The following is a 244,922-nucleotide window of genomic DNA, read 5'->3' as shown; positions in this document are numbered from 1 at the left end:
AAGAATCAATACTCACGAAGTTTTCTGTTGATAATTTCCCGGATTTCTGAACGTTTGTCGGAGACGCGCTTCTTGTGGTTTTTGGCAGAACCTGAATGTAATTAGACAGAGAACACGATACTAGTAGGCAGACACTCACCTTGCATGCCTTGTACTGCAAAACCCTCCATTTTACTGACTAAGTCTTGGTTATCAATGCCCATGACGGTACCCATAAAATTTTCGACACCGTCGGTGGAAAATGCGATACCTCGAAGGGGAAGATCGGTAGAGCCGCGTGTAGTGTAGAGAATAGACTCTGCACCCGTACGACAATGCAGACTGATGAGCTAAAATTTAGGGGGGTCGTGTGAGAGAAATTCAATCAAAATCGACTAAGAACGTACCTCGTTTTCGACCGCTTTAAGGTCTGTGTGATGTCGTTTATCTTCGACTTCGTTGAGGTACGAATACCGGTAGTCTTCGTATCCTTCCATTCAGTGAACTCGGCAAGCAGTTCGTCTTGCTCCTCCCTCGAGAGGGCAAGGTACTCAGCCTTGTGATCATGCACGAGTGATTGGAGTGCAGCTTTACCGTGGGCTTCTACAAAAAAAAATTGAGCGGTGCGCACGATGAAGTGTGTGATAAATAAATGAACTCACCGTTCTCTCTATCCTGGTTCTTCTTCCAGCAAAACACATTCCATAGATTCGGCTTTGAGCGTTTCGAGCGGAGAAGCCCCCGACCCACATACAAATCATTTTGAACACGCCGGATACTTTTATGGTGGGTAGTAGCGATGGTTTTGGTAGCGTCGTCCAGCTGCTTCCAAGCATCGTCTAAAGAATCCTTGAATCGAAGGGACTTTGCACGTCGGTCAAGTCTGAGAGCAGCGCGAGCCTCTTTGCTGAGCACGACCTTGGCACGTTGACGTGTGGGTGGCTGAATATGCTTTGCGCCGCTTACACGCTTCTTAGCATAAAAGGATTGGGTGACCATCAGGAGAACCAGCAGAGACGAGTCAACAAACAATGGTCAAATATTTTCTCAACTATTTAACGCACCAGGTCCATGTTTGTTTGAAGTCCATGATCGGGACGAAATGACACATTATTGCATACTAACAAACCAACATTTAAGATCTACAGTAATAAAAGACCAAAAAGGTAAAGCGCACACAAAAAAACCAAAATGCCGAGAAGTTTCAGGATCGTGGTAAGCACCGATGATCGGTGCTATGCACAAACATTAATCAGATCAACTTGAAAAAATTCGCAGAATGGAAGATCACTAACCTCCAAATTAGCGACCTCAGGGTTGACGGCCTTCATACCCACTTGTAAGTCTACAAGGAGAGCGTTAGCTAAAATGGAAGCATTTTCGTAGTTGAGGTCCCATGCTGGAGACCTCAGTATAGCCTCCCATCTACTACTGCGAACACTGCTGATCAAAGAACGGAGCCTTGGCAAGTTTTCGTCACCCAATCTCAAATGATCAAGAGCGGCATCCGTGCGTGGCCCAATACTGATCAACGGTGCCTCGAAGACTGAAGGATCACAAGCGAGTCCTTCATATTTTGGTACCGCTGCAAGTGGGCTAGGCTTGGCAAATATATCGGCCGGACGACGTTGACGTATCTCGGAGCGTGGTGTCGATGGCGTGGCTTTGTTCCCTGATCCACGAGCCAATTCTGCTCCATGCCGAAGAGCTGCGGAGTCCGAAGAAGGTAGCGGGGAGAAGGCTTTGGAGGCTTGCGCCGAGCACTGGATGCGAGCGCCTGTGGCCACTGTGGGTGGAGGGAGATGTGGTGGACCACTGGCACTGATATGAGTTGCTGCGACTTGAGAGCTTCATTAGCAATTAAATAATGAAATAAATAGTGAAGTACTTACAGTGCCTTGGGGGTTTCACGTTTTCAACAGCACAACGAGCCGTAAAGCGCTGGAGATGAGGGTACCACGAATTCCTGCGCAAATGCTTGCACCAAGACAGCAAAATCTCCGCCAATTCTCTGCTGTGATTCTTGCAGCTCGCGGGGCGTGATATAGACATCGATGGGAAATTGTTCGGGCGAGATATTCGGAGTCGCTTCACTGCCAGTGCATCGAATCAGAATTGATATTCCACCATCAAGACGGTCTTGCATAGTGATCTGAGAAATATCGTGAGGTTTAAGAAAAAGAAAGGTAGAAACAACTGACCGCATCAAAGACATCCTGGAGGGCTGCCTCGCCCAGCTCGCTGTGAGTCAGGGTCCGCTCTGCCTCGTTCACGTCAGTTGGCTGATTGAAGCCGAGGTAGGATGGGTGAAGACCCCCCGCTCTCCTCGTCTGGTAGTGGGTACCGTCAATATGAGCATCGTGCCTAAGCAGAGCTCGTGCAGCAGCTTGCCGCTCATTATTGCTGAAACCTGGTGCGAAAGTAGAAGTATACAAAGCCGCAAGACCTGACATAGTGAAGCGGTGGTATCCCACTGTTTTGGCACCTGAACTTGAAGATGGCTTCTTCAAGTTGGTGGAAGACGCCAGAATGAAGGGTGGTGGAGAGGGCGGTGGTTTCATGGATGCGAGTTGTTGGATGTGAGGTGTGGTTGAAGAAGTGAGGTGTTATACATGTAATGCTGTGAGGTGTAATGGCTATAGTATTATGTACACAGATTGATGTTCTCGCATACAGATTGATGTTCTTGCATGCACTATAATTCAAGTTCGGAGGCTCAGCGCTCAGCAATTATATGTATGCTACATTATCGCATTTTCTATCCTACAGTTGTATGTTACATTATATCCTATGTACAGTTGTATGCTACATTATCGCGCGTTATCTATCCTACATGTACAGCTGTATGTTACATTATCGCATATCCCACCTTAGTATGCTACATTAACGCATTTCTGCATTTCCGTCTGACGGGGTGTTGGGAAACAGTGTTTATATCACAACTAGACATACAGAACTAATGAACTAAGAGGTAAGTAACTGGTGCTCAAGTCAATGTCGAGTAGGTGGTGCCCAAGTCAGTCAACAATCGATTGTAAATAATCAGCCATCTCTTCCGTCAATGCATCTTGTTCTTCTTGATCAATGGCGTCAAGGTCAGTGTTCTCGAGGGATTCAGAATTGACCTGGAAACTCGCAATATTCCCCAGCGGTTGTCCTGTGAGATAGATTAGTATGAGATCTATGTACTCAAACAACACATACCACGATGGCCAACTTGATCAGCATCACGAGTAGATTCACCAGCGCGCTGAAGGCGGACGCCAACACCTTTGGCTCCCGAAAAACCTGCGAGTTTCTCAATGCGACTCAACCAGTAACAATGCACTGCATTGATAGCCAGGCGCGAACGATATTGGCGCTGTAGCTCGCAGGCCAGGTGAGGGTCTGAAACGAGAAGTTCCTGCATGACGTCAGACACCCCAAGCTCTTCATCATGGATGGCGGTGCGCAGGCGCCGAACTTCAACGTTTAAACGAGTGATTTCTTCGCGAGCTCGATGAAGCTTGAAGTATTTCGTGGTGGCCTCTCAATGACCCGGCTTCGACCAATCACTGCTTCGAATGTCATCGCGAGAATGACGCAGAAGATCAAATTCGCCTAGAAAGCCATAATCAGCAATATCTTTCCAAGAAATATTCGGACGCGGTGGGTTGAGTCCGGCGGCTTGAGTGTTGTAGCGAATAATGGCATTGCGAATAGCTTCTGAACGACGTTGTAGAGCTTTGCCAATCTGCTGCCGTAGCTTGTACCCTACAAAATAAATAAATTCATCAGTGTGCGTATTTTGACATAAACGAGCTTACCGGTTCCTGATAATGACAGTTTCGAGAGCTCGAACAGCCTCATCACAACGAGGCGCTCTAGCTCATCTAAGGCGGTGCGATACTTGCCCATGCTCGCTTCTTCCTTGAAACGTTGGTACTCCAGTCCACCAATCTCCCACCGCTGGTCCACGGCCAACTGAGCCTCTATATGCGCGACAAGTCCCTCGGCGTTCTGTAGCTTAATGTATGAAGAGTCAACTCGAATACGAGCTTGTGCGAGGGCACTGTTGATCTGCGTTAAGCCTCCAGTGGGGATATTAGTAAGGGCGTTGTTGCCAACTTCGCAAGCTACATCCCAATCAGCACTAGAATGATCAGACATATCAGAGATAGGCTCGATTACGGTATGTAAACTTTACTCACCGCCGTTCGGCAAGTTCGTCCAAAACCTCAACGTAGCGTATGCAGAGTTGATCCCGAATTGGTGGCAGCTTCAATCTGTCAAGGTAATTACGTTCTTCATCAAGAAATCGCGGGAAATCTTCATCAGTAAGAAATAACTCGGCCTTGATGGCTGTGAGCTCGGCGGTGAGCGTCTGAATCGATTTTAATCCCTCTCGATAATGATTCCAAAGAAACGTGCCTGATCGTTCATTAGTTGCATAATTGATGGACTTGAAAAAAAAAAATTACGCACTGAGCGCGGCATATTTGTCAGCGTCCCAGAACGAGAAGTGCTCCTCGATTGTCTGGCGCCGGTGGAATGGGGTCGCATGTCTTGTACTGCGAGCAAGCTCATTTGATGACGAGAATACATGTTCACAACCTTCGCCCTCAGTGTGTCCGATTCCCAGAATGGTCATGGGATGCCAGTCTAGCTGGCATTTGCGGTTATGGGCGTGTCCGTGAAAGGCGCCTACCATGAGCCGAAAATCTAACTCGCGTGCTTGCGTTCCCAGGGAACTGTTAGTTAAAGTCTTCGAAAAGGCGCATCCGATGTCGTAGGCACAGCCGCCATTCTTCCCATACACTGCGAGGAGCTTCTCAATAATAGCAAGCGGATATTTAGCCCTGTAGAATTATAGCTCAGCAACGATAAAGATGAGGGAAAAATAACCTAACAATTCCCCACTCCGGACCATGTCGCATGCCAGAACAACGAATCGATGACGACACACTGCGATGAAAATACCTGATTCATCGAATACGGAGAACATTTTTTTGCGAGTGTCTGGTCCGGCATTACGCCACCGGTTGACGCACGTGAATGTCCCAGCACCTTCGTTTGCGGTGGTTTCATCTGTCCAGTTGTCATCGTCCGAATCCCTCTGCATAGCATAATCAGACTACAGTTGTGCACAGAGAGACGTCTTACCTGTCGTGTTCTGACTTCATCTTTGAACCTGTCTACATCACAAGTGTCAAGCCAGTAGTCCGACCGTGCCTTACGAGAATCTGTACGCCTGGTTGAGCCGTAGATCGCGGAGTCCCACCGTTTCAGACTATTGTTGCCATCTATAGACACCAGCCAATCGAATTCTAGAGCAGGCTCGTCCTCCAGCACGTAGAAGCATGCTGGGCATGCGTTAAGCATGCGCCAATGCGGTGTGTCATGTTTCAGCGCCTTGCGAAGGCGCTGATTCACACGGTGGATGATTTCCAGATAAATATTGTAAGCGGCTGAAAATTGCACGCAAAGGTATGGTCGATAGGGAGACTATGACAGCATCATTAGCGAAGTCATAAGATGCGATTTATACGTACGTCATGCAGGAAACAGAGACTCTTGACTTGGGCTTGGACACTGAACCGAGGGCAAGTTCGATGTATTTGACGGTAGGCTGCAAGAGTGCGCAGTGATATGGCAACTGTTGGATAAATTGGTGAGCACCCGATGTAGCCATGATAGATCAATGTCTCATTGGGGTATTTGTGTGAGAGCCGTGATTGAGGTGAACTGTGGCTTCGTGCTGCAAATGAGTTAGGGTATGTAGAAGTAAAAAAAAAAATTGTACGTACTAAATATATCAACAAGTTCAATGTTAGTCAATGAAACACTAGGAGAATCGCATAAAGGTGGTTCCGGATCTTTGAATGTCGGCATCCCATCACCAGAGTCGCGAGAACGGTAGTCGAGGTAAGCATCGACAAGCTGGTCTAGCTGAAGGTCCCATTGATCGGTTTGATTTTCTGTGCGGTCCTGTCGAGTGCGGAGGTCAACATAGCGACTAGTATATGGTATGAGTGAGAGAATATAGAGATAAAAACCATACGTGCTAGCCACTGATATCTGCGATCTGCTCAGCAAGTCCTTCGAATGCTTCATACTCTCCACCTGCATGACTGAATTCCATCCCTTCGTCTCCAGGAGGTGCCGTGAGCGGCAGGGTCTCAATATCCATGCCGCAGTCAGCCATCATATCCTCCACCATATGGCGATCCTCATTGGACATCTCTGACATGAGTGGGACGTGGGGGTTAGAGTTACAGGCGATAAAAACTATAAAGCAAAGAAATACCTTGAATTTGAGCCTGACGGCTTGCATCTGTAACTTCCCTGCATTGAAGCTGCCGGCCAGCTGTCAGAATACGCGATTGGCGCTGTCTCCCTCGAAATTTGTGTGTGATGACCGAGTTTGAGAGGCCCTTGAGCTTATGATACCCTCCTCCACGAGACATGAGGAGCAAGAGTGATATCTGAATAGTGCAATCCCCAAGTGATGACTCTGTGGGCGTAGGTGAGTAGCTGAGAGCAGAGCGTTGGTGGGTGAATATCTGAATAGTGCGATCCCTAAGTGATGACTCTGTGGGCGTAGGTGAGTAGCCGAGACTAGAGCATTGGTGGGTGAATATCTGAATAGTGCAATCCCTAAGTGATGACTCTGTGGGTGTAGGTGAGTAGCCGAGACTAGAGCGTTGGTGGGTGCACAGACCACTTGGGCAGGGGTTGTAGAGGGCGGTGGTGGGCAAGGATAACAAGGTGGGAGGCAGGTTGGTGCAAGCAGCGTGCTGGGACAGGTGTTGTAGAGTGGGATGGGAGGCAGAATGCTGCAAGCAACGTGCTGGGGGCGCAGAGACGACTGCGGTGCTGGGATTTTGGGTGAGGCAGATGAGGCAGATGTTGTAGAGGGCAGTGGTGGCCTTGGGCAGATGTTGTAGAGGGCAGTGGCCAGGCTATAGAGGCGGCAGCGATTGCCTGCAGTGAGCAGCCTGCTATGTGGTCGGGATAAGGGAAAGGTCGTGGGAACCCGACAAATCAACCTCTATGACGAAAATAGGCGCATTGCGGGAAGTGCCGGATTGAGCGCGGCGGCGGTATACGTTCCTGGGGCGGGGCGCCAGCTTACTTAAACATTAGTACTAGGCTTTGGTGGTGGTAGAGATACAAGGTGATTTGGGGCACGGTTTAATACTGGTGTCTGGATATTACTACATCCTAGCCTAATTATAGTTGACGAGGCACGTTATCGTTCAGCCTAGTAAGGCTTCCTAATTGGGCTACCCAGGTGTTCACTCCTGCTATCACAGTCACATGCAGCGTCATTGATCATAACACTCCTGATGTGTCGAGCGCCAAGGATGACGAACTCGTTATACCGCAGATTTCACGATTGTCACGCACCTAGGAGGAAGAAATGCTATACGGTGCCCAGGATGACGATCTTGTTATACCGCAGATTTTATGATTGTCACGTGCAAGAGGTGTGCAATACAAAGGATCACGACACCAACATGTCAATTTTTCGACAGAGAGGGGGAGGGGGTCCACGTGGCCAAAATTTCCTTATGTAGTATGATTTTGTCGGATTGGGACAGCGAGATGATCGAAACATGACATTGGAATACGAGGACCCGGGAAACAGCTAATACTAGTACGCAAGGCATGAAAGCAGCGTGAAAGCAACGGGAAAGCAACGGGAAACATAGCAAAGCATAATGAAAACGAGTGAACAAGTAACTAACAAGTGCAGTGAGCAACATCTGAGTCCGATTTGTAGATATAGCGCGCAGAATCAACCTTGACGAACTCTCTTAGCCACCGAAGCGGCAGAGGAAAACTTCTGAGCATTGGCCTTCCGCTTCTGGGTAACAGCAGATGAACCGTCAGGTCCAGGGATATTCTCCTTGCCCTGGATGAACTCAAATACGGGTCGAGAAGCGACTCCGGCCTTTTTTTCTTCGGCAGGAGTGAGAGCAAGCGAATCATACACAGCGCGGGGAAGGGGAAGTCCAATTGGCCTGCCAGGTTGTGCATATTCAGAGTGCTGCAGGTCGATATGGGCTTCGAGGTTATAACGCCAGACCGCTGGACACCAATCAGTAGCACGACCGAGATGGACACATATCTGGCAGACGACGGGGACGTTATGACACGGGCGGCTGTCAGAGCCCTTATTAGCACTCCCATACTGGAAGGTCTCTTTGCGTGGGCACTTTGACTCCCACATGATCTTGCGAGCTGTCTCCTTGAACGTAAGTGCGCAGTCGGGGTTGTTTGAGTCGCCACAGAAGCCACAAGGCAACGGGCCGTTGATGGGATTGACAACAATATCGGCGACCTTACGAGCTGCACGGAGAATATGCACACCCATGTGCGAACGGATGTCCTTCGTTGACTCGCAACATACCGGACATGCACTCATGACCGTCTTGCCACGTCCCGTAGTCAACAGCAACTCAGTGCCGGCGGCACAAATAAGAGCATCAGAACCTTGAAGAAAAAATCAGCATAAGGTTACGGCAAGAGCGAGAGACGCTTACCATCATGAGACTTGTAGGGAAAAACAGAGCTTTCAGAATTGAGACTTGAGATCAAACTGAGGGGAACTTTGGAGTCGACAGTTTTGTTCCAGAGTAGTGCAACGGCAGATTGTAGGTCCTCGTCGTCGAGTGACCATGTTGTGCCCTTGGAGTTTACCTCCTGGGTGTGTTGAGGTGCAAGATGATCAGCGGCAATGACAACCCGAGGATTGACGGTTTGAACAAGGAAGCCTGGAACAGTGACGGTGATGACTTTGAGAGTACAAATTTCTGTTCCTGGTACGACAGATGCAGTTTTAAGATACGCGCCATTCCAGATCCACGATAAGGTTGAAGACGAGGATGATGGTAAAAGAATCATGATTTCACCGGCGACTTTCACATTGCCCTTGAGAGACGTCAGCGTTGCCATTTTGACTCTACTCCTGGGGGCTCCATTCTCAGAGATGGTGGTAGCGCGAACCAGAGCAAGAGCCAGTGACTTCATGCTAGTTCGAAGAAGCGTGATGAAGAGATCACCGGTGACGAACTGATCACTGTGAAGCAGCTGACCAACCTCCATGGTGTTCTCGAAGTCCTTGTTTACAGGCGTGAATCCGCGAACACAGAGCAAACGAGTCTGGGCTTTGGGAGTGAAATCTGGGGTGATCGTGATATGGACAACCGATGCCTTGTGGACCCATTTGTTCATGCACCAGAGGTAGTCTTCAGCACGGATTCCTGGCCCATTGGGGGGAGAAGTAGGTGAGGGGGAATTTTCATCATCCTCGGGCTCGTCCACCAAACTGTTTCCATCCTCGTGCTCGGCGTCAAGTGTGTCGGCAAGTGATTCCTCAAAGGTGAGTGGCGGCTCGTCATCATCATTGCTGATGGTGTCTGCGGTCTCGCTGGACACAACATCTTGCTGGAGTGTGTCGATGTTGGGCGGAGGTGCAAGGAGTGATATGTCTTCGTCATCCTCTTCATGAATAGCAGGGTACCTGCTCCCACCAAAGATGCACAGTAGGTCTATGCCCGAGCCTGGGGAAAATAAGGTCTGAAAGTCATATGCGGAGGAATGTATCTGCGACCAAGAGAGAATTGAAATGGCCTCATCCCTCCCTTGGTGCCATGCACTTGGAAGGTCACAATGACCCGCAACAACGTCACCAACCCACATAAAACGGCTGACATGGTCAACACCGTCTGCTCGCTTGAGATTCAACCGACGATGGCCATGGGAGAGGTCGGAATTGCGTGCATACACTCCTCCAATATCTCGGGCAGCGCCAAGGCGATCGAGAACTTGTTTGTAGTTCATTGCGTTGTTGTGCCCCCCGCACATTCGGAGGAATGCAAACTTGAGTTCAAGTGCATCATCCCCAACATCAAGAAAGAAAAAATGTTCAGATGGATCGAGCTTCTGTTGCTTCAGGATGCAGAAGACCGCGTTCTTGGCAAATGTCTCAGAGTCATAGTATAGCTGGTTAGGCATCAGCCCACGTCGTTGATCACGGTAGCATGCAAAGAGGAGATGAGTGAAGCGGCTCAAGTGCACGACTTGCTCAGTCAGTGAGAGGTTGACATCGATGAATGGATTGAGGAGACTGCGGAGAATTTCAGCTAAAAGTTTGATTGCGTCGAAGTCAGCAATGACATTGACGTCGTCGGGGATGTTCGGCAGTGATGCGAGTTTGATGACAGCACCCACGAGTTCCACCGCACGAGGCATGTCCTGGGGATCGTTGGGGTAAACAAGCTTCCGAGCACGACTTTCATCTACATCAGGCAGCCAGACAAGGTAGCGTTCGATCATGGTTGCATTGATGCAGCGACCATTGTTAAGATGCATACCAGCACGAGATCGGAGGAGGGTACAATAGCCTTTGAAAGTGTTAGTAGATATCAAAGTACTAGTCATGAAAGACGCACGTTTCATGATATGTTTGTAGTCAAAGTCTAGTGTCACTTCACCTGGACCAGTGAAGAGATTAACGCCAGGAAGATTCAACAATGTGCCATAGAGCGGTGAGAAGGGTGAGAGTGGGATGTGTACAAATGTCCTGTGACCAGCCTTGCGGCGTGTAGCGTCACCGTCAGTTGCAAATGACCAAGCTGGTCCAACCTGCTGAGCCGCTCCAGAATTATCCCAGGATTCGAGGATAGTCTTGAAAATGAACTCCATGTCAGCAGCACTCTCACTCTTGCAAGTGGGCGCTGCCAGGACAGGATAAACTCCCTCTTCGCCAAATATGTGAGCTCCCGCGACAGTCACCTCCTTTCCAACGTGGACCTTCTGAGACTTCAGCGCCTCAGCAATCCCAAGGGCAGACTGATATGTGTGAAGTGTTGTGTCGACAAGATTCGAGTGCATCCAGCATAGACCGCCTACACTGTTCAATTGTGATATATAGACGGCCGCTTCCTCCTGCGCCGTTTCATCGATCATCATGCTGACACCACACATTTTCGTTGATGCAGCGTTCTGACGAGGAACAATGACAAGGTTCTTGATATTCTCTTGGATGGTCATGGTTGAGATCCGACCGATAGTTGGAATGATTTTGACAAAAGACATATGGTTGCGGAGAGTGCGTAGTGATGGGAGTGTGAGCCACTGGTTCCAGGCATAAAGCAGATTCCGGCCACCAAGCCGGACGGTGAGAATGGCAAGGTCAATGGCCTCTTGACTGTGTCCTCGTGGTCGGTAACCACGCTCAATGGCCTCTTCAATCATCCGAAGTATTGTATGGATGCTGGTACCATTCCGAAGTGCAGTTTGGAGAAGGTTGCGAAGCCAGGGTACGTCGCACTGGGACAGTGCCATGGCCAGTGAAGTGTGATCTTCCAGTGTGGAAAGCAGGCGCTTGATTTTGCGTCCGTCATTCAAACTCTGAAATCAATTGTGAGCCTAGAAGCACACATAGAAAAAGACTGGTTGTCTCACCTGTAACTTCAGAGTGTTCGTGTTCTGATCACGCTCACGTATAATGTCGAGAAGTTGAACTGGAGTGAGAAGACTATGGCGGGTGTGTGGTTGACGAGTTCTCGCATTCTCCGCAAGTACCTTGACTTTTGGCTCGAGGTGAGCACAAAAGTCACATGGTCCAGCATCATCGCCAGCCTGACCAGTGCAGTCAAAAGAGCGTGCAAGCGCCTTGCGAGAGACAACCTCAAGGTCAAATGAGAGTTTGTCCAGTCCCTCCGCTGTACGTAGCCATGGAAGATTGGCTTGTACAGGTGTGCCATCAGACATGGGCCAATTAAGGATGCGGAAGCCCGGACAAGGTGACAGCGCAATCACAGTGGGAACCAAATCCTCCGATGTACCACTGGGAGGAGTAGCAGCAGCAGTGCTAATAAACATGGTATATTTGATCAGTAGTCGGATAACACACGAAGATCGACTCACGGTATGACGGGTACTTGCGACAGAGTAGGCCTAAGAACGGCAAGTGCTACTCGAGATTCCCTAATGGCACTGCGAACCTTTAGTTTTCAATTGCGACAAGCACCATAGTGCTGTTCTAAGGCCATGAATTGACCACGACTCGAGAGCTTGACATGGCTACGAATACCGGACTTGATCCAACACCCGCGAGGACAACGCAGTTCCCAGACTTTTGAGTCGTTGACTTGGACCTCGAGCTCATTGTATTGAAAAAGTGTAAGAAAAGCTTCACCAGTAGCCTCCATTAAGAGGCGTTCCTTGGTGGTTGGGTCAAGAGTTGAAGTGAGATTGCTGGAGTCGGACGAAGATTGAGAACTTAAAGCTGGAAGCAAAGAATGAGACGGCGTGTAATGAGAGGGGTGGACTATGTGTGTCAAACTCGAGGCGGAGTCGGATGGAGTCGGATCAACAGACAGATACTGATAAGCCGTGAAAAGCGTTGCGCCAGGCCGCTGTGATGGATTAAAGTCATTATTAAAGTCATGTGCTGAGGCACCAATCAAACTCGAGGCATCAAACGTAAAATTAAAACCGGACTCAGAGTCTGCTGGCATGATGTTGGGCATAATGGTATCAAAAGTCCTGGTATTGAAAGCAAGAAGGGAGTATCATAGGTGAAGGAAGAGAAGAGAGATGCAAACGAGACGCGACGAGAGACGCATTCATTATATACGAGTTGACCACTCGATCACTTACAGTCCTTGCGTCATAGCTTATTTTGGAAACTTGTTAATTTTGCTTGCTGCAGCTATTAGACACGACCTCACATTCTTTCTGGTGTTATCTTGCTAATATATGTATCTAGGACTATGCTAAAGACAATTTAGATACAATGTTCCCTTTGCAAACTAAGATAATATCAAGTTTCCAAGGCGCTGTGCAAAGACTCAGCGAGAACTGCATATTTCAACCAATTGAATCCGATCAGGACCCCGAACACTGATTTGGGGGGGAGGTGCGAAAGGTGTGAGTGTTCGGATTTCGCCGAACACACACCTCTTGGTCACGCATATTCAATATTCGATTATGCAAATACAAGGGTAGGATTTGCAGAACTTGTTTGATGTAACCCGTTGGATGAATACTTGAAGTGCATGTGTGAGTTTTTTTTCGTGCCCTGTCTGCACATTAGTCTATTCAAAATTAATCACTTTCCATTTCAAAAGCCGTGATGGGCCTGAGCCGAGCCGCGGCTTTGGCCTGGCTTTGGCTCACGGCTCGGCCTGAGGTTTTGCAAAGCCAAAGCCGCCCTAGGCCAGGCCAAAGCCGCGGCTTTCAGGCCAAGCCGGGCCGGCATATCACTACACATGACTATGACTGTTCAAACCCAGCATAATCTTATCCCTCAACCTCTCACATTGGGGGGCTTCTTGGACTTGAACCACCATGTTCAAGTAAGGGTGGCACCACTACTAGGTGCCGCCCGACGCTGTTGGTCTACCTTAAGACCTAGTGCTATTCAATATTTGAGTCACAATGTGAATTTCCAAGCACGTCAGAATTGAGAGCCCCCACCACCATCGTCATCGACATCTCACCTACTACAACACCATACCATAACCCATATAAGAGCTGATAAACCACAAATGTCAGGGTTTAAACTGGTGTCCCACAGCCTCCACACAGACTGACATATTCAGAAATATCTGATTAGTGCTCAACACCGTCGACCACGGTCTGCCATGGGTGGCAAACAACGAACACGTGTGGGAAAAATCTGAAGATCAGAGGCGAGTGGATCGGGCGAGGGGGCGCTAGTAGATAGAAAACAATTCTAATTTCAGTCTGGTATTGGGACTCTAGTCCAATGTACTGTACCTAGTAGATAGAAAACAATTCTACTAGTAAATGTTAGGGCACAATCATAAATCTAAACAGAATCAAGTACTCACATCTCAGTCTGGTATTGGGACTGAGATGCTCGTGTGGTAAGTACAAAGTCTATAAGGTAAAACTGTTGCTATACGAATATTAGCGTCGCGGGGGATCATGGTGAGACATTGTATGCTAGACGTCGAGTGTCACTTGACGTCACCTGTCAGTACCTGGTCGTGCTCGCACTATGTCTCTCATTCTGTCGTCTCCGCTTCTGTTGCCTCCGATATTCCCGATCCCAACACTCCCCCTCGAGCAGGACCATGTTACGACAACGGTCGTAGTCGGACTGGGATGGGTAAGCGAAGGACGACGGTCCTAAGCTATCGTGTCGTGTATCGGTTGAACGTCAATATACCTGGTAGCCTAAGCCGTCAGGTTGTGACAGAACGGAAGGGGAGGTAAGCTTCTAAGGCAGCGGCCGAAGAAGGGGGGTTTCGTGTTCGACGGTTGAGTCTAGACGAGGGATCGGTATCGACTCAAAGACAAACGGTCTAAGAGAAGATGTATCGGACTCAAGGATAGCGATCCAAGAGTATAGAGGGTTCGTGATCAGACTCAAGAGAGTTAACTCAAGAGAATATACAAGTCAAGGTAAAACCCAGTAGAATCAAGTTAAGGAATAATAGTACGAGTGGATCGACTATATATAGGTAGGGATCACAGTGTTCAGGGCAGGTCTGGTAATCGTACAAGGGTCAGGAAGGATATATCGGGTAAGCAAGAGGAGGCAGGAGTCCATGAGGTCAGGGTCAGGGTTCAGTGGGAACATCAAGGGAAAAGGAAGTAAGGCCATGAGGCCATAGATCAAGGGTCCAAATGGAAGCGTCTAGCTTCTGTCACAGAAGGTCAGGGTCGGCGGGGATCAAGAAGTGCGTCAAGCAGCATGGTGAATCGTGAAGAGGTGAAGGTGTGATGTTGTGACGAGGTCAGAAAAAGATAGGGGTGCCATGTTACTGTAACAGACCAAGTGTCATCATGCTTCGAAGCTTCTCAAACCAGGGTCAAGGTAGTGGCTTCACAAACACATCTGCTACGTTGTCATCTGTTGGACAATAGCGAAATTGGAAGGTCTTGTTCTTGATGTGCATGCGAATGAAGTGAAAACGGATGTCGATGTGTTTCATATGCGCGTGGAATTTGTTGAAAGCCTCTGATGCTTCAAAGGCTAATTTACCGAAGAAGCCTTGTGCCGCAAGCTCCGTTGCCAGCACCCTGCTTGTATCCCTTGGTCTTACTGAAGCTGATGCAGCGGACGCTGCTCCTCGACGTTCTGGCCGCTCCAATGCGGGAACAGGAGGTAGGAATGCCCAGCTAGAGAAGATCGGGGTAGTGTTAGAGGCTAAGTCCCAGAATCGGAAGCCCAAGGGTGCCACATCTCTTGGTACACTCAATCCAGTGAACCCCCAGGCTCCAGAACCGCCCTGTAAAGGCCAAAAGCGCCATCCAAAGGTATAGCTCACTATTTTTGTTGTTGACGGTGTCAGGCGATGTTGTCAATATAATATATCATTTTACTTTCATTAGAGTAAATCCGTGATATATCCCTGCCTTTGAACTAACACACAGGGTAATGATATATCATTCAACACAGATGATATATCGCTGTATGCCCTGCACATTTGGGTGGGCTATTCTTATACACAGCTGCATTTTTCACATTTTTTTAAACTCGGCTGCTTTTCATTCCAGGATACATTCTATATTTAGTGGAGTATGTTATGACCGCAATTTTGGCTTCCAAAAGCGGAAATTCACAAAACATATCCCATTTTGGTCACCTGCTCATGTCAGGTCTCCCCACATTATTCCCACACATCACATGTTCGCATTTTTCAGCCACACAGTGTGGGAATTGCCCCACAACACCAAAAAACATCGCCAAATATGGTATACCCCACAATGATAATTATTCCCACATTCTCCCCACCTCACTGCAGCTTCACCACCACACCACAATAGGTCCTCCTTCATATATAAGTAGTAGTTTGATATATATGTGTATAATATAATATAATAACCCACTTTTTTTGTGTATTTGTGTGCTTGCTCCTCCTCCAGGGCCCTTTCAAAATAGCCTAGGGTACAGAACATTTTCGCATTTTTGCCCCTTTGATAGGGAAGTGTTCTGGGGTATTCAGGACATATTTAGAAGTGTATATGAAGAGATTCCACCACTTTTTTGACCCCCTGAAGTAAGCTGCATCAATAGATATAGCAAATATACATGAAAACACAGAATATGTTCCCATGCATGTATTTCTATGTAGATGTACCTGTAAAATTTATCCCCGGCATCTATTAACCAATAGGAACAATGTAACAGGAGTCTAGGGTAATAGGACAAGACCCTGGGATGCAGTATACCTACCCTTTCCTGGTGGTTCACCCCCTGTGAATTTTTTTCCTGTAGGACTGGACCCCCAGGATGGTAGGGGGTCTACACCTATGCATATTTAAAGTATATCTATCACATAGATACCACAGGAAACCTACAGGGTCCTTCTACAGGAACAGAAATATGTGAAATCACATTTTTGACATTTTTGATATTTTCAATATCTTACCCTTGCACAAATGGACCACCCTGCTCATATATCATTAGCTACATATATATATGTGCTTTCTATACCAATGATCAGTTCACAATAGGCCGGAGTTTTGATCTAGTGTGTATACTTGCTATTTCTACTGATAAGGGTCCTATACCTTCAAAACATCGAAATTTAATAATCAGACACCTGGAGCATATCTCACATATATTCAGTATAACAGGACTAAATCTACAGAAGGATCCATCCAGAATTGTGAACTGGGGAAGTGAAATAGATAAAACATTGAGTGTGGGAAAGTTCAAATGTCCAAAACATCGAAAATGGTTAGTTGAGTGGTAGTAGGACTTTAATGCTGTATCAACTTACTTTATCACCACATCCCTTCCGCATATCTTCCACCCTTAGGGCAAAGTGTAGTATAGGTTCCTTGTGTACTCTATCATATATCCTATTGAAATTTAATAAAATATTTGACCAGTGTCATATGTAAATGTGACTTTTGTGTGAATTTCGATGTTTTGAAGGTATAGGACCCTTATCAGTAGAAATAGCAAGTATACACACTAGATCAAAACTCCGGCCTATTGTGAACTGATCATTGGTATAGAAAGCACATATATATATGTAGCTAATGATATATGAGCAGGGTGGTCCATTTGTGCAAGGGTAAGATATTGAAAATATCAAAAATGTCAAAAATGTGATTTCACATATTTCTGTTCCTGTAGAAGGACCCTGTAGGTTTCCTGTGGTATCTATGTGATAGATATACTTTAAATATGCATAGGTGTAGACCCCCTACCATCCTGGGGGTCCAGTCCTACAGGAAAAAAATTCACAGGGGGTGAACCACCAGGAAAGGGTAGGTATACTGCATCCCAGGGTCTTGTCCTATTACCCTAGACTCCTGTTACATTGTTCCTATTGGTTAATAGATGCCGGGGATAAATTTTACAGGTACATCTACATAGAAATACATGCATGGGAACATATTCTGTGTTTTCATGTATATTTGCTATATCTATTGATGCAGCTTACTTCAGGGGGTCAAAAAAGTGGTGGAATCTCTTCATATACACTTCTAAATATGTCCTGAATACCCCAGAACACTTCCCTATCAAAGGGGCAAAAATGCGAAAATGTTCTGTACCCTAGGCTATTTTGAAAGGGCCCTGGAGGAGGAGCAAGCACACAAATACACAAAAAAAGTGGGTTATTATATTATATTATACACATATATATCAAACTACTACTTATATATGAAGGAGGACCTATTGTGGTGTGGTGGTGAAGCTGCAGTGAGGTGGGGAGAATGTGGGAATAATTATCATTGTGGGGTATACCATATTTGGCGATGTTTTTTGGTGTTGTGGGGCAATTCCCACACTGTGTGGCTGAAAAATGCGAACATGTGATGTGTGGGAATAATGTGGGGAGACCTGACATGAGCAGGTGACCAAAATGGGATATGTTTTGTGAATTTCCGCTTTTGGAAGCCAAAATTGCGGTCATAACATACTCCACTAAATATAGAATGTATCCTGGAATGAAAAGCAGCTGAGTTTAAAAAAATGCGAAAAATGCAGCTGTGTATAGTAGGGTGGTGATATATCACTAGTGCTAGTACAGTCCTGTGGTAAGTCAAAGGCCCTGATTTATCACGGCTTTATTCTGATGGTAGTAAATGATATATCATATCCCCAGGATGTTGTGACGGTGTTGATTGTGCATTTAGGTACTCCCTCCACCATACAGTCCTGATCCCTCAGACCTCGTTGCCAGTACCCTGTTTCCCAGCTTTTCATCGCAGCAAAGTGGTGGGAGGTTTGGTTTTGCAGCTTCCACTACCACACATACTGCCCCCCCTAGCATGGAGCCCAATCCTCAAGCCTTGAATGACCCATACATCACCATGGGAATGAAGGTTGCTGAGAAGTACAACCAGAATGCTCTCGTCGATCAAGCTCGCAGTCCTCAACCTCCACCAAACACTACCTTTTCAGAGCGCAACCTGGACCCGGCCCTGCACAAGGAGGATGATGTCGTTAGGCAAACACTTCATGCAAGGCTGGTAGGATCCGATGTGGAGGACAGTGAAGCTAACAGTAGTGGCAGCGACATTGACATTGACAAAGATGACAAAGGAGACGGGGGAGATGGAGGACACGGAGGAGATGAAGGAGATGACAGAGACGACAGAGATGAGGGAGATGAGGGAGATGACAGAGAGAATAACGAGTCACAGCAGTTTGGTTGGGGGGCAGCTCACTGACGGCAGAAAGAACATCCAGGTAAGAATTTCATATCGAGAGTACCTTCACTGACTTGATTTACATTTGCAGGATTTTCAGCTGAAGTTCTCCCTACTCAGGCTCGAGTTGCTCGCCCTCTGACCCCGGATTTCGAATTCCAATACTCATGTGATGAAGATGATGACTCTGCTCGTATGCATCTCAACAACCGCCACGAGGTATAGTTTTTGTTACTCATTTGGATCATGCTCACAGTTTCTCACCTGTTTAAGCTTCTGGACACCTTGCCGGGAGTAGAGCAGGAATGGTCAGACACTCAGGTGAGGGATTGGTTGTGTTTTCGACGAGGCTCATGATGTTTTGAAGACTACCGCCTCAAAGCCCGACAATGTATTGAAGCACCACCACGATAAAAACGGTCAGCCTTGCCTCCTGACCCTGAATTGCTCCAACACCTCAATCAAGTGGCAGAGTCTGTCAACCAAACCCAGGGTCGGTCGAGAGTCAAAAGATCCAAAAGATCTGATAGCGGGCCAAGGCCTGATCAACTGGCTTGGTATGGATCACGCTGGAAAAGTTTCCTCAAGGAGGCCAAAGGAGAGTGTCGCGGGCAGCATGCCCTGGAAAACCCATTCCTGCCTTTAGTCAAGGGAATGCCAGGAACCATCTCCGAAGTTCTACTCTCAGTTTTGGTCATGTGGGACAAGAATGGTAAACAATTTGAAGCTGGTACGTGCTTGTTTGTTCCCGCACTAATCTGTCTCATATTGTGATGCAGGGGTTTGGCTGGAGCAGCGATATAACATGACATGATTGGTGCGTATATTACTTATGTTCATACTGTGCTTCATTGACGGGTTTGTATTGTGGTTGTATGACGACCTGTCGACTTGGCGGTCCGATCTGAAGAAGACCGCAATATGTATTGCACCACTATCATACTCTCTTTTGCCTCCACCTTCTGTTCCTCTTTGTCATATTCCGTACCTGAAGCTTCTCGTCTGGTCCGGTCCGTCCGTTCTCTCGGTTCCATTCTAGAATTCATTTCCCCATGTCCCCATTTGTATATGCTTCTTGATGCCCCTATATGCCCGGATCCTTCTGACAGTTAATGTCCGGGTTCATTCTGATCTGTCCGTTAGTCTATTCATTTCCTTTTCATTTAACTTGTCCCCCTTGTTTCATTTAATCTCCGGCTCCATTCTCGATCGTCCGCAGCAGTTCATATCTGTTAGTACATTTTCTACATAGCCCTCTGATCCGAAGACTGCGCTTCGGCTGGATACCCGTCGGATATACTACAGTATATAAACCCTTTGTAACCCGTAGTATTTCCTCAGTTCGAATATTAACTTAGACTCTGTTCAATCCTCGTGTTCTCTCGGCTCTTAGGATTTATTGTCCTAGTCCGATCCTCCGAGCCTCGGGATTATATCCCTAAGGCTAAAATACCTCCGCCTCTACCTTCGGGTAGTCTATACCTTGTTAGTTTCTACCCGGACGAAGTCTCGGGTAGTCTTCCCTCTTTCGTCCAGCCCGTCCACACCCCTCGGCCGACGATGTCTACCCCCCCTGTAAATTAGGGGCATGTACTCGGGTAAAGAGCGCAGCGCACGAGCTGAAGCTAAGCCCCTCCGGTCCGACCCGTTGAACACGGTCTTAACACTCTTCAACAATGTGCAACTTGGATCGAAAACACCGCTAAGGATTTACTCGAGGGTGGTTTGTATCTATGGTTTGGAATAGACCAGAATGTAAGTGACCTTGTGCTGATCGCAACCACACTCACAGAAGACCAACAGGGGAGAACGAGGAACTTTGCCAATCCTGCCCTCCACGATGCCACCATTGCCTTTTTTTACACAGGGCCTTACCAGATTGCACGGAGGCAGCCAGACCGGTTCCGTACTCAATTGCCCATATTGTGTTTAGCCTTAGTTGCCACGGCAGTGATTTGTTTTCCTCCCCTCATTGTCATGCCTTTGTGTTGACTTTTCTTTTTACAGTTCCACTGCGTTTTCGACAGCCTTAAGAAGAACGGTAACAGTAAATCCTATCCAAACTTCTCCTCGAAAGAATACTCGCCCATCTACCGGAGAATGCTCTCAATCATCAAAGAAACCCTCGATGATGAGTATCACGGCCCTAGATTGTCAGCACAACTTCGAGAATGGGCTGAAGCTGGATGGTAAGTTCTTTTGTATATGATACATGAAAATTTCAAAATTTCATTAATATAGGGCTGAACATCTCAAGCTCGACGGTGGCGCTGCGCAGACGAGACATGACCACCTCCAGGTCATTCTGGATTAAATACATGTTCCGTCCCTGATTTGTCGTCCACTACTAGTACTATTATCATGTGCTTTCATTTTTCCCTGTCCGAGATTCAATATTCAATTTCAATTGTGGCTACTAGTACAGAGTGAATAAGCTTGAGTGAAGTGTACAAGGCACATTGTCTGCACAACTCCCATTCTTTGAGCGGTCTGTAAGTGTCTGTACAGAGATAGACAGAGGAAACCAGCACTATTTGAGAGCTTGTTACAAGCTATTTGGTGCTCACTGGGCATTCTGTGAGCATCTGTACAGAGATTGACAAAAAGGTAGGCTACTGTAGTAAGCTAGGTAATAGGGACTAAGCTACACAGCTGGGATGCTGTACAGCTCTGTACAGCTCTGTAAAGCCAATTGCAGTTTACTGATTAAGCCTCAACCTCGAGGCCACCTAACAACACCACTCGTTCACAAAGACCCTTTGAGTCAACCCCTAGTATGTCATCAAAAACGCTGCATGTTGCCCCTTCACAAAGGAGTCCGCAGAAAACGACTCACACTACACCACAAAGGATACATATCCTCCCAGCCTATAAATCCCAGGCACGGAATACAGACCTCCCTCAGACTAAAGTCAACACGACAGAATCCCATCCCTCGCTCCCCTCACCCATCATACACTCCATAAGATAGATATGTCCTCAGACGATATACAGATGTCGTCGGTGAACCACAAAGCCACAGCCCCCACAACCACAACTCCCACCCAACACATGAATACCGACTCTAGAGTCAACAAGCACACACGCCCCACCTCCACATCTCAAAACCCTTCCCCACAGACGGCTGTGCCAAACACCACACAAACTCAAGATGTTGCCACCACCAATACCTCGAGCCCCTCCCCTAATAAGTGCCTTAACATAGAGCACAAAAACCAGCTAAACACCCCAGTGGCCACTGATCAATGGCAATTCCTATGCTCGAACGATTCCACCACAGAGGTATCAGGTATGTGAACCCATACTCACATGCCCCCACCCGCATTAACAAAACTCCCACAGTCAGTGGCATCAGAACTCTGGATAGCGGCTTCAAAATTACAGCCACCCTACCAGGCGGGTTCCCCATTCCACAACTCGGACAATCCACCTGGCGCAACATTTCACAAATATTGAAAGATAAATGGTGCCAGAAAGAGGGTGCAAAGGTGTGGGTCAGGACATACAGGGCGAAACATGAGAATAACGCCCAAGGAACTGTAGCTAAACTCAAGGATGCAATAACCAAGATTATTGGCGACTCCGATGCCACAGACCTCATCGTCAGCACTCCCATGGCAGCAGTTGAGCTCATTGAACACCTGCCTCCCCCTTGGCATTACCTTATCTCTGGCATTCCCACCGAAGCCATCGAACGGCTCCTCCGCCTCCAAGTGTGCTCATCCCCGGAGGTGTCCTGCTTCTTTGTTCCTTTCGAATAGCCTCTCCCCACCTATGCGTTCACTCTGGAGAACTTTTCCTTCCCTGACTCCAAAACAACCAACAAAGAGATCGCGGAAATAGTGAAAGACACCATCCGCTCGAACCTGGACGTCCTACAGTTCATCCACGAGAATATACCATTCCCCGACGCAGAAGCCACCCTACACACCACCGAATCCATTAAGGTCACAAGCCTCACCCTCGCCCACTCCAAAACTTTAAAGGAGACAGTCTGGAATATCTACTTCAACTCCCCGCTGGCATTCACGCTCAAACAGTACTTCGACTGGACTAGTATCCTACAAAGCTTCTTCTACATTTTGGAAGACCATGGCTACGGCACCGCACGCCACGATGCTCAGTTCGTCTGCGTCGGCTGTAAGTCCTTTGACCACCCAACAGGGCTATGCCCCTTCCCCCGCATCTCCAGGTGGTTCAGACCCTCCTCCTCAGAAGATAACTCCAATGTCACCCTCGACAACTGGAACACATCCAGCCACGGCCAAGGGGCCTTTAACGGCAGCCCAAACCATGGAGGCGGAAACAGAGGCCAACCAAGAGGTCATATGAGAGGTGCGCCCCGAGGGAACGGACTCGGAAAGAGGGGAAGAGGAAGAGCCTTCTAGAGAACCAGTTACCTACCATACCGCCCCCGTAGAATGATCCTATGTACACCTGTACAATGTACCATGGCCCATGACCCAACTAATGATAATAACGACTCTGTTGACACATCTCCTAATGTAAGGATAAGGAGAAAGCTTGAGCAATGTACCTGCCAGCTGCACAACACTACTAGAGTAAGTCTATTGGAGCCCAAATATACTGCAAGGACAGGAAAGCTCTGAACCCTACTAAATCAAAACAGCAATCTTTTTAGGTCAAGGACGTGCCGTGCAGAGATGCTGAAGTCATGGAGGAATCACACTTATCGCCTTATCAAATCTTTTGGCTCCCCTACGACATTGTCCTCCCTTCGTCTGGCTGGGATAAGCTAGTGCGGCCCACTGCTGTGGTCAAGGCATGGCACTGTATTTTTAACTACTAACTCTACTACAGACCCAACTAACACACTAAACATGGTCAATACACTAGGTCACAGTTATAGCTCCCACAGATCCAGAGAGGATTGTGCTTTGCCTGTCAGCCAATCCTTTGATGATGGATCAGCGGGCGATGGTGACGGGCACCACACAAATACTAACCTTCCCCCCCTCTAGAAGCCGAAACACCTAGTGCCCCCGAGCACACAACCACTCCCGAAGGAGCGTCTGCCATAACAGACACCCAATCCATCAGTGCACCACACAGTGCCGCTCCAACCTCACCAGAGAGCAACAGCAGCCCCCCACCAGGCCAAGCGCAGAATCAGTGCACCCCTCACGCATCTAAGAATAAGAAAAAGACGTGAGCGAACATCAAAGTCATGTCCCTAAATATGAGAGGACGCTGGCATGAAGGTTCAGATAAATGGACTCACATTAATCAAATCATGAAGGAACAAAAAATTGGAGCACTAGCACTGCAAGAGAAGCACCTCACAAAGGAAGACGAATCCACCCTCAACTCAACCCCAGGGTTAAGACTACATATCATCTCATCGATCGACCCAGCTCACACTAACACGAAAGGAGTCGCCATTGTCCTAAATAAATAACTAATGAACGTCATGAACATTAAAACATTTGAGATTGTACCTGGAAGAGCTCTACTCATGGTAATCCCCTGGCTAAAGAATACTACACTTAAGATCTTGGCCATCTATGCCCCAAACGACCCGCGAAATAATCAGTATTTCTGGGAACTAGTCCATTCTAAGATTAAGAACTTACCTAGACCCAACATCATGCTAGGAGACTTCAACTTAGTTGAAGACGCATTAGACAGACTCCCCCCCAAGGCAGACCCACCCAACCCCACATTGTCACTCTTAAATCTCACCTTAAACTAAAGGACGGCTGGCGCCAAGAGAACCCGGACACTCTCCTATACACCTTTGCACAATCTGCGCGCCAAGGTGGACACCAGTCCAGAATAGACAGAATCTACGTGAACGAAGAGCTCCTGCCCTTTAGTAGAGACTGGGACATCTCCCCCCCTTGAATTCATACAGACCATCAGTTAGTTTCAGCTAGAATCTCGAAGAAAAACATGCCCTTCGTGGGAGAAGGGAGATGGTCCCTCCCCCTCTATGTCCTCAATGATAAGAGACTAAGCGAGGACCTCGTCAACCTAGGCAAAGCACTAAATCAAGAGATAACGGAACATAAGAACCAGCACACCAAAGTCAATAACCCCTAGCTAGCGTTTACCACATTTAAGCGGAAAGCCATCACCCTATGCCGCAACACAGCAAGGAAAGTAATCCTGAAGAAAAAGAACAAGTTAAAATCTCAACTCACGGCTACAATGACGGATCCAACACTGTTAGAAGAGGACAAGCGAATAGTAGGCCTACACATTCAAGAAAAACTAAATCAGCTAGAAATCCTTCAACACAAAACCTCACAGGACCACTTAGCAGCTAAAATATGTCTTGAGAGTGAGTCGCCTGTGAGCAAGTTCTGGGCCAAGTCCGGAAGAGAACAGAAAACTCATGATGCAATAGTCGAGCTTAGAGTTCCAGAATCCCCTAGCAATGCTCCAGCCTATGAACATAGGTCAGACAAAATGGCTGAGTTGGCAAGAAAATACTATGATGACCTTCAAAAGGAAGGCATGGCACAAGGTATTGAGCGCGAGGAAGCCCTCACGAAAGTCCTAAACACTATTGACATTAAGCTCTCTGAATCCAATAAAACAGAGCTAGAAACCCCGCTCACCAAGGGGAACATTGAAGAAGTCCTCGGGCCCCTTCCCAATGGTAAGGCCCCAGGGATAGATGGGATTCCCTACGAGTTCTGGAAATGGCTAAATGAAAAGGCTAAGTCGATACCAAAAGACGACAATGGAGAATCACCCTTCGACTTTGCTGAATGCCTTACAGCGGTGTACAATGATATTGAATCCCATGGAGTGGTGGACGCCTCCTCCTTCGCGGAAGGATTGCTACATCCAATACATAAGAAAAAAGACAGACATGAGATCGCAAACTATAGACCAATCATGCTACTTAATAGCAATTATAAAGCACTCACTAAAACCCTAGCACTCAAACTCACAAGGACAGTACCATCCATCATCCACAAGAACTAAGCCGGTTTTGTACCAGGCAGGAGCATAACCAATCAAATTTGCCTCACCCAACTAATTATGGAGTATGCGGAGGTGGAGGGAGAAAAAAGCGCAATTGTAGCCCTAGATCCAGAGAAGGCCTATGATAAAATAGTGCATGACTATTTGTGGAAAATTCTAGAAAAATTTGACTTACCTGTAAACTTCATCAAAACGATACAATCCCTATACAGAGATGCTGAAACCTCTGTAATGATAAACGGCGAGATCAGCACAAAATTTAAAGGTTACCAGGGGTGTGAGACAGGGAGATCCATTGTCATGCCTCCTATTTGACCTGGCTATTGAACCATTAGCAGAACTGTTAAGAAAATCAAACTTTGCAGGATACAAGACCAAAGAAATGACGCACCGCGTTGTGGTAACCATGTTCACAGATGACACCACTGTTTACCTGATGGAGAAAGACGACTTCGCGGCACTAAACTGCACCCTATCCTGCTGGTGCAGGGCATCTGGGGCCAAATTTAACACCACTAAAACTGAAGTGATTCCAATAGGCTCTAGAGAATACCACAATAAAGTAGTAGAGACTAGAAAAATCAATAACTCACAAGAAGCCCTCCCAACTAGTATTGACATCGCCAGAGATGGCAAAGCCATCAGAATTCTTGGAGTGTGGATTGGTAACGGGATTGAGGAACAAGCTATATGGTCTCCAATCTTGGAAAAGATAGAGAACACTCTACAGAGATGGGAAAAATGGTGCCCGACCTTGAAGGAAGGAAAATCATCCTCCAACGAACCATAGACAGCATGACACAATATTTGACCACCGCTCAAGGCATGCCAAGAGACATTGAGGATCTCCTCATCAAGAGAACCCGCAAGTTCATCTGGGATAGTGAAGGAAAAAACTCGGTTAGCATGGGCACACTATACGCCCCAATATCAGAAGGAGGTAAGAACATTCTTCACCTAAAAAGCCGCAATGAGGCAATGGAACTTAAATGGCTAAAGAGCCTCCTCGCTCCCCCCAAAGAATGCCCTCAATGGACCTTCTTTGCCTACTCCCTGATTGCCAAAGCAATGCAACCCTCCCCGGTAGTGAAACCCCAAGCTCACATCAGCCCTTTCATACAAATGTGGTCTCCCTTGATCAAAAAACTCCCCACACACCTGAGCCGCATGGTCAAGGCAGGAAAGAAGTATAACATGAGATGGGAAGCTATATCCATCAACGCAGATGTCGCCAGACAACTCCCTGCTTGGTTCCACATTGGAGCGTCCAATAACCTAAACAAGCTCAATAACCACTCATACACTACCTGCTTGAGAGAAAAACACCTAATTGCCTCAGTAGGGCAACTGGAAGCCGTCACAACAAGACAATCCCCACTCCACAAACAACACATGGCATGTGACTGTGAACACTGTGTCCAAGACAGGATGTCCCTAAACTGTGTGAGACCTTTTAAGTGCAAAAAACTGGCGAATGACATACTTAGCTGTATCTACCCGAAATGGCACCCGAGAACCTGCACAATAGAATACGCCCTCGCTATTGCTCCAGAACAAATCCCACCAGAGATCAATGCTGAAGGACAACAGAAATTTGGGATTTTTGACACAATATTCCCCTCCCCCGCCTCAATTGAAGATGGCTACTGAGCCTTCGTTACACCTAAAAACCACAGCATAATGTCAGCCAAACAAGCCCCTATAGTTCCAGGAGCTAACCCCCAGCTTACCACCATCACCATTGCTGGCTCCTATTGAGTAGATAAAGATGGAATATATGTTGCAGGAGGTGGTGCTTTCTTCGGATGAAACGACACCCGCAACTTGTCAGTCAGGATCCCCGAACGACTAGCATCCCCTGGCACTGGTGAAATAACAGCCATACTGAGAGCCGCACAAACCACTCCCCTGAACTCCCCTCTCCACGTCATAGTCAAATCTCCTCGCTTAAGAAAAGACTTAACAAAAAACCTTCGAAATCTAGAGGACCTCAATTGGTCAACCCCCGAACACCCTACCCTAATGAGATCGCTAGTCACAAACCTAAGAACACGCAGTGCGCTAACGACCCTAAATGGTTGGGACAACACCACATCAAAATTCACCACAGAAGGAGCATCGAGCCTAGCCTCATTGACCTACAACATCTATGTAGATGTATAAATGTATGAACTGGAGGTAGGCAACCCACATACGAGGTGCATAAGAAGGGTGGTCAGATATACCACCAAGAGCAGAAGGGGCCAGGAAGCATGTGGCGTGTTGAAATACCAATCTAGCCAAAAGAAATCATATCCATCAGTTTTATATAGACAATGGACTGTGTAGAAAACTGACCTGTGTTAATATACATTTCAGAGTCCTTGTCGTTTTCACCTTTCCGCTGTCTTTCCCACTCCTTCTCCTTGAAATCATCAACACGATTGAGCTCCCTCATGGTGCACTTAATAAGGGTGTTTTTTTCCTCAGTGATTTCCCCGACACAATGGGTTTCAATTTCAAGCGCCTCCTTCATCGACATTGTGAGGTTGTTCTGGAATATAAGAAGTGATTGATTTATAAGGTGACAGAGCTCTAGCGCATGTAGACCAGAGTTGACAGCAAGAAGACCATTGTGATCAAGATGTATGTATGGTCCATCAATGGTAAACTTCTGGTACCCACTCTTGTCCAAGATGAGTTCGGGTAGGCTAGCCTTGCCATCATCTTCCTTGTATTCATCTAACTCGTCATCATTGTCCTATGGGTCTGAAAATTCCTTGATTACAGAGAAAGTTTTAATAGAAAAATAAATACTCACAAAATTCTGACTTCAATCAATGTGCAAATTTTTCAAAATATTGCAATAGCCAATCCTTATTCCCCCAAGAACTCTGCATAAAAGGCTTTTTGCTGTTGAGGGGCTTGGACTCATGACTAAATAATAAGAGTGTTGTGTTATTATACTATAAGACTGTGGTGCCAAAAATACACTCACATGACAACACTTAGAGTCTGATCTCTTCTTGTAAATGGTTAGGATAATAACCTGACATCTCATATTATGGCACATTTGTTCAGTAAAGTCATCCAGGGCTTTTTTGGTACTCATCAATCTTCTGCTTAAATAGCTTCTGAGCAACATCCCACTCATTAGTTTTCTTCTTGTAGAAGGCTGCATCCTTAGGATGGACTGCAGTCTCTCTCTCCTCAGGGGACAGGCCACAAGCCCATCTCCCAGAAACTTATCTTCTACCCATATGTCAGTGTCATTGGTTAAGAATTGATGGAAGTAATATCTGACTAAATTAGATCATACATTTTTCAATGCCTTTGGCAACTCAACCAATTCATTCTGAAACTTGTTTCTGGAACCAATATGATGCACAACTGTCCTCAGCATACCTCGATGTGTTTCACACAATGCAGCCACAAATACATCCTGATGGAGAGCAAGTATGTGCTTGAAAGATGTGTACCAGATAGCCATGATGAGTTCAGTGATTTGCCATCACATGACAGATAACACATTGATACATCAGCTCAACAAATGATAAACAAGATCACATGACATATTAAGACATATTCATACTCAAAGCTTACTGGCTTGCCCTTCTGCCAAATAATCATTTGTGGATGCAAATAGGCTACAAAGAAACTTGCTTCCTCCTGTGGAAGTGTTGTTCGTAGGGGTGAATAGGTTACAATGAGATGAAGTCAAATTATTGCAAAACAAACATCTACCAAACTAATGGTCACAAAAATCCAATTTGTGCCCTCTTAGTGAATACTTCCTCATCCCTACTTCAAAGACACTTGCCTCTTGTGCCAGGATATATTACAGAAGACAGCAGTGGAAATATTGTGGAGGGGACTCAGACCAGCCCAAATTCTTGCTCTTAGCGGTATTGACAACAGAACAAGGCAGTTTGTCAATGTAAAACTTGTGGCAGGGCATACCTTTGGCATTGTCCAAATGTCAACAACATCAAATATGATGTGGCTTTTTGCTGCATGCAGTTGATTTTCCTCCTTCTTTTCAAACTCAATACTTCTACCTCAACATTTCTGGCTCATCTCATTAGCTGCTTACACAGGCTGCAGCTGTGTGAGTGGTTCTTTTTAATTTAAGTTCATCGCTAACTGCTGTATTTTGTTCATTGCCTAGGTTTCATTTTACAAGGTAAGTACTATATTGATCTTTCTTCATACTCAAACTATTCTAGGTGTTTGGTGGGGATTGTTCTGGATTGTGGGGTGGTTTAGTACACACACCAGTATGCCTATCCACCCTTCTTCCAAGGGGGGTCTAGTGCTCGCAATGGCACACCTAGACTTTCTCCTTGCCAATGTTGCAATGAAACACTTAGTTTGGATCGATTGCATTCATTGCACACTGGTCTTTGGAAGCACTTACTTGGAGAATTGAAGATAATCCTCGCATCACTTGGACGTGATGCTCAGGAAGCATTTGAGAAGTTGTAAGTCATTGATCTTTACAGGATTGCTAACTTCCCTCAATGGTGCAACCTTAACCACTTCGAATCTGTCATCAATATTTCATTCACCAACGGCAACAAATACCAGGACCTCTCTAAGGTGAGTTTTTTTTTACTCATTCCGTGATCACACATATTGCTCATTATCTTGAAGCAAACATTGTATCCAGCTTTGAATATCCTGATGCACAGAGCCAGTCCTGTTGGCTATCAGCTGCTTCGCATTATCAGCAGTTATCAGCAGGTGGATAGCTGGATTGGTCTCAATGTGCATACTAAGAGCACACTTGCAGCGATCAAAGATGAGCTTTTAGTTTTTGATGTTGAGCTCAAGGTAGAGTCTTTACTTATCACCTATTGATCATATTCACTTACAGTGACACATTCATTTCTAGGCCTATATTATATGCGCTAAAGAATCAGAGATCGATAAATTGAAGCTCGACTGGGACTTTCCGAAGACCCACCTATGGAAACATGTTTTTCACAATATCCGACATAAGGGAGTAGCACACAACTATAGCACACATCCTAACGAGAAGCTTCATGGCCCCCTCAAAGACACCTATCACCATTGAATGAATGGAAAGGATGTCATGACACAAGTAAGTTCACAATATACATGTGTTGTTAATACTTAGACTGATGCACAATTATAACAATAGATACTTCGTATTGACCACCACAGATTCTCCTTGAAACTTCTGAGAGAATGTGTCAACGCACTTGATGAACACTGCTGATTGCAAGCGCTTGGCGACCTCAGTGAAGAAGATGCTCCCATAGCCTTCAATGGCCACGTGAAACTTGGCTCGCCAGCGCCGTGTCCTTCAACTATCATTGATGTCGAGAGTTGCGGCCAAACAGATTGTGCATTCCAGTCTTTTCACCACAAATTCTCTGAATTCATCAACACCGCTCTGCCTACCTATGGCCATCAACTAACGAGTTGGCTTACATTTCCAGGCCATTTCAAGGTATGCTAATCATTGTATTGTCTAATACATTGCACTCACTTGCTATACAGATTCATGAGCACCACTATCTCAAGGTGCACTATGAGTCAGCGGTGGACTGGTACTATCCTACTTATATTGGCTTATCATTATCTTACTATCTAACTACCATCTAATCATTATCTTAATCCTACATTATCTAGTACTATAGTTAACTATTATAATGTACACTTTGGGGGATTTGAACTTGTCACTTTTACCTTACCATGTATAACCGTAGTATAAACTGGCATAGTTACCCCTTGGCCATAAGGCCGATGTAATACATGGAACCCCAATCCTATATGCACATTTTTAAGGTCCTTATAAGGCAATATAAGTGTCGCAGTGAAACTGTAGTATCATTGAATCAAATAGTAAATACACGTCTGACATCAAGTATCTAAGTATGAGTACATACCAATGTAAAGTATGGAGTCGGAAAATGTTCACTTCGCTGTTGGCTTCTTGTTGCGTCCACTAGCGTGCTGGCAGTGCTTCTGGTGCTGCAGCAGAGATAGAGGTAGGCTGAGCTGAAATACGACCCCGATGAAGCACTTTTTGACCTGCTGGTGCAGTCAGCGCTGGTGGAAAACCATGATTGGTTAGCGATAGTTGACTAACATCCACCTGCAGCTGAGTAGAAGCAGATGCAGCACGTGGCTGGCTAATTGACATAGATGTCAAGACAGTGATATAATTATCCTGGACAGGTGCAGGTGCTGCGGAAAGAGCAGAAAGATTGGAAAGAGCTGGTGAGGGTGCACAGGAAATGGTCTCAAACATTGGGCCCTTTGAATTTGCGATTGTTCAACCATACACTACCATCACCGGTCCTCGCAGAATGGACCACATCTTCAAGCTCACTTGTGTTAAGGCCCTCCCTAGGTCATCCTCAATATTCATCCCGCTCAGTTCTTTCATTCGAATGGCTGTCTTAGTACCCGATTCCGAGCGTCAAGATGAATACTTCATTGCTGACCACATTGACAGCGACATATTTCTCCGAATGAAGGCCTGTCGGGTCCAGTAAATGTAAGTCAGTTGACAGCTATCAACATTTTGCAACTAATCATTCACTCAGTCCTCACAGCCATCAACATTTTGCAACTAGTCATTCACTCAGTCCTCACAGCTACCAATGTTTTGCAACTAATCATTCGCCAGGCACCAAACTTGTGCATCACACTTTTAGGTACAAATCCTCATTTCGTTCTACAGAAAATATCTGAACAATACATGTACATTTCTTCTTTGCCACACCTTCCACACAGCACCACTACTAATGCATCACACTTAGGGACAGCATATATTATTAGAACACCGGGTCCAGGATATCCAACTCAGAATCACCTGGCACTTAGAAGTAAGTCCCATTTATTATGTATTGGGCCTCGTTAGCGAAACATATTGATGCCAACCTAGGTTCAACATTGTTGCAAGTGCGGCTCCCATGAGCTGCTCGTATTAATATTATTAGTCAAAGCAATACCATCAAACTCTCTCTCTCCCCCCTATGGTTAGACTCTCCTTGGAGGGCGCTGATTAGGAACATTGTTCATTTGTAAAGTGAGTCCCACCGCATTATTATGTATCATCCCTGCTGCCAGCTTCAACATTTACATTTATGACTATTGCAGTAATGTAGCTCTTGTGCGCCACTGGTATTAGAAACTGACATACCACCAGACTCTACTTCCAATCTCATTGGATTCAGAGAGCACCAAACACCTCAATTAATCTAAGTGAGTCCCATCACGCCAAGCAATTATTACAGCTGATTAACAGTACCATCGTTTCTGTTAGCGAAGACCAGCAACCTAGGCAACTGAACCTGTGGTCAACGTGTTTCTCTGTCGACGTAATAATCTGTTCTGCAGAAGTGTTACCGAGCCCATCAGTGCCACCCCGAGGGGGCATGTTATATAAAGTGGGCAGTTTTATTCCACCCTTGCATCCCATTAACTCACACTGGACGTCTAGCACTTTCGCTCAGTTTCAGAGAGATTGTTGTCATGCCGCGCAATATGGATGACGAGGAAGATTTTGAGGCTGAGATCAACACCGTCTCCAATAGCTCTGAGACTGATGGATCCGACGGTGAAGATTCTGGGAGTGATTTGGATCAAGTAAGGACTGTCCTGGCTGTCCCTGGGCCAGACACACAAATGCACGATGTTCGAAAGGTAGGCATGACACTCATTAGTTTAATATTCACCTGTGATATTGTCTGATATATGCTCTATCTAATAGGTCCTCGCAACAGCGCAGCAAGCTTACAATGCAACACGGTCTGAGCTGCATGTGCTCAAGAGACAGTATCTCACTCTTTCATCTGTGATCCCTGCTCACAGCCACAACCACGTGCTCAAGAAGACATCTGCACTGGACTCCAGCATCACCCGCCAAGGACAGAAGTATGCCCTGTTCAGTCATTTCTGGGTCGTGAACGGTCTGTTTCCAACTACTCCTCAACCTGCTAATGTCGACCTGCAGAGCACTACACGTTGGAGCTCTCCTGATGCGAAGCTTAAAGGTGCAATGGGTGAACTGTATCAGATCATACCTAAAGACTTGCACACCTCCATGGAAACCTATCCGTGTTTTGGATCATTAGTAAGTTTATTGTGATTCCAACACTATCCTGAATTTCATGCTGATACTTGTGTTGGCCTTACTTTCATGCGGCAGTCAGCTCCAAGAGATCGAACATTCTGCACAGCATCAAGGATTGCGCAGGTGTTATCTTCTCTGCCTTCAAACTTGACCCCAACATCTTTGCCGACCAGCCTTCCAAAAAGCAGGACAACACAGATCTCCTTATGCTGCTCAAGAGGAATGGGGAGGGTGATTACATCTGTCTCGCACCTGTACTATTCACAAATCCTCATGCTATGTCAGCCAACAATTTCCTCAAATCGTCGGTGCTCGTCAAAGTAAGTACAACAACCAATGTCTCACTATGACACTAACCTATCACTGACACTCATACTAGATAATTCACGTTGAAGTGTATGGGAATGCAATACTCAGTGGGAAGACAAGGGGCCTGCGAATGGATGCGCTGAGTGTTACCGAGGGTATTATTGCCGGCACTGCTATATTGGTGAGTTTTTCTGACATTCACCGTCCTTTGCTTTGTATCACTGATCACTCATTTACAGGCACATTTCTTGTTAACACACGACGCTGAGCTCACTGCGACTGGAGCAGAGATGAAGATCAATTATCAGAAGGATTACAACTTCTATCTGGAATGCTTCTTCAAAAGCTCTCCATGGGCAATTAGCGTGATGGAGTATTTCAATAAGCAAGTGTTCAATACCAGCGCAGCACTGTCGAGCACACCCACATCTGTCGTACCTCCTGCCTCCACGCCCCGCACCTGGGAAGATGACCTATTGGACGAATTGGACAATCAGGGTTTTGGCAGTGTTGATCCACTCTTCTGTCCATCCAGCGTTCTTGAAGCATAATAGTTTATGCCATGGATGCAAAACTATTTTATGATTAGTGAAGGAAGCAAGAAAGTGAAAAGAAAACACGCACCCATTGCTATACAATATACTTCAGATTTATTGGTAAGCTCGTAGTAGCGGTTCAGACTTTTCTTGGCAAGACGCACAGCTGCATGAACAGAGGCACAATATTTCTGGTTCAAGGAATAACTTGTGAGTGCCTCATGGATTAGGTCCATGGCAGGAGTCACAGTGGCCAAGTTAGGTGTGGAGCGAGAGAAGAATGTAGTTGCGTCTTTGAGAATCTATAATGTAAACCTTAGTTGATATATAATTATAAATATATATATGACAAAGCTGCTGCACTATCTCCCATTCCACGTTGGTGAGTTCAAACTTGTGCAAATCTATGCCTTGGCTGTGTGTTACAACATTGATTGCATCCTGATGGTCCAGCGCATATTTCAACATGTCAAAGGTCGAACTCCACTGGGTAGCGACATCCCGTGGTGTATTGCTAATGGACTGGTCAGATGCACATAGTGCTTTGTGCCATGTGGGGAGGAGTACAGTAGTCGAGTGAATGAGTTTGTAAGCAAGCTGTTAAGACCGTGCTCAAGGGGCGGATCTGAAGGGCTTGGCTTCAGCTCGTGCGCTGTGCCCCTTACCTGAGTACGTGCCCTTAATTTCCGAAGGCTAGAAACAAAGTCCGAGGGAGGATGATGAATCCCGGTGGACTTCAAGGGGACAAGTCTGGTAGGCTTTTCGAGGAAGAGTCAGGCCGATGTTCAGGGGGTTAGTCCGGCCGACATGGGGGGGGTTGGTCCGGCCGACTTGGGGGGATTGGTCTGGCCGACATAAAGGGGGTTCGTCGGCTGACGTAAGGAGGGTTAGTCCAGCCGACATAAGAGGATTAGTCCGGCCGACATAAGAGGATTAGTCCGCCGGACAATAGGGGCTTAGTACACCCGGAGAATAGGGGCTTTAGTCCGGCGGACGTGGGGGACAGAACAGACAGGTGTAAGGACGGAAAGACAGGAAGTCCGAGGGGACAGAAGGACAGGAAGTCCAAGAGGACAGAAGCTAGAGGTAAGACTACACTAGACAATGTCCAGCGTAGAAACTGACAGAGGTAGACTAACCGAAGGTAGAGGCGGAGTATAGCCCGAGGAATCAATCCCAGGACACAGAGGTTGGACAGGGAAGTGGACCCGGGCCCATGGAAATGGATCCGGGTCCAAGGAAACAGGAATGAGGATAATCTAAGGTGATATTCGAACTGAGGAAACTACTACGAGTTTACAAGGTATTATATACTATGGACATGTGCGACGGGGACGGAGTCAGCGGAGATCTGGGTCAACACGAGGAACATATGGAAAGGTTAAACTGACAGGTGCAAGGAAAATAATACAGGAACAGAGACGGAGATGAAGTATCGAATGGATCCGGGCATAGGAGGTATGATCGAGAATGAAGTCGGATATTAACTGTCAAACAGATCCGGGCATATAGGGGTTAGGACAAGGGGACTATACAAATGGGGTAACAGAATAGGAGCAGGACCGGAAATGAACTGTCAAGTGGATCACAGGAAATGGGGACGGAGATGAACTGTGAAGTGGATCCGATGTTTTAGGGGTTAAGTGGACCTGGGTCCGAAGCTCAGGATCTGAGTAGGTCCGATGTTTGGGGTCCGATGCTTAGGGGTTAAGTGGACCCGAGTGGGTCCGACGTATAGGATGTCCGATGAATAGGATGTCCGACGAATACAGGAGGAGTGGACGAGTGGACGAGCGGATGAGTGGACGAGTGGACGAGCGGACGACATGAGTGGGATCCGACGAATAGGACGTCTGACGAAAAGGAGATCTGAGGTATGCAGGAGGAGGACCGATGAATAAGACGTCCGACGTATAGGACGTCCGATGTATAGGGGATCCGAGGCATACAGGAGGATGACCGATGAATAGGGCATCCGATGTATAGGACGTCTGACGTATAGGACATCCGATGTATAGGAAAACAGGGCAGTGTTACAGTAACATGGCACCCCTATCTTTTTCCGACCCTTTCACCTCTTCACCCCGTCACAACATCACACCTTCACCTCTTCACGATTCACCATGATGCTTGATGCACACTTCCTGATCCCCGCCGACCCTGACCTTCTGTGACAGAAGCTAGACGCTTCCCTTGGACCCTTGATCCATGGCCTCATGGCCCTACTTCCATTTCCCTTGATGTTCCCATAGATATCCATCCCTGACCTCATGGACTCCTGCCTTCCTGATACATCATTTCCTGACCCTTGTACGATTACCAGACCTGCCCTGAACACAGTGACCTCTACCTATATATAGTCGATCCACTTGTACTATTATTCCTTAACTTGATTCTACTGGGTTTTACCTTGACTTGTATATTCTCTTGAGTTAACTCTCTTGAGTCTGATCACGAACCCGCTATACTCTTGGATCGCTATCCTTGAGTCGATACCTCTTTTCTCTTAGACTGTTTGTCTTTGAGTCGATACTGATCCCTCGTCTAGACTTAACCATCGAACACGAAACCCTTCTTCGGCTGTTGCCTTAGAAGCTTACCTCCCCTTCCATTCTGTCACAACCTGACGGCTTAGGCTACCAGGTATATTGACGTTCAACCGATACATGACACGATAGCTTAGGACCGTCGTCCTTCGCTTACCCATCCCAGTCCGACTACGACCGTTGTCGTAACAGGCAGATCCTGCTGAGGGGTATGTCCGGTGGAGACTGGGATGCGGAGTTATCCTGCCGAGGGGTAGGGATAGGGTTAAGGTATAGCTTGGCTACATTTCAGAGGTCCGGACATTGTGTGTTGGGAGAGATGGGATATGATTCAGGGGCTCAGTGTACGGTATATGACACAAGCTTGCACAGCTCTCCGCTTTGCGATTCCTCGTCACTCTCTTTCGGGTCAGCATCACTTCTGTCTGCATACAAAGCTTCTTCCTCCTCCTCCTCCTCCTCCGTGTGAACAACTGCACAATGACTTTTGTCAGTCGAAAGGGGGGTTGGTGTAAAAGATGGTACTGGTATTGGTGATGTCGATGGCAGCAACACTGTCATTCTAGGGGGAGTGGTATCAGCAGGTCAGTTGGTTTTTGCCTGCTTCGGCAGAGAATTAATGGTTTCTCCACTCACTTCAGGTTTACGTTTCTTCGATGAGGTCCACATGGTCTTCTCTTCCAAAGCAGCCTTTGCTTTGTCTGTCATCTTACTTACCCATCTCGCTGATGCAGCGAAGAAGTTGGATTGTGACATGGTGAGGGATGGATGAAGTTGAGAGCGAAAATTTGCATGCAGGGTAGTTACTAGTGAGGTAGTACTATATTATATATGATATAACACAATTTAAGTTTGATGGATGGGTGCTATTGCATGGTATCATTCTAATTTAAGTTTAAAGTTTGATTATTGAGCATTCTGGTGAAAACCCCTGCCTGAGGTACTGGTATGGGTACCACTAAGTCGTACCCACACCTGTACCCCAGGGGTACCCATACCTGGGACCCGTGCGGGTTACCCATACCCGTGTGGATCCCTAGCAAAGTGTAGGAACCTACAACTTAACCAAACCATTAGCTATCAATAACCCTTACTTTTTGGAGAAATCATTATTACCATTTTTTTTGTTATTTACATCCATATATATACTCATATTACCTAGGTAATGAACAAAATAGCTTTTGAAACAACCTTCAGGATGGCTGGCTAGTCAATGAGGTTCTTTAGCAATATCAGCAAAATTAAACTGATTATGACAAGAAGAACTGGTACAATAAGTCATCCAAATCAACCAGAAAGGCGATTTCATTATTCATATGTTGTTGTCATTATCTTCAATATATTTAGGTCTAGTTATCCAAAGCACCAAATAATAGGAAAACGGCAGTCACTGCTAACTAGGCACTAAACTTAATGAAAGTGACCAATAGGACTCTGAGGCAGATCATAATGCAGACAAAGCTAGGCTACTAATAATAAAAGAATAGCCTTTATCTGTGGAGACCACTGAGCCCCTTTAGAATTGTCTGGAACAATATTTAGATGAGTCTGACTTATATCACCATTTTGTGTAGCTATGCCTATCACCCTTCAGAAATGAAATGCTGAATTCCAAGCTTCAGTATTAATTGTTAGGAGTCTGATCCTCTACCATGTATTACTTAGTAAGTATGGATGTGCTATCTATTTAAAAGAAAATGTGCTTAGCTCTACATATGTCAGATCTTATCTTGGCAGATCCAATCTAAACTAGATTGGAACTTATAATGGACTTGGACTTGTCTCACCACTTCTGTTGTTCAATGCTCTGGACTCTTTTGATTACATGCTTTGGATTTTCTGGCTCTCATCTATCTTGTAATACTTGTAATTTTATTCCTAATTGGCCCTTGAATTACTTCAGTAACTGAGTGTTCTAAGTGGTGATTTTTAACATCTTAATTGTTCATTTTCTGTGTTGGTTGCAACCATCAGATCTTAGAAGTATTTTGAACACTGAAAAAAACATCATTTTCATGTGCATTATTATTATGGTACAATACTACAGTCACAAGATATGAAAGTCAGTGTTTCGAATCCTGACTTTCCAATAGGACATGAAGATTATTCTATGTCTATTTAAGGTTAGAAAGAATTCACTGATAAAGGATCTAGGAACACACTGCAGAAATATACTCATTATTAACCTTTATTGATGCTATCCAGAAATACAATATGGTAGAGTATATTCTTGATTAGCATGAAGAGTATTTCATATCTGTTCATAGGGAGGCTGGTGCTACTTTACAAGCAGAGATCTGGGAAAGTATGAGACAAACTGACTTTGACACAGACTACTACTCAAATTCTGACAGAGAATTAGCAAACATTTCATATTACACTAGCACTGTCAATGACAATAGAATAGATTGACAATCACAACACTTTGCTTTGATGAAGGCATTGATTTCACTGGAGTCTAGGTCATTGTCTACTAGGAGGTTAATAATATGCTAGACTGAACAGCTCGGAAGAGATGATCATATAACCTTAGTTTGGTCATGCATGAACCACATGTAAAATATCTATGACCTCTGATGAAAGTGTCATTGTAGTAAAAGTATTAAATACTGTTTAAGGTAAAGCTTTGCTGATGATTAGATAAGCTAGCAATGCTGTTAGTGTGATCTTTATTCCTTATGCATTTCATCTAAACATCACCTTTGCTGTGATTATCATTGTAAGGAGAATGTTCCACACATATCAATGCTTAAGTAGTTAGTTGCAACCAATGTTTTATTGAGACATTTTTTCCATGTGAATACATGGCACTAAGAAAATTTTAAATGCTAGTCAATTATAGCTTACTAACATCCATTTTCAGAGTTTGAGATATGTGACCACCATGACCTTTCACAGAATACACTTCTAAGTAGTATCATAGAGCATAGATGTGTTAAGACATTATTAAGTGTGAACCAGTTTTAGTAACATATCTAAGTTTTGATACTTTATTTAGTGAAACTTAATATAATAAATCAGCATACTCACCTGTAGGTCATATTTGATTGCCCTACTGCAAGGTAACATCACATTTGTAATCTGTATGTACAATTGTAATGTACAAGTCAATAATGGTACATAACATTGATGTGAATGATAACAGTACTGTCCTACAGGAGGAGGTAGGCCCCTTCAACTGCAGTACCAACAGCCAAGCATCTGTTGACAGTTTCTATGCACCTACCAGCCAAGAGGATGAAGGGACAGTAGTAGCCTCTCACCTGCCACCTAGCTCTGCTGCAGATCAGCAGTTGGGGGGAGGTGGAGGTTTGTACTGCCTAAATGGGCAGGAGGGCTAACAACAGAAGCGCTGCCCATGCAGAAAGGAGGCACCATAAAAAAGAAAATGTTGGGCACCCCCATACAAATAAAGGTGTATGGATCCTTCAATCGAGATTGCTTAAAGGGTGCAGAGGGCAGTTGGAAAGGTTCAAGAGGAGAACTGAGGGAGAAGAGGGAGTATAGGCTGAATGAACTCCTTGTGATGGGCTTTGAGCTCATTAAATGAGATGGCCAGTAAGTTCCTTCATCAGTAATTCTTACATAAGTAGGACTCCATCTCCAACAGGACCCCCATGCCAGTAATTGACAAGAAAGGCTATATTGTAGCAATGCTTGCTGGACAGCCAAAGTCCACCTCTGATTTATAGAAAAATGTCTACTGCAAAATCATAGAGGAGGCAACCTGACTATTTGATCAACTTCAAAGCCTGGTACCTTCACAGTGTTACTGCAAGCCTTCCCAAAGGGAGGCTTCCTAGAAGGGGCCTCTACCATGTTGCAACAACAGGGATTTCCTTTGGTGAAAGGCAGCAGATGGGTCTAATGGTATTTTTTCAGTTCTTGTTGAACCCCCTAAGAGTATTAGCACCCCCAAAGCCTTGCTGTGCTCAAAAGTTATCAGCCAGCTGTGAAATCACTTTTGAAAAGCAAGGAAATGGACAGAATAATAGGCTTTCAGTGGAGTGGGTTAACCAGTTTCACTTATTTGATAGGCATTAAATTTTCTCCCAATATCCACCACATCTATGAGCACTACTTAGACAAGCTCTATGAAGAATACCAGACCAGAAGAGTTGATCATGACAAACTCTGCCTGATTATTCAGATGAACGAGCAATTGAAAATTGAAGGCAAATCATCTCCTAGTCAAGTCCATGTATACCTGTAGTAAAAAAAAATTAAGCAAATGAAAATTAGAGCGAAACATCTGGACGTACCATGTATTCGTCATTGATGTCCATTATATCATAGTTGTTAATGTTTCTAGCGTCCATCTGTGGTGAAAACAAATTAAACGAGTGAAAATAAGAACAAGACATCTAGATGTACCGTAACATTGCCCCCAGTGTCATCAACATCCATAAGAATACCGTTGTTGAGGTTTCTAGCGACCTATGGTAAAAAATTAGAATGAGTAAAAACATCAGTGGACTGGTGAATAGATGAGAATAGTACACATATGAACATACCATGTATTCACCTCTGGCGTCATCAATGTCCATACAATCACCGTCGTTGGCGACGCCCCCAGTGTCATTGACGTCCATGGCATGGCCATTGTTAGCATTTCCAATGTTCTTATCTCCCTGCAGTAAACTGCTAGCACGGGTGAGAGGAAGGCGAGACAGAGCATACCATTTGTTTGCCCCCGCCATCATCCATCTCCACAAGATCGTCGTTGTTGGCATCAACATCCATTTTCTGCGGTGACAAAATTAGAACAAATGAAAAACACAATGAGACACACGCACCATTTGTGTATACATACACATTATTTTCTAAATCTATCTCCATCGGTGTGCGTAGGCAACGGTGGTCTAGTATTTAGTATGATCATCACCGCCACTTCATTTAAGTGTGGTAGGTAGACTCACAATCCCCAGTGTTTGACGGGGACTGCACAACAGGTGTCTGGGTGACACATCATTTTTGACCGATGATGATTCTGTGTGGGCAAGTCAAGCGCGAGATATCTGATACTGTCGCAATACTGAATACATTGCAGAATGGCAGTCATGTGATTAGAAGACACATCATCAGACTGCAAAGGACAGCGAGTACGTGAGACAAAGGTCCACCGAGCACAGACATAGAAAGGATGGTAGGTGCGGTGACCCGAGCAGTCGTCCAGGACACATCAGGTCGCAGAATAACATTCAAATCACTCATATCCGGATGGCGAGCCAGAAATTGAATTAGCGTGGACGGTGCACAATCAATGTCGACCTGTAATTTGATGAGTATCAGTATGGACAGGTGCCGCAGGAGTTATCCCAGTGTGCAGAACTGAGACCCACACAACTCAATTGAAGCTTCTCCAAAGGGGATGATTGAATGATCTGCATGGTGAAAGGAAGGAGTTCAGGAGAGAAGAATGCCCGCAATGATGCCTGGAAGGATTTCAGGTGGTTTGAACCTGGGTGCGCCTTGATTTCGGTGAGCCTGGTGACGGATAACGAGCACATGTAATCGGAGAATCCTATGCACACGAGCTCTTCGCAGGAGGAGGCACAGATATTCTCAAGGAATGTGATTATCTGTGGAAAACAGGGGAGGCGAGAATGTCGAAACTCCAGAAAAGCATGATGTATTGTAGGGATTCATGGGGGACAGATTGCAGGAGGTGTGAAAATGCAGAGAGCTGTGCAGATCGCACATCAGCTTCAATCTGGCACAGCATCACACGTGGTGGATGAAAAGTATCTGTCCTTCTCCAAGTCATCAACATGTCAAAGTTGGGCGAGTTTACGTGGAGGTGAAACATATCCTGCGTGGAAGTTGGAAAATTCCTGATGGCAAAGAAGAGAGGACCGGCGATCTCTCTCAGCAGAGAAGAAACTTTGGTAAGAGAGTGTAGATCTCCTACTCCTAGTAGACTGGTGACAACAATGAGAATTTCCATGGGGACTGAGAAAATGAAAGTCCTGGAATTAGATGGCTCATGAGATTTCACGTGTTTGATCGTAAATGGATGTAGCTGGGTGTCTGCTTTACGCTTCAAGAAAGTGTCAGACTGTTACAGTAACATGGCCCCCTATCTTTTTCTGACCCTTTCACCCCTTCACCTCGTCACGATGTCACACTATCACCTCTTCACAATTCACCATGATGCTTGACGCACTTCCTGATCCCTGCCAACCCTGACCTTCTGTGACAGAAGCTAGACACTTCCCTTGGACCCTTGATTGATGGTCTACCAGGTATACTGGCGTTCACCGATACACAACTGATAACTTAGGACTGTCGTCCTTCATTTACCCATCCCAGTCCGACTACGACCATTGTCGTAACACAGACTATGCTCAGATCAGTGGAGATCGATCAAGTTTGATTGTTTTTAATCATACCACCTCCCTATACAAGCACTTTGCAGTAGGGCTAAGGTCCGTGTTGCAAAGGTGACATATGCTGCCTGTGTTAGTTATATGATTATTCACCTCATTCTATCCTTTTCATGGTCTCTATACGTACATATTCATTACCTATATTTCTCTGACCACTCACTCACTTTCCTGACCTCCCTAGGACTTGTCTAGGTCGAGTTATTCCTTACCTTTGTGTTATGGCTTGTCTGTTTACATTTGTTTACCATACATCGCCCATATCCCAGAGTCCAGTGCTCCCTGCCTCTTTGGCAACTTACTCTGGACTCTAGTCCTGATTATCTTTGGTCCCTCAGGAGCCTCTAGAAGCAGCCCATTCAGTTCCCATTGCAACAGCCTGCGGGAAATGATTCAAGGATTCATTGCTTCTGAGGGATCACTGAGTCAGCAAATTCCATTTTGCGCTTGGGGATGAATCCATGTCAGTCAGATAACATGCTTAAAAGACACACAGGTACCTTTACCGGTTGCTCGTTGTGTCCAGATGGCAGAATTCACAACATATGTGCCTTGTTTTCTTGAGTGGCAGCATCCTCCTGAAAGCGTGCTGGAGGAGTATTGTCCTGTAATACAAACATTGTTATAAGAGTTGGTGTGTGCGTGAGGAGCCTGACTGACCATCAAGGCAAATACCAATTTTGCACTTGCAGCGGAGGCAGAGGGATGGGTCGTTGACATGGATTCACTGGACTGAACCAAGAAATTATTAGGTGACGGTGAATGAAAGTCAACAGACATACATGGTGGACATCGTGTAAGAAACATTGTTGACCGGGGATATAGGCTATTGGGTTTCCCATCATAGAAATGCTTGAAGATTAACCACAAAGGCATTCACTTTAACTCACTCGAAGCAATTGTTCTCATCCTTAACCCAAGGGCGGCAATTGGATGCAAAGCCCATTTGAATCAAAAGACAATACTTCTCCACCAATATCGGATATGAACCAGAACCAGGACATAAGCAACTCAGTGGTACATACCGCTAAACGCTCAAGGATTGTAGGAACCCTTGGATACATACCCAAACATATGTTGGAGGATGGATGGAATACTGATGACAATCTTGGAGGACTGTCAGCAGCTTTAGAAAATTGCAAAATGTCGAGACAACTAAAGGACGATAAGGCTGGCCAAAAAAGCGAGTGGTGCAGCACCATGGGTACATCTGCTTGACCCCTATTTACATGGACATGACACTAGATTCCAGGTAGCAGCAGATGCCAGGTGTTGTGAGTACTCAGGAGGACACATCAACTATCAATTCTATCCAGAATGTGTGTGGAAAGTGTATCATTCGTGCTACCGCCTGGTCTCCATGCATTGCGGGGGCCCATTCACTCCAGCAATCTCTTACCTTTTGTGGCATATCCATCATCCCATTACAACTTCGATTATTCACACTGGTAGCCTTATGTGTTTAGGTCTGGAAACTACAGAGAAATTATGCATCCAACCTTCCTAATTGCCTGACTTGGGCTTTTGAACAACCCAGATACCCAGTGTTTTTGTGGGATAATGGGGGAGCCATCAAGCCATGATGATACTTGCACAGGGGTTTCCGCAGTCTTTAGCTGTTGAGTACCCTTATCCCAGAATATATCATATGACCAAGACCTCCTTTGGCATCAGAGTAATTCTCTCCGACTGTTTGTTGGGTGCTGATGAATCATCCTCGGGATTGAACTCGGTGGGATGTGATAGCCGCAATCAACCCAGTCTAACCAAGCAGTGGAGATCTGCATCCCTCCACCACAGAATGTCATTGTTGTATCAATATCCCTGGGAGTCAGCATCATCTTAATGGTAGCTCCGCCCTCATATTCATTGAATCCATGTCTGGCAGCCATCCCCTACCACCATATGCAGCCAATGGAATTGGTGTGGTTGGATATGGAAATCATCTATTGCTTCCAAGATACAAGTTCTTCACTTGCCTCCAAGGTATTGAGGCAGCTACAGTGCATTGTGAGTCCTCAGTATCATGGACATCGGGTGGTAATTCTGGCTCAAGTTGTTGAAGTATTAAATTGTGATTCTGAGATCCAGCAAGTTGTTTGTTTGCTTTGAACAGCTTGTCAATGTGCACCTTGCCAATTGCATGTACCATATTTGTGGCATCATTGTCCTCGCTCAATCCAGCATCTGGACCATCCTGGTCTGCATTGGTGTTATCTCCATTCTCACCACTGTGAGAGGCATGCTCTCCATTTTGATGGATGTCAGGGCATTGACACATTGAGCAGGTGGCATTCACAACAGTTAGCCTCTGCAGGAGCTTAAAGCAATCAGCCTGTTATCGCCCATTCCGTATTGAATTGATGTTATTCTTGTCAGGTAGCTGATTGTCTTGCCAATCATCTTGTGGGCTATCCAGGAGCATCAGGTAGTTGCTGCAACAGAGCTTGACATGTGCAGCAATGACATGCAGCATCTGAATCACAGTTTGTGACCACATTGGATCTCGAAGTTCAGTCAGTTGCCTTGCTCATCTCAACCCAACTTCAGGCATAGCGCCAGCACAGAGCATGTGATGGACCACAGTCAACTCCATTCTGCTCCCAATCCATAGGCATGATGGACATGTCTGCGACATCTCCTGTGCTCCATCCATGAAGGGCTCTGATTTCCCTCCAATATTCCGGACCTGACCAATTGTTCCAGTCATGTGGATTCTCTCATCTACATCCATTGCATCTGCTGAGATATGGCGGGCAACCCAAGACGTGTAACACAAAGAAATGGTTGGAATGATGCACCACAAAATGATTCCGCTGGAAGTGCTCCAGTTCTTCATCCTCAATGTTATTGGCTGTTGCTGCATTCTAGTCCACATATCTCATGTAAGTTAATGTCTTGTGCGTGCTGCCTGTGCTCAAGTGTCATTTCAATGGAAATAAAGCTGTGGTTCTGGGACTGACAACATGGAATTCCTTTCTTGGATGGTTGTCCATGTGCCCTGCATGGCTTGTTCTGTTGTGTATCATTCTCCTTCTCAACTATTTTCTGCAACTTTCTATTGCTGTTGATTGTTCCTCACATTCAAGTTGCTGATGAGCTGTGTTATGCTTTGTGGTCCATGATTCCTGCGTATTCCAATCCAGTATACCAGAGTTCAAAATTTCCTGTAGCATATCACCCTCTCCTCATGCACCTCATCCTCTTGAAGTACATTGCATGTAGTGCTTATCATTTCATCAGGGTGGTACATTTAGCTCCGGCATACCAAATTCTGACTCAGATAATGGCAGAAAAGAAGTAGAGACCAGAAGATAGAGCTACAGGATCAGTTCAGCTGGATGAAGTGAGAGGGCATCTGGCAATCCAAGGCTCTTAGTAACATATACCAGGTGTGATCCACTTCACTTAAAGTACTTCAAGATGTCTGATCATGTTTGGCATCAGCTTTCATCCAGACATTGTGTTAGAATGGTAGCTGATGTACGCCAATGTCCAAGGACACATCATTGAAAAAACTGATGAGATATTTGACATATGTCAGCTCCATAAATGAAATGGTAAGTCTCAACATGCACAAAGTCAATGATCTATTGACACATTATATAGATACAGGTATCACAATACTATCTGTATCGCCATCTTGTGAAGGAAGTTTCAGTGGAAGAGCATGTAGGATTATTGGGATTTGTGGAATGGCGCAGTTTGGAAGGGGTGATAGTATGGCTCAGGGATCCTACACATGTGGAGGATATCAAAGACAATGAAAACATTGTCCCTCCACTACTTCACATTCTCACTACTTCTGCCACCAACATACTGTATGCCAGGGTTGGATTGAAGAAGAAGCAGATCAGTGAAGAATGAAGCATGTTGATTTGCAGAAAGAACCTGGAAGTATGCAAGAGTTCCGACGATGCTGAAGAAGACAACTGCTTCAATTGTGGCAGATGCCTCACACCCACTGAGACAAAAAAGTGGGATGGATGAAAGAGAAGTTTAATGCGCCAGAAGTTGATCCATCTGCAACTGCGATCATGGAAGGGAAACATGACAGCCAATCGGAAAGGCCCATAGCGGCGATCATCTAGAATGCTGTGATCTCCTGGTGTTTCGCAGCTATGGCCTTTGCTGAGAGCAACTTCCAATGATCAAAAGGCCATCCGCCTTTCCAGATTTTGCCACCCACTGCTCTTAAAAGCCCACTAGAAGAAGCGGACCAATCCCTTTCGCACTGTTCTCGCATTCCATTGCTTGGGGAAATTCTTGGGAGTGCACTTATTGCGAGCATATTTGCGCATGTAGGCCAGAGCAATGCGGAAGACAGGCGTAGAACAGCCAGTGGAGATGAGAGGAGCAGTGATGGGGGCTGGGTTGGTCTCTCTTGAGTTGCAGATAAGCCAAGAAAAATTATGAACAGAGGGTTTCACATTGGTTGGGTTTGGCAGTCCTTCATGGTGATCTGCGGATTTAGAATTCATGCATGAAACTAAATGTTCATGTCCTTTAACAGCATAGCCAAGAGGATTAGTGGTTGCTAGCCACTTGCGCAGGCTTTTTCGGCGCACTACCAAATGGATTTTCCCATCACTGGCATCCTCTGCTTCCATCTCACTGCAGGCAGCAGTGACAGCTCTGGTGACAAGTGTCTTGACATCTGCAATATATGCCTGGAAAGCAACTAATGCAATGATAATTGCATGGCGGAGATTGCTAGTATCCAAGCAAGATATTGGAAGAGAGTTGATTCATGGAAAGCTGGATGTGGAACTCAGCCTTGTAAGCCTGAGAGACAAGCTGGATGAATGAGCGCAGAGGCAGTTGATCTGAAACCACAAACCTCAAGATGGTCAATGCTGTATGTCAAAATTTGAGAGCGCTTTGACACAATGGCTGGGACTTTCATGCTGGTGAGAGTTGGCCAATCTGCAGGGCTGATGGCAACAGGGCTAGAGGGAGCTGTGGCGAAGCGCACGGTGGGAGAAAAGGTGGGCAGGTCATCAAGGAGACTCTGGACCAACTGCAAAGGCTTCATGAAACTTGTAGTGATTACCTTGGTGTTTCCAGTATATGAGTGTAAGCCAAAGCACGCTCAAGTACCGAACAGAGTTCAATGACCTGAGGGGAAGGTTTGGTACCTTTCTCAACAAGAGGGCGGAAATGATCCCAAATGTGCTCCAGCAGAGACATGATGGGACAGGCTGTCAACTGGTATATCTGTGGAAATGCCTAAATATATGAAATGAGGGCAGCATACCAACAAGTAAGAAAAGCACATGTCTGAAGTCAATACAAAAGATGCAGTCGGAGGGCCTGAAAGATGGTGGCATGGGACCAAGAGCTGGGCCAGCTATGGGTACCACCATGTCCCTATATATGGAACTAAGGCAAAGCATCCAGGCCTATGGCACCTGCCACAAGAACAAAGTCAAGGAAATGTCTGGATGCATCCCATAGCAACCTGCTGTCGTCAGGGGCATAGGTGAACTGAGAATCAATACAGAGGTTGGTGTGGCACATCAAGGAGCTGGCACCGCCAGTTTTGTCCTTCCTGCGAAACACCCTCTCGAAGGCCGAGAGAGGCATGTTGCAGATGGGAGTCTGCTCCCATGTAGGGCTGGTATTGTCTTGGCCATTGTGAGCAAGGAAGATACCATCAAATACCTCTCTTTGTTGCAAAGCGAACGAGACTGAATCATTACTAAAAAGCTGAATAGAATGGTGGCAAGGCTGAGCCTTGGGGCAGGAGGAGAGATGAGGCACAGTAATACCCCTCCTGCTATTGTGAAGTTCTGTGAATGAACCTTGGATCTAATAGGAACAACACACGTAGTTTCGTTCCATTCGTAAGTCAGGCCATGATCGAGTGCCCTTTGTAGCAGCATTATTCAGTGGTGGTAGACATATTTGTATGACATTCGCACCTCATCCGATATGGCATGCTAATGTGCACTTGTGGCATATCACAGATAGCCTGGATCTTGCTGGGATCATTAATGGAGTCCATAAATGACCTGACTGAACCACTAATGGTTGGGTCTGCCTGGCCCTTGCATTGCATCCTCATATCTGCAATACCAATCAATATCAATTGTAATCGAGTAGAATCCTGCACTCATACATACCATGTATGGAAACTGGCTGGTTTGGTGAGATTGAAAATTCATTTTGAAGGAATTCAGCAGTCAAGAGTGTGCCCCTAGGTGATCAGTGCGGAAAGCCTGTGATTAGAACACATTTGTTTTGTGAAGTAGAACTCAAGACCAATTCTGGAAAGCATGTCCCATCCAGTGCCCAATGTTGCATCCGGATAATGTTGTTGGTCATAGAGGCATATGACTTCTGGAACTGAGCCATGAAATGGATTAATGGTATGTCAATGATGTCGCATAGATTGCATCCACAGTTTGTGTTGTCTTTGTGTACTACTGGAAGTACGCTCTTGTGTCCATCTGAACATAAGATGGTCCCGCTGGTATGTGGCACATGCTGGCTGAGCACACCAATTGTAAGATCGAGGTCATCATTTGAAGCCATAGTTTTTTTTTTTGATTATTATTATTTTTTTAATTCCAATTTATGTCCATTCAGAGCGAGCTCTATGTAGGACAGTACGTGCTAAATCTAAGGGCCCCCAGTGCCCTATTTTGCATCTCAGATGGTGGTTTGTTAATGAGAGGTGTCAGGGCTAGCATTTGCAATTTTGGACCACCAAAACTGTTGCTTACATTATCCTTGGCACCCAAAAATGAGCATTACAGAATTTCTAGTCCATACAGCCTAACAATTTACAGAAAGATCCCCACGACGCCATCAGGATCTCATCAAATATAAGATGACAATTTAAACAGCTATCCAGATATACCTCTCTGACAGTGCAAAGCATTGCGAGATCGAAGTAAAAAAAAATGTGGTATGTTGATCATAACCCTTGATTTCAGGCCGCTGACATGGTGGACTTGCCGGTCATCTTGTCCAGCCATGCCTATTAGACAGGATTCACTTATATGGCCGGAATGACAAGGTTACGCACATCATATTCCTTGTTAGTCCACTCAGTGTTGGAGACACTTTTCCCTTCTACAGATGTTCCAGCAACAGGTGCATTATCCGTAGTGATGGTAGCACTACCCTGGGAGTCAGATTGACCTTGAATCATATCATGGCCTGCAATAGAATCTGCGGGACATGGAGGTATAGCTGGTTGGACGTAAGGAGGCGGGCTGTCTGGGATAATGATTGTTGGAGGCACATATCCCACCTCCTCAACCAAATGTAGTGTAGCCACCGGAGTCCTGAATATCAGATGTGTTGGTGACACCGGAGAATTCATGAGCGTCAAATGCTTCCATGATCTCAGAGCCATTGTCAATTTGACTATGTCCCTTGGATATCGGACTGGACATGGGCATGATATATGATTCTTGTAAATAGGTTCGGGTACATAACTGGTTATGTTAAGGACTTTAATTTCAGACATAAATACTAACACACATTGGTGCAGAACACACTGTCGAAACCTGTGAATAATGCATATAATGAGCCGCTAATGCAACAAAAAATGAGATTATATCAACATACAACTACTATATCATAAGATTCTATATATTATCATTGCATCACACATACACCAGTGCCCAACTCAGCGTTCACAAAGGTGGCTACAGTGGAATACAACATTTATATAACACAAACATGTATATAACACATACATGTAACATATATACACATATACACATATACACGGTACTCCGCTATGGCTACTGTAGCCATCGCAGAATGATTGAAAAACAGAAGACTTACTTTGATTATAGACGATCACCCCCCATTTCCCTATGTTGTCCATCTTCCTGAGGAGGACACCCATCTGTGCACGCAAGTCGTCCCATTGAGCAACATGTTCAACTGACATGTTCGTTAACCCGGAGATCTTGTCTTTCTTCTTCTCCAGCACAGCGTACTCGTCTTTCAGCATCTGGCTGTACTTCTTTAATGCTGCCAGGCCATGCTGGCCTGATACAACAATAATCTTGTCGTTGTCCTCTTGAACAGTTCAAGCTCTCGGACTGCATCTGGCTCGCTGAAGTCAACTGAAAGGGCGAGTCCGCTTTTAATCGCAGCTGTGTCTTTCATAGACAGGATCCCAGATTGCTGGAACAACATGATTAGTTTGTTCCGTTTGATCTTGTTTTCCGCTCGGTCGTTATAAACACCGAACTTCAAATGCTTCGCCATCTTCAACAAGTCGATCCACGCAACACCTGCCTTGTATTTGCCGACTTGTGTGTCCAGCTTCTGGGTAGCCTTCCCCACATCGTTCTGTGGGGTTATCACTTCAATTGGCCTGATATCCAAGTGTAGGTGGAGGTTTGATCCACCGGGCTCCTGATTAGACATTAGATGCACATAAAACCCAACATAGGTCTTCTCTTTCTATTTTAAAGACACTTTATAATGTACTGCACTGCTTTCCCCCCTTCTTAGCTCTTTTTCCTCCCATTGTACTGCGCAGATCAGTGGATATGTAGGTCAGAGATCAGTTTATTGTGGTGGTAGGTTGGGAAGGAGGATCAATTGCTACTTACCCTCTTTTTCTCTCTCCTTCTGCCTCATGTTCTGTTTCCCATTTGGTTTCCCTCATGTTCGCATTATCAGGTCCACGAACACCACGTGATATAGCATGTGACTATTATATTAGACTTTGAATTTGATCCACGATGGCTACTGTTGATGATTGGCAAGAAAGAGAGTGAAGGTGAGTTAAACTATAGTTACTACTAATGGATTGTCTGAATCTAACAATACTTGAAAGTCTGTGGATGGGGTTTGGGAGTGTCCGGATGATGTGCAGATGGGATCTGTTGATCCGAAATGCATTGGTATGATATGAATTGTCCTTGAGGTCTGTGATATGATAACTTCTGTTGTCGTCTTCGGAAGCAAACCAGGAATTGTAGCGAGCAGACTGATGGGTCATAGAATACATATTGAATGGTGGTTGCAAGGAGAGAGATGCAAGATGTCGACGAGACACATCACATTGATATTGACACATCATTGACTTTGCTCACATGCTTACGAAAATCACACCCGAACACTAAAATTTAGTGGGTAGCATCTTAGCATACATGTTCTTTTGAACATGTCAGCTGTTGTTGTTGAAGGGAGCTATCATAATCTTGCATGTGGTAGCTCTGCATGCGAGTGGACTTGATTTGCTGTGATGTGGTCTGATTTTTGATATTTGAATGACTATGGTATGGCCTGATTGTCCTTGATTTTGGATGTGATGATGCTATAGAGTACCAGGCTGTTGCACATTATGGTCATTAACAATTGGGTTATCCAGGGGCATGTCCAATGCCGCGACAGATGGATGAGGAGATTGAGTAGGGCCACCACTGCCCAGTCTAGTCATCAAGGAATGGGCTATGAACAAGCTGAGATCTGACAGAGTAGCAGCCAGTCCATCACCACCATGTGGTTGGTATCAGTATGAGGGGGATATGTGTAGAGTTTGCACACAGTGATAAATAAGCAAAAATGATACTGTGGTTACCCTCGGAGGATTTTGTGGTGATTCTGCATGGTGTGTCATTGACGAGCCGGTGCTCACAGAAATATCCAACAAGATGACCATGACAGTGAGAGCATTTGTATATACAAACTATAACCTGGATTTTGACTCATGTCGTCGAGTGTGCAAATTGGGTCAACAGTTTAGTGGCCAATTACAAATTTCTTTACAGTCACTTGTCTGTAAGTATTTTACATGGACTTCGACCCTTGCCACTAAATGATGACTCTCCTTTCAGGTCGAGGGAGTTGACGTGATGGCCTTGAGTGATTACCGTTCCAAGCATTCTCATTCCTTCTTTGTCTCACTCTCCTCCAAATGTTTGTGTTCCAGATGTTTGAGTTTGAGACGGTTGAGTTCCTTCTACCTCTCAAGTTCCATCTGGCTTTTGAGTTCCTCCAACTGTGCGATCTCCTTCTTCCTCTCGTCCCAGGCAGCACTGGCCAGTATCCATTTGTGTGACCTGTCTGCAGTCGTCATTGCAATGAGGGTGTCTGCATTGGCAGTGGAGGCTTCTTCTAGTCCGCTGTTGGTGAAGTAGAAGAGCTTGCAGTAAACTGCAAATTGGCAAGGGAGGATGACAGGGTGGGAAGGGATGTCTTGCTCTTCAAGAATGGCCTGATGATGCTCGACTTCTTCCTCAACGACTCTTCCTCAAGTGTGGTTGCCCAGCACTGTTTGTCAGCTTGGTTTTGCGCGAGCTAGGTCAGCTAAAAGCTTGGCTGCCTGGTCATTATTCACTGCGTCGCTTATAAGGTGTGCGTGAGCTGCAGCATATTCCTCTTTCCTGAAATCAAGAAGGACAGTGCAGTTGAAGCAGAGGCCTGTGGCAAAAGCACTGGATCTTGCAAAAGAATGACAAAAGGAGAGAGAGACAGAGGTGCAGGTCAACTGCACTACACGACTGAAGCTCCACTGACTTGGGAGAGAACAAGGAGCGCTGCACCACAATACTCAATCATAGACTATCTTCTGCGCCAGCCTTGTGCTTTGAGACACAGCATTAAGACCTGCAGAAGCAGTGATGGGGCCTGCAAGGGCGGTGATTCACTAGCCTTCAGTAAGCTGCGAAACTGTGAAAAAATGGGAGAACATGGTTGCATTGCATTGGGTTGAACCCGTGACAAGTCCAGCATCTTGCACACATCTGAAAGAGGCATTACTGTATGTTCGCAATTTGAAGTGTGCTGAAACCCTTGCTGACATACTTCCTCCTGCTGGTATTTGCTTGCCATGCCTCAGAGGTTGCAATTAATGTCAATGCGGAAGCTTGAAAACCTCATGCCTGAGCACGTCCCACCCCTGGTACAACTACACCATGCAGGATTCCTAACTTATCCTCACCACAATGCTCAAGGGACGATGTCATGGGTCAAGTTGGAGGCTGGACTAACATTCTGGGTGATCTTCTGGCTGAAAGGCCTAGCGTGGGATCGAATCAATCTGCAGGACCCTCACTGTTAGACTTTCTAATTTCAAGAAACACAAGAGATGGTACAGCAGAACTGCGATGGAGAGGTCATAACACTTCACCCAGGCAATATGTTGTAAGCTTGCAATATCATTGGAATTTCTCTTGCTGATGTTAAAGTATACAAGGGAAATTCCACCCAGTGTTTGGTGTAGTGTCTATACACCAATCACGTCATTTGCTACAGGAGGCAATTTTTACAATTACAGTTGCATGCATCTTACGGAGCTTACATGGGACATTGATGCAGGAGTCAGGGAGTTTGTGAATAATGACACTCTCGAACACACATTGGAAACCCTGCGTCGAATGGTCATTGCGCTGCCATTTGTTGCGAGGGAGATCAGTAAGGGGATACAATTCCCGTCTGATATTTATGCTTACATCTACACTTGAACCAGTGTTTTGGAAGAGGTCGTTCCTCTGCCTATGTATCATCACCAAGCAAGGACAAAGTCATTTTGCGTCTGGGTGGAATACACCCCTGGAAGATAGTGAGACTGCCTAGCCAAGTAGCGATATATCTGACATCGTTTGCAAGTATCTAGGGGTATCTGGATGTACCAGCGCTCGCAATATCCTACGTGTGGGTAATCAGCATTATGCAGGCAGTCAGGTCGATCAGACAGAACTAGCTCGGTTGTTGAGAGAATCATTGACATTGTAACTGTTTCATCTCTGCGCTTATTCATCACCTCTGTTGATATGATTCTAATGTCATATATATATGTCTCCATTCATAACTGTCACACAGACTGGGAAGACAATCATACACATTCTCCATGTAGCAATTGGTGCTTCCATTCACCAAATTGATCATTGATGTTGCTCCCCCATGCAACATATATACTATTTGCTGTTCTTTCCGTGCAGCTATCAAATTGCGAACAAGTGTGATATTACATGCACCTCAGCACGTGATCGCAGTGAAATTCTGTATTACCTAGATGCCGGAGGGTCGTGAGAATCTCACATGATGTGAAGTTCAAATACCGTGCACTGAGTTTTTTTTCTCCCTTCTTCCTTCACCATGAGTGGGTTTGCACCTCATGGGCATTCACTGTTGATGATCGTGCCCACCGTCGTGTCCACCGTCGTGTCCGTCTATGCTTGTGCTTGTCTCTGCCCTTCCCACGAGCGCAGCTCGTGGGTTCGCGCACTATGGGCGTTCACTCCCAGTGAAAACCCAACATGATGAAATGGGGTGAAATTGTTAATCTTGTAATTACACAATATGAAAAATGATGAGCTCTGATATTTCTGATCAAGACGTGTTACATCACATCGTTCTTGCGAAGGCTCCAGACAAAGCAGAGGTGATGCGACCCTGCCAAACATTGTGAAGGGCTGCAGATGGTCGAATGTGATGTGATATCTCATTGTAGAACTGACAGGTGCTGGGAATGAGGACAGGAGGAATGAGATTGTCATCGTCCTGGTGATCACCAAACAAATCATGTTCGTCGGGAAGCGGTTCCTCATCGTCCAATTCTGCTGCTGGCCTGGGTCTGCGAGTAGTCGAGCGACAGATGTTTGTTATGAATGGAGCGAAATGGGGAAGCACAGTGTTACATTGAACATGACCGTATTTACACAGGAAAGCCTGGGGGTAGACATCGACTGTGGGAGTGGCATGTTGGTCTGCAGCGAAGGGATCATCACCATCGAGGTCCATGTTGTGGTAATCTGGAACACTGGATGAGAAGAGCTCTGAGATGGTCTCCAGGTTAATGAGGAGACCACATGGTTTGGCACTGCGAGCCAGTTGCCCGTGGAGACGAGGAATGCGACGACCATCTTCATCATAAACATTGTTCTCTCTTCACATCTCTGGATCTCAATGGGGAAGATCAGAAAAATCGACCTCTTGACGGAAGTCAGGATCTGGGGAATCGTACAGAACACCATGGGTGTTGACAAGCTCTTCATCTGGGACCTCCTCCCAACACTTTACACACATGCATCTGGGAACAGGAGTATTAATGCGTGGAATGAAGTAAGAACATAAAAGATGAGAATACACACAATATATCTGTGGCTATGGCCATGGACAGGTATCTAACATTGGCATATGATCTTTCTGCATGCCAGTTCTTGGCCTCGACTGTGTTAGTTTGAGAATTAAAGTTGGCAATGGGTTGGTTCTGGCCATATCGACATGATATGGCCATGGGCACACAATCTAGGAGCCAGCCATCTTGTTTCCAAGAATGGGGTGCATTGTCGACCCACGCATCCCAATGGGCTATAATCTGGTCGTGCAGATCCTGGACGTTGTCCTTCCTCAACAACCATGTCGTCTGTGAGCTATAAGACAAGTCAGTTTGATATCGCTAAAACATAAGAACTCCACGATGGCTCGAGTGCCATTGTGGAGGACCTTGAAGAATGATTCAGGTGAGTTATGTAAAACATAGGAACTCCGCGGTGGCTACAGTGGCCATCGTGGAGGATCTTGAAGAATGATCACACTGCTGTGATGTTATGCAAGTGCGAGTGTGAGATGTCCAAAATTCCGCGGTCACCACTGTAGCGAACACTAGGCATTTGGGTTCATTGAAGATACAAAGGGATAAAAATGTACATCCACGACGCTGGTTTAAACCATGTGATTGTCATGCGAGGGATGAAGTAATTCCCACAGATCTTTCACTTACAGTGGTAAGTGTAACTGAGTGTGCTGACACATAAGGCAGGCAAGGATGAGTAGCGGCTCCCTAAGGGGACCGCACCTGCACATCCCTCAAATACAGTGTCTCCCACACCTGGCCGTGCGTAGTGCGGTCCCCTTAGGGAGCCATTGCAATGTGAAACTCACCTTGCTTGGCAGGAAAATGTGGTGCTCAGTGGGCACGGAAGATCAAGACCACGTCTCTGGTCGCAGCTGGTGACGTTGAGGAGATCTGGGCGCTGTATGTTCAACTTTTTGAGACCAAACCTGCTGAGTTGGACGCACCAGAACTCGCAGAGGAGCATGAAGACAGCAGCAGAAACACGTGGAATGACACATCTGAGGACCTTGGGGTCGATGATGGTGGGAGATGGACAACGATAAGTTGAACCATCTCCTGCAGTTCCCAGGTGGAAAGCCAGCGCTATTCAACGAATTTCGGTCGAAAATTGGTTTGTGCGTGTGGGACGAGGGCACATCGTCGAAGTTCCTCAAAGACAACGACGACATGGATCCGTTGTTGCTGCTGTGGCATCAGTGTGTTGGTGTGGTGGTGATCGTCAATAAGATCTGGTCTGCCAGCCAGAAGGAGGACAAGGTTCCAGGTATTGTTGTCGCAGACAAGGTGGGCGTTGGTAAGACGGCCTTGACCAAGTATCCCACTGTGGAGAACAAGTTTGGCGAGTTTTTCAACGGTCCTTGGGCGATGTCTGTTAGTTATATGATCATTCACCTCTACAGTACACTTTCAATCCTTTTCATGGTCTCTATACGTACATATTCATTACCTATATTTCCCTGACCACTCACTTTCCTGACCTCCCTAGGACTTGTCTAGGTCGAGTTATTCCTTACCTTTGTGTTATGGCTTGTCTGTTTACATTTGTTTACCATACATCGCCCATATCCCAGAGTCCAGTGCTCCCTGCCTCTTTGGCAACTTACTCTGGACTCTAGGTACTGTATACCTTTACTATGCTTGAATACATTGGCAACTTACTCTGGACTCTAGGAGCCTCTAGAAGCGGCCCATTCAGTTCCCATTGCAACAATGTCAGCCACTCCACTTATTCACCGTATCATATTAGTCAATCACTCCGTAAGTTTGCTGACATCACTTGACCTGCAAGTACTCACTTAAAACCTTATTCAAGTCCATGGGCACGAGCGGCAAAGTATTTGACACTCGCAAAGGTCTCGCTGGACACAATAGCAATAAGGCATTGCACAACACATGCTCTCTGCAGAAACGCAAGCAGGCCACCAAATGCATCTGGGCTCTTCAAAAATTCCTCACCATGTCAGTCGATGAGGTCCATGAGATGCGGAATCTCACCGTGACCCTTGAAATCACAAAAGTAGCGCTCGTGAAATTGCTTGCCACGGGCACCCCATTGTACACAGGGCCAATGGTAAGTTTCACACTTTTGTCGTGTCCACTCACTTAATGAATATCAGGACCTTTGCAACTTTGGCCGGTTGGCAAGGATTCCTTATTTCATGGGCAAAGCTGGCGACGAACACGACAAGGCTCACGTGAAGCAACTGCGCGCCGCACATCGAGCAATAATGAAAGAGGACAAAAGTGATGCCACTGCACACACCATTCATCTGATGGCCGGTGGATTGTCCAACACCGATGATGGGCCTGAAGCCAGGGTCCGCATTCGCACTACATCGAGCAACTGGATATCAAGTGTGGTTACAGTGGTCGGGTCATTCGACGGACAGTGGAGTCACAGACTTTCGACAACCGCAAGATCAACGACACATTGATGCCTTACAAGATGGCAATCCTCCCCGTGCTCCTCGACGACACGGAGCTCGAGATTAACATGAGTGTCATGGCTCAAATCACAGGCTCAGCATGAGTATCCGGCTCCCTGAGGGGACCAATGACTGACATGCATATATAGCACAATGGCTGTAGCCATCAATGACGGAGCGAGTTTCAACACAATACGTCGCCGGCTCTCTGAGGGAGCCACACACTGACAGCAAGACAGAAATTTTACCTTGATGGCCAGACCAAAGTAGCCTTCCTGCATCACACGTCCCCTATCCTGCGGATAGTGATACTATCACTCACTCATCACCAATTGTAATCTCACAGTGAGTTTATAAGTCGCATTATGTCTTTCTTTCGCTCCCAGTCCAACTGCCTTATGCATGACCCGTTGCACCCGTCAGTATGTGTTTCACGCCATGTACTAGTACATCCTGTCTACTTTCCTCGCTCACCTGCCAATTTTATGTATTTTCTATTCTGCAGACTGCAGGTGCATTCATTCAAGTCTTCATCTCTGCCTCTCTCTTTGTTTCAACATTCATATCTGTCGCTTGCCAGACCTCATCCTCATCATACTCTGGCCTTTGGTTTGTATCTCAACCTTTCTTATCCTCACTAAGTATCATCTTATTTCATCTCATCTCATCTCCTCCGTCCGCATCTTATGACATGCTTACAATTCCTGCTACCCCATTTACTCCTGCTAACCTAAATTGATTGTGCTTAATGCTGCCTTTCCGACCATCTCCAACCATGGCTCTCCATTCTGAACCTCGTGTTTGGTTTTCACCTAATTATGATGCTCCGCTCATATTGCAACCCTGAACAAATCAACCAACTCACGCCCTCCCTCATTTTTTTCAACATAAAGACACATACCATGCCCATGTGCTCGCTCGTACCCATCCCTGTATTGTGTCCTCTGACTCACAGACCGCTGTTGTACCGATGCTTCAAAATGTTTTTCACATTGTGCATGTTCGCTTCTTAATCTTCTGTGGGCAGCCCTGATTGCCAATCAGCCCTGCTATAACCTAACCAGATCCTGTGTCTCATCAACAGCGCGTTTAAAACATGCTGGGGGGCTTTAACATCCTGTCTTTGCATATTCTGTTATTAGTTTCTCTCCCTTCTCCTACTCTGTGACATCCTTCATCCAACCCCCTTTGCCCTTTGTCCCCACAATATTTGAACTTCAATAATATGTCAGACTCTGAAGACAATGAGTGAGTGAAAAATACATACATACATCACAATATTCCATGTTGACGTGTCCCCCAAGTTTCAACCTTAACGACAATGCACTTGATACCATCACCCTCGATGCAACGCGCCAGGGCGATCAGGACGAGACTTTACCTTTCAATCTCGCTGATGTTCCGTCCTCTGTTGAGGCTGAAGATGCTTTGCCTCAAAGCGAGGTATTTGAGAGCATCTTCTTGCACCAGGAGGGACTTCAACCCTCTGGCCATACCTGGGAACAGACCAAAGTCTATTCTGTCAGGTTGTCTACCCTTGCTCGTACCTTCGAGATGGGTGACAAGGCCAATGCGATAAATTTATTGCACCGCAGGAATAACCTTCGCATGGACAGCGACCTACACTATCGCTCGGACAATGAGATGTTGGCTTGGGATGGGTCCAAACATTTTCTTGACTTCTTACTTGTCATCGGTTCCATAGGTTTGGACATGTTCATTCCAAATAAGGTCGCTGGTCACACATTTTCCATCTCCCTCAACCTCTGTCTTCAATGCCATGAGTTCCGTCCAAAATTCAGCAAACTTGGTTTCGATCCTACAGGCTGCATGATGGCCCTTGGAACTGGCCCATCATCAGAACTTTGGCTGGCCTTTTGTCCTCGGGAAAACATGGAGGACCTCACAGTTGCCGATGAAGCTCCTCTCATCAATGACAGAAAGCATGGCGACACCAGACTCATCACTTTCACATGGCTGTCATGTTCCTAGCATTTGTGTTGTCACAAAATCCCTCCCTCCCTATTTATGTGATGCACCAGTATGGCACAGGACAACAACAACCTTTCCAAATGGAAGATCAAGGACATTACAAACATATAGTGAGTCTCTCCTTTGAATTTCATATCTGTTACATGCCCTCTCTCTGTTCCCCGTCTTTCATGTTACGTATTCATTATGTCTTACATTTCTCCCAATGCTACGTTGTACTTGATCTAGCCGATCTTCTTTGGTCTCAGCTGCGATCTTGGTCTCGGATATTGACATTGAGGCACAATTCAAACTCATACCCCCAAGCCACTGCATGCTCTATTCAGGGCAGATCAGCTTCAAATTTCAGATCAGTTCGGAGACCAATGGAGAATACTCCACCCTGAATGCGACGACTGGTGTCAAACCAGTGTACACACTGGCCTACCTCTATATGCCTCTGGTTAGTTTAAATTGCTTGCTAACCACCAACGAAGCAAGAAGTGTGCTGTGAATGCTGCAAGAAAGCAAATCCAGACATTTCAAAGGGCTGCTGGTACTTCGGCTGATCAGCCTGAGCCTCGTTGTCTGAGTCCTTCCGATCAAGACAGGTGCTTTCATTTCAGCTTCATTTAGTTTCATATCCGAAGATCGTTATGTCAATGACTTTGTTATCAACAGCCCTCATCAGAACATCACAATTTCTGTTAACCAGCACACTACGTGCCCCGGGATTCCCATCAACTGGCCTCAGGACCTTCAAGCTTTCTTCATGCTTTGTCCCTGGGCACAATATCATGATGGACCTGACGGATTACCCTTTACCATAGACATAATGGTTCCTGGACTACCGCACGCTCGATCATAACTTTGCACTCATATTACCATTCGAGAAGACTACCTATGTGACGAGTGCGGGGAAGTCTACTCATACATCTACTGACTCATTGACATCACACGTAATCCAAAGGCCCACACCAACTACAAATTTTTAGATCTCGCACATATGCGGGACTTAGTCAAAAAAAATGTGGATCAAATCAATGAATTAAAGCTGCAGGTACATTTACTCTTCTGCCTGCGGGCCTCTTCACTTATCCTTTCTAGGCCTGTAATGACTCCCGCAGATATATACATGCTCTAACACAACTAGATGACTACAGCCGGCTTCTTATGGCAATCTTCCATAATGATATCCCTCGCATCCACCAGATTGTCAATATTTCTATGCGCAACGGTGCAAGTGTCTGAGAAATTGTCAACAAACTGGAAGACACTTTAGACGGTGTGTACCACCCACGAGGATACGGTGCTGATGACTTGGATATCACAACTCTTGTTTTTAGACTCGTGGACGTCAATTGTTGTTCACACTCAACCATAGCCTCGGCCTTCTGTCTCTCTGCACCCTCTGTTCCAAATCAACTTTCACTTCCCTTATGCCGACCATTGGTCCCATTTGCAGGTAACACTTGACTTTGACTTCAAACATATATTCAACCATGTGTTGTTTTTTGTACTGAACATTCAATAATTGATTTGAATCCAGGCATATGGTCGCATCATCAATTCAATGATGCTCGCACAGACCTCATATGGCTACCCACCTTCAACAAAGCGGCTGTGATGCAACTACTGCACCCAGATGGCCCTCGAGATGTCCCTCACATTTGGCCTCATGCTTGCCATTATTGAGTTTTTCAATTCTCGACATGCCATTAGTACATGCTAGCTTGAACAGTATTGAAGAGCAGGGTCCACTTGGCCTCTGCATTGTATTCTTGGGCACCAAGGCTCTTCTCAGTATCAGGTACTGTCAATGAAGAATCTGATCCCTCCACTTCTGCATTGGTTGATATTCACACATGTCTACCTGGCTTCCTTCAATGCTATCTGGATGACGATGATTTGCATGGGCTATGCCCCAACTTCAAAAGTTGTCCCTCAGCACTTTGTGCTATTGCAAGAGTGGGGTAAATTTGGATTTCATGAAAATGGTATCCATGATGGACTTAGCATTTTTGGTAAATGTTACTTCTACTGTTAAGTTCTTCAATGAAGATCACATTCATATTGTTCTGGCTGTGAGGTGCAGATAGCTGATTGACATGATCTGGCCTCCTGGGATCACAGGTGCCCCGGGAAGCAAAGACCGTGAAGTAGGCTAATGGTCACATTACAGTACTTCCTACTCTGATGTGCGATGGACGAAACATATCAGTCAATGATGAGCAACTTGTCAGAAAAAGGCTGCACTTCCTGCTTCTAAACCTGGTTCTACATTGGTGACACCTCTAAACTCAGCCATGGATGTTCTGCTATCAGAAATACAGAACAGTCCCAGGGATGGAAAGGCTGTGGTTGTTTGTGCTGCAGCAAAGCCTGCCCTTGACTTTCTGAAACACTACAGTATATATTCCACCACTGTGGTGGATATGCATGGTACTTGTCCTGACTGACTCTTGCATTCATACTGAAACACTAACACATTATTTGTTAGATCTGGAGCTGTGTACCAAAGAATCTCATTGTCCTCATGTGGAAGGCACAGTGAGTGATTTAATCTCGGGTATCAACAACCCAGATGAGATACAATGCATCCTGGATTGCAATGTATATGAAGGCTTGCCTCCTTATCTGGTTTAAGTTTCACCACAGTCCATAATTCCTGCTCATCAGCATTCAGTTCACTAGATGACGGTCAAACAGCCTAGAACCAGACCACAAAGGATTGTCCCTCACTGAACAAATTTAGTGACACCCCCACACCATGACCATTTCTCAATATCCTTGAGGCGGTTACTGTGTCTTAGGAATTTGAAACTGCCAATAATGTCCTGGTATTGAATGTCCCCACCACTATCATGGAGGTCTCCAGTCAGTCACAGATTTGCATTGGCCCAGTTCTTGTTTTGCACTTCACTTTAAAGTCCCTTGAACATCTCTGCTGTGTTCTTGTACCTTGGACAAGGCTGCAGGTGAACTCTTTCTCTACTGTTCTACAGACCAGAGGCTGCACTTTGAGGACATCCAGGACCACCCCGCCTTGATCTGGACTACCCTCGAGTTGACCCATCTATGCTGTGAACCCCACCAAATTTTGACACTTTGTGTACAATCACATTGTGGCATAAGTGATTCCCCCCTCTGTCTATTGTTGTTGGTGCTGATCAGACTGATTAAAGCCTCTGCACCCATTGATTTAGAGACAAGTGTGAATTTACATTGTGAGTCAGTCTTCTGCTCACCGTATAAAAATCTTTCTAATACATTTGCAGGCAAATGTGAGAAGGATTTTTCCAAGGTATAATCAGCTTTACTCCATCTGGGGTTCCCATCCAGCTTTCACCACCAAAACATCAATATTGAAGCCAGGGGTTGATAATGCAAGTGATCTCTTTAGTCTCACACATCCTTCAGGAGACTCCGTTCGTCTCCCTGCTTCCTCCAACACTGCTACAGGTAGTAGCACTGGCTTGTAAAATACTGAGCATGCCTCCTCTGCCCAAGGCCATGGCTCCCCCATGTGGCTCCAGTGTGCACCCCTCCCCCTACATGCTTAAGCCAGTGGTATTGCTGGCTCCCCAACAAAATTCACCCCTCACGGCACTCTCAAAATGGGTGCTAGCAGGCTACCCTCATTTAAGCGCTCATGCAGGTGGTGTTGCTGCCATATCTTTGGTCCATCTGCTCCTAGAGGCAGTGGTGGTAGCCACTTGCAATGGAATTTTATGTGTCCACCTCCAAGTGCTCACACAGACAATTACACCAGCTCCCACATTTTCAATTATCTACCCCTTCCCTCCAGTGTTGAGTTTCATGGTGGCAGCTCTTATACTCCCACCACCCCATCCTTCAATGATAGCCCTTACTCTCCTGCCTCTTCATCTATCAGCGATGATTTTAGCTCCCACAGTCATAATGATGACAGCCCCCTTGCAGATGAGATGGGTGGATGGCTTAGATGATGCTTGTTATGATGACGGCAACACTATTAGCCTGAATAGCCCACTGAAACCAAGGACCAGAAAGAAACACCAGGAGCCTCCATCTCATCCCCTTCTGCTACCTTTGCAATGCCCCAGAAGTCCTGCACAAGCTCTATGCCAACATCATCATCCTAATCATCCTCTCTGACTGCGCAAACATCTCTATTAACCAAACCAGCAAGTTCAGTCTCAAAAACACCTCCGTATGGAAGTTCATAAGCAAGTTGATGGGCTCAACAACGACTTGGATAGTATATACTCCAAGAAGCTCTCTCTGTATCAGCTCACAAATGATCAGCTGATGACGGTCAAGTTAAATACTAGTCACCAGGAGAAAAAACACAATATGCTGTGTGAGGAGCATGTCATCAAGCACACAGATCCTGCCACCCACAGTCCATCAGCACATGAAGGAAAACAGGAAAACAGAAATCTGCCTGCAGGAAGCAGATGTCACCACTCTTGCCTTAGAGGCAGATGTTTTGCGCCTCTGGATGGAGTGGGCCAAGCTCAATGGCAAACCAGCAGGTAGCTGAACACTGACAGCTGTATGTTTTCACTCTCATGTTGTTAACTTTTGAACAGCCAGCTCCAATATTTGCTTATTACCCTAAGCAAGCCATTCATTGGTTGTACATGTTCTTGAATCAATCTCACTTGCCACTTCTTTCAGCCGTGAAAGTTATTTCCACAACTTCCTCCCAGTGTTCTAGAAATCGTGTTTGAAGAGATCATACTAAATGATGAGGCTGCTAGTATTTCATTTGCACTGGCAGAGGAGATCTGCTGCCTCTTTGCAGGGGGCGATATGTGACTGCCATTGTCTGCATCCAGCTTACGAATCCTCTGCAGTCTTTCTAGGTGTTCTTTCTCCATCTTGTTTACCTTTAAGTATATGGTGATATATTTTGTCATCATCACAGGTAGTCTAAAACCTCACACAGCTCAGTCATGATGTCATTGTCTGTTCCTAGGAAATGTTTGGACATTGTCAAATATTTTGACAATCACTTAGTACATTATCAAACTTTCAGAGACACCAGTACAATGTACATGAAATCTCTGCATCTCTGGGATATAATTTCCAAAAAAAAAGTGTGTATCTCAATTATATAATGAAATTCCCAGACTTTATGTCTTTCACTGAGATTGATCAGAATTTAAACAGCTATTGTGAAATTTGACATTTCCGTCAGTTTTGTCACTGTTGTTCCTCAGTGATTGATACCCTGCATGCACTGTTATGAAGCTTCCCTTAAATTTACTACTAGTAAATGAGTGCCCTCAGGTCTTGCTCACAGACTTAACTAACACTACCATGAACAGTCTTACATGTAGTTTAGTAATATAGCCTGAGCCAAGTTTAAGTCAATTTAAGAGTCAAAGCCCTGTGTGGACTCCTCTCATCCTGCCAGTGATCCTTGCGTTCACTTAGCAATGGGTACACACATTTTGTTCATTGGTACCTACCATGATTGATGTTCTTGTGGTAGACAAACCTCTCAAGTTTCACATTTTTGACCCATTGACAGGTGGTTATCAATGACACATGGCCGCTCTCAAGATTGGCAGCTTTGTCCACTCAAGTTTCAATAACTCTATTGAAAGTGAGTATGATTGTTATTGACAGTGTCTACTTCAACTGCCCAATACTTGGACACTGTCCACCATATGGCAAGAGTGTGTCTGTCCACTTCTACTGACCAAAACAAGCAGCGGGTGTTATTTTTTTCCCCACTTCAACTTGAAATCAGTGACCATAACATCATAATGTGTTTGCAAACCATAACACAACTCTGAATTAGACTAGCTCAGTTGTCTGTTAATTGGACTTCTCACATGGCTCCACAGCAGTCCTCAGGGAAAGGTGTAAGAGGACCTGCAAAGTGTGGTACCTAACCACTCAAAAAACCACCTGGTGTGTCACTGCAAAATGCATCTTCAATAGGCCTACCAGTTGTAGCACTGACAGTCACCTAACATCACAATGTTGAGACCAGCAGACAGGTGGTCTCATATATACCAAATATGAAACTGAATGATATGCCATCTCTTCTGATAAATAATTTTCAGTCCTCTGAAAGGTAGCCAAGCTATACCTGCACCCTATACTTACCCCTCACTACGATTACTGTGAATTACACTATTTCACTAATAAAGGACCCCAACAATGCCAAAATATCTATGACGATTAGTGAACCCAACACACTCGTAATGCTACCTGCAGCGGATGGAGCACATTCATGAGTCGAGGATCATCTGAGAAAACGACACCCGCTACGACGGCACATATTTCATTCTTGCCTGTGCCTGAGGCGTGACCATCAGTAGGTGCAGGTAGGACATGGTCCTACCCAGTCTCCTCAGAAGGTGCAAATAATGGTTGTGGCAGCTGGCTGCTACCTGCTGTGTAAGTCTGTAGGACAATAATACATGTGGTTTTTCAGGGCCTCAAGTCAGTCAATTACATTGTCAGAAAAGTCAGTCCTGTCAGTCCTGTCAGTCTGTATTTAGTGGGAAAATCATTGTACATTCAGTTGCATCCAAATTGTATCTGAAATCTCCATGATTGATCCACCGCTGCAATCATCGTTATCAGGCTTGTCTTTGAAAAATAAAAGTTGTTATAAGGCTTAGGTGTCTCACAGTCCATTGTGTCAGTCTGGTCAGTCACTGGACTAAATGGATTATTATAGAGAAGTCAGTCCAGTGTCTGAATGTATTATCACAAAGTCAGTGGAGTCAATCTTAACATAGTGAACTATCATAGGCAAGTCAGTTGGAGGTCAGGGAAGTGAGTGCAATTCATTGGTTTATCTCATCCATGTATATCTGTAGTATTACACAAATCATAAATTCTAGAAGTTTGTAAATGGTTGTAAGCAAATCACGACCTCTTTTCTATCAATAAGCTCTCCCAGGTGTGTTAGACTCTGAACGCCAGAGCATTTTATAGGTCCAAAGCGATATACTAAACTTGCTGTTGCCATGTCTTTCCAGAAATGTTTTATGATCATGTTAGAAATTGTGACTGTGGGTTTGGTGGTACTCATTGTCCAGGATTTCTTCTTGTTGGTGCTAGCAGCTACATATTTTTTAGAATCTATCACCATCATGCAGAGAGTGATGAGAGGCCTAGTGATTAACCCTTGTGATAATTTTAATACAGTGGCATAGATAAATAAATGTATGACTTACTGATATGGGAAGATGCATGTGGTAGATGAAGGACCATTCACTCAAGTGTTGCGAGGGAGTATTCATGGACTTGATTAGTGAAGAAATTTTCTTTCTTTGCATTGATATGGTGGAATAGCTCGACCTCATGCATAAATTAGAGGTTTAAACAATGAGCTCCCTTGGCAAATGAAACAGTTAGTGCAAACACTGCATGGTACTGTCCAGGTGGTTGTATACTTGTAGGGGTGAGTTAACACTTATTAACCAAAGCCCACCCATTGAGGAGGAAATTATTAGGATGGACTTTCGAAGCAATAGAGTGGTCAAGTGTAGTTAGTTTTATTCTATTCATAAACGATGCCATGATCGAGTTATTATCTAAGGAAATGAAGGTTTAGAATAAAGATGTAAAAGGATAGATATGTACTGACCACAAGTGTTCTGGGATACCTGCTCCTATATATGGAAGGTCGACGATGAACTCCTCAATTGATCCCTCAACTTGTGGATACATGTAATTTTTAGTGTATTCTTCAACATCTCTTGGACAGTATGAGATTGACAGAGAATAAATGTACCCAGAAAAAGACCCACCATTTATAATGACATGCATATACTGTGAGAAACCATAATCTTCCAGGTACTCTACATGAAGTTTTGCTGCCCGAGGTTGGTCAGCTCTGAACAACAATGCATTTGCTTTCGCACAGGGTTTGTGTATCAGCATCACCTTGACATATATTTTCTCCATCCTTTCAGATGCATTACCAGGTAGTACAGTGGTGAACCCACTAGACCATTTGACTGTCTCCAAATGTGAAGACACTTGAATGCCAAGGATATTGGTTGCAAGGTCTTTGGAGTTGCTCAAAGAGGTTGAGGGGGCAGCAGAATAGGTTGGACAGAAAGAGGAATTGATGGAGGGACCTTCTGTATCATCTCCGCATCACAAGTAAGAGGGGGAGATTCAGTGTGACTGAAACATTGCTGAATTAATGTATGACCTCAACATCACCAGCCAGAGGTGGGAATTCTGTGGTCATAGACATGTCACTAAATTGTCTCAGAGGGACCAGTGGTACCAGGTGTGCCATTAGATAGAGCCTCATTGGAAGTTGGAAGATGTCAGGATGGCACAGAATCTGAAGATTCTGTATGAGCTGCAACCTGGCAGTGCTTTGCAGAAGGTTGTCCATTGGTCTGTTCCAGCACCTATTGTTTCAGGAGCTTCTGCTTCTCACATGAATATTGTTTGTGCTTGTTCTGTTGTAACCTGATGTGTTCCCTTTCTGCAGGGTCTTCATACATATGTTGATCATTCTTGTCCAACCTCTGTTGTTAATTGTGATTCCACAGCCTGGAAAATTTTGGCCAGATGCACAAGAACCCCCTTTATAGGCCAAGAAGCCCGCAGACGCACCATTCATCCTAAATGGCAAAGGCAAAAAAAGGCAGCAAGGAGATCACTTACAAACCCTACAAAATCAATCACCTCAAAAACGCGCAGCACTTATCTCAATCATTCCAGCCAAGAACTGGTGATATTATCTTGTATCATGACTATTTGGGCTACGAGGGCAGCGAGTTTGACTTTGGTGATGAGCGCTTCCGGATTATGGATGATATACGAGTCAATTCTGGTCATGCCACTACTCTCATGTCTGGTTCAAGAATCACTTTAGCCAGTGACGACAATGACAAGATGGAAGTTTATGAGGGTGTTGTCACCATGTCTGGCATGGCACATTCCCAGGGAATACACTCACTTCCTCAATGCCATTCACTAGGAGACTTCAACATTTGTCGGCCACTTCCTCCAACTCATCGCCTATTGTCCTACAGAGACTGTCTATCATCACAGTGTCCCTGTGCCATCTCTCATCATGGATGATATCACATTCCCTGGTTCTCTCTACTCGCCTCAGCCATTCACGCTCACCAGTTGGAGCTCGAGTGGAATCTCAATGGTCTATACATTACCAGAGTTTGAGCTATTGAATAAGCTGTCACTGTAAGTTTCCATATAATTTCATTCAATGATCTGACTTATATAAAATGCCTCATTGGCATATCACAACTGCATATATCAAATAGAGCACAGCTGGAACTGAGGCTCATGTGCACTCAGATGCAGCAGGAACTGATACAGTCTATTGAGCTTGTCATATAATGGGGACATCCCAAGTCTTTGTGCACACTAATGCAGCTATTTGGCTGTGCGGCATGAGACCCAAACAACGAGACAACAGCAATTTACATTGTTGAACCCCAATTTTTCGACCAACATAAGCAAAGCCCAACAAAGACTACTGTACCTGCAAAGTGCTGGAGCCAGCCACATTACTAGCAGGTCCTTCAAATCAGGCTGCAAGTAATAACAACCAACTATCATGGAATCCCCACCAGTCATACCATCACCCGCTTCAGCCTGGCCATCATCATGATGGGCTAGCTGCTGCTATCTGTTAAGACTGTGCTCAAGGGGTGGATCCAAAGGGCTTGGCTTCAGCTCGTGCGCTGCGCCCCTTACCTGAGTATGTGCCCTTAATTTCCGAAGGCTAGAAACAAAGTCTGAGGGAGGATGATAAATCCTGGTGGACTTCGAGGGGACAAGTCTGGTAGGCTTTTTCAAGGAAGAGTCAGGCTGATATTCAGGGGGTTAGTCCGGCCGACGTAAGGAGGGTTAGTCCGGCCGATCATATGGTTAGTTCGGCTGACATAAGAGGATTAGTCCGGCCGACGTAAAGGGGGTTTGTAGAAACTGACAGAGGTAGAGGCAGAGATATAGTACAAGGAATCAATCCAGGGACTCAGAGTTTGGACAGGGAAATGGATCCCAGACCCGAGAGACAGATTCCAATCCAGGGAAACAGAATGAGGATAATCTAAGGTGATATTTGAACTGAGGAAACTACTACGAGTTTACAAGGAATTATATACAATGGACATGTGTGACGGAGACGGAGTCAGTGGAGATCTGGGTCAACGAGAGGAACATATGGAAAGGTTAAACTGACAGGTGCAAGGAAAATAATACAGGAACAATTGAGAACGGAGATGGAGATGAAGTATCCAATGGATCCGGGCATAGGAGATATGATTAAGATAAAGTCGGATATTAACTGTCAAGCAGATCCGGGCATATAGGGGTTAGGACAAGGGGACTATACAAATGGGGTAACAGAATAGGAGCAGGACCAGAAATGAACTGTCAAGCGGATCATGGGAAATGGGGACGGAGACGTACTGTGAAGTGGATCCGATGTTTTAGGGGTTAAGTGGACCCAAGTGGGTCCGATATTTAGGAGGTCCGACGTATGCAGGAGGAGCGGATAAGTGGACAAGTGGACAAGTGGACGAGCGGACGACATGGGTAGGATCCGATGTATAGGACGTCCGATGAATAGGAGGTCCGACGTATACAGGAGGAGGAGGGGGAGTGGAGGACATCTAGACAAGAAGGGTCGATGATGTATGACATGGTAGCGCAGACTAGCTGCAGGGATGCGGACTTTGTGTCGACAGGTTAGGGGAAGCAGGGCAGATCCTGCTGAGGGGTATGTCTAGTGGAGACTGGGATGCGGAGTTATCCTGCCGAGGGGCAGGGATAGGGTTAAGATATAGCTTGGCTACATTTCGGAGGTCCAGACATTATTTGTTGGGAGAGATGGGATATGATTCAGGGGCTCAGTGTACGGTATATGACACTATCACAGTATACCCTAATGATCTTCTACAGCCTTCTGGGCACTCGCTGCAGGACCAGCTTGTCCATCCAAGACCCTATCGTTTTTCTGATATGGATCTACCAAATCTCATTGACATATGGCAGCAGCAGCCTCCTGTCATCCCAGCTGCAAATGTGACAGCAAGTCATGCAGCTAGCCTTATGTCAGTCTCAGAAGAATGAGTCAGTCAAGAGTCAATCTGATGTCAGGCTATTGTTGATCACCATTTATGAAACATTAGTCAAGCTCTGGCTGAAGAGGAGTGCTGTTGAGCATTAACTCTTCAGTCTACCTATAATTCTAGCCTAGCCTTCATGACTCAGCTAGTAAGCAGAATTGCAGTACCAAAGCCAACTCCAAACTGAAGTGCTACCTTCCAACTGCTTGCAGCATTTCTTTCATGGTGTCCAAATTGGTAAAGTGCAATTGCTAGGCCGATCAGCTACATCCTTTCATGGGTTCATGCACGACAAAAGCCCAAAGAGACAAACATTAAAACTCATTATGTGAAGTGTGATGGGGACTAAGAAGCATTTTTGTCAGCAGTACTCCACAAGTAGTAATTATATGTGACAAATGTAGCTAGCATGAGTGTCTGTGTTGAGTATTATTCCAATGAAAATCAATGTGGTACATAATTGTGATTTAATTGCTGAAGGTAGGTGTCAATTTTTCACTCTCTAGAATTTTAATAGCATGTCTCATTGCTTGTATGCAACACACATTTGCCGCATCCTTTTGAGACACCATGTATTAAATTGTACTCCTTGATGTACTTCTCCTAGCTTTCCATCTTCGCCTTAAGATCAATATTGTGGTGGTTTATGTTCAGGTTAATGTCTTGGTACTGCATGTCGGCTTCCAGGTCTTGAACATGGTCAGCGTGCCATTAGATCTCCAGCTCCTGTGCAAACCTAGTCTGTTCATGTTCCCATTCTGATCTGCTCCACCAATTCATCATTTCTCCTGGGCTTTGTCTCAGTGAAGGTTATGGATATATTCATCTGTATCCTAAATACAATGTCAACCAATCTGAAAAGATGTGGGATCACAACATACAATGCACAATCCTGTATTATCATGTATATCACACCTATTGCGCTTGGTACACCAAGGAGATATAGGGCTGTCCTCCACATGGTGATTTATGATGGCAAGAGAGTCAAGTGAGGTGTTTGCTATGACAGATCTTGGATGGTTTTGAGATGGGTGTTTTAAAAGATGGGTGGACAATTCACACTATGGCAATTGCCCTATGTGATTTTTCAGCACTTCATCTGTTATCCCATAACTCGTAGGCAAGCATCCAACAATGTCAGTGACAATTCTTTCACTCCACGCCCATGGTGTTTGGAGTCAATAGCTAACATCTGGCAAACAATGTTTGAAGCCATAGTCATACAAGCACTACCTCAACCTCATCTTTCAACACCCATTCAACTTTTGCATCAAGGACTTCAAAAAAATGCAAAGTTGTGGGATGTCCTGCAGAGACGGTTAAGAACATGTAAAAACATGGCTAGCACTATCACTCTACACCAGTTCCATTCACTGTCGGAAAACATTGTTTCCACTGCATTGCAGGGTGCCTCCTTTATCAAACAAGATATATCAAGAATGCCAGGTCCAGCACATGTTCAGTGGGGTCCTTCAGGGAGGACATCTGTCAGGATCCTAAACACAATTGCAGCCCATGACATCAAGACATCAAGAGCAAGATGGATAATGAACATGACAGGATTTTTGTCCATCTTGCCAATGCTATCCACCACCATTTCGAGAAAGCAACAACAATACAATCTTAGATGGGCATCCCCTCAAGATATCACTTGCAAACATTCTGCTTGATGGAAAATACATGCCTCAAGAGAACATGTGAGTAGGTTAGACCTGCTCAGAATTACTGAAAGCCTGTGTTGTCACACACCTACATCTACTACCCTAATGTTATGGTGCAGTTGACACCTTCACATCCATTTTGGACATCAATTGGACTTCACGTCAACCTTTCTATGCAGCAAGTGAACCATCTGAAACCCCTTGTGGGATGTGCGACAACATCGCCCTGCACGAAGATGCTTGCCTATCATGATTGGGTATGGTCTCTCATTGATGTCGACATAGCCCAGCACCAGGAGATGGACCATCCCTTTCAGCGAGCCATCTGGCTAAACACATTGCAAGCTAATGGGGACTTTGCGACATAACTAAATTCATGCATGCCTGATCTTGCCAAAATGAAGTATATCTGTACTATGACTTCACTGCTGGAGGCACTCAAGCCCAATTTCATCAAGGATCGAAGTGCAAGGCTCGTGCAACAGGTGTCAGCACTGTCACCATGACAAATGGGAATGGCATTGTTGTGGAGAAGCGGGCACTGTTAAGACTGTGTTCAACGGGTCGGACCGGGCCTCAATTTACCGACGGCATTGCGGTCCGGTTGCAAGACAACCCGAAAATCATGGAAGTTGCTTGGAAGACTCAAGGGTGGTCTTCCAAGACCGTCCCAAGACCATTCCAATGCATGGGTCAAATTTTGAGACAGCAAAGATAGGCCCTCAATTGCAAGACAATTGGAATCCATGTGACTCAATTTCAAGGGCGCAGAATTCATTGGATCCATTGTAAGGCAATGTGTCGAATTGAGATGTCATTAAAATAATATACTAATTACTAATTACAAAAGTTGAATTTCTCGATACGTATCACTAATAAGACTATTGCGGGTATGAGTCGATGGGACGGCAAATGCTCAGAGGACGCCCTGGGCCGGATCAGACGATAATAGCTCCTGCGGCCAGAAAATGTCAATGGGGGCTCAACTAATATGTGCAGATACGCACATTATAACGGTAGGATGGTGGCACTGTACAGTGGTCCAGAAATGAGAGTCCGCCATCCACAAACACCTGAATCGGTGCCAGCTGCTGCGGCATCTTGGTGGCATGCTCAAGGAGAAAGTTGTGGTAACAATGATAGTGTTAGATATTGTCGAGGGGGAAATGGATAACCGTTTGACGGTAAGCAACTGCCTGCTTCAACGAGCCGACAATGAGGGCTATGATTAACAAGTTTTTCAGTATTGATATTAAAAGAAAAAGGATTCAGAACACGTACCATGTTCATCGCATGCCCATTAATGTCATTGACACGTTGATATGATGAGTTCTGGCTGATGGTGACGACGGTTGGTTCACACAACGATGACTGTTGAAAACAATAAAAATGAAGTTATTAGTGACAGTCTCGGCCTAATGTTAATAAGACTTACCCGGGACTTCATCTGGTTGAGTTGCAGTCGACGTCGACGTTGAGGAGAGATGTTGTCTATAATAATAGTAAGATGGAATCGTCTGTTGAAAGAGGTTGAAACTCTAAGGGAAGACGAAGTTCAACCTTTGTTTGGCCTTGCATCATCTTTCCATAATAGGAAACAACTTGCGATTTGAATTCAAGTCCATTGAGAGGGGCAAAACATGCAATTCTATATGCACTAACCAAGTTATTTAAGGTGGCTGCTGGTGGATGAGTGTGACGGAAATACTAATATGTATTGGAAGAATGTAGGTAGAAAGTGGTCAGCATTGGCAACCAAGCCTTGAATCTTTAAGGCCCAGCCGCTGGTGTGATGCGTGACAGAAATGTTGAAAAAAGGTAGTAAGGAGGCTAATCAAGAAATACCACATATTGAAAACAAATCGTGGGTGGAATGTCTGTCAGATGGGCACAAGCTATATGGCCTTTCGGCCAGATCTCCGTGTAGTCTGAGCAATATTGCTCCCAACAGCTGAACTAGTAGAATCCACAGGAAAGCCTTCACCCACGACAAGATTATCAGCTGTCTTGGCTTTGCGTCGGGGCTTTGGTTTTGGTTTGGGGCGTGCAGTATCAGCTTCCACAGGACCTAAATGTTCAGCTCCAACACGGGCATCTTGATGCCCCAGGTCAAGGTCCCCCATCGCAGAAGATATAGACTCTGAAGGAGCTGGAACAGGTCGAGCTACAATAGTGGGAGCCGCCGTTGCATTGACAGTCAGAGGTGTGGGAGGATGGTTCAGAGGTGCGGGAGGATGATGCGGAGGTGCAGGAGGATGATTTGGAGGTGCAGGAGGACGAGCCTCATCTTCGGAGTCGGAAAGTGGTGAATTGCGCAACGACGGATCCAAATGATCTGGGTTGAAGACCGGTCCTTCAAGCTCCTGTTCCATGGCATGCTCAAACTCTTCTTCGTACATGTGGCCCGGTCCATCATCATGGGTAGAAGGAGGGACAGAGGATGAAGTCGAGAAGAGAGCATCATTGAAGAATAAGAACACCTGGCGCGCCCAGGGGCCTCCAGTCAGTAGGCATTGACGGAAGAAGTTATGGTATTCGCGGTATGGTATCTTAGTGGTCTCCCCAATCTCAGTCAGTTCTGCATCGCCCGAAAGTAGGAAGATTGCCTGATTATTGAGAATAATGAGTCGTAGCCATAACGATAGCTCAAAATTGACTTACAACGACAGCAGCAGCAGCAATCATACCTGGTGTTGTGGCCCGTAATTTCCAGATTTTGGCCTTCATCCTAGAAGATGCCGCACCTGTGGCAGCCAATGATGATTTCCCGAAGAGTGACACTTTCAACACCTGTTATACATCATACAGGGTTTATTAGCATGCACGACAACAAAAAAGAGGAACGTACTTGCACCAACTTCGCTGATTTGAGCATCTCATTTGGTACTGGCTTTTTGGGTGTAGGAAACAGTACCAGTGCGAACTTTGTATAGTCACCATGGGGACTCAATAAAAGCGCACGACATTCGGAGTCTTCGTGTCGTTTATAGCCCCGTATGAATATATTGGTGTTCAGACCGAAGATGGCACCAGCACATGCCTTGACATCGGAAGCCATTTCAGAACGAGCGTTACTGACGCCCCTCCCGAACTAAGGACATTTGGATCAGAATACGAGAATACATTGACAGGACAGGCGTGACATACCTGTGAGCCGAAGCTTTGATAATTCATCAATTCACGCTCTTCTGCGGGAATGAACTGGAAGAGTTTGGCCTTCACACCGTCCTCCATCAAAACCCCGCTTATCCAGCGCTCCTTGCTGTTAAGATCAATGTCCGGACAAGTACGCAGCGGGAAAATCTCGAGGTTAATCCATAGGCAGTGAGTGATAGAGTATTTCCTCCCAAGAACCCGGATGGTATCTTCCTTGGCTGCCATCGCAAGATCGTTTGGGGTGAGATTGCGTCGCTTGCGACCTTTGGATGTTGCCGCCTCGAGGAGCGTGTTCCTCTTCATAGTCTCCTGGTATCTACCATGCAGGTTGAGTAGTAATTTCTGAGTGACCTCAAGAGCCTAGTAATTGTGAACTGACTGATTAAAACACTCAATAGGAATGTAATAGCATACCTGACGGAGCTCCTGAGGTGTTGCATCTACGGGTGCGGGTGCGATTGCGGTGCGGACACGTACAAGTTCTTCGTCTGGGTCATCTGAGTCAGACCCGGAGTCAGACTCGGAGTCAAATCCAGCATTGGACTCTAGTAGATCTTGTTGCTGTGGCATGATGCGCAAAGGCGAGAGGACTGGTAACTCGAAATTGAGTGGAGCTGGAGGAATCTGTATTAGTATCACTGCGAGTTTATATACAAAACTCGCAGTCTTAGACTGGGTCTTACGCTGATAGGCATTGCAATTCAGAACGTTTTGGGGACTCGAGGGCAACACCACGCACAATTACATGCTAAACCTGTAGCACGAGTAGCGATTACACACAAATCAGTGACTCAAAAGTAAATTGCACACCTGTTGTGTCCAGAAATGTCCAAGTACAACTTGTAACGCGTAATGACCCACGTGTGGTGTCAATGTGGTAATTTCCAGTGCACAATTGTACCCTGCCAAGATAGGGCAGCGTCATAAGAAACGCATGATGAGTACACATGTCAGTGACTCGTCAATGTCATTATTATCATGACAAACCTATTATTAATAATTCTCTGAAACACCCAAACATGGTGAGGAGTCGGGTCTTGTTGCGAAGGTGAATGAGTGTTCTGGCTCATAGACAAGCGGGTCCTGTACGTCCGAGTTATTTCAGTAATGACAATACTGCCTTTAAAAACACGTGAATTGCTGGAACTGCATAGAGGTTCAGCGCACAAAACATACCTTGTCCCAGAAATGTTGAGCTTGCTGGAAGTAACCGCACCACAGTTCTAAGCCTCCGCCCAAGGTCTGTATATAAGCAAAAAGGCCCTAGATTATAAAATGTTGATAGCAGTCAGGACCTGAGCAGTCTGCTTGGTCTGTATACCAGCAAAAAGGGCCCTAGGTTGTAAAATGTTGATAGCAGTCAGGACCTGAGCAGTCTGCTTGGTCTGTTTTCCTTCAATGAACGCTTGCAATTCCCTATAATTTGTCAACAGTAAGTGGCAAATGATGAGCGAAATCGGCATCCGGTCTTTATGAAATGGTTTGCAGACCTAACATAATGGTGTATGGCGACTCGGACAAGATATCTGGATACATATGCGCCACTACTGGATCTGGACAAAGGGAGCACATATAATCAGTTAGGCTCCATGAAGCGCTGGGACACAGCAAGAGAAATAAGTGACGAACATCGATGATCTGGTCAGTCATAATCTTCCCTCTCCCTAAAGCCCAAAATATAGTGTCCATGCTGCCATAACAGTTGAGAAAGCAGTGGGCTTGGACGTAGGGATCTTGGGACACGTTGTAAACATGTTTGGGAGTAAGTGTTGAAGTGGTAGGGTCGTCGAGCCTTGGCAAGGTTGGCTCCATTTGCGATGTTGTGGTTGGGCGACATCAAGGAATTGCAGGGAGGTAGACAAGCGCGCATGTGAAAAATGTTTCGACTGGCAGAATTACGGGGAGGTAGACAAGGGTGCACTTGAAAAAAAATCCAACTGGCGGATTGCGGGAAGGCAGAGGTCCAAGAGAGAAGTATTGTACAATGGGGGTCTAAGGAGCCTGCCAGGGTTGTGTGTCTGCGATATGGAAAGTACAGTAATATCTATGGTAGGTTCAGTTTAGTGAGGGATGGGTTAAAAGAGTTGTCTCTGAGAACGAAGAAATATGTCAGTGTCTACATAATCAACAAGGAAATGGTCTCCAGGAATAGCAAAGTCCGGAACAATTAATACACCACAAATGATAGAATGAAGCGTGATGAATTCTGATGAAGCCAGGGGTCGCGCACGAAGGCAAGTCAGTCACAAATGTCGATCAATAGTACGTTGTGGACCCATTCACGCATCCATAGGAAGAACTCAAGCAAGGTCTAAAACCTTGCTGCCAACTGTGTGCTTAAACATAAACAAAATGCGAACGAAAATATTCTTGTCATTGCCGTCCTTGTCGTTGGTGCAAATCAGGGCGCAGTCGTGTCGCTCATGGCCATGAAAGCTCGGGTTACACCGCAAATAGTCTGTGGCGAGCTTCCAATCCACGACAGACTCATAGTTGACCTTGAGGAACCGATGCTCCTGGACCTGTGATTGTTTATTAATAAGAAGAGGAAGTCATCAGTGAAACAACTATTACTGACTGTATCTTGCGCTGTAAGTCTTAGCCATGTTTTTCCGTCAGGAAGTGATATATTGTGCGCAGGTAGAAAGTTGTTGAGGAACAATGAAAGTTTCTTGCGGAATTGCACAAAGGCAGGGTTGGAGGTGTTTTCTTCATCGAGCTGCAAAAGGGTTAGTGTGCGTTGTGGGGCACCAAGGTAAATATGTCCGCCAAAAGGCTGATCATCTAGGTCTTCTTCCTCAAGTTCTCACTCTGAGAGCATGACCTTACGTTGCTCTTCATCAAGGTAGTCGATGCGACTCCGGATGAGCCCGGAGACAAATGTCATATGATCTAATCGAAGTATCTACGCAAAGGATGAACAATGAGTCAGAAAACACGATCTAAAAAAGTAGTACCTGATTCGCGATATCCTTCCCGTTTGTTTGCAATTTGTATGCACATTTAATCGGTCCATGTTGCTTCTCATTCAGTCTGGTGCTGAAGTTCCGAGCTGCTCCTTTCTCCCTTATGTCAGTAAATACATGCTTTGAGGCGTGAGCCTTGGGAAAATTCCAATTCTTGGTTGCATCGTCGCCAAGGGCCTCGATATATTCCTGTGTGATAGTAGTATTGAGTCACGGTGACGGGCACAAACGATCCCAACAGGACTTACATCTACAGTTCCTGAAACAGGAGTATCTCCGCCTCTCCAGCTGCAAGAGTACTTTCAGTATGAACATCAAGCGATACGTACATGTCAATGTGAAGATAGCTCACTATGCACTTTAAAAGTGCATAGCCAGCTTCATCTTCCGCCCGTGTGAGCACGTTCTGTGCCGCGTATATGATTTGCTATCAAAACCATGAGAAATGAGTAGTTTTAAATATAGCGCACGAGAACGTACCTTAGAAATATCCTGGAACTTGTTGCCGTCGGTAAAGTAGATGTTGGTGACGCGGTCAAAGTGATTGAGGTTTCGCCATCACGGAAATGAATCAAACCTTAAAATTAATGACCTATGAGACACTGATAATAGACTAACGACTGGGAAGGGACTTACTGTTGATCAACCGTCTTCTCGGCAACACGTCCCAAGGCCTTGAGGTGTTTCTTGCACTCATTGAATAAGTGATCACCGAACTTTCCCTTATGGTAAACATGTAGCGGATCTTGTGAGAGCGCATCGTGCGGGTTCAACAGCTTGACCTTCCAAAATGCATTCTGATGGTTGTGAGATCATGTAAGTGAGAAATTAAAGACACATCCATCACGCACCTTGATAGGCCTTAAGCTCTGTTTTTTCAGTTCTGCCTCGCCCTCAACATGGTCTCTGGACCATAACGCAACCCGATTTTGTGCATCTTCAACGGTGCACTTAGGGTAAGTCGTTGAATGATCGGTGAGCGCTTCTCTTGGGACGAGGCAAACGGGGCAAGGACAGCCAGATTTGAGGCCCCGTATCAGCGCCATCACGCACCTGATATTATAATAATATAAATAATTTGTATTAGAAATGATGTGTCAATGATAAAAAAAACAAGGACACTCACTGCTCCTCGTAATCGGCTGATAGGATCAGAATTAAGGGAAATAGCCAGCGTTGGATTCCGTCGTAGCACTCGTGTGCGAAGCCAGTTGCAGATAAGAGTATGATAGTTATAAATAAAATTGAAAAGGATTCGTGCCATACGACACGCTTCAGATTCGTATAGGAAAGTTTGCCATCTTCATCTGAGTCCTCGGGAACCTGTAACAAGGGGCAAAGACCATCAATTCTTGCAGTTGAGCGTGAGTCATACGATGTTGGGAGGACTTACAATCGGTAACCATCCTACCATGCGCCCTCCTCCGGTACCATCAACATTTCTGATGTCGACTGGTAGATTCCCGCAGCGGGCGATTACCGGGTACACTTTGACAGTACCAGCCGATGAGAGATGAGTTTTGTCGGCATATAGTATGAACACAAACGGCGCTCCATTCTCAGGTAATGATGACTAAATGAATTGAAATTTATTAGTTAGTCACGTAGTATACAAAAAAATTGGGCAGACTTGGAGATTCCACCAACGGTCTCCCATCCATGGCTCATGGAAGAAGCGCTCAAAGCGGGTCCCATTGTGCTTATAAAGCCGCTGAGCGTCCTCATCTCTGAGTGCCGGTACTGAAACTGACATATTTTTAGTTAAGAAAAGTGTTTAAGGTGGTCGACAAACTGAGCAACGCTTCGGGTGTATCGTACAACTTCGAAAAAGGGGCCAATATTGATGACAAAGGCAAGACTATGTGAATGGACTACATTTCAGTATGTATTGTTCGTCTCTCCTGCTTTACCACACTAACTATTCACACAGAAAAACCCCGATGCGAAGGCCTTCAAAAACAAAGGATGGCTGCATTTTGAGAAGCTGCGGGGTGTCATCCCAGTGACCGCAAGCAGCTGGACAGGCTTCTATGCCGGCTCGAGCCAGGCCGCAACCACGGGCCACAATACAGATACACCAACAGCTACGCCAACAGCCAGTAGCGACTGTTACAGTGGCCCCACTCATTTTCCCATCATCACGCTTCCCTGAACTATTCTTGTTATCTTTGACTGCTTATCAACATGCGCTGCATGAACATTCCAGATACTTCTGTCTATTCCTGTTATCTCTGACTGCTTATCAACATGCACTGCATGAACATTCCAGATAGTTCTTTGATGTTCTTCCTGACTCCTTTTACTTCCAAAGTCAGCTTGGTCCGTGCCTCTTTTGTTCCCTATAAATACTGCGATAGTTGTACTTGTATTTCTTTAACTTGAATCTACTTGGTTCTCTCTGATACTTGATTATCTTCTGAGGAAGATATTTGATTCCGATCTAGCTCTTATAGAGACTAGCCTATACTCGAACTTCACTTAGAGGGAGAGCCCCTCAAGTGTCTGAACTGAACGTCGTAACACAAAGAACTCCTTTATTGGATTAGTTACGCAAGAACTATCCAAGTCGTAACAAAAGATTCAAGTTACCCAGAACCCCTCTTATCACCGAGGGACCTACCCACTCTGAAACCTCGAACCCAGAAAAGAAAGACAAGACATCTTCTCAGAAGCTGGCCTCGGCTAAGGCAAGACACACCGCCGCAGGAAAACTAGGAGCAAAACCGTATCCCAGGATACAACCAAGAACATCCCCTCAGACTCCTCAGAACCCATTCTCAGCCCTATTAGCAGGACCCTCCGCTATAACCAGAGTGGTCATTGCATCGCCAATAGGATATAGTTCGCTTGAAGAAGGACCATCCCAGAACTCACAACAATCGCAACAAGAATACTTCCAGAACCCACCTGTTGATAAAGATGAAGAAATCCCTGATGCTCCACTGCTTGATCTTGACGACGAGGAAGAAGAAGACTACAACGAAGAACCCGAAGACCCAGAAGACCCCGAACCCCAAGAACCCACTATGGCAGGAAGAGGAGACAAACCCATTGAACGAAAGATCGGATACCCACCGGACTTTTCCGGAGACAGAGAGAAATTTTCCCAGTGGCTATGCCTAGTCGATGCATATATCGAAATCAACAATGAAACCTACGACACCGATAAGCGAAAAATCATTTTCGCCCTTTCATTCATGAAAGAAGGAGCAGCAGCTCTTTGGATGGAAGATTTCACTACCTTCACTAGGGAAGTAAACCCGAGCTCCACAACCGGAGCAAAGAATGGCTATGGAACTTGGGGTGACTTCATCACCAAGATGAAAGAGAGTTTTTCCCCAATAGACTCCATAGGAACGGCCCTCCACAAACTCCGCAACCTCAAACAGAAGGATGATCTAGGCGAATACATTGCCACATTCAAACAGCTTGCCCAGAAAGCTGGAATCAACAATTTCGCTGCCGTAAATGATTATTTCTTTAACGGTCTGAACTATGGAGTCCTCCAGAAGCTTTGTGACTCTGGAGAAATCCCTGAAGATGCAGAATGACTCTTCAAGAAAGTCGTCAACATCGAAAATGCTTATCAACTCCTCCGTTCACACAACCCCCATCATTCAAACCAGCATAACAAGAAGAGGAACAAGAACCGTAAACCAACCCGATTCTCAGGCACTCCAAGAGATGAGAATGCGATGGACGTAGATCGCCTCATCGAAGATGAGAAGTGCGAATACATGAGGCAAGGAAAATGCTTCAAATGTGGGAAAATAGGACATCGTGTGAATGATTGTACATTCCACCCCAAGGAAACTGGAGATGACCGAAAGAAAGGAAAAGGAAAGCAACCGGTAAGACACGAAGTGTCTGATGATGAAGAATCTTCCAGCAAGATCGAGGAAGAAGATGATGAATCTGTCAGAAGATGGAACTTGGATTTTTAACCTCGGAGCCTGCAGCAATGTCAGATACTCCGTATATCGATGTACGTATAGCCAAGAATGTAAGAAAGACTAAAGAATTTAGGGTCCCGGCGACCATCTTCTCCTCCGTACATCCCGATAAAGCATTGCACACAACCGCCATAGTAGACTGTGGCGCAGGGGCAACATTCATCAACTGGATGTTTGTCTGGAAACATGGAATCAAGATCCACAAGTTCAACAAACCCTTCTCTATCCGAAATGCCGATGGACAACTCTCAAAGAAGCAATGCACCCACTATTGTCATCTAGCCATAAAGATCGACAAACACCTCATGATTGGGAAATTCAACGTAATGACCATGGGAGAAAGAGATATGATTCTTCTTGGTAAACCCTGGTTATCAGCCATGAATCCCGACATTGATTGGGTAAAATACACCCTCAAACTCCCGGCTACTCCACACTCCCAGAAGCTAGAACGAGAATACCAAGAGATGTGGAAGATTCCTGTCCCTCTTCCCCAATACGACACCAAAGATGACGTATGGGACGATGTTCCTACCAAAACCTTATTCGCCCAAAAAGTGGATGACGTCTCCACTTACCCAATCAATGACAATGAAATACTCATTGAATATTCTCCTGATGGGTCGACTGTCAGAATCATTGAAAACCTCTCCCTCAACACTCCTCTCACCCAAGATGGAACATCCACGATTGAACTCAAAGGAGCAGTTTCGATAAAACCTTTAAGGAACCAATGGATATTCTCAAGAAAAGCTACCAACGAAGAGTACTTGAAAACCAGTAACAAGGCTCAAGAATTCGCTCTGAAAGATGCACAAGAAAAGAAGAAAAGGACTTTTGAAGAGCTCGTCCCATCTTATCTCCACGACTTCGCCAATATCTTTGCTAAAGACGGACTGAACAAACTGCCTCCTTCCAGACCAGGAATGGATCATAAGATCGAAACAAAACCCGGTTATGTCCCTAAGTCAGCAAAAACCTAACCCTATCCCAGAAAGAAACTGATGCCGTGAAGGCCTTCTTAGATGAACATCTTTCAAAGGATTTTATTCAACCATTGAAATCCCCCCAAGCCAGCGGATTCTTCTTCGTAGGAAAGAAAGACGGTTCTCTTCGTCCCTACCAAGACTATCGCTACATTAATGAATGGACGATAAAGAATGCATATCCCCTCCCCCTGATTCCCCCATTAAGCGCAAAACTGCAGGACGCCAACTATTTCACAAAGATGGATGTCAGATCCGGATACAACAACATCTTGATTCACCCTGATGATCGTTGGAAAGCCGCCTTCACTACCTCATTCGGACTCTTTGAACCGAAGGTCATGTTTTTTGGCCTGTGCAATTCACCAGCCACGTTTCAAGTGTATATGAATCAAACATTCAGGAAAGAGATTGACGAAGGATGGATGATCGTTTACATGGACGACATCTTAATATTCTCGAAAACCCTTGAAGAACATCAAAGCCGAACCCGCCGCATTCTTGAAATCATCCGAAAAGAAACCCTCTTCCTGAAACCAGAAAAGTGTACCTTTGATGCCCAGGAAGTGGACTATTTAGGAATGATCATTAGACCCGGGCAAGTAGCGATGGATCCTGCCAAGATTTCTGAGATCAGTGAATGGCAGGTCCCATCCTCTGTGAAAGAAGTTCGATCATTCCTCGGATTCTGCAACTTCTACCGTCACTTCATATCCCACTATTCCGACCTTGCGCGACCCCTAATCGACCTAACAAAGAAAGATGCAACCTTCTTATGGACGGAAGCCTGCGAAAATTCCTTCCAGACACTGAAGAAATGTTTCCTTTCTGAACCTGTCCTCTGAAATCCTGATCCTTCACGACAGTTTGCACTCGCCACCGACACTTCACTTGTTGCCACAGGAGCTGTTCTCTTGCAAACGGACGAAAATGGTGCCTACCATCCATGTGGATATCTCTCCCAATCCTTTAACCCCGCAGAACAAAACTATCAGATCTATGATCGAGAACTTCTCGCGATTATCCGTGCCCTGAAAGCTTGGCGTCACTATCTTGAAGGGAACCCACACCCTGTAGTGATTTTCACAGATCACAAGAACCTCCTCTATTTCCGATCAGCGCAGAATCTGACTTGTCGCCAAGCACGTTGGCAATTAACCCTCAATGAATTCGACCTAGAACTGCATCATGTTGCGGGAAGCAAACTTGCTGCCCCTGACGCTCTCATGCCGCCCTGATCATTCTGCTGATCAGACCGATAATGCCAATATCACCCTCCTTCCTGATGAATTATTTGGACGACTCATTGACATTGATCTTGCTGCAGCACTGAAACTGCAAAATCCCCTCTCCGATCCCATCATCCTAGCAGCCCAACAAGCCCTAGACGGACTCAGTGCTCCTCCCATGAAGTCCACACTCTCAGATTGGTGTATTGAAGAAAACACGCTCTTCTACAAGAACCGAGCCTACGTACCCGCGGATCTCCGACACCGTATTCTGACCCTTCACCATGATCACCCTACCGCCGGTCACCCTGGATGCTTTAAAACTGAAGAACTAGTTAAACGAGACTATTGGTGGCCTGGGATGGGAACCTTTATCCGAAAATATGTCGAAGGTTGCACCATGTGTCAACAGATGAAGTCCGACACACACCCCACAACCCCTCCTCTAAACCCGATCTCCTCCACCACCTTACACCCCTTTCCCCAAGTTTCGGTAGATTTAATCACAGATCTCCCTCCATCTGAAGGCTTCGATTCTGTCATGGTCTTGGTAGACCATGGGCTTACAAAGGGGGTAATTCTCTCACCTTGCAAGAAAACCATCACATCAGAAGGGGTAGCCAAACTCTTTTTCAAGAAAGTGTTCCTCAGATTCGGCCTATATGACAAAATCATCTCCGATAGAGGCCCCCAATTCGCATCAAAGTTTGCAAAAGAACTCGGAAGACTCCTTGATTATGAAGTAGCCCTCTCTACCACCTATCACCCTCAGACCGATGGCCAAACCGAGCGGTTGAACCAAGAACTTGAAACCTATCTCCACATTTACTGCCGATCTAACCCCCCAAGATTGGGTAAAACACCTTCCCATGGCAGAATTTGTCCATAATCACCGAAAACATAACTCCCGAAACACCTGTACATTCTTCCTCATGATGGGTTACGAACCCCGAGGAATCCCCTACGCCTTTCCTGACTCCGCTATTCCCGCTGCAGAAGACCGAGTAAAACATCTCCAGAAGATTCGGGAAGAAGCCCTCGCTTGCCACAAACTGGCAATGCAACGCATGGCCGAACGATCATTTGGAAAGAAGTTTGAACCCTGGAAACCTAAAGACAAAGTTTGGTTATCTGCTGCACACCTTATCACCCATCTCCCATCAAAGAAGCTTGCGCCAAGACGATATGGTCCCTTTGAAATTGAAAAAGTCCTTTCCCCTATCACCTACAAACTCTGCCTCCCCAAATCTTGGAAATCTCACCCCGTATTTCATGCTTCTGAACTATCATCCTATCAAGAAACAGAGATCTACTGCCTGAACCACCCCGAACCACCACCTGACCGTATCAATGGACAAGAAGAATACGAGATAGAAGCGATCCTCGCCCACAAGGGAACCATAGAAGGAAGACACTGCTTTCTCGTGTCATGGAAAGGTTACCCCAGCTCAGAAAACTCGTGGCTACCTGAAAAGGAACTCCAGAACACCCAAGAAATTCTGAAAATGTATAAAAGTCGCCTCAAGTGAGCTCGACTTCTCCATTGAATCTTCACTCCCAGAACCAACCCTAGCAAACGAACCATGTCCTCTTTCCAGCTCTCTGAATACCTCACTCTCATTGACGAGATTGAAACGCCGCCCTCATAGAATCCACCATCCTATCCCCACAACATGCCCTTGAAATAGAACGAATCCTCACCGACAAAGGAGAGGACACTACCTATACTCTTGTCAATATCATCTGTATCACCAGTCTTTTGAGACCATTGCCAAAAGCGTCGACAATGCCGATGCCAAACGTAGCACCCTCCATCTTCAGAGGAAATTACAAACCCTCACCCTCCACCTTCTCCCCTTGCACTTCAAAGAAGACGTCATGCAAGCTATCCATATCATTGTTGAACAGGTCATGACCGAAGTCGCTATCCCACCCCCTCCTCCTCCTACTTTCTTCACTCGCAATGAAGCGCAAATCTGATGGGGATGATTCCTTGTGCACTCATTCCCGCCCCCCACATTCCAAATCAAGGAGCGTAGCGGGATCATCGAAATCCCAATGTCTCACTATGCCACTCGTGTTGGAAGAGTTGGGGGAGAAAGTCGTCGATAGCATAGCCGACACCACTTCGACGCTTCGGGACACTGTTGCTGGCCATTTCACCGATCCTGTCCCAGCCCATAAGCAGTGCACTGTCCTTCGGGTGCAAGAAGAAAAGAGCTTGGATGATTACAAGGTGGTCACCATGATGGATCTTTTCCAATACGACGTCACCATCACTGATACTTATAATTCGATCCAATGGGATGGTGTTTGTGAGGTTTTTTTAGCACGGCGCCTAAAGGAAGTGAGGGAAGTGGGGGCAAGGGAAAATATAACTAGTTGAACCCCATGATGTATCTCACTCATTCATACTGCAATCAATGGACTTGTGTTTGTGCAATCAAGACTGAATTAGCAGCAAGGGAACAATACATTGTACATTGAGTGAGTCAAACACAACAACAATGAAAACAACAAATGGCAAACAGCCTCAATATTCTACTTGTACATCAGGCGGTAAAGGCTGGCCTCTGTGAAGCCTTTCTTGAAGATAATCAACCCACATCGATTGTGCGATTTCATCGCGGACTTTGGGTGCACGGGTGCGTGCCGCATTGGTGGGTGGCCCATCAGCAAGCATGCCGCTGTCATAAGGAGCCCCCCACTCATCGGAATCCACACGATGATAGTCTAGTATATTGTCGGGGTTGTGGAATCGGATGACATTGTGTACGAAACACAATGCTGGAGGGATGTGAGATTGGATATCTAAGTTGTACTTGGGAGGGATGTGAATAATCTGGAACCACTTTTTCAACACACCGAAAATATGTTCAATGACATTGCGGAGCTGTGCATGACGTAGATTATATAGTTCCTTTGTATTGCAAGGCCTGAAAAAAATAAGTACTAGGGTGATAAGTCAGTGGGATAACATACAGCATATTTGCCCGGCCCCATTCAGCCAGGTGGTAGTGCACACCGCGGTAAGGCACAAGTAACTCATCACATGCGGCGAATCCTGCATCTGCAAGGTACAACTTACCCAGAGGGATGGTGAAATTGGTTAGGCGAGCCTTGTTATAGAGGCGAGCGTCTGCTGCAGACCCTGGGAAGCCACTTAACATGTAAGTGAACTGCATGTTGAAATCGCAGGCGACAAGGCAATTTTGTGTTAAATTGCCCTTGCAGTCGTGAGCGGCATCACAATCAGCAGTGTTGGGATGGCACGCAATGTGAGTGCCATCGATGGCACCGATTACATCGGCAAAGTAGGGATATAATTTTGTCGTCTTGAGGATTTCAGTGGGTATTGGAGTTTGTGCATTCAGAAGCCGGACATAGGTGGAATATATTGGTTGGGAGGACAATGCGATCAGAATCTTTGTGAAATACCTTGTAGAATATTAAACAAATGTAAGGATGAGAGCTAGCAGACATACCTCGATATAGTATCATTTGAGCATTGAAAACACTCGGCAAGGTGCCGTACAGCAAGGCCTGTAACACAGGCGTACAGGAAGATAGCCAGCTGCTCTTCCAACATTACATTTTTTGAGTTGGTTATTCCACCATTGCGAAGTATATCCCGCAATACAATGAATATGTGGCGGTGTACACCGAGCTCGCATCAGATTCATTCTGAATGGCCATTCAGAAGCTCATTGACCCAGTCAATCCCGGACAGAGCTGAAGTATGGTATGGTTGTTTGTTGTAATATGTGTTTTTATAGGAGTTAAGGGTGTTCCTGGCAAGACTGACAACTTCAGATGCTGAAACAACCATATCCTGGAAAAAGTTTATGATAGCTCAGAGGTTCTTGATATCTGACTGCTCTGCATCATCAACACCCTGCCCATCAGCCTGCTCATCCTGTGCGTCCTGCTCATCCTGTGCGTCCTGCTCATCCTGTTCGACCAGCGTATCGTCATCAGCGGAAGGGTTGTCAGCGTGGTGTAAGAGATGGGGGAGCATGGTGATAGTATGTGTGGCATATGCTTGTTTTTACTGATAACACCAATCAGTGTGACATCAGCTTCAAGCTCCAAGCTTACTTAATCAGATTTTATTTTTTCAAGTCACGCAAAGTTGGGCAAAATAATCCTTCCCGAATGGACTCTAAGAGGCTGGGTACATAGAGAATCTTCACCGAAGCAACCTAAACATAAGCTTCACATGCTACATATAACTATGTTTTACCAAACATGTATATAGATGGGGACAGCATAACACAAGATGACGATACATCAGCAAAACCTCAAATTACTTAATCAGCCTTTTTTGGACCTTTTCGACGACTTTTACTTGTTTTCACTTCTTTTCAAAAATGAGTGGCCTTTTTTTTTATCAGTTCACTGCCTGGTCCTAGCTTGAGTATCCGGAATAGTTTATTATGATTATTTCATACTGTTCCAATGGTTGGAGTTCACAATTTGTAAAGATTACCACTTCAGGAGAGGACTTGAAAATGAAAATCATCAGCACTCTGTGCCACTTACTTGTAACAAATTTCTGTTTTTATGTTTTTAAACATGTCTCAGGTTTATAAAACATATTGGAACACACAAGTTTGGATGAGGCAGTGAATTCAGAAAAAAAATTGAACTACAACACGAGATTGAATATTGATCAGTCAAGAACAATTGTCGGGCACCAGCGCTGTGATACTGCCATCCCTGAACATGAAGACCAGCGACAATGCAAGAGAATGGTGAGACTTACCATGTGCGCTTGACTCTCCTGGACGACTTGAAGGGGCGTAGGACCAACCACAATCTTTAAAAATAATTCTCATACATCCCAGCCCAATGTCCACCTCATCAATGTTCTCCTCAGCAGCTGCCGCCTAACATTTGAGCAGACGTGTGAACACCTCATTTTCCCGCAGCACACAGTCTGCAAGTGACTTCTGTGCCCGGAAAACATTTTGCTTTGCTCTTACAAGATCGAGCACAAGGCTTGCCTCGGAGTCAGTTGGTTCATGGGCCCTGGACTATTGAAATGTTAGGCGTGATAAGGATGATGGAAATGAGAAACAAGGAACAAGAAATGAGAAGGACCCACCAATGAATTGACAGCATCAAGAATTCTGTATAAGCTGCACATACTGCCAGCCTGGGGTGGTTCCCCATTACTAATACATTCATTGTCATGGTCGGTGGAAGAACAATGAGCCTGAGTGGGATTGTCAGAGCAGGAGGCAAGTGCCGACAGTGATCGCAGAGTGGCAATGTCAAACTTTAGTGACAAGGATAGCATGGAGGGACTTGGAAATTGTAAGGCATATCTGGAAGATGCCGAATTCAGATCAACAATTGCTTTTCTGAAGTCCACAACTCAATACTCCGAGTCAGATACTATCAATATACCAGGTGTCATGGTCCCAGCCCATTGCCTGTCGTGTGGAAAAGAATTTGGGGACCATACATCTGTCACTCATCATATGAGCTAACCATGGTCTGGATGTAATAACTGGCTGGAAAATTTGATCCAACTCAACTCCACCTTGCCATGCACCGAAGATCCCATGTCAGTTGACAATATTGGTGAATCCCCCTCCTACGAACTAGGAGAGAATGTGAGTTTTGATGATTTTAGAAGTGAAGCAGGGAACAATGACAGTGAGGTAGTTACCAACTACTTTCCGCAGCCCCCGCTGGCTTGTGAGGAGGGCTACACATTGCTGAGCCTATTTGATGCTGACGAAAACAGTGTCTATCAAAAAACAAATTTATACTATCATTCAGCAGTCGAAGGGAATGGCAGTTTGCATCATGGCTTCTTCATTCAGGCTTGAGCATGGGGAAAATCGATGATTTTCTAGTGCTAGAGATGGTAAGTGTTAAATTTGAACATCACCACAACAGCTTGGCTCAAAGAGCCCTTAGATCAATGATCTACCTTTATCCTTCAGCTCAGCAAAAGAATTACAAGGTTGAGCTGAATTGCTACCTAGTGGTCCACATTGGAAGTCTCAAGTTATTCATATGTCACACCCCACAAAGTCTCCAGCAATTCTCTACTGGTGAGATCCACTTGAATGTATCGCCACTCTATTCAACCATCCTTTATTTCACAATCACATTGACTACACGGCTCGCAAGGTCTATAGCACAGTGCAGAAGGAGTCTCGGATATATACCAAATGGATGACAGGTGAACATGCCTGGGAGATGAAGGTGTATAACACAGTCCCTCTTTGAATCACTGCCTCATGCATTCTTGTAGTCAGCACTTCCCCATGGTGCAATTCTCCTGGGTACCATCCTATCCTCTGACAAGACATGCATTACTGCATTATCGGGTGATCGTGTTGCACATCCTCTCCTTATCAGCCTTGCCAACATCCACCGTGACATGGACACACGGCTAAAATCATCTTCAAACACCTTCCTTCTCGCTGCCCTACCACTGGTTCCAAAATTTGTTTACAAAAATAAGTGAATGAGAGGTGTGTTGCAAGATCGGCTCATTCATCATTGCCTGGACATCGTACTCGAACCTCTGAAGTCGGCTGCTTGAAACGGCATCATGTTGTCTGATCACATTGGATGCAGCCGTTACTGTTTCACAATGCTCACTAGTTATATTGCTGACACACCAGAAGCCATGATGTTGGCATGTGTTGGCGGAAAGACGTCCCCGGTGACTATGGCGATGTACAAAGACTTTGGGGATGCCTTCCAACATGAACCCCGCACACGATTCAAAACTCTTGTGCAACTCTAAATCGTGCATTGACATGCTTGCCCAGATGATCTCCAGGTGTTTTTCCGCAAAGCGCAGAAATTTCATCTGAATGGCATAGACAAACCATTCTGGTCGGACTGGTTGCTAGCGGATCCCTCCCTGTTTTTCATGCCTGAATCACTACACCACATTCATAAGATGTTTTGGGACCATGACACACAGTGGATCATTCGCGCAGTGGGAGGGTCCGAGATAGATGGTTTTCCATCATTCAGCCCACCACCGGTTATTGCCATTTTCATGGAGGTATCTCCAAACTTAAGCAGGTTACAGGTCGATGCCACCGAGACGTTCAGCGATCCATCATTGCAATCAGTGCGGATGCAGCACCTACTGGCGCTGCTGTTGCCGTGCATGCGCTCATGCACTTTCATTATCTTGTGAAATCACTGCACATTGACGACAAGGATCTTGGTCGCATCACAGCCACACTAGACAAGTTCCACGCGAACAAGCATGCAATCATCGCTGCTGGTCTCTGCCAGGGAAAAATTTACAAAGTCATTGACAATTGGCAGATCCCCAAACTCGAGCTTATGCAGAACATCACTTGTAGCATCCGCAACTCTGGTGTTATAGCACAGTGGTCGGCGGATGTTACTGAGCATGTGCATATCACTGAAGTCAAAGACCCTGTGAGATCCAGCAACAATAATAACTACAACCCGCTGTGGGTGAGGAAAATAGAGATGTGAACTCCGGGGGGTCACAAAGGTATCTACCTCGAGAGGCGAGCTAGTAGGATTGTCCCTTAGGGGATTCTACTGAGACAATCTCTCTGATAATGAGAGGGATCAAGAGAAAAGCTGATGCCAAAGATATGTGAAGGCGCGCGAAGATGTGCGAAGTCGATGCGATGGGCGCACACGATGCGTGAGGTATGCGGGAGAGTCAGAAAGCGCACGGTATGCGTGAAGTAGAGAATCGGCGAAGTAGGACAATAGAAATCCTCTGAGAACTGATAGACGAGCCTTGATAGACTGAGGAGAAGATAGATGTCTGCAGCGATGATATTAGCGCTCTATGTTCGACTAAGCAGGAATACAGATACTGAGTCCAAGTAGCAGAAAGTAAGTGAGTCCCAAATCCTCTAAGTCCTCTAGATATGTGAATTGCTATGCGCGCTCTCAGGGTAATGAAACATAAGGGAAGTGGATAGGCTGCGCGGAAGCGCACAACAAAGTGGATGTGTGATAAGTTAATATGTAAGGGACCCTGGATGTGGTCAGCGACGGATATATCAGTGAGAACACGCACCAACGGAGCCGGATAGACAGGACATGACATGAGGGGGTACACCCCTGGTTGTAGTATTAGACCTAGTAAAATGGGAACTACCAGTTTTGCCATAGACACTTTTGACAGCAATTACCAGCAGCACAATTTGACCTAATCCATGGCATTTGCCAGGCCCTATTTTGCTGGGTGTTTTGGCTTTCACAGCCGCTTTTTTTGGATTTTTGAAACTCAGCTATGTTTTCAGTCACAAATGTGTTTTCCACATTTGTCAGATGTTTTGGTATGTTTTATTCCGCAATTTTGGCCTCCAAAAGCGGAAATTCATAAAACACATCCTGTTTTGGTCACCTCCTCATGTCAGGCCTCCCCACATTATTCCCACACTCTGCATTTTCGCATTGTTAGCCACCTACTGTGGGAATTACCCCACAACACCCAAAACATCATCCCAATATGGTATACCACATAATTATAATTATTCCCACACCCTCCCCACCTCACTGCAGCTTCACCACTACACCACAATAGGTCCTCCCTTGTATCTAAGTAGTAGTTTGGTATATACATGTATAATATTATCTAATAAACCGCTTTTATTGTCAATTTGTGTGCCTGCTCATCCTCCAGGGCCTTTTTCAAACAGGGTAGGGTACAGAACATTTTCGCATTTTTGCCCCTTTGATAGGAGGGTGTTCCAGGACATTCAGAACATATTTATGAGCATATATGAGTAGATTCTCATCTTTATTTCACCCCCTGAAGTGTCCTACATCAATAGATATAGCACATATGCAAGAAAACACAGAATATGTTCTCATTTGATTATTTCTAGGTGAACAGCCTTGTAAAAATGATTCCCAGCATCTATTTAACAATGGGAACAATGTATCAGGAGCCCAGGACCATAGGATAATTCCCTGTTGCATGGTGTGCCCCCCCTCTCCTGGTGGTTTACCCCCTGTGAAATTTTTTCCTGTAGGACCGGACCTCAATTGAGGTAGGGGGTCTATTCCTATGTATATTTGAGGTAAGTCTATCATATAGCTGGCCCAGGACACAGATAGGATCCTGCTACAGGAACAAAAACATAGAAAATCGCATTTTTGACACTTTTGATGTTTTCAGTATCTTACTCTTGCATAAATAATACAACCTGTTCATATATCATTATCATAGTATATATACTTGCTTGTTGTGACAAGGATCAGCTCAAAATAGGCCAGAGGTTTGAGTTAGTGTGAATGCTTGCTATTTCTACTGATAAGGATCCCATACTTTCAATACATCGAAATTTAATAATCAGACACCTGGAGTAGATTTCGAATATATTCAGTATCATAGGCCTAAATGTACAGAACAATCCAACAAGAATTGAGTGCTGAGGAAGTGAAATAGATAAGAAATTGAGTGTGGGAAAGTTCAAAGACCCAAAACATCGAAAATGGTCAGTTGAGCAATAGTAGCCAAGAGGTGTGCATTCGGCGAATGCCGAACACGGGCTCCTATGAGCACCTACTACCCAATCGGTGTCTGAGGGCCATATTTCAGCCACTTTCAAGAAAACATCAATTTTACTCGAGCACTCGGCTGATTCTTTGCACAGCGACTGCAAAACTCATTAAAATATTTTCATTCCTCAACTAAGTAGTATCATAGTAGTACATAGAATAATGCTAGATAGTTAGTTTGAATATACATCTGCTGTGAGTAGCAGACCAATAGACACAAGTTGTGAAGCAAGATCATCCAGTATTTCCAAATTGAGCTATGACTGATCTATGATGCAAATGATCGAGTCGTCGCGTCACGCGTCTTGCTTGATATGCGTCTCTCTTCTTGCCCACTCAATCACTCTCGTTATACTTGTACAACTCAATTTTCGATACCAGCACTCTTACGACTTCAAATGGATTATACCACGCACGATAGACAAGCTTACTTTACGTCCCAGGACTTCGAACACTGTCTTACTTACAACGAGGCACAGTTTAATTTAGATAATGATCCTGCACACAGCCAATGCCCTGGTGCTTCCCTTTACACCGCTTATCAGATCGAAACTGCCTTCGATTCTGATCCAGAATCATACCCATCTCCACGTTCCTCTCTGCCATCACCTTGTGTTTTCCTCAACTCAAACGAAGAGCAACATCTCATCGAAAAAGACACCTGTGACGCATACCTCCAGCTCTATCAGTACGGTGAACTCAACACTCGACTGTCCGAGTCCAAGTCTTGCAGTGCCCCGACAAAGGCTGTTGGGTCACAACAGGAATCCACAATCACATTAACCTCACAAGCCGGGGCCAATTCATGCCCTTAGAAAAACATTTCGGATCGTGTGTTTGTATTTCTCAGAAGTCTCTTCAGAAGCAGGCTGTGCGCGACTCTCAAGCAGCTTTTATCACTGTGGTTCTTCCACCCGATCACTCCCGGAATAACTCGTAAGCTTATTTTATATATGATGGTCATTTTCTGATGGTGTATAGCACCAACACTGTGTCGTCAAGACTCACAGTTGTCGCATCTACTTCTCGTTGTATTGGCCTTCCTATGACGGACTGGCCCACGCTGCCTGGAGTGCCTCCCGAGGCAAATTTTCCTTGGTTACGCACTTGGGATGGACTGGATAAGCTTCCCTTCAATGTCAACCTTGTTGATGGTGTTCTTTACGCATGCTCACCAAACTGCACTCATGCCACTGACGATGACTCCCCTTGCATCCCATGTCAGCAACTTCAATCCCGCGTTCATTCACTTGCGAACCTTGCCGGAGAACGCAAAAATCATACCCGTCATAATGTGCTTACACCGATTCAGCTTCTCGATGTGATCAACGAGCGCAATGTCAACTTGAACACTGTTAAATTGCAGGTATGCAGTTTTCTTTTTTTCAGTTTCCATCTCTCATATAATCATTTTAGAGTCTCAATGATGCTCGCAAGATCAAATGTATGCTATCTGTTATAGAGGACCATTCGTCTCTGGTCATGGCACTCGCACAATGTGATGTGCCATGGCTCCGTAATCTGCTCCAAACAGCGCTAGCATTCATATGATTCTTCGACTAATCGAGGATGCTCTTGAGTGCGGATACCGACCACGGACCCGTGGAAAGGAGGCTGATGATCTTGCCTTGCTCATACTCCGTCTTGGGGGACACAACCTACTATATGCACTCAGCCAGCGCCTTTCGCTACCATCTTTGCGAACTCTTGGTCGGCACACTTCTTTTGTTAAGATTGCTCCTATCATTGGCCAAATCACAATGGGTGTCATCCAACACAACATCGCGGCTGTCGTCCTAGCCCCACGGGCACAAGCAGGTCTCAATACCCTTCGTGGCATGAGCTTTCTCATAGATGAGACGGCGCTTGAGGAAGCTGCTGGTTACTTACCACAGTCTAATTCCATTGGTGGCCTATGCTGGACACATTCCCACCTTGTTGACACCACTCTCAACAACTACCAATCAGCCCTAGGTGTTGCCGACGCGCTCAAATCAGGCAAAGTACATCTTAGCAAGGAACTGACAGTCGCCAGTGCTCACGTGTTTGGTGAAGACGGAATATATCCCATACTTGCTGCACCAACATGCAAGTCCGAGAACTTCACTGACATGGAGTTTGTATTTGAATCTGTCATCGATTTGTGGTACGCATCTGGAGCTGATCGGGCAGTCGGACCTGCATGGTCTTTTGCTACTGATGGGGATGCCACACGACGCAAGGCTGGACACCGCACATTCCTTTGCAATAATATCAATTTCACATCTCCATTATTCGGAACGCTCATCAATCTCCCTGGGCTCAACCTTCTTACCGGCAAGCATGAAATGACCTTGGACTTTGATGATAAACATGTCTTTAAGTGTAAGTGGTTTGCTTCATCCAAAGAATAATCTAAAATGACATGCGCAGGCTTCTGTACATTGATTCGTTCTTGTGCCGGTATGCGGCCCGATAATGGGCGCTGTATCAATTCCTCTATGCTCGAACACTATCTGACGTGGGTCGATAATATCGATGAATCCCGTGCACTCAAGCTCTTGTACCCTGACGACCCTCAAGATGTTCCTCGTGCAGTCGCACTCATGAACATTGTCATTTCTCTCGGTAACATTGACCCCACTCTGCCACCATACACCCTCGATGGTACGGAACCCGATGTCGATGTCATTGCGGACTTTGACGCCATCAAGATTCTCAGTCACATTCTTCATAGCCTTCTCCAACCATTCATTAATATCACGCTCTCACTGACTGAACAAGTCATCTCCCTCTGTCGTTGCACTCACTTGATCTATGCATGCTACCGGAATCAGCGTCGGGCGTTCATGCCGAACCAACTGTATTATGACGTGCAAACATTGATCAAGAACATTATTTTCTGTATCGCTAAACAGCAGAAGCTGGACGCTACTCAACCATTCACTCTGCTTGACACAGGTGATGATCCCATTGAACTTCTCTTCGTGTTTCTTCGAATGTGTGGTGGACACAACAGCGCTGTCAACTACAAGCAGGCTCTGGATCGTCTAGGTGCCGCATGAGACATCGGAGGAGTCTACACGCGAAACCGAGACCTCGCTCACGGTCATCATCGTCTTAACCTCACGTCACGCTCAGAATCTGTTGATCATATCAACCGCTCGATGTGGGTTGGTGACATCATCTCCGGACACTGCAACCTTCCAAGCGCTTGGAAGCAGGGTCAAGACGTAGCTACTCAATTTCTACAACTCACACAGATTCCCCCGCAAGCCTATGACTTCAACTCTTACTTCTCTTTTGGTTCGAGCATGGACTTACTATGTGTTTTCGGAGAGGGAAAATACCCCAGTGTCAATGATGGAGACACCGAAGAGGATCGTTCGCTTAACGTTCGTGTTGTGTCGTCAATCCCTACTGAGAATGTCGGTGATGAGCCAGCTGAGCCAGAGGTAAGCACTAATTATTCGCTCCGACTTTGAACTCACAGTTCAATGTATTGTAGACTTCGTTGGCACCAGCTGAAGAAGGTGCTGATGAAAACGACCCTATCCATAACTTCGAGGAGATGTTGGAGGACAAATTTGATCCTACCCAACCTGAGGACCTGGATGACTCGCCCAAAATACTCGAAGACGACACCCCAACAGCCCCACCGAAAGGTCCCGGAATCCGCCCTGCTGATTACCTTTGGTGCGAGAAGAAGTGGGTGCACAAGCAAACAGTTTGCCGTCTCATCATTACACCCAACTTCACCCCAAAGTCGCAAGTCCGTCTCTTGCATGTTCGGGGGTTCACATCTGTCAACAAGAAGGCAGATGTTGACGAAGTCTCAAACATCCTTCATGGCGAGCATTTCGTCACTGGCGACTTGTTTCTCACCCTCATTTGTTCTCAAGGCAAGGTACTTTCGCTCGCGCTCACTCGTGCAACATCAATATCGGAAAATGGCTTGTCTCGTGGAAGAATCAATACCGCAACATTGGCGTCTCTATGGAGTAATGTGAAGGTAGTTGGAGAGATGATGGTCCTCCTTCCTTCAATCAGTTCCACTCCCGAATCATCTGCGTTATGGGTCTGGAATGGCGGGTACCTCAAAACTGCTTCGCCCGTTCCAGGAACAAATGCTGTCACCCAAAGGGTTGTCACATTAAGCATCCCAGGCCACCTTCTCGAACTTGCCAACCCCCGTGTCGTCAACGCGCTTGAACATCTCGCACCGGACCAAGCATCTGAAGTCAACTCGAAGGGGTCGAGTTGGGCGCTGAGTAATGATGGGCTGGAAGCCGCAGCTGCTTCAGTCTGGATGAAGATTGTCGAATCCAAGCTTCCAATCAACTCAATTTCAGCGCTCAGCAGCGAGAGCTCCATGTTCCCATACAAAGATCTTAGTGGTAAGTCTTACAGTGGCATCCACCAGTGCATCATTTTAACAATCATGTTCATTTACTTACAGGCTCAGATGCTCTTGTTTGTGTCGCTGGAACTACCATGCTGGCAGCTTCAGGACGTGGAAAGGGAGTGGCGAGCACTTGCCCTCTATGTGGCGAGGCAACAAAAGATCTGCGCTCACATATGGGCTGCCATATCCTTCGTGCTGCACGCGGAATTCCTGATAATGTCACAACAGCTGTTTCAGGCCCACAGCCATGTGGCTTTTGTGGTCGTTCTGGTGTCGCCAAGTGCACAGTGACCTTCAAGGAATCCGGACGTTCAGTTACTTGGGAATCCCAATGCCCACACAAGGAGAATTTCCAGTACGGCAGCACTAACAAAGGCTCCGACAATCGCCCGTGTCGCAATGTTCCTGTCGTCTGCAAGCTTTGCGTACATCAAAACCGTCAGATGGACTGGAGGCCGGCAATTTGGAGGTACAACCTCGAGGCCCACATGAATGACCATCACCCAGAGTACGCGCACCCTGGAAAACCTCATAGTGGCCTCCCCCTTCCTACCAATATGTTCGACACTATGATGCTCACTCCCGTCGAACAAACAAGGTTGGGTGTTCCGCCTCAACCTCTATTCACTCTAACTGTCCCAATTTCGGAGAAGGAGAATATCCCAGCCAGTGCGAGTGGTCGAAAGCATAAGGGTGACACTCAAATGTTTTCTGCTGCTGCTTCTTCAAAGAGGGCCCGGCGCACTTAGCCTTAGATTAATTTTCCGTGCTGCCATTCCTTCCTGCTACTTATGTGTTACCCCTCACGACTCTTATGACTTACAGGCTCTGTTTTTGCAACGTTTTCCTTTCACTATGTGTCTAGCATGTGTGCTCTCGTGTCTCAGATGTATTGTAGCGGTTTTCCGGGTCCTTGGTTCATCGATCACATTCGATCGTTTTGCATTTCTAAGTGACAAAACATAACTAGGTAAGGAAATTTGCGCCGTGACATTTGACAGTCACGGTACTTGTACCACCCATGGAATTTCAACATGTCAGTGTCTTGATTCTTTGTAACGCACACCTCTTGATAGTAGCACTTTAATGCTAGGTCAACTCAGATATACACCACATCCCTTCCACCACCCTTCAACCTCAGGGCAGTATGTAGTATATGTTCCTTTAGTAGTCTACAATGTATCCTACATATTGTTAATGAAATATTTGACCTGTATCATATATAAATGTAACTTTGTGTGAAAAGATGTCAATTGTCACTTTTCACACATATGTGGTTTTACTTGTCATTCAGTCAGTCCTTGATGGATCTTTCTAAATCTTCAAATCTATCATCAGGGGCATATATAGGACATATCCCAGGTCTTTGATTACTTATCACAGGCTTGATTACTATGTAGGCTTCTTATCAGTAGAAAAAGCCCCTGTACATCATATATCACATTTGCACCCTATGTAGGGCTGATCCTTGGCATAAAACATATTTGTGAATGTACTACTGATCATATATGAGCAGGTCTGGTCATTTGTGCTATATGTACTATGATAATGATATATGAACAGGTTGTATTATTTATGCAAGAGTAAGATACTGAAAACATCAAAGGTGTCAAAAATGCGATTTTCTATGTTTTTGTTCCTGTAGCAGGATCCTATCTGTGTCCTGGGCCAGCTATATGATAGACTTACCTCAAATATACATAGGAATAGACCCCCTACCTCAATTGAGGTCCGGTCCTACAGGAAAAAATTTCACAGGGGGTAAACCACCAGGAGAGGGGGGGCACACCATGCAACAGGGAATTATCCTATGGTCCTGGGCTCCTGATACATTGTTCCCATTGTTAAATAGATGCTGGGAATCATTTTTACAAGGCTGTTCACCTAGAAATAATCAAATGAGAACATATTCTGTGTTTTCTTGCATATGTGCTATATCTATTGATGTAGGACACTTCAGGGGGTGAAATAAAGATGGGAATCTACTCATATATGCTCATAAATATGTTCTGAATGTCCTGGAACACCCTCCTATCAAAGGGGCAAAAATGCGAAAATGTTCTGTACCCTACCCTGTTTGAAAAAGGCCCTGGAGGATGAGCAGGCACACAAATTGACAAAAAAAGCGGTCTATTATATAATATTATACATGTATATACTAAACTACTATTTAGATACAAAGGAGGACCTATTGTGGTGTGGTGGTGAAGCTGCAGTGAGGTGGGAAGGGTGTGGGAATAATTATAAATGTGGTGGGTGTACCATATTGGGATGATGTTTTGGGTGTTGTGGGGTAATTCCCACAGTAGGTGGCTAAAAATGCGAAAATGCGGAGTGTGGGAATAATGTGGGGAGGCCTGACATGAGGAGGTGACCAAAACAGGATGTGTTTTGTGAATTTCCGCTTTTGGAGGCCAAAATTGCGGAATAAAACATACCAAAACATCTGACAAATGTGGAAAACACATTTGTGACTGAAAACATAGCTGAGTTTCAAAAATCCAAAAAAAGCGGCTGTGAAAGCCAAAACACCCAGCAAAATAGGGCCTGGCAAATGCCATGGATTAGGTCAAATTGCGCTGCTGGTAATTGCTGTCAAAAGTGTCTATGGTAAAAATGGTAGTTGCCATAATACGTAGGTCTAATACTACAACTATGGCTGGGGGGTAATCCGAGTAGGCCGCTGATGAGTAGCTATGCGTGCAAGCGCCGGTGGTCGTGTACATCGCGCACGTGTCTATAGGACTGTGCCTACGTATGGATAGTGATGAGGTTGATGTGGAGATAGGGTGATACGAGCCTGTAGAGATACTGCTCTCTACACCGCAGATCTGTTGTTATCTCGACTGCACCGACAAATGCAATTGGTTCGACCTTGCAACTAACCTTTTGGATCATTCACAGCATGAGGATCCGGGAGTTTTTGGAGATAGATTTGTTGAAGAGGAAGATGAGATCGACGATGACGTGAATGGCTTTCCCGCAGACCTACTGTCCCCAACTCGAAGACCTGGACAACCACGTCCTATCACGAATTACTTTTCGATAGCCAAAATTCTCCAACACAAGGAGGTCAGATCAGTACCCCACCCACTATGTTCTTTTATCATTGGGCGCATGGCTCTTCATCTGTCTTACAATCCATCCATCAAGAATGCCACTATCGATGAAGTTGCCATCATGTTCGGCCTACCAGACTTGCAGCCAGCTATCGCTGATTTTCTTCACTGTGAGGTGACTCATGGTAATCACATCCACTCGATAGGTGGTCCTAGAAGGGCCCTACACGACACTGAACTTCCATTCAACAATGTTCAAGTGTGGTTCAAAGTTCAATTGCAGGAAACCAATTTTCATGATCCCCATAACATTGACCCGCTCAAACGCTCAATTGTACACCACCTAGCAACCCCTGGACTTTGGGTCGTTATTCAGACCAACTCAGGGCACTCATGGCCCGCCAGCAGCCTTGCAGGTATGTTATTTCTATCTTTAATGACAACATTCACTAAGGCAAAGAATGTAGGGCACTCCATTGGCCAAATTAGGCTTATCATTCGACCCATTGGCCGAAGTGGGACACCATGGGCATGGGACGATCAGTTCCTAACCTACATCCAATGTTTCGATATCTCTAGTGAACGTGATCCAACCACTCAGCTCCATACACTAAAAAGATCAAAGCGCTTGAGTGGCTCACAGATGGGTGATGTCATTCCAGTCTCTCAGCTTAGAGTGCCTGTTCTACTCCCACTTGCAAATCAGTGGTACAAGTTGATAAGGGGCAAAGGACCATCGAGCGCAGTAACTTTCCAGGAGGTCCTTGATCTGTTGGAAACACACCTTGATTTGCTTCCGAAGGACAAGCCTTCCCCTGAACTCCTGTTTGTAAGGAAAGTGATCGCAGCACTCCTGTGAAAGAGAAGCGTGACTGAATTGGAGGGTGATGATCGTGGTATTTCAGATATAAAAGAACTGCTGGTCAATGAACATAATATGGTACAAGGTCACAGTCGCATGGGCTGGATGATGGATGTTGTGCCCCTGCCCAAGCGGAGTAGAACTACATAATTGTTCTTTCCTATCTTAGTCAATACCCCTTCTTACGTGTACAATTTAAACTTTGTTCTGACTCTGACTATGATGGAGATATTCCTACAGATTCCCACCCTCAAATTATGCTTCCGAGTCAGCTGTATACGCAAGTTCGACGAAAGGATTATGTTTGTTCTCAGCCTACAGTTTTCTGACTCACAATGACTCACCTTCAAAGTAGAACTCGTGGACTCGACTACGTCTCATCAACCCCATCCATTATCTGTGCTGCGCTATATTACAAATGGTGCGTGTGTGCATTGATGTTTCGACTAAGTCATTTTTAAGTGTTTTTTCAAGGTGCGATGGGGGTTAGATTTAAAAGGTGAGTATCTCTAATTCATTGGTGTTGTGGTCCATCTCCCCCCCCTTCTCCAGTGATGCCGGGTAGCCCCCAAAAAAAGAGAACAAAGCGCAAAGCTATGGACTCTGACCTAAAGGTGCCCGAAGGGCAAGAAGGTTTGGTGAAGAAACCACGTGCTCACGCTGAACTGCCATCTACCACCAATCAAGCAGATGAGTCGCAAAATCCTCGACGTTCTGGGTGTTCTGGTGCGGGGCAAGGAGGTAGGGGCACACAACTGGAGAAGATCGGCGCCATCTTGCATGCCCCAGCACGGACCAACAAAGTCAAGGGCGCCACATCCCTCAATCTGAATGCTCCTGCAAACCCTCTCGCTCCAGAACCACCTCGCAAGGGTCAGGGCAGCTGTCCTAAGGTATTTTTCTCCTATTTGTATGGTACAATACTAACCAAACATTCAGAAGAAGCAGCTCCCTCCGCCATATAGCCCCTTGGAGACCCTAAATGTAATGACTTCCACATCACACTCGAAGAAAAGAAAGGTACATTTTTATTCCACAGATATACATGTACTAATTCATATGCAGACTCCCGTCACTCCTACCCCAAGCTTCGAGTTAAATGATCACCCAACTTTCTCACAATGTGAAGCTGGTGGATGACTCAGATTTTCGCCCCCAATCGTTCCTATTGTTCCCCCTGGTACAGAACCTGATCTTCAGGCGTTAAACAATCCCTTTGTGGCTGCCGCTAGGAAGTTGCATGCACTGACTACTTCAGATGCCTCCCAAAGTGAGATCAATATTGGTACCTCTCACTCTTCCCAATCTCAGGCTCCTGCTTCCAAAGCTCACCATATGATCACTACTCCTCGTGTCAACGATCCAGCACCTTCCAGGATGACTTCAACTATCACGGCGCGATCAGACACCAACTATCCCCATAATTTGGATCCCGTCCTCCGGTTGAGTACACCACTGAATACCGATTTTGAAGAGTCAGACACATCGAGCGATGAAGGTTCATCTAGCTTGGATGAAGGTGGTGGAGATGAGATTGGTTGGGGAGAAGTCGGTAGGCGTCATGATACACGCCCTGGTAAGTCCTCCCTATTTTCAATCATGTTGGGCTGATGAACGACAGGTTTTTCAAGAGAAGAATTACCATCTCAACCTCAGGTGGCCACTGTGCTGCCAACAGATTTCCACTTTCAGCATTCACGCGATGAAGATGACCAAGTGGCTGAGAGAACCTTGGTGGTTGGCGGTGATTCGAGCAAGGGTAGTGTAACAACAGATCAAGAGAGCGCTCCCCAGGTACAAACTTAGTATTTTGCTGGAGTATGCTAATCTCTCAGTCAAGCCGGACGATGTCTTGAAGGTCCACCACAAGAGAAATGGCCATCCCCACCTTCCTGACCCCGCCCTTCTAGAACTTCTCCGCACTGCTGAGGTAGATGCTCCCAACTCAAAGGCTAAACCAAAGGCCAAACGGAATCAGAAATCGAAGGTGAACAATGGATCTGATGATGAAGGACCCAAGGCTTCCTAACTGGGATGGTATAGTTTGTGCTGGAAGAATTTTCTTGAGGATGTGAAGGGGGAGTGTCACACCCAGCAGGCATTGGAAAAACCTTTTCCAAGCCTTGTCGTTGACTTGCCCATCTCAATCACTGAATCGCTCTCGGCATTGCTCGTGCAATGGCTCAAAACCGGCCATGAAGTTGATGCTGGTAAGTCCCTGTTTCCCTCAAGATAGTCAACTGACCCGAGGCATTCAATAGGTGTGTGGCCCATGCACAAACCTGATATGGTGAGGCAGGTGTGTATGTTATTGTTGGCCTCATATCTCATTTTTTTCTAGTTGTATGATGATCTGGCAACTTGGCGCTCTGATCTGAAAAAAATTGTCGTCGCAATTACACCTTCCACATATGGCCTTGTCCCACCGGCTGATACTGCCATTCAAGAGCGCGCAGCTTGGGTTGAAGCAGCTGCTACAGAATTATTGGATGATGGCAAGTTTCTGCACTTTGGGCTAGACAATTTGGGGAAAACGAGGAACTTCACTCACCCTGCGCTTCTTGAGGCTACTGTTGAAAAGAAGTCATTTTGCATTCGGACAGATTAAGCACTAGTGTTGGGGTTTGGGGATCAACCTCGCTACTTCATTCCATATTCAATCTCCGTTGTTCCTCTGACTTATATAGCACTTTGTCCCCATTGTTGCGTACCTTAGTTGTTGCTTGTCAACGCTGAGGTATGTATATTTGTTTCCTTGCTGCATGATACTTCATACTCATTAGAACTACTCTAGCATATCTCCAACAGGTACATTGATAATAATAGTTGTTGCTTGTCAATGCTGAGCGTATCTCCAACAGGTTATGAGCCCCATGTCCTGAACAGCATGGAAACTTGGAAGAATATGAAATCCCTCATGTTGTGACAACTCATTAAACTCTTCTCTCTGACAGGTCGCCCTATCAATGGGGAAATACGACCACATGCCAGAGTTGACTGGAGCAGATAACTATATTCCCTGGGAGACACAGGTGCAGCTCGTCTTAACGAATGATGACCTCTGATGTCATGTAACTGAGAAAGCAGACCCAAGTGATATTCTCGGAATGGCTTCGTTCTTGCCCGTAGCTGTGGTTCCAGCAATTCCCACTGATGCTGAAAAGGCAGCCATACGAGCCTGGCTCATCAATGACTCCAAAGCCAAAACAATCATCCTCTGCAAGCTCGCACCGAGCATTCATCTTCTCATCCCTCGAAACATCTCAGTCACAGTGCGCGATGCGTGGAAGATCCTCAGGGATCACTTTCACCATAATGACATTAGCTCTCAATTCGTTGTTCGCAGGCGCATACAATCACTTTGAATGAAAGATGCTCACGACACGAACAACTACGTCGGTCAGCATGTCAGCTGTCGTGATCGTCTCATAGGCATTGGAGCATCTTACTCTGATGAGGAAGCGGTATTCAACCATCTTTCTGGCTTACACACTACCCCTGCTTGGCAGCTGTTCCGCACACAACTCGAACAATGCATGCACAATGGTTTCTCCGCCACTGTTGTCAGTTCGGCATTGAGCAGTGGAACTCCCATCTCCGCATCCTTCCAAACAAACAGCCTCACGTTCGAGAGTTGCACAGCATGCATCACTGCAGAAGCTTCACGCACAATTAACACCAATCCAGTGACCACATCCGGACCTGGATCAGAGTACGCTAACTCGCACACCTCCCACTCCTTCAACATTGTCATCAGATTTACCTCCTGTCATTGCAGCTCTTGCCACACACACGGGACCTGACGTGACGACCTCGCTGCGATGTGATCTATCATGTGCAAGCATTGAACAACTTGAAGCATCAGCCCATGCCCACATACTGTCCACCATACTTGACTCCGGTACCACCAGTACTCTCATCTGTGATCGCGCCATGTTCTGGATATACTCTACACAGGACCCTGTCGTCATCAAAACAGCCAACCATGGGTCGCTTCATACATCCAGCCGTGGTGACTGCATTGCATGGCTACAGATTGGGGGTGCGAGGCACCGAGTGTGATTTTCGAACTGTCTGCACGCACCGGGGGCTATGCTCAATCTACTCTCAGTTGGGTGGATGCTTGCTAAGGGATGGGAATGCAATTTTCGCATATACACGTCTTCTCGCAATTTCCCCCACAGGAACACTTGTTTCGCATTGAAACTGTCGAGTTCCCAGTCGTGTGCGGCAGCGTGTGCTGAGAGGAGTCAAATGGATGATGATCTTGCAACGGGAGCGAACATTTTGCCAAAGTCGATACCTGGCACCTGCGAGAATCCCTGTGCCACAAGTCGAGCCTTGTGCACAGGCCCACCTTTCGCATCTTCCTTAAATTCTAAAACCCATCTACATCCTATTGCCTCTTTCACCCCTCCGGAATCTTCATCAACTCGTAGACATTCATTTCTGACATTAAGTTAATTTCTTTGCGCATCACGGTGAGCCATTCGTCGCGGTCGGAACATTGCATTGCTTCATTGTATGTTGCAGGTGGAACCTTCATGTTGTAGTTAGAGGATAGCGGATTGCGGCGAGTGTCAGAGCGAATGGTAAGGCATGCAAATTCATTTGCGATTAGACCAGTGAGAACACGGGGATAACCGACTTCGTCCTCATCGGGAATGATGGCATCGGGATCGTTGGCATTAGTGTCGTTGTCAGTGGGTAAGGAAGGCATAGCATTCACCACCCCCTCAAGAGGAGGAGGCACCCCTTGAATGCGAGCATTACGCAACTCATGTTGGTGTGCCAAACAATCGCGGTCTGATGCAATTTGATCCTTGAAGATTTGGCCACATGCTGTGGGCAAGTGCACCCTCTCAGAGTGTCGAGATTCGGGTGGAAGGGGTGTTGTGTTGGCAACAATTGGCGCAGAGTTGATGGGGTTGGGATCAGTGGGGTTTGCTGGGCCTTCGTCTTCAGAGTTGTCACTGTCTGAAGGGAATGGACGCCCAGAAAACGATTCATCAAAAATTATGTCGCGGGAGTTGAAGAACATTCCCGTCACCTTGTCCCTGCATCGCCAAGAGTGTCCGCCTGGTGTGTATCCCATGAAGTAAGCCTCCCTCGACTTAGGACCCAGTTTTTCTTGTAGTTCTGTTGGGATTCGGGCGAAGCATCGAGAACCGAAGACGTGAATGTGGGATAAGTCAGGCTTAACATTGTGGAGCATTTCGTAAGGGGTCTTGCCAGCTGGGAGCGTGCGGGACTCAGTACGATTGAACAGGTAAGCAACTGTTAGAGCTGCTTCCCCCCAGAGATTCCGCAGGAGATGAGCATAGTTTAGCATAGCGTACATACGCCCTTTGATTGTCCTGATGACGTGTTCCGCTCTGCCGTTTTGCTGATGTGAGTATGGGGCAGACAGCTGTCGCTCGATGCCAGCTGCTTGCAGGTCAGCGGTAAAGGCGTGATTAAGGAACTCTCCACCATTGTCAGAGCGGAAGGCAACAACATGCAGGCCAGAACATGTTTCCCACCGTGCACGAACATTGTGCCATGCGTCCAATACCTGTTCCTTGGTTGCCAGGAGTTGCAGGTCCAGAACCCCTGTGTGGTCGTCTATGAAGACGATGAAATAATGTTTGTGATGCGGGGTAGGAATGGGGATTGGACCACAGATATCGGCATGGATGAGCTCGAGAAAATGAGAGGCAGGTGGGGATTGTGATGCTGGGTGGGGCTGTCGAGGGTGCTTGCCTATGACGCAAGATTCACACCGAGACAAGGCCTCATTGGAGTTGACGGAGAATCTGCTTGCGATTTGGGGGAGACAATGAATGGACTCTCCTCCTGCATGGCCCATGCGAGCATGCCAGATATCATATGTGAGAGAAATGCAAGCAAAGGCAGACAGTTCTGATGGTACAGATAGCATAGGCGTGGCATTCTGGGGAGGAATGAATTTGAGATCCACATAAAAGAGACGTCCCGACATGGGAAGTGCTCCAAGTGCTGCTCCTCTGTACACAAGCTCGCATCAAGCTGGCTCACCCCACCAGCTTCTTGGCTTCGAGTGTTTTGGTCTCTATGGTGCAAGTCTGGTGTGCCATCTCTTGTCATCGCTCTATGGGCTGAAGCAAGCCGCATATGATTGGTATGAGCTTCTGCGCGCTGTGCTCACCTGCTTAGGATTCCTTTGTTGCGAAGCCAATTACACAGTTTTCATCTACAGCCACGTCATCGAGGGGGTGCTAATCATTTGCGTCATATCATTGCACGTCGATGATGGGCTGGTGGGATGTAACAACCGAAAATTCCTTGATTGGATCAAGGGTTGCATAGCAGAACATTTTGGGATCGCGGATCTGGGACCAGTAGTCAAACACCTCGGCATTCAGTACTCACGCTCACGCTCTACTTGAGAGCTCTGGATGCACCAGCAAGACTATATTCTCTACCTCCTCAAGGAATGCAGGCTCCGCGACTGTACTCCCGTCTCTCTCCCAATGGACCCATCCTTTCCTTTCAGGCGAGACACAGACGTCCATCCCCACATTGACAATCTCCAGACAGAATATCGCACACTCGTTGGTGAGTTACTGTACCTCACAATGTACACTCACCCTGACATCACCCTCACCATCATGAAACTCTCACAGTACAATTCCAACCCCGAGTCTCGCCACTATGCCACTGCAAAACACATTCTTAGATACCTCGCTGGCACATTATCCCATCGCATTCATTACAGCGGAAAGAACTCAGACATCACCATTCACAGCTTCAGTGATGCTGACTGGGCCACCTGTCCAGAGGATCACGTCTCAATCACTGGATATGTCTGGTATTATCATGGAGGTCCCATCTCCCACACCACGAAGAAACAACCAACTCAAGCATTGTCCTCGGTGGAATCTGAGTACATGGCGCTGACCAGGGCCATTCAGGATGGACTGTGGATCAAGTTGTTTTGCGAGTGCTTGCAAATCGCCTTCATTCTCCCTCTCAAGCTATACACCGACAACATGGGTGCCATCGCCCTATCAGCAGAAGCTGCCAACCACACTCGCACTAAACATATTGATTTGCGGTGTCGTTTCATCAGAAAGCACATTGAAGCCCATATGGGTGTCCACACATTGAAACGGCGCTGATATATTCACCAAGGTCCTTCCATGTCCAGCATTCATTGTCCATCGTTCAGGGTTGTCACTCGTAGCAGGTTGAGGGGGTGTGTTGAAAAGAAGTCATTCTGCATTTGGACAGATTAAGCATTAGCATTGGGGTTTGGGGATCAACCTCGCTACTTCATTCCATATTCAATCTCTGTCGTTCCTCTGACTTATATAGCACTTCATCCCCATTGTTGCATACCTCAGTTGTTGCTTGTCAATGCTGAGGTATGTATATTTATTTCCTTGCTGCATGATACTTCATACTCATTAGAACTACTCTAGCGTATCTCCAACAGGTACATTGATAATAATAGTTGTTGCTTGTCAATGCTGAGTGTATCTCCAACAGCTACTATCCTGTTCATCTATACCAGAACTTATCGCATTGCTCGTAGACAACCGGCTATCTTTCAGAAAGAGGTGCCATTGAAATGCTTGGCTCTTATTTGTACAGCGGTACTTTCTCGATAATGATTCACCCCGACAATTTCTGACTTTTTTTCAGTTCCATTGTGTCTTCCAAGGCCTCGCAAAACATGGCAATAGCAAGTACTATCCCAAATTTTCCACCAAGGAGTATGGGTTGGTCTATAAATCAATGCTCAAGCTACTCAAGGAGGTCAAGGCTGACCCTTATCACAGTCCCAAGCCGAGGCGGAAGCTTCGTGCATGGGCTCAAGCTGGATGGTAAGGACTTCTTTTGTATAGTGTTTGGCGCTGACCAATTTCTTAAGGGCGGAGGCATCAAAACTCGACGGCATCAACACATTGAAGCACCACCACCTATGTGTGCAGCTCGATTGAGCCTTCTTAACAGCCGCGTTCTCATGTATTCACCTCAACCTTACATTATCATTGCCTAAATAGGCTGCCATACTACCCTGGGAATGCCAACCTAATTAGCTCAGTTTGCATCAATCCCTGACCCTGCCAATAAATACCTGAATAATGCTTAGAGTCCATTCGGGAAGGATTATTTTGCCCAACTTTGCGTGACTTGAAAAAATAAAATCTGATTAAGTAAGCTTGGAGCTTGAAGCTGATGTCACACTGATTGGTGTTATCAGTAAAAAACAAACATATGCCACACATACTATCACCATGCTCCCCCATCTCTTACACCACGCTGACAACCCTTCCGCTGATGACGATACGCTGGTCAAACAGGATGAGCAGGACGCACAGGATGAGCAGGCTGATGGGCAGGGTGTTGATGATGCAGAGCAGTCAGATATCAAGAACCTCTGAGCTATCATAAACTTTTTCCAGGATATGGTTGTTTCAGCATCTGAAGTTGTCAGTCTTGCCAGGAACACCCTTAACTCCTATAAAAACACATATTACAACAAACAACCATACCATACTTCAGCTCTGTCCGGGATTGACTGGGTCAATGAGCTTCTGAATGGCCATTCAGAATGAATCTGATGCGAGCTCGGTGTACACCGCCACATATTCATTGTATTGCGGGATATACTTCGCAATGGTGGAATAACCAACTCAAAAAATGTAATGTTGGAAGAGCAGCTGGCTATCTTCCTGTACGCCTGTGTTACAGGCCTTGCTGTACGGCACCTTGCCGAGTGTTTTCAATGCTCAAATGATACTATATCGAGGTATGTCTGCTAGCTCTCATCCTTACATTTGTTTAATATTCTACAAGGTATTTCACAAAGATTCTGATCGCATTGTCCTCCCAACCAATATATTCCACCTATGTCCGGCTTCTGAATGCACAAACTCCAATACCCACTGAAATCCTCAAGACGACAAAATTATATCCCTACTTTGCCGATGTAATCGGTGCCATCGATGGCACTCACATTGCGTGCCATCCCAACACTGCTGATTGTGATGCCGCTCACGACTGCAAGGGCAATTTAACACAAAATTGCCTTGTCGCCTGCGATTTCAACATGCAGTTCACTTACATGTTAAGTGGCTTCCCAGGGTCTGCAGCAGACGCTCGCCTCTATAACAAGGCTCGCCTAACCAATTTCACCATCCCTCTGGGTAAGTTGTACCTTGCAGATGCAGGATTCGCCGCATGTGATGAGTTACTTGTGCCTTACCGCGGTGTGCACTACCACCTGGCTGAATGGGGCCGGGCAAATATGCTGTATGTTATCCCACTGACTTATCACCCTAGTACTTATTTTTTTCAGGCCTTGCAATACAAAGGAACTATATAATCTACGTCATGCACAGCTCCGCAATGTCATTGAACATATTTTCGGTGTGTTGAAAAAGTGGTTCCAGATTATTCACATCCCTCCCAAGTACAACTTAGATATCCAATCTCACATCCCTCCAGCATTGTGTTTCGTACACAATGTCATCCGATTCCACAACCCCGACAATATACTAGACTATCATCGTGTGGATTCCGATGAGTGGGGGGCTCCTTATGACAGCGGCATGCTTGCTGATGGGCCACCCACCAATGCGGCACGCACCCGTGCACCCAAAGTCCGCGATGAAATCGCACAATCGATGTGGGTTGATTATCTTCAAGAAAGGCTTCACAGAGGCCAGCCTTTACCGCCTGATGTACAAGTAGAATATTGAGGCTGTTTGCCATTTGTTGTTTTCATTGTTGTTGTGTTTGACTCACTCAATGTACAATGTATTGTTCCCTTGCTGCTAATTCAGTCTTGATTGCACAAACACAAGTCCATTGATTGCAGTATGAATGAGTGAGATACATCATGGGGTTCAACTAGTTATATTTTCCCTTGCCCCCACTTCCCTCACTTCCTTTAGGCGCCGTGCTAAAAAAACCTCACAAACACCATCCCATTGGATCGAATTATAAGTATCAGTGATGGTGACGTCGTATTGGAAAAGATCCATCATGGTGACCACCTCGTAATCATCCAAGCTCTTTTCTTCTTGCACCCGAAGGACAGTGCACTGCTTATGGGCTGGGACAGGATCGGTGAAATGGCCAGCAACAGTGTCCTGAAGCGTCGAAGTGGTGTCGGCTATGCTATCGACGACTTTCTCCCCCAACTCTTCCAACACGAGTGGCATAGTGAGACATTGGGATTTCGATGATCCCGCTACGCTCCTTGATTTGGAATGTGGGGGGCGGGAATGAGTGCACAAGGAATCATCCCCATCAGATTTGCGCTTCATTGCGAGTGACGAAGTAGACGTAGAAGTTATTGAAGGAGTAATGAAGGGCTGCAGTGCTGCGTTGCAACCTCTTGGTGTGACAGGTGTGTGAGGCGGCGGCAGCATTGACCTAGAGTCACTGCCCATCTCAACATCGCTGAAGCTACCAGGACTGAACTCAACCCGGTCGAGCATTGGTCAAAGTTGGGCAAAATAATCCTTCCCAAACAGACTCTTAGTTATTTGTTGTCGCAGATTTTCAAGACATTTAATACACGTGTTTGTTCGATTGAGTCAAGTCCGACTGGAACTTCTAGTAGTATACTAAAATGACAAGGTTCTATATTCTGTAGTGGTGCTGGAGCAGCTGTTTGAACTGTGAGTGCTTCATTTCTATCAACTGTGCAAACTGTGAAGCCTCGTTGCTTGGGAGCCCTGTTTGAATTGTGAGTGCTATCAACTGTGAACCTGTACATGTGAACTGTGGAGCCCTGTGGCTCGCTGTCGCAAAACCCAAAGTTTGTCACCTCTGTGAGAAAATTGGACTTTACTGATGTGGTACATGTTAGTATAAGTACGGGCGGGAATAAAACAGACAATGTACCCTCAGTCCAATGAAAGAGACTGATGGAATAAGTATCCCGAGTTAGAATAGCTATAAACAACAGGAAAGAACTCACCTTCAATAGTCGGGGAAGAGCTGAGCTCATCGATGGCTGTAAGCTACCACTGTCCTCATCATCTACTTCCTCCATGCGAGCACGCTTGGATGCCTGGGAGTCGCTGGTGGCAGGCAAAGGTCGGTTGGCCTTGCGCTTCGTTTTCTGTCAGAGTTGGCATGTGTCGTTTCCCCCTCGTTGTGGTACAGTTTTCGTAGGCAGCATTGCAGCAAGCTACATAATTAGTAAGACTAGTGAAGAAAAACACGAAAAATAACTTACCTCCACATTTGTTATCTCCTGGACATCACTGTTAGAGCCTAATGACTCTGACTCTGAGCTAGAGTCAGAGTCATCCCCTGCAAAATCACCGTCATCAGCATCTGAAGGGTCAACTGGGAGAGATGAAAAGAAGTTGTTGTCGTTGATAATGCCAGCGCTCTTCTTGGGTAAATGACGAGATTGGCGACGGCGACGCAGAGGCTGATCATCACCTTCACATTCAGCCTGGATTAAAGCATTCATGCGCTCAGGATGTTTGGGACATTTTCCACGGCCAAGAACCACCTGAAAAGCTTGATCCTTGGCAAGTCAGGCCATCGTGTCATATTAGTGCATTAAATCAATTGTAGTTACAAGACTGATGTAGTGCATTAAACATTGTAACTATCAGTGCACCAATCACTTACATAATATCTAATAATAACTAAACCTCCAAGGCAGAATATAATCCTAGCTAATCCTAACTAACTGAACCACTAACCACTAACCACTGACTACTAACCCTCTAACCACTAACCACTAACCACTAGCCATTAACCCTCTAACCCTCTAAAAACTAACATCTAACATCTAACCCCTCTAACTAAGATTAAAATTTTAATTAATTAGCAATTACAATGATTAATGCACAACCTGTATCTTGTAATTACAATATTAATGCATTATTACCACCTCACCTTGTGGGCAAGTACACATGTATCTGGAGCGTCAGATGACATTGAGTAAAAATACAGGAACTGGGAGGGGGGAAAGCAGGCAATGGGAGGAAAGGAACAGCACCAGTAGATATCTTGACCGGTATCATGGTTCCTCCTTGATCGGGGCAAAGTAATCAAAGAATATATGATCTGGACATGACATAGAACATGTTAGAGTGTGGTTGATTAGAGATTATAGTAGAAAACATACCAGTACTTTGAGGATCTCCATAGTGTGAGGATCAGGTCCGGAATGACTTGTTGTGAAATAAGACATGCGGCTACTGCATGTATAAGTCTGAAACTTACACTGTAATATGGCCATATATGACCATACAAATACGGCAAAATATGGGGCCTTTATACCTGTACCCCGTCCCGTCAACTCAAGGTTGAAACAACCAACATCAGTAAACTACAATGCGCTGTACAGCTCTGTACAGTGTCCAAGAGTGACAGCTTGGTCCCTTTTGGACAGAGACCCACAGAAGCACTGGTTCTGTTGCACTCTGCACAGATGCTCACAGATGCTCCAGCAACTCGCTCGTGCACAGGACTCATGCTAAAATATGTTACTGTAGATGTTGTACTACTATAGCGCACATTGATCACACGCCAATATCAGAATGAGATGCTGATTAGATCATATTGATAACACGCTGATAAAAGATCAAACATAATGAATGCGGTAATGGATGTATGTAAATATACGCGAATGCTAGGATGACGGATAAAAGCAGCGCCAGGGGGGAAATACGTGGAATGCTCAATCAAGAATAATCTGGAGGAGGTCGTGTCTCGACTCTACAGCTCCATCAACCTTTGAAATCTCAGTCCTGTAGAAAAACAATTCATATCATGAGTATCGAACAAAGTCAATTCCTTACCACCCCACTTGGGCCCATTCCCAGAGCTGCGCTAACAGGATAGGGCCGTGGTAATGATCCTTCAAGATATCCTTCAGCAAGTTGAGCATTTTGCAGTAAATGGGGCCATACTCCTTCGCGGTGAATTTAGGGTGGTATTTTCTGTTACCATTTTTTTTGAGACCATTGAGGATACAATTGAAGTATTAAAAAAACAAAAGTCAATGTCATGATTAGTAGAGGAAAAGGGAAATACCACAGCGCCAACCAGAGCCAAGCATGATAAGGGCAGCTGGTTCTGGAAAATATCTGGCCGCCTCTGAGCGATTCAATACGGTCCAGTGTAAAAGAAAGCGATAACGCCTTCCCGAAGCGCTGGATGTGCAAAGTTTCGTGTTTTTCCCTAGTGTTCTTCATTAGTGTAGTCCAGGTCGGGGATAGTTCACTCACCATATTATCAACTCCATGACGTAAGAAGAGTGAATTCGCAAGTAATGCAACAGCAGCCGTTTCGATCCACCCTGCATGCTGTTGAGCAGGAATAGAAGGCGGGGGGATGAGTGAGTATTGTATAGGTGCAATGCTTATAGCACACTTTTTCAAGTCAGATCGCCAAGTGGCAAGGTCATCATACAACTACAGTATAGATCACAATGAATCAGCGAGGCCTCGATTTGATGAACAAAAAATGTACCAGCCGAGCCATGTTAGGTTTTTGCTCTGGCCAAATCCCTATATCGCAGTATTAAAACAAAGCAGTTCAAAAAAAGAACAAGTACTTACCAGCCTCGAACTGTTTACCATCCTGGTCCCATGCGACCAAAACCACAACCAGAACCACTGGTAGATCTTGGACTAGGGTCGGAAATGGATTCTCCAATGCATGTTCAGTGCGACATTCCCCTTTAGCGTCCTCGAGGAAGGTTTTCCATCGCGGTCCGTACCAGGCAAGTTGAGTAGGCTTTGGTCCGTCCTTGGGTTCATCTGATCTTCTGATTCTGGAACACTGAGTCAGCTTGTCGGATTCTGTTACTTGATGCAGGAGCTCCAAGGTGTCAGGGTCAGGCAGTCGGGGCTGCCCATTTTTATCGTGGTGACGCCTCAAGACATCCTGGGGCTTCGATGCAATAGCTGATTAAAGATCATGAGCTTTGTTTATATTTATAAAAAATGCCGTCTCCTCACCTCAGCGTCTTGTATCTGTTGCACTCCTCGCACACTATCCAGAAGGCCCTTGAAACAAATTAAAAACAGTGAGCACAAGTACAAATCAGTAGTCATCAGACACCTGGGAGGCATCGTACCACTGGACGTATGAGGGACCTTGAGACTCCATTCCAGGTCGCCTTGCGGAGTTAGCTACACCAGTGAGACTCACCTGGGCTCCCATGTCGTCTTCATCGTGGGAGAATATAAATTTGAAGTCAGGCATAAGACAGCGACTTGGAGGGAGGGGGTACACGAAGGGGGCTCTTCCCTGGAAAACCCTGGAAATTCAGATCAGTGAAGTAATTTGCTGCTGCTATAGCAGAATGAGAGTAATAAGTGTAAGAACGTACCTGGATGGTTGTGGTGGCATCTACCAACCTCCCCCCAACCAATCTCCTGCTCTCTCATCTCTTCCTCTGGGCCCACATTCTCCTCATCTCCATCGTTTGGGTCGTCTCCTGGGTCATCTCCATCGTCTTCATCGTCTTCGTTGTCTTTGTCTCCATCATCCTCCCTGTCTTCTTCGTCAGTGCCGCTATGTACTCCGGTCAATTGAAACTCAGCCCTGTTGGTATCACGCAGCGCTGGGTCCAGCATCTGATCTGAGAAGCCGGTAGTTGGTGGTGCTACCGAACGGGCTGCAGTATGGCCAATAACAGTATTCTTCGAGAACTTCTTAGGAATATTCCTGCCAACAGCATCATACAAGTTGTTCAGATTTGGCTCAGGAGGGACAATAGGTGAAGTATCAGCGAATCCAAACCTAGCTCCTTGTTGACGCAACAAGAAACCAGGCAGCTGTAAGGGCTCCACAATACTGGCATTCATGCACGACTCGGAGGTGTCTGGGACATTGGTGTAAGGTGGTGGAGCTGCCTGAATGTGAACTATCAGTACAAGCAACAAGGTCCCTTACGCAACAGACCTTTGAACAATTTTTTGGCCCTTGCGACTGCGAGTCGGTTCTGGAGCCTGAGGGTTGATAGGGATGTTAGAACTGAGCGATGTTGAGCCCTTGCATTGGTTGGTTTGAGATGGAGCCTCTGGCAAAGCACCTATCTTTTCCAACTGTACGGTCCTACCTCCTGTTCCTGCTTTGGGGTGGGTAGAACACCAAGGAGCATCAGTACCTGGGGCTTCTGCATGGGCCAGACCAAGGGATACAAAGGGCATACTGGATGTTTCGATGCCGGTCTCTTGTGCCCATGACTTCTTCACTATGTTCTTGTTAAGACCGTTCTCAAAGGGCGGATCTGAAGGGCTTGGCTTCAGCTCGTGCGCTGCACCCCTTACCCGAGTACGTGCCCTTAATTTCCGAAGGCTAGAAACAAAGTCCGAGGGAGGATGATGAATCCTGGTGGACTTCAAGGGGACAAGTCTGGTAGGCTTTTCGAGGAAGAGTCAGGCCGATGTTCAGGGGGTTAATCCGGCCGACGTAAGGAGGGTTTGTCAGCCGACGTAAGGAGGGTTAGTCCGGCTGATCATAGGGTTAGTCCGGCTGACATAAGAGGATTAGTCCAGCCGACATAAAGGGGGTTCGTCGGCCGACGTAAGGAGGGTTAGTCCGGCCGACATAAGAGGATTAGTCCGGCCGACATAAGAGGATTAGTCCGGCCGACATAAAGGATTAGTCCGCCGGACAATAGGGGCTTAGTACACCCGGAGAATAGGGGCTTTAGTCCGGCGGATGTGGGGGACAGAACAGACAGGTGTAAGGACGGAAGGACAGGAAGTCCGAGGGGACAGAAGCTAGAGGTAAGACTACACTAGACAATGTCCAGAGTAGAAACTGACAGAGGTAGACTACCCGAAGGTAGAGGCGGAGTATAGCCCGAGGAATCAATCCCAGGACACAGAGGTTGGACAGGGAAGTGGACCCGGGCCCATGGAAATGGATCCGGGTCCGAGGAAACAGGAATGAGGATAATCTAAGGTGATATTTGAACTGAGGAAACTACTACGAGTTTACAAGGTATTATATACTATGGACATGTGCGACGGGGACGGAGTCAGCGGAGATCCGGGTCAACGCGAGGAACATATGGAAAGGTTAAACTGACAGGCGCAAGGAAAATAATACAGGAACAGAGACGGAGATGAAGTATCGAATGGATCCGGGCATAGGAGGTATGATCGAGAATGAAGTCAGATATTAACTGTCAAACAGATTCGGGCATATAGGGGTTAGGACAAGGGGACTATACAAATGGGGTAACAGAATAGGAGCAGGACCGGAAATGAACTGTCAAGCGGATCACGGGAAATGGGGATGGAGATGAACTGTGAAGTGGATCCGATGTTTTAGGGGTTAAGTGGACCTGAGCGGGTCTGACGTATAGGATGTCCGATGAATAGGATGTCCGACGAATACAGGAGGAGCGGACAAGTGGACAAGCGGACAAGCGGACAAGCGGACAAGTGGACAAGTGGACGAGCAGACAAGTGGACAAGCGGATGACATGGGTGGGATCCGACGAATAGGATGTCCGACGAAAAGGAGATCCGAGGTATGCAGGAGGAGGACCAATGAATAAGATGTCCGACGTATAGGACGTCTGATGTATAGGGGATCCGAGGCATACAGGAGGAGGACCGATGAATAGGGCGTCCGACGTATAGGACATCCGATGTATAGGAAAGCAGGGCAGATCCTGCTGAGGGGTATGTCCAGTGGAGACTGGGATGCGGAGTTATCCTGCTGAGGGGTAGGGATAGGGTTAAGGTATAGCTTGGCTACATTTCGGAGGTCCGGACATTGTGTGTTGCGAGAGATGAGATATGATTCAGGGGCTCAGTGTACGGTATATGACAGTTCTTGGCAGCATCTGAAGCTTTACGCTTCACTGGCCTTTTCTTTTTAGGGCTAGCAAAGGCGCGAGGAGGCATGGCTGCGACAAAGAAGCAGAAAGAAAAGACAGGTAGGTAAATAATCCAAGACTCACCTGTACTTTATACGATGCCTGCCTTCTCGAAATTTTTCCTAAGTGAGGGACTCGACATGCATTGAGAGTAATATTCGGGTGTGCGTCCTATTTGACTCAAACACAGAAACGACAGAGTAAGGAATGGATAATATCATGTCCTAAGTGAATGACTTGATGTGTACCATGATGCACGTTGAAGAGGCGTGTCTGTATTACTCCAAGCTTAAGCACGTGTTCTGGTAGTAGTGGTACAAAACATCAATTTGATTACATTATACTAGGTAAGAGGACAACAAATCTTGGCACAACATTTGGGTAAAGAATAAGTAATTGAAAGTGAAAATTCCATCTACATCGTCGACCGATGTCACCTTTACCGTCTGAGTCCAACACAAGTATCAACTGCTTTTGTCTTCTCCTCTCTTCCACTTTAAGTTAACCGAACTTGAATGCATGGAGGAAGATGACTCCAGTCTGGTAGGTACGTGATCTTCAAGATCAACAGCAAATTTCCTGAGGTCCTCCTTGGTGGATGATAACAAGGAGATATATTCTGGAAGAGCGACAAGACGATGCTCTAGCATATCAAGCATGCTGTCGAAAGTCACACGCACATCCATGTTGTCCTTCAGCCCCAGTAAGAATCAGACAGATGCCAGCCAATGGAGATGGATGGAAATCGATGGAGTCTGAAAAGTTTGGTGTCAGTCGATGAGCGTCGACAAATGGCATGTACCATCAATGCTCAGACAACTCACAGCGACACTGATTGACGAAACATTGAGTAGTTAGATTTCCGTAGATGTAAATATATTGCTTGCATCCATTGGTTCTCAGATTTTGTCGACACAAATTGACGGAAAACAATGCATTTAGACTGCAACAAAGCAACAAAAAAACACTATAAAAATAGGCTACCTGCCCACCCATTTGCACCAGCTCCTCCATCCTACTACCCACCCCCGCTGATGATACGCAGCACTGAGCTAATGCAATGTGCCACCAGAGAACTTTGCGAGAACATCGACTGTGTTCGCAGTCCACACACAGTCGGCAACCTGGGTAGAGCGTGGGAGTAAGTGTACAATAGAAATATAATTAGTACTTACCAGATTCGAGGCCTCGATGTTGTAGCTCTGCAGTAGTAGGTATTACAATTAGTAGACTAGAAACACGATAAGAAAAAATGAAAACATACCGCTTGACGGGTCTTCTCGAGTGAGTAGGCCCGGGTGTGGTGGTGACAGGCATGAGAATATTCAAGTTTGATGTGTGGGCAGGTGTAGTAGTATCATCAGTGCTAGTAGTAAACTCAGACATCGAGTCAACGAGCATTGGCACTGGAGCTGTTGGAGCTGCTGTTAATGTCAAAGGACTTGAAGTGGTCATGCTAGTGAGTCGTGTTGAAACACCAAGTCGAAAGAGTGACTATATGCGCCCTATTTGTAGTGTATGAGTACGTGGTTTATTGGGATATAGCATGTCTGTGGGTCGGCTCACGGTATCCAACCATCCCGGTGAATGTCGGCTGAGTGGCTGGATGCTGTGCCCACTTGAGCGGGGTAAATGTTCTCCGCTGAAGGACTTGTTGATGGCGAGGGTGTACTGGTTCTTTCTGGAGGGAAATGGGACCAGACTGGGGCCACTGGCGGTGGTGGAGCTGGTATAACAGCAACCAAAGTGTTGTATATCCAAACAGGGGAGCAGACTCCAGGTGCACACTGACAATAAAAAATGAGCACAATTGTACATGGATATGCCGTTACATACTGTCTGTTCCATGGCTGGATTGAAGAAGCTTAATACTAGGTACCTTCTGTCAGATACTAGATGCCTCGTCAGCACTCGTTGAGAATGCCCGACTCATAATAAGAAGTAGTTCTGCGCGCTTGCTGAGGTCTACAACACGCACCAAGTTGGAGTCAACTGGATGTAGGAAATCAATGTAGGTGGGCGTGCGACGAGTGAGCCAGTCAACAGCAATAGTAATGGACCCATGATAGTGAGAGGAGGAGAGTTCATTGAAACTCCGAGTTGCAGGCAAGCAAGTTGAACTGTTTCAGTTGGATCGAGGGTGGCGAAGTACGAAATACTCGAGCAATGAGATACATATTACGCAACCTCTAGTTGAACCAAAGTTGAACACATCAATGGTTGAATGCAACTGCGCATTCTTGCGTGCTGTATTGCTCAAATTATAGACAGATTGTTCAACATGTATTTGCACAACTTACAATTCCATTGATACGAGTCTACTGACGACTCAAAACCTACAAATCCATCAACCTGTGTGGAAATGGCCATGTCCGATTCTTACTGGGCTTCAGCAATAAACACCACACTTTTGCCAGGGGGATCAGGTTGGCAACATATGGGTGGAATTGATTGGTCATATGTGCTTCCTCTGATGAAACTGTGAAGAAAAAAACTTTTCTCAATGTGCAGTCTTCTAGGTTGAGGGTTGTCCAGCTATCTGGTAATATGGCGTGTGGCAAGTCGTTCACAGGCTCTTGGTGCTCCTCACCGTGAGGGCCGCTGTATTTGATGCAAATGTAAACGAACACGTAAAAGAGGGACTCAAGGTCGTCCGCATAGGTTTGTGAGACGCGAGATATAGGCAGCGCGGGGGTGTTGGAGGATGATTTTCTAGATTGTTGCTTTGCAGCTTGCGCCTGCAGACCCGCAGCCTGGGTGAGAAGGCTGCGTGACATAAAGGGAATTGTGCCCTGATCAACGAGTCAACAGAGCTTAATGCATTTAAGGAATGTATTTACTGTACCACCTATAGGGTACTGTAGAGATACGACACTAGCTTCGTCATGTTCAGCACGTGACACAGTCACACTTAATGTCACAGCTTCAAATGACCCTGTGACCTGTGACCACATAAAAAATAGCTTCGCAAATCGTTATTGCTGCACCTTGTACCAATGTACTTGTCAAGGCTTCTTGTCTGATTCATATCTTATTGTAAAGCTGAGAAGCAACAGGTAGAATCTAGCTAGGCATTGTTGTTTTTAATATTTTTTTTGTGTGTTTTTATATGTTTTTCTGTATGTTTTTACCACATGTCACAAATTAGCTTCGGCCCCCAAAAAAATTATGTGACAGTCACACCAAATAGGTTCGATTCATTGATGGCTGTGACCTGTGACGAACCTAGTGTCGTATCTCTACAGTATTCATTGTTTTCAGAAATGAATACCGCGAACTCCCAGTCGATCAACAGCCCTCTGCTGTTACCAAATTCATCTAAAATCATCGCATTGTAGAGACTACAATCGCGATGCAAAACTTTGCGCTCTAAGACTGCAGTACATTGGACTATGATCCAAGATAATTAACCTAAGACTCATGCACAATATATTAAAGACTCACCAATTACAATGTCCCTAAGCACTTTCACAAACTCCCTGAGTGTTCGGAACTTGGTAAGGGGGCAAGTGCGGGGCAAGCGGAAGGAGGGGAGGGGGGCGACAAAGGGGAGGGAGGGGAGGGAGAGTCGGGATCTTCCTCTCTCGAGTTGTAGAGGGTGCCACTAGAAGGTCCTTCCTGGGCATCCTCAGGTAACACATTGAGAGGCAGTGTGGTTGCCGTGTCAATAGTGTCGGCTCGAGCAGGATGGTTTTTAAATGGATGGCAGTCAGGGATGTGTGCACCTGGGGGCGGAGGAAGTGGAGTATTTTCCAGAAAGTAATGGTAGTGTCGTACCCGATACATTCTGGACTACCAAAGATGACAGTAGCGATGATTTGGGAAAATGTGTTTGGATGGTGGCTGATGTTGTAGCAGGGAGACACAACACCACCAGAATGGTTGTACAACAAGACCCGAAGGTCATTGTAGCCATTGGTGAAGGATAGGATGAGCGTGAAGTGTCTCCAGGGCTGATTGCTCAGCAAAAGATATGCTTGAGTGTCTGCAGCTCTCACACACCACTTTCTGGGCTTGTACTGGCTGACCGTCAACTCAGCACATGCTCTGATATTGCCCCACTTCGGCTTTATATCATCACACAGGACGAGATCCGGTTTGTGCTTGATTTTGGCACCTTGCACAGGAGTCATTGAATGAGCTGTGCTCCATATCCAAGTTACAGATGGTGTGGGCAGTTCCGAATCTGATTTAGCCATAGATGTAGCGACAGCATTGAAACATGTGGCGAATATTTCTTCGTGGGTGGTATCTTGACACCTGGCATTGGAATGCATTCTTCTGCTATGCCACCATTAGGATACAATAGCGGAAGTCCCCAGTTCCAAAGCCCCGCATTGGTATCATACAGTGGCACCATTTCATTTGAGTTGGTTAGACAAAATTTGTTGTTAATGTGTGTGTTGCAATAGATGATTTTACTGAGTTGTGTTTCAAGTTTCGATACCGATGGAATAGGGTGTGTGAAAGGCTTGAAAATGAGAGGGAGTAGGTGGCCTAGCGAGTCCTCCTCAGGCTGAGGTTCAGTTGTAACTGATCAATCAAGTTCAACAGAGGTCAGTTTGTTCATAGTAGGGACATCGTTGACTTTGGGGAGGGAGATGAGTGACGCTAATTTGATCCCGTCACCAACTGTTCTATAAAAGTGAGACATGTTGACATGCGCAGTACTCAGCGGCCTCATCAGCGCTTCAGAAAACAAGGGTCAATGAGATGGCATTTGCTTATCGTTGCCAAAGATATCCTAGACTGATACAAAAGTAGAAAGAATGGTGCGTAAACATAGAAGAATGGCTATTCAATGGGTGTGTACTACATCGAAAGCGGGAAGAACATATTTTTGTCCCAGTACCTGTTAAGCTAAAATTCTGACGAGTGTTCAATGCTGTTATATGGGGTGAGACGATTATCTGCCTTTGAGCCAAAGCGAGGGACTATATTCACGGGCACCCTGAACTGAGTGACTGGAATGATGTCACCAATCCGAGTCCCATTCAACCGATTTGCCCTCTTAAGCAAATGTAACTTTGTAGCTGGTGCGATGTCTTACTACTTGAGGGTCTTATATGTTTTCGTGTAAATGTAGTGACACCACAACTACACTTTGATAAGACAAGAGTTGCCAACTCCTCAAGTACACGGTCAACGGATTTTCTAGTTTTCTCGGTTGATAATGTGTTGTTCGTGGGAGGCTTGACTATACAGTCTGTCGTTGGTTCTTGGAATGGGGTTTGGTTTTGGATGGGATGATAGACCTAGATGATAGGCCTGATATGATGAACTGCGTAGAATAGATGGACTAGACTATGTTGACAAATAGTTTGTCTGAATGGTCCTTGGACAAATATACGAGTGGATGCACTACACAACACTTGGCTGAAGTGTGTGGATCCTTTGATGAACGAGGGACCTTTGGTATGGAGCAAAAGTCCTTGGAGGTGTGGAATTGGGAAGCTGACTAAGCTTGACCCAAGCAAGTCCTTGCTGAGATTACTCGAAGCAAGTTATGACTTGTGGTAGGTTTGTCTGAATGATCCTTGGACAAATATATGGTGAATGGGAAGCTGACTAAGCTTTTCCCAGACAGATCCTTGCTGACATAATCAAAGCAAGAATTTCTCCTGAAGAGTTCTTTGTCCAAACAGCTCTTGGACAAAAGATATGGGTTGTGTGGGATGCTGACTAAGCTTTTCCCAGACAAATCCTTGCTGACTTAATTAAAGCAAGGAAACAGCAGTTCTAGACCAACAAAGGACTAGAAAAGAAGGTTAGGGTGACTAAAGGCCCCTAACAACAGTAAAGATAGCACAAGACTAAGATTATATCAAATCTTAGTGTAGTAAGGCTGTCAGTATCAGCCTGCACTTCAGATAATAGATGTGAAGTGGGAAATCTCCAATATGGGGAGTCTCTCATTTCTCCTCAGAGAATTGAGCCTCCTTATATACATTTGGTGTGGGAAATATCCTGGGAACTGTATAGTACCAAGAAAATAGAAAGAGACACAAATCTGAGAAGAAATCAGGTAGTTGTAGCATAAAATGCAGAATTGAAGTGGAAAGAACACCAAAGGAGGAAAATGACTCATTCTGACTCATTTGACAGCAAATGACATCACTGTGGAGCAGTGTGGAGCATTTGTGGAGCAAAGTGGAGCTGAATGATATCATTGTGGAGCTATGACATCAAATGACATTGTTGTGGAGTTATGACATCGAGTGACATCGTCCAAGATCAAATGACTCAATTCTGGAGTCACATGACTTCTCCTAGGGTTAATTACATGTTATGTAAGCTCAGATTGTGGCTGAAGCTCACATAACGTGCACAAATAACAAAGAACAAGAGAAACAGAAGCAAGAAAGTCAACAAAGATAAATGTAAACAGAAGTAAACGAAACACGAGCTTTCTGCCACTTTTTACTTCTCTTGCCTCAACATAGAGTAATTAGTCTAAAGCAAAAGCTTTTTGGACTAGTATACCCTTATCCTATTGAATGTCAATGTATGATCTTCGTTTCATGCATGACAGCACGATCACCAATGTCAAATTGTTGCACATAACTGAGGAAGTGATCCTTCCATGGCCATTCTGTGCCCCTCTTTCCAATTGGACGGACAATAAGCCTGATTTGAGCAACACTATGACCTAGATACCATTCAATGAGACAATGTTCAGCACGACAGAATAATATAATAACTCACCACGAAGACCATCAGTAGGCCACGAGTACCCCCCATCGTGATTGATAATGGCTGTGTCGTACCAGCCAGAGGTCCAGAGGCCGCAAGGCGGTGCACAACTCAGGGTCTGTGCAGGCCGCACAATGCTAGTCTCGTGAATGACCATGTCCTGGAGCCGAAGTTTGAACCAAACTTGGAGCTTGTCAAAAGGAAGCGAAGCATTGGGCTCAGCTCTCCTAGCCCCACCAATTGTGTGAATGTGATCATTTCCATAGGTGTCTTTGCGACGAAGGAAGTCAGCAAGAGCTGGTCGCAAGTCGGGAAGGTTGAATTTGAGAGCAGTGTCGTCAATGGAGATGGCTCTGATTGATGGGTCGTAGGCAAGGTGAACTGCTACATGCTGTGCGACAACCAAAGTTCGTAATGGCCAGGGGATTGTTCCTACATCCTTGTGCAGAAGAGTCTGTGTGATAGTGAAGTAATCAGTGATTGGCCATGAAAATAATCGCGGTGGTTGATTGTCACTAGGATGTCACGATCATCATCGACATCGACATCGATTTTGTCGTCATCTTCTTCATCTGGGTATGTGTGTTGATTTGACTGGTCCAGTAGACTCGCGGGGAGCCCAAAGCGATGACACTTGTCAGCATGGTCAAGATGGCGACAAATCTGCGCATCATAATGGTTGTTGTTACCAGCTTGTGCGGGATCTTTGATCTCAGTGATATGTGCATGCTCCGTGGTGTCTGCAGTCCACTGCAGGGAAACACCAGTATTGTGAATACTGGGAGTGATGCTCTGCATGAGCTCCAATTTCAGAATGTACCAATTGTCGATGTTTTTGCCCCCCTTGCCTTGACGGAACCCAGCATCTAAGATTGCCTGCTTGTTGGCGTGAAATTCAGCCAGCGCTGTCAAAATGCGCTCGAGATCGTGATCATCAATCCGTGTCAACTGTACAAGATAACAGAAATCCATTAACGCTCGTACGGCAGTGATCACGGCGCTGGGTACCGCATCTGTACTGACCGCAATGATTGAGCATTGGATATCACGTTGGACGCGCCCTGTAACTTACTTCAGCTTTGAGATCCCACTATGGAAATGGCGAAAGCCCGTCACGGGCTGCAACACAGAGAAACAGAAATCAATTTCCGCTTCCCCAACTGCGCAGATGATCCATTTGGCATCGTGGTCGTAAAATTGTCAGTGAAGATGGTGAAGAACTTCCGGAGTGAGGAAATGTGATGGCTCAGCCATGACCCAATCCAACCAGAAGGGTTTATCGACTCCGTTGAAGCGAAACTTCTGCGCTTCGCGAAAGAATGCTTCAATATTGTCGGGGTCGACCTTTTGTCGGACGACAGCTAGTTGTGCAAGGGTAGTCGATCATGTTCGAGGTTCATGGAGGAAAGGATCTCCAAATTGCTTGTAGGAGGCCATGGTAACCGGAGATGTTTCCCTCCAATGGTGGCAAGCATCATTGCCTCCAGGGTGAAACAATAACGGCTATGGCCGACCGGATCTGATAGCATGACCCCCTCACGAGCAGCCTGCTTAAGAGGCGCCAGAACAATATCCAAGACCTGATGAATTAGACAGTCCTCTAGCACACCTCGCAAGTGTTTCTTCTTATGAGTGAATTTGGGTACGGGGAGTAGGGCAGTGAGCAAGAAAGCACCGGACGACGTCTTGAGTCGAGTAGACATGTGTATGTTCACGAGGCTGATGAGGAATGGGTGGGCAACTCTGTCACCTGTCATCATAGATATATTGGTCTTGTCCAATGAAAGAATAGTGCCTAGCAGGGTCGCACCACTTGGTAGATTCGACTGTTGGAAACAATAAGTACTCAGAGCAGCTTGAATGACGAGACTACGCACCTGCATCTCCCAGGCATCATTGCCTGTCATCCACTTGGAGTACACATGATACAGCTGCTGCGCAGTGGTATACACCCTGCGAGGCATAAAGTCTAACTCTTTGTGAAATGTAGGGTGATTAAGAATACTCGAGATGCAGTTCAAGGGGTCACACCAGTATAATATGACAGGCGATTTCATGGGATGGGCCGTAGGAATTACTTGAGACATCCAGTGTGGACCGCTGGGCAACATTTTGGCCCTACCTCGCAGCTCTTTAGCAGAAGAGAATGATAATGAAAGATCCTTAATCTAAACAGACACACTGTCAGACCTCACTAATTGAAAACGATAGAGTAGAGCGCTTACCATCTCGAGTGACAAAAAACTATTAATCTTCCCCATGCTCAATCCAGAACGCAATAGCCATGATGCAACTTCCCACTCCTTCCGACCACTGAACAGGTAGTAAAGATTCTTCGTGCAATATACGCTATTCTTGTCGGAGTGAAATAAGTCAAGAAATGTGTGACCCTTGCCATATGTCTGAGAGGCATCGGGAAACCACTCAATAGAGTCGGTGGTTGGTAGAGTGCCGTCTTCATCGGTGTGACCGGTAAAAATACCTTCATCAACACCTCCGAGGCTCTCAGGGTCATCGTAGTCTTGATGCAAATGATGTGACTCGGAGTCGTGCGGCATGTGCGGGTCATCAATGTTCATACCAGAGTAGTCGGTCTGAAGATGGATTATATCCTGTAGCCAGGTGCTACATCCCAAGCGAGGTTGATTCATGTGATGGGCAACAGCAATATCATCTTTGAATCCTCCTTTACCGCACGAAGGACACTGAAACATTATTAGTATTGATACCGTTTACAAGTGTGAGAAATTGTATATACTTAGAAGTTTGAACTCTGAGGCTCAGATTTCGCCGAATGCTATACAGTTGAAGTTAGCATGTGTCGAATCAATCAACAATGAAACTAAGTACATAGTCACAAAATGTCGAACTCAACTGTTAGTCTTAATCTTACTGACAACATCCCCTCTCCCAAAACCTTCCCTCGCTACCGGTCCCGTAATATATATCAAGGTCTCCCGGATCTGTATGATGTCGCTGACGGTATTGGATCAATAGTAAGTGCCTCCGTTTAAAAATTATATTAATAACATCATACCTTATTGTATTTATACAGACAATTAATGACGACGACGAACTTGAGGCCAACCTAGTCATGGAACTCACAAGGGCCAGACGAGACGTCTTCATGGCTGAAAAGTCACTTGCAGATTGCATGGTCTGCGAGTGTGAATTGATGGCCAGTCTCTCGAAGTTCAAGTCGAACATTTCCACACAGAAACTCAACAAGGCGGACGTTGGATTAGGGTATATGCGGATCACTTTCAAGAAATGTGGTATTTCTCATCATGTGCCTGCAAACCGTGATGACGCCAGTAAGTCCGCCAACATTTTCTTAGGTATTGATGTACTTACTATTATAAACTACAGGCTCTTCCGTCCATTTTGGGGCCGATCGTAATATTACTATTCAACTCGATTGATGTAGACTTGGACTTGGAGTTGCACACATTTGTCTTAGTAGTCTTACATACACATTGCTATGAATATGTTTTTTTTGTATTCAAGTTGAAACTTTGCGAGAGACTTAATAGTATCCTCCTAGTGAACTCTAAACTCTAGTAAGGTGTTGTGTCTACTGTACTACTACTACTACTTGAAAGCATGTGATGTCTGTAGGCTTTGGGCAAAGTGGGGGAGCTGTGTAAATAGGCCTCTGTGCATGTCTGTAGGTCTGTGAGCCTCTGTCCGCACTGTGAGGTACTGTGGGAAACTGTCCAGTAGCCCTGATGAACAGTATGAGTACGGTGACCGTATTACGGCCCCGTAAAGTCCCATCGTACGGCGTATGGTGAACAGCCCTAGTCTGATATATAGGGAACAAGTTGCATCAGGAAAATGTGGTAAGGCTATATAGACAACCATAGCGCTATATACTGCTATAGAGACCTCATAGCACTATAGCTCGTATAGCCAAGTGCCCAATTGTGCAGGCTTACTACACCAGTATATAGCGCTATATAGTGTTATGCAGAGCAATGTAACTATACACTACTATGATATGTATCTAATGTTAAGCAAATTTCAAGCTATACCAGACTATACCTGACTATACAATGTCTATATCTTGGTATACTTGTTGAAATGTTTGTCTATCATGTGCTTTATAGCTTTATAAAGAGGCATATATTCATATTGCATGAGATATAGAAAGCATGGAAGCGTGGATTCGGATACTATTACGGTTAGGGACATCAGAAGTAGTACTAGGAGCATTGGTTTCTACTCTAGCAGACGCCTCCATGGCATCAAAATCCAATTCAGAACCTGAATCTGCATCCTCTCTAGTTACAAAGCGACATGCCTCCCTAGGATTGCAACCATTAGCAAATAAAATAGATAAATATTAACAATGAAAAAGATCTTACCCAACCTCAGTCCACAGATCATGCCTTAGTTTTTCCATATACAAGGGAGATTTCTGGCGATATTCAGCAAGCTTCAGCATATAGTACTGGTGTCTAAAGAAATTTAACATTAGATGACGTTAAACTATAATAATGAAGAGCCACTCACCTTGGTTGAAAGCATCTCCACCAAGACCGACTCTGCCTTCCGTAAACAGTGCATGTCTCAGGATGTAGCTGGAGGCGTGTTCGAACCATTTTGGCTTGATTTCCCTCATTGCGATATTCACTTGGCTATCACATCTGACGTGCTTCATCAACTCTATCAAGGCATATTCAAGCATATGGTTGAGTGGTGTCAGGAGCTTATGGACAAAGAAGAATTGGATAAAAGACTTAGAACTCTCCCTCCTTGTTATGGCGTCCATCACTTCTACAAGGGCTGGTCTGCTTTGGGTCAAGTCGGTGGAAAAGAGAGAAAACATATGGCTAGGGTGCTATTGGCTTGCTTGATTGGCAAGGTTCCAAGAGGTGTCATCCTGTCATACTGTGCCCTCCTTGATTTCATTTATCTTGCCCAATATCCCACTCATGATGACAACACTCTGGAATATATGCAACAGGCCTTACAAGATTTTCACCTTCACAAGGACGTCATCATTAATCTGGGTATCAGAGACCATCTCAACATTCCGAAATTCCATTCCCTGCAACACTATCTGGAAAACATCCGAAACTTTGGAACCACTGATAATTATAACACGGAGATGTTTGAAAGGTTTCATATCGACTTTTGTAAAGAGGGGTGGTATGCTTCCAATGGAAGAAACGAAAAGCCTCAAATGATATTGTGGCTAACTAGAAGAGAGAAGGTAGCATCATTTCAAAGCTATCTCAAGATGTCTATGGAGGATGAAGAAGACGAGTTTGCTCACTCAAGGTTTAGAGATCACAGAGTTATCCTCACCAAACATCCTCATCGTGTTCACCAAAATATTTTGGACGTCATGCAGAATCATGTTTGCAAAGGCTTCAAGAAAGATCTCATCACCTATCTTAACACTCAGTTGGCTCACTCTCATTCACGCAGACAGCTCAGAGATATGGATCTTCCTTTCACTCATATCGACATCTATCATGGATTCAAATTCTGTCTAGACTCATTAGGCAATGACGTTGACTTTGATCAAATGGGCACAACCACCTATTTCTCATAAAGCTGGACGCTTTGATACAGTTGTAGTAATGGATGAGCCTGACTGTGAATCTACTGGTTTAACAGGTGAGTAATATTGGTATATATATGGTCATTGATTGTATGAAAATTTTAACACTATAGGAATGTGTATTGGAAGGTTGAAAGTAATATTTCGTCTGCCACAACAAGTATATGGTTCTATTCAACCTGCATGGACCAAAGACCCTTTGGCATATGTTGAGTGGTATGCTCCATTGAAACCTGCAGCAGAAGACTATCATGAAATGTATACCGTCAAGAAACCCTTACTTTCCTCAGATGGCTCATTGCCAGGTAAAGTTATTCCACTGTCATCTATTAGACAGACTTGTCAGCTTGTTCCAAACTTTGGAACAACAATTCCTATAGATTGGACTTCTGATAATGTATTAGATAAATGTGATACCTTCTTACTTAATTGTTTTACTTCTAAATACGCATACCAAACTTTATGGTAATATATAGATTTTCATGATGTCTATACTGGTCTATAGCGCTGTGATAGCTGGCCATAGACTGTATAGGGCTATGGTGTGCTATCAGGGCTATATAGAGGATGGTCTTCTATATAGAGAAACAGGTTTTCCTGATGTGGTATTCCAACATTAGATTCCCACGGTTGTCATCGTCACAAGCTCCAACAGAGGGTACTGTAACTCTTGATTGGCAACTGGTTGCCATTCTAAACAACCATCGCAAAGTTGAGCCCAGACAACAGGTGACCACCATGTTGGAGAGATGCAGAACCTCTTCCAATCATTTATCCACTCAGTATCATACTTGCGATACTTACATAGTCACTCCTCATCGGCATCAGAGTTTTCTTGTGATGTATTGTCCCCCCATGTCATTATGCTAATGCTTATGTATGATTTTGCCACAAATATCTATCTAAAACATCTCCTGCCCGATTCCGTGATGCTGCGAGGCTGGCCGCCCACCCTCACAGCTCACCTTTTTTTTTTGGGCAGATTCCCGATTGAGGCCGGTCAGTGCTGCGCACTGTCACCCAATAATGGTGTTCAGAGTAAGACTCTGAAAACTCGCTAAGTTCACTAAATACCGTGAAAGCTTGGTAAAGCTCGGCAAGAAATGTCCTGAAAAACTTGACATAAGTGCGGCTCAGTTCAGCATTGCGGTTGGACTTCGAAACGAGACTTAGTGATGAAAGATAGATGAAGATAATGCATATTCGGAATAGCAGCAATGAGATATGTACATGGAGGTAGACTGTAATGTACCCTGTACCCAACTCCGGCCGTGTAATAAAAAATGGTGCGCAGTGAGATATACGTTGTGCGGAGGGTGGCAAAGCGCTGGGTGAGTGACCCGCGTCAAAGTAAATAGGACCATGTTAAGAAAAGGGGGGATGACTGGATAGCGGCAGGGAGGCGCGCATTTGCATCGCACGAGGCTGGTCAAATTGTGGGGAGCTAGCAGTGCCAGCCATCCATGGCAGCGCTGGGTTGATAGATGGTGGCCGGGAGGCACTGATATGGGGGTAGATGGACGGACAATGCAAGGGGGTAGTCCCTGCCCACACAATATGTAAGGCCAAAGAGACCGCTGAGGCGGGGGGAACGAATGCACTGCCTGTGCAAGTGTGGCAGGGAATGTGCCTGATGGCAGTACCGGTAGGGCTGTCTGCATTGGTGCGGATGGGGGAGGGACTCTTCAGCAATGGGGCACCATTTGAGTTGCGCGTGTGACTAAGAGCGCAGAGGGGGGAGGTTGTAAGAGTTCCTGTGTGACCATCCAGGTCAATGTGGATGGGGTGGGGTAGGTCAAATAGCAGGGGGCAATCAGGCATGTTGAATTTGAAAAAGAGCAGGGAGGTGCATACAGCACGATAAGAAAGTTTTTGTTAGTGGCGGAGTCGGATGTTGCAGATCGTACAGATCGTGGATGTTGGGTGTATAGAGCATTGTCGCTGTGTGGCTCGTCATCTAGCACAAGAGCAATGAAGTGAAATTAAAACTCTGCTTGAAAATATTGCCCTTTCGGCCAACAGCATCTCCCATCGATCCAGATGATAAGCTTATCTCTCTCGATCCTCAATCCTCAATCCCCAAAGATGCCCCGTGTATCCCTACGCAAACAGCTGCTCCAGCAACTGGACGAAGCTGAACTAGCCCTACTCAAGTCCAGACTAGAGCGTGCCCTCCTTAGCTTGAATGATCTCTATGATTCTGACTCTGATAGCGATGATTCTGACTTCGATCCTGATCTTGACCTTGATTTAGTGTTAACCCCTCCATCTCCTCTTACCCCACAATTCTCCGACCTTTCGGACTCCGACTCTTCTTCCAGTGACGAATCTGATGGCTTCACTGCCCATTATGACCGCATTCATGACAGCATCATTGCCCTTTGTGACGAAGTTACTAGGGCTCGCATTCTTCATAAACCGGATGCACCTCCTATGCGAGCACCTCAGATCCAGCTCCTTGACGACTTTGGGCACTCTCGCCAACACCTCTTCCATAAGAAATTATGTGTCAACCCAGACATCTTTGATGATATCCTCGATCAAATCTCTGGTCACCCCATTTTCACTAACCAGTCCAACAACCCTCAACTTCCCATTGCTATCCAGCTAGCTATTTTTCTCAGCTGTGCTGGCCACTATGGCAATGCTATCTCTCCAGAGGATGTGGGCCAATGGGCGGGTGTTAGTGTTGGATCGGTGATCAATTGCAGTAACCGCATAATGATTGCCCTCCTCAATCAGCATGACACATTCATCTGCTTCCCTGCTCCTGACTCCGAAGATGCCGAGCGTGTCCAGCAATATGTTGAGTCCAAGTCTTGCCCTGAGTGGAGAAATGGTATCCTTGCAATTGATGGCTCAGCTATTAATTTGTATGAGAAACCTGGTCTCTATGGTGAGGCATTTTATGACAGAAAATCTAACTATTCCCTCAACTGTCAGGTATTTTTTTCTTCTTATTCTAACGGTTAGAAATTGATATAAAATTTTAGGCGATTATTATGCCCCATAACCTCCTCATTGCCAATTATTCACTCGGTCACCCTGGAAGCACACATGATGCTTATGCCTTCAAATCTACTCGCATTTATCAGGAGCATGACACACTCCTTCCCCATGACCATTGGATTTGGGCTGATAGCGCATATCCACTTGAGAAGTGGTGTATCCCACCTTTCAAGAAGCCCCATAATGGCAGGTTGACAAGAGACCAGAAAACCTTCAATATCCATCTATCCAGGGTACCTCCTATTTTTTCTGCTGATTTTTGTGATTTTTCACTGATTTTAATTTATCCAGGTTCGTGTTCATGTTGAGCACACATTCGCTGCTTTGAAGGGGTGTTTCCAGTCTCTTAAGGAGCTTCAACACCCTATGCAGACCCAGAAAGACCTCCAGATTACTCTGCATTGGGTTAGGTGCTGCCTTATTCTTCACAACATGATCATCAAGTTTGAAGAAAAACACAACAAGTCCACAGTTGTATGGGCCATCAGAGAAGGGCAAAACACTCTGCATGATGAGCATGAAGCCCCTGATGGTGATGAAGTGGTGGGTGATACATCATATGAAGGCACTCCTGGTCAGGCATGTAGGGCCAGGTTGATGAACCAGTTATTTAATAGTCCTCACTCAGGTGCTCAGCACAGGCAAGGATAGGTCTCAACAAACACAAGTAGCATTGCAAACAAATGTAACACATAGGGGTAGCAGTAGCTTGTATGATTAGCTAGTAGTGGCAAACATGGTACACAATGGAAGGCAAACAAAGACATGAGTGATGTGTGAAACATGAACAAAGCAAGAAACAAAAAAGCACGAGCGCGAAACGAGGACAGACATGCAAGCGCGAAAAAAAACGAACAACAAAGACAGACATACAACGAGTACGACGAGCGGTGAGAGCGACGGCAACACCCTACCCCCGGTTGAGCTTGGCATATTCAATGCGCAGGAGCATCACCTCCCTCTCCAACTCAAAGGCCTTTGCATCCACTTCCCACAAACGAATTTCCTGGGCCTTGCTCTCCTGCAGGCGTTGATGGATAAGAGTGGTGTCTGAGCGCTCATGGGCGTGCTCTTCGTGTAAGAAAAGGTGTTCTTTATCTTGGCGATTGGCGTTCAGCTTGACCATCAAGCACTTGTTCTTCAGTTAATACAAGGTGAGCTTCTCCGAATGCATGCTCTCCAGGTCGTCGTTCAACATGTCAACCTGTTCATGAACCTCCATTCACAGACACTTCAACATCGAGTCCCTGCTACTGGCTGTCTCCAAAAACGATGTTTGGGAAGTTGGGGAGGACAGCTTGGAGTGTGCACGTCCCGATGAAGTCCTCGAAGTGACGGAAGGGGTTGAGTTATTTTCACGGATGATGAGTTGGTTGGCGTGGGACTTGAACGAGCTGTGACCGTCGTGGATGGAGGTGCGGGAAGGAGGCAGAGGTAAGGGGGGAGGTGACGGCGTCGGAGACTGAGGCCGCTGTCATTTCTTTCCTTGGGATTTTTTTGATCTGGGGGGGCTGTCCAAATTGAACACAGTCTCCTCACCCGGCATCTCATTGGTGTCGTCCATGTGGAGGTCATTCATACCATTAGCGAGGGGGCCAGCATCATAGGGTGGGTCATTGTTTTGGTGATTTGTAGGATCCAAGGGGGCGGGAGAATAATTGTCGCAGACAAATGACTGGCTGCTGGGGGGAAGTGGTGTGTAGCCATGTTGGAGGGGGGAGCCAGCGGTGCTGGCTGCACAATTGTTTGCGGGAGTGTGATGAAAGTTCCATTGTTGGGAGCTGGAGCTGGTGCTGGCGCCAGCTCCCTGAGCATATTGAGAAGGGAGGGAATAGTTGAATGGGGGGGGAGAGCCAGCAGTGCCAGCAGCTGAAGCAGCTGAAGTGCTTGGGGGAAGAGGGACATAGTCCAAATGCATGGGGGAGCTGTCGCTGTGTGCGCTTGGGGGGGGATGTGCACTTGGGGGGGGATAGGCACTTGGGGGGGAGGGGGGGCGTGGTCCATTTGTTGGGGACCAGCGCCCTCACCCATGGGCCTGTATTGCGGTGCACAAACACCTGGGGGAGGGGCCACATAGTCAAATTGTGGGGAGCTGGTGTCAGGGGCAGAGATGTTGGTTTGTGGAGGGGCATGCACGCTGTTCTGCGAGCTTCTTGCAGAACAGGTCAGTGCGAACAGGTCCCCCGCATGGTCAATGCCCGGTTTCGATGAGCTCCTCTTGGCGGAGAACGAGGGGTTGGAGCCCCATATCCTGTAAAGGTCATTGTACCAAGGAAATTCCTTCTTGACTTTACCTGCAAATGTATTAGCGCTACTAATGAGATGTGCGTGGGACTCACAATGTAAGTTTTGAGACGTCTCAGAGTCGATGGGCACAATGCCCGCACCTGTAGCCTCAAACTCATCACAAATATCACGAAATTTAGTCCGCAGACTGTGCATCATCCGGTCAGCACAAAGCATGATAAGTCTGATGGGGGGGGGCACTTACTACACAATATGATTTGCTACTGAGTCGCGGAATTTAACAGGGTTGGTGGCATACCAGTGAGCATACACAGTGTCATCGTGAAAGACGAACTGCGCGATGACACCCTGAATATCCCCCTTGTCCTTTCCCGATGCACACCCCAAGTCAGCGCCGTGGTCGGTAGATCTCTTGCTTTCAGCCGGGAATAAGATGGCGCAGTCCGCCGGATGCTCGACGAGGAAGTTGATGAGCCTGTTGGTACGCAAGGGGACAATCTGCCAACTCACAATGGATGGCGATGAGTCATGGGGCGTGGTATTGGTCCCTCTTCCTTTTCCCCGTCTTCCCTTTCCACGAGTGGCAGGAGCTGGCTGCTCCATGGACTTCCTGCAGTCCTTGAAGTGCGGTATGTTGGTTTTCTGAGACTGGGAGAGGGTCTGCAAACGTGCAGACCGACGAAGTCGTGGTCGTAGGGCAGGCATCACATTTCATACTCCGATGCGATGCTGGTGTGCGCCGTACTTGACTGATCCAAACTTCAGTGAAATTCAAAATGCTGTCAAGCGAACTTTCACGGTCTTTACCGAGCTTACCGAGTTTTCAGAATCTTACTTTTGACCGCCATTAAGAGTCTGTTCGGGATCACGATTTCGCCCAACTTCGAGAAATTCAGAAAAGAAAAAAACAATGTTAAGTAAGCACGCCCTGATCGGAGCTTGAAACCGATGTCACGCTGATCAGTTGTTATCAATATGCGCGTGTAGTATACGCACACCGCGGCCATGCTTTCCAACCTCTTGCTATACCGTGACAAGGTCGATGACAAGGATTCAACAACATCAGGCTCGAGGGATCATGAGAGGGATGAGGAGGACCAAGGAGATGAGGAAGATGAGTCTAATGAGGACTTGGAGGAGAGTGTAGAAGACGCTGAACAATCCAACTTAAAATTTCTCCAAGCCATCATTCAGTCCTTTCAGCACGTGGTCTCGTCGGCTTCCGAAGTCATCAACATTGCGGGGATCGCTGTAAACACATACACTACTACCTACTACGACAAACAACCCTATCACACGTCAATCCTGACGGGGGTTGGCTGGGTCAACGAACTGCTGAATGGCCATCCAGAGCGGATTCGATGTGAGCTCGGCGTGCATCGCCACGTATTCATCATCCTACTTCAATTACTTCGCAATGGCGGGATCAACGACTCAAAGCACGTCACCCTAGAAGAGCAGCTAGCCACCCCCCCATATGCCTGCGTTACAGGCATTTCTGTACACCACCTTGCTGAGCGTTTCCAGCGCTCAAACGATACTATATCGAAGTGCGTCCCCCCAATCTTACCCCTAGCTATGCGTACTAATTTTATTCCCTTCAGATACTTCAAACGCATTCTCATCGCATTCTCCTCCCGCCCAATCTATTCCACTTACATCCGGCTCCCCGACGCAGACACTCCGATACCCCCTCAAATTGTTATGGACCTCCCACTGAAGCAGCACGCATTCGTGCACATGATGTTCGTGACGAGATTTCTCAGTCGATGTGGGATGACTACCTTGCGGAAAGGCGGCGCAGAGGAGCACCTGTGCCACCTGGTGCAAACTGAATAATATTGTCATTTTTTTGCTGTAGGTATCTAGTCCTATGTACAATGTATCTTGTTTTTGCTGCCCAATCATGATGATGTTTTCTGTCAACTTCAAGTATTGTATTGCGCGCAGATGTATTGTAAAGGTATTATAAAAGTTGCTGTTCGTTCGCGCGCACTCTCCTTGCCTCCTGCAGGTGCTGCACTAAAAATATCTTCCTAATACCATCTCTTGTAATGCTATTATACGCGTCAGCGATAGTGACGTCAGCTTGAAACAGCCTGATCATTGCAACAGCGTCATAATCATCCAAGTCCTTCTCTTCTTGGACTCGAAGCATGGCGCGCCGCTTGCGGGATGGAACGGGCTCCATGATGTGGGCTGTGATGACGTCCTGAAGTGTGGATGACGCGGTAGATATTTCGCCGGACACTTTATCCCCCAACCCTTCCAAAGCCAGTGGCAGCGTGAGACGTTGTGATTTCGACGACCCTGACGCACTCTTTGCTTTTGAAGAGTGTGGAGGGCGGGACGCGTATCGTTCACTATCGTCCCCGTCGGCTTTGTGCTTCACTGCGGTTGATGAACCAGGCGTGGAAATCGAGGGGGCAACAAAAGGCTGCATTGCAGCGTTGAAGCCTCTTGGCGTGACAGGTGTGATAGGCGCAGGGACAGGTAGGATAGGCGCGGGGACAGGTGGGGTATCGTTCGGTATTGGGGTGGTGCGCATGTCGTCATCATCGAGATCGAGATCGCGGAACTCGACCTGATGGAGCGCGTTCTCCAGTGACGACATGACATCGGCGGGGGCATCGGCGGTAGTATTTTGAGTTATGTCGCTACCAGTTGCTGTAGGAGTCGATGTGTTTGTGGTGAGGCTCGTGCCGGCATGAAACCCAACCCAGCTGCTCGTGTGTGTCGGAATGATCCCTCGCAGCGCCTCGTAATGTGACCAGCCTTTGTTTCTTAAAGGCTTCGCTGAGGGGTTATGCTGCGTGAATAATTAGTAAGGTAGAGCAGGGGAAATAGACGAAAAAAGACCTTGATAAAGTCCGCCCACATAGTCTCTGATTCTTCGCTGATGTTGGCTCCTAATTCCGGGTGGAATGATAGCCCCGAGGCATGGCTAGCGATTTTGTCGACCACCTGATACATCTTTTTGATCTAGAGATACATTAAATTATATCAGTAACGGCACATGTATCAATACAACAATAGTACTTACCCGAGTCCATTTGGATTGGCAGGCTTCGGGTGTCTTGGGAGCGCCTTCAGGGCATGGGCGTGTTGCCATCTTGGCGGCGGCACCAACCCAGAACGATTTGGTGAAGTTCATACCATCGCCACCTTTGGCGTGGTGTTGTACAGCGTATTCCACGAGCTTCCTCTCATCATCCAGAGACCATATGCAGCGGTCTTTTGCTGGTGCGGCAGTTTCCTGACTGTCAGTGGCTGCTTTCTTTTTACCTTTTCCTTTAGTCATAGTTGGGTGGAACCGGAAAGAGTATCGCGCTGATGAGTTTCGTGTCGAGGGCATGATTGAATCGATAAGAAGATGTCACACTGTGACCAGGGCACACGGCACACCGGCATGCTTAGTACTTACTTAAGTTGTTTTTTTCTTTTCTGAATTTCTCGAAGTTGGGCGAAATCGTGATCCCGAACAGACTCTAATATCTTAGCTCTTAGTTCACGCTATTTCTCGTAGTTAGTTTCAAATATATTTGTCTCACAAATACCCTTAGAACACAGGCGCTATAGCAATAACCGAAGATGCTTAGCTATGACTCGGAACTGCACACCTAACTGCACTAGGCTATGTAACTACATTGGTGCTAACCAAGAGCTACACTACACTATCATATCGTCAAGTAATGGCTTAATGGTGAGAATAAGATGAGCCATCATGACGACAATAGTCAGCGAAAGATACTCACTGTACTTTGGACCTCCACCTCCCTCGGGAACTGTCCATGTAATATCCTGTGTGGGGACCTTGATATCACATAACTTGCAGTGGATGCAGTTCTGCAATGACCGACATAAGACATGGCACACGATTCAAGAATGAGATGCACCTGAGAATTGATGACTAGTTTATGTCCATTCCACCTATCTGCTGCCATCTCATCTTCAACGTACTCGTAAACGCCAGCAGGGCAAGCCCGCTGCAATAACCCAGCATAATCGCTCACGTTGCGTTGCACGTGCAACTTCCGAATTGCGGTATCTTCAACGCTATCTTTGCGCACACGAAGATGTACAGGCTGGTCTTCTGCGTGGTTCGTGCCGGTTAAAGTCAAAGAAGTCAGCAAATCTGTTGACAACGGGGGCTGCGGTGGAGGGTAGTTGATAGGGCGGAATCGGTACGCAGGTTGAGTATACTGTGCATCCGTCAACCTTGCTCGGTTGCGAAACGTCCAAGGAGTGCGTCCTTTAAGGAGGAGAGAATCGACGCCAGAATACACAATACCTCCCCAAATGCCCAAGGGAGTGTGGAAACTTGCACGTAAGTTACGAACCTCGCTGAGGTCTGACCAAACCCAACTATTCTTCAGTGCAGTTTCGTACTGTGACATGTCTGCGGGTCCACAGCTAGAGTCCTGTGATAGAATAGCTGCTGCTGCTTCGGCAGCCAACATACCGCTCTTCATCGCGTTATGGGTGCCTTTTATTTTTGCGATGTTGACGAAACCGGCCGAGCAACCAACCAGGGCACCACCGGGGAAGTAAAGTTGAGGCACAGATTGAAGACCACCTTCGTTGAGCGAACGTCCACCATACGCTATCCTTGTGGAGTTCCCAGACAGGAGCTGTGCGAAATATGGATGGTGTTTCATGCGCTTGAATGCGATATCAGAAGGATGCGTGCAGCAATCAAAAAGAGCACACCTGGAATTCTTTATAGGGACTCAGATATGGGTTGGCATAGTCGAGTCCGATTACAAGGCCAAGGCTGACGAGGCCATCAGCCATGTGGTAAACCCAGCCACCGCCGTAGGTCCTGAAGTCAAGGGGCCAGCCCATGGTGTGGACGACTTCACCAGGTCGATACTGGGCTGGATCCACGCGCCAAACTTCCTTGAGGCCAATGCCGTATGTTTGTGGATCGGAATTTCTGCGAAGGTCAAAATTATGGATGAGTTCCTTCGCGATGGAACCGTGGGCGCCTTCCGCGATAAGGGTGACCTTGGCTCTAAACTCCATTCCAGGCTCAAAGGACTCCTTCATGCGTCCTAGTTTGTCCAGACCAACTTCATTAGTCCTGACACCAGCGACGCTCCCATCGTCTGCGTAGACTACGCCCGCGCCGGCGAACCCAGGATAAACCTCAACACCCATTTCTTCCGCAATGTTCCCGAGCCACGCAGTGAAACGAGAGAGCGAGACGATGTAGTTGCCTTTGTTTGACATCTGCGGAGGATGGGGTATAGGTATCGAGAGCGACTTGGTGAGGAAACGCATGCGAGAGGACGTCGCTGGCTGCGTGAGTGGGTGGTCATCGCGGAGGGCCCAATCTGGTAAGAGCTCATCGAGTGCTCGAGGCTCGATGACAGCTCCGGAGAGAATATGGGAGCCTGGGGCGAGTTACAGTGACACAGGAAAAGTTCAGTATTCGGAGTACGCACCTACTTCAGCGCCCTTTTCCAGCACAACGACCCTGAATTCTTTTCCCAATTTTTGTTCCAGTTGCTTGAGTCGAATCGCGGTGCTTAGGCCAGCGGGGCCAGCTCCGACGATACAGACGTCCACATCCTCGGAGACACGTTCAATATTGGATGGGTCAAATAATTGCCTGCGGATACGGGAGGATGAATGGAGCAAGCGATTGAGACTAAGTATCTTTGGATGAAGGGCTGCGCGGGTCAGCATTCAGCGATTAGTTCCTGCAAATAATAATTATCTGCCGCGGTGACAAGTGGCAAAGTGACTCAGTGCCAAAGTCTTCCATCTCGAAAAGGCAACTTCGCTTTGGTCAGCTGCGGTCACACCCTTATTGAGTAAATCCATACATGGTTACTACTAGTCATTAGTTCAAGTTGGACTTTCAAGTACTATTTAGAGGCTATTCCTGCGGACAACATACCTAGGCACACTCGACAGGAATGACTGGCTTCTCTGCTTTACCATTCGAAGCTGAAGATTCCCTCAATGATGAATCCCGGTGGATAGGAAAAGCCAGGATTATGGGACCCTCGTCGACACGTCTCCCCACTCTTACTGTCGGGCTTTTGGGAGTGCAGGTCCTGTGGTCGGTTGAGATGTCATATGGTGAATGGTTAGCCTACACCGTCTCGTTAGATTATTACTCAACGCTACTGCACGCTACAAGCTTCCCCCTACCTGTTGTCCCTCGGTTTGTCAAAACAACTCATGGCAGTGGTCTTCCTTGCCGGGCCCCTCTCTGGCCTCGTCGTTCAGCCCTTGATAGGTACATTTCCTGTACTCTCTATTTTTCAGTTCCCTCAACGCGTCTTTAGGCGTGCTAGCTGATCATTCAAAGTCACGCTTTGGCAGACGGCGACCTTTAATTGTTATTGGGGCAGCATTATGTTGTGCTGCGACCCTTCTATTCGGGTACACTCGTCCATTTGCCGCTTTGTTTACAACGCCGGGATCGTCCTCAGTGCGTGCACTCTTCAATACAACTGACAGACCGTACTGACTTTATCAGAATGATTCACTTACCATATGGCTCGCTGTCCTATCAATATATTGCATAGATTTTTCCATTAACGCAGGTTTGTCATCATAAACCCTGTATGTTCACGATGATACTAGAATCCTTCTGCAGTGCAGGCTCTGGACCGCGCTCTTTTAGTTGACACTCTACCCCCCTCAGATCAGCCCAGTGGTAACGCGTGGGCTGCTCGAATGCTTGCCATTGGCAGTGTATTCGGGTTCTTCGTGTGAGCTTAAATTATGCAAACTCGTAGCCTTAGACACTCATATTTCTATCACAGGGGAGAAATAGATCTTCCTCGATGGTTGCCTTTCCTTGGCCGTGTTCAACTAGAAGTTCTAGCAGTCATCGCGTCTCTGTTACTGCTATTGACTCATTCATTAACCTCCGTTTGCGTCAAAGAGAGGATACTTGTGGCAACCAAGTGCGTCGTCTCATATTTACTTGGTATTTGTCTCACTCGGCCATCTATAGCTCCCGCTCCAAGGGGCTGAAGAAAGAGATTTACGACATATGGAATACTTATACAAGATTACCCCGAGTAATAAGACAGATCGTACGCAGCATATACTCTCAACACTCCATGTCTATGACCTGCTTTACAGTGTTATATCCAATTTTTGTGCGTGTGTGCCGAGTAACGCTCCTCCTATCTGACGACCATGACCTGGTAGTGCATGGCTAGCCTGGTTCCCTGTTCTATTCTATACCACCGTGTATATCGGCGAACTACACAAACGGGTTTCCCCTATCCCAGAAGACGACAATTCAGCTATGATATTGGAAGCAGAAGCTACACGCCTTGGCGCGCGTGCACTGTTCTACAGTGCGCTGGTGTCCCTTGCAGCAAACATCATTATGCCTTTCTTCGTTGTCCATGCCAAAGAAGTCGCCACATTGAGTCCCTCTCAACCGAAGAAGCTGTGGTTCGAACGTGTTCGGATTCACTTGGCCACACTCTGGGCATTTTCTCTGTTTATATTCGCATTCTGCATGGCTGCCACGTTGTAAGTCTTTGCACGCCCAAATAAGCGATTGTTTTGATGAACCCTGAACTATGAAGCGTTGTATCAAGTGTTGGTGGTGCTACTTCCATCATGTCAGTGACCGGATTTTGTTGGGCCATATCACAGTGGGCCCCATTTTCGCTAGTATGTCATCATCCAAACCCTGAGCTGTCGCCCTAATACCTGGTTTCATCACATTCTCAGCTCGCGGAGGCGATATTGTCTCATTCCGCCACGGATGAAGAGACGGCTTCAATATATCTCGAGGACACGCACTCGAATCGAAGATCCAGGATGGATGATGATGGGCAAGATACTGATGAAACTCGGCATCTCGTCGATTCCGACCTCGAAGACCCGACGTATTCAAGAACTTCGTCGTTGGAAGAAGTGAATGGTGGCTATCCGATGATCATGACGAATAACGAAGCACGAGTCAGCCAGATAGATATAAATGTCTCATCGACTCAAATGCCTCATGATGCATTGCCTCGTCATAGGCCAAAAAAGAATGTCAATGGCTTAAGCTCGCAGGCCGGTGCCATTCTCGTCAGTAATTCAGATTCTTGTTCCTGCCATATTTAATGAACGTTATCAGGGCATTCATAACATGTTTATCGTCGTACCCCAATTTCTCGTCACTGGTTTGTCGTCGATCATCTTCGCGATATTTGATCCCCAGAAGTCTGTCCTACATGGTCACCATCCGGGCAATGCTATACCTGTCAATGGTACGATTGCTACGTCAGGAGATGCCATGCGACAAATTTTACATCGGGACGATGATCTCTCTGTAAACTCAGGTCCCAATTCAATTGCAATAATCTTTCGGTGGGTGCAAATGGCTTTATGCATGCTAGTGAAACAGCTGACCACAAGACTGAATCAGGTTGGGGGGCGTGGCTGCGGTCGTGGCTTTCGTCCTGTGCTGGCGCCTAGCTAGGGAATTGAAACGCACATGAGTTTGATTGCTATCCTAGTCATCAGGTTACTTCCAATGTCGAACTACAGTGATATATGCTTTGGTGTTGTATACATTCCGGAAGAATGTCACGGCCTCAAAAAACAGTCCCATCGCTCTCTATCTCAATAGGCGGTCCGCCGGTCAAGGGCCGGAGCCGCTTGGCAATTTCTCTCCCTCCTTTCCACGTTGCGCTTTCTAGTACTTGGGCAAGGGTCAGATCAGAAGAGTTTACACCAACTTGATGTCGGATGCCGTCGGCGATGCGATCCCTGCCCATGAATTTCAGTATAATCTTGGGACGGTTCCACTGATGACCCACAGTTCAATCACCGTCATTGCCCGCCATTCAACTACAGCATCATGTGATGGTGGAAGGCACGGAACACCGTCAGAGTTTGCAAGCGCCTTAAGGCTGGGTTTGAGGATAAGAACGCCAAAGTCAATCAGCAAACCTCCTGGATCAAAAGTCAATGAAGGTGTCAAAAGAAAGTACATCCTATGCACCATTTCTATACTCTGGGAGACCAGTCATGTCCTCGATGCCGTCGAATCTCCACTTGAGAATCTTCTCCATAGGCTCGATCAGGCTATACGTGATCCATCCCGTTAATTTGTGGAACGGTACGAAGTTGTCTCCTTCAGCTTGCCCATCGGTGGTGAGCGCAGAACACGGCCACACATCTCCGAGCTGCACTCCACCGATGGAATGCCTTGCAGGCCAGATTGGAGCTAAACCCTCAAGCAAAACTCCCCACAGCGATGAGACATGGACACGCAGAGACGAACCATCGAACTTCGATTCGGATTCCAGGAAGTCTATAAACATCAGAAGTAATGAACCAAGTGCCTGATCAAATGTGGACAATGATCAATACCAATGATATTTCCGGGTCTAGCATCAGAACCGAACAAGTGAGGGTTGGACTCCAATGTAGTCTTGAGATTGACCAAGAGCGAAGTTCGGCCTGACAGACCCACCATCGGGTTGGCATCATTGACTTGCATAGCGGCGGCGATGCTTGCTTCATTGATCTGAGACAGTCCCTGTGCTTCAGGTAGAAAAATCAGACGCGAACACTAGACACATAGGATGCCTCCATTACCATCGACTCGATGAGGCTGAGCTGCAGGAGAGCCCGAAAAAAGACCTTGGTCAAACATGTGTACAGTGGCAACCGCGAGCCCCTCCGAACGAGTGTAGCTTTCCCCGTCCAACTCGTTATATGCCCATTGGTTGCCAGCTCCAGCATCCAGTAGGACAGAAACGAGGAATAAATCAATCAACCTTTTGCACTTTTCTTTCTCGCCGACTGGCGACCCTCGCTCTTCATCCCATTTCGCTATCAAAGGCGCTATGCGCGATCTTCCTGCATCCAGATGCCTCCATCTCCCATGCGGTGGGATCTATTGATGTAATTTTGACACTTGCTGTCTAATTAGAAAATAAATCCTTACAGACGCAAAATCAACACCGCCATCAGCAGTGGGAAAGTCTCTCTGGAATATGTGTCAGCTATGAGTAACGACTAGGAGTCGACTCGAAGCGGAACCTTCATGATTTCGAGGCAGTAGTTCACAACGGACGATTCCTTGTCAGGGTCGTAATCAAAATACTCTAGCTTTCCCCGCTGCGCCATGGCATGTACTTTTGAGCATCGCTCTCTAATGGCTGGAAGAGTGCGAAGATATGCTGCCTGCAAAGATGGACTAGAGAATGCGGTTAGGTTCATGATTCGGATTAACCGTATAGTGCTTTAGGTTACTTATCCGCGCCTAAGATCGAACGTCCAAAAGCCACAACGAAGCTGCATAACATCCCATAACACTGCCAGCCACTGATCCAAATTTTGCAAAACAACATAGATCCGAAACTACTCCTTAAAGAAGCCCTCAAGAAGGAATGATAGTCTTCTTTTTATACGTATAAGTATAGCCTGTCTAGGGGAGACTATATGCGGTGATCTACCCCTTTGCCTTTCAAAACGCCCTTATGGGCAAAGACCAAAGACTCATATGACGATATCCAATCAACGGCCGAAAAAGTAAATGCGCAACTGTGTTAGATTGCACGCTGGTTCATTCAGGTTCCCGCGAAGATGGGTACTACTCTCGTATACGAGGCTATGCTCCTCTCGTGGGACTATGAATGCCTGAAAACGTGGTAGATGTTCGGGAATTGAAAGAAGACACTTCAATTTAAGTATTGATGACCACACAGTTGGTTGGCCCTCAGCAACAAGACTAAGTATAAGTAAGTAAAAGTATAAGCGATGCCCTTAACCTAAGATTTTGGATGGGCCCAATGCTTACTGTAACTCAATCAAAATGACGGTAGTTACGAACATCAATCCAAGATCGGACTGCAAGTACAAGGTGATTGGACAGAAAACTGTGATCGGCATGGTGGGGTGAAGACCCTTTTGGTAGCTGTGACTGCACACAGCAGGTCCGATCTTTTATGCGTTTTGCCTAGCACAGTGGGAACACATCAGATTTCCGTTTTGGACGACGATAGTTTGGGCTGTGCCCATCCTGGTAAGAGACAAAATTACTGTCAGTCGTTGAGTTTTTACATATTATGGTGCAGCAAACCATTGAACGCATGTGCTAGGGCAAAATGGGCAGCCTCGTGGATGTGCAACACTGTATCGACATTGAGAGGATTGACAATCCACCTTTCAGTTGTTGTCAGTGACTTCAAAGCGCTGCAAATGTACTATTGCTGCACTAGGCTAACCTTCGCGTCCCCGATGGGTTCGGGGTGCCCGCAGCCGTGTCCGGCGCACTGAACCTGACGGTAACACATGTTATCTGTGACGCAAGTTAGTCAGGCCAGAAGAAAGCATCTGAATCGCCCTCACATGAGAGATGTCTAGTGGAGGGTGGGATCGTTAAGCTGAAGACACTCTGTTCGCGACCCTTTAAATCCTGTCACTGCACGCCCCCCATCATGTATATGCAATAAGAGGGATAATAGCCAAGCAGAAAAAATTATTCCCGTGAAAGGCTAGACTGACAACTGCGGGGTTAAGTGATGTCAAGGTCAATGCGGGGTACGGATTGCGAAGTTGGGGCATTAAACTTCGACACGCCGAGCGCCTTGCATCGAGAAGCACGTCAAAGGTGAGCACATGATGCGAAGACATATTAATCTTATCTTGAGCAGCATGGCTGACCCACATCTGAGATTGAGCTGATGACACGCAATGAGGATCGTGGGTCCAAGGGAAAATCGAGATCTTGATTCAGAGTACTTGGGCGTTGAGCTAGCAGCAGTGAAAGGTAACCATCATGGGTTTGACCGCTTCTGCGATGAGCCCTCCAGCTGTCAAATGTGGCACCGTGGAAATGCTGGTGACCGCAGGTGCGCCATCGTGGCCATCCTAAAGTGTGTTAAGTGTGTCTCCATGATGCAAACTTTTTACGTGTGCGAGCTCACCGCGCCTGATTTGCGCCTGATTTGAAGCAGCGTATAAGCAAATTAATTGGCACAGGAGGACGAGAGGACTCCTGATCGCTTCCTCACACCAAAACACCGCACGCCGTAATGGAATTTGAAAGCCTTGCACTCCATTCAGGCATGTTTTGTCAAGCGACCTGCAGTCCGAAATGTGCGTCGCGGATGATGATCTAATGCCAGAAGAAAACGTAGCAGCATCCATGAAACAAAGCATGGTCAACAGAAAATGAAAATTCGCGGGCTTTGACTGGAGTGCATCTTGGGGCAGAAAAGATCAAATACAAAATATCGATGTACTTCAAATCGCCGCAAAACGTACTTCCATGAAACTTTCTGTCGCCAAAACCATCTCGTATTTATTGAAAAGCGATTCCGCGCCTTTCACCTTCCCTATGTGTCCAGAAGGCGTGAAGCCGCCAATCACCTTCAGTTCTCCTGGGAGATATGTACCTCCCGTTGTGATTTGGCTCTGAGGAATGGCCCAAACACCAAAGTTCAGTAATTCCTACATGAACCAGATAGTCCGCCACATCCAGATAATACTGCCCGACAGTCTGCGGTCCGTGACTATCATCAGACAGAGCGAATCGACCATTTTTCTCCTGAATAAGCTAGGCACAGTAAGAACATAACGACCAACACAGCATGACGTTTTGTTACTGACCGCCACCACATCTTTTCCGGGGTACGGCGAAGCCCATCCTTCCTTCTTCAACGCGGCAGCATTGATTTCAAAAAGTGCACCGTACCGCGTAGCTTCTTCGATGTTCCTGATTAACTTGCCCCAGGCGATGGGGGTACTGCTTGAGATCGAGGGAAGGGGTGTAGAGTCTGCACAAATCGAGATGGCCAACGATCTCTGGTTGAAACTGCCGTATCAATTGATGCTGTGCATCGAAGTATGCAGACAAAAAGCGTTCCATCTGATCGTTTCCGAGAATATAAATGCCCTCTTCACCCGAAAAGTTAGCCAAAGCCTTTTCATATGTGACACGATCAAAGTCGATGGGGATAGAGCTGACATGATGGACGGATCCAACGATATAATCGATGCGCCTCTTGTTATCCTTTAGAAGCTTTCGAAGATGATTGAGGTCATCATCGGTAATGTACTCTGTCTCGAGTCCAACTAATAAGGTGATCTGGGGAGAGTAAACCTCCTTCAGTCGATGAGCTTCGTTAAGAAATCTCATGAACTGATTTGTCAGGTCATCAAGGGATAGTTCCCTCTGATAGATGGATTTAGATGTAAAGCCTGGTTCGAGGAGGAGAAACTACCTCCTCTGGATACAGATCTTTTAGCCTGTAGCGGGGTACATGTTCTGTCAAACCATAAACCTCGAAACGTTGTTTGATGGCTTCCAATACAACTTCTTCTAAGGATCCGAGGGCATGCCTACAGAACTGGCCAGAGTGAGAGTGATGACTGTGAGGCATAGCTATTTAATTTTTAACCCGGTGACAAAAGAGAACATTTCATCAAGATGTCTTACATAATACATATTCAAAAGGGCAATGCAGAACCCATCGCGGGAGGCGTCACGAATCACCACGACCCCGCGTGCGTATGACATCGGTAGTTCGCCCGCATGCTACCCCAGATGTTAGATGACGTGTTGGATCCATGCTTGACAAGCTCAGAAATGGGGCATGTAATAATCAATCCACGCAAGGTAGGTGCCGCGCTTGCCGCAACGCTTGCTGTGTACTTCTTCCATTGGACCATGTTGAGGCGCAACAGGACCGCAAGTGATGTCCCTTCAGAAGTATCCGTGCTAACAACTTGATAGGCAGCTTTCTCTCCGTCACGCAACGTGAAACACACTCGCAATTCGGGCTTCTAAGTAGCATTAACCTGAGCAACCCTTACCCACCTCGGATCCGGATAACAGCCTTCGTGAGTCATGTCATCCAGTCGGACACGACGGAGATGGAGCCTTTGGAAATTCCGTAGCCTATCTGACGCATACCGCGCAGTGCTTCCAATATGAATGCCATGTCCCTGAAGTGCATGTAATACACTACAACTCCGTGCTCAACCGAGCATAATCGTGGAATTTTGAACTCAGCAATGACCGAAGTATCTTAAGAGAACTTGAACAAGCATATGAACTAACAGATTGAATAATATGGCGATATCTCCCATACTCGCCCGCTGAGTACTTACATGAGCCATTTACATGGTTCCCATGAGCTTATGTCGAGAGAAACACCGTTACCGACTTGTTGCCGACAGCAAGTCTGTATAGCCCATCAGGTGGCTCATGGCAGCGCTGCAGGCGATGAAATCATGTAAATCATATCTGGCGTGGATGTGAGTACTACTTTGAAAGTCACGTACCGTCTCGCCTTCCTGGCCAGACCTACACGATATGCGTGGGCGCTTTCGGTACATCTCTGAGAACGTGCTACCGTACGGTATTCATTAATGTTTGATTTATAGATATGCGAAACTGTTACCTTGTGATGTTGTCCTAAATTTCAATGGGATTTCGCAGGACCGCAACTAGTTGACCATTAAGCTTGATCTTTGTGCGATTGGATTACGAGTAGGTGAATGTCTTGGCTTTGCTGCCGCCTTACAAGCTACTGCCTTGTTCTTCACTGAGAATTTGACAGCCCAGTAATTGACTGTGTATATACCCGTAGGCCACTGTTCGTCTCCAATTCACTGGGCGCCGGCAACTTTCCTTCGCTTGACAGAACCAAAGCGCATCTGCTACTAGCTTTGCGTGGTGGCTGTGTTCACTTCTCCGAACGCAGCGTCCAGTATATTGGTTGCCCTAGTCGGCTTGAAGAACACCTCATAAAAGTATGAACAGTCGTTGATTTGCAAAAATTGGATTCAAATGCCAATGGTCAGGTCTGACTAATCAATATTAATCATTAGCCCTCACAGCAAGAGTATCTCTTGTCCCTGGCCTCGGCATAGGACTTGATCTCCTGGACCCCAACGGAGTACCGACAACGCTACCCCGCCCGCGACCAGACGCGGTCCGTGAAGGGGCGGCTAAAGTAGGCGGCTGATTCCACGGCATCTTGTTCGCAATCCGTCCTGTCCATGTCTTCCCTCTTTCATCCCTCTCTCGTCCATCTCGCTTTCTTTCAAATGCAGCTCGATATCTCTCGTAGCTCTCTCTGAAGCCCCGGTCAACGCGCGAAGAAAAAATGAGTTCACCGCGTGGACTGTTTGCGGGCGGTATAGGAGCCATGGGAGCTGGTGCATTGGATGGGCGTGGTGTTGGGGAGGGTGCTTGCGACTGGGTAGGTCGATGGAAAATGAAAGAAAAGGGGCTGATGGAGAATGTTGAGCGGAGGGGGGGACGTCGGACATTCAAGTACATGTTGAAATTTCGAAGGGCTTTATTCGCATGAGGAACATATCTGCGGCACTGTCGCTAAATCTCTGAGCGATGAAGATATTGTATGAAGGGCTGACCTATTTGCATATGCAATTTTCTCAACATACATGCCGCTTGCAAAGAAAAGGAGTAGGGCAGTTACAAGTACGAAGAGGAGCCCTGATGCAAAGTATGGGTGAGGCTTTAGGTTCTCAGCACCACCGTAGACATCTGGAAGTACTTTGCGGAGTAGGTTCGTGTATGGTATGTCTAGAAAGGATGTTTGAAGAAGGACTTCGGAGAGTAGGAACGCAATAGCTATCAGAAGATGGAATAAAAACACTATGGATAGGCATTAGCGTCCTCAGCAGCATAAAATGTCGTAAAAGCATACGTTGATACCTAGACTTTCGGCGTTGAAGCTGAGCAGCGTTGGTTTTGAGGCGCTCTTCGAAAAGCAGAAGATCACGGTAAGTTGCGGTGTCATTGGATGGATGAAAAGATGCTCTTGACTGTTGGCGCTGGTTTCTTGAAGTTGGTGCCATTCAAGGAGCACTCGGAACTGGGCCCTGGCCTTGGGTCAGTGGGTTTGCCTTGCAAGGGATTCCATCTGCACGTGACGACTAAATGGAGACGCGACTGCATGCCGGAAGCCGACCTTATGCCGCCTTTGAGTCACTGCATCGTGTTGTTGGTGTCGTGCGAGGTTGAACGAAGCGGGTTTTTGCTTCGCCTCCACCGGTGCACCTCCTTCGCCTCAGATCTAAATAACCATCGTTCTGTCATCGCCGGTGACATCCCATCGAGGTTGACATGATACTTACTACACTTGTTTCTGTCCCTCTGCTTTCGCTGGTCGTTTCGAGTCTTCCAATTTTACTAGTTTCTGAGCTGTAAGTGGTTTCCTTTGCTTCAAAGAGCACTAGTGAGTGACTGTTGTAGGATGTCAGCAGAAACGCAAGATTCTGCGCAAGTGGTTTTTCGTTTGCGTTCATCACATCCAGAGTGAGTCGCGCTGGCATTTATATTCTGAACATTACTGATACGGGCTGATGTAGTGACTTCCAACGCGACGCCCGAACGGACATCGGGATTGTGTCTGCTGCCGCGGATAATGGCTACATTTCATTTGATGCAGTACCCAGGCCGACCAACGTGGAAGGTCTAGTGCCTTATGGTCAACGGATCACGACGATCGGCTCAGGATATGAAGTGCCAACCACGCACGGCCTCCCAGACCTTGTCGCTGACTATGGGAAAGCAGGTGTATTGACTTCTGCTTCTACCCTCTTCCTCATATTCTCATGCGCTATCGCGCTGCTTGCACTGGCCTGTGTAGGCCTAAGACAGCTTGCCACCAAGCACTTGTGTACCCAATTTTTTTGGTTTCATAAGGCTTGGCAAATTCTGCCCTATGTTGAAAAGCATGCAGTATTGTCCACCTGCAGGGGAAATTCAGACTCTGGAACAGCTGTGGCGGTGACACAGAGCATTCTGAATGAGAAATGCGAGGAACCCCTGTATTCCAGTGTTCGCGCATCTACTCTATTGTCATATGTCTCTGTCACCTCCTCCAATGACTTAGAAGAAGACTCCGAGGACGAGAAGTTCCACGATGCTTTAGACATTCTGCCGTCTCTCGGCGTGCAAGACCTTCCGTCCTCTGATTCACCTTCGCGCGATCTTCCTTTACCACCCATCACAACGGCACCTAACCCCGATCATCGATCCACACCCCCACAAACATGTGTACACCCAGCAATAGTTTTTGAAGCTCATGAACCACTTGCACGTCCTTCCTGGTCCGTGCGGGTCGCAACTCCTGTTCCTGCGCCTCCTTCATTGCCGCTTATTCATCCTCGCAGTCGCGCATACCGTGCTGTGCCCGAGTTTGACATTGCTCTGGCGATGCAGCTCAGGCCAGGCCGTGGCATTGGCGCTGACCCAGCGTGGATGGTGCGCTTCTTAATGGCTGTTTTTGGGTGGTTTGCTGTTGCGCTTACCGGGAACCAATAATTCTGGTGCAGGCTGGAATTCTATTTTCCATGCCCGCCGACCCTGATCTGCCACGAGGTTCCGATTTATGGCTGCCCTTGCAGGGCGTAGGGTGCTGTGCTCCCTGACACTTCCCTCTGCATCTCTGCATTTTTTGTCAAGGAATTTACTACTTGGAACATTGCATCAATTCAACCATATCCCGGAAGATATTGGTCTCTATGCCATCAATTGTCTTTGCACATTTTTATATACCTTCCATGACATCCCAGTTGCTCCATAGTAATGGTTCAAAGGTTACTCTCAAAATTAACTTTCTTGACCTCATTTTAACCGGACTCGGCATGCAACTTGCGATGTGGCTTCAGGTTTTGGAATTTCGAATGAATTTCCTTCTCATTACGTTCACGCTCAGTGAGCCTCGGTTTCAACGTTGAACCTTCCCCTCAGGTTGTATAGCTTAGCTGCTTAGCAATCGCTCTCAATATCGGTCAGCTCTCAGACCTGGGCCCATTCGGCTAGAAACGTGTATCGAGGGATCAAAAGGTCTACATATCGCAAGTATTGGATGCTTGGTCCGTCCTCTCTAGCAGGCTACTTGTAGTATTCGTGGCCTGGCCAGGAGACGACGAGTAGCGCTATAGCGCCAGTCGCACCCACTGCGACTGAGCATCACATGTAATCACTGAGTCATGTTCAAAAACTCGGCCAGAAGTAGTAAGATAGTCAATATAAATACTGCATAGTGTAGTACTTGCTCATCGATGTATCGTTTTCCGTTCATTGTCATGGTTTGTTTGGTGAATAAGGCCTAATTATAGTACTCAGTGCTTCAATAGCGCTTTGCTGCTCAGACTCCTGTACACAACGTCTCTGTTTTCGCGGTTCTCTGTTTTCTTCTTTAGACTCAGCGGCTCCCATCCTTACTGTCATTGAACACCTGCAGAAGTTGACTACACCAGCCCAATTCCGTTCAACTTTCATTCAAGCATCCTCCAGGTTTGGCAACGCATTGCACACGGGGAATACGTGTGTAATTCATGGCTCATGATCGAGACACCCTCGTAAGCCTGCTTGAGTCCTTATGAGATGCTGATGTACAACAAAGGCAGTGGGCGAGTGGTTACGACGAGACAGTCGAAGTCAATCAGCGTGCATTGATCGACAAGGTGTTGGCACGATATTCAGGCGAATTCACAGGTGCACTATACCTATTGGTTTTCTTATTTGATCCCACAGCCCTGATGAGTTTACAGTCTTCCGTGAACTTCTTCAGAATTCAGATGACGCACAGTCTTCCGCGGTTGAGATATATTTTGAGACCGAGGAGTATCTGCGACGAAACATCAGCAAGGATACAATGCAACCAGAGGACGGTGTGGGCTTACCAGACCTCAAAGCCACTCCAGTCCGTACCATATCAATGTTACTGCAACTTCCGTGTTTGTTAATTGATCGTTGTAGGTTGCCCAGTGGACCTTTCGGAATAACGGGATTGTGTTTCGCGACGAGGACTGGAATCGGCTTAGGAAAATCGGTGTGTAGTGCACCTGAAACTTAATAATATCAATATCAAACTCATTTTGGATAGCGGAGGGAAACCCAGACGAGGAGAAGATTGGCGCCTTTGGTGTCGGTATGCCCCTACTGAGCTATTAATCAATTTCATTTCCTACTATTCTTGCAGGGTTCTATAGTCTGTTCTCTGTGACTGAGGAACCGTTTGTTATTTCGGGAGGTGAGATTGCCTCCGCGTATCTTTATATCATTCTGACAGAATTAAGGTCACGGAATGCAATTTTACTGGAAGGACAAAACTGGAGATCAAGTATGCATGTTGATTGTTGCTTGATATCAGCTGACGTCTCGAAGCTCCTTGTACGGCGTGGTGACCTGCCGTCTAAAGATGTTCCCCAATCTAATCCGTGGACAACTTTTGAGATGACGCTCCGCGAACAGGGACCAATTCCACAGCCTTTCGATCTAACGCGATTCCTTGCAAGCAGTATCACATTCATGGTCCATCTTCGCTCAGTCAGCGTCTTTCTAGACTCTCATCGCCTGGCCCATCTCGCCAAGTCTCCCGGTGTTCCAAAGGAGCTTGGGTTACCTAAAGTGTTGAAAAATTCCAGCAGTTCGGGTTTGATGAGCGTGAAGAGCGTGCAGTCTGCTGGCGAGCACCTCCTCTTGCTACTAGTTGTCTGTGTACTGATGCACTGTTCTAGATACTCGTATCCGGGCACAAGTCATGCACGCTGTATATGATCTTGGCACTGAGAGGCCTCTCGTCCTCGCGATCGAAGAACCGCGCAAAGGTTCCCAAGGCGGTTTTTTCTCGTCTCTTCTCAGCACTTTTACGTCACACCACCAGGCTGTGCTCGCAAAACCCCTACCGCAAACCCAAATTAAGAAAGACCCCAAGGAAGTATATACTTCAAGCGTCACACTCACAATGTTCAATGCGGACGTAGATGTGAAGCTGGATAAGAAACTTCAGAACGAGCTACACCGATCTACGAAGAAAAACCCACCCAATCACTTAAATTACAGCCTGATTTATGTGGGCTTTTGATCCGCGACCTTGTTTTTGGCTTGCGACTGATTTCTTTGCAGACAGGAAAAGACGAGTACAGTGTGAGTGTGGAAGAGGAGAAGAGCCAGCCCGTATCGTGTGGAAGTGTTTTCCAGGGTCTCAGAGCTGATTTAAATGGGTCAGTACCTTGTTTCTGCTGATAAGTCTCAGGCTGTAACGTCATGCATACAGTGCTGGCCAAGCACATGTGTTTATCGTAAGAGCGATCTCAAGTTATTGATTTAAATTGGCTAAAGGAACGTAGGGGCACGCAACCGGACAGACAACGGGTATCGGCGGCCATATGGCATCTAGATTTATCCCGACGGTTGAACGCGAATCAATAGATTTAGTGTGAGTATATTTGCATTGCTCCATGCATCCATCTGACCATATTTACAGCGACCGTAACGTCGCAGGTGAGATCTACGTGTTCGCCACTGAGTCAATCTCGCCACTGATAATGATATAGTATGGAATAGAGAACTGTTGTACGTTGGCGGCTATTTGTGTCGAGCAGCATACGAGATAGAGCTCGAAAATATTCGGATGCTCTGGAATGGAGCTACAAGTCCATCTAGCACGAACGGGTTTCATCCGGATCCAGAACTTCGCGACTGGTTGCGCGATCGGTTCTTACACGTCCTCAAATTTTTCACTTTCCATGTCTCTACACCTTCTTCCGATGTCGCACGTTTCCTTGAGGCTGCCTTCTTTGGTTGCTCCACTTCGCCCCTCAAAGTCCTTTCGACCACGGGTGTGCGTGATGCCTCCGATGTACGCGCTCCCGACCCCATGTTTTCGTTGTTCCTCAAACACCTGCCCGTCCTTCCTGACCCTGTTCTATCCTCTGCTCCTCTTGCCATTAGAGCTCTGCAAAGCAAAGAACTGATCACAGATATTACATTTTCGGATGTTCTGACACAACTTCGCCAGCATCCGCTCAACGAAGAGGAACTCCTCGCTTGCCTGAAGTGGTGGGTTGGTGTCGGGCAGCAAGATCCAACGCACGATACTAAGCGCGCTCGCACCGAGCTTCTTAATGCCACTATTCTCAGTCTGGGCTCAGGAAAGGATGCCAGGGTGATTCCCCTTTCGATGGTGCAGTACTTCATTCAACAGCGTATGATTCCGCTGGATGGGCCCTTACCCGATACTCTCATGCCTTTGAGCATCACGAAACACTTTACGCAGGAGCAGCTGAGATCTTTTGGGTGGCGGGAATTTTCGATTCTCGACTGGATGCAGCACATCTTTAGGCCAGATGTTATGAATGCTAATCCGGCACAAGACGTAACCAGGTCTTCGGAATGGGCCGAGCGAGTTTTGACCGTTTTAGCTCGCACATGGCCATCGTTGTCGAAGGAGTCGCATGAAATTATCAAGGCCACGCTCGCCCAAAAAATGTGCATTCCGACATCTTCAGGCCTACAAAAGCCAGAGTTGTCGTACTTTCCCAGCGCCAATATATTCAACGATCTACCTGTCGTTACATTTGTGTCCGGTGTTGTTATCAAGGGCGGCGTGGAAAAGCTGCTCTCTTTCATCGGCGTTCGGAAGCATGTGGACCTTCAGGTTGTTTTCGATCGGTCAGCCGTTATGCATAATAACACAAATCAGTCATTCACGTTCCAGCAGGATGGTCAAAACTGGGGACTGGACAATCTCAGACCTGATTATGCATCTAGTCACTATTCAAAGCACATTAACTCCAGATGAGATTACAAAACTTCAGATGACGTCTGCGTTCTCAAAGGAGGGCGAGAACGCTCCTCCAGGAACGAAGAAGTCACGATATAGGGCTAGTGAACTTTACGAGCCATCTGCCACCAATCGTCAACTTGGTTTGTCGATTATCGATTGGGGTGAGAAGACCAAATGGCGAAGTAGCTCCGAAGAAGGTCCGTCTCTTATCTCGCATGTCGCTTGTTTGAAACCATATTTTTCTACCAGCAAAGCTTCTCTATCGGCTCGGTCTGCGAAAAAATCCTCCTCTAGACTTAACCGTCAAACTCTGCGCTTCATCAGAGCCGGACATTCGTTCCGCAGCATTCAAATATCTTATAGACAGCATACCTTCCAGATACCCAGACTACAGACGTGAAAATTTTGGCCATGTTGCTTTCATTCCAGCGGTGAACGACTCTGGACCTCATATGGGAACTCCAAACGAGGTCAGCGGGAACGCTTGTATCATAAATGCATATTCATGTGGTGTGCTTGATAGGTATTTGCATCACATCAGTGGAAGGTACTTGGTTTTTCGGTCGTACATGATGCCGTTCGGGATATCGCAGTAAGCAAACTAGGCTTGAAGGAACACCCACCGGCTACCAGGATCGTGGCACTGCTTGAGAAAACACCCCCTCGAGATCAGAACGTAGCTCGTCAATGGTTTGAGATTCTAGCAGGCCATGTTGCAGGTTTGCTTCGCTTAGTAAACATTGGGGCCTTCCTGACAGTTATATAGACTTCAGTTCATCCCAAATATCGATTATTTCGGGTCTACCGATTGTTCCTACGCAAGTAGAACCTGGCTCCCAGGCCTTGCGTTGGCTCTCCCCTAGCCAATGTTATCTTGGAGGGGCATCGAAGGGACAGTTTCACTCAAAATTGTTCGTCTTTGTGGATTTTGGCCCTTCTGCCAACAGTTTTTTGAGTACATGTGGCTCCAAGCTAGAACCCTCCGTGGAGGAGGTAGCTAGTATTTTGGTCGCTGATCCCCGAAGATTCTACGATCTGGCGGGTGGTAAAGAGAAGTATGTGGCCCAGCTTTCCGCTCCCGTGTACACTCATTTTTTTCAAGTTACCTCATAGAATTGCGCAACCTAGCTGTCAACGCTCGTCTGCTATCCACAGGCGCGGTTGCCCGAATGAAAGTTTCTCCCATTTTGATCGGTTTTCGACGGCAAAGAAAGCCTCGAAAGGAATCAGACAAAGCACTAGACCTCGACGAGGACGACTGGGAGCTGCTTTACGATCTTCGGAAACCCCTGGATGTTGTAATCGCGGACGATACTAATGCTTACCAGATGTTTGGGGAGTCTATCTATACTGCGCCACAGGAGGATCTCCTTGAAAGTATGCCTTTGGCTCTCTACTGAGGGTGATCTAACTCTCCCACAGACTTCTACGCAGCACTAGGTTCTAAACGCCTCAGCGCTATCGTCAAGGAAGACTACAGGGTCAACTCAGAGATGAAGCATAACAAGTCTGCGGCTGACGCTCGTGCGCTCCTGTTAGAGAGGCTGCCATTGTTCCTCCATGAACACACGCATACGCGTACCAAGGTTTCTCTCAGCTGGCTCTCTAACGAAGAAAATTTCAAAGTCAGGGTTTTCGGTAAATTGACCGTAGTAAAATCGCTTTCCTTTGGAGACAGTACTTTGAAAAGGGAGCAGGATGCCTCGGCAGCTGCCAAACGTTCTGGCCATGGGCCTATTGAACTATGGCTTTCAGGAAGCACGCAAGTGGACATGTATGAGTGAGTGTTTTTAAGTCATGTTGAACGAGCTGCAGGTTAACGTGGTTCGTGTAGAGTAGCGACATCGTTGTGTCGCCTGCTGTTTGAGACGGTAAAAGTGAACGATGCGCTCTTGTTCATGACTATCCTTTCGACCGACTTGAAGTCTCTGAAACGGAGAGGTTATAACGGTACGTCTTCTAGTTTCCTCGTTTTTCCGAAAGCCTGATGCGCTGTTTCAGTGGATAAGATTTTGAGACAACAACAGAACGACCGAAAATTAGTGGAGGCAACCAGGAACCGTGTCCCACCAGTGCCTACCTCAGTGTCCGATCCTGAATTGCGCCCGTTGTCTCCCTCACACCGAGCTAGAGTCCCAGGGGGTTGGGATACTTCGCCTCCCAAGGCAGTAGCATCGAAACCATTCTTGCCACCCGCTCCGGCTCCCCCCCTTATCCCAGCTCCACCATCGGGAGAAGACGACTTTGGTGGTGGTACCACTGCGCCCCCTCAACGTACAGTTGACAATGAAGACGTCGGAAGACGTCCCATGATTCCAAATGTAGTGAACAACACATTACAGAACATCAGGCGCAAGATACCTGGCTTCAACAGTCCATCGGAAGAGGCTCTTACTCCCTCACAGGGGCGATCCCCCAATCCGAGGTAAGAGAGTCATTCGTTGGGTGAGAATATATTTTTGAACTAGAGATCTCCCAGGACACCTCCAACTGTGACTCCGCAGAGCAACATTCGTAAGCGTAGAGAAATCCATTCCATACTTGCCAAGATACTTGCCTGACATGTTGCTAGGATCGAATGTTGCGATGGCAATCAAAGGTTGCAGACCAGAGGAAGGGAAGCTGGTACACAACAGACGTGAGATGCAAACGATCAAGGAGTCTCTAGATGAGGGGTATTGTGATGTGTCCGGTCATGTTGCTGAGCTTGATCATATCGGTAAGTAGTGACTTAGGTCCTGATGTTCATGTCGTTAATGATGTGCAGGTGCTATGGGCACAATGAAAATCTTCATTGCTCGGGGTGAGTGTCCCATTGTCCTGCACGATCCAGCATTCACATTGTTTAGATGTTCCCGAACCTCATACCTTCATAAAGAGGAAACATGATTCCCTCGCGCGCTTTATTCACATTGTCACGCCCCTCGCAAACGTGTATAGTCTTCCTATGACTTCACTTCATGTCTTTTACGACCTGGCTGGCGGCCTGATTGCTTTTAATCGGAACGGCAGTCTCTTTCTTAATCACCGCTTCTTCGAGGCATGGCGTGCGTGTGCATACTTGCAGTTCCGTACTCTCATAACATTGTCAACTGTAGATGACCAAGACGTGAAGAATGGAGATGTTAATCAGGCTCACATTTCCTGGTAAGATATCATCACCTTGAAGTTGTTGAACTAATGACCTGCCCCAGGTACTTCACGCTAGCCCACGAGATCGCTCACAACCTCGTGCAACCCCATAACTCTGAGCATGAGTTTTACTTTTCTGCGCTCTGTGAAGCTCACATTGAGAAATTCACTCAACTCCTATCTCAGTAATCTGGCAGGCCTTGAATCTAATACGACAATCACTTTACGTACTGAAAATCGAATAGAATGATCTTTGATCTTAAGTGATTTACCCGTACAGAAAACAGCCTCTGCACATTGGCAATTACTCTTTCATCAGGAAATATTACAGTTCCATTTCGTCATTTCCAAGGCACTTATTACAGAATTAAAGAATTTGATTATGAGGTCTTGCGATACGGCTTGATCAACAAGGGAAGCTGGTTCTTGCTATCAGGGTCACTGCGCAAGAACGGCCTCTGCACGATCGTCGACCTCTTTCCTACATCCGAGGCAGGAACAGCGAGCTCAAACTCGAAAGCTCGAACAAGGGTAAAGAGGAGAGATTTCATTCTGTAAACGGCCGTTATTATAAATGATGGAATGAAAGGTTGCGGAGACATACTCCACTAACGAAAACCGGTAACCAATACACGCGCGCGGGCCACCAAGGAACGTCATCATGTGTCCCCAGACCCCAGGAACTTGGGATGCTACCTCTGGAGGTGATGCCCAACGGTCAGGATTGAATTCTTTTGCATCGGTGCCCCAAATCGCCTCCGATCTGTTGATTGCCAAGATCGGGATAAAGATCGGGTCGCCCTTGCTAACCCTGATGCAACCGCTATGAGATGTCGATGATCATGGAAAGGGACGCTTGCAACGTACTTGATCCCATCATGAATCACTCCATACTTGTCCGTAAAAGGCGTGTCCAACGGAAGGACGTCATCTTTCATTGCGATGCGAATTGTGTTAGGGACGGGGGCGTGCAAACGAAGTGTCTCGCGCACGACCGCGTCAAGATACGAGAGCGCCATGAGTTCGTCCATGGACGGAGCCTCGGTCTCCACCGTCGAGAGTTCCTCCCGGAGCTTGGTTTGAATGTCCGGGCGTAAGCAGAGTGCATAGAGTGCCCAAGTTGTTGCGGTACTATCCGACTGTGTAAGTGTGAATTATCCTCTGCAATAAATGGCATCCGCACCTTGTGGTCTCATGTCCTGCGACCAAAAAAGTGGGAACCTCTTGAGTACACCATCAGCACTCTGCATGTTATTAATCTAAATGACAACATACGCGCGAGCACATCCTCGTCTGATATCCTCTGGTTCTCCGGGATATCAGTTGCCATATTAGCACGGACAAGTAGACTGAGTAAATCGCGCCCTTGAAGACTGCTCTTCTCAATGGAACCACCTTTTTCAATACCATGAGAAGATATAACAGCGGCTTTAGCGTCATGCAAGAGCTGGCTGCCGATGCGACCCATCGTTTTTTGGGCTGCATCTATTTTGCGATCACGATCAGAGGGCTAGAGAGGGTCAGCGACAATTTGCTGTCAGGTCGCCATGATGCACTCACGATCCATCGGAGCAATGGGATCCATGCCTTAAGCATGGGAATGATGCTAATCTGCTGACTGGCAGAAAACATAACTGAGAAGGCCTGATTGAGTTCATTCGGTTTATCGGTTGCATTCAAGGCGTCAAACTCATAGTTGAAACCTACGATACTCATTCGGTGTTGCTCGGAAGCTCCTTCGGATAAGACATACCTGCAAGCCCGATGACGTCCAACGTCATTTTGCTCAGCCAGGGCATGATATCTATCCGAGCCGTGTGTTCACTCGCAGCGGTCATGGTAGACCAGATGTCTCGAAGCTGAAAGACAGCGACGTCGAAATCCATATCTAGTGAGAAACAAACTAAGCTTACCTTGATCGATTTGTCGATGAAGATGTCTGTTAGTGCGCGAATCTGAGCAGGTCCAAATGCGGGGTTCTTCAGAAGACATGGTCAATTGGTTTCAAGACAAACAAAAGGAAAAGCCGTACCATAATCCGTCTCTGAGAGATGCCATCAAAATCATGACATTGATATGCGTGCAAAAACATACCTGCTGACGATGTTGAGCCCCTTGAGACTGCCATGAGTATAAGTGTGGATGTCACACAGTTGGGATCGCACCTTCAACAAACAAGACACCTGAGACAGTATCAGACTCTCTGGGATAACAGTAGACACGCTGACTCGCACCTTCGCCTAAAATTCTAGAAAGATTATACCGGACTTGTGACGGTTTCTGGTAATCACTGCTATGGGTGAGAACATGGTTCAGTGCACGAGTATCCATAGTGAACAGTCGGTCTGACTGACAAAAGAAGTTCAGACATTATAAGTTTTGTAGCGCAGGAGGAATGGACATACATAGAAGAACCCTTTGTATTTCAGAGTTGTCCCATGCTGCTTCACCCATTGCTCGTGAAGCACTGAGTTCTCCTGTGAGTTTTCAATGAATACATCATCATGGTTAATCCGATGTATCACTGTACCGCGTTGAAGATGTCCTTCAAGTTCCCATATATCCAGCTTGTTCCTTTGGGGCCTGGTAATGCGCGTAGGGGCGACCTTAAATTGCGCCAGACTCGCTCTCCTAGCTTCCAACATCCGAAGGCAACAAGTACAGAGCTTGCTGAGAGAACAAGTTTATAAAGGGTAGGATTGACCATGCTGAGGTAGATGAAGTTGCTCTTCGCAATCGTCGAATTTTCTAATCTCCTTTATGTATAGAGATTGCTTCCGCCCGTAGTAATTCGTCAATCAAATGAGCATTGTAGAGTGCGTGCGACGTGCGCTGACGTGCGCGTCTCGCCGAAGGCACTGAGTACACAGCCGTACTAGCGGGGGCCGTTGTCATGGACATGCCCAATTCGCAAGGAGCTACAAATAGGCTACAATGATGCGGCCCACGGCCAACAACTGGACTGCGTATCCTGAGTAAGAAACGTCGTACCTACTTATTGAAATTAGTCGACCGGCCCGGCTTCTTCTCGGCCCGGGATCCTGTCCATCCCCTGTGTGAACAGAGCCGCATGTTATGGCAGAAAACGAGCAACAACGTTGTCACGATTAGTACATGTGTGTCGTGCACTCATATCATGGGCCACCTTCGTAGATAATTTCTTGTCACTCCTTCAAGCTCTCTGGATGATCCCTGTCCTGCTAAAATGATTTCTTCTGAACAGTCACTCCACTCGTTACATTTATAAGCCTTGCTCTGGCCGAGGCTTTATTCATGCCATTCAGCCCCGAAGCTCAGTGACCTTGTCGTCCCTACTGAGAGGACGACTGGGTGCCCAACTTCTCAGCATCCCAAACACTGCGACTGTATCGCAATCTGTTACGCTCGGCCTCACAAAGAATAGAACTGTAGCACAGTCTCCCAGATGAGTCCTTCTTTCTGTATTGGTTGCATGCCCTTCAGTCAGCCAGGCCTTCGCTACCTGCTCTTTGTTTGTGTGTAGGTATTAAACATGCTCCTACCTCATAGAATTTCCTTTTGTGTGTACGATAGGCTAGCCGCCAGATCTCACAGAATACACAATAAACTTCTAGAATAGAGTTTAAGCGTTTCGTAAGTACGGATCAATTAAAACTTGTTACTGTACCCTTTGTTTGAATACACTGCCTAAGACCCTGAATCTGATGCCGTGCACCTCGCACAAACATTGAGAAAAGAATCGTGTGAATACTGACGATCGAAAGCCAGCCAGCGACAACGTTCTCCGCGGCCTGTTTCATCCTCCGTGATTGCAGCGGCGGCGACTATTTGTGATCGATGCTCGTAAAATTGTTGCACAGGTTGGACTTCTTGGTTTTTGCGTGTCTGCTAACCTTTGCTGTCGAACCTGATTATCCTTTATCGTTCTCTAGTCCGCGCGGTATCGTGCCCTCGTCAACCTGACTTGGCCCCATCAAGTGGCAACTACGAGGGCACACCACGCTCTGGCAGCAAGGCCATTAATAGCTATAAAGATTTGAACGAGAACGATTCGCGTTAGACTCGAGTCTCGAGCAAGGCTTACTCACGTGTCCAACTATGTCACAGGGTGTAGATGAATGGTCATTTCGGCCGAGACCACGGTACCATGATGAGCCTATGTAGTAGTATCACCGATAATATCTCAGGAATCAGGACGATAGTAGGTCTTTGAACGCCACAGCTGCGGACTGCAGTGTGTATCTCAGTGGCAGATGATATTAATATTGGTACCGGAGGGCGAGTCTTTGCCATTAGTTCTGTTTGCACATTTCACACGCCCGAATGTACGTACATGCGCTCAATTGTGGATCATCCGCGTGAAGCAGTTGACCTCGATGGTGCGTATTCTACATCATACACATGATTAATAGGTTGCTGACGGTTTACTGGCGCGTATTCCACGATGTTTCCTACGTCATAAACTATTCTTTTCCAGTCATATCCGGGTCATCATCAACGGTGGCATCGTTCCCCTCCATGGGATTCGCACGTGCACGAATGATGCCAAGCACGGAATATGCACACTCCCCGTACCGAGGCTCAGCAGGAGACGACCCGGAAGATGGACTGGGCGTGGGGATGTCATGGAAACTGGGAGGTCCCCTAGGCAGGCAGTGGAATGCGATGACGGTGGGACTGCCACATGTGCAGAACAGTGAGTAACTGTGAGTTAGATGGGAGGACATAAGTTTCGCTGCGTTGCACATTACTGTTAAGTTCAGCCACTCCTTAAACACACTGTTGATATTTCGCATTCTCCTTGGCAGGTGACTGGCTATGGCAAGTTGACACTGTTTTTCAACTAGCCAGTGCCAACATTGATATGTTTAGTTCAAAATAAAAACGATATCACAGTGCCTATGACCAATAATGTCCGTTAGCTTGACCTCAACATAAGCGAAGGATGCTTTCATTGGCACCAAGCCAGAAAATGTGATATCGACATATACTTCTCCCGGTGCGCATGATCGACAGGCGTTATCTCTACTAAATTTGAACGTTTGACAAGGTCCACATGCAGGTCTCCTCAGTCGTGTGAGAAGTCAACCTTGCCTCGATGTCTTCCTTGTCACTGTTATCACTCAAGTGACCTCTGGGAAATGCTCCGCTCGGGGCTACTTGAACCAAGCCCATCTTGTCACCCACTTATCACTAGGTGCGAACCTTCCGCTTTCTCTCTGCACGAAAAAATGGGCGCAAAACTACTTACCCTCTTCTGGGCATGCCTAGCGCTAAGCAATTCCTTCTATGTCTCCCGAGGAGTGGTTTCTGCGTCAATCACAACGCCTCTACCCGATCTCTACGAAGCATCTGTGATCGAGCTCCAAGCGGGCCTTACCTCGGGACAGTTCACGAGCGTTGACCTGATAAAGGTCCGTAAGCATGCTAGCAGTCTCTCATAGTCACAAATCGCCTGCGATGATACTAATGGAGTTGTGGATATGGCTGTACATTTTTGTTATGACAGGCATATTTCGCCCGCATCGAAGAAGTTAATTTGCAAGGGCCAATGCTTCGTGCTGTGATTGAGACCAATCCGTCTGCGCTGCAGGAAGCTGCACTGCTGGATGGTGAGCGGCTCACCTACGGGCCACGGAGTGCGCTCCATGGGATCCCAGTGCTTGTGAAGGACAACATTGCGACTGTAGCATTTGAAGGTACGTTTCAATGATGTGGGGTGGGAAATCGATGGTGATATCAATGCACGAAGGAATGAACACGACTGCAGGGTCATATAGCTTGTTGAAGTCCGTAGTTCCGAACGATGCAGGTGTAGTGAAGCGATTACGCAAGGCAGGAGCCGTTATTCTCGGTACGTTTTCTGAAGCCACAGGTTAATATCAGAATTCAACACACAGTGTCCCACTGCAGGCAAGGCAAACCTGTCCGAGTGGGCACACTTCCGTGGGAACATTGCCTCTGGATGGTCAGGTCGTGGAGGACAGTGCACGAATGCATATTACCCAAATGCCGATCCGTGTGGTTCGTCGGCTGGATCTGGCGTCTCTGCATCTATCGGCCTGGCTGCTGTTACTCTCGGGTTTGCTCTAGTTCACTCTCTCTTGTACTTGAACTTTGATTGATATGAGAGGCAGGACGGAGACGGACGGAAGTATCACATGCCCCGCAAATCAAAATAATGTGGTAGGCATCAAGACCACAGTGGGATTAACATCCCGTGCTGGGGGTAAGTCTCGTCTTGCCTCGTCTTATATCAAGTTCACAAACTTATCTCCAGTCATACCGATCTCCGAGCACCAAGACACAGTCGGTCCGCTCGCTCGCTCCGTTACAGATGCTGCCATCGTCCTTTCCATCATCGCCGGCCCAGACCCTAACGACAACTTTACGATGGCACAGCCGATGCCTGTCCCCGACTATACCATGGCACTCAGTAACACATCTCTTGTTGGTAAGCGCATTGGAGTGCCTCGCGCAGTCTTCTTGAACGACAGCATGACCGGCAATGATCCATATGTGAATCAAGTATTCGAGCAGGCGCTGGAGACACTAAGGGTTCTTGGCGCGACAATTGTAGACCCAGCTGATTTGCCTTCGGCGTATGAAATCTACGAGTCTAACAATGAGACCATTGTCTTGGATGTTGACTTCAAGGTATTCGAGCACAGTTAAGATATTCAAAAAACTTGGTGCTAACACTTTGATTCGGAAGGTGCAACTCAATGCCTGGTTTGACAGCCTCGTCGCAAACCCATCAGGGGTGGCTTCACTTGAGGACTTAATCATGTTCGACAGCGTCAACCCAACGCTCGAAGAGCCCGCGGGATACACAGACCAGTCTATGTGAGTACCCTTGTCAGAGCACAGCCATATTCACGGAAAATAATCACAGTTTGATTGAATCACAAGCGACTACTGGTTTTAATGCATCTTATTACCAATCTCTCGCGTTTGACGTGGAACTCGGCGCTACTCGTGGAATTGATGCAGCCCTCAAGATGTACGCTCTTGACGCTCTGGTACTCCCTGCACCAGGTTACACGACTGTTCCTGCAGGTTCGTACTGAAAATCTGCGTGTTATCTATGGGCTCACACGCAGTGCTCTCGCAGCCATCGCGGGATATCCGATTGTCACGGGTAAGTGATCTATCTCTCCTATGTCTAACTATTTGATTAGTTAATGCTCCCGGTGCTCAGTGCCTTTGGGTTTCTATCCAGAGAATATTACAATTGGCAGCGCTGGGCCCGAGACTGTGTATCCTGCTCCAGGCGTCCCAATTGGACTTTCGTTCTTTGGAACAGCATGGAGCGAGTATAGCCTTGTCAGTTTTGCATATGCCTACGAACAGAAGACGCAAACAAGGCTACAGAGGAAAGCCTACCCTGCAGCAATTCCAACAACACAGTTGGCGGATGTGATAGGGAAGTAGTTGTCACAACTGTGTCCTGAGATGGGTTTGCCATTTACCAAACTCTCCCTCAGTTGTATGAACTTCGAATATAAATCACTGCTTTTTGATTTGTCATGTTCGAATACATTGGGTGCCTGTCCAACGCTGCCGAAAACTCTGTAAAAATGACAAAACGCCATATATACCATTCCAGGGCCCAAAGCATACAATGATGAGGAAGAAGATTCTCGTCATCCCGGCGTGATCCAGTCAGAACTATTTGTGGAGTGAAAGTTGCCCACTAAGGATTAGACGTGACTAGTCGTGACTAGTCACTGGTAGAGCTATATCGTACGTAACGCAAACTTGGCTTATGATCCAACATCCTGTTTTTTTATCCGTACGTTGTCCTATTCCTCTGGTCCTGCACCATGAATTTTCACACAGGCAGTGGGTTAATGGCAAGGGACTTGGCTGCCATGACGTCACATCACGATCAGACCGCGCAGACCGCGCAATCAGAACATGCGACATTCCAAAAGGCGCTTCGGACCGTTCGACATGCTCATTGGGCCCGAGAGTAATCGAATTGCTAGAGATTGTCAGTAGCCGACGTCCTCGCAGAAAACACAGCACTCATTTCCATACACTGCCCTAATGAAGCGGGCCAAATATCGCCTTTAGCTGTAGTGTTGCGTGACTTGAGGTGGCTATGGAATCATCATTCCAGTGTTGTCTTTTCTAGTCAGACATATGCCGTTCAAGTTGTTGAACAGCCTTGCTGCGCGCCCCCAATTGTATCTCCTTGAGGCCAAATCTAGCACGGGCGCTGCGCTCAGGACTCTGCGACTATCTTTCCTTCCGTTTGGGCTGCCTATATAGGAGACTAGCTGTGTCTGTTGTATATGTCGTATACGCGGGTGACCCTTGACCTTAGACCTCAACTACAAGTATGGCTCTTGTCAAGTCCATCCTCCGCCGCTTCAAGGGCAAGAACGCAGAGCATCAAGGTCTGTCTTCTATTCTGTGTAATTCTGGTCTTTCAACTCGTTTCTTCTGCAGCTTCTCCACAACTCTCCAACTTGAATGATGGGCCACCTAAGGCTGAGGGTGGTTTCTGGAAGAGGTTTGATTGGCGGTTGATGTGCGCTTTGGTCATCCCAGTGATACTGGAGACTTTAGATTATACGGGCAAGTCATTTCTGTTTTCTTCTGCCTCTCGTCTCACCCTATTGGAACACCCAGTCGTCGCCACTGCGCAACCTCGTATTGCAGTAAGTTTTTATTATCTTCAATCTGCCAGTCCTTGAAATCACTTTCAGTCTGTATTCAATGCTCTAAACCTGCAAAGGTACAGATACATTTTCAATTGCGACATGGGAATTCTACTGACTTTCCACTGCTAGCTACATTGGCACGTCATATTTGTTAGCATCAACAGTTTTCTTGCCCTTCTTCGCGTCCATTGCCGATATCTATGGCCGTCACTTTGGACTTCAATTGTCTCTTCTATCTTTCCTTGTTGGCAGCGCCCTCAGTACGGGAGCTGTCAATATGATAATGCTTTTGGTTGGTAGAGGAATAGCTGGTATTGGAGCTGCTGGTTTGTTGACAGTACGTGTACTCTTTGTGTTGAAGAACAACATTCTGATCATTGTTAAGATTGTGCGGACAATATTGTCAGATTCATCCTCGCTGGACACGAACAATATCCAGCAATCCTCCATGTTTATTTTGTATTTTATCGGCTTCAGTATAGGCCCCGTCATCGGTGGTTACCTCATTACTGTCAGCTTCCGCTGGGTGTTCGCGATCAAGTATGGATTTCACGGTACACTTGATGAACAATGTTAACAGAAATATAGTATTCCATGCGTTGCTCTTGCCATGGTTTTGTGTTTCTTTTTGCTCCGCAAACGTGTAAAAGGTGCTAAGCCATCTGAGGAACTTCCAAATTCCGCCACGTCTATGACATGGATCGCTAAGCTAGCCCTCATCGACTGGATCGGAACGTTCCTCTTCGTTATAGGAGCCATCCTCATTCTGCTTGCGCTGAACTGGGGTCCCAATGACGACTGGAAGACTACCCGTGTCATAGTCTGCCTGGTTATTGGTGTCATCTTCTTTGTGACCTGCATTCTTTGGGAGCTCGCCTTGGAGCGGAAGCACCAGGCTTCTACCGTAGCAATTTCGGCACTCTATCAGGTGCAGCCTATGCTGCCTCTCGAGCTTTTCCGGTCCTACGACATATGTGCCTTGCAGTATGCTTCCTTCGTATCTGGCATCGTCACATTTGTGATGTTCTACTTCGTCGCAATATTTATGACTGTGGTCACTGGTTTACCGCCTGATCAAGCCGGTATACAGCTTCTCTATTTTGCTCCTGGCATTGTATGTTTTTGTACTACATCTGATTATCAATGTCTCACTGTTATGACAGGGATGTGGTAGCTTGGTATCCATACGGTTGATCAAGCGTTTCAGACAGGTGGGATTATTTCGCTAAACGTACATATCTAACAATCCTTCCAGCCGATATATCCAATCGTTGCTGGATCAATCGTCATGACTGTTAGTTTGGGTCTCATTCAGATGGGCATGCAGAAGAATGTGCAAGGGCTTGTTGATGGGTAAGACGTTCTCTATATCGGTCGAAAGCAGATTACTTCCATCCAGCCTTAGTTTCATGTGTGTGGCAGGTTTCGGGGTTGGTCTACCAGCTGGCCCTGTTGTCGTTCAAGCACGTTTTTTGATGCCAGACCACGTCGCCGTAACCAACGCTCTGATGCTTTTCGTGAGTTCTGTCAGCATGCCATATGGTGCGCATATTCAAATGATGTCCCGGAGTTCCGCGCCCTCGGTGGAACCGCTGGTCTAGCGCAGTGCTTCACTGTCATGAACGCCAAAGTCAACTCCTATGTTGTAGGGCAGATACGAAGCGGCGTCGTCTCAGGCTCTGACCTCGACGTCCTTGAAGCGCTTTACAGCAGTGGTGGCCTCAACTCCATCCAGTCGCTCGAAGGTCTGCCACCGGTTGTTCAGCAAATCATTCGCGATGCTTACAGGAACGGTGTCCGTTGGAGCTTCATCTCCCTCATTCCTTGGGCCGGCTTGGCAGTCATCCTGTCTTTGTCCCTTTCCAAGATCCCCGATCCTGATGCTCAGAGGACCGGTCATGATGAAGAAATGAAACTACCAGAAAGAGACGAGACGCAAAAGCCTTTTGATGAACAGGGTGAAGAACGTGATGGTACCCTCATTCAGCAGCAGGATCGTTAAAACTTTGTTGAGACTTCCATGACCCCGCGAAATTTGATCGCAGTGAACTGGTAGAGGCTGTCAAATGATTCGTATTCTTCTTCTCAAACTGAATTATGCATTTACTCTTTCCTCCTATCCTATACCCGCCGTACAAGTCATGGTGTCGTTATGTCCACATAAATTTCCTATCTAATCTACCTCCTGATTGCGTCCTGATGACTTTCTGCCTAGCTCACTGATCCACATATGGAGGAGTCAAAATGACGCCATTCAAGCTGCCTGCGACCTTTGCACCAAGCTCTGGAGAACTTTCACCGCGTCCCCAAACTGACTACTCTCATCATTGTTCGCTGTCTCTTCAGAGATTGGTGGACGGACCCCCCTTTCAGGAAGGTAGTTTGACCACACTGGTTTTCCGCCGCGTATGACACATATACCATAAGATGTCTTATAGTAGTTGAGTGGCGGGGCACCTTGCTCTACGGCAGGATCCTGCATGACTGGGTTCCAGATATTCTGGAGTGTGTTGATGACCTGGTCGATCTCGGCAGCAGCGTCAGAGACAATCAGGGGTGCAGCGGCAGCGGATAGTTGTGGCTCATATTGTTGGCGTGTTTGAGAAGTGATAGAGAGATTCTGAGGGTTTGACGCCAATCTGGAAAAATTGTGCTCGAAATTGGCGACCTCAAGTCCAGCGAAGCCGCTGCTGATCCCTAAATACAGTCAGTACAGCGGCATTCGATCCAGCACGACACATACTCACCCTGACGAAAAATGATTCGGTCTTCGGTTGACATTGCGTACTACTTTGATTTCGCACTAGTAGGTGATGATCGATGATGGTCTAGCGATATCGATAAGGAGCGCAGTTTGTTCCATCTTGGCTACGGAGCTACGTTTGGATGCATTAGGGTGTGCAGGCACGTAAGCAAAACTTTCCTTTCTTGTCTTATAATAAATTCCTTAGTTTTACGTAATTGATATTTACGACGTCATTGAGTCTTGGAAATAAATATCGAATGTTTGGAGTAAGTGCTTCTTCACCTCAACCTTTACTCTACCAAAACCAAATGAATTCCAGCTCAGGACCTCTCGCTGACCACGTTGTTGCATACCCGCCCGCAGCTCATGCTGTCCCGAGAGGAATTGTCTCCTCCCAACCGTCTTCATCATCCATGTTGTTGTATCCATCTCCACAGGAAGAGGAGAAAACACACTCGCCGATGCGTTTGAGAGGCGGTTGCATTCCTTGCCCTGTAAGTAGTTGTTCCGAATTGCAAAAAAGATGAGCTGAATTCAAGCGTCAGGGCGGAGGAATGTGCTTCATCATTCCATGCCCATGCTGTTGTTGAGACTGATTAATCACCTTGACGCGCAGTACGTTCAAATGGCAGAGGGTTTGTGGTCATCAGTGTCTCGAGTTTCGACTAGACTCGTGGCCAGCCTGGCGTATACTACCACGGATGCTCGAGTGGAAATTTTCTTACTATCTCAAATTGACGTTATGATAGTTACTGCTTCAGACTGGCTACGAGTCTAAGTTTCAACATAAATGTATCCATCTCGCATCTGCGTCTTCATACATATGATTTTTATCTCTCCACAAACACCGTGCCAGCTTCCCTTCACACCTGGATTTTTTGAAGCTTTTCCTGCCAGCCAGCTTTCGCCATTCAATATAATCACCTACATACCCGTGAGTCATTTTTGGGCTCCATCGCAGCAAATGACTTTGAGAGTAGCTTTCTTTTTCGACTACGTCTTGGACTCGATCAAAGCTAGTACAGCTCCTTCGGTGTGTGGGGGGTATCAAGTTGGAATACCGATGAGACTAACATTGATCATGAGTATCGTTCTAGCTTTAACTCTTTTTTGATGCAGAACGTCTCTGGAAAGTAAAGCGTACGAGCACCATAGATCCTCGTGGACCGCACAATATGAGGCAGAACAGAGATGCAGGCCCATGAGGGAAGCTACTGTAACCCTAAATCTAAATCGGGGGTAGTATATGTATGAGCAATGATGCCGACGTCTAACGTTTCACGGGAAAGCGGAGTTGAAAATTAATAAATCACAGTGCGCACAATATTGTTTCGACTACATACTTAGTATCCCGACATGATGGCCGCCAATTCCACTGATATAATGTGGGGTCCGGGGGTCATTGGTGAGTCTTCCAACAGTTCAGTTTGCCTCTATATTGACTTTAGACCAAGGATTCGTTATAGCTACAGCGTATAGACTTCTGATTCAGCCTCTACTACCCAAAATTGACCTACAGAATTATAAAGGTTCTATGGGACAGCTTTCGGGCAGTACATCTTCTACTTGAAATATTTCTCGCAAGATTCAAAAAGACTCAAATTATTTGTAAGTGGGAATTTTGTGCATCCACAGAAGTCTTGACTTAATGACATCTGTGATAGATCATGATGGTCTTGTATGTAATTTCGATGATGCTCGAGTACACTCATGACCAATGACGATGTCTCGCAGTTGTCTCGGAACAATAAACGAATTCGCCTTGATAGGGATGTACTGGTCTATCCTTATTTCGTGCCGCCGTAGCACGTCCCTTGTGTGCACGACTGAACTTCCGTGGTAAGTCGACAGACTTGTTACTGGGTACCAAACCGGCTCATTGAGAGGATAGGCAGATGCTAGCAAGTACATTTGCGTTGGTTTAATACTACATATTGAACATGGCTGCTGTAGCTGGGGGTATTTATGTCTGTAAGTCTTCCATATCTTGCTGCTATCAATTTTCAATAACATCAATAAGTGTCTGATAGTGTTCGCAGTTCACTGGTATGTGTTTCCCATGGCTAGGTTTTCCGCAGCATGATACCAAAAAAATTTCGACTGTCGAAAGCTTTTATATACATAGAGTGTGGATAAGTGAGTCGTTCAGAATCTGCTCGACCATGAGTTTTGATTTTGATGTCTTTCTTCAGTCACGGAACACAATCGCTTAATCACAGGCATAATCGTGAGACCTCGTTTACATTATTTATTTCTCGGATAGCCATAACACCAACCTTCAGTGCGTGTTCGCCACTACATCACTCGGTCAGTTCTTTTGATCCCACATACTCAACATCTGACTCTTGAGCATTGTAGTATTTGGCATGAGTGCGTCCGTCTATCATCCCTAAGTCAATGTTCTGATATGCTGTTGTATTCGTCTCTAGTCACAAGCGGTTTAATGTGAGCTCTGGTCCTTGAGTCTGCATGATTTCTCATATATTTTTGAAAGATTCTTTACGAGAAGCCCTGCAGATCTATTCGGCAAAAAGGTTAGCCATGAAATAGTCTTGAATAAACTCAAGGCATTCATGCTTCAACTCAGTGGGCTCAGGGCTCCGCAGTCGCTGGTGCCTTGTGTGACATTCTCATTACAGGGACAGTCTGGTGGTTTTTACGTCCGGCACGAACAGGCAATGTGCGGTACGAGTATCTACCTTGGTCTTGTGGTCTAACTCATGCAGGGTTATGTGGTTGAAGAAGGCCGAATTATCTCGAACAACTGACGCAAATGTTTGTCAACATGGGTTTATTTTCTTGGTATGTGTAATGTCACAAACATGTCGAACATTCTTGTCTCAATGTTCTCCAGCATTGTGGCAATCACGATGGTTGTACTCGTAAGTCCTGCCGTTCATACAACATGTCGAAGATAATTATCAGTACGGTTTCAGTATCAGGTCCAGAATAGTCGTCTTGATCAGTTCTATTCCGCCGTTCCTGGATCACTGCTAGGGAAAAGTTGGTATTTTGCGTACTGCACTGTGCAAACACTAAAACCCTTGCCTTAGCCTATTTGAATTCGATGATGGCAGTGTAAGTGGATAGACTTCTTCACACAAAGCGCACTTAATTGGGGGATTTGTGGCCAGGCTCAATGCTAGGAAGTCAATTCGCGAACGGCAACAACTTGAAGTTGGCCTCAGTTCAATGGAGCTTCCTACCATACCTACCATACGTTGATCTTTCGCTTGTGTTAACAGAAATATGACTGTTATTACGAATGTTACAGGCTTGCACCTGTAGTCGTAGGTTGGTCAATAGGGTCTCTGGACCTGCCGCACCGCCTGCATGTATGCATGGGGAGTACAAACGACGCGTCCGCGCACTCACTATCGTTCCGTCGTCGACACCCCCGCTGGTTAGTTGCTGTTCTTATTTACCTCATAACAAGTTTGTGGTTATTCTCTAGTTTTTCCTGAGTCATCGATTATTGTCCGATGGGGCTGTGCCCTACGATAAACAGCACCTACTACGTTTCGCTGTATCCGTGTGTGTATCTGTGAGTAATATATGTATACTGTTCAATGGCTCTCACTTGGAGTGCATCGAGGCCAAGGTGACATGGGTATGGTTCTTCCGAAATACAACACATCTATTCTTCTTCCTCATCGGCTGGGGGTGACATCTCTGAAGATGGTCTCTAGCCGTCTGATCTTGACTATGAACTTCAGTGCGGACTCATGTACTTTGGCTGGTTGAGGAGGTATTTGAGGTCGTGTGCGCGTGTTCCTATCTCGTTATTACTCGTCCTCTTTGTCTGCTTTCTTACTGTTTCTTTTAGTTTGAGCCGAGATGGCTATCGAGGTACTTAAGCACTTGAACTTGTAAGGGCATAGATGGAAAATACCACTTTCACACTTCATAGGTTCGGGAGGAATCGCCTGGTTTCCTGTTCACGGTTCAATGCGGAATATTGCAGCTGCAGCTCCGCACTAGCCTTGGGATTAGGCGCGATTTCCCCCACACAAACACATCTCTGCACGTTGATTCATGTCAATGCTGACAAGAAATGCGATTCGTCAGAGCTTGATCTTTCAGGTGAAAATGGCGGGTTAGCAGCTTTTGTGGTACACGATCCTGAAGGCCTCCAGGGCTTGAGAAACGTTAAATGGTTAACAACCTGATCCTGGTCAAAATGTGCATAGGAGAAAGGTAAAGGACCCAGGATAGTTGTAATCGCATGCATATACATGGCGTGGCATAACAAGAGTCAAGTGTGATACCTAGAGATATACAAGTTACCGCCCAGCGCCAGGGACGTTGCGCCTTTCCCGCCGGGGACGCTCTGGTTGCTGGATGACAGTCTGTACGATAGTTACAGGGATAGAGTCGAAGTTGAGTGCCTTGAGAAGTTCCTGGGCAAATTTCAGATATCAGCATAAAATTCTCTCCAAGAAACGAAAGCGGAGATAGCTTCAGGGGAAATCGTAATACTTACAGATGTGTCCTTGTCAATCTCCAAGCCTGTTGCGCTGGTATCAAGAGCAGACACCTCGGGCACGTAGTTATCCTTTCGCTCGCGCTCTTCTTCCTGGAGCTTGAACGAGATACCGCGGACAGGCCCGCGCTGGATACGCTTCATCAAGTGGGTGGTGAAGCCAGAAACCTTGTTCCGGAGGCGCTTGGAGGGGACCACAGCCTGCGGAGAAAGAATGAGAAGACACAAGCGGGCAGAGTGGACAGATACTAACAACTTCATCAATGATGCGCTTGTTGGTGTGGAAGTCGAGGGTCAGGCGGGGGTAGCTGTGCGTCATATGTCAGAATAGGTCACTGCTCCAGCTCAATCATTCATCATCTGTCTTGCCAGACTTCTCGTCCTCCATCCCTGAGACCCGAAAACCAGTCAACCGTTAGAGATTAGACTTACTATTTTTCGATGAGCACACGGGCAGCCCTCTTGGTGGTTTTGGTACGAACACGGCCCTAATCGCGGCCTCAAAAAATAATAACGTGTGTCTAACACAAACACGCACCATTTTGTCGGATTTTTATTGTCGAGGACGTTGACGGTGTCGATGCCTTAAGGCTAAGATCGCGTAGGCGAAGCTCTCGGTAACTTCCGCAGTGGCTGAAAGGTACTATACAGTCGCACAGCCACTGCTTCAGCCTTGCAATCAAATTGGCTCCAGTCCATAAGGTCAGTCATCCGGCACATCCTCAAGGCCAGCAAGGTGAGCCCGCCTTAAGGTCTACCTGCGACATGGTGGTGCTGTGTTCTGGACTTGTCCAGTGCCATGCCATGCTTTCTCGCAGCTCGTCTTGACTCGCGCTTTCCTTAGCACGACACTCAGACGAGCATAGGTACTCACATCGCGTTTGATAGTGTTACCCTTCCCATCCTGCTTCGATACTCGAAAATTCAAAATGGTCCGCGTATCTGTACTTGTGAGTGTTTAATTTGTTCTGGTATGGTGAGTCTGATCGTGATTTTGTATTAGAACGACTGCCTTGTAGGTTGACCGCATCTATGAAGGGAGACATGTTGATTTATCGGATTATTAGAACAACATTGTCAATGCTGAGCGCCGGGGAAAGCGCCAGGTTCTTATCAGGCCTTCGTCGAAGGTCATTGTGAAGTTCCTCTCTGTCATGCAGCGCCATGGTGGGTCTGCGTTTTCTGCTGATATTTCTCATTCATTGCTTTGTGCAATTCTCGGAGTTATAACTACGATTGCCGAGGCTTTACTTTCTACCCGGCCTTCGTTTTAATTCTCCGAAATATCAACCGTCTCTCAAAACCAAACAACGCTGATCGTCTCCGTCTCACGGATCGGGGTTCACTGTAGAGTCTACACCATTTTTCAACTTTACTCGTTCTTAGTCATATGGGCGCAGAATACTGACTTTGATGTGTTACCTCAGGCTATATCGGTGAATTCGAGATCATCGATGATCACCGCTCTGGCAAAATTGTGATCCAACTCAACGGCCGGCTCAATAAAACGGGTGTCATCTCACCACGTTTCAATGTCCAAGTTACCCAAATCGAGTCATGGGTTAACTTGCTCCTCCCTGCCCGTGGTTTCGGGAAAATCATCTTGGTACGCTGTCCTGAACTTGAGATTAGAACACAGGCTGACTTTTATGGTGATGACAGACGACTTCATCAGGAATTCTTGATCATGAGGAGGCTCGTCGCAAGAACGTTGGTGGGAAGCTTCTGGGATATGTCTACTAGAGTTGTATGCTATGTCGCCCCAAAAACTACGCCATGCATGCTATGCATGTTTCCTGAGCCCAGATAACTGTTTTTGTGTGATTTCCTGTATATATTGAGGATGAGCTGAGCATAACGTGGACAAATAGAGCGACATTTCGGTTGTTGGCGGTATACACTTCTACCATATATACGCGCCTTCGTTCTGTTCTCGTCAACAGGCATGACGCTTCCTGCAAACGACGCCTTCTCGTTAGGTCTCGCACACGACCAGCCCCGTCGCTCGAGCTCGCGAGCTCGCACTTCGTCGCTCCCACGTCGCTCCTCTTCCCCCAAAATATCTTTTTCTCCACCTTCTTCCACGTCGAGCAGCATCGTCTTCTCGTCACAGTCAGCAAATGGAATGCCTGCAAAGAGGGGACATAAACGCAAGGCATCTGCAAGAAATGGTTCCCAACAGCTGAAACAGAACGGAGAGGCGACGATAGAGGAACTTATAGAGGAGGTCGACGCGCGGATAGCACGCGAGCGCAAGCTGTCCCCCAACGGCTCACCTGATAAGCGCAAGACAGTAAAAAAAGAGATTGATTGGGAGATTCCTCGCAAGGTGTTGCATTCATCCATTGGTGTGTAAATCCTCCCCTCAAGGTTTCTTGCATATCTAGTCTGACGAACAGTTTTTGGCAGGTTTCTTTACAATATATCTATACACCTCCCAAGGCAACCCACAAAAAGTTGTTATTGCCTTGAGCTCTGCCCTTGCTATTCTTGTTCCAATAGATATTCTCCGCCTAAAGTACCCCCTCTTTGAACGCGCCTTCGAGAAATGTGTTGGGATCTTTATGCGCGATAGTGAAAAGGCAAGTGTGACAAACGCTAAGCATGCATTCTGGCCTCACGTACCGTCAGAAATCATCCAATGGGGTCATATGGTATATTCTCGGCGCCAACACCGCGCTAATCGCATTGCCTCTCGACATCGCAGTCGTCTCAATCCTTATGTTTGTGCCTTTCTCCTGTTTTGCCCTCCCCTATTCATCGTACTCCAACAGCCTTTCTTGGGCTGATACGGCCGCATCCACTTTCGGCCGTCTCTGGGGGCCACTCACGCCCCCGCTCCCTGCACGACTCCTTGGTCTCCCCCTTGCCTCTCGTAAAAGTCTGGCAGGCTTCATCGCAGCCTCACTCACAGGCGCTGCGGCCGCCGCCGGATTCTGGACGTGCCTCGGCCCGATGAGAGACAACTTGACGTGGTCCTGGGACGCTGGTGTATCGAGTGCGTTTAGCGGCGGGAGTGTGGAAGGTGGGAAGGTTTTCAGTGGGTGGGTAGGTCTTACTGTTGTGACTGTGTGTGCGGGTCTAGTTTCGGGTGTTGCTGAAGCACTTGGTGGGTGTCTTTATCCGTCGCCTCGTGTTGTTTGCTCATTTTGGGATGCAGATTTGGGCTCTGTGGACGATAATTTCAGTCTACCAATCATCGCTGGTGGCTGTCTATGGGGACTCTTCAAAGTCCTTGGCTGGCTAGGCGACATCTTTTTATGATTCCCATGTTCAAGTTCTCCGCTGTGATCTTCGCCTTCAGCTTCAATAATCGGATACTTCCAATTTAAGTGCTCCATACGTTCAATTCTCCAGTAGTGGATATTTTACCTGACATAGTGATGACGAGAGTGTGACACGACACGATCATGACGATGGATGATATATTAACCGATTTCATGCGTTTGTCTGTGCTGCTTATAATGTGCTGGTTAGTAGAAGTAGAGTACTATAGTCATTCATCCGTATACCAAATTCAAGCTCTTTTTGTGTCTCTGTCAGTGTCAGCTACATGTCAGACCAATCAGATCTTGTCCAGGGGAGCACAGTAACACCAGCCGCCAACATGCAAATGTCATTAGGAGCAGAACGAAGAGGTAAGTATGAATGTACCGTAACATCATGAAGCAATCCAAAGTGAAAAATGTGTTCAACCCAGCAACACCGAAAATAAAGCAACAAAACACAGTCGAGTCCGAAGCATTATGATCTCTACCCGCTGACGCGACCCGTATACCCAGCAGCACCGACATACACCCCCTCGGCTGTCATCACGGCCGCATGCCCGCCAGGGGTGATCATCGCGACATGCCCAGTTGGCGTGGCACTCGCTGTGAAACCTCCATGGGTGCGGTATAGTGATCCTGCGCTCGCATGTGTAGACCAGAAGCTGTCGTATGTCAACGGGCTGCTCCCGTTCCCGTTCCCAAACGGAGACTGGGAGTTGGTACTGGGCTGCGAATGAGATACCTGGGGGTTAGACTGATTTTGGAGTGATGTTGCGTGGTAGGATTGGGTGAAGGAATACTGGGGAAGGGGTTGGGGCATGAAGGGGTTGGGTTGGGGATGGGAGGACTGCCGATTGAGGGGCATGTAGGGGTTGTAAGGCTGAGATTGTGCGTGTGTTTGAATCAGGGTTGGTGTTTGGTTGTGTGATGGAGCCTGGGACTGAAGTTGAGGTTGGGACTGCATTTGCATCTGAGTGAACCTCACCATAGTTGCTGGGTCGCTGAAATCGAGGGGGCTGTACGGAGGGGCTACCGTCGCTGAATTTGGTGGTTCCTGGGAGGCAGTATCGGATTGCGTGCTGGGGTGAACAGGGGCGGGTGCAGGTTGAGACGGCTCCTGGGAGGGCGTCTTCTCGGGGAGGGTCTGCATAGTATGTAGGGGCAGAGTAACAGATTTTGAAGTGTTATTGGTGAACGGATTTTGCACGGGAGTCGGTGCTAATTCAACAGGGGAATCATGCGGGGATGTAAGACCTCGAGAATTATCAGTGGGAGATGCTTGGCTATTGACGACCTGCTGTGATATCTCGTCGACCGCCATGGGTGCGGGAGGTTCTGGGGCGGGTGCAGTGGGTGGCAGTGAATTCGTAGATAGCAGAGGGACTGTTTTTACAGGTACAACAGGACGCAGCCCGCGTACCTGCGAATGATGGAAATACAGGTTCTCGACCTCGTTCAAGTTTTGGCGTTGCTAATGAATCGACGGTCGGGCCACATCAACTAGCAAAAAATGATAAAAGAGCGTACCCATCCGTGCTCAACCTTGAGCTTTGCGTACTGCAGGCGCATCTGTAATTGTTTCGAGAGCTGGGATTATCGTGTGTTAGGGATATGCATGGAGCATGTCAGCCATCGGAAGGCATAGAAAACGTACGTGGTTTGCTTTTGCTCGCTCCAAGGTTTGCTTTCGTTTCTTTTGCTCTGCTTCGTTTGGCTGGGGAGATGCTATAGTGACCATGGTAAGGAAAGCTTGCAGGTAAGTTGGTTGCAGAGACTGGCAGAGTGAACTAAACCACAAAGATCTTAATAGTAGAGCTTCCTCATTTGGACTGCCGCCGGATTATCCTTTTCGAGTTCATCGTGAACGCTGCGGAAGATGATGAGCAGGCTTTGATGGACAAGTTTACTGCACTCGAACCAACGCGGCTTTATTCATCATCGACGTCGGCTACAAACAAGAGGGCAAGCAGGACAAAACCTATTTCTCGATGGATTGGCAAGCTACCTGCCGACATTCACTTACTGGTCCTTAACCACCTTCCCATCCCCGACATCTCTGCCTATGCTCGAGCGTCAAGGGCAACCGCTGGTTTATCTCGCGACGAGAAATTATGGGAACGACGATGGAATGATTTAGCTATTACTCGGAATGCCCTGGATGACACGTTAGACGACCTTGAATCCAAGCAAGAGCCAAAGGCTAACACTCATTCGCCTCCTACGATACCTGTGGATGATGATTTCGGAGAATTCACGTCTGCCCCGCGCACGCCATCTATTCCATCTCTCTCAGCTGCATTTACATCTTTTGCGTTCACAGACGCATCTCCAGGAAAGCAGACTTTCCGCGCCCGGTATACGCGCGCTCATTTAATTCTCAAACAATGCTTGGCCCCTCTACATCAGCCACCACATGCAGTCCTTTCCGCGCTCACACCACTCATAGGCACATCTTTGTTGTCCCAGGCTCGTTCTCTCCGCCTACTCAGCTTCTTTCTCTCCCCCCGCGTCCAATCCGTAAGACATTGGGACATTCTTCTCGCCGCTCTGAAGGCTGCTGTAGATCGCTTTGACGTATCACTTCTGACAGCATTTGATGCTGCTGATTCTCGTGGAGATGAAATGATGATGAGACAGGCTGCTCATGCCAGCTGGGAGGTTTGGCCTGGGTTTGGGGATTGGGAAATGGGCAAGGTATGGGCTGAGAAGCGAGAGATATTGTATGAGCAGGGTCGCTGGAATCCGCTAGCTAATTTTACGTGAGTAACTAACATGATCTGTATCTTTCGAGTGTTCAAAATAATGAGGTGCACAGAGACGAAAATACCCTTGACTTCACACCTATGGATGAATTCATGGCTAGTATTATACGCGCGCTGGAAGAACATGGCACGAGGGCTGTGTTTGTCTTTCCGCCAGCTGCTGGAGTCCTTATTGGGTTCGCAGAGCGCGTTGCTAACGAAGTTGTAAGTTTATGTCATATCCATTTCTCCACCATTTCACAACTATGGGTGTGTGCAGGTTGGTGAATACATAGCTCCGCTGCTGACACGTGCCAGAGAGATATCGAATGCTCTCTATCTCACTGCCGCGGCTGCCAGCTTCAGGGAATCATGGAGGATTGTGGACGTTCTCACTACCGTGTCTAGTAATTTCAGCGGCAAAGGTAAAGACAAGGCAGAAGATGTCGTGTAAGTGGTAAAATTCCTGGCATACTCGCTCTTCTACCTTACCTTAATATTGCTGCATTTTCCCGGAGTACCGTTGGAAGTATTGCTAACTACGCGAATCTGCAGATTTATGATGTTTGAGCCAAACATGGACGAATACCTTGATGAGGAAATAGAATCATTAAAACAAGCATTCGAGGTGATATGCAAAGAGTGGGACCGGTCGGTACGTGTCTCCCTTCCCACTCCCGACGGTCTTTTTCAACCCCGACCTTTTAACTTGCAGACATTAGCACTTGCATCACATAGTTCACCCACGCAAGCACACCAGACCCGCTTCCTTACTGCGCAGAATCCAGCTCTCATGAAACGCACCGTTCTAGCGTCATTCACTAACGTGCTCTTATTACCCGTAACCATAGTCCCGCGTACTGTTGGTGCGGGAGTGGTAGCTGTAGGGGGAGCTGTAGGGGGAGCTGTTGGTGCCGTCGGCACAGGGATGGTCCAAGGCATTGCGATGCTTAATCCACAGCGGTGGGTCGGTGGCACTGGATCGGTGAACAACGCAAAAGAGTACGCCAGCTTTGGGGGCGCCGAAGGAGAGGCCGCTATCTTTGAGATCGGTGCAGATGATGAAGAGGGAGGGGATGATGGTGTCGACGAAAGTTCGATGGCGCCATGTAAGTATTGGTTGTAATGTGGATTAGGAGACTCATCAGCCACAGCATCCACACGGGATACTACTTCGATTGCTAGCACGAGCACAGCTGCAGCTTACTCTGCACCATCTACATTTGGCACCTCTCAACCAAACGTAGCTTTATCTACATCTGCGACAAAACCAACACTGGCGCCAACAGAAAATCTCGATCTCTTGTTGTCCCTCGATGTTGCTCTCCAGTTAATTCACGCAGACCGCGATGCGCTCAAACGACTAGAGACATTTGCGTCGTACCCTGGCCAATATGGAATAAGGGTAAGAGAAACGATTGAAGAAGCATTCTGCGAGATGCTTGGGGTATTGTGTAACAGGCATCTAGAGAAAGGTTTCGGGATGTAAGTAACCTATTTTGCTTGTCCGCCACTCGCTTGTATGTGTGTCCTAAGGTAACCTTCCGCATTGGCAGAGCAACGGAACGGATGAATTCATACAAACCATCAGAACACGAAGAAACTGCCAGTGTAGCGCCGCTACTACAATTTTTTGAGCTCGTCCACGTCGGGGATACGATTCAAAGCATGGTACAAGTATTCTTTGACAAGGAGCTGGTATGTACATTTTGAAATCACGGCGTTTCTCCCGACTCTGCTACCTGTGTCAGGCTCCACACATCGACAAAACGGACTTCCTGAATGTGGTCGTGAGAGAAAAGAAACGCTTTGAAAACACGCTCGATGACTGTGTTGCTGCAGGGCTAAATGCTGGAACACAGGTGCTAATGAACCAGGTGTGTAGTTTTGTGCTTTCCCAATCTTTCTTGTTAAAACCACTGCTGCGTTAGGTTGAGCACATTATCCTGACACTGACAAAACCACGGGAATATTATCCCCCTGAAGACGCTCCTCTAGAATTGGGTCCCACTCCGGGCTGTACGGAAGCTATCCGGTGCCTGGATACGCATTGTAGGCTTCTGAAGGGCAGCACGAGCAAGGAGGTGCTTGAAGTGTTCTACCAAGAGGTCGGAATTCGGTTATTGGCGTCAGTATTTAAACGTCGAGACACTTGCTGTGGGAGGCTGATATTGGGCACAGTATACTGCAGAAGCATATCAAGCGTCAGATCATCTCTCTAAATGGCGGATTCCAGGTCATTGCCGACCTCAATGCTTATTACTCCTTCGTAGCTTCTCTCAAGGCCGGTTCATTTTTGCTGATTTCAGTAACATTGTGCCTGATCTCTTGTGAACAGGTGCCCAATATTACTGCGGATTTCTCGCATTTAAAAATGTTGGGACACGTCTTTGTTGTGGAAGACGCAAAGGATCTGGCACAGATCGTGAGAGATGTAACAAGATACGGTGGGGCGTATCGACCCGAGGTATGCTGTTTTCTACCGCTATAGCGGACCGATTCCGAATAACCACATTTTATCTAGGATATTTATGAGTTTATTCAACGACGCGCTGATTGGAAAAAGATTGAGAAGACGGTAGACAAGACGATGTATAACCTGAGCTTCAAGGAAGATTGTGTTGTTTGCTGAGGTCAGGGCCGGGTGTGTCATGACGCTACGTACCAACTGTGTTATTCATGTGTTCTGATGCCTTTCATTGCTCGATGGATCAGAACATGACGTCTTTGAAAATGATACTGCTGACAACTAAAATAACCTCGTCATTAAACGATAAAATTATTTTTCCCCGTCTGTGGGCCCTCTGGGCTAGCCTAATGTGCATATTCGGTGTGTAGTCTAAGGTGTCCTAATGCTTATTCACCAATATAGACCGACTCCCGGATCCCAAGCCTGGTCTTCAATGAACAACACCCTGTCACAACGCAATCATTTAAGTCTCGTTCTCTTCGCTAGAAAGATGTCAGACAATGTCACTGCTCCTACCAGAACTCGAACGTTTAAATTCTTATCGAAAGTCACTGGGCCCGTACGACACATTCATAATTACGGCTGGTGCTTAAGTAGGAAAGCATTTATGGAGGTAATTTGGTATGGAAGCGTTTACAAGGTTTCGAGGGTTTACGTAAGCAACCAATCGGATTTTTATCGGAAACTTTTTACATATAATTTATGGAAGCTTGAGCGCACTCGCTGCATTTTTCGGAGTCTATACATACATAGTAGTCGGCGGCATTTACATTGCATGATGTTGAAGTCCGTCAATAATTGCCTCAGCGCCTGACTTACAGTTACCTGCTCTGTGGTCATAACACGTTTGGTATAGCTCAGGACTTATTCTCGTAAAGACGAGTATATGGTGACCTGTTACCATTCCGAAGTAAATCGGCTCCCAATGGCGTGAGAAATGCAAGTCCCTGAACCCATCAATTACATGAAGGGCAAAGACCTCGACCACCGCTCGGTAAGTACATTTCCTGGTCATTCTTAAGTCGAAGTTTGCCGCCTTCGCGCATGCTGAGCTCTTCTGCGCCATTCTGCCGTGTTCGTGCCACACCATGACACCAACGCCCATCACCAAACTCCTCGACATCAACATCCCCGACTTCAGCTCCCACGGTACTACTTCTGACGCCGCCAACAGAAACAGCCGCCGCTCGCAGGTTTGGGCCTCCCAACCTCTCTGCGCCATTTCACTACCTACCCGCGGCATTTTTCCACGCACACCTTTTTTTTGGCTTCATCATCCTCCTGTCCCAGTCCTACTTATCACACAGGTTTGTCACCCTCTCATGCAAAACCTTGATATGTAGTGTAGTATCTCCTTCATGTATACATTTTGTTCTCTACATGTCGTGAAATTTTAATAATGAACCAACTTAAATCATGTCTTTGGTTTGCTGGGTGAGATAAGACTAATCATGTATGTAGACAAGTACTAGTAATAGTATACAGTGGTAATATGACAAGGGTAGAACTACGAGGCGAGGAGAAAAAAAATCCAGGATGCGGTCACGGTGGAAATCGATGACGAAACTTGAAGAATACGAAGGCGCCGGCAATGCCGGCGCCAAGCAGTGGTGAGCGGAGACAACGAGGATTGATGAGAGAAGACGGCGAGGGAGATGTTGACGTGCCGCCCGGTCTTGATGTGCTGACGGCTTTGAAAGGTTCAGAAAAAATTGCTAACCGGTGGCGACGGCATAGCTAGGCGTAGGAAGGGCGGGAGGGATTAATGGTCTCATGCAGGAAGCAGAGCGAAGGCGGCGTTCACGGGCACGAGCGTAAGAAGTCGGCAGAGGATGCTGCACGGTCGACGAGGTCAACGAGTAGGACGATGAAGACATGCAATTAGAATAATGAAGACAAGAAAAGATTCGTACCTTTCTCCGACACGGTTTGTGGGGTCCAACCTTTACTAAATAACGTCAGTCCAATGGTAACATGGTTTCTGAAAGATAGAGAGCCGAAGTATTTCGGAATGGTAACAGGTCACACATCACTCCGTAAAGACTTAACTTCCACCATGATGCCGTGAACGTTATAAAGGTATGAGCGTTGCGACAGCCTGCTAGTGACTAACAACTATTTCTGGCAGCGGCTTGCTCACTGGCACAGCACATTTCTCCTTCATCAACCACGATGTCGCCCAACTCCACGGATCCGATGTGGGGGCCGGGACTCATTGGTGAGCCTTCCGATGGCTCGCCTTCAATTCCTCTCAGCTGACTCTAAGCCTTGAAGGATTCATCATAGCTACAACGTATGGACTTGTACCATTCAGTTCTCTACTACTTCAAGTTGACCTACATGATTACAAAGGTTCTACGGGATAGCTTTCGGACAGTATATCTTCTACGTGCGATGGTTCCCGCAAGATTCAAGAAAGCTCAAATTATTTGTGAGCGCGACTATAATATGTCTATTAATTAAACCCTTGTCAATTGATATCCCTGATAACTAGATAATGATGGTCTTGTGGGTCTTTGCTGCGATCCTCGATCATGATCATGCACTGATACATCTCAATCTCTCTCAGTTGTTTCGAAACAATACACCAATACGCGATAGTAGGGATGTACTGGTCTATCCTGATTTCGTGTCGTCGTAGCACATCCCTCGAGTGCGCCGCTCAACTTCCGTGGTAAGTCGATTGAATTGTTCGAATCCCAAATTGGCTCATCGAGAGGATAGGCAGATGCTGGCGAGTTCTTTTTTCTTGATGTAGCGTAATGCCTATTGAACGCTGCCTACGAAGCTTGTTGTACTTCTGGGAGTAAGTCTTCCGTGTCTAATTTTATCGACTCTTGTTGACAAACCCCAAGTATTGGATCGCTTTCGCCGTTCAGTGGTACGTGGTTCCTGTGGCTGCCTTCCTGTAGAACGATGCCAAAATTGCTTCGGCTGTCGAAAGTTTTTATGCATACAGGGTGTGGATCAGTGAGTGCTCTAGGATCTACGAGAGTACTAAATGTCTCAATGAGTTCATTTAGTCACGGCACAAAATCGCTTGATCACAGGCATTGTTGTGAGATCCCATTTTTATCATTCCTGTGGCGGAGAGCTATAACACACCTTCAGTGTGCGCTCGCCACTCTAGCATTCGGTCAGCTCTTTCGATCTCATCCAAATTACCTCTAATTTCTGCGCACTTTCAGTGTGTGGCATGAGTTACGGTAATCCTTCATGTCCAATGTCCAATGTTCTGATTGTCGTCGTCTTCGTCTCTAGTCTTGAGCGGCACACTGTAAGACGTTATTGTTCATCAAGCTCGTACTATCTCTCATATATCTTCCAAAGATTCTTCACGAGAAGGCTTGAAGATCTAATCCATACGAAGGTTCGGTCAGCGTTGACATAGTTTTGACCAGCAAAGAATTTATACTCGGGTTCAGTGGCCACAATTAGCGTCTGTCGCCAGTGCATTAGGTGATGCTGTCATTACATGGACGATCTGGTGGTTTTTGCGACCGGCGCGAACAGACAACGTTCGGTACGGGTCTTTCTGCTATACTTGTAATCTGACTCATGCACCTCACAAGGTCAAGGTCGAGGAGTTATCTCAACGAGTTGATGCGGGTTTTTATTCAAATGGGATTATTTTCCTTGTATGCGTGACATTCTATTCCTGTTGGGTAATTCACTTCATAAAGTTTTTCCCCCAGCCTTGTAGCGGCTACCATGTTTGTGATCGTAAGTCCTCTCTTTCATAGCAATCACGGAAAACAACAATCACGACTGTTTTCAGTATCAGTTCCAGGATGATGTTATTGGTCATTTCTATACCGCCGCGCCTGGAGCGGTGTTAGGAAAAAGTCAGTAATGCTATATGTTCCCTATGCACTGCGTAAACACTAAAGCCCTCGCCCACAGCCTATATGAACTCGATGATGGCGGTGTAAGCGAAACAGTCCTCTATATGAAGCTCACTAAACTGCTGGTCAGGCTCAATGCTAGGAAGTCCGTTCGCGAACGACTTGCTCGCAACGCAACGGAGCTTCCTACGATACCTACAATACATTGATTTTCTACTTCTGTTGATATTAGATATATGTTCTCTGTAATCCTCAGCCAGTATATGGGACCGTTCCATCTATCCTACCTCCTTGGTTTCAACCGTTAATCACAATGCGCGTCTTCTAACATCTAACATCATATGCCGCTCAGGCTTGCGAGCCACTTTCACGCCCTGGTGTGGTTCGTGGATGACAAGCATTCGTAGCAAGATCCATTACCTCGTTTGGAGGTGTACTTTCAGTTTCTGGCTACCGTGAGTGTTCACACTAGACTCCCACATCACAGAAGATATGTTTTATTTGTATCTCGAGGCTGCGGCGTAATACCTTCTACATAAAGCGATCCGACTTGGAACTACACGCAAGTATGAATGAAAGCAATCATCTGCTCAAGCGATACGTCTTCTTGACGGCACATGTAGCCATGTTGAATGCCGAGATTACCTTCGTACTAGAAAGTTTCGAAGACGTGGTTCGCAACATCGTCGTCAGGCGTCTGCTCCTCCCTGACGGCTGTAAGATACGTCAACAAGAACACAAACTAAGCTTGCGGTGCGCCTAGGTATTGCATCGCAAAGCTTCGAGTGGATCTGTCTGTGTGGCTGTTTCTCCAGAAAGAGTATGTAGTGAACATGATGTTCAAGGGAGCGAGTTTGGGCTCATTGTCAACAGCTACGAGTATTTTGCCTTGCCCTGCGCCCGGGTTAGCTTTGTCAGATATCCGCGAAGGACGGAGTTGCATCATCTGTCGAGCTTTGTTCAAAGCCGGAAGCGTCTGCATGGAAAAACAGGTGTGGGTGTCCTTCAAGCATGGTTCCTGCCCAGGGCCATCCGTCTTTGCTCAAAAGGGGTGAGCTGCTTGGAGAGGGATGGATGTAAACGCTGCAGTCGAACACGGCCAGACTCTAGAAGGGGCGTTTCACAGCCCTCGAGACAGAGAGGCAGGCGCTCGTGGTAGTAGTGCGGGGCAGATTCGCGGATATTGGAGATTCCTTGTGGTGGTGCCAGTGCAGCGCTGATGTGACGTTATATAGTGATAATGCATTATCGCGGTGACCCAGTGGACGCATTGTGAAAGCGTCGCGGCATAGAGAGATGGTGGGGCCTAATTATTTCGAATATGCCCTTGAAGATGAGCCTACGCGAGGTTGGTGAGAGCGCACTCAAGACGGTCGACCGAACACTGGTCCAGAACCAGTCGATCATGCAAACCATGGCATTTCAAGTTTTCCAATGAATCTGCCGTGCCCTGAGCTGCAATGATAATGCATACAACGCATCTGGTGAGCTAAACTCAAGATCAATCCTCGACCCACCCTAACAAGTCTTTGTAGAAAGCTTTACAAGATCACTGTATCGCCCACGAAACAGAGCTGGTGGACCCTAGGACTTGCACAGCTAATTTCCAGCGTCTCTTCGAATTGACAGTGGTGAATGCCTGTGGCAATACGGAAGGAGGGTACTTTGTCATTTTTTGCGCTGATAACTATAGATCGAGTGTGAAGATCGCGGATTCAACACACGTACATGGTCAAATGGAGTGGCTCACCTTAAAGTCTGACAGACCGGTCACAAACGGAGGACGGGGGCAAAATGAGTCTTGGGTCTTCACTAATATCAATATTAATGTTTGTTGTTGCTTGAACTCTATGTAACTGGGCTAAAGAATTCAAGCAACAACAATATTGTTACGGTTCTACAATTTTGTGACGCTGAGCGTAACAAACAAACCTAACGACCACAACCATCTTCCTCTCATAGATGAACTAATGCAGGGCCATGCTTTGCTTGATAGAAGTGTAACAAACGTTGAGACTGCCCTTCTTCCGGCCCAAGTTGGTTTAGGTTGTCATGGTGCACATGTTTGAAAAAACTTCTCAGGCTGAGCACAACCAAACGTTCAAGCACCGCGCGCGTTCTAAATCTAAAGGTGAACGAATCTACGATGTTTCCGGTCACTGACAGATCTTTTCCTTACGTTTCATCCTAGAGCTTGCGTGCGCAAGAAGCAGTTGAATACAAACATTCTTCTGCGTAATCGCTAGTATTCGTGAACTTCTCAGAAAGCTCACCAGAGGGTGGCCTGGGCGCGACATCTTCTTAGTTCTACTAGTACTTAACTGACTTGGTGTGTGATTAACATTCGCGGTGAATGTCGACCGGCCCGGTCGTTCGAATAGTAACACCGCGTATGCATTGATGGCCGTCTTCTTGGTTCTATGCAATCGACTGACTGCCAGTGGGTGCGTCAATGCTCGCGATGAATATGGATAGACCTAATCGAAATCGTTTGAATAGTAACACCGCACGTGCATTAACACCGGAAGCATGTTTCAATGTTGCTCACATCCAGTACAACACATATATGGACGACTGACTACTAGTATTTTCCTTCTAGCTTACTCCCAATCTCACGAGACTGTCCAAGGTAGTGCAAAACCTTGCAAGCCGATGCCCCCCGCTCAGCTCCTCCAAGTTCCAGATTCAACTATAATTTTGACCTAGATCAGAAGCCCCGCCCACAAGAGCGACCAGGGTGGATTTGCGCGACGGCCAAATGTATGAAGAAGGCAGGCGACTGAGTGTCATATGCATCGACGGTTGACTGCAGTGTAATCGACCTTGCATTCTTTACAAAACTCCAGCTGGAAAGACGGTGGCACGGTACAGCAAACAGCCGTTACAACCCTCACCGCGCGGTAGCTACCTCAAAATTTCGAAAACATCGAGCCTGACTGGTATCAACCCGAATTCTAAGGCCCCGATGGAGAAGGGACTTCCCAGAGGCCCACACAATCAGCGCGTCCCTCAAAAAAATCGAATGGCTTCGGGTATATACCATTTTGCCGTTTTGCGGAAACTTCGGTACAATATCGATAAGCAGCAAAGAACGAAATCAGTGACGCCCGCAGTCCAAGGCCCAAGCGCCAGGGCGTGAAATCGAGCGCCGAGCGGTGATAACTTGTCAAGAGTACCGAGGTCGAGACCGCATTTGCGCCACTCAAATTGGCTCGCCAAGACGCAGGTGCGACACGCGCATCACGGGCGCTGCTACGTCAAATCGCGACGCAAGGTCCCGGTCGTCCAGCGATAATTAAAACATGGACACCGTCCTGGGCCTGATTTCTATAATTCAATCGGCCGCGAAATCCGTTAAATTTCTCGGACTAACAGGCTATGCTATGAATGATGATCATTTTTTCCTCGAGCGAAGGCAGGATCAATAATCAATCAAATCCGATTGTTTGAGCGTCGGACCGCAAGCCAAAGGATCTCAAGCGCTCAGTAACAGTCACATGCCAAAGAAAGAAGGCTTCCTTTGATAGATAAGTAGGTACGTCTAGTCTAGGACACTCATTCCAAGCGCCCATTTCAAGAACCGAGATTATCAGGTGTACATGGTATCAGATCCATCACTTGAATCTGCGGAAATGAAAAGCTCTATCGCCTTGAACTATGAAAGGTCCAGAACTCGAGGTCGAAGGGCGACTCACGGAACGGCGGCTGATAATTGTGTGTACAGTGAATTCGAGTTTCGGGGGGGATTTAGCCGTGTCCGGTCAGTCATCAATGACATAATGCTTTGTAGAAAAATGTTTGATTAGGACTGCTATGCACATCGCCGCGAATAGTGGTGAGAATTGCTCCTCACGCCAAGAATAGAGTTGCTCTACATGATGACCATCCCTGACAGTGTCGGTTGGGAGAGCTGTGCTCAAATATTGTCACGACTTTGACAGTGATGGGACACAGGGAGGAATCCGACGTCAGTCACACGATCACTCCTGCGACTTCACACCGTCGAACGGGCGCGGGCGCCTACATATGGCTACTTACCGAGCGGGTCGGCTGATAATTAAGCCTGGAGTGGATGAAGTATAGAGCAATGTAGGGGCGAACTACTGATGAGAAGGACAAGTGTTGGGTCCTGCGAGTCGGACCTGATTGAGCGCAGCAATGGTGGACCTGTGTTGTCATAGTCAATGACATACATAGTCTTGGAGAAGCGAGACGTGGGAACGGACATTGGGTTTCATGACATTGTAAAAGGGACGAAGGTGAGCCAATGATTATGTTGGACTGAGGTGATTGGTGACATTGTGTTGGAGCGTAGTGAACTTTAAAAACGGACCTTGAAGCATATTGATTGCGTGGCCAATGAGCAATGAAGAATGGAACGTAATGAGAGGAAATGATAAGCTGGAGTAGAGTGGATTATGGGAGGCTTAAGCGGATATGGGATTTTAATGATGGGTGTCGAAGGGCGCCTGGCGATGTGTTACAAGAGTGGTGGTCGGAGGGAGGATATTACGACAAGTATAAGGTTCCGCGGAAAGAAAAGGCGAGGAATGTAAGTTGCTAAGAGACGAGGAACGGGGTGGACGACAAGGTGGGGCCTATGAGAATGAACAGCATGGATGATCGTCAGGGAGTCACACATAAGGAGAGTAGGAAAGAGAACAAAAGGAACGGCGGATATAGAAGAGAGGTCGATATGAAAGACGGTGGAGATCAAACGGATATGATAGACACGAGGCCCAAAATCAGGGTAACCTACTAGGTATTGGCTCAAAGATGACCATCGTTTAGGGTAGCCTAGGTCGAGGAGTGCTCTCGGAGTATGCTGGCAGTAATACTGTCAATGTCATGCCAGTGGATGCACGGAACATTGACCGTGAGCTGTCACAGTCAATGTCACTGTTCAATTCTAAATTTGGAATTGATGGTTGATCGTGGGAAAGTAGTTGGGAATTTCCCTTTCAGTGAAACGAAAAGTGAGCGCCAAGCTCAAGCTTGGGCAGCTGCTTCATTCTGTCCGTCGACCTCGACGACGACTACGACGACGGTGGCAGCGACGGCGGCGGCGATGGCGACTACCACAGCTCGGGTTTCTAATGAACATCGTATGATAAGTAAACATACCCCAGTTCCATTCTTACTCGAAGCATTCCCCGTCCCTCCATCGCACATTCCCCCGTCACCCGCTGTCTCCCCAGTCTCTCCCTCTAACCCACCACCTTCACTACCACCGACTGCTCCACTTCCACCTGTTCCCGGTCCTTCTCCTCTCAGTGAATGCGACACCATCCTTTTCATTCAAAACGCCCGCCGACCCTCTTCCAACCTTTCAATCCGTTCCATCCGCTCTGTCTCTTCTTCCAGTTCAGATCCACACTCTCCTATTACAAGAACCAGGACTAGAAACGGAAGCCTCTCCAGTTTACGCTCTTTCCATAGCGCTACAGGCACACTCGTCAGGAACCCTTCCTATGATCTAGCCCAAACAATCTCAGAAGAAGGTCCCTACAATGTTCACCCTCAACTAGAACCCGCCCCACTACTCAGCGCCAGCACTACCCTACGCGATATTCCAGATGTACTCAAACCTTCTTTTACTCCCGACGACAATTTCAAGTCTGATCAAGACACCCTCGCCTCATTCCCTTCTCCGCCCTCAACCATCAAACTCAAAACTCCACGCAAATTAAGTCGCGCCTCAGAACTAGCCATTTCTTTTCCTACAACCGATAGACCACGCTCAACAAGTCCAGACGTATCAGCCATTATCCAAGCCACCCCTCGTCCACGCTCACGTCCTCGTTCACGCGTTTCAAGCCACTCCCGCCCCCGTGCTCCAAACGTTACTGACACCAAGTCACGTTCCAGGGCAAACAGCCTTAATGGGTATAGATCCTCAGGGTCCTCAAAACACTTGCCCCAACCTCGCCAGTTAGAGGTTGAAGTCGAAGATGAAGATGCTCGCGACTCCGATTCAAGTATCGATCTACATACCCCTTTGCCGTGAGTTCTTCTCATCCGTTTTGTTCGTGTTCGATTTTTCCGAGCCTGCTCTTCTTCGTTTCCGTGTTGTGCGGGACTTTGACCCCAGTGTCATCTCGTAATGGGAATGAATGATGCGCGCCCATCTAAACTATCTAAACTATGCGCTCACTCACTTTTCAGACACCTCATGCTTCGACACGGCCTCCTCTCTCCCCACTCAAAGCTCCTTCCAACATCACCTCCAGACCCAAGTCGTCTCTCCATCGCGTCCAACTTTTCCCAAGCTTCCCTTCAATCCAATTTCAGCACGTTCTCAAACCAATCGGACGTGTCCTTGGTCACGAATAGTTCGACTGGGAGCAAGCATCCCAAGGATTCGAGGGACACGCCTAGCAGACGCGTGAGACATCGTGATGGGAGGTTGTTGAGAGGAGGTATTGGCCTCACGACTGGTCTGGGATGGAGTGATAGGTGAGTGGTGGGGCTCACTTACTCGTGTTCTCTGGCATCGTTTTTTCTTGGGCGTTGTTTTGGGAATGGTGGCTTTTGTCTTGGGGGGAGTGGATACGAGTGTGTGATTCTCATCGCGCTTTTATCCCCTCACATGTGTTCGCTTCTGTCTGTGATGAGTCGCTTCCGTTGTGCCAAGAACGGCGGTTTGCGCGGAGACCTTAGTGGCCGTCTTCTCTGTCCCTGGGCGGTGACAGCGCCCGCCCAGGATCAAGGGTATTAGCACATCTTTGCATATTTACCATCACCGCTCGCGTTGACGATCCCCTTCGGGCCTTGCGCCGAGTTCTCGCTTCTCTTACACTTTTCAAACGCCGATACTTACCTCCCCTACAGCGAAGACGAAGACGCTCCCTCCCCACTCACCCGCCGTCTCTCAGCGCTCAACCTCTCCCGACGTTCATCCGCCGCTTCCATCTCCACCTCCCACTCCTACTCTTCCCTCCGCTCCCCTCACCCTCTCTCACGGAGCATCTCCCACTCTATCCTTCGCGAAGAAGAGGACGAAGATGACGTAGACGATTTCGGACGCGTCGTACGCACCGCACGGACGGACTACGGCCATGTCATACGAGACGGACCATTCTCCAAAAGCCTACCGCTCAGCGGAAGCAGAACCCAACCTCTCAACTTGCGATCATCCAAACCACGCCCCCACAAACCCAAAGACGATGCACGAGTCCCATTAGAAGACGAATTGGGATTAGGGATGGATGGAGTGACGCCCACGCGCGCAGAGTTCCGTGATAGCGCAGGGTCGAGCTCCAGTGGGCTCGGGACAGGTACTGGTACCGGTAACGGTTCGAGCACCGCTTCTACTTCTTCCCTATCTCTTCCCTTCCCTGCGACGCCTCAGAGCCCCATGACGTTTTCGTCTACGAGTCCAAACGCGCTCTCGCCCACTCTCTCCAGCATGGGTTCGAACCATACAACACTGACACTCCCCCCATCCCGCTCATCGACGCCATCATCATGCAACATCGATAAATCGCTACCTCCGCTCCCGCTTACGCCTAAAAAGTACCCACCTTCGCTTTCTCGTTTGCGGTCCTATTCGAGCGTGTCGAGTATTGGGTCTGTGGAGTTGGGGTCTGGTGGTGATGAGGGCTTGGGAATGGGGACGCCACGGCCCTCCCTGGGTGGCGTACCGAGGCCTTCATTAGGTAGTGTCCCCAGACCTTCACTAGGTGGTGTTCCCAGACCTTCATTAGGTGGCGTCCCAAGACCTTCATTAGGTGTCCCGCGACCGTCCCTCAGCGGCACTCCCCGACCATCCCTGGGCGGTGTCCCCCGACCGTCCCTAAGCACCCCCCGGCCCTCGATGAGCTCTCACCCATCTGCGTCCAATACCTCGTTGTCCACGCCTAATCCGTCTGTGTCTAGTCTCGCAGCGCAGAACGGCCATGGGGGTGTGTCTTCTGTGCCTTTTGTTAGTACGACGGAGAGCGACTTGATGAGCCCAAGAGACTTTACAAACCCAAGAGATATCACCAGCATCACGATCCCAAGAGACATCACAAGCTCGAGAGAAAGTGGCCTCACAAGCCCAAGGGAAAGCGGCCCCCAAAGTCCCCTCCCCCGCCCGCTCAAACTCCTCCAACCAGGTGAACAGCCCCCGCGTCCAGGGGGAGTACTAATGTACAACCGGAACGTTCATGATCAGCTCAAGCGTACACAAACGCATTCACAGTCACAGCCTCAGTCTCCTGTGACGCAGACTCTGCCTATGACTCCTGTGATGCGGACGCTTGTGATGCCTGGGAGTGTTGGGATGGGGAGCAAGGGGATGGGGAATGGGGGAAATGGGGATAGGCCAAAGTCACGGACGGGGACGGGGATGGTGTATCGCTCATCCTCGGGTCCTGTGGGGAGTAGGATGAGAGTGCCGAGTGCGGTTAGGCCTAGTGGGGTTGGTGTTGCGTTATGAGTTGGGGTGCGTGGTGAGTGTGGTTGCTCCTTTTGTAAGGGAGGTCGCGACATTAACGGGCGTTTCAGGGTGCCAGAGTTGGGGTGATGTGGACATTTTGGTGGAGGCGATGTGGTGGGTGCTGTGATTTATCATGGACAACCATCAGGATAAGGATCAGTCTCCAGGTGTTCTGGTCAATGGCGGCCGTGTGCATCAGATTGTGATCCAATGTCGGGTATTGGATGGACGGTTCTGGCCTAGTGCAAATGGTGCCTGAGACTCTCGCTCGCTCTGAGGAACATTCTACTACCCCGCGGGCATTGTGGCGCTGCATTCTTCACGTCCTCCACATCCTCCTCGACGAACGAATCACCCCATCTATACGTTTGGAGCATCAATAACGTCAGTGTACACCACATTCAGTTACTGCGGATTTCATATATCGGATGGACCTGGAGCTTTCAAATAATTCTCATCATGGCCTGGCGCTTTATCTCTTCTTCTCGTTATGGGCGTGGAACGGAATTGCTCTCTATCTCTTTATCATGGGCCTAGAACGCATATGGAACCTGGAATTTGGATTTGGATCTATCGCGCTTTTATCTTATGTAGGACCGTGCCTGTTTACCTCTCACTGTGGGCGCCCGCATGCACATGCATATTACCTGGGTATTTTCCCAAGATACGTACTGCGAGCATTTTATCTGTCTTGGCATCACATATCTCTGACATCACCACGCGCTCCCACTCTCTATCCATTCCCCTGGCCTATCCATCTGCCAGACCGATAGCTATAGAGTACCGCTGTCACATACCTTGTTTGATTACTGTTCTCTTGTTTTATATTTGGACTTTTTTTGTTTTGTTTTATACTTGGAAGGAAGGTTGCATATTGTACATATACATATACTGGATGGTTTTTTTTTTCGTTGCACATACATGGATTGGAATTGGAATTTGTACACCATTGGATTTGGGTTGGAATCTGGACAGGTTGAGCGTCGATGCTGGTGAATGTTCGCGCAAAGCAAGTAGTCAACAGGCCCGCCAGCGGCCAGTACCAGTGACATCGTGACCCTCTTGAACAACCAGAGGAGGTTCAAAGACGTGCCGAAGGTCATCCGTACATGCTGACGAAGACGGAGGTGATGCACAGTCTCTTACCAAAGTCACTAATTGTCTCAATTATCGACGCGGCTAGCGGAAGAATCTCCCTTTGATTAGTCCACAACCGTGACATTGCTGGATCGTCGATGAGTCCCCTCGAATGACCTCCTCGCCTCGGTTGTTGGTGACGAACTCGCTTGATGAAAGGGGTTGCTCTTGAATTGGTGTGATGACTATGACGATTTTAGGCCCTGGAGCTGACTTCCGGCTTATTAATTGCCCCCACATAAAAATGATAAAGCTTTGTAAAACAGCTTACCTGGCCTTAAATTCTATTCATCAAAATCGTAGTTGGAGGAAGCTTAAGGTTTATTTAGCCCGAATAAGTTGGATGTAAACTGATCTACGTTTGATGTACACCTGCGGCGTCTGACACAGCTTGGTCATATTTGGGACCATCCAGGTGTTCAAGCGATGCAAAGGGCATATTCGAATTCGCGTATGCATAAACTTATGAGGTTATCATAGCGATCATCATTATGCACGACAACACAACGGCGTCGGATTGTTCCAATGGTACAATGGCAAAAACGCGTCAACATAGCATGACGGGGTGGACGCAATAGACACCGAACCGCCGGTTGTTCGTGTAGATGTATTAGCCGAGCAATTGTGTCCTTGGGTCCTAGGTTTGTTCAACCTCGACAAAGGGAGATTAATGGAAAACGCGCCGCATTGACAAGCCAATCTTCCGGTGCACTGTCAGGAGCTGTCAGGTCGCCAGATTAGGGACTTATATAATCCGACGTCCGCGGATGAGTGTCGCTGCCTGGTGGTTGCAATTTAAAACACTGGCAAACATATTAATGTAAGCAGACTGACTGTCCTGACCATTAACGCGTTCAAGCACGTTCGTTTACTGTGTGGACGAGCCAGAAACGGGCATCAAGTGCCGCCTGCAAGTTATGATCCTGATATGGTCGTGTCTCGTAATTCAGCTATTCCTCGATGAGCCTCAGAGGACTGCCATATGTCCGTTCTTCCAGCGTCCGATCACGCTTCGCCACCAGAAAGCTGTACTTCCTTTACTCCGAGTCGCGCATTCTGTAGAGGATATTCCGATCTAGTCGTTTGGTCCTTGGAGTTCGCTTACTTTCCTTATTGGTCGACTTGCAAAGATTCTGCAAGCATCGCAGCTGTTGTTGGTATAGACTCTAGTTTGGTGGAGTTGAACGTGATACGGTACTGCGTATTCGATGCACTCGTTTATGAACTCGTTCCATACACGTCATCAACTGTGAGTTTGCTCGTGGCACACTCTTATCCCTCACTGAGGTTCAGTCTATTTCACATGAAATTCAGGCTATCATACGATTGGGCAATATTTCATTAACGTGGCAAGATATATGTTGACGCAGGAACCCGTCTTCATCTGTGCATTCACGACGCCACCCAGGCTGAGATAAATTCGGTGTAACTCGCGCCCTACACTTGGGGTGGAGGTGTTCTTATTCGTAATAGAATGTATTAGTTCGCCTCCTTTCGACGTCGACAGCATGCAGCTCGGAAGCAGCCGAACGCTCGATTTTCAACGATTTGAATGTTGGACCTCTTTTATCATGTGGCGGCGCTCGCAGTTGTGAAGTCCAGTCATGGGCTGTGTACAATGTTACCTGGGATCCAGCTCACTGCGTTTTATGGCACCTGCCAAAGGAAAGGTGTAACTTCCTGTGGATGCCGTTATTTTGTTTTATCGTTCAATGCGCCGGTGCCGACATGTACCAAGGCGATTGTTCGCGAGACGCTTCTGGTGCGTACGATTTCTGGAATTGGACTGCCATAACACTAGGTTTGAGCGCAGTTCTGGTGTTGTGCAGGGATGTCCGACATCCTCGCTGTTTGACACTTTCAGTCAGGTGTTTTACGTAGGTTATAGGCTACATGTGCTCCATAGGCTGGCGGCCTTACTATGTTTGCAGTGTGTGAAAGGGCATTTCTAAATATGGATAAATGTCAACTCAACACTCTTTGATTTCCGTTGTGTATCGGCATTCGGGAAATACTTGTGACAGAGGGGTTTCAACGCGTCCATCCGGCTTGATGCGTTCATACGTACAGCTTGGTCCATCGGGTATTAGTCTAACTGGTACGTTCCATATATAAAATACAACCACGTCCTAAAAATTGTTCCCACTGCATTCACCATGACCCGCGATCATGATCCTCATGAACAGCCTCAACTCCTCTCTCCCGACCACCCTAAGGGCACAACTTCCAATGAACCAGAGTCTCGTAATTCAATGTTAACCATGGTCGAGGACGATGACTTTAACTTTGAGAAACATCTCAAAGACATCCTCAAGCGGTACGTTCACCAACCTTTTATTTACCTCTGCTTGTTACTCACACTCAATTATAGATGTAGTGAGGAAGAAATAAAGTGTCGTCAGCTCGGCGTCGTCTTCAATGACCTCCGTGTCGTTGGCACTGGTGCAAGATCCTCTTTGCAACCCACCATGGGCTCCTTATGTAGTCCTGCCTCCATCTGGCGCACAATTAGTGCTGCTCGTCATCCACCAGTACGCGATATATTGTCAGGCTTCGAAGGTGTCGTTGCACCAGGCGAAATGCTACGTGAGCATTTCCAAATATCACACCATTGTACTCCATGAAACCTTATTATTTCAGTCGTCCTTGGCAAACCGGGTTCAGGTTGTAGCACCTTCCTCAAGACCCTCGCTAACCAGCGCGGGGAATACCATGCTGTAGAAGGAGACGTCTCATATGATTCATTTACCCCTCACGACATCAGCACCCATTACCGCGGAGACGTTATTTATTGCCCAGAGGACGACATTCATTTCCCTACCTTGACAGTCGAGGAGACCTTATCTTTTGCCATCAAAACTCGCACCCCCCATACCCGTTTCGCTAATCAGTCAAGGAAGCAATTTAATGCTGAATTTTTGGACGTTCTCTTGAAAATTTTTGGTCTTCGTCACGCTCGGAATACTGTCGTCGGAAATGCCGCGATCCGCGGCGTTTCCGGTGGGGAGAAGAAACGTGTTTCCATTGCAGAAGCATTGTCTTGCAGAAGTATGATAGGCGCATGGGACAAGTGAGCTTCCGCTGTGATCTCTTGTAATGGTCTTAACTCAGCACCCGCATCTAGCTCCACCCGTGGCCTAGATGCCTCTACTGCGCTCGAGTTCGTTCAAGCTCTGCGCTTAGGCACAGACATCGCACGTCTGACAACAATCGTCTCCATTTACCAAGCCGGAGAGCAGTTGTATGAGCTTTTCGACAAGGTATGTGTCATTGCCGAAGGCAGAATGGCCTATTTTGGCCCGGCCAAAGACGCCCGTCAATACTTTATCGATATGGGATACGAACCCCATAATAGGCAGACTACGGCAGACTTCCTCGTTGGTGGTACGTTCTGTCCTTCAGCCTTATGTCATCTCCCGCTTATGTCCCTGATCATCAGTCACGGAGCAAATTAGCCGCAAGATTAGGACAGGCTTCGAAGGCATAGTGCCCAGAACGGCCGACGAATTGGCTGCACATTTCCGGGCGTCTCAACTTGGCCATCTGAATCGTCAGGCTATTGACGAATATCGGGCGCTTCATGTTGGCAAGGATGACCGCAAAGCTGCATACCGCCTGAGCGCAATTATGGAGCATGCTGATCATGCGCCCAAGAGCAACTCCTATACCATATCTATTCCTATGCAGGTTAGGGCTGTGATGGTTCGCCGCGTCCAAATTATCAAGGGCGATTTGACTGCGCAGGTGGTACAACTATGGTTAGTTAGTTTTGATACGACGTTCGCGGCATGACGTTCTGACTCCACTTCATCAATCAGTTCCCAGATGTTCCAAGGCATCATCATGGGCTGGGTCTTTGTACAATTGCCTGATGCAACTTCGGGTTTTTACTCCCGAGGAGGTGTCTTGTTCTTGTGAGTGTCTTGTTCGACAATGCGAAGGCATGGTCTGACATTATGTAGCGCTCTCTTCTTTGGCTCAGTATCTGCGATGGCAGAAATCCCCGACCTGTTCGCCCAGCGCCCTATCGTATTACGTCACCATAAAGCAGCGATGTACTACCCCTTCATCGAGGCTCTTGCTCACACAGTGGTGGACATCCCAATCTCATTCATCATTCAAATCGTTTTCTGTGTCATTCTTTACTTCATGGTCGGCCTTCAAAAATCCGCATCCCAGTTCTTGTGAGTGCATGTCGTGTATCTGAAATGCCATTGACTGACATTTGGTCTACAGTGTGTTTTTCTTGTTACTCTACACCATGACCATTGCAATGAAGGCGTTCTTCAGGTTGCTCGCGGCCAGTTTTAAGGCTGAGTCTGGTGCAACGTCCATGGCTGGTATCGCCGTACTACTTCTTTCCCTGTTCACCGGTTACACTATTCCCCGCTTAAGTATCCCAGGCGCCCTCAGATGGATAACATATCTTAACGTGAGTGTGCCTTTTCTCTGTTCATGATCTGAGCTAAACCGCCCGATGTAGCCTCTTCGTTATGGCTTCGAGGCCATCCTGACAAACGAGTTCTACACATTGAACGCTACTTGCACTACGCTTATTCCCCAAGGTCCAGGATACGAGAATGTTTCTTTGGCGAACCAAGTTTGCACGACTGTAGGATCACTGCCTGGTGTGACAACCGTAGACGGCAACAGATATGTAAATATGTCATATGGCTTCTCGTATAGTGATCTCTGGAAAGTAAGTTGATCATCCAATCACAATATTCCTCGCTGATGATCTGATATTATCCAGAACTTCGGTATCATCGTTGCATTTGGCATTGGCTTCTTGGCAGCCTTGTTTATTGCTGCGGAGTACAACACGGGCTCCACCTTTGATACAGCGGTGACTCTCTTCAAGCAAGGGACGCGTACGATGGATCCCATTGATACCACGGAAGATGAAGAGAAATCCAGTGGGCAATCTAACCATCCACCTTCCTTGGCCGATGATGCCGCGCGCACTGCGAGCCCACCTGCAGCCAATAGTCTCCTCGAAAGGCCCGCAACCAATGATGTATTCACCTGGCAGCACATTCAATACGTCGTACCAGTATCTGGCGGAGAACGGCGCTTGCTCGACGATGTCTCTGGATATGTTGCGCCTGGCAAATTGACGTCTCTCATGGGTGAATCCGGCGCCGGAAAGGTTCGTCGCATATTTGTTTTCAGGGCTCTTTGTTCAACTTTCTATCAGACGACATTGCTCAATGTTTTGGCTCAACGGGTCGATGTCGGAGTTGTTGGGGGAGAACGGTTTGTCAACGGGCAGCCCCTTCCCGCAGACTTCCAGGCTCAGACGTGCGTGAACGTGCTTCTTGTCAAGATCTCTCGCTGATGTTCCTTGTAGAGGCTATTGTCAACAAATGGACACTCACCTGCCGGAAACGACTGTTCGCGAGGCTCTTTTGTTCTCAGCTCGTCTACGACAACCCGAGTCCGTCTCTTCTGCGGAACTCGAATCATAGTATGTTCTCATCTCTCCACCGCAAGGCCCACGACTGAGACTTGTGGATAGCGTGGACAAGTGTCTTGTGATGTGTGGCCTCGAGAATTTTGCTGACGCTATCGTTGGATCACTGGGTGTTGAGCACCGCAAGCGTACTACCATTGCGGTTGAGCTCGCGGCAAAGGTAAATCCTTTGGAGCCACATTTCTGATGCTGTGCTGACAGTTTTAAAGCCCAAGCTGCTTTTATTCCTTGACGAGCCAACGTCCGGCCTCGATTCCCAGTCCGCCTGGGCCATCATGACATTCCTTCGTGAACTGGCAGACAATGGACAGGCTATTCTTTGCACGTGAGTATATGCCAGATCTTGGGGATTATAACGTGACGCATAATGGTTGTACCCAGAATCCACCAACCCTCTGCCGAGCTCTTCCAGGTGTTTGACAGGCTACTACTTCTTCGCAAGGGTGGTCAGACCGTTTACTTTGGTGACATTGGCGATAAATCCTCGACTTTGTTGGAGTACTTTGAGCGCAACGGAGCACCTCACTGTGATGAGAATGCTAATCCGTAAGTCGCTTCGTTTACATCACTGAAATGTGTTTGATATTCGTATTCAAGTGCCGAGTACATGCTGGACACCATTGGAGCTGGCGCAACTGCGACCTCTTCAGTCAACTGGCACGACATTTGGAAACGATCTCCGGAAGCTGCTGAACTTCAAGTGCAGATTGATCGCATACACGCTGATGGTCGCGCACGCCCATCGGTTGAGACGGAGCGTCACACTGAATTCGCCACCTCATGGATTCACCAAGCTGTTATCCTCACGAAGCGCAACTACCTAGCGTACTGGCGCAACCCGACGTACCTCGTCGCGAAGATCATTCTCAACATCGCGGGTGGCTTGCTCATTGGATTTACGTTCTACAACTCCAATGACACCTTGCAAGGGACGCAGAACAAGCTTTTTGTGCGTTTCTCTCTCGCTCGCTCACAAGTCATGCGCTCATTTCAGTGTAGTCAATTTTCCTAGCAATGGTTCTCTGTGTTCCCATAATTCAGCAAATCCAAACCGTCTACATCAATATTCGTTCCATCTATGAAGTCCGCGAGCGTCCGAGCAGGATGTACAGCTGGACTGCACTGGTTACGTCACAGCTCCTGGTCGAGATTCCCTGGAATATCTTGGGCTCGTCGCTGTTCTTCGTCTGCTGGTACTGGGCGGTCGGTTTTGCCACCGATCGAGCAGGCTACACTTTCCTCATGTATGGAGTCGTGTTCTCTCTCTATTACACTACCATCGCATTCGCGGTCGGAGCCATGGCACCCAGCGCATTGATCGCATCGATGTTGTTCAGCACGCTATTCTCATTCGTCGTTATCTTGTAAGTCCAACTGACTCTTTACCGGTGCAGTCGCTAATACCTCTCAAGTAACGGTGTCTTGCAACCCTTCCGTGCGTTGGGTTGGTGGCAATGGATGTACAGGGTAACCCCGTTCACGTACTTCGTCGAAGGCCTCTTGGGCCAAGGTTAGCGCACTCTCTCTCTCTTTCGTATGACTTGTACTGAGATCTTCATCAGCCATTGGTAGACAGCTGATCAATTGCGCATCAACTGAACTAGTTACGATCAATACCCCTACCGGACTCAATTGCACGGCGTATATGGATCCCTACATATCTTTCGCTGGTGGCTACATGACGAACCCCAATGCGACGACTCAATGCCTATACTGCCCTTACCGCACCACGGATGAGTTCATGTTCAGCAGTTTTAACGTCGAGTATTCTCATCATTGGAGAAACGCGGGTATTGTGCTCGGTGTCGTTGTGTTCAATGTACGTTCCTTTTATTTGACTACGCGCGCACTCATGAACACCGGGTTTTAGGTATTCGCAACGTTCTGGTTCACATACGTATTCCGCATCCGGACGGGCAGCATATTCAGTATTTTCAAGCGACGAAAGTAGAAGAAACTATACTAGCACTATCGGGAGGGTTGTGCACTTACAACTGTAATTAGTCTAATAACGAACCTTTCTAATGTAATTAGATAGAAGATACTCTTACTTCAACCTGAGGAACCGTTTCAGTTCAAGCAGCATCAAGATTTAAATGCAAAGTTTGAGATTTGCGTTCGCAACTCGTTCGTGTCATGAGCAACGAACATGTAACAATCAATTCGGGTGGGTATTCCCCCATAAGAGAATATACATCAACTTGCAGATTACCGTATCGACAAAATCCCCGACCTCGTCGTCGAACTCGACCTCTCTTTCCCCTCTTTCTTCTTCTTTGCACCCACCGCATCCCATATCCTCCAAAATTTCAGATTCTCGTCTCCGGCACCCGTGCACACGACATCGCCCGCAGGCCCTACCGCTGTGTACAGCACCCGCGAGTCGTGTGCGTCGCGTATCTCCGCGATACGCTCGAGCGACGGGTACGCGTGCACCATAATTGCATTTGTTGGGTATCCATGAGTAGTGAGAATTTCTTTCTTGTGCGGTGCCCAGATGATGGACGTGACTTGGGACGGCGTTTTGAGAGAATGCAGGCGGGCGCCAGTACCGCTATTCCAGACATGAACAGTTGCATCGTTTGTGCCCCCGCCACTAGCCAAGAGGGAAGATTGCCAGGGGCACCAAGCAATTGCCTACAGAGTGTTAGATAGATATGTCAGATATAATCGAACGGTTACAGCCCACCTTTACAGCTGCGGTATGGTTCCGTTTCGTCCACTTGGCCTGCCCACGTGCTCCCTCCGCAACATCGCCTACGCGCCCATCCCAAATATTGACGACATTATCGTTACCCCCCGCTCGCCAGTAGTTCGCCGTCTGCTCTCCACTTCAGTCCGCAGACTTCTCCTGTGTGTCCAAGTAACTCCATGACCTTGTGCCGAGGGACACGGACGTCATGGTGCCATATGCTTCCATCCCCACATCCAGAGCTCAGTATGTGGGCGTTCCAAGAGAGTACAGCAATTTGGCCCTGATGTCCACCCATCGTCCGGAGCTTTTGTCCAGCTTCTACATCCCACAATTCAACTTCTCCCGTCCCGAGACCAACACCGAGGTAGGCGCCATCATTCGAAAAATCAACCGAGGAGACATATGTACCCTCAGGTGCTTCACCAAGGTGGGAGACGATCCCCGTATCGGCCCGCCAGACGTACGTACTCTCAGCAAGGGCGACAGCGACAATGTTCTGGACAGACCATGACACCAGATTGAGGTAAAAGTCATCAACCATGCCTGGAGCATCAAGAACGCGCTCAGGCTGAGTGGGAATGCGACGGGACTTGTTCGTTGTAGAGCTAGTTGATGAAGGGAGTTCGCCTGGGCGTCCGTAGAGTGGACGGGCCAGTTCACGCTGCTGGGAAAGCGTAGAGTCTGAAGAGGAAGCTGGGGGCGCCTCGTGGTAAGCCAGCACGCGGCGATTGAGAGGGACGCCTGTAGCAGCTGCAAGACGAGCTGTGTGCCCTGGTGATACAGTTTTGGGGTTGAGACTCATGAGTTCGAGCGTGGCAGCAACATCATCCGCTTCACGAGTGGTAATGAAACGATCACGATTGTCACTGGTAGATTGTGTGCGTTCTCGGGTGGCAGGAGTTGATCTCGAGCGTTTGAGCTCTGGTCTAGGCTGTGATGTAGGGGGCAAGTAGTCGCGTGAAACGACGTCCAAACGGGTTTCGATGCCGCCTTTTCTGATGACTCCTCCACCCGCCTGGCGCTGAAATGAGTCTGAGACTGCAATTCCACCTCCAGTTGCGCGTTTTACGGGAGATGCGTGTCGTGATTTGGTGATAAATGGATTCGAGAGGTCAGCAGGATGAGATCGTTTCTGTGGGGAGATGGAGATACTATTGAAGGCAGAGATGATAGATGGAGTGAGCGGCGTTTTTGCATCTGAACGTGATCTATAGCGAGATGGTGTCTTGGGTATCGAGGTCATCGTGACGCACAGCGAGCACAACAGTCAGAACGTCAGAGCAAATGGGAGGCGCGAGCGAAGTAAAACAGCAATTGTTTGATTGAACAAGTGATTGAGCATGTTTTGAACGTGCAGGCACGTGTATGTCACGTGCTTTGTTTTTCGACACGTTCTGCTTCCGAATGTCAGCCGCGTCGGTCGGTCGTAGTCAGTGTCAGCCAGCGTCCAGGCAGTATGAAAGCAGCCCATGTACGCATTGGACGACCTCCTTGTCTCATCACAATCACGACCGTTTTCCTTTCCGTCGTTTTACGACGACACCACGTTCATTACCTTGGCGCCTGAATGATGTTCCCCAGAACCATCTTATCGTTTCTTCTCCTTACCAGCATAGCACATGGCCGTCCTATCGAATCACCCAGAGATGACGCTCAACAGGTAGAGACCGTTCCATTCATCGGGGTCGATCCTACAGACCCACGTATGGCACACGGCCCTGACGGCCTCCGCCCCGCCTCAGCCGCAATGGCAATGATCATCGGCGCTGCCCAGCCCCAAGGCCATGACGCTCCCGGAACCTTGCTCGCCCCATACGAGCGGCCTCACACCACCCCTACTGCTCCCACACATTTGTTCTTTTCCCCCGCGAGCACCCATGTGACAGCCTCAGCCACCCCCAGCCTCCGCGCCTCCGAAAGCACATCTGGTGTCAACCCCGCGCCACAGTCAAACACCTCCCAGCGCAACGTCCTCGTCCTCGCTATCGTAGTCAGCACCGTCCTCGGCCTCCTTGTCAGTGTCACCATCGGCAAGTACACCCTCGAGTACCTCCAGAAAGCGAAGCGCAAGTTACGGTTGTCGCAGGAGTCTTGGGGACACAAGGAGAGGCCATTCCCCGTCATCACTCCTGAAGTGCCCGTGCCAGACACTGATACAGAGCACGAGAGCTTGAGGACATTCTCATTTCCTGGTCCGCCCTCCCGCAAGGGACGTCTGTATGACTCCAACGATACATCCAAGCCCAAAATACGCACCCGGTTCAGCAACCTGATCGCGTACACTGCGTTCAGGCACCGTGATCATGACAGCGTCACCACCCAGGACACCGCTTCCTCCACGCCATACCTTCTCAATGTCCCGGGCCATTCGGATCACTCACGCACCAGGAGCGCACCCATCATCACAAACCACGACTCCATGTCTACCGTGAAACCTGCGAAGTCCACAGAATCAGACTGGGACATTGCGAGGTCCTATCGCATATCGCAGGCAAGTGAGAATATCCCTTGCTCCCTAGTTCCTTCTAGGGGCAGTAGGTTGTCCAGACTCGATACGACATGGTAGTTCAGTCAATCCATTTCATTTCATAAGTTACCCTACTGTGAATGAAAACGCAAAGGATCACGGAATGAAGCAGACAAGGTATCAATTACAAAAATTATCGGATATAATGAGAAACGAACGGAGTAGGTATATATGCGAATGAGGGTGTGTGAAGTCATTAGGTTCGAATGAGCATGATGAATTACTTCCGGAGACTAGCAAACTTCTGCTGTAGACCAGCTAGGGGGTTGCCCTTACGGATGCGGCAGATGTATGTGAGTGTGAAAATTGCAAAAACCTGCAGGGCATGCGATTAGCTCAGTAGAAGCACTCCATAACAATAAAAACTTGCGTTAAAGGCAGTGATACCCATCATGATGCCCAAGTCACGCCAGTCGTGAGAGGCCTTGATGTTGAACGCGGAGAACATATACTCGTCTGTTGTGCGGTAAGGGCAGAAGAAACATGTGGACGTGGCACTGGGATCGGCGAGGTAACCGCCAGCATATGACATGAATGGATCCAAGTATTGGCTGCAAGTGGATCCACTTGGAGGGATAACGGGGACGAATTCATGCGGAGCACAGTTGATGTTATTACCGCCAATAGCTAAAGGAAAGGTCAGCGTCAAGGAACACACTTCGTGCATAAGACGCACCTTGACCAAGCAGACCCTCGATAAAGTAGGTGAACGGGGAGACTCGGTACATCCACTGCCACCAACCAAGCGCACGGTACGGTTGCATGACACCGTTGCTACAAAACGGTAAGGGACAAGATCATACCAAAGCACGTCCGAAATACTCACAAGATAACGACAAACGAAAACAGCGCACTGAACAGCAGTGAGGCGATCACAGCGGTTGGAGCCATTGAAGCGACCGCCTGCGCGACAGTCGTATAGTACATGGGGAAGACAACGCCGTACATGAGGTATGTGTATCCCGCGCGATCGGTGGGGAACCCGACAGTCCAGTACCAGCAGAAGAAGAAAAGCGATGAGCACATGATGTTCCATGGTAGCTCCACCAGAATTTGGCTGACAACGAGAGCAGTCCAGTTGTACATCCTGCTTGGACGCTCACGGATTTCATATATTGACCGAATGTCGATGAACATCGTTTGAAGCTGCTGTGAGAGGGGGACACAAAGCACCGATGCCAAAAAGATCGCCTATCAAACAGGTCAAATACTTCCGCCATGTAACCCAAAATATCACATACAAAAAGCTTGTTCTGGGTACCCTGAAGCGAATCGCTGGTCTGGTAGAACGTAAAGCCAATGAGCAAGCCGCCGGCAATGCAAAGTGCGAACTTGGCCATGAGGTAGGTTGGGTTCCGCCAGTAGGCCTGGAAGTTACGCTGTGTGAGGGCCATAAGCTGGTGACTCCACGACGTCACGAACTCCGTGGGTTGTTCTGCTTGTATGACGGGGCGAGCGAGGCCTTCATTGTGGAAGTTCTCGATCTCCTCTTGGAGTGCAGCAGCCTCAGGCGAATTCTTCCAGATGGTGTGCCAGTCAACCGAGGACGATGCAGTTGCACCTGCGCCGATGACATCAAGCATGTACTCCGCCCTAAATGAGTTGTTAACTGGAGAAGGGTAAAACACGACCAAGAAAAACTTACGGGTTAGCGTCAGGGTCGCATCGAGGGGCACCATTGCGGTCGAAATACTCCAGCATGGTAGAAGACCCTTCACCGATTTTACCGAAGTACACAGTCTGGCCACCCTTCTTGAGAAGCAAGAGACGGTCGAAAACCTGGAACAACTCTCCAGAAGGTTGATGAATGCTATACCAAGATTGTAAGCAATTACATTATAGCCCTCGCCACGTCAAACTCACGTGCAAAGGATTGCCTGGCCGTTGTTAGCAAGCTCGCGAAGGAACTTCATGATGGCCCAGGCGGACTGAGAATCAAGACCAGAAGTAGGCTCGTCCAAGAACAAGAGAAGCTTGGGCTATACCACACAATATCAGCACATTACTCGGCAGCGACACACAACAACGAGGACGAACCTTAGCAGCGAGTTCAACGCCAATGGTCGTGCGTTTACGGTGCTCGACGCCCAAAGACCCGACGACGGCGTCAGCATAATCCTCGAGGCCGCACATGACAAGACACTTGTCGACGCTGAAAGAATGAGCCACGGTGGCAAAGCAGGTAACGAGAACTCACTATTCTTCTAGTTCGGCCATAGGAACAGTCTGGGGCTGGCGAAGGTGCGCAGAAAACAGCAGAGCCTCTCGAACGGTAGCTTGAGGGAGATGCGTGTCCATCTGCTGGCAGTAGCCACTAGCAAAAAAAATTAGTACTTGGAAGCAAGCGCATCCTCAAACGGCGCACGTACGTCTGTGCCTGGAAGTCCGCAGGGAGTGGTTGACCACTGACCAAACGGTCACCAGTCACAACACCGACATCAACACGCTGCGCCAAGACGTTAAGGAGTGTAGTCTACAAACACATGTCAGACGGCGATGATACATGAACATCCTGAAACCTTACCTTTCCAGCGCCCGATTCACCCATGAGGGCCGTCAGCTTTCCAGGGGCGACAAAACCAGAAACATCGTCCAAGAGACGACGATACTGTCCTCCAGAGATGGGAACCGTGTATTCCAAATGCCTCCAAGTAAATATGTCTGTTGCCGAGGGCTTCTCGAGGTCTGCAGGGCTGGCATCCGTGTTCGCAGGTCCAGCAGGCTCAGGGTGAGCACCCTTTTCCTCGTCCTTGGACTCATCGACAACCATAGCAGCGCGCGAACCCTGCTTGAAAAGCGTTACAGCAGTGTCAAATGCAGTAGCGGTGTTGAATTCGGTTGCAGTGAACAGAATAGCGAGGAAGCCGACACAGAAGACACAGACGATACCGAAGTTCTAAAGAGCTCAAATTAGTGAATCTCTATGCCGCAGAATCATTCATCAACTTACCCTCCAAAGATTGCTGTAATAGTAGGTATAGGACAATTCCGCGAAGAGGTTGCCATTGACAAAGTTCTGACCAGGCTGAGCACCGACCACAGCGCACACCTGGTTAGTCAACGATATATTTGGATATGCAGGACCTGAAGGGACGAGCGTAGAGCAGGTGCCACTCAGAGTATGGAACTCATTCATTAGCAGAGCCTCGAAACCATAGCGCACAGGCTGCACGCTAGCTGTGAGCACGCAAGCCTACAATTGCAATCCAGAAACGCACATTGATATACATGATCCAGCGGAGAGCACCAGGAATATTTGGCTTGGGAATGGTATAACCAGTGAAGAGCGCCACAACGACGACGACGACACCAGCAAGAGACGTAGCCGCAGATTCGGTCTTAAAGCACGCGGCAACCATTCTAAAGAAGGCCTTCATAGTTATAGTCATAGCAAAAACGAATAGGAAGAATATGCTGCATTTGCGTTCAGCGAGACTCAGCAGCCACATCAAATGCAAGACTCACAAGAACTGAGATGACGTTCTCTGGAGGTCGACCAGGAGATATAGAATAACTGAGAACACAGCCTGGATAACAAACGTGAATGGAATATCGACCATTGTGTGCGCGAAACTTTCGATGAACGGGTAGTACATCGCTGCCTTGTGGTGCCGGAGCACAATTGGGCGTTGAGCGAAAAGAGCCGGAATCTCTGCCATGGAAGATAAAGCACCGAAGAAGAGGGCGCTGGGGACCAGTTAGAAAAACTCGTGCATATAGGCAATCTTCAAAACACGCACAAGAACAGAACACCACCACGAGAAAAGAAACCAGAGGTTGCATCAGGTAGCTTCAAGAACACGGTGCCCATGATGATAGACTGAAAGATCTGGACACTGGGGCGAAGTCGATGGTCAGGTGATTGATGTAATATCCTTGCCTATACACTCACACAAGGTTGACGGCTACAGTGCCCCAATCTCCTTTGATGATCTGCACACGGCGCACCATGACGGCTCTCATCTGCATAGCAATAGAGATAGTGTACGAGTTGCTCTTTGGGGCCGTGTCGGCGTGCTCCATTCCGACACTCTGCCTGTATGCATCCATGCGCTCGGGATTCCCAACATAGTGAGAGCGGTAGTTCTCAATGGAGTCACGGTTTGCCTGACCAAGGGAAGAAGCTAGGAACGCAGCGGCCATCTCTTCCGCCGTTCCGGGAACTTTGCCCTCGAAACCGTCACGAATACAACGCCCGCTTGGGTTGGTAACTGGAAATCACGACATAAACAGCTAAATCTTATAAATCAACATGGAACATACCGGACACAAGGAAGTCAGCAGTGGTCTGCCTGTCTTGCGGCTCGTATCCCATATCAATGAAATACCGACGTGCGTCCTTAGCCGGGCCAAAGAACACCATTCTGCCCTCTGAAATCACGCATACTTTGTCGAAGAGGTTGTACAGTTGTTCTCCTGCTTGGTAAATAGACACGATAGTGGTAAGACGACCTATATCAGTGCCGATGCGTAACGCCTGAACGAATTCGAGTGCGGTGGACGCGTCGAGACCACGAGTAGAGCTGGAATAGTGTTAAGAACGTTGTCAATGAGCAAGAAACAAAAGAAAACTGACTTGTCCCATGCGCCAATGAGAGCACGGCAAGAAAGGGCCTCTGCGATCGAGACACGCTTCTTTTCTCCCCCTGAAACGCCACGAATAGCAGCGTCGCCAACAACAGTGTTTCGGGCATGACGAAGACCGAAGATGCGAACGAGGATATCAACCACATCACGATTATACTGTTCACGGGATTGATCGGTGAACCGTGCATGTGGAGTACGCGTTTTGATGGCGAAAGACAAGGTTTGCTCAACAGTCAGGGTCGGGAAGTGAACATCATCCTCGGGACAGTAGATCACATCTCCACGATACTGCCTTGCGATGTCCTCGGGTGTAAATGAATCGTAGCAAACTTCGCCCTGCACAGCATGGTATTCACCGCGTTGATTTGCGATAGTCTTTAGGAACGTGCTGCAACCGGAACCAGGCCGCCCGAGAACCACTGTCGCGAACACGTGATAAGCACAAAATTTTAACTTTACGTTAGTCGATCAAAAGTGACTAACGGAGCATTTCACCGGGCGCGACGACACCCTCGAATCCTGAGAGAATATCCCTGACAGGCGGATTGCGCATCGCAGAAATGTTTCTCAAGATAGCAGCAGGATTAAACATGGAACCGATGGTAGGCTGCAAAGAGGAGCGTGCACCGACACCGATGACACGGAGATCCTTGAACATAACGCCGAGCTCACGGCTCTTGATTGACTCCTCGCCACGCCTAAAACACGTTAAAAAATATAGCCGATTTATAATTGTAGAACTCACCGTCTGACAAGGTCTTTGAGGGTGAGTTCGAAATCGAAGCCATCTTCATCAGCACCGCGACCGGAAGTTACAGAAGACGAGCTGGGGGTGTGGACCTCCTTGGGTGAATCAGGCATAACAGCCTTTTGGGAACTTGCACGACGAGAACTTTCCCGACGATTAACTTGAGAACGAGTGGAACGTGTTGTCATTGTGCGTTTGAGTTCGCTAACACCAACTGGGTCAAAAAAGCTGACTGGAACGCGTGAGGGAGATGAGGGAATGGGATCTTGAGCCTCATCGTGATTGGGCTCATCCTGAGGAACATTAGTTTCCAGGCGGAGGCCCGAAATACTCATGACGGGGGACGGAAAGGAGGGGAAGAGGAAATGTTAATGTTGAAAGCAAGAAGGGCGAATGGGAGAATAAATAGTCTACCGGCAAGAGAAGACATTATTTCGGTCAGGGTGATCAAAATGGTCCTCATCCTCCGCCCGAAATCACATTAAGGACAATACATTTACATCATGAAACCGAAGAACATCATAATCCTCGCGGACTTTAAACATTAACGGCATATGACGCTAAACACCGCCAAACACTGCAGGGCATCCATGCCCGAAATCATGCCCGAGCTGCAATTTGCCTACCGTTGTGCACCCCGAGTCATCCCCGAACACTGCACAGTGACAAGCGTACTCGGCGTGGGGAGCGACGAGTGTACTCGGCGTGGGGGGCGATGCGAACGAGCGCAGGCGCACTTCAATTCCCAAAACTTTGGTATAGATGCCTTGAGTCTTCCACTTCTTCTGTCAGCTTGATTCGGAAGCAACGACTCATGTCAAAACAACGTTAACGGGGGGAAGAACGTTGACACGCCCACCAAGTACTGATACTGATATCGATCGATGAGTAGCCATGTCCTCCGTAACTGATTCAGTCATCTTCAGAAACATATTCTCAACTCCAGCCATATCTTCCATCTGGTCAGACACCCAACGCACTTCTTATTATCTCCTCTTCGAAGCATCATTGGCCTCTGTCCAGGCAGATATTGGAATCATTCCTCGCAAGGCTGCCGATGCCATCCTCGCTTTCTCCCATGTCACCAACATAGACTTCGATGAACTAAGAATACAGACAGAAACAATTGGCTATCCCGTCCTTGGTGTAGTCAAACAGATAGTCCAAGGAGTAAACTCTATTGAACCTGGCCTAGGCGAATGGGCCCACTGGGGTGCTACCACCCAGGTACATAACATGCGCTCTTATCATTCTAGGTTTCATATCTTCATTGTCTCAGGATGTCACAGACACCGCAACAATCTTGCAACTTCGAGATACTCTTAATCTGGTCTCAGACGCGTTAAACGCTATTACCTCGGATCTCCGCCGTCTTTGCCAAACCCACAAAGCAACTCCTATGGCGGCTCGCAGCAATCTTCAGCAAGCTGTGCCCATGACCTTTGGCTTCAAAATGGCCCGCCTCCTTGCCACCTTTGAGCGACACAAACAACGCCTTGCTGAAATCAAATCTCGTCTCCTCGTGCTCGAGTTCGGCGGCGCTGCCGGGACACTCGCCACCATCAAAGATGGTCGGGGTCTCGAATGTCAAGCAGCCCTCGCTCAGAAATTAGGTCTGGCAATCCCGGAGATCGCGTGGCACACAGAACGTGATCGCATCGCCGAGGTTGGCGGCTTTTTCGCCCTTCTCACGGGGACCTGCTCTAAATTCGCTTTGGACGTCAAGCTTATGATGCAAACGGAAGTCGGGGAGGTCTCAGAGCCGTTCTATCCACACCGCGGCTCTTCCTCGACGATGCCCCAGAAGCGTAATCCCATCTCGAGCGTGTATATCACTGCTATGAGTGCGACTGTCCGTCAGCTCTCTGCAGCGCTGTATGATGCCATGGTCGAGGATCATGAGCGCGCAACGGGGCCTTGGGAGATTGAGTGGATCGTGCTCCCGCAGATCTGCACTCTCACGCACGCTGCATTATTGAAAACGTCCGAACTCATTGCGGGGTTGGAAGTCCATTCGGATGCTATGAAGAGGAATTTAGATATCACAAGAGGCGGCGTGGTAAGTGAGGCTGTCATGATGGGGCTCGCTCCAAAATTAGGACGGCAGTTCGCGCACGATTTAGTATATGAACTGTGCAGGCGGTGCGTACAGGAGGATGTCCCTTTGTTGACACTCCTATATGCGGATGATAAAGTCCGGGCAAGTGGGCTGTCGAGGGAGGAGCTTGAGAGGCTCTGTGATCCAGCCAATTACACGGGGCTGTCCGTGGAAATGGTTGATCGCGTTCTAGCAGGTACCTTTCCCGGTCAGTAAATATGATTTTGCCAGCTATCGGTTGATTTCTGGGTAGGACTACAAAGTTATGCGCCACATGCCCGATGTGACGCTAGTGTATAGCTTTGCCAGTAGACGCATAATTTGTCGTTTTTGCAGAGCCAGTACTTGTCACTTGCTAAAGACCACACGGGGGGTATCGCACGAAGCGGTAATCTCCGCAGCATGAATAGGTCGACATCAGAGCCGCACTCTCTGGATCACCAATGCATCATCCATCATCGAACATCACCCGTGACCATGCGTATTACTTCCCGTCTCATCTGCCGCACTGTTCCAGTTCACCAGAGCTTGATGAGATCGTCTGAAGTACCATGGATTGAACGTGTTGATAACATCGCGCATTGATACCACATTGGCTATGGCTCCGAAGCACTGCGAATCAGCTAATGATCAATTTCATGATACGGCTGATAATTATGGAACAAGGAAGTGTTAGCTACGGCACCGATTCTTCATAACATCACTTGAAGCATAATAAGTCATTCGTAGCTTCTTCGTCTGATGTGACAGGTAAACAATCTGATTGAGACGTGTCATATCCCCCGACGCAGTAGAGCATTCCAAGAACAAATACATCTCCTAGCTAGACGGATCCGTTCGTGGACTAGCCAACTGCCACAGTTGGATGCAGTGTCTTTTGCTGCTTGAAGGGACAGACCCCTTAATACTCTCGGGAGATTTGAGGGTAAGCATAGCATCTTGAGGCGATGGATTGTCAAACGAGCGTGGGGGGGCGGCGGGGATAAGAGATTGCTTGTCAATACAGCAAAGGAACAGAAATTTCGAGGATGGGCGCGTATTGCGTAAACAAGTGTAAACATAAGCTGGAACGCGCAAGGAACGCGAGTGATATAATTCGCTACTTCATCAACATCTCAGGGAGATCGACTTACTGGATTGAACGTGTAGCAAGAGATATAGCATGGGCCTGTATAAAGAGGGAAAACAGGTTAAACTTCAAGAGAGAACGAGACGTGAACTGAAATGTCAGGAGAGTGGCTGAACTTGTTCAAGCCTCCCGGTTCTCAACGAAGGCGGTGTGATAAGGCCTTCAATGGACAGAACAGTCACATACGGTGCGAGAGATGCTCAATTTGACCGATAAGATGCCGATGTCTGGGCGAGGTAGCTGATATGTTCAGATGAGAGTGCCATGGTCGTGCCACTTGTTGGCCAGCGGCTCCGAACCCGCAAACGCAGCACCCGAGCAACGCCAACGCCAAACCACCGGCAGCCAGGCGAGCCGCACCGAGTACCACAGCAATGTACGGCTCGTTCCAGTGTCACAAAATGCGATACAGCTCGTTTTGTAAGTTTATGGCCTTGATTACGCAGGAGACAAGATCCGACCACGGGGGGTTTTGCCCTTACGAACATGCTCGTGAGAGGGCGTAACCGCTTGTCCTGATTCCGTGTCGAAAGAACGTGAAGATAATGTTTTGAGCGTAGCGCCATAGAAAGATCTCCCTGTGTATAGTTTCTGATGGAAGGGAAGTAAGTAGTGATCATGATCGGCGACCAAACGTACTGGGGTTTGCAAATTGTACGTCATGTACTGTATGTAAATGCAGTCACGTGTGGCGGGGACTCGCTTTGAGGCACGGTTCGACTTGGAAGAGAGGATTGAGAGCGGATGGAACTTGTTTAGATATTGTGAAAACGCATGAGGAACAGGGATATCCGACATATGTACTTCTTGATTCCAAAACAGACACCACAAGTGTGCGCGCTCCATCAAGCTAAGCGTGACACAACTCTGGAATGTTTATTGGATACTCATATCCATACCAATTGAAAGACGGTCAGAAAGTGTTGTGCGTACGGCGTAAAACTGTACAGTACCTATCCGTATATGGTAACCCGTGGAACCACGCACAGCGAGCAGCCGTGAGAAACGACGAGCAAACTAAGTTAGATTATTTGACGAAATTTACACTTGGCAGGTAAAAACTGTAAATGGGAATCTGTCGCGCCCGCCCTCCCGCCGCGTTCGGTTTCCTGTCGTTTGGTTTGCCTCTTCGTCGTCCTTCAAGCTTCAACGTCGGAACGTCGATGGTCGAACAGTGTGGCGGCACCACGCAGTGGATCTCTTCCACTAAAAATCAACTTGCGAACCTATTGCTTCCACTGAATTGGCGGCATGGTCTTGACTCGCGATTACAATCGAGAATTGAGCACTGGCTCGGTTGGCAACTTGGGAACAAGGCTGAAGCTTGAAGCTCGAGGAAGGAGGCCACAAGGATGCAACTCGTTTGAACAAAGTCTGCATGCCCTCGATCAAGGGTGGCTCGGGCCTCGAATGTTTATCGATATCCTAGCTTGTTGGTTCTGCGTGGCCGCGTACGTATTAAATGTGGTCAAGTCTTAATGGTCTAGACTCTACATATACTGTTCGCCGGCTCATCATGCATTATGGACTTGTCATGGACGGTCGCAATTACACTGGCAGCTGCAGGCTGAACTCCTTACCTCCACTCCTTACCTTTACTTGAAACGACTGAGCTCAAATATCTTACCGAAACCGCTCCAGCATCAGCAGTTTCCTAGCCACGCTCCTTCCTCCATTCGTATCAAAACCCCCTTCTCAACTCATTTACCTGCTGTTCCACAGTCCAGGTGGGCCGTATCCCATGCAGGTGGTTCCGTTGAATGGTATTCCCGGATAGCGGATTCTTCAAATCAATGGGACAAGAATCGAGATAATCAGTGTTACATAAATGTTCACTACGTCGCCGCATCGAGTATCGCAGACGTACTAATGGTGTGGAACGCGAGCTCCTCGTGTTGCATCCCAGCCACGGGACCAAAGGCACTTCTGCCGAGGCTGTGGTTTCTATGTACCAACAAGACACCTCATCCAAAGGGTCGTTGGAACCGATTGATCCCTCATCGATATCAACCGAAGCCTGCGCTTATGACACCTGGCAGTACGATACTTTGTCATCACTGCAAAATGCTTTGTAAAATGCTTTGTACCCTCCCAGTTTCTTCATCTTCTGTGCCTTCAGTATTCGAGGTATCAGCGGTCCTATCTCCGATACACCGTCAGCCCCCCGCATGTCATCTGCATGAGCACGAGTGCTTCCGTGAGGAGGAGCTTAGAAAACCTGTCTATGGGATGAAGAATTGTGCCGGAAACATGTAGTCCACGCCCCTGTTACCGCGGGATCTACCAGATCAGGGTGTCAAGGCTGTATGTGATTTTATCAGTCAGAGTGGTGTTGGAGTTGCTCCAGCGGGTAGAGCAACGTCACGAAGCTGAACGAGCAAAGGTGGGCTATTCTCAGCAAATATCATGATATTCCTTTATCGATGGTCATTGTCCTTGCACTAGAGGGTGGAAGTGTTCTTGCCAGGTTTGGTGGAAGTTCGCCAGCGAAAGCTGACCAGATGTGCGCAGAGAAAGTTGAGAGACAACGTGAGTTGGAAATGGGAGCAGATGCGAACTGAATGGAGCAACTTCGCGCGATTCTTGCAGCTTCGGAAGGCAGGACCTATCCTCACACTACCAATCAGTCTTCTATGAATGTTCATTTCCTCTTCCATGTTGCTGTGCCTCCGCTACAAACTCCATGCCTCTATGTGTCCTGACGATTACATTTCATGATCTCATGGATGGATATCCCTTCTACTATGTCACGGTATTGCTATTTCACACAACGGAAAGCGATCCCCTTCCGCATCATGTTGTTCATCGGATCTGACTCGATCAGAAATATTCAACATTCTCCAATGAAAAGAGATGCTCATCAGAGTAACGAGAATTTTACAACCAGGTTCGAGAGATGCTTATAAGATGTTTATTTCCATGACCACGAAAGAGTCTAGCCCTGTAGAAGACTGGATAGAGGCATACCCCATTCGGGACGATGTTGCGACTCAGCAGGTCTCCTTAGTTAGCTCAATGTCGAGCTGCAGGCACCATTCGAGGCTTCTGTCCTGCCTGTACGTGCAGGCAAGGTCACCACCATTCAATGATCAAATGCGAATATCAGTCGCATGATTAAGTTGAATGGACGGAGTTGATCAACGCGTCGCATTCAGTCATGACAGATATTCGAACCTAGACTGATCAAGAAACATGTGCCAATGCCTACGACAGCGGCGCAGGTCTTTTGCGAGTGCAGGGACGGTTTTGTAATTTTGCAATGTTACCGTCCCCGACAGCGTTAAATCTGCGGGCCCTGGATAAGCCCGGTGCACAAAGGATGAAGATCGTCAATAATATGATCACACTGTCAAGGAGTATCAGATGCTCCTTTGTTGGCTTGTTTCTTCCCGGGGGAAAAGGGGAGATGCCTGATTCTTCGGCTTACATGTCAGATGATCTTGCGAGGCCTATCTGCGCAGAGAATGCCCTGTTATGCGACCGAATATCAACAGCGCGCAAGGTATATGTCGTTAGACCTTGTGGCGCCCAGCTTCATTGTCTTCGACTGACGAAAGGACTCTGAAAAGGGGATTAATAGTATCCTAAACCATGATCAGGGGTGCGTTATTTGAACGGCCGTCTTCTTTCGAGGAACTTTAAAGGGTCAGTGCCTCGCAGAACAAAGATGGCAAGTCATGTGTTTTTTCAACTTTGGGGTGAAGTCCACTGGCTCGTCCTGTGCAGCGGGGTGTATAAATCAAACTGTTGTCTCCGACTCGGGAACTCTAGGGTTCGAGTACTTAGTCTGAGGAACACAGGCGCGAGTGCGTATTATATTCGGAAATTCTAGTTCTAGAGGAGACAAGAAAGCGAATGCACGTTTGCCTGCAAATCAGATAGCCAATCGCATAAAAAAGCAAAAAGCTTGCCGGAGGTGCGATGGAATGAAGGAACAATCAGAACACGTGAATCATTCTGGGCATGGGAAGTCGCGCTGAGGGGTGATATACTTAATTCAGGGCAAGGGAAGCTCATAAGATGGCTCGAGTGGTCTTAACGCCCTGATGCTTGCGGTCCGTGTCCCTTGCGCGCTGTTCCACGTCAGTCACCCTGACCAAGGAATGCTTCAGCGCAAGGATCACTTTTGCTGTGCGCACTTGTCCAATGCCTCCAGTACCTGTGCCAAGCCCGTCTCCTCCAAATCAGAGGCCTTATTCCATCGTGGCAACACATGGTATTGTAAATTTAAACGAGATCCTGATATCAACTGACGACATGCATCGTAGGTGATATGAAAAGAGCACATGGATCCCACAGGAAGTGGCACAGGAACCAGGGGGGATCTCGAATGTAAGACTGGCAGTCAAGGGTGTTCCCTTGAATATATAAGAGAGTGATATTCTGGTTAGAACCACCCACGATCCATGAACTGGCCACGCTATTTTCAGTCGTAGGCAAGCGTCGGACAAGGATGGGTTAATTACGGATGGATTGTACCGAGGAGTCGAGGAAGAATCGTAACGAGGCGAAGTAAGTTGTCGGTTACAGCAACATAGTAACTCGATCAGACGCCTGTTGTGAACTCCAAGTTCTTCAATCAGACTTGTCCTTCCCCTCCAGATCTCCTCGGAAGCGTACATGGGACTTTGGAGACTAGGACAAGGTTGATTATGTCGTCGATGCGAGCCAATTAATTAATATTAAACTGAATCTGGCTTGATGGGTCCTGATACTAATACTATTAGTAGTCCTTTTTTTTGGCGGATGTCGGAATGCCTCTTCCATGTAATTTAGCTTCTCTAGTCCTTCATGTCCTTCGTCGAAGCGCTCCGTAGACCACGGCACGTATATCCATCCTAGTCGATCCTCAACATATCAGAATGTCCCCCTTCATCCGACCCATCCCTTCACCCTCCTCACATTCGATACCATGATCGATACTCTCTCCGTCCTAGCTTCACATTTCATCGGTCAGTATCACTTTTCTATCCATCATCCTACTAACTCTCGCTATCAGGTGTCATCCTCTCTAGCATGTGAGCCTATCACACTCCATCCTCACATCCCTTGTCAATCTCTTTTTTAACCAGGTTCTATGGCTTTACTCTCGCCCAGACCTGGTGTTATTTCAGAACTTTTCCAAAAGACAGACGGTCTATGAAGGCCTTGGTGATTATCATCTACTCCATCCCCAATTCTAAATCTCAATCGTCTTTTCCAGGTAGCCTTTCTCTGGTCTGTCGCTCCAAACTCTTTTTCCACCGTAACTCACATTTCCTAGGGTGTTGGACACCGCCCAGCTCGCCCTTGTCGCCGCATCAATATATCACTACACCATACTGTGGCAAGGTGATATCAAAATGACTTCCCATGTATCCAAGTATGTCATTTTCCACACGCCATTCTACTCATACTTATTTTTGACTAGAGCATTTGAGGTGCGCTTCTTGTATTTCATCATATTACAGTGTCGTAACTACTCATTACAGGCATCTATGGGCATTACTGTACGTTCTTCATCGTCCCTTTCAGTCAGAAGCATCCTCACCCTATCACAGTCAATAATAGCATTTATGGTCCAATTGTATGTCTTTTATTGGATTTATACCGCGATAAGCATTCATTCCCTATTCCAGGACATATGCTCATCGTATATGGCGACGTGAGCTTCACGCTAACAATCTTGGGAATACACACTGAAATCTCTCTAGTCAGTTTTGGAAACATTCTAGTCACATTTTTCATAGTAAGTCTAGGAAGTCTGCGTTTGTGTCCCCGTTTACACATAGTGCCCGCGCCGCAGGTCCTTTTGGCATTGGCTGCGCTAGGTAAAAATAATTTGCTGTCACTGCGACATGGCTGATTCTTAACTTACACACAGGATCTGGTGTAGGTAGGCTCAAATTCTCGATCTACTACATATCATCTCTTATTCAAACCTACCGCAGCAATGGTTGTCAAAACGTGAGCTTGCTTAGTCCAACATCTAACGAATCGACCCTCACATATCCCAAAGTGTCCGCAATCCCCTGTGGGATAGCACTCACGTTAGCAACGTAAGCTCACCTCCACATCTATCAGCTAACTTCCAAACCTTACACGACCCTCAGCTGCCTGCTTCTAGTTTTTACTTATCTTCGATGGCATGTGACGTCCTTATTGCCGCTACGCAAGTGTACTTGTTCCACAAGTCCCGAACCGGGATAGGAAGGTATGTTCCGTCTATCATTTTTCAGTCCAATGGACTCATTTTCGTCAAGACTTGGTGGTCTCATCACCAGATTGAGCGTGCTTGTTGTCAATGTGGGCTTGATAACTAGGTGAGTTTGTCCCCCGCGCAGCCTTGTTTACGACTAACTTGTCATTCTAGTATAGACGTCACACTCTTTCTCATTCTGGTGCGCATCTCGTCGGAAGAGATGATCCCACTCACAAACCCTCCCCTCAGTTTCTCGTATGCCCCCACAACGGCGCCTTTCTTGTACCATACATCCTCATGAGCCACTGTGCGCCCCCCCGCTTCATCTTTGGTCATCATCTTATCCACTTGTATTACAGGTTATCTGAATAGTTTCCTCAGTGTGTAAGTCCATTTCCCCACCTCAACAAGCCAAAACCTCACCCCTACAAGTCTAAACTCTCGTCTTGAGCTACGGGAACTGGTCGATAATGACGACGTAGGCGATCCTGTTCTCATCTTCTTGGCCGTACCTGACCGCCATCGCAGTACGCCTGTCCCAGCATCTACACCATCGCTTCAGAACTGGCATGATGCAGGCCCTCATACCTCCCGCGCGCCACGCCCCGCCGGACATGTTTTGAAGCTAGCTATAGTGTACTGTGATGCCACCCCCCACATACAACCCCGAACCGAACCCTCTTGTAGGACACAAACACTGCACTGTATATTACCGCACCCGATCACACGATAGACAGACCAGACTCGTCGTTGAACTGAAATCAATATCCGATGTTGGCTGGCATTTGCGGATTTGAACGCGAACGAGTACGTGTGCCTGCACGGCGACCCCGTTTCATTGCGGAAAGCGTGCTGCAGGAATCATAACAAAAATTGAGGGAGATTGAGTGCTTGCTGGAGTACGCGCCAAGGCCCGGGGCGGGAGGACTCCTCGAAGCAGGCTTGCTTACCCCACTGTTCCCTTCTTGTCTTGATCGAGTGGTTGACTTCATCGCGTGCGGCACTGCTGATACTATGCAGGCAAAATATTGCCTTCAAATTCCGTGTCCTCTTGTTACTAGCACTAGCTAGACAGTACTGACCCGTCCGCATGCACGTATACAGTACATATTTGGTATAGATGGATTTTGTGTAGTATGGTTAGACCGCCTGATCGACATGAGTATCCCATGAGTGAGTTGGCTGTGTACTACGGTAATTATTAGGTGAGTCGCGATCGGTGGCAGTCGCGTCACGTCATATGCAGCAACCCAATGCATTTCCAAGGCTCATGGAGGTTGTCGTACGCATGCACACCTTTTAAAAACCTCCACGCAACAGCACCAGTCAAATTGATATGATATTGATGATATTGACTAGCTATACACCTACATCATGCATGCACATCCGACGGAGCGAGTATACAGTACTGTGTCGTCCTGCATGCAAATGATACCCCAAATACACGGCAGCCAATCTACTGAATCGCGTATCCCGACGCCGCAAGCGCCTGCAAAAACGGTTGCACCACTTTCGCATCACCCGCAGCCAGCAATCCTTTCACGCGCGGGTCCGCCTTCACCAGCGCCTGCCCCAAAAAGTCCTGCGGGTTGCGCACATACGCCACGGGATCCACAGGCGCGCCGTCTGCCGCAGCGAGACGCGAATACGCAGCCTGGTACCCCGCAGTCTGCTCCTCGAAGTCAATCTCCGTTATGCCAGTACTCTGTTCTTCGTCTTTAGATTTGGCGAGATACTGTGGCTCGCTGAAGAGCTTGATGACGGAGACGAATGCTTGGGGCCTGTGAAAACCGTGAATTATAGTGTGAAGGGGAGGGGGGCGCGACTCACCAGCTCTGCGCGCTCGGAGGCGTAAGCATGATCGTGCTCTGCGTGAGCATGCGGATGAGACCGACGGCTGCGACTTTCCTATCTTTGTGCGGCATCTTCGGCACCTGCGGGACGATGAAGTTGAGAAGAATCTGTGACCAAAGCCTGTAAAATGAGATAGATAAAGATGAGCGATGCAACAGAGATTAAGAGCTAGATGCGCCTCACTGTGGCTGAATCTCCTCGATAGCGGATATAACATAGTCCGGCCCAAGCCCGTCAACATTGATGGCCATTGTGAAGAGGAGGAAGTGCGAAAAGAGATAAACATATTTATCCGTTTTGCTCGTCTGCATCCTTGTGAGCAATGTCATGACGAGTGCCTTGAAGTACTGTTTTAGCTGCGCTCTAACCAGCCAGCGCTGTCAATCCCCATTTCACCATAGCAAAAAGCACGACAGACTCACGGAGGCACATATTGCACAACACCCTGCAGAAGTTCAAAGCCCCAGCCATCGTTGATTTTGGAGGGTATTAGGCGCTGCTGGACAACGGCCAGCACAGCTGTGATCTGTCCCGTCTTGACCATCTCGGCAGCGTCGCGGGCGAGGAATGCTTTAAGGAGCTTCACAAGACCAGGGATGCTGCCCTTTTGTTGCCAGCATGTGGGCGTGAGGAGGAATGGGAGGAGGGAGCGATATTCGGATGGCACGCCGGTGGTATGCGCTTCTAGCATCTGAGCGAGAATTTGGAAGACGTAAGGGATATACTCTTAAAGATGAAATCAATAATGAGGGGTCAAGTTATAGTATAGCTCCTTACGGTCTATGTCCTGCTGAAGAATGAACGTGAAAGGGCCGAAGAGCGCCTGCTCGAATGTAGGTAGAGTGGAAGGTGTACCGCTCACAACAAACCTACAAAGAGAGTGTCGGCCAAGATTCCCAGTCTAAAGCGAAGGCGTACCTCAATAGCGCTGATATGCTTTCAAATATGTACTGGTCGAAATTGGGATTGCTTGGGTTCTTGGCAATGACGCCAAGGATGTTGACCAGTCGTTGCAGGACTTGTTGATAGACAGGAGTAAGAGTTTGACGTGCGGTGACGATTATGCGCATCGCGCCTGCACACGGGAGTCAGCACTCGCCAGCAGGGTATATGATCGACTTACATTTCATGAGGTGGTCATTTTCGGCAACCTTTTCAGGAGGGCCGGCAGCTTCTATCTTGTTCAGGAGTGTATTGAGCAAGTCAGCAGCGAGGTCGTGAATATCGGCTTGTGAGAACCTGCAAAGCGTGAGCGCAAGGTTTCCGGCACACGAATACGGACGCACAACAATTGCTTCCCCTTTTTGATGAAGAGTATACGTTCGATTGTTATCGCAGCATACGTATACGTGACATAGTGGTCCGCATTCAAGTGCCGAGCCAACAGGGGGAGGACCGACAGAAGTTGATCTCTCGTCAGCTGGACGAAGTGTGAGCAGCGCTGATGCGTTAGCTCGTATCAGAATACACAAACCTGGTTCCTGAAAGTCAAAAGGAATCGAATCGCATCAACATAAAGGATTTCATGGATGCTGCCACCCGATGCTTGCAGATCCTGGTACACATGCTCGGAAAAGAACTTCACGACATCTACTAATGCATTCGTCGACGTGACACCATGCTTTTCTTGGCGTCAGATCGTAGCGCTCATGTCAAAAACTAAAACTGGCTCACCTGTGTTGTCGATGCCTCTGTTGCCACAGCAGTGAGCAAGTATATGGCACTGTCCTTCGCCTTCCAGTTCTGCGCGGGGTTCGAATTGTACTCCTGCAATCCGGAGGTGATCCATGTCCCCACAATTTCCGTGGCCTCACTTTGGTATCCCGAGCTGACTAACGCTTGTAGCACGTCTGCGGCTGCCTGGCGTCGAGTTGCTACTTCTGATGCACTACCTCCGAAAGCCAAGTCAAGCCGAATGAACTCAAGTGGCTCATCTTCAAATTGCTCCATTTCATGGTCGCGTAGTCCAATATTAGGGATGACAACGCCTTGTACGAGAGAGGCAATAGTATCGCGCGAAGAGAATAGCGATTTGTAGTAACCCGACCGAATAGCGGTGGATATAAAACGCAGAGATTGAGAGACAAGCTGTTCAGCCGGCGCCAATCAGGTTGCTAGATAGCGAAACAAAGAAAAACCGAAAACATACAGAGTCGTCCGCGACGCCAGGAAGCTTGTTCGACCCGATGAGCTCCCATACACTCTGTACAAACCCTTCAACAGCAGGAGAGCGTGATAGTTGGTCTGGGAAAAGCTTGATGTAAAGCTGTTACATAAGTCAGCATTTGTTCGCTCGTTTCCGACCTGTTACAAACCTCGCCGATCTCAAAAATCTTGGTCTTCAACTGAGCAGGAAGCGATGGCTGTGTTTCATCGGGCTAAACGACAGGTCAGTAATTAGCAATGGACCGCAAAGACGTTGCTCACATCGACTCGAAGCTCTGGAGGATCCCATGACATGAAACGCTGAAAGCGTCCAGTTTGTGGAGCGAAGAAGGCGTCGTGGGCATCTTCGATACCCGGGGGTAGATCTTGACACGTAAAGTCGTAGAATATATCAATGAGAATGATCTGAGCTTGTGTAACGATAGCAAGATTAGGCGGAGCAGGGGAGGAAAGCAGGATGGTTGCAGTCTGGTTGAAAAGATCAAGGAAAGGTTGGATGAAACGCGATAACACGAAGTTGATCTCCGTGAACAGTTCGTCCGAGCGGACTTGGGCTCGCCACTGGTTGAAGATGGAGTGAGCAGTCTGCAGGACACCGACATTGATACTGTAGTCCGTTTGGGAGAGTGATAAGACGAGTTGCTGTTGTAAAAGCGTTAGACAATGAGCCTGTGGTTTAACGAGGATAACGCACGTCAATGAGATCAGTCCATTTTACAGGAAAGTCAAGTTCGGCTATCAGAGCGACAGACTCAGCAATTTGAGCACGAATTGCTTTATCTGCAGGATCTGACAATGTAATCATGGCCGGGACGAGCTGAGAGCGGAGGGCTGCTTTATCTGCTTCCGGGAGGGGCGCATCGTCCTTTTTGAACCACAGATGAGATGAATGAGCATGATCAGAGAAGCGGTATTACCCACCTCCTCCCATCGTAGTTTAGCAACATTTTTGAGATATATTCCACCTGCTAGGCGCGTTGAGCGATCGTAGGATCCGTTGAGGATCAGCGTAAGGAGGTGTGCCAAGAATCCCTGCTGTGATGCAAGTGAACGTAATTGCTGTTCTGCTCGTTTCCTATGTGCAGGCTGGAGGGAGGCTTGAAGGAGAGAAGCGATATCGGACATCTCTGCTTTACCCCGGACGATGTCGCTAGTTGATTAGCTTCTCGCGAAGTTCAGTGAGTACGATGTTCTTTCACTGGACGCGTGCTCTTTGTTTGGCTTTCCTTTGACCTGAACCACTTTCGGGTAAACCCCTAACTTTATTAGACTACAAGTGCTTGACGCTGCGCGGCTCGCCTTGGATAAATCCAAGTCGGTGGAAAGTACAGTCGGCGCGAGGGGAAACCGACCAAGAACACGCAAGTGACGTTGACATGTTTTGGAGCTGCTTTGTTCAAACGGTTGCAAGGTGACACCCAGTGAAAAACGGTCCTAGCCATATCTATGGCAAACGACGGTAATATGAGAAATGTGCCAACAATATCGCGAGAGCTACGCAAATCGGGAAAGTGGAATGTGCCGTTGATCCATTGAGTAAAAATCCGTTGAACATTGGTTGAACATGTTGAAATTCTTTCAACTGCGGCTTGACTTTGCTCAATATTTGAACGTTCTGAACGTTTGAGCATTCTTACGCATCAGCTGCGCACGCACCATTACTTCGCGCGCGCAATGACGTCGACACACAGTGGGCCAATTATGATATATATATTGGGGCATTCCATCCCCACTCAACTCACCTGAGCTTTCTTCTTCCCCTCCATCATCTCCTCCTCTCAGCAAAACCTTGCTGTCGACCTTGACCATCCCGGCACCGTCTGACGCATGACTATATATATGCGCGCATTTTCAGACATCGTGAGTTGTCTGGCATCGTCAGGTTCATTCTCGGACTGTTTTACATCATATCAGAAACATTTCTGGCTTAATATCATTGTCCCGATTCAACATGGCCACGAATTCGGTAGCTGTTATGGTAAGTACTGTCTACTTGCCTGGCGAGCACATCTAACAACGATATGTTTCAGTCAAGGACTCCCAGAATGTGGACATTATGTGTTACTAGGACGTGCCAGAAGCTGGGCTACATCATCCAGATGCGCGGGCGGGGATGTCAGATTGGTGTATAGAGTACACTGTTATTGCATTTGTAATTCTATTGCAATATAATCGTTTTCACTCGATTTGCGTCGATGTGCATTTACACAGAAGGTCAATTGGGAGCTACTACAATATACTAGAATCTACGCTACGCAAACACGCTCTATTCTGCAATATCTTGCTCGATGCGAGTCGTTGAAAATATCATATAAGTCTCATCCGTCTCCCCAAATCGACGCAAATATTGTCGCGATATTTCGGTCGGTTTCCGTCGATACGGCTAGGACCGTTTCTCACTGGGGGTGACAGACGAAAGGACCAGTAGGGATCTAAACGCACTGGACAAGAAATAGTACGTATACGTAGGCCTTTTCGTTTTTTACATATAGACAGCAACATTATTTAATACTTGGTGTATACTCAGATCGGAGTCCAATCCAACGGCACTTGAACTATATATGTGGCGGGTGGCAAAATTAAATAAATTAAATAAAAAAAAATTGAGGAGGAGGGAAGGAGGGGGAAGACATACCTTGCAACGCTTCGATAGAGTGGCTCGAGGCACTTTGTCAAATGTGCCGTACACGGTAAATGAAATCACTTATTATTGGGAATGTGAATGTGATAACCTAAACAGTAAACACTAAGATTCCGCGAAATCCATCAAATCCTGAACCCATCAAGCTTCCCACCCGCTTTCACAAGATTCCCGCTGTACTTCCCACCTCACACCGTCATCCGCCATGTCATCCTCCTCCAGCAAGACTGTTTTCGTGGTCCGTCATTGTGTCAGCGTGAATCGAGGGTGAGTTTGCGACCCTGCTTGTGGATGCTTGGGCACTTGTGCTCGTTCTAATTGTGCCGTCTGACATGCGGTGTGGAGCAGGCGGAACAGTAAAAACTGAGTTTCCGCCCATGTTGAAGGCTGCCGAGGGGTAGAAAAATGTGTATGGTACATTTTCGGTGCGTGCTACGTTCTGAACTGAGAATGGTGCACTCAGCCCTGTTGCTGGAGTGTCAGGATGCTGTGGTGCGCTTTGCCGTGCGGGACCACACAGAGTGTCACGCTGCAGTGAGTCTAGCGACTGTTGACCGTCGCCGTTGGACTGAACATCATTTTAGGCTCCCGTCTTTCGAATCGAATGCAACACTCACTGGCTTGTACTTGCATGGCCGACTCCTGAACTTCCCTGGACAATCAGCCTTGCAGCACCGTTTGCATGTACGCTGTGCACGCTGCTTCACGTGGATGGGCCTGCCCATCAACTCCGAGTCTTCCGCAGGTCATTTCTGTCCGCGTGTTCCTGTGGGAGCAGGATTGTCGTACTGCAACTGCAAGAGTGTTTGCCGCGAGCTGCTACGGCCCAGTATGACACCAATCTGCCAGTCAGAAAGTTCGTCACTGGCCGCTGGCCGCGCACTACCAAGAATCTGGTCAGCGACAGTCTCGCGTTGTGCCAGCGTGATCTCGGGCATTCCAACGGGTACAGCGAGGAGCTTTTGCAGTTCGTCGTAAGCACTCTTATTCTGCTCTACTGAATTTTGCTCGTTCTGATGCTCATTCCAGATCTTGAAGTAAGACTTTAGGTGCTCTGGAAGCTGCGCGCAGAAGACATGTGAGTGAAAAATAAATTCTGAGGCAGAACTCTGCTTACTTTGTAAAATATACTCGTCCCATTTGCGTGGCGCTGCCATTCCTGCGCAAGCGTGATCCAGTTGGGTTGCCTTTTCCCCGAAAACTGGCCCGTGTTGTTCTTGAGAAGCAGCCGGTAAAGGGCCTTTTCTTCGACTGTGTGGACAGGTAGGACAGCGACAAGTGTCTGTTGCTGTCCTGCTAGATAGTCGTGTTTTATCTTGCAACCCTTGGCATACTCAGCCTGGTAAGGACTCATCCCAAGCTTCGCACGAGTGGCTGGAGTGAATGGTAAGATACCGAAGGACTCTCTCGCTGGCTCGAAATCATCTCCGTTGAGCCAGTTGGCCAGCCCGGAATCACGGTATGTCGGTTCTACCACATCGGCCGTGATGTCCACGAGGCGAGCAATCCGATTACGAGTCCATATATCATGTGAACCGAGGTAGGGCCTCCCCGTACGGTTCATACTGCCCACCTGTGTAGTAGTATGAGATCATGATGTGAGCCACAAATAACACATGCTTACCTCGAGATTATGAGTCAGGGTATAATCGCGAAGTAAGTTCACAGTCAGCCTTGGAGATGCATTGAATGATCCAAAGCGTCTGATGATGTTTTGGTGGATTCCGCCCTCAACATTGTTGGTTCCACGTGAGCACCTGTAGACATTGAGACCATACTTGTCCGTTCTGACGAGTGCATAGAAACTGTAGCCAGGTGGATCCGAGTAGTAGCCCATCTTGATATTCTCGATTATAGCACGAGCTTTTTCCCATGATGAGTCGTTGAAGAGTGGTTGCCCCGTTACAGCATCCTTCAAGGGTCCATAGGTTTGCAGAACCTCGGCAACACGAGGAGCCAATGTCTCTGGTGGAGGAACAAGCCGCTTCACCCGCTGCCACACCCAGTCTGAATGTGTGAGGACCATTTGTTTGAAAGATGTGTTCTTCGTTTCTAGAACCTTCTCGACTGCAGCATGATCTTCAGGATCTAACAGGAAAATGGCATCTCGGAGGGCACGGCTAAAGGGTCTCCGCAGTCCATGGTGGAGAGAAATTTTGAACTGATCCATCAAATGCCAGATGTCACCAATAACACGGGAACGGATTTCAGAGATCTCTATCGACATGGCACAAGAGACGAGTGCCGCAAGTGATTCAGCCTGACGAAGGCCATGTGCATCTTTCTCGGCATCACTTGTGGCCTGTTCCAATGAGGATGTGTCTAGCCCGTCCTCTGCCATCAGTGATGGTTCACCCAAGTCAACTGCCTGAGTCGTGTCGAGCTCTGACATATGATAGGGTGTTTCGATGTCTTGACGTCGAGGTGGAGGTGGCTGGTGCATATCCAGAGTCTGGTCGTGTGCTGCACATGTGCGTAAGTCTCTCCGACAACATAACATCGAAAAGGGCAGTTGTGTGCCAAGAGTAGACAGTGAGGTTTCTTGATGGCTGCTCAGGAGCTCGGCTCGTACAAGATAGGCAGGAACCATGATCGATGTGATGGTTACAACAGCTCGAGTCTTTGTCACATTCACCCCGTCAAATTGTTTTGGCTGGTGGCGAGAAATGTAGCCATATGCAACAGCGAGGCCGCCGACACGAGACATGAGTTGAACATGTGTACCAGCAGGTGTCGAGGGGGTAACAGGGCCAATAGAAGGGATGGTTGAAAATGCCTTGTAAATGGCCCAGGCTGCATAGACGTCGAGAGCAGCATATGTCTCTTGCTCAGGAGACAACTCGGGGTCATCCCACCTTGTGCTGACACGTATAGATTCATCCTTTGCGAGATATCGTCGAAGGACAAGTCCCGTTAGGTCAGAAAGGCTGACACGTGCATGATCTGTTATGTTTCGATCCTTCGCCATTGGACCAAGTTCGAGTGCACCTGAAAATGGCAGCCCATCAGAGCTCGAGAATCCACAGTCGTTGTATAAGCGTGTCAGGTCTCCCTTCACTTGCACCCCAATTTTACGGATGCGCTTCGAGCGAAGCACGACAAGGAGTGACGAGGGCAACTTCAGAAAGCCATCATCCTGTGTGTATTGAGCAACCTGTTTTTTTGGGCTTTGAATCGGTCACGGAAAATAAACTAGTTTCGAAGGACTCACTGGGATGAGGTAGACGGCTTTCTCATAAGCAAACGATATGAGTGAAACCTTGCCATAGATTCCGGTCTCTCGATCCACTGGCCACTCAAGATCCATTGCAACGAACAGCTCGCCATCGTCATCTACTCCGCGAAGCTCATCCACGAGACAGTTCATTCTGCTACAGACCCTTCAGTCACATTGGATGTAGAAGTGGTGCCCCGGATGTGCCAAAAGGCTGTAGAATATGACCCAGCCTGCACCGGCCTGGCCAGGTAGATATGTGGCTGGCCGATTCGTAGAAGTGGGCACGGCCAGTGTACCTTGAACTCTGCTTAGGCACTGAGGGAATGTGTAGGGCGAGGACTGGCCAGCCTTGTAGGAGAAGTACTGGCCAGCATTCCTACACACGACTGTACAGGAGTACCGGCCGAGCGCACAGGGCATTTACTGCCCAGCTCAGCCAGGAAGAAGCCTCAGGCCAGCACTCTTATACAATCGTGTAAAGGAGTGCCGGCCGAGTGCACAGGGCAGGTACTGGCCAGCTGCCAAGAAACAGCCTCCGGCCAGCACTCTTATACAACTGTGTATGGGAGTGCCGGCCAGGTACTGCCAGGAAACAGCCTCCGGCCAGCACTCCTCTACAATGGTGTACAGAAGTGCCGGCCGAGTGCACAAGGCAGGTACTGGCCAGCTGCCAAGAAACAGCCTCTGGCCAGCACTCTTATACAACTGTGTATGGGAGTGCCGGCCAGGTACTGCCAGGAAACAGCCTCCGGCCAGCACTCCTCTACAATGGTGTACAGAAGTGCCGGCCGAGTGCACAAGGCAGGTACTGGCCAGCTGCCAAGAAACAGCCTCCGGCCAGCACTCTTATACAATTGTGTATGAGAGTGCCGGCCGAGTGCACAGGGCAGGTACTGGCCAGCTCAACCAGGAAACAGCTTCCGGCCAGCACTCTTATACAAGCGTGTATGGGAGTGCCGGCCGAATGCTACCAAGAACTAGCCTCCGGCCAGCACTCCTGTACACGACTGTACAGGAGTTGCTGGCCGAGCCCATAGGGCAGGTACTAGCATGTACAAAGGTACTGGCCGGCCATGTAGGGTAGGTACTGGCCGGCCCCACTTATAAAATCAGGTATATAGTCTTGGCTGGCCTTGTAAACTATATACCGGCCACCCCATCATGTATATTGCTTTGCCTAGTAATATCAAGTAGATCTATGAGTCAAAACAGCAAGAATACAATGTGCTATGCTAGGTCACTTTTGCATGGCCTTTTTTGAGGGTTGCCTGGGTCTGCTGGATCGACGAATATTGTCAGTGGTAGCCTTTTTGGATGGTCTTCCAGATCCCCCAGATTTTCCTCTTTTCTTCCCTTTCTGCACGACGACGACGACGTCCTCCTCCTCCTCCTCCTCCTCCTCACCACGCTGTTCCTTATCTTCCATATCATCCTTACCACCACTGTCCTTTTCGATCTCCACCAGTTTCAACAGCTTCTGGTTGTACTCCTCCAGCTCTCGCTTTCTCTCCTCCAGCTTTCTCATGTCCTCCTGCAGCATCACCATTTTCTTCTTCTCTTCCTCCACCTCCCGCGACTCCTTGTCAACCTTCCTTGTCAACTCATCTGCCTCCATTTCCGTCCCCTCATCCTCTTTCTCTTCCCTGGTTGAAATCGTCCGAATGGCAGTATCAGCTCCGTGTTCTTCACCACCAGCAGCCTCAGCAATGGCAGCATGTTGTCCTTCCTTCGCCTTGAGCATCCGCATAACCCCACCTCTGGCTGTATTGATTGCCTCTATGACGAGGTCGTGGGTCTTGATACTCAAAATAGAGGTGCCAAGGTAAGAGGGGGTGTTCAGGGTAGCTTCGTCCTCCTCATATTCGATAACTCGCTTGCATTCTCTTAGCAGCATCCCAAGACCTAGGCTGACCTTCATGGCTGATTCCAAGCCAGAGATCTTTGCAGAGAGGACTATCTCCAAGAACTTGTTCAACTCACGCTCGTCTGAGTGCACACTATTCGGAAGGTGTGATCTGTCCCAACTCCATGTCGCCCAAGCGGGCCATTCCATTGCCTCAGAGCTTCGTTCCTGTGTCAAGTGAGTATCAAGTTTCACCAATCCAGGTATTAATCGCAAACGTACCTTTTTCAAGTCACCGAGACGTGAAATCAAAAGTAGATATTCGTCGTGGCTGCTGAGAGACCGTAAGAATGACATCCGATCCTTCTTTGGCACAGTGGCTGGTGTGCGCACGACTTCTTGACCAACTGATGGTCGCTTAACCAGCCCTGTCGATGGAGTGAGATTATCATCAGAGCTATCCTCGGAGCTGTCCTGGGTCTGCGGTCTTGAATTCTTGGTGGGCCTTGTGCTGGCCTTGGGCTTGGAGGAAGCCTTAGCCTCGGCCAGCTGTCTTGTACGTTTCGTGGACGTAGGCGCCACTGAAGCCTCCTCTTCATCATCAGTGTCGACCGGTACATACTTCTTTTTTGATTTTTTCTCGCCTACATAGACAGCATTGACGAGCAGGGACTTGTTCATGTGGGAACTCACGGCCCCGACAAAAATAACCAGTTTCTGTTTCGAGGCCTTCCTGTCTTCCCAATGGCCCCAAAGATGGTTTATTTCCTGCGCCTTCAAATGAGACGGATCTTGCACGACGAAACCATCAGGGATGGAGTCTGGATCCAGGTACACCAAAAGGTTGCCGGCAATCGAGAGCCAAGGTACTGGCTTTTTGCTACCAGTGAAGACTTCTGAAAAACGGAAGTTGAGTCAAGTTAAAATCAACAGATGAAGTGATCGGCAACTCACTGTAAGATGCATGAAAAATTTGCCGAACCAACTCTTGTTGCCCCCTGAGGCTCACTCCTTTACGGGAAGGGAGCTTTGCAAACCCGTGCTCGTCCAAGATGACTTCAGGTATCGCATCTTTTCCATCTTTACTGTCTTCATCGGAGGAGTCATCATCATCATTGGTGGGGTCTGATACACGGTCATTGAGCAGTCTGAACCAATCCCCAAAAATACAGAGCTTACAAAATTCTTCCTTCGACCACTCGGCATATTTTTCAAACCCTTCGGATGTCCACTCTTTGCTTCCTCGAGAACTCAGGCTAAACGGTTTCATGTGATTGACAGGCTGAGACTCATGACTGAATAACAATAAAATTATTATTTTACCCTGAGGAGAGTGGATAAATACTCACATCTTGACACTTAATGTCTGATCGGCATTTTTCTTGTGACTGACTAACATCACGACTCGGCAACCCATAGAACGCCGCATCTGTTCTGTAAAATCGTCGAGAACTTTTTTGAGGCTTTTCTTTCGATACCTGTCAATGTTGTTATAGTAGAAATTGAAAAAAAAAAGGCAATTTACATCGCCTGTGCTTCTACTGGGGCACCTTCCCTATTCCATTTGTCCCTCGCCTCCTCAACCTCCTTCCGATGTGCAGAAGTCATGTTGTTGAACCACTCCCTCGCATGTCCAGTCCTATACTTAATAGAATGTTGCACGCCTTTCTTCTGTTGCTGCTCCTTATCATAGTCGTCCATCTCCTGCTTGAAGAGTTTCTGCGCGACGTCCCAAGCATTAAGCTCCTTCTTGTAGAACCCTGCGTCCTTAGGACGAGCCGCCAATTCTCTGTCCTCAGGGGACACGCCAGATGGTTCTTCCTCCGGCTCATCACCCAAGACCTCTTGCTCAGCATGTCGATCATCAGCGTGCAGTTAAGAACTGGAGGTAGTACCTCCTGATAGCCTATATAATAATTATATCAGTATCATTATATACTCAACAAAACAGTACCTTTTTCAATCCCTTTGGTAAATCCTCGGAATCCTGTCTTGTGCGATGAATTGCGACAATTTCATTGCGGATCTGTCTTAGGAGATTCTGACGGGAATTCTTCTCATTTACAAACTGATCTTTGTGGAGAGTCAGTACTCCCTCCCAAGAAGCATACCATTCAGCCATTGATGACAAGAAAACGTAAGTCAGGAGCTTTTGGTAAGGGTGAGTATGCGTCGCGTAACCTTAGACCAGGCCGAAGAGTTGAAGTTTTGAAGGAGACGCGATCACGTGCATGCAAACCAAGACGTGTCATTACCAAATCACACGTGTGACAAAGTGATACCTCAATCAATTCAAATTATGTACATACAGTGTCAAGTAAATACATAATTCACCTGCGCGCCTTCTTTGCAGTCCCAGGAGGCGCTGTCTCATTCTTGCGCTTGCCTTGGGTAGAGTCAGGTAAAGACTGAGATACAAAATGAGTAGAAGGCGACTTGAACCAAGCGCAGTTCTTGGTCCTGGCACTGTTGATGATGGACCCAGGAGGCTTGGTGACAGAAAACTTGTAGCATGGCAACTTTTGCGTGCTACCACAGTTGGTGTACTTGCATGTGTAGATGTACTGGCAAACAGAGACTTGGTGTGAGGCGTGCGCGTCGTGATTCTCATCAGAAACTGTCACAGCAACCCTCTCAGCCCAGCTCTTGGTAGAGCCACATTGGGGGCATTGCGCAGGAATAGGAATGCCCCAAGGCGAAGTCTGAGTGTGAGCGTGCGCGAATGTAGTGAGTTCCAGCTTGCAGCAACCATCAATGTTGACAGGAGTCATCAGGATGACGCTGGTGTGTTGACCGAGACCGCCTGACATACTAAGGAGGGTCGGAAATACGGTGCGGATGTTGAGTTGCTCAATCGCAACAAGTTCCGCCATGGCGACCAAGAAATTAGTGGTGACAAGGGGTTGAAAGCGAGCTGCGGGAAAGATAATTGCAGATGCGAAGTTGAATTGAAGAACGGACTCCTTGAGCTGAGTGTAGGGCGTCTCGTGTGCCACCACAGAACCGCAGACCAGGAAGACGAAGTGTGCGGACTTGAGGATCCTGGCGTAGGGCTTCAACACTGTAGAGAGAACCTAGAATAGATTAATTAATAATATTGACGCGTCAAATTTTAAAACTTACATGCTGAACTTGCATCGCAACATACTCTCCATCACCTTGACCCTCCTTCCCTGCAAAGAGCCAACCGCTGTCTTCTTCCGAATGGTTGGAGAGAAACGCAAAGACCCGACCAGTTGAGCCAAGGTGACGGACGAGCTTAGCAACCGTTTCGACCTGGTCGCGGGTGTACTTGTCGATCTTCATATACGAAACGATGTCGAAACGAGATCTCGACGTACAGAAACCCACCGCTGGGGTAGTACTTGTCGAGGTAATGCGAGAGGAGTGGAACGGGTGTGGAGATTGCGTCCTTGCCGCCAAGGGAAAAATGGACGATGGCGAGGGGTGTGGCTGCCAAGATGGAGTTGGACGCCAGCTCATACTTGCCGTTGAGCTGTAGGAAGCCTGGGAGTAGAGGCGTTCCTCCTTCCTCTGGCAAAACGTTACGGTAGAAGCCCTGAACAAAGTTAAGTAGTCAATCAATAGAACATTTGAATAAGAAAAAGAAGACTCACAAAATATGGCGCGGGCTCCTTAACCGTCCGCAATGAGTGACAAGAAAGACATAAAAATTTAACGTCCGGATGTTGGACGGCATCGACGTGCGCCTTGGGCACCTCAATGCATTTGCTGCACATGACGCGGGGGCAGGCGTTGCATTCAAAGAGTACAACGTCACCTTCCGCGCCATCGAGACAGATCAAACACCACTGACCTCCAGTCAGTCAACAGAACACTAGAAAGAAGCAAAAAAAAACTTACTATACTGTGTTCTTCCGGAATCCTAGCGTCCTCTGGCTCTAAGGATGGCGTGGACGATTTTGATCCTGCGGGCGCCGGAGGAGAGCCGGCAGGTGCCAAAAGTTTCCGGGCAGAACCTCCACAAGACTTCTTGGCCGTGTTGCTCTTTTTAGGCGGCATTGGATAAGGAAAAGAAATGGTACTACCAATGGTAGAGCAAAAAGGACTTTGCGAATTTTCAAACCAACCAGTCATGTGATCGTGTTGTGGTTGGGCCGGCATTTGCCGCAACAAACAACATCAAATATGTTGAACATAAAGTCCAGCGCAACACTTTCACACGGTTCAATTTCAAACCACATCTCTTCTGTCCACTCAAACCACATCTCTTCTGTCCGCTCACCCTGTTAGCCACTTACACAGACTGCAGCTGTGTAAGTGGCTAACAACTCACTGAGCACTCATTCCCTACTGCACAGTATGCGTCTTTCAATTCTAATTCTATTTCTAATTTGGTTGCATAGGTTGATTTGCGGATACCTAAGGTAAGTCTCTTCTCAACCGTCTCTTCACTGAACGCCTTCTTTCTAGACAATTTAGGACACTATTGGGGTGCCTCCAGATATAAGGTCTGTCTTTTTTGAACCGTCTCTCCACTAAACACCTTCTTTCTAGTTATTTTGGTATACTATTGAGGCGCCTATAGATCTAAGGTATGTCTTTCTTTCAGCCATCTCTTTACTGAACGCCTTCTTCATCATTGAGCTTTGAGTACTGGGGGCTTGGCTTTGGGAGTGGGAGGAGATGTATGTGTGCATTGGCGCACTTCTCCTCCCTTGCTTCACCATTGAGTACTGGGGGCTTGGCTTTGGGAGGAGATGTATGTGCGCATTGGCGCACTTCTCCTCCCTTGCTTCACCATTGAGTACTGGGGGCTTGGCTTTGGGAGGAGATGTATGTGCGCATTGGCGCACTTCTCCTCCCTTGCTTCACCATTGAGTACTGGGGGCTTGGCTTTGGGAGTGGGAGGAGATGTATGTGTGCATTGGCGCACTTCTCCTCCCTTGCTTCACCATTGAGTACTGGGGGCTTGGCTTTGGGAGGAGATGTATGTGTGCATTGGTGCACTTCTCCTCCCTTCTTTTATCATTGAGTACTGGGGGCTTGGCTTGGGGAGGATTCAGTGTCCACATTGGTGCGCCCCTCCTTCAACCACCATTGCGCTTGGGAGGTTTAAGTGTCCACATTGGTGCGCCTCCTCCTGCCATCCTTGTGTTGTATTTTCTCTGGAGGGATGACAACCGCTCCACCATAAGGTAACTTGTATCGTTACCTCTGACCAAATGCTGATGGCAGCTTACAGATATGTTTCTTTTGGCTTGTTCAGACATTCAAAGGTAACCTTTTTGATATTCGCTTCGCAGATACTGATTGCCAGCGCGGTTCACAGATTATGTTATTTAGTTAGCTATATTTTTCTCGCTCTACTTTTTATTACTGTATTACGCAGTACTAGACTGCCGCAGAGAGGGCCCCTCTGCGGTAGCCTTGTATTGGCTTTGTCACACCTTTGTTTTTTTTCTTCAATTAGACAGAAAGATGTACCGCCAATATAACTTAGTTGCGATTTGTAACCAAATAGAGACACCACCCTGCTCCGTCTGTGTGAAAAAGTCACGTGACTTTTAAATACTGCAGTTAGAATGTTGCCAATTTTCGCAGCAGCATATTGTTGAACTAGGGGGTGCTTGAGAGTACCCTCAGTGTGCTTGTCTTTGGTCTTGAATGTGGCGGAATAGATGCGGCTGCTGCTAGATTCGGTTAGAAGACAATCAGAGTAAGGGATGAGGCTTTTGGTAAGGCCCTTAGCATGCAGCTGGTATCTCAGGCATTCCACCTGGGCTGAGGAAACGAGCAATTGCATCTATGTGAGTTGGTATCTCAGGTATTCCGCCTGAGCTGAGGAAAAAGAGCAAATCCTCATCCAAGCTTTGAGACGCGATTGCTCTTTTCTTCATCGTGTCTATGAGTCGGTATCTCAGGTATTCCACCTGAACTGAGGAAAAGAGCAAATCCTCATATCCAAGCTTTGAGACACGATTGCTCTTTTCCTCAGCATAGGCCTGTAGCATGCAGCCGGTATCTCAGGTATTCCACCTGGGCTGAGGAAAAGAGAACTGCGTCTATATGAGTTGGTATCTCAGGTAAGGTATTTCACTTGAACTGAGGAAAAGAACAAATCCTCATATCCAAGCTTTGAAACACGATTGCTCATGCCTGAGATTTTGTCTCTACTGTAGATACACTTGAATACAAGGCTCTTGGTAAGGCTCATAGCATGCAGTCAGTATCTCAGGTATTCCACCTGAGCTGAGGAAAAGAGCAATCACATCTTTGGTAAGGCCCGTAGCATGCAGCCAGTATCTCAGGTATTCCGCCTGAGCTGAGGAAAAGAGCAATCGCGTCTCAAAGCTCGGATATGTGGGCCTTACCAAAAGCCTCATATTCGAGTGTGATTGCTCTTTTCCTGAGCCCAGGTGGAAAGCTCAGATACAAGGATTTACCTGCACGACTGTGCTATATCGCGCCTAAGACACAATATTCAACACTGGCAGACCAGTTTATTACTTGCCGTTAGCATAAGGCTCAAATTTAAAGGTTCTCCCAGCTTTTATGTCTGGACTGCCATTTCTTGAGCTTGAATTTGAAGGATGTAAGGTAACTTAAGTTGGGACTGCTGTTTCTCATCTGTTTCTTTCACAATACAGGCCTCTGCTTGGATGGTATGTCTTTGCAAATCTTATATTACGACGCCATCCAAATTAGAAGTTATCCCGATTTGGATCTTCCAACATTGTAAATTAAAACCATTTATAGTCTAGACTCTAGACCGCCTGCGGTTGAAAATTTTACCATTCTGTTGTTTCGTCTGATTTTTCCAAACTCCAACCACCCAAAAATGGCGGATCCTGCTGTGGACAATTCTGTCCAAGAGCCTCTGTAGGCTTATAGATGACCTACTGTGTGATTCATCGCCGTATGAGTTGCTGATAGGTGACAAAATCAATGACAATTTGCTGCAAAGAGCCAGGTAAGGGAATCTCACGTCACTGTCCAGAAAAACTTGACAGCTGGAACTTAAGGACTAGATTGTGGGCCAAGTGGCAGGACATACGTCTGTCCAGTACTGGTAGTGATGTCAAGGCGAATGCCATTGCCGAGATTGAACTTACCAGGGCTGCGGTCATAATAGCCTATGCTGTAGTTAATCCCCGTAAGTGTTGATTTGATGGTTGGGGGGTCTGTCATTCATCATGTTGCCATAGTGCGAGCGGATTTG

The 244,922-nt window shown here is 47.2% G+C and overlaps 72 protein-coding genes across 72 annotated transcripts; 43 read left to right on the top strand and 29 right to left on the bottom strand.

The window, feature by feature from the left end:
- Positions 1–12: 12 nt before the first annotated feature.
- Positions 13–978, bottom strand: DEU56DRAFT_914613 (uncharacterized protein; the record flags this gene model as incomplete). The annotated part of the gene is made up of 4 exons (XM_041357645.1): positions 13–91; positions 140–321; positions 387–582; positions 642–978. Coding segments are annotated over 4 exons (794 nt in total), but the record flags the coding sequence as incomplete, so codon positions are not given.
- A 985-nt stretch (positions 979–1,963) lies between these two features.
- On the bottom strand, positions 1,964–2,447 carry DEU56DRAFT_705300 (uncharacterized protein; the record flags this gene model as incomplete). The annotated part of the gene is made up of 2 exons (XM_041347393.1): positions 1,964–2,131; positions 2,181–2,447. Coding segments are annotated over 2 exons (435 nt in total), but the record flags the coding sequence as incomplete, so codon positions are not given.
- Positions 2,448–2,996: 549 nt separating this feature from the next.
- DEU56DRAFT_757697 (uncharacterized protein) lies at positions 2,997–6,425 on the bottom strand (the record flags this gene model as incomplete). The annotated part of the gene is given in 12 exon segments (XM_041350161.1): positions 2,997–3,136; positions 3,184–3,474; positions 3,517–3,732; positions 3,786–4,111; positions 4,170–4,389; positions 4,444–4,817; positions 5,010–5,074; positions 5,122–5,463; positions 5,511–5,716; positions 5,766–5,974; positions 6,075–6,246; positions 6,266–6,425. The coding sequence occupies 12 exon segments, from the start codon at positions 6,423–6,425 to the stop codon at positions 2,997–2,999; spliced, it is 2,721 nt and encodes a 906-aa protein (XP_041206537.1).
- Positions 6,426–7,759: 1,334 nt separating this feature from the next.
- On the bottom strand, positions 7,760–11,742 carry DEU56DRAFT_740233 (uncharacterized protein; the record flags this gene model as incomplete). The annotated part of the gene is made up of 4 exons (XM_041348793.1): positions 7,760–8,457; positions 8,502–10,370; positions 10,419–11,379; positions 11,434–11,742. 4 exons carry the CDS (start codon positions 11,740–11,742, stop codon positions 7,760–7,762), a joined length of 3,837 nt encoding a protein of 1,278 aa, XP_041206536.1.
- A 2,956-nt stretch (positions 11,743–14,698) lies between these two features.
- On the top strand, positions 14,699–15,522 carry DEU56DRAFT_757695 (uncharacterized protein; the record flags this gene model as incomplete). Its single annotated transcript, XM_041350160.1, has 4 exons — positions 14,699–14,722; positions 14,998–15,264; positions 15,382–15,438; positions 15,505–15,522. The coding sequence occupies 4 exons, from the start codon at positions 14,699–14,701 to the stop codon at positions 15,520–15,522; spliced, it is 366 nt and encodes a 121-aa protein (XP_041206535.1).
- A 4,684-nt stretch (positions 15,523–20,206) lies between these two features.
- DEU56DRAFT_914609 (uncharacterized protein) lies at positions 20,207–20,932 on the top strand (the record flags this gene model as incomplete). Its single annotated transcript, XM_041357644.1, has 4 exons — positions 20,207–20,354; positions 20,411–20,568; positions 20,626–20,807; positions 20,860–20,932. The coding sequence occupies 4 exons, from the start codon at positions 20,207–20,209 to the stop codon at positions 20,930–20,932; spliced, it is 561 nt and encodes a 186-aa protein (XP_041206534.1).
- Positions 20,933–21,591: 659 nt separating this feature from the next.
- On the top strand, positions 21,592–22,950 carry DEU56DRAFT_757693 (uncharacterized protein; the record flags this gene model as incomplete). The annotated part of the gene is made up of 4 exons (XM_041350159.1): positions 21,592–21,907; positions 21,961–22,331; positions 22,380–22,758; positions 22,811–22,950. The coding sequence occupies 4 exons, from the start codon at positions 21,592–21,594 to the stop codon at positions 22,948–22,950; spliced, it is 1,206 nt and encodes a 401-aa protein (XP_041206533.1).
- Positions 22,951–23,818: 868 nt separating this feature from the next.
- Positions 23,819–24,681, top strand: DEU56DRAFT_872233 (uncharacterized protein; the record flags this gene model as incomplete). The annotated part of the gene is made up of 4 exons (XM_041355767.1): positions 23,819–24,022; positions 24,071–24,247; positions 24,268–24,454; positions 24,494–24,681. The coding sequence occupies 4 exons, from the start codon at positions 23,819–23,821 to the stop codon at positions 24,679–24,681; spliced, it is 756 nt and encodes a 251-aa protein (XP_041206532.1).
- A 108-nt stretch (positions 24,682–24,789) lies between these two features.
- Positions 24,790–25,575, top strand: DEU56DRAFT_757692 (uncharacterized protein; the record flags this gene model as incomplete). Its single annotated transcript, XM_041350158.1, has 1 exon — positions 24,790–25,575. The coding sequence occupies one exon, from the start codon at positions 24,790–24,792 to the stop codon at positions 25,573–25,575; it is 786 nt and encodes a 261-aa protein (XP_041206531.1).
- Positions 25,576–25,957: 382 nt separating this feature from the next.
- On the top strand, positions 25,958–27,225 carry DEU56DRAFT_872232 (uncharacterized protein; the record flags this gene model as incomplete). Its single annotated transcript, XM_041355766.1, has 3 exons — positions 25,958–26,319; positions 26,340–26,840; positions 27,063–27,225. The coding sequence occupies 3 exons, from the start codon at positions 25,958–25,960 to the stop codon at positions 27,223–27,225; spliced, it is 1,026 nt and encodes a 341-aa protein (XP_041206530.1).
- Positions 27,226–27,387: 162 nt separating this feature from the next.
- Positions 27,388–27,738, top strand: DEU56DRAFT_740303 (uncharacterized protein; the record flags this gene model as incomplete). The annotated part of the gene is made up of 1 exon (XM_041348799.1): positions 27,388–27,738. A coding segment is annotated over one exon (351 nt), but the record flags the coding sequence as incomplete, so codon positions are not given.
- Positions 27,739–29,841: 2,103 nt separating this feature from the next.
- Positions 29,842–30,613, top strand: DEU56DRAFT_954175 (uncharacterized protein; the record flags this gene model as incomplete). The annotated part of the gene is made up of 4 exons (XM_041359203.1): positions 29,842–30,035; positions 30,057–30,153; positions 30,208–30,387; positions 30,449–30,613. Coding segments are annotated over 4 exons (636 nt in total), but the record flags the coding sequence as incomplete, so codon positions are not given.
- A 2,450-nt stretch (positions 30,614–33,063) lies between these two features.
- DEU56DRAFT_914603 (uncharacterized protein) lies at positions 33,064–34,524 on the top strand (the record flags this gene model as incomplete). Its single annotated transcript, XM_041357643.1, has 5 exons — positions 33,064–33,234; positions 33,302–33,668; positions 33,740–33,984; positions 34,044–34,154; positions 34,213–34,524. The coding sequence occupies 5 exons, from the start codon at positions 33,064–33,066 to the stop codon at positions 34,522–34,524; spliced, it is 1,206 nt and encodes a 401-aa protein (XP_041206527.1).
- Positions 34,525–41,235: 6,711 nt separating this feature from the next.
- On the bottom strand, positions 41,236–44,387 carry DEU56DRAFT_757687 (uncharacterized protein; the record flags this gene model as incomplete). The annotated part of the gene is made up of 15 exons (XM_041350157.1): positions 41,236–41,262; positions 41,318–41,374; positions 41,430–41,492; positions 41,570–41,686; positions 41,736–41,801; positions 41,975–41,996; positions 42,190–42,326; positions 42,398–42,637; positions 42,850–43,007; positions 43,222–43,305; positions 43,744–43,820; positions 43,982–44,046; positions 44,102–44,173; positions 44,224–44,293; positions 44,332–44,387. The coding sequence occupies 15 exons, from the start codon at positions 44,385–44,387 to the stop codon at positions 41,236–41,238; spliced, it is 1,311 nt and encodes a 436-aa protein (XP_041206526.1).
- Positions 44,388–47,646: 3,259 nt separating this feature from the next.
- Positions 47,647–48,631, bottom strand: DEU56DRAFT_914599 (uncharacterized protein; the record flags this gene model as incomplete). Its single annotated transcript, XM_041357642.1, has 4 exons — positions 47,647–48,154; positions 48,213–48,238; positions 48,282–48,494; positions 48,560–48,631. 4 exons carry the CDS (start codon positions 48,629–48,631, stop codon positions 47,647–47,649), a joined length of 819 nt encoding a protein of 272 aa, XP_041206525.1.
- Positions 48,632–48,823: 192 nt separating this feature from the next.
- On the bottom strand, positions 48,824–51,838 carry DEU56DRAFT_914598 (uncharacterized protein; the record flags this gene model as incomplete). Its single annotated transcript, XM_041357641.1, has 9 exons — positions 48,824–49,220; positions 49,271–49,312; positions 49,366–49,510; positions 49,567–49,640; positions 50,392–50,426; positions 50,475–50,668; positions 50,730–50,864; positions 51,245–51,449; positions 51,509–51,838. 9 exons carry the CDS (start codon positions 51,836–51,838, stop codon positions 48,824–48,826), a joined length of 1,557 nt encoding a protein of 518 aa, XP_041206524.1.
- A 3,681-nt stretch (positions 51,839–55,519) lies between these two features.
- DEU56DRAFT_757683 (uncharacterized protein) lies at positions 55,520–56,497 on the top strand (the record flags this gene model as incomplete). The annotated part of the gene is made up of 4 exons (XM_041350156.1): positions 55,520–55,667; positions 55,884–56,020; positions 56,087–56,170; positions 56,216–56,497. The coding sequence occupies 4 exons, from the start codon at positions 55,520–55,522 to the stop codon at positions 56,495–56,497; spliced, it is 651 nt and encodes a 216-aa protein (XP_041206523.1).
- Positions 56,498–56,843: 346 nt separating this feature from the next.
- Positions 56,844–59,031, top strand: DEU56DRAFT_757682 (uncharacterized protein; the record flags this gene model as incomplete). The annotated part of the gene is made up of 8 exons (XM_041350155.1): positions 56,844–56,886; positions 57,243–57,260; positions 57,320–57,523; positions 57,571–57,872; positions 58,173–58,259; positions 58,315–58,572; positions 58,619–58,819; positions 58,858–59,031. The coding sequence occupies 8 exons, from the start codon at positions 56,844–56,846 to the stop codon at positions 59,029–59,031; spliced, it is 1,287 nt and encodes a 428-aa protein (XP_041206522.1).
- Positions 59,032–60,152: 1,121 nt separating this feature from the next.
- DEU56DRAFT_914595 (uncharacterized protein) lies at positions 60,153–60,919 on the top strand (the record flags this gene model as incomplete). The annotated part of the gene is made up of 2 exons (XM_041357640.1): positions 60,153–60,175; positions 60,232–60,919. The coding sequence occupies 2 exons, from the start codon at positions 60,153–60,155 to the stop codon at positions 60,917–60,919; spliced, it is 711 nt and encodes a 236-aa protein (XP_041206521.1).
- A 14,610-nt stretch (positions 60,920–75,529) lies between these two features.
- Positions 75,530–77,360, bottom strand: DEU56DRAFT_914593 (uncharacterized protein; the record flags this gene model as incomplete). Its single annotated transcript, XM_041357639.1, has 5 exons — positions 75,530–76,240; positions 76,296–76,424; positions 76,483–76,725; positions 76,782–77,150; positions 77,205–77,360. 5 exons carry the CDS (start codon positions 77,358–77,360, stop codon positions 75,530–75,532), a joined length of 1,608 nt encoding a protein of 535 aa, XP_041206520.1.
- Positions 77,361–79,090: 1,730 nt separating this feature from the next.
- DEU56DRAFT_757678 (uncharacterized protein) lies at positions 79,091–81,424 on the bottom strand (the record flags this gene model as incomplete). Its single annotated transcript, XM_041350154.1, has 12 exons — positions 79,091–79,312; positions 79,369–79,509; positions 79,615–79,695; positions 79,748–79,945; positions 80,005–80,044; positions 80,086–80,183; positions 80,237–80,254; positions 80,404–80,553; positions 80,608–80,809; positions 80,883–81,079; positions 81,150–81,329; positions 81,404–81,424. 12 exons carry the CDS (start codon positions 81,422–81,424, stop codon positions 79,091–79,093), a joined length of 1,548 nt encoding a protein of 515 aa, XP_041206519.1.
- A 10,572-nt stretch (positions 81,425–91,996) lies between these two features.
- On the top strand, positions 91,997–92,411 carry DEU56DRAFT_740254 (uncharacterized protein; the record flags this gene model as incomplete). The annotated part of the gene is made up of 2 exons (XM_041348797.1): positions 91,997–92,158; positions 92,196–92,411. Coding segments are annotated over 2 exons (378 nt in total), but the record flags the coding sequence as incomplete, so codon positions are not given.
- Positions 92,412–92,540: 129 nt separating this feature from the next.
- Positions 92,541–93,412, top strand: DEU56DRAFT_914586 (uncharacterized protein; the record flags this gene model as incomplete). Its single annotated transcript, XM_041357638.1, has 3 exons — positions 92,541–92,684; positions 92,733–92,963; positions 93,014–93,412. The coding sequence occupies 3 exons, from the start codon at positions 92,541–92,543 to the stop codon at positions 93,410–93,412; spliced, it is 774 nt and encodes a 257-aa protein (XP_041206517.1).
- Positions 93,413–96,509: 3,097 nt separating this feature from the next.
- Positions 96,510–100,597, top strand: DEU56DRAFT_757676 (uncharacterized protein; the record flags this gene model as incomplete). The annotated part of the gene is made up of 6 exons (XM_041350153.1): positions 96,510–96,830; positions 97,033–97,828; positions 97,877–98,497; positions 98,585–98,898; positions 98,952–99,840; positions 99,903–100,597. 6 exons carry the CDS (start codon positions 96,510–96,512, stop codon positions 100,595–100,597), a joined length of 3,636 nt encoding a protein of 1,211 aa, XP_041206516.1.
- A 2,008-nt stretch (positions 100,598–102,605) lies between these two features.
- Positions 102,606–103,766, top strand: DEU56DRAFT_914584 (uncharacterized protein; the record flags this gene model as incomplete). The annotated part of the gene is made up of 3 exons (XM_041357637.1): positions 102,606–102,620; positions 102,678–103,323; positions 103,375–103,766. 3 exons carry the CDS (start codon positions 102,606–102,608, stop codon positions 103,764–103,766), a joined length of 1,053 nt encoding a protein of 350 aa, XP_041206515.1.
- A 557-nt stretch (positions 103,767–104,323) lies between these two features.
- On the top strand, positions 104,324–106,377 carry DEU56DRAFT_914583 (uncharacterized protein; the record flags this gene model as incomplete). The annotated part of the gene is made up of 9 exons (XM_041357636.1): positions 104,324–104,662; positions 104,709–104,789; positions 104,835–104,901; positions 104,956–105,345; positions 105,391–105,563; positions 105,610–105,756; positions 105,826–105,979; positions 106,031–106,059; positions 106,111–106,377. 9 exons carry the CDS (start codon positions 104,324–104,326, stop codon positions 106,375–106,377), a joined length of 1,647 nt encoding a protein of 548 aa, XP_041206514.1.
- Positions 106,378–111,256: 4,879 nt separating this feature from the next.
- On the top strand, positions 111,257–111,733 carry DEU56DRAFT_914580 (uncharacterized protein; the record flags this gene model as incomplete). Its single annotated transcript, XM_041357635.1, has 3 exons — positions 111,257–111,385; positions 111,435–111,616; positions 111,664–111,733. The coding sequence occupies 3 exons, from the start codon at positions 111,257–111,259 to the stop codon at positions 111,731–111,733; spliced, it is 381 nt and encodes a 126-aa protein (XP_041206513.1).
- Positions 111,734–114,692: 2,959 nt separating this feature from the next.
- On the bottom strand, positions 114,693–115,917 carry DEU56DRAFT_757674 (uncharacterized protein; the record flags this gene model as incomplete). Its single annotated transcript, XM_041350152.1, has 8 exons — positions 114,693–114,701; positions 114,727–114,870; positions 114,913–114,939; positions 114,988–115,287; positions 115,395–115,417; positions 115,549–115,570; positions 115,665–115,835; positions 115,897–115,917. The coding sequence occupies 8 exons, from the start codon at positions 115,915–115,917 to the stop codon at positions 114,693–114,695; spliced, it is 717 nt and encodes a 238-aa protein (XP_041206512.1).
- A 534-nt stretch (positions 115,918–116,451) lies between these two features.
- DEU56DRAFT_757673 (uncharacterized protein) lies at positions 116,452–118,933 on the bottom strand (the record flags this gene model as incomplete). The annotated part of the gene is made up of 9 exons (XM_041350151.1): positions 116,452–116,521; positions 116,573–116,685; positions 117,002–117,187; positions 117,246–117,283; positions 117,335–117,662; positions 117,737–117,784; positions 117,930–118,028; positions 118,139–118,448; positions 118,686–118,933. 9 exons carry the CDS (start codon positions 118,931–118,933, stop codon positions 116,452–116,454), a joined length of 1,440 nt encoding a protein of 479 aa, XP_041206511.1.
- Positions 118,934–122,038: 3,105 nt separating this feature from the next.
- On the bottom strand, positions 122,039–122,899 carry DEU56DRAFT_814590 (uncharacterized protein). Its single transcript, XM_041353742.1, has 3 exons — positions 122,597–122,899; positions 122,185–122,405; positions 122,039–122,123 (listed from the first exon to the last, which is right to left on the bottom strand). Exons 1-3 carry the CDS (start codon positions 122,680–122,682, stop codon positions 122,113–122,115), a joined length of 318 nt encoding a protein of 105 aa, XP_041206510.1. The 5' UTR covers positions 122,683–122,899; the 3' UTR covers positions 122,039–122,112.
- Positions 122,900–124,076: 1,177 nt separating this feature from the next.
- Positions 124,077–124,817, bottom strand: DEU56DRAFT_914576 (uncharacterized protein; the record flags this gene model as incomplete). The annotated part of the gene is made up of 1 exon (XM_041357634.1): positions 124,077–124,817. The coding sequence occupies one exon, from the start codon at positions 124,815–124,817 to the stop codon at positions 124,077–124,079; it is 741 nt and encodes a 246-aa protein (XP_041206509.1).
- Positions 124,818–125,430: 613 nt separating this feature from the next.
- DEU56DRAFT_872231 (uncharacterized protein) lies at positions 125,431–130,025 on the bottom strand (the record flags this gene model as incomplete). The annotated part of the gene is made up of 11 exons (XM_041355765.1): positions 125,431–125,470; positions 125,492–125,651; positions 125,759–125,815; positions 127,160–127,210; positions 127,276–127,765; positions 127,828–128,372; positions 128,403–128,430; positions 128,533–128,672; positions 128,813–129,137; positions 129,189–129,479; positions 129,537–130,025. 11 exons carry the CDS (start codon positions 130,023–130,025, stop codon positions 125,431–125,433), a joined length of 2,616 nt encoding a protein of 871 aa, XP_041206508.1.
- A 147-nt stretch (positions 130,026–130,172) lies between these two features.
- DEU56DRAFT_757670 (uncharacterized protein) lies at positions 130,173–130,733 on the top strand (the record flags this gene model as incomplete). Its single annotated transcript, XM_041350150.1, has 3 exons — positions 130,173–130,307; positions 130,367–130,625; positions 130,681–130,733. The coding sequence occupies 3 exons, from the start codon at positions 130,173–130,175 to the stop codon at positions 130,731–130,733; spliced, it is 447 nt and encodes a 148-aa protein (XP_041206507.1).
- Positions 130,734–131,878: 1,145 nt separating this feature from the next.
- On the top strand, positions 131,879–132,874 carry DEU56DRAFT_740255 (uncharacterized protein; the record flags this gene model as incomplete). Its single annotated transcript, XM_041348798.1, has 1 exon — positions 131,879–132,874. The coding sequence occupies one exon, from the start codon at positions 131,879–131,881 to the stop codon at positions 132,872–132,874; it is 996 nt and encodes a 331-aa protein (XP_041206506.1).
- Positions 132,875–132,998: 124 nt separating this feature from the next.
- On the top strand, positions 132,999–133,352 carry DEU56DRAFT_740304 (uncharacterized protein; the record flags this gene model as incomplete). Its single annotated transcript, XM_041348800.1, has 1 exon — positions 132,999–133,352. One exon carries the CDS (start codon positions 132,999–133,001, stop codon positions 133,350–133,352), a length of 354 nt encoding a protein of 117 aa, XP_041206505.1.
- A 3,450-nt stretch (positions 133,353–136,802) lies between these two features.
- DEU56DRAFT_914570 (uncharacterized protein) lies at positions 136,803–138,844 on the bottom strand (the record flags this gene model as incomplete). Its single annotated transcript, XM_041357633.1, has 4 exons — positions 136,803–137,030; positions 137,474–138,186; positions 138,232–138,326; positions 138,384–138,844. 4 exons carry the CDS (start codon positions 138,842–138,844, stop codon positions 136,803–136,805), a joined length of 1,497 nt encoding a protein of 498 aa, XP_041206504.1.
- A 2,814-nt stretch (positions 138,845–141,658) lies between these two features.
- Positions 141,659–143,890, bottom strand: DEU56DRAFT_814584 (uncharacterized protein). The gene is made up of 5 exons (XM_041353741.1): positions 143,587–143,890; positions 142,850–143,535; positions 142,036–142,800; positions 141,895–141,985; positions 141,659–141,835 (listed from the first exon to the last, which is right to left on the bottom strand). The coding sequence occupies exons 1-5, from the start codon at positions 143,828–143,830 to the stop codon at positions 141,825–141,827; spliced, it is 1,797 nt and encodes a 598-aa protein (XP_041206503.1). The 5' UTR covers positions 143,831–143,890; the 3' UTR covers positions 141,659–141,824.
- DEU56DRAFT_889880 (major facilitator superfamily domain-containing protein) lies at positions 143,891–146,610 on the top strand (the record flags this gene model as incomplete). The annotated part of the gene is made up of 13 exons (XM_041356269.1): positions 143,891–144,229; positions 144,291–144,389; positions 144,439–144,584; positions 144,633–144,699; positions 144,753–144,867; positions 144,922–145,065; positions 145,116–145,197; positions 145,247–145,263; positions 145,316–145,648; positions 145,705–145,792; positions 145,853–146,197; positions 146,247–146,479; positions 146,538–146,610. The coding sequence occupies exons 1-13, from the start codon at positions 144,064–144,066 to the stop codon at positions 146,608–146,610; spliced, it is 1,908 nt and encodes a 635-aa protein (XP_041206502.1). The 5' UTR covers positions 143,891–144,063.
- Positions 146,597–148,452, bottom strand: DEU56DRAFT_814579 (uncharacterized protein). Its single transcript, XM_041353740.1, has 7 exons — positions 148,163–148,452; positions 148,068–148,109; positions 147,716–148,016; positions 147,488–147,661; positions 147,117–147,428; positions 146,932–147,067; positions 146,597–146,881 (listed from the first exon to the last, which is right to left on the bottom strand). Exons 1-7 carry the CDS (start codon positions 148,340–148,342, stop codon positions 146,707–146,709), a joined length of 1,320 nt encoding a protein of 439 aa, XP_041206501.1. The 5' UTR covers positions 148,343–148,452; the 3' UTR covers positions 146,597–146,706.
- A 736-nt stretch (positions 148,453–149,188) lies between these two features.
- DEU56DRAFT_740231 (uncharacterized protein) lies at positions 149,189–149,418 on the bottom strand (the record flags this gene model as incomplete). The annotated part of the gene is made up of 2 exons (XM_041348792.1): positions 149,189–149,287; positions 149,350–149,418. 2 exons carry the CDS (start codon positions 149,416–149,418, stop codon positions 149,189–149,191), a joined length of 168 nt encoding a protein of 55 aa, XP_041206500.1.
- A 198-nt stretch (positions 149,419–149,616) lies between these two features.
- On the bottom strand, positions 149,617–150,518 carry DEU56DRAFT_460073 (uncharacterized protein). The gene is made up of 2 exons (XM_041346335.1): positions 150,052–150,518; positions 149,617–149,995 (listed from the first exon to the last, which is right to left on the bottom strand). Exons 1-2 carry the CDS (start codon positions 150,284–150,286, stop codon positions 149,766–149,768), a joined length of 465 nt encoding a protein of 154 aa, XP_041206499.1. The 5' UTR covers positions 150,287–150,518; the 3' UTR covers positions 149,617–149,765.
- DEU56DRAFT_872226 (Polymerase/histidinol phosphatase-like protein) lies at positions 150,429–151,509 on the bottom strand (the record flags this gene model as incomplete). The annotated part of the gene is made up of 4 exons (XM_041355764.1): positions 150,429–150,683; positions 150,737–150,842; positions 150,874–151,301; positions 151,351–151,509. The coding sequence occupies 4 exons, from the start codon at positions 151,507–151,509 to the stop codon at positions 150,429–150,431; spliced, it is 948 nt and encodes a 315-aa protein (XP_041206498.1).
- A 1,442-nt stretch (positions 151,510–152,951) lies between these two features.
- DEU56DRAFT_740251 (uncharacterized protein) lies at positions 152,952–153,958 on the bottom strand (the record flags this gene model as incomplete). The annotated part of the gene is made up of 3 exons (XM_041348796.1): positions 152,952–153,456; positions 153,512–153,755; positions 153,808–153,958. 3 exons carry the CDS (start codon positions 153,956–153,958, stop codon positions 152,952–152,954), a joined length of 900 nt encoding a protein of 299 aa, XP_041206497.1.
- A 398-nt stretch (positions 153,959–154,356) lies between these two features.
- Positions 154,357–155,907, top strand: DEU56DRAFT_954122 (uncharacterized protein; the record flags this gene model as incomplete). Its single annotated transcript, XM_041359202.1, has 2 exons — positions 154,357–154,418; positions 154,472–155,907. The coding sequence occupies 2 exons, from the start codon at positions 154,357–154,359 to the stop codon at positions 155,427–155,429; spliced, it is 1,020 nt and encodes a 339-aa protein (XP_041206496.1). The 3' UTR covers positions 155,430–155,907.
- A 541-nt stretch (positions 155,908–156,448) lies between these two features.
- DEU56DRAFT_914561 (uncharacterized protein) lies at positions 156,449–163,005 on the top strand (the record flags this gene model as incomplete). The annotated part of the gene is made up of 27 exons (XM_041357632.1): positions 156,449–156,472; positions 156,521–156,608; positions 156,665–156,816; positions 156,873–156,945; positions 157,000–157,044; positions 157,096–157,146; positions 157,193–157,236; positions 157,281–157,548; positions 157,634–157,968; positions 158,022–158,119; positions 158,173–158,197; positions 158,246–158,334; positions 158,383–158,399; positions 158,453–159,569; positions 159,619–159,881; positions 159,934–160,154; positions 160,208–160,403; positions 160,451–160,739; positions 160,787–161,061; positions 161,107–161,464; positions 161,519–161,634; positions 161,686–162,109; positions 162,164–162,198; positions 162,257–162,403; positions 162,452–162,487; positions 162,534–162,831; positions 162,879–163,005. 27 exons carry the CDS (start codon positions 156,449–156,451, stop codon positions 163,003–163,005), a joined length of 5,211 nt encoding a protein of 1,736 aa, XP_041206495.1.
- A 10-nt stretch (positions 163,006–163,015) lies between these two features.
- Positions 163,016–165,779, bottom strand: DEU56DRAFT_459891 (cytochrome P450). Its single transcript, XM_041346334.1, has 14 exons — positions 165,347–165,779; positions 165,222–165,293; positions 165,051–165,165; positions 164,982–164,999; positions 164,911–164,930; positions 164,849–164,860; positions 164,730–164,795; positions 164,570–164,675; positions 164,377–164,519; positions 164,092–164,326; positions 164,000–164,039; positions 163,684–163,947; positions 163,421–163,627; positions 163,016–163,368 (listed from the first exon to the last, which is right to left on the bottom strand). The coding sequence occupies exons 1-14, from the start codon at positions 165,521–165,523 to the stop codon at positions 163,197–163,199; spliced, it is 1,647 nt and encodes a 548-aa protein (XP_041206494.1). The 5' UTR covers positions 165,524–165,779; the 3' UTR covers positions 163,016–163,196.
- Positions 165,780–168,026: 2,247 nt separating this feature from the next.
- DEU56DRAFT_740247 (amidase signature domain-containing protein) lies at positions 168,027–170,229 on the top strand (the record flags this gene model as incomplete). Its single annotated transcript, XM_041348795.1, has 10 exons — positions 168,027–168,209; positions 168,305–168,494; positions 168,548–168,649; positions 168,709–168,877; positions 168,933–169,024; positions 169,076–169,452; positions 169,511–169,641; positions 169,691–169,854; positions 169,910–169,936; positions 169,997–170,229. The coding sequence occupies 10 exons, from the start codon at positions 168,027–168,029 to the stop codon at positions 170,227–170,229; spliced, it is 1,668 nt and encodes a 555-aa protein (XP_041206493.1).
- Positions 170,230–170,995: 766 nt separating this feature from the next.
- On the top strand, positions 170,996–173,590 carry DEU56DRAFT_459706 (major facilitator superfamily domain-containing protein). The gene is made up of 11 exons (XM_041346333.1): positions 170,996–171,200; positions 171,253–171,381; positions 171,436–171,464; positions 171,513–171,541; positions 171,597–171,804; positions 171,853–172,007; positions 172,056–172,581; positions 172,631–172,678; positions 172,723–172,820; positions 172,873–172,984; positions 173,038–173,590. Exons 1-11 carry the CDS (start codon positions 171,143–171,145, stop codon positions 173,467–173,469), a joined length of 1,824 nt encoding a protein of 607 aa, XP_041206492.1. The 5' UTR covers positions 170,996–171,142; the 3' UTR covers positions 173,470–173,590.
- An 888-nt stretch (positions 173,591–174,478) lies between these two features.
- Positions 174,479–174,903, top strand: DEU56DRAFT_459671 (uncharacterized protein). Its single transcript, XM_041346332.1, has 2 exons — positions 174,479–174,707; positions 174,759–174,903. Exons 1-2 carry the CDS (start codon positions 174,522–174,524, stop codon positions 174,801–174,803), a joined length of 231 nt encoding a protein of 76 aa, XP_041206491.1. The 5' UTR covers positions 174,479–174,521; the 3' UTR covers positions 174,804–174,903.
- On the top strand, positions 174,873–175,389 carry DEU56DRAFT_459669 (uncharacterized protein). Its single transcript, XM_041346331.1, has one exon. The coding sequence runs from the start codon at positions 175,004–175,006 to the stop codon at positions 175,325–175,327; it is 324 nt and encodes a 107-aa protein (XP_041206490.1). The 5' UTR covers positions 174,873–175,003; the 3' UTR covers positions 175,328–175,389.
- A 145-nt stretch (positions 175,390–175,534) lies between these two features.
- DEU56DRAFT_814499 (uncharacterized protein) lies at positions 175,535–177,753 on the top strand. The gene is made up of 20 exons (XM_041353739.1): positions 175,535–175,618; positions 175,668–175,686; positions 175,743–175,821; positions 175,878–175,891; positions 175,948–176,052; positions 176,105–176,114; positions 176,167–176,184; positions 176,234–176,259; positions 176,324–176,349; positions 176,406–176,440; positions 176,496–176,520; positions 176,572–176,583; positions 176,643–176,658; positions 176,708–176,747; positions 176,801–176,898; positions 176,956–177,015; positions 177,068–177,095; positions 177,150–177,216; positions 177,267–177,291; positions 177,348–177,753. Exons 1-20 carry the CDS (start codon positions 175,570–175,572, stop codon positions 177,436–177,438), a joined length of 843 nt encoding a protein of 280 aa, XP_041206489.1. The 5' UTR covers positions 175,535–175,569; the 3' UTR covers positions 177,439–177,753.
- Positions 177,754–178,718, top strand: DEU56DRAFT_814483 (uncharacterized protein). Its single transcript, XM_041353738.1, has 3 exons — positions 177,754–178,054; positions 178,106–178,147; positions 178,196–178,718. The coding sequence occupies exons 1-3, from the start codon at positions 177,939–177,941 to the stop codon at positions 178,380–178,382; spliced, it is 345 nt and encodes a 114-aa protein (XP_041206488.1). The 5' UTR covers positions 177,754–177,938; the 3' UTR covers positions 178,383–178,718.
- On the bottom strand, positions 178,113–179,348 carry DEU56DRAFT_458994 (ribosomal protein S17e). The gene is made up of 6 exons (XM_041346330.1): positions 179,235–179,348; positions 179,129–179,184; positions 178,950–179,004; positions 178,697–178,897; positions 178,196–178,613; positions 178,113–178,147 (listed from the first exon to the last, which is right to left on the bottom strand). Exons 1-5 carry the CDS (start codon positions 179,235–179,237, stop codon positions 178,497–178,499), a joined length of 432 nt encoding a protein of 143 aa, XP_041206487.1. The 5' UTR covers positions 179,238–179,348; the 3' UTR covers positions 178,113–178,147; positions 178,196–178,496.
- Positions 179,349–179,625: 277 nt separating this feature from the next.
- On the top strand, positions 179,626–180,439 carry DEU56DRAFT_914556 (ribosomal protein S8; the record flags this gene model as incomplete). Its single annotated transcript, XM_041357631.1, has 5 exons — positions 179,626–179,646; positions 179,700–179,711; positions 179,764–179,863; positions 180,124–180,302; positions 180,359–180,439. 5 exons carry the CDS (start codon positions 179,626–179,628, stop codon positions 180,437–180,439), a joined length of 393 nt encoding a protein of 130 aa, XP_041206486.1.
- A 153-nt stretch (positions 180,440–180,592) lies between these two features.
- DEU56DRAFT_814474 (uncharacterized protein) lies at positions 180,593–182,234 on the top strand. Its single transcript, XM_041353737.1, has 5 exons — positions 180,593–181,044; positions 181,106–181,278; positions 181,328–181,419; positions 181,471–181,805; positions 181,857–182,234. The coding sequence occupies exons 1-5, from the start codon at positions 180,642–180,644 to the stop codon at positions 181,958–181,960; spliced, it is 1,107 nt and encodes a 368-aa protein (XP_041206485.1). The 5' UTR covers positions 180,593–180,641; the 3' UTR covers positions 181,961–182,234.
- Positions 182,235–182,449: 215 nt separating this feature from the next.
- DEU56DRAFT_914554 (uncharacterized protein) lies at positions 182,450–183,534 on the bottom strand (the record flags this gene model as incomplete). Its single annotated transcript, XM_041357630.1, has 2 exons — positions 182,450–183,436; positions 183,493–183,534. The coding sequence occupies 2 exons, from the start codon at positions 183,532–183,534 to the stop codon at positions 182,450–182,452; spliced, it is 1,029 nt and encodes a 342-aa protein (XP_041206484.1).
- A 324-nt stretch (positions 183,535–183,858) lies between these two features.
- On the top strand, positions 183,859–187,338 carry DEU56DRAFT_740244 (exocyst complex component Sec10-like protein; the record flags this gene model as incomplete). Its single annotated transcript, XM_041348794.1, has 11 exons — positions 183,859–184,724; positions 184,781–184,931; positions 184,987–185,156; positions 185,262–185,361; positions 185,422–185,758; positions 185,954–186,191; positions 186,263–186,404; positions 186,458–186,583; positions 186,638–186,834; positions 186,888–187,173; positions 187,231–187,338. 11 exons carry the CDS (start codon positions 183,859–183,861, stop codon positions 187,336–187,338), a joined length of 2,721 nt encoding a protein of 906 aa, XP_041206483.1.
- A 1,601-nt stretch (positions 187,339–188,939) lies between these two features.
- On the top strand, positions 188,940–190,814 carry DEU56DRAFT_814451 (uncharacterized protein). The gene is made up of 15 exons (XM_041353736.1): positions 188,940–189,394; positions 189,451–189,469; positions 189,529–189,607; positions 189,671–189,684; positions 189,746–189,850; positions 189,901–189,910; positions 189,965–189,982; positions 190,032–190,057; positions 190,121–190,146; positions 190,200–190,234; positions 190,288–190,312; positions 190,365–190,453; positions 190,507–190,546; positions 190,602–190,699; positions 190,749–190,814. The coding sequence occupies exons 1-13, from the start codon at positions 189,349–189,351 to the stop codon at positions 190,525–190,527; spliced, it is 513 nt and encodes a 170-aa protein (XP_041206482.1). The 5' UTR covers positions 188,940–189,348; the 3' UTR covers positions 190,528–190,546; positions 190,602–190,699; positions 190,749–190,814.
- DEU56DRAFT_814420 (uncharacterized protein) lies at positions 190,600–191,382 on the top strand. Its single transcript, XM_041353735.1, has 6 exons — positions 190,600–190,699; positions 190,749–190,814; positions 190,872–190,899; positions 190,955–191,021; positions 191,080–191,104; positions 191,152–191,382. Exons 2-6 carry the CDS (start codon positions 190,780–190,782, stop codon positions 191,228–191,230), a joined length of 234 nt encoding a protein of 77 aa, XP_041206481.1. The 5' UTR covers positions 190,600–190,699; positions 190,749–190,779; the 3' UTR covers positions 191,231–191,382.
- A 4,032-nt stretch (positions 191,383–195,414) lies between these two features.
- DEU56DRAFT_954064 (uncharacterized protein) lies at positions 195,415–199,688 on the top strand (the record flags this gene model as incomplete). The annotated part of the gene is made up of 6 exons (XM_041359201.1): positions 195,415–195,573; positions 195,652–195,771; positions 195,813–195,897; positions 195,968–197,024; positions 197,187–197,477; positions 197,853–199,688. The coding sequence occupies 6 exons, from the start codon at positions 195,415–195,417 to the stop codon at positions 199,441–199,443; spliced, it is 3,303 nt and encodes a 1,100-aa protein (XP_041206480.1). The 3' UTR covers positions 199,444–199,688.
- DEU56DRAFT_458746 (uncharacterized protein) lies at positions 199,689–200,561 on the top strand. The gene has a single exon (XM_041346329.1). The coding sequence runs from the start codon at positions 199,934–199,936 to the stop codon at positions 200,498–200,500; it is 567 nt and encodes a 188-aa protein (XP_041206479.1). The 5' UTR covers positions 199,689–199,933; the 3' UTR covers positions 200,501–200,561.
- Positions 200,562–202,039: 1,478 nt separating this feature from the next.
- Positions 202,040–202,408, top strand: DEU56DRAFT_458715 (uncharacterized protein). Its single transcript, XM_041346328.1, has one exon. It carries the CDS (start codon positions 202,133–202,135, stop codon positions 202,373–202,375), a length of 243 nt encoding a protein of 80 aa, XP_041206478.1. The 5' UTR covers positions 202,040–202,132; the 3' UTR covers positions 202,376–202,408.
- A 170-nt stretch (positions 202,409–202,578) lies between these two features.
- DEU56DRAFT_814393 (ABC-2 type transporter-domain-containing protein) lies at positions 202,579–208,132 on the top strand. Its single transcript, XM_041353734.1, has 21 exons — positions 202,579–202,678; positions 202,767–202,897; positions 202,952–203,166; positions 203,221–203,650; positions 203,705–203,964; positions 204,020–204,338; positions 204,399–204,494; positions 204,543–204,764; positions 204,817–205,012; positions 205,064–205,279; positions 205,334–205,729; positions 205,778–205,881; positions 205,931–206,047; positions 206,099–206,213; positions 206,263–206,378; positions 206,435–206,599; positions 206,651–207,002; positions 207,053–207,417; positions 207,466–207,563; positions 207,616–207,872; positions 207,924–208,132. Exons 2-21 carry the CDS (start codon positions 202,833–202,835, stop codon positions 208,002–208,004), a joined length of 4,185 nt encoding a protein of 1,394 aa, XP_041206477.1. The 5' UTR covers positions 202,579–202,678; positions 202,767–202,832; the 3' UTR covers positions 208,005–208,132.
- Positions 208,133–208,156: 24 nt separating this feature from the next.
- On the bottom strand, positions 208,157–210,064 carry DEU56DRAFT_814389 (WD40-repeat-containing domain protein). Its single transcript, XM_041353733.1, has 3 exons — positions 208,900–210,064; positions 208,743–208,874; positions 208,157–208,690 (listed from the first exon to the last, which is right to left on the bottom strand). The coding sequence occupies exons 1-3, from the start codon at positions 209,989–209,991 to the stop codon at positions 208,262–208,264; spliced, it is 1,653 nt and encodes a 550-aa protein (XP_041206476.1). The 5' UTR covers positions 209,992–210,064; the 3' UTR covers positions 208,157–208,261.
- Positions 210,065–210,318: 254 nt separating this feature from the next.
- On the top strand, positions 210,319–211,314 carry DEU56DRAFT_914549 (uncharacterized protein; the record flags this gene model as incomplete). Its single annotated transcript, XM_041357629.1, has 1 exon — positions 210,319–211,314. The coding sequence occupies one exon, from the start codon at positions 210,319–210,321 to the stop codon at positions 211,312–211,314; it is 996 nt and encodes a 331-aa protein (XP_041206475.1).
- Positions 211,309–217,111, bottom strand: DEU56DRAFT_814386 (ABC-2 type transporter-domain-containing protein). Its single transcript, XM_041353732.1, has 20 exons — positions 216,608–217,111; positions 216,346–216,560; positions 215,852–216,281; positions 215,539–215,798; positions 215,168–215,486; positions 215,016–215,111; positions 214,741–214,962; positions 214,494–214,689; positions 214,226–214,441; positions 213,800–214,171; positions 213,645–213,748; positions 213,473–213,589; positions 213,313–213,427; positions 213,139–213,254; positions 212,921–213,085; positions 212,517–212,868; positions 212,102–212,466; positions 211,952–212,049; positions 211,646–211,902; positions 211,309–211,591 (listed from the first exon to the last, which is right to left on the bottom strand). The coding sequence occupies exons 1-20, from the start codon at positions 216,943–216,945 to the stop codon at positions 211,496–211,498; spliced, it is 4,449 nt and encodes a 1,482-aa protein (XP_041206474.1). The 5' UTR covers positions 216,946–217,111; the 3' UTR covers positions 211,309–211,495.
- DEU56DRAFT_814382 (L-Aspartase-like protein) lies at positions 217,099–219,093 on the top strand. The gene is made up of 2 exons (XM_041353731.1): positions 217,099–217,837; positions 217,890–219,093. Exons 1-2 carry the CDS (start codon positions 217,505–217,507, stop codon positions 218,922–218,924), a joined length of 1,368 nt encoding a protein of 455 aa, XP_041206473.1. The 5' UTR covers positions 217,099–217,504; the 3' UTR covers positions 218,925–219,093.
- A 4,074-nt stretch (positions 219,094–223,167) lies between these two features.
- Positions 223,168–223,629, top strand: DEU56DRAFT_814373 (uncharacterized protein). Its single transcript, XM_041353730.1, has 2 exons — positions 223,168–223,438; positions 223,498–223,629. The coding sequence occupies exon 1, from the start codon at positions 223,175–223,177 to the stop codon at positions 223,400–223,402; it is 228 nt and encodes a 75-aa protein (XP_041206472.1). The 5' UTR covers positions 223,168–223,174; the 3' UTR covers positions 223,403–223,438; positions 223,498–223,629.
- A 905-nt stretch (positions 223,630–224,534) lies between these two features.
- Positions 224,535–226,685, top strand: DEU56DRAFT_458361 (uncharacterized protein). The gene is made up of 21 exons (XM_041346327.1): positions 224,535–224,789; positions 224,837–224,855; positions 224,910–224,988; positions 225,041–225,054; positions 225,101–225,199; positions 225,248–225,257; positions 225,309–225,326; positions 225,378–225,403; positions 225,456–225,481; positions 225,531–225,565; positions 225,623–225,647; positions 225,701–225,712; positions 225,768–225,783; positions 225,836–225,875; positions 225,930–226,030; positions 226,080–226,139; positions 226,190–226,217; positions 226,268–226,325; positions 226,378–226,402; positions 226,451–226,496; positions 226,547–226,685. Exons 1-21 carry the CDS (start codon positions 224,750–224,752, stop codon positions 226,589–226,591), a joined length of 822 nt encoding a protein of 273 aa, XP_041206471.1. The 5' UTR covers positions 224,535–224,749; the 3' UTR covers positions 226,592–226,685.
- A 654-nt stretch (positions 226,686–227,339) lies between these two features.
- On the bottom strand, positions 227,340–231,237 carry DEU56DRAFT_814351 (CAS/CSE protein). The gene is made up of 15 exons (XM_041353729.1): positions 230,960–231,237; positions 230,733–230,903; positions 230,300–230,680; positions 230,188–230,250; positions 230,022–230,138; positions 229,547–229,960; positions 229,347–229,493; positions 229,159–229,292; positions 228,996–229,111; positions 228,791–228,947; positions 228,650–228,741; positions 228,295–228,598; positions 228,056–228,235; positions 227,849–227,992; positions 227,340–227,799 (listed from the first exon to the last, which is right to left on the bottom strand). The coding sequence occupies exons 1-15, from the start codon at positions 231,161–231,163 to the stop codon at positions 227,475–227,477; spliced, it is 2,949 nt and encodes a 982-aa protein (XP_041206470.1). The 5' UTR covers positions 231,164–231,237; the 3' UTR covers positions 227,340–227,474.
- A 2,048-nt stretch (positions 231,238–233,285) lies between these two features.
- DEU56DRAFT_954040 (uncharacterized protein) lies at positions 233,286–236,046 on the bottom strand (the record flags this gene model as incomplete). The annotated part of the gene is made up of 4 exons (XM_041359200.1): positions 233,286–233,740; positions 233,797–234,252; positions 234,304–235,815; positions 235,891–236,046. 4 exons carry the CDS (start codon positions 236,044–236,046, stop codon positions 233,426–233,428), a joined length of 2,439 nt encoding a protein of 812 aa, XP_041206469.1. The 3' UTR covers positions 233,286–233,425.
- A 1,087-nt stretch (positions 236,047–237,133) lies between these two features.
- Positions 237,134–241,762, bottom strand: DEU56DRAFT_914543 (uncharacterized protein; the record flags this gene model as incomplete). The annotated part of the gene is made up of 12 exons (XM_041357628.1): positions 237,134–237,967; positions 238,022–238,635; positions 238,694–238,864; positions 238,919–239,034; positions 239,089–239,217; positions 239,265–239,583; positions 239,635–239,645; positions 240,074–240,813; positions 240,863–241,015; positions 241,050–241,298; positions 241,357–241,551; positions 241,604–241,762. 12 exons carry the CDS (start codon positions 241,760–241,762, stop codon positions 237,134–237,136), a joined length of 3,690 nt encoding a protein of 1,229 aa, XP_041206468.1.
- Positions 241,763–244,922: the final 3,160 nt, after the last annotated feature.

The sequence above is a fragment of the Suillus clintonianus genome (assembly GCF_016758775.1).
Source record: "Suillus clintonianus strain FC179 chromosome Unknown DEU56scaffold_56, whole genome shotgun sequence".
Taxonomy (NCBI): Eukaryota; Fungi; Basidiomycota; class Agaricomycetes; order Boletales; family Suillaceae; genus Suillus; species Suillus clintonianus.
The sequence above is the reverse complement of the archived record's forward strand: the minus strand, read 5'-3'. Positions and strand labels throughout refer to the sequence as shown.

What these genes read in the sequence shown, in the direction of transcription:
- DEU56DRAFT_814590 (XM_041353742.1), bottom strand. Translation starts at nt 122,682, where the DNA reads ATGGGTCCATTACTATTGCTGTTGACTGGCTCACTCGTCGCACGCCCA. An exon ending in ATCCAGTTGACTCCAACTTG is followed by an intron (nt 122,406 to 122,596) that starts GTGCGTGTTGTA and finishes TTTTATTGTCAG; the next exon opens with TGTGCACCTGGAGTCTGCTC.
- DEU56DRAFT_814584 (XM_041353741.1), bottom strand. Translation starts at nt 143,830, where the DNA reads ATGCTGACCCGCGCAGCCCTTCATCCAAAGATACTTAGTCTCAATCGC. An exon ending in GGAAAAGGGCGCTGAAGTAG is followed by an intron (nt 143,536 to 143,586) that starts GTGCGTACTCCG and finishes AACTCGCCCCAG; the next exon opens with GCTCCCATATTCTCTCCGGA. An exon ending in AACTAGTCATCAATTCTCAG is followed by an intron (nt 141,986 to 142,035) that starts GTGCATCTCATT and finishes CGGTCATTGCAG; the next exon opens with AACTGCATCCACTGCAAGTT.
- DEU56DRAFT_814579 (XM_041353740.1), bottom strand. Translation starts at nt 148,342, where the DNA reads ATGAACCTAACCGCATTCTCTAGTCCATCTTTGCAGGCAGCATATCTT. An exon ending in ACTGCCTCGAAATCATGAAG is followed by an intron (nt 148,110 to 148,162) that starts GTTCCGCTTCGA and finishes CACATATTCCAG; the next exon opens with AGAGACTTTCCCACTGCTGA. An exon ending in GCGGTGTTGATTTTGCGTCT is followed by an intron (nt 148,017 to 148,067) that starts GTAAGGATTTAT and finishes TTACATCAATAG; the next exon opens with ATCCCACCGCATGGGAGATG.
- DEU56DRAFT_460073 (XM_041346335.1), bottom strand. Translation starts at nt 150,286, where the DNA reads ATGCTTTGTTTCATGGATGCTGCTACGTTTTCTTCTGGCATTAGATCA. An exon ending in TCAGGCGCAAATCAGGCGCG is followed by an intron (nt 149,996 to 150,051) that starts GTGAGCTCGCAC and finishes AACACACTTTAG; the next exon opens with GATGGCCACGATGGCGCACC.
- DEU56DRAFT_459891 (XM_041346334.1), bottom strand. Translation starts at nt 165,523, where the DNA reads ATGGTCAATCCTACCCTTTATAAACTTGTTCTCTCAGCAAGCTCTGTA. An exon ending in AATACAAAGGGTTCTTCTAT is followed by an intron (nt 165,166 to 165,221) that starts GTATGTCCATTC and finishes TTCTTTTGTCAG; the next exon opens with TCAGACCGACTGTTCACTAT. An exon ending in TCCCATTGCTCCGATGGATC is followed by an intron (nt 164,327 to 164,376) that starts GTGAGTGCATCA and finishes GACCCTCTCTAG; the next exon opens with CCCTCTGATCGTGATCGCAA.
- DEU56DRAFT_459706 (XM_041346333.1), top strand. Translation starts at nt 171,143, where the DNA reads ATGGCTCTTGTCAAGTCCATCCTCCGCCGCTTCAAGGGCAAGAACGCA. An exon ending in CTGCGCAACCTCGTATTGCA is followed by an intron (nt 171,465 to 171,512) that starts GTAAGTTTTTAT and finishes AATCACTTTCAG; the next exon opens with TCTGTATTCAATGCTCTAAA. An exon ending in AATGCTCTAAACCTGCAAAG is followed by an intron (nt 171,542 to 171,596) that starts GTACAGATACAT and finishes TTCCACTGCTAG; the next exon opens with CTACATTGGCACGTCATATT.
- DEU56DRAFT_459671 (XM_041346332.1), top strand. Translation starts at nt 174,522, where the DNA reads ATGAATTCCAGCTCAGGACCTCTCGCTGACCACGTTGTTGCATACCCG. An exon ending in GCGGTTGCATTCCTTGCCCT is followed by an intron (nt 174,708 to 174,758) that starts GTAAGTAGTTGT and finishes TTCAAGCGTCAG; the next exon opens with GGCGGAGGAATGTGCTTCAT.
- DEU56DRAFT_459669 (XM_041346331.1), top strand. Translation starts at nt 175,004, where the DNA reads ATGTATCCATCTCGCATCTGCGTCTTCATACATATGATTTTTATCTCT.
- DEU56DRAFT_814499 (XM_041353739.1), top strand. Translation starts at nt 175,570, where the DNA reads ATGATGGCCGCCAATTCCACTGATATAATGTGGGGTCCGGGGGTCATT. An exon ending in CAGATCTATTCGGCAAAAAG is followed by an intron (nt 176,748 to 176,800) that starts GTTAGCCATGAA and finishes GCTTCAACTCAG; the next exon opens with TGGGCTCAGGGCTCCGCAGT. An exon ending in TGGATCACTGCTAGGGAAAA is followed by an intron (nt 177,217 to 177,266) that starts GTTGGTATTTTG and finishes CCCTTGCCTTAG; the next exon opens with CCTATTTGAATTCGATGATG.
- DEU56DRAFT_814483 (XM_041353738.1), top strand. Translation starts at nt 177,939, where the DNA reads ATGTACTTTGGCTGGTTGAGGAGGTATTTGAGGTCGTGTGCGCGTGTT. An exon ending in TTTAGTTTGAGCCGAGATGG is followed by an intron (nt 178,055 to 178,105) that starts CTATCGAGGTAC and finishes GATGGAAAATAC; the next exon opens with CACTTTCACACTTCATAGGT. An exon ending in GGGAGGAATCGCCTGGTTTC is followed by an intron (nt 178,148 to 178,195) that starts CTGTTCACGGTT and finishes CTCCGCACTAGC; the next exon opens with CTTGGGATTAGGCGCGATTT.
- DEU56DRAFT_458994 (XM_041346330.1), bottom strand. An exon ending in CGTGTGCTCATCGAAAAATA is followed by an intron (nt 179,005 to 179,128) that starts GTAAGTCTAATC and finishes TATGACGCACAG; the next exon opens with CTACCCCCGCCTGACCCTCG. An exon ending in AGATTGACAAGGACACATCT is followed by an intron (nt 178,614 to 178,696) that starts GTAAGTATTACG and finishes AAATTTGCCCAG; the next exon opens with GAACTTCTCAAGGCACTCAA.
- DEU56DRAFT_814474 (XM_041353737.1), top strand. Translation starts at nt 180,642, where the DNA reads ATGACGCTTCCTGCAAACGACGCCTTCTCGTTAGGTCTCGCACACGAC. An exon ending in TTATGCGCGATAGTGAAAAG is followed by an intron (nt 181,279 to 181,327) that starts GCAAGTGTGACA and finishes ACGTACCGTCAG; the next exon opens with AAATCATCCAATGGGGTCAT. An exon ending in GCAGTCGTCTCAATCCTTAT is followed by an intron (nt 181,420 to 181,470) that starts GTTTGTGCCTTT and finishes GTACTCCAACAG; the next exon opens with CCTTTCTTGGGCTGATACGG.
- DEU56DRAFT_814451 (XM_041353736.1), top strand. Translation starts at nt 189,349, where the DNA reads ATGTCGCCCAACTCCACGGATCCGATGTGGGGGCCGGGACTCATTG. An exon ending in TGCATACAGGGTGTGGATCA is followed by an intron (nt 190,147 to 190,199) that starts GTGAGTGCTCTA and finishes GAGTTCATTTAG; the next exon opens with TCACGGCACAAAATCGCTTG. An exon ending in GCTTGATCACAGGCATTGTT is followed by an intron (nt 190,235 to 190,287) that starts GTGAGATCCCAT and finishes ACACACCTTCAG; the next exon opens with TGTGCGCTCGCCACTCTAGC.
- DEU56DRAFT_814420 (XM_041353735.1), top strand. Translation starts at nt 190,780, where the DNA reads ATGCGGGTTTTTATTCAAATGGGATTATTTTCCTT. An exon ending in CGGCTACCATGTTTGTGATC is followed by an intron (nt 190,900 to 190,954) that starts GTAAGTCCTCTC and finishes GACTGTTTTCAG; the next exon opens with TATCAGTTCCAGGATGATGT. An exon ending in TGGAGCGGTGTTAGGAAAAA is followed by an intron (nt 191,022 to 191,079) that starts GTCAGTAATGCT and finishes CCTCGCCCACAG; the next exon opens with CCTATATGAACTCGATGATG.
- DEU56DRAFT_458746 (XM_041346329.1), top strand. Translation starts at nt 199,934, where the DNA reads ATGGGCGTGGAACGGAATTGCTCTCTATCTCTTTATCATGGGCCTAGA.
- DEU56DRAFT_458715 (XM_041346328.1), top strand. Translation starts at nt 202,133, where the DNA reads ATGTTGGACCTCTTTTATCATGTGGCGGCGCTCGCAGTTGTGAAGTCC.
- DEU56DRAFT_814393 (XM_041353734.1), top strand. Translation starts at nt 202,833, where the DNA reads ATGTTAACCATGGTCGAGGACGATGACTTTAACTTTGAGAAACATCTC. An exon ending in TGCACCAGGCGAAATGCTAC is followed by an intron (nt 203,167 to 203,220) that starts GTGAGCATTTCC and finishes TTATTATTTCAG; the next exon opens with TCGTCCTTGGCAAACCGGGT. An exon ending in CGAAGGCCTCTTGGGCCAAG is followed by an intron (nt 207,564 to 207,615) that starts GTTAGCGCACTC and finishes GATCTTCATCAG; the next exon opens with CCATTGGTAGACAGCTGATC.
- DEU56DRAFT_814389 (XM_041353733.1), bottom strand. Translation starts at nt 209,991, where the DNA reads ATGACCTCGATACCCAAGACACCATCTCGCTATAGATCACGTTCAGAT. An exon ending in TACTTGGACACACAGGAGAA is followed by an intron (nt 208,875 to 208,899) that starts GTCTGCGGACTG and finishes AGTGGAGAGCAG; the next exon opens with ACGGCGAACTACTGGCGAGC. An exon ending in ACCATACCGCAGCTGTAAAG is followed by an intron (nt 208,691 to 208,742) that starts GTGGGCTGTAAC and finishes AACACTCTGTAG; the next exon opens with GCAATTGCTTGGTGCCCCTG.
- DEU56DRAFT_814386 (XM_041353732.1), bottom strand. Translation starts at nt 216,945, where the DNA reads ATGAGTATTTCGGGCCTCCGCCTGGAAACTAATGTTCCTCAGGATGAG. An exon ending in GCGTTGAACTCGCTGCTAAG is followed by an intron (nt 213,255 to 213,312) that starts GTTCGTCCTCGT and finishes TGTGTGGTATAG; the next exon opens with CCCAAGCTTCTCTTGTTCTT. An exon ending in GGCCAGGCAATCCTTTGCAC is followed by an intron (nt 213,086 to 213,138) that starts GTGAGTTTGACG and finishes ATCTTGGTATAG; the next exon opens with CATTCATCAACCTTCTGGAG.
- DEU56DRAFT_814382 (XM_041353731.1), top strand. Translation starts at nt 217,505, where the DNA reads ATGTCCTCCGTAACTGATTCAGTCATCTTCAGAAACATATTCTCAACT. An exon ending in ACTGGGGTGCTACCACCCAG is followed by an intron (nt 217,838 to 217,889) that starts GTACATAACATG and finishes TCATTGTCTCAG; the next exon opens with GATGTCACAGACACCGCAAC.
- DEU56DRAFT_814373 (XM_041353730.1), top strand. Translation starts at nt 223,175, where the DNA reads ATGATCACACTGTCAAGGAGTATCAGATGCTCCTTTGTTGGCTTGTTT.
- DEU56DRAFT_458361 (XM_041346327.1), top strand. Translation starts at nt 224,750, where the DNA reads ATGATCGATACTCTCTCCGTCCTAGCTTCACATTTCATCG. An exon ending in TTCTAGTCACATTTTTCATA is followed by an intron (nt 225,566 to 225,622) that starts GTAAGTCTAGGA and finishes CCCGCGCCGCAG; the next exon opens with GTCCTTTTGGCATTGGCTGC. An exon ending in AACTGGTCGATAATGACGAC is followed by an intron (nt 226,497 to 226,546) that starts GTAGGCGATCCT and finishes CCGCCATCGCAG; the next exon opens with TACGCCTGTCCCAGCATCTA.
- DEU56DRAFT_814351 (XM_041353729.1), bottom strand. Translation starts at nt 231,163, where the DNA reads ATGTCCGATATCGCTTCTCTCCTTCAAGCCTCCCTCCAGCCTGCACAT. An exon ending in CTGGCGTCGCGGACGACTCT is followed by an intron (nt 229,961 to 230,021) that starts GTATGTTTTCGG and finishes CCGGCTGAACAG; the next exon opens with CTTGTCTCTCAATCTCTGCG. An exon ending in TCTTCAGCAGGACATAGACC is followed by an intron (nt 228,599 to 228,649) that starts GTAAGGAGCTAT and finishes TTCATCTTTAAG; the next exon opens with AGTATATCCCTTACGTCTTC.